At 39.2% G+C, this 250,370-nt stretch overlaps 1 protein-coding gene and 6 pseudogenes across 2 annotated transcripts; 3 read left to right on the top strand and 4 right to left on the bottom strand.

The window, feature by feature from the left end:
* LOC142449174 (pumilio homolog 2-like) overlaps positions 1–5,055 on the top strand; it is a 13,191-nt pseudogene extending 8,136 nt beyond the window's left edge.
* A 7,537-nt stretch (positions 5,056–12,592) lies between these two features.
* On the bottom strand, positions 12,593–12,955 carry LOC142449173 (non-histone chromosomal protein HMG-14 pseudogene; annotated as a pseudogene).
* Positions 12,956–80,664: 67,709 nt separating this feature from the next.
* FAM120A (family with sequence similarity 120 member A) lies at positions 80,665–248,361 on the top strand. Of its 2 annotated transcripts, XM_075549741.1 has the most exons (18): positions 80,665–81,404; positions 108,342–108,588; positions 115,924–116,006; positions 143,795–143,923; positions 145,234–145,327; positions 163,281–163,378; positions 163,634–163,917; positions 185,487–185,574; positions 191,634–191,861; positions 199,979–200,153; positions 216,586–216,835; positions 227,629–227,743; positions 233,695–233,904; positions 235,133–235,316; positions 235,999–236,136; positions 238,343–238,484; positions 238,606–238,702; positions 246,472–248,361. In XM_075549741.1, exons 1-18 carry the CDS (start codon positions 80,931–80,933, stop codon positions 246,781–246,783), a joined length of 3,348 nt encoding a protein of 1,115 aa, XP_075405856.1. In that variant the 5' UTR covers positions 80,665–80,930; the 3' UTR covers positions 246,784–248,361. The 2 variants fall into 2 exon arrangements, with proteins under 2 accessions (XP_075405856.1, XP_075405857.1); XM_075549742.1 differs by lacking the exon at positions 235,999–236,136.
* LOC142448849 (cofilin-1 pseudogene) lies at positions 127,948–128,520 on the top strand (annotated as a pseudogene).
* Positions 130,471–130,893, bottom strand: LOC142448848 (ATP synthase F(0) complex subunit C2, mitochondrial pseudogene; annotated as a pseudogene).
* Positions 140,879–141,372, bottom strand: LOC142448847 (peroxiredoxin-5, mitochondrial pseudogene; annotated as a pseudogene).
* Positions 218,859–219,384, bottom strand: LOC142448846 (eukaryotic translation initiation factor 1 pseudogene; annotated as a pseudogene).
* Positions 248,362–250,370: the final 2,009 nt, after the last annotated feature.

Below are 250,370 nucleotides of genomic sequence, written 5' to 3'. Positions count from 1 at the left end.
GGGAGAAAAATCTCAATGGTTGAGGTTAGGGTTGCTCAATCAGTTAATGTAATTTCTATCCATAAACTGTATACTTGTAAGAAATTGAATTGGAAAAGTTATGTGGCAAATATACTAAAAAATGATGGGGGAAAGAGATGCTAAGGCTAGTTATGTACATCTAAACACTTGATGCAATTTGGTTTCTTTGGAGGTCAAGGTACTGGTTTCATGGGACATTCCATGTTAATTGGTCCAATGTCATGTTTAGTGCTTCTGTCCTACTTCCTGTGTCTTGCAAAGTACCTAAGAGCTTTTCAGTGGCCATTTAATGTCGCGCGCCAGGTCTCGCCAGCAAGAAAAGACGCGCCACAACAGGATTCTTCCACAGGCGTTTAATGCGGGTTCAATTTTCAGATGCGGAAAAAGACCCCGAAGCCTCATACTGCTGCTGCTTATATACGCTCTGTGGGTACGTGCTGTGCATTGATTGGTGCGTTCACCAGAACCCTCGTCATTGATTGGTGAGTTCGCCAGAACCCTCGTTTGCATACTCCAGGGTGGAGTTATGACTACGTCATCTCAGCAGCGCGCATGCGCTAAGTGGTTGTTTACCACTTAACTGGGCCACCGCCCTGACTGCCCGGCGCCATCTTGTAATGGTGGCGAGAGCTGTGGCTTCCCACATCGCGAGAGCTGTGGCTTCCCACATCTCGCGAGAGCTGCGGCTTCCCACAATTTAAGACACAGCAATTCATCGCTATTTCCCTGGATTAAAAGGAAGGAGGAGACGCAGGAATAAAAGGAAATGGAACATGTAGCTAGTTGCTTCCATGAGCAACGGTTTCCTTATCCATTTGACCAGAACTAGATGAGGCTCAGCTACCATTACTGAACATTTTGATAAAAGCATCTATAGAGGAAAGATCCTGATCCAAAGGGGAGACATTATGGACAGCATTTCCATTTCTCATGGACTCAGACTTTCTGAAGCCATGGAGGCTGGGTCAATCTCCCAAACTATTACCCTCTGATAATCTTTAAACCTTAAACCAAACATATCCGCTGAAGTCCTTAAAAACAAACAATAGGTTAGCTTAATTCATACAGAATGTCTGCCTTGAGCATTATACTCTTTTAAAATATATCTATATGGGATCAATAAAATTAACAGCAGCAATTGACAAGGTAGGAAAGTTAAGAAACAATGAATTAATGTTAATTGGGGACGAACAACTCAGAAAAAGGTGGGTGGGAATGGTTTCAAACTTAAAGAATTTAATAATAACTATCATTCAGTTGTATAGGTAGAGATGGTTGAATTGATGTATGTTCTGCTATATATTCTCAACAACAACCACAAAATTACAATTTTTAGAAGCCTAAAAATGATTGACAGTTGCAAGTAGATATACCATAAATCACTTTCGATCAAAAGTTGGAGTAGGTAAATTGATAAGAGAGGAAACAGATTTCAGAACATAGTATAATAGCAGGGATCAAAAGGGTCACTTCATAAGAATAAATGGATAAATTCAGAAAGTTGTTAAGTCAGTGCCAATTCATAGTGACTGAACTCATACAACAGAATAAAACACTGCCTGGTCCTTGTACCACCCTCACCATCGTCATGTTGAGCCCATTGTTACACCCAAGTCGATCCATCTTCCTGATAGTTGTCCTCTCTTCTACTTCATGATGTTCTTTTCCAAAACAGGTGAGATGAAGAAGAAAGTATAAGATATCCACATGATTATTTATTTATCTACTAACAGAACTGGCAGGGGAAAAAAGGAAGCAAAATTGGTACATCTGAAGGAAAAATAGGGAACTTTACAATTGGATATTCCATCACCTCTGTGCTATGAAACAGAAGCTTATAATATGACTTCCAATGATACCCACCTCCCAATATTCATTTACTTTTTTAATTCCTTCCTTTGAGTATGGGCTAACAAAGAACTGAAGAAATAGAGACATATATTACATTCTTGGATTAAAAGATTTAATATTGCTAAAATGTCAACTTAATCTATAGATTCAATATTGTCCCAATCAAAATTTCAGTTCATTCAAAATATCAAGGTCACTCTAAAATTCATACGTAAATTAAAGAACAAAGAAAAATTAAAATGACTTTAAAGGGGGAAAAAGAGCAAATGTAGACGATTCAAATTTCCCTATAGCAATGGTTCTGTTGTTTTCTAATTCAGTGTTGGCAGACGCTTTAGAGCACATGAATACTGAGAATCAACCCTACATTTGTAACTGACGGTAAGAGAGTTATTAATGCTTTGACAAGACTTTTTAAAGGTCACAGAAAATCATAATCTTATTCATTATTATTAAGCTCACATTGCATAGTTCCATCCTGCATGATCATGTTTTACGGTTGCATCATTGTGGCAAAGGAAAGATTGTACTGTGCTACTCAAATTTCAGTTACTATGTGTAGTGGAAAAGAACCCTGGTGTTAGAGTGATTAAAGCACTCACCTGTTAATTAAAAGTTTGGCCATTTTTTTTTCATCGTTTTATTAGGGGCTCATACAACTCTTATCACAATCCATACATACATCAAGTGTGTAAAGCACATCTGTACATTCATTGTCCTCATCATTCTCAAAACATTTGCTCTCCACTTAAGCCCCTGAAAAGTTCGGCCATTTAAAGCCACCAAAGCTGCACGGGAGAAAGATGTGGCAATCTGCTTCAGTAGAGATGACAACTGGAAACCCTGTGGGGAAATTCTACTCTGTCCTGTGAGTCAAACTGATTTGATTGAAAATTTTCAAAATGGCATAGTGGTTATGCACCAGGCTGCTAACTGAAAGGTGAGCAGTTTGCAACCACCAGCCAGCCACTCTGCACAAGGAAAAACATAAGTGGTTTTCTATTTCCATAAAAAGTTACAGTTTCAGAAACCCACAGAGGCAGTTCTACCTTGTCCTACAGGGTGGCAATGAGTCAGAATTGACTCAATGATATTATCAGTTCACATGAGGTCATACTGGAATTGGGGGGCCTACTCATATGTGATTGGGATCCTTACAAAAGAAAAGTGGAAGGCATTAGCACACACGTGTCAACCTAAGGGCAGGAACTATTGTTGCTACAAGCCAAGGCAGGTCATGAGACGCTGAAACAGAGATAGGAGAGTCGTGTCCCCTGTCGCAGTTTGGTAAACTTTTCAGATGGAAAAGCCAATACTGTCCCTCACCACGAGTTAAAAATTATTTGAGAGCCATAAATATGTTTTTACAAACAAATGAAACCACTATTTTCTGTCTAATATCCTTTCAATGAAACTATGATAATTTTAGTTTCATTTTCAATTTTACTTCAAAGTCACTTGTATGCACCAAACGAGCTGCATATGGCTTGCCACCCACAGTTTGCCGACCCCTGCTCTAGACCAAAAGGTCGCTGTCATCGAGTCAATTCCACTCATAGAAACTCTGTGATAAACAAGATAAAACTGCCTCTTTGATTTCCCGAGACTAATTTTTTACGTAGGTAGAAAGCCTGATCTTTCTCCCGCAGAGTGGCTGGTGGTTTCAAGCTGCCAGTAGGGATCCTCAAACATTCTAGAGGAAAATCACTTCTATCTTCCCAAGCTTCTGGAAGCATTACATATTCCTGGGCTTGTAGCTACAACATAACACTATTTGCACATGGTCATCTTCCCTCTCTCTCTTACAGGATACCACTAAGATTGCCTTAAGGTAAAATAGAACTCTACTTGAGTATTATGTCATATTAACGAACTGAAAGCAAACACCCAAAACCCTATTTCCAAAAAAGACCAGGCTTGCAGATACCAGGAGTTAGAATTTAAACACAAATTTCTGGGGGACACAATTCAGTTCATAACCCCATAGTACTATAACTGTGAGTACACTTTGATGTCCACTCTTCAGTGCACAAATCAGTATGCAAATAACAGATGCACATCACAATCAGTGATCAGACATTTTGCAAATTCTGTTGGTGATTTGTCATTGTGCATATGTATTCAGTTCATACAGACACCAGAGTATATATTATGCTGCCTCCTTTTTTTTCCCAGCGATGAACCGTCATGGTATCTTACAAAAATGAACAAGAGAAAGAGAAATTCAAATAAAATAAAAATGGAATTGTGTAGCAAATGGCTGACTGTGGAGTGTTTTGCTGTTCAAGACAGTCAGAAATACAGTGAAGGTGAATTTTCCAGTGGAGGAAGGAATATAGTTATGATAACAAGGATGAGGATGTTCCGGAGGAAGTGACACGGGGAAAAAAAAGGAAGCCAGAAATGTTTATCAATACTGAGCACCAGGGGGGAAATATTGGCAGATAATCCAGAGTTAAATAGGAATGTTTTCCAAAACATAAAAGATGCTTGCTGCATAACTTGAGTTACTTAACTTATGAAGAAGGCAGAAAACCAAACCCAACCCACAACCCTGTATCAATTCCAGATCATAGCTACCTTATGTAGTATTTCCGAAACTGTAAATCTTTAAGAAAGCAGACAAGGAAATCACTATTCAAGTGACTTTTGGTAAGCATTTTTTTTAGATCAAGAAGTAAAACACCGCGGGAGCTGCAGGCGTCGGTGCAGACATGGCCAAATCCAAGAACCACACCACGCACAACCAATCCCAGAAACGGCATAAAAAAACCCCGGTCACAACGATACGAATCTCTTAAGGGGGTGGACCCCAAGTTCCTGAGGAACATGCGCTTCGCCAAGAAGCACAAGAAGGGCCTGAAGAAAATGCAGGCCAACAACGCCAAGGCTGCGGCTGCTCACGCTGAGGCCATCAAGGATCTTGTGAAGCCCACAGAGGTCAGGGCCAAGATCCCAGTGGGCGTCAACCACAAGCTCAGCCGACTGGCCTACATTGCCCACCCCAAGCTTGGCAAGCGGGCTCGGGCACGTATTGCCAAGGGTCTGAGGCTCTGCTGGCCCAAGGCCAAGACACAAAGCAAGGCTGATGCTCCAGCCAAGGCCACGACTCCAGCAAAAGCTCCCAAAGGCGCCCCTGCCCCAGCTCAAGCTCCCAAAGGCCCCCAGGCTCCCACAAAGTAGAGTTCTCTGTGGGGGCGAGAGGGACTGGTGTGAGCCCTGGGCTGCTGCCTGCATGGCGCTGGTGTCTTCTTGTGCTGTTTGTTGTACAAATAAACCCACGTGGCGCTGTAAAAAAGAAAAAAAAAAGAAGTAAAACACCAACATTCAGAGTTTATAATAGTTCTAATTCTGTATTTGTGAATTTGTCTACTTGCTATGATTTGTTTTGTAACTATAAAATCAATACTCATGAACTTTTGAAAGTCTAGTTATAATTTCTGTCTAAAATTTTTTGCCTGATGATTTCATATCTGGACCACTTTTGACTTCACATATATTGATTGTCTTTTCCCATGGGAATAAATTATATTTTCTTAGATCCTTGAATGTCAAGCAATGTTGAAGTGTATTCTGGGCATATTGAATATTGTGTGAGACTGTGTAGCCTATTAAAATTCTCTGTAATGTATTGATTTTACATGGAAAATCAACCTAGTTAGTTTGAGACTGAAACTCTGTCTCTCCAGTTAGAATCATGCTTCTAATGACAATTGTTTTAAAAGATTTTACTCTGATTCTTCAGGTCTATCCTAGACTATACAGACTCAGCTCAGCATTGGTGCCAACCAATGTACAGAATTAGGAATGTCTTTTCTAGAGTTTTTTCCTCTCTAGGATCCTGAGACATATACGATCTGTCTCCTAGGAGACTCTTTTCCAAATTCTCTAGCAAGAATGACTCAATTTGTCTTATCATTTTTTTAATAAGAAGGTTGGATAAATCAAAGGGAGAGAAGAAATACAAAACAGAGACAGAAAAAGAGTGGGAGGAGAAAATGAGAAAAATGTAGACATTTTCCCTTGGTTGTAATGCAGAGAAAGAGTCTGTAGTGTGCTTCCTACATCTTATTTGGCATAAAATCCAAATTTTAAAGTATATCTATAATTCAATCTTGAGTTTATAGTTATAACTTTTCTAAGTGAATTAAATTTTTTTAGACTCTTTGACAACAGTTTGCTTGATAGAAGAATCCTAACGTACGGTCTTTTATTAATAAGTAAGAAACTAAGCTTCAACTTTAGTTTTACCTGCTTCCCAGTTCAATAGAATAGAATTTAACTTTAAAATGTCTTTCAGATGTTTAAAACACGGTTTCATTGCTCAAAGTATAGTATTATATTATGGATCAAAAATTATTTTTTAGGTTATTTCAATTTTATACCAAATATATGAAGATTACCTGTCATAACTTTTTATTCATAGTCATTAATTATATGAAGCAAATTTCAATAAGAAAAGATATTTTGGAAGAAATTAAAATTAAATCTGCATGTTTTGTTTGTTTTAATATAGCGAAAATAGATGTGTCTCACTTCACTTAACAGCAATACTTGTATGCAAAATTTAATAAGAAGCAGTTGATTTTCAAACACAATGGTGATGTAGTTTAAAAGCACAAAATTATATAGTCCATAAGAAACTGTATCTCTATGTTCATTTGATAAACAAGAGTGTATAGGGGCTTTGATGAGCTCTTTTGTAGCAGACTAGAGAAAGGCAGAGCTAGTTAACCTGTTGCTAAGCAACAATGTTCCATAGACTAGAACTTCTGGAAAGGAAATAGAGGCAATGGTTAACAGTATACAAATGAATAGAGATCTTGAATAGAGATCTGGGAAGCTACATTTTGAAAACTTAGCAAAGGCAATTCAAGTGTATGTTCAAATAATAAACCAGAAATCCAATTTTCAAATTCTTACATGTTCTTTAACACTCATTGAATGAAGGAGTTCTCTGTGTTGTAAGGGCGAAAAGATAAACCCCAGATAGCTCAGTGAAATTGCAGTGGAAAATATGTTTTACTACTTCAATTTTTATTAACATCCTTGACTGCTAAAAATGTCACTTTTGTATTATTAGAAGAAAATAAAATATTAACATTTTACTAAGAGAACACTAAATTTCAAATCTGAAGCACAAGATGGTTAACAAAATAAAATATGAAGGTCACAAAAGCAGTCATCCACATGAAAGAAGCACACCAACCTGTGTGACTCAAGGATTTTAAATAATAAAATCCAAGCCTGAAGGAGAAAATGATACCTGCCTTTAAATTGTGAATACCCAGTTTGTAGAAGGTTATATGGATGACAGTGGAAGCCCAAAATGCACTTGCACTGTCCATGCATGGATTAAGCCTCCAGCGAATGCCCTTTGAACACCATCCAGGAAGGCGAACAGCCGTGCTAGGCTGGTTGGATGGGTGGAGACAATTCAGACTCAATGTTGTGCAACAAATTTACCTAGTGCAATGTATATTTTCCATGAACATCGACTGTGGAAGCAAGGCAAAAGCCTTGACAATTTCAATCTTTTCTCCATGTATCAGGATGTTACCTATTGGTCCACTTGTGAGTTTGTAATTCACACTGAAGGCTGCAATCCTTGATCTTCATCAGCAAGTGCCTGAAGGCCTCTTCACTTTCAGCAAGCAAGGCTGTGTCATCTGCATAGATTTGTTATGAAGTCTTCCTTTAATATTGATGCCTTTTTCTTATTCATGTAATACAGCTTCCCTGATTATTTACTCAGATGAAAGATTTAATCATAATGGTGACAGGATACAACCCTTTTGGACACCTTTTATGATTTTAAACCATGCAGTATTCCCTTGTTCTGCTTGCACAAGTGCCTCTTGATCCATGTACAGATTCCTTATGAACACAATGAAATGTTCTAGAATTCCCATCTTGTCAAGGTTATCCATAGTTTTTAATGATCCACCCAATTGAATATATTTGCATAGTCAATAGAACATCTTTCTCATGTTCCCTGTTTCCAGCTAAGATTTATCTAACATCAGCAATGATATCCCTTGTTCCACATCTTCTTCTCAATTCAGTCTGAACTTCTGGCAGTTCCCTATGAATGCACTGTTTCAACCATTGTTGGATGATCTTCAGCAAAATTTTGTTTGCATGTGATATTAATGACATCGTTCTATAATTTGAGCATTCTCTTGAGTCATCTTTCTTTGGAATGAGCACAAATATAGATTTCTTCCAGTCAGTTGGCCAAATTTCCTGGCATAGACAAGTGTTTCCAGTGAGTTCTTAATCAGCTTATTGAAATATTTCAATTGGTATTCCATCAATCCCTGGAACTTTGATTTGGCAAATGCTTGAACTTCTTGGCCATATGCTATCAGACAGAGAGCATTGTAAAATAGATGGTGGCAGATTTACTTAGGATAAAATGTAATATCTTATCATTTGATCTCCCTTTTGACCCATTTTAAAGTTGCTTCAGTTTTTAATATTTTCTGCTTTCCTTTGATTTCTGTTTGTATGGTCGTTATTTCTGGTTTTGTTTGCTTCCTGTTTGTGTTTTGTGTGATTTTTCTGTACGTGAAATGCAGGATGGGAAAATCTGTAGAAACAGTCACTGAGTTAGTAATTACCTGGATCAAAGATTGCATCCTTCAATATGGATTACATTTTTTGGTCAAGAAGACGAAAATCCTCACAACTACACCAATAGGTTACATTGTGTTCAGTGGAGAAAATGTTGAAGTTGTTAAAGATTGTGTCTTATTTGTATCCACAATAGATACTCATGGTAGCGGCAGTCAAGAGATCAAAAGACACATTGCATTAGGTAAATCTAATGCACCAGACTTCTGTAGAGTATTGAAAAGCAAGGATGTTACTTGGAGGACTAAGGTGCTCCTGATCCAAGCCATGGTATTTTCAATTGCCTAATCTGCATGTAAACATTGGACATTGAATAAAGGAGACCAAAGAAGAATCAATTCATTTGAATTGTGGTGCTGGTGAAGAATATTGAAAGTACCAGGGAGTGCCAAAAGAACAAGCAAGTCTACCTTGGAAGACCACAGCCAGAGTGCTCCTTAGAGGCAAGAATGGTGAGATTGTCTTACATATTTTGGACATGTCAGGAGAGACCTGTCCCTGGTGAAGCATGCTGCCTGAGTTAGCTGCGTTGCTTCTACATGTGTACTGTGCTGCCTGTGGGCTAAGCCAACCCCGGGACTGTGGTGGAGCACGTCACTGTGCTGTGCTGTGCTGTTTCTGTTTCTGTTTCAATGCATGGTGTCGCCCCACCTTGCTGTATCTGCTGCCTGCGAGCTGACTCTACTGTCTTGCCACCACTCCAGATACTGCACCTCCCAGCCAGTGTGAGTTGGAAGGGCCATCAGTATATTAACTGTCCCATGAAAAAGAATTGGACTGAGCTCTCTGTACTGCTGTGTGGACTAATTTGCTTTTGCATTCCTTTTCGCTATATAAATATATATGTGTTTGTGTGTGTGTATATATGTATGTAGAGACAAAAATATGTATAGATATAGGTATAGATGATATAGATACAGATGACATAGATATAGATAGATAGTGATATACACATTGATATAACCATTGATATAGATGATACACATATATACATACACACCTTAAACATTGAAAAAAGCAGGTGGAGCTTTTGTAGTATGGATTTTCCCCCACTAGGTGAGCATCAAGCAATTCTCTTTGAACACAGTGAATTTTTTTCGTAAAAGCAATTTCACACAAACTTCATTTTTTTGTGATGGCCAATTAAAGAGAACAGCATGCGGCTGTGAAATTTTGTTTGCTGCTTGGAAAAAATGTCACAGAAACTGTTGTGATGTTGAACACAGCTTACAAGGACAACACTATGGGAAAACTCAAGTGTAAAAGTGGTTTTCTCATTTCAAAAAAGATGACCTGTCAATTGATGACAAACCTCGCTCTGGACTTCCATCAACTTCCCAAATGGACAAAAGTGTTGACTAGTAGTGCATTTGGTGTTTGTTCCACAAGGTCAGGGTGTTAATCAAGCTTTCTATTTAGAGGTTCAGAAAATATAGAGTCACAGTATATGACAAAAAATGACTTCTGAAAGCTGATGGTGCCCAGCTATCAAAAGATATAGCATCTGGGGTCTTAAAGGCCTGAAGATAAACAGGCGGCCATCTAGCTAAGAAACAACAAAGCCCACATGGAAGAAGCACACCAGCTTACCCTGACACAATCACTGAAGACAAAGCGGGTGCATAAACAAATGCGGTGAAGAAAGCTGATGGTGCCCAGCTGTCAAAAGACATAGAATCTGGGATCCTATAGGCTGGATGATAAACTAGGGGCCATCTAGCTGAGAAACAATAAAGCCCACATGGAAGAAGCACACCAGCCTGTGAGATCACAAGGCATTGAAGGGATTGGATATCAGGCATCAAAGAACAAAACATAAACAAAAATATAGCATTATGAATGAGGGGAAGTGTGGAGTGGGGACCCAGGGCCCATCTGTGGGAAATTGGACATCCCTTGCAGAAGGGCTGCAGGAAGGAGATGAGCCAGTCAGGGTGCAGTGTAGCAATGATGAAATATATAATTTTCCTCTAGTTCTTGAATGCTTCCCCCCTGCCCGCCGCCGCCACTATCATGATCCCAATTCTACCTTACGAATCTGGCTGGACCAGAGGATGTTCACTGGTACAGATAGGAACTTGAAACACAGGGAATCCGGGACAGATGAACCCCTCAGGACCAGTGGTGAGAGTGACGATATCGGAAGGGAGGAGGGAAGGTGAAGGAGAAAGGAGGAACAGATGACAAGTGTCTACATATAACCTCCTCCCTGGGGGACGGACAGCAGAGAACTGGGTAGAGGGAGATGTCAGATGGTGTAAGATAGGGAAAAATAATAATAATTTATAAATTATCAAGGGTTCATGGGGGAGGAGGGAGCGGGGAGGGAGGGGACAAAATGAGGAGCTGATACCAAGGGCTCAAGTAGAAAGCAAATGTTTTGAGAATGATGAGGGCAATGAATATACAAATGTGCTTGACACAATGGATGGATGTATGGATTGTGATAAGAGTTGTACAAGCTCCTAATAAAATGATTTTTTTTTAAAAAAGACGTATGGGCCGGAACTGACTCCATGACACCTAACAACAACAACAGGATCATGGAAAGAGTGAGTGGGGAGAAATGGGGAGCTAGTAACAATGAATATGAGAAGAAAATGTTCTGAAGTAGACTGGCGATGACTGCACGAATTTTCTTAATCTGATTGAGTGATTAAATTATATGATATGTGAAGCATATGCTAATGAAAGCATTTTTTAGAAACGTGAAGGCTAGCATTTCGCTTAGTTAACTAGTGGTGCTGCGGCAGAAATACCATAAGGGTGGCTTTAAGAAACAGAATTCTTTTCGCTCACAGTTTAGGAGGCTAGAAGTCTGAATTTAGGGTGCCAGCTCTAGGGTGATGCTTTCTTCCTGGATGATGCCTCTGTGGGAAGGTCCTCTTCTCCTCTCAACATCTGTGGGCCTGGAATTCCTTGGAGATCTCCACATACCGTGGCGGCAGTCTCTCTTGGATCTGGGAGGTTCTCCATGCAAGGCGATCAGGTCTGTAGCAGAGCTCTGCTCCTGGCTCTTCTTTCTTGATGGTAGTCAAGTCCTTTCTTCTCTGTAAGATGAAAAATTATGCAAGCGACACTCCAGGGAAACTCCCCTATGTCAGCTCATGGCTGTGCCCTGGGAGTGTTGCATCCCACCTTAATCCTCTTAGTGCTTGGATGATCATATGAGATCACACCATGGGGAGTGGTTATATTACTACCTAACCACCAGACCACTGTCAATCAAGACCCAGTCAAATTGACACATATTTTGAAGGGATACAATTTAATTACTGATAGCATTTTTATAGATTTAAAAATTGTTTCCTTTTAAGAATTTAATTAAATTGCTAATATACTAGAAGAGTTATATTTTTGTAACTGGCATTTTATTTTTTGTTTTGAGATCAGTACAGACATTATGAACAATTTGTACACAATTCTTAATGCATGTACAAAAATCCTAAAATGGCATGTAGATAAAATTCCTTTATAAATTCCAGTGACTTTCCAGCTTTAAATTTAGAGGCAATTTTTTAAAAAAAGATTATCAAGTGCCATTAGCTTCAAATGCTAGTGAACTGTTATATCCTAAGTCCCACTAATTCCCAATTCAATGTCACACACATTACACACTCAAATGTCCAATCCTTCACAGCACGTCACAAAGTGATCAGGAACACTGGATGACCATGACCAAAGCTATTACAGAAGGAACAGTTCTGACAAGACAGCCACGGTGACAGAAAGGTTTTCAGACACAATTCTATTAACAAAACAAACGTGGAAACAAAATTTTAAATGTTCAAGTCATACAAATGCATGACAGTGGCTCCAAATTTCCATTAAGTATGTTTTGTATGAGGGATACAAAAACTCCTTCCCCCCGTCCCCCCCTCATCTTATGTAATGTTATGCTGACATCCAAGACAGTCAAATCGTCCCACAATTCAACATCCCACTATTTTCTGGTTGTTATAAAAAAATAAACAACCAGTAAATTATTTCACATCTTAAAAGCATTTACACTTTTAAAAAATGAGATGAATTGGGATTTCCTCCTTCTTATAATTGTTTCTAAAGCTACTAAAAGACTTGCATTTTAAAAACAGTTGATAAAAATATCCCTCTGGATTGTACAAGAAGGGAGAGAACAGGGTCCCCTGATGAGCCATGATAAACATGAATCAGACTTGGCTTCTTCTACTTCATCAGAGGCCGGACTCTCCTCGTGTTTCGTTTCTCCATTTTCAGCAGGTAAATCGTCTTTAGTTTCTTGGTCAGCTCCTTCAGCCTGGGTTCCCTCTGCTCCTCTTTTCCCTTTTGCTCGCACTGTTTTGTCCGAAGATTTATCCTTTCCTGGTCTCCACTTTGCGGGCGCAGGTTTCGCTGACAACCTCGCAGATCTCCTCTTGGGCTCCTCCGCTGCAGCCCCTTCGGCCCAGCTGACCTTCCTTTGGGGCATCTTGGCTGCAGGGAGGGCGCCTGCAGGAGGCCTTCGGGCCTTGGGGCACTGAGAGCTTTCGGGAAGCTGGCTGGCCGGGCGCTGCCGCTCTGCGGCCACCGGAGCCCGCCTGGTCCGCACCTTAACTGGCCATCACTGGACCATGGCGCCCGCCCGCAGCTGTACGTTGCTCCCACCCCTTCCCACCGTCTCCAGGGGTATTTTTTTGACCTCTATTGTGAGAGATGATCGTTTTCATGTCTCTTTGGAAAACCTTGGATGCATAGATGCTTCCCTTTTAGAAAAACCATCGATTATTCCTTTGCATGTAACCTTCCAAATGGAAAGGAAACATTAAGTCAAAAACTAAAGAATAATCTGAATGCGAGGTCCTGTTCCAATTATTTGATAGTTTTTGTGACCAAATAATTTTGAAATTCTCTCCAAATTATGTCACTAACTATTTTGTGTTGGAAGCTAGCGAATTAAACTCCATCTGCGTTCCCTTCTCCATTAATTCTCCAAACTTCTCTGTCTCAACCCATTCCTCCAGGTGCTGATACTTGCTGTGAACTCGTCACGTCGTAGCTTGCTGTTCTTTGGGTTTGGTTAAATATGTGAAGTCCATAAAACAGGAGAGGAGAAATGTCAGGGTACTTCTACTTCCACTATGTCCCTACTTCCGTTGCATGGCTTGGCCAGGTACAGAATCCAGTAAGCGTGGTTTCCTACCTGGTTCCAGCACTCACTGGTCAATCCACAATGTCCTAGGCGTGCCCTTTGCTCTACAGCAGCACCTACCGTGGCCAGTTTCTGGTGCCTCACCAAACTGCTAGCTTTCTTCCCCCTGCTCACATCTCCATAATTAACCCTTTTGTAAAGTTTTCTTCTAAATCCCAGCGGAGTATACCATCCATTTCCTGAAGAATCCTATTAATATGTAAAAAATATTTAACTTTGCATAAGAAATTTTATGCAAATAATTGTATTTTTTATGCAAACATGACAATTTGTGGGGGGGTTTCAAGTGTAAAAAATAAATTTTCCTGAAACTACTATCAACGACATTATATTTTATGTAGTGTTTTTAATAATTGATTTTATTTTGTTATATGAGTACAGTAAATCCCCAGGTTAAGAACATCTGATTTCCAGACAAATTATATGAAGAACGGAATGCCTTACAACTTACTGCATTAAAATCCCGAGTTAAGTACGTGACTCAGAAGAAGAGATGCACATCCCACTTCTTTAAGTAAGTGTGTACCTTTGTATTTGGCTTAAATTTTCCTTTTACTGATCCTGGTAGCCATGACTCCAAAGTGTAAATCTGACACAAGTATTAATGATGTATCAATGAAGAGGAAAACCATCATGACTGACTACAGAGTAGAAGTAACAAAAGCAATCAGAAAGGGATGAAAGGCCATGGTCGTTTTAAGAGCCTGAGGCCACAGTAGGTCAACAATTGAAAGAAGTTTAGAAAGTGAGACTAATGGCGCCTGCGAAAGGTCTGACCTCATGGAAACTACAATAACTTCTAAGCAGCACAGTGGTTCAATTATTGAAATGAAAGGCTATTAATAATTTGGCTAGAGTATCAAGATCAGTATTTGTAGGGAACTGCATGTCCCTCAGCCTTGGATCAAAGCCATATACAACCTTCATGTATTTACTCTCGGTTTCCTGTCATATAAATTGTGCCCAGTGGTCTTCCTGCCCTTGTTTCCCCTGCGGTCATTAGTTACTTGGCCTTTGCTAGGATTGGTGCTCAATTGCTAGCAGCCGCTACGCTCATTGGACAACACACACCTGGCGGCACTTCCGCCAGGCACCCAGTATACCTCATCAGCATACGGACCTGTTTGAGCACAATCACCCGCCATTTATTCCTTATTTGGTAGGTGCGTGACTACTGGCTATCCCAGCTATACCTTATTTCCATATGATGTAATGGTGCCCGCCCTTCGCTGGCTATTATATTAATATACCTATTAGCCTTACTTTAGAGCAAGTAAAGGCACAATGCCTTTTCAATTATTTACAGGCTGAATGTGCAGCAAGTGAAAGTGATTGTTATGGATATTTTGATGTAAGTAGGGATTGCTTCAGTAGTTTCAACATGAGGCCACATTTACATAATTTTAAGAGTAATTTGAAGCAACTAGTATCCATGTTTTTTTCTTAATGTTTCATATGCTCAGAAGGGCAAAACATATACTTTTTAAAATTTTAATAAATCTTTTTAATGGGGCTCATACAACTCTTATCACAATCTATACATACATCAATTGAGTAAAGCACCCTTATACATTCGTTGCCCTCATTATTCTCAAAATTCGCCTTCCACTTGGGTTCCTGGAATCAGCTCATTTTCCTTTTTTTCCCTCCCCCTCCCTCCCTGCTTCCCCCTTCCCCCTGAACCCTTAATAGTTTATAAATAATTATTTTATCTTATCTTACACTGCCCGGCGTCTCCCCTCACCCACCTTTCCATTGCCAATCTCCCAGAGAGGAGGTTACACATAGATCCCCGAGATCGGTTCTCCCTTTCAACACCCCCTTCCCTCCCATTGTCGCCACTCCCACCCACTCCCACCGCTGGTCCTGAGGGGTTCGTTTGTCCTAGATTCCCTGTGTTTCCAGATCCCTACTGCACCACTGTGCATCCTCTGGTCAAACCAGGTCCGCAAGGTAGAATTGGGATCATGATAATTGGGAGGGGAGGAAGTGTTCAAGAACTAGAGGAAGGTTTTGAGTTTCATTGTTGCTACACTGAACCCTGAGTGACTCATCTCCTCCCCACTACCCCTCTGCAAGGGATGTCCAGCTGTCCCCATCACACACTCCCCCTCATTCACAGTGATGTGATTTTTTCCCCCCCTGACTTTGTTGTTTGAGACCTGGTCCCCTCTGCCCTTCACGATCACACATGTTGGTGTGTTGCTTCCGTGTGGACTTTGTTACTTCTGGGCTAGATGGCCGCTTGTTTACTTTCAAGCCTTTAAGTCCCCGATGCTATATCTCTCAATAGCCGGGCACCATCAGCCTTCTTCACCACACTTGCTTATGCACACATTCGTCTTCAGCATTTATGTGAGGAAGGTGATCACACAATGATTGTTTTTGTTCCTTGGTGTCTGCTACCTGGTCCGTTCAACACCTTGTATTCGCTTAGGCTGTGTGCTTCTTCTCTGTGGGCTTTGTTGCTTCCGAGCTAGATGGCCACTTGTTTGCCTTCAAGCCTTTAAGACCCCAGATGCTATATCTTTTTGATAGCTGGGCACCATCAGCTTTCTTCACCACGTTTGCTTATACACATGTCTGTCTTCAGTGATCATGTAGGGAAGTTGGGTATCATGGAATGACCATTTAGCTGGGCACATATACTCTTATATTGTGACATATATTGTTATATTGGGATACTCGACTAACTAATGCCAAATAAGACATGTTAAGTATCAATTCTGACTTATAAATTGAACTTAAAGATAGACTTTGAAACAAATATCCTTCATGCGCCTTCCCCTACGACTTTCATTTCTCATCTCTCTCTACTGAAGATATACACTTGTAACATACACCAATTCAGCATATGCAATTCAATGAGGTTGATTATGTTATTGGATTATTCAGTCATACTTACACTATTTTCTGAGTTGTTCCTCCCTAATCAAATACACTGTCCCCGAATTTTCCTTTCTTCACAAAGTAGGCAGTTAAGCAATTAACCACACATCCTATTTCCTTCTCTTCCTGCCTTACTCTTGTCAAATAGAGACCAATTATACCTTAAATATTCAGTTGCCTGCATTTACTCCCCCAGGCACTATGGAACTAAGAGATCAATCTAAAGCATGAAATGCAACATTAGGCAATTAATTGAAATGTCTTATGAAATCATGCACCTAAACCTCCAAACCAAGAAACCAAATTTCATAAGGTGTTCTGCATATACATAAGCAACATCCTTTTGCTTTTAACTTATTTTAGTCTTTTTAAAATTAGAAATGGAATTCTTCTAGGAAGCACATATTTGTGTCAAGTTTTATTTATCTAGTCTAACAATCTCTGTCTTTTAATTGGGTATGTTTAGAACATTCACATTCATCTTACTTTTTAAAATTTTTTGCTTTAATTTTGGAATAATTCTAGTTTCACAATAAGTTGCAGTTCATAAAGTTTCATGTACTCCTCACCTGAGTTCCCTCAATAGTTACATCTCTTAAACTGTGGTATCATATCAAAACCAGAAAATTGACCTTGGTATAAAGTGTGCAAATAGTTCGTCACTTGTGTAGTTGCATGCTTACCCATGTAACCAAGATACAGAACTATTCTATCATCATATATATGTCCCTTATACTATCTTTTGTAGTAATACATGCCCACCATCCCTAACCTCTGGCAACCACTAATCTATTCTCCATATTTACGACTTTCTCATGTCAACAATGTTACAAAGTGCAACCATTCCTCTATTGTCTTTTGAACGCATGTGGGGTTTTTTTCCCACTCAATATAATGCTCTTGAGATACATTTAAATGGTTGTATATGTCAATACTTTACTCATTTTTACTGCTGAGCAGTATACCTTGACATAACTATATTACAGTTTATTTAACCATTCTCTCTGGAGAACATTGGGCTTATTTCTGATTTCTTTTTACCATTATGAATCATGCTATTTTAACATCTGTTTACATTTGTGTATACATTTTAATTTATCTATAACTCTTCTTTGGTGTTGAATAAATGCCTAGAAATGCATGCAATTTCTGTGTTGTATGAAAGTATATATTTGGTTATTAAAGAAACTGCTGTACTGCTTTACAGTGTGACTACTATTTTATATTCCCACCAGCAATGTATGAGAGATCCACTTTTTCACATTCTTGCCAGTAATTGGTAGTTTCACCATTTAGAAAATTTTTAATGAATTGTTCTAATACCATGATCTTAACTTGTACCACCTTAATGGCTTGTGCCACCATTTGTCTGTCAGTTTGTTGTACTATGGTGACTTGTGTGATGCTGTAAACTATGTCATTGACATTTCACAGACCAGCAGCAGCACCCATGGTGAACAGGTTTCAGTGGCGATTCCAGTATAAGAATAGACCAAGAAGAAGAAAGAGGCTGTTCGTTTCTAAGAGATTAGCCACTGAAAACTTTGTGAATAGCATCATAACATTGCCTGATGTACTGCCAGAAGATTAACTCCTCAGGTCAGAAGGTACTCAAAAACACAATTGGGAAAGAGCTGTATGATAGGTTTATTGTGCCAACCTGGCTCATAGGAACACATGGGATTAATCAGGTCGAAGCTTGATTGGAGGGCAGAGAGACAAATAGCTCTGCAAGGCCTGCCCCTCTCTCTTGCTCTCTGGTGAACTGAGCATGCTGAAGCATGCTGCTTTTTAGCTAGTTCTCTGCTTCAATCTGTGAGCTACCCCACCTGTGGGTCAAGCCAACCCATGGATTATGTCATACAGCTTGAAACTCTTTTGAGACCTGCTTCACCATGCTTCTGGTGCATACATTGCTTGAGCTTGAGTTGTGGATCCTTCACTAAGCTCTCAAGCTACTGACTGTTGGTGACCCACCCTGCTGTTTGCTGCCTGTGGACAGACTGCTTGCCTTGCCCAAGGGAGGGCTCCATTGTCTGCTTTCTTGACCTTGGACCCAGCAGAGTTGAGTGACTTCCACGTGAGTTGAAGGACTTCCAATATGTTAACTATTCCACAGAAATGAGTTGAACTGAACCCTCTGTACTGCTGTGTGGACTAATTAGCTAGTATATTCTTTCTCACTGTATAAACCTATCCATATTTTTTTTATAAGTGTCCTAGTTTTGTTTCTCTAGAGAAACCTGCCTAACACAAGGGCCTTTCTCAAAGTAGAGTCAACCTTAGTAACCTGAATGAAGCAAAGTTGTCTCACTCTTCATGTGTTGATGGGCATGACTCACAATAAAATAAAATCAAATACATAAAGATCAATATCTGACACAGTAGTGAACTGAAGTAGACTGGTATTGCCATTTTGAATCAAAACATTATATGGATGACTATGCTGGAAACAATAAATTCAAGAGGAATGGCTTCACATTTATCATCAAAATAGCATTTCAAAATCTATCTTGAAATACAATGCTGTTATATCAGGCATCAAAGACCCAGAACAAAAATCTTATCAGTGTGACTGAGGAGGAGTGCAGAGCAGAGAACCAAGGCCCATCTGTAGATAACTGGACATTACCTTATAGAAGGCTCACCAGGAAGAGAGGAGCCAGTCAGGATGCGGTATAGCACCGATGAAACATACAACTTTCCTCGTTTTTAAATGCTTCCTCACACCCCTGCTATCATGACCTCAATTCTACCTTACAAATTCAGTTAGACCAGAGCATGTACACTGGTACAAATAAGAGATTGGAAACACAGTGAATCCAGACAGATAAACCCCTCAGGACCAATAATAAGAGTAGTGATAACACGAGGGGAAGGGAAAGGAAGGGGGGAATGGAAAGGGAACCGACCACAATGATCTACATATAACCCCCTCCCTAGGGGATAGACAACAGAAAAGCGGGTGAAGGGAGACATCAGATAGTGTAAAACATGAAAAAATACTAATAGTTTATAAATTATCAAGAGTTCATGAGGGAGGGAAGGAAAAAATGAGGAACTAATACTAAGAGCTCAAGAAGAAAGAAAATATTTTGAAAATGATGATGGCAACATATGTACAAATGTACTTGACACAAAGGATGTGTGTGGATTGTGATAAGAGCTGGACAAGCCCCCAATGTAAAAAATGAAATGCTGTATGTAAAAATATCTATATACCTACAAGAAGGAAAAGTTATTATAACTATTTTTTCAACTATATATACCAACCCCTAAAGCTAGTAATGAAGAAATTGAAAAATTCTACCAACTTCTTCAACCTAAAATTGACCAAATATGCATTTAAGATTTGAATAAGAAAGTTGTAAGTGAGGATCTCCGGGAAGATAGTGCCATTGTAGGATTACCCGTGTGAAGACCTTGCTGTGTTTTATGGGTGAAGAGGCCAAGTTGGGAAATTGGGGTGCAAGACTGGTTCTCACAGCAACCCAGGGTTCTTTTGTCAGTTCTCCCACTGAGAACACAGTTGTGTTTGTCATGCACATGCTCCCTTTTCACCACACCTGCCCATGCATTGCCTCCTTTATCTGTGGGGTGGCAACTCCTGGCATCTTCCCCTCTGCTCTACACCCCACTTGGTGGCTCACCAGTGTGGGGAGGTGTCCCAGGACAGTCTACCCCTCAGGGGCATCTCACAGATGCCCACACAGACACCTAGAGGCCCTGGATACTAGAGCCCTTGGCATAGAGTTCCCATGGGGATAATCCCTAACCGAGGCCCAGATCCCTCCTCTGGTGGTAGAGTCTCTACTGAGCTCTGAAGATAGTGGCCAAGCTGGCTGGAGAAAGATCCAGCCCTGGAAAGACACAGACATGGCTGGAATCTGCAGCACAGTGGGCTCTAGGAGGTTTTTAGATTTGTTCCTATTTTCTTTTGAGAAATGAAACAAAATACCTTACCCCACCAGAGGAAATGGAACCTGGCATTTCCAGATTTCACTGGAGCTTTCCCACCACAGCCTAGATAGCTTGCAGAACTGGGGACCAGGGTCCTCAGCCAGATTGCTCTCTCATCAGAAGCCTCTCTTCCCTGGGGCATCCATTATAATTGCCCCTTTTCATCCTAGGACCACACATAAGGAGGGGATTGTTCTGAGTTGTGCAGGAATCCACTGTTATAAGGACAATAATGGAAGGACTGCACTCTCCCTACCTAATATACAGGGTAGATAAGGGACTCTGGTAAACTCATATACTCCTCCCTTACCCCAACCACCATAACCTCTGGAACCTCCCTCCACCTCAGTAACACACATTCTCCTTTAACTTACCAAGTGAAGTCACATCTCCCACCACTTTCCTCAACAGCTCATTAAAAATTACTATACTTTAAAAAAAATACTATATTTAACGGAAAGACTTCCTATGATTAATACCACCACTTAAAACCTACTCCTGAGCACCTATATCCTAATCTTCTTACCCACCCAACTAACACTCCCTCCTAATCTACACAGAATACGTTTTCCAGCACCTATCTGATCCTCCCCTAACCAAAAGGGCCAGCCCCTCCCACTACACATCTCATAATATGAACAACCTTGAGCTCAACCAACATACAACGCAAACAACAGCCAACACAAGCAGTGACATTGAAAAATCTGGAGAAACAAAAGGCAATTACCGAAGATGACCCAAACCCATGAGTCATCCCTTGAACTGCCAGATAAAGAATTCATGAGAATATTGTTTAGGGCTATACAAGAAATTAGGGCATCAACCCTGATAATTAATGAAAAGATAGAGGTACTAGAATCCTCACACCAAAGGAAAATCCGGGAATAGCAGAAATAAAGGGAAAAGTGAATAATCTCAACAATAGAGTGAAAGAAATAGAAAACCAGGTCAGTGATCTAAATATAACCAAGCAGAATTTGGCAAATAAGAGAAACTATCAAACAAAAAAATAAAAGAATCTGAAGAAAGCCTGATGATGATGTGGGATTCCATGAAGCAAAACAATATTCAAATGTTGGGGGTGCCTGTAAGGAAATAAATAAATAGATAGATACGCCTACGGTTGAAATAGTAATGGAATTCTTGGAAGAAAATATCACCAATATCATAAAGGAGGAGACGATAACCTTTCAGGAAACAGAGAGAACACCAATTTGATTAAACACCCCACAAAACACATTAAGGCAATAGTAGTCAAAATATCCAATTTCAAGGGAGCCTCATGAGAACAGCTTGAGATAAAAAAAAGCAGTCACATGTAAAGGTAAACAGATGAGAATAAGAGGTGTTGATGGGATCAGGTATCAAGCATCAAAGACCCAGAACAAAAAATCATACCAATATGAATGAGGGGAAGTACAGAGTGGAGACCCAAAGCCCAGCTCTAGACAATTGGACATACTCTTATAGAAGAGTCACAAGGAAGAGATGAGCCAGTCAGGGTGGAGCATAGCATTGATGAAACATACAACTTTCCTCTAGTTTTTTAATGCTTCCTCCCACTCCTGCTATCATGACCTCAATTCTACCTTACAAATCCAGTTAGACCAGAGCATGCACACTGGTACAGTTAAGAGCTGGAAACACAGGGAATCCATGACAGATAAGCCCCTCAGGAGCAATAATGAGATTAGTGATACAAGGAAGGGGAAAGGGAAGGTGGTGGGGAGAGAAGGTGAACTCCCAGCAGAACAGACAACAGAAAAGTCGGTGAAGGGAGATATCGGGAAGTGTAAGACATGAAAAAATAATAATAGTTTATAAATGATCAAGGTCTCCTGAGGGGGGGTGGAATGGGAAGCTGATACCAAGGGTTCAAGTAGAAAGAAAATATTCTGAAAATGATGATGGCAAAATATGTACAAATGTTCTTGACACAATGGATGAATGGATAGATTGTGATAAGAGCTGTAAGAGCCCCAAATAAGGTGATAAAAAAAAAAAAGAAGTTCAGACCTCTCCACAGAGACCATGCAGAAAAGAAGGAACTGGAGCAATGTACTGTAAAAGTTGAAAGGTAACAACTGCCATCGAAGAATCATTTATCCCGCGAAGCACTCTATCAATGCTGAAGGATAAGTAAGTTTTGTCAAATAAGGAACATTTAGAGAATGCATAAAAACAAAGTCAGCATTACAAAATATACTTTCTAGTTCTTTATAGGCAGAAAACCAACAACTGCAGTATACAAACATGAGACCATCACTTTGTGTAACACCACCCAGAAACCAATACACGGAAAACAGTACCCAAAACATATAGATCTAACAAAGAATTGAAGACAAGAATAAACCACACACACACACACACACACACACACCACCCTATAAAGGAGAAAAAAGGAAAATACAAAGACAAATAAGATGATAGCAACTAATATACTTAGATTTACACTAAGTGCTAATAGATTAAACACACCTATTAAAAGATTAGACAAAATCCATCAATCTGCTGCCTTAAAGAGATACATCTGAAACTCACAGACAAAAATAGACAGAGAGTCAAAGGATGGTGAAAATTTTACCAAACTAATGGCAATCATAAGAAAGCAAGAGTGGCAATACTAATTTCTGACAAAATAGACCTCAAAGTACATGATATAATGAGAAATGAAAGTGGGCATTACACACCTGGAAGAAGCACGCCAGCCTGTGTGACCATGAGATGTCTACAGGAAAAGGTATGAGACGTTCAAAATTAAGCAATCAAACTGATGTAAAGGAACAGAGGCAAGGTGGAAGCCCAAAGCCCATCCATAAGAACTGGACAGTCCCTCACAGAAGGGCCACATGGAAGGGATGATATATCCAAAATGCTGCATAGCACTGATGAAACACATATCTATCCTCTAGTTCTTAAAAATTTCCTCTTCCCACTACTATGGCCCTAATTTTACCTTATTAATCTTGCTAGTGCTGCATATGTACATGCATACAACCAAAATCTTTTGATGCACAAAATTCAAGATAGATTATCCCCTTAGAAACAGTAAAGGGAGAATTGACCTCCTGAGGCTAGGGGGAGAGAGGATGGGAAAGAGGTCAAGGAGGAACAGATAGCTATATAACTGTACAACCCCACTTGAAGGGAACGGACATGAGAGTTTAAGGAGAATGGATACATGAGATGATGTAAGTTAAGTCAAAAATAACATATAATATACTGAGCGTTCAAAGAAGTGGTAGGGTGGGCACAGGGGATAACGGGGAGCCAGTATCTAGGAGTTCAAGAAGAAAAGAAAAGGTATTGAAAATAATGAGGGAAGCAATTGTATAATTATGCTTGATCTAATGGAACTATGGATTATAATAATATCTGTAAGAGCTCCTAATAAAATATTTTAAATGGGCATTACATAAGGCTCAAGGGATCAATAGATCCAGAACCCAGTAACATAATAAATATATATGCACCCAACAAAAGACCCTCAACATTCATCAAAGGAAATCCTCAAAGAGATGAAAAGATAAATCACAGGAGCAACAATTACAGTAGTTGATTTCTTTTCATTTTAAATTTCATTTTTCAGTTGATTTCAATATACCGCTCTCAAAGAAAGGTAGATCAACAGGTAAGAAACTCAAAAAAAAGAAAGAAAGAAAAGAAACTGAAGTGCTGAGAAACAAAATTGAACAATTTGACTTCCTAGACATTTTCAAAGCTCTCCAACCAACAGCAAAGCAAACAAACAAAATGCACATTCTTCTCTAGTGCACATGACCCATATTCTAAAATAGACCACATGCTGGGACATAAGGGAAGCTTGAAATTCAAACACATTGAAGTCATTCCAATGATCTTTTTTGACTTCAGCACCATAAATCTAAAAAAGTCAACAATAGAAAGAACAACAACAAAAGACAAACACTTGAAAATTATAGAACACACTTCTCAAAAAAGAATGGGTAATAGCCAAAATTAGAGAGGGAATTGGGAAGTTCCTAGAAACCAATGAGAATGACAACAACACAACATACACAAAGCTATGGAATATAGCAAAGGCAGGTATCAGAGGTCACTTTATTTCAATAAATGCATACATGTAAAAAGAGGGGAGAATTATGCTCAGCACCTTAACACAGCACCTCCACCAGTTAGAACAGAGTTAACAGGATAATCCTTCCAACCGCAAAAGAAAAGAAAACATAAAAAAATTTAAGCAAAGAAAAATCAACTGCAAAACAGGAGAAAAATGGAAAAAAATCAACAACAAAAAATTGGTTCTTTGAAGGATCAACTGTCAGGGTTAACCAGCCCTAACACATCATCATGAGTCCAGTAGGCACAATTGTACAGCCATAATAAGTAAAGATTATAGTAAAGTCATAGAGAGCATGAGAAATAGAAAGATTGAAATAATGGAGTCAGACACATTTCAGGGTAGCATGCTCACCTCAGCCTCACTTGGTGGTCCATGTGGAGAGAGAGAGATTTATTGCTAACGAAGGCTTTTATATTCTCTGGGGACATGCAAGCCCCCGAATTACAGGTGAAGAAATACGTCACAGGAAAGGGTTGTGCTATAGGTAATAAAGTAATGGAAGGGGTGTGATCTAGGGGTATCCACATAATAGAAAGGGGAGGTATATATGTGACAAGATGGGCGGATCCTAGATTCAGGATGGCAGCCTAACTTTGGATGTCACTGAGCTGGTTTGACCTGTTCCCTGGCCCACCATAAAAACCATTAGCAGTAGGGTGTAAACCCCACTGACAGGGACCAGACTAATGGAAGCAAGCCTTTAAAGAGAAGTAGTCCATTGTCCTCAATAGCAGGGAGTGGGCCCCTCTTGTGGTGGGACTAGACAGTAGTCTGGCAACTGACTGCCTTCAGGGAGATTACTTGACAATCATTTACCATTTGCTGCAAGCAGTGTCCTAAATCTAATATATATTTGGGGGAGAAGACTTGGGAGAAATCTTTCTGTTTCCGACAATCAATAAAATGACAAACTGCTAGAAAATTTAACAAAGGAAAAGAATAAACAAATGTCAATATCTAGAATTAGGGATGAAACAGAGGAAGTCACAATAAACTCTAATGAAATAAAAAAAATTAGATATGCAGTACTAGGAAAGACTGTATTCCAACAAATTCAATAATTTGTAGGACAAGGATAAATAACTGGAAAATCACTCTTTCCCAAAATTAACTCACATGGACTTTAACTTACCTCACCAGACTCATGCTGTACTTGTCTTTTGTGATTGGTTAACTTTGTCAAGCAGGTTCTTATTGGTGCACAGCCCAAATGAATTATATATGGGGATGGTAGAGTTTTTATTTGTTTACTTGGTTGGTTGGTTTGGTTTCGACTTTTCATCTTCAATTGTCCCAGATGCAGCTTGTACGAAATAATTGTGCACCTCACCATGGTATTTTCAAATGGCTCCTATGCATGAGAAAGTTGAATATTGAATAAGGAAGATAGAAGAAGAATCAATGCATTTGAATTGTGGTGCTGGTGAAAAATATTGAAAGTGCCATACACTCCCCAAAGGACAAGCATCTGTAAAAACTATGACCAGAGTGTTCTTTTAAGCATATTTTTAAAACCTCAAGAACAACAAAATAAAATTCAAAAAAATGTCAATACAAAAGATAGTAGAAAATAATAAACTAGAATTTTACAAATGGGCAGAAAAGGAAAGCAAAGGGTAACATGTTAAATTTTACCCTAACAATGTCTTCAGTAATCTATTTTCCAATGCACTCTGAATACAAGACTATTCAGAACCCTAGTCAACAGTCCAAGGGAATTCAGTGGAGGCTTAATCCACATGGAGACTCTAAGATTGAATTTTAGGCTTTCACTTTCTTTCATACATAACCATCTGCAAACCAGTGCTCAGAATTTAAGCTCTAAAATAATTCCCTCCTCTGATTTTGGATTTCACTATTCACAATCCCTGGATCACATGGGCAGTGTGCTCTTCGGACTGTGGACTTAGCTGTATCTCATTTAGATGGCTGCTAACTTTAAAATAAACCATTAAGGGGTCTTTTTAAATATAAAATAGGCACTGATTGCTAGAAAACTCTTCTTGGGTACTACCTTTGCTGCATTTCATAGGTTTGAATGTGCTGTATTTTCATTCTTATTTTATTCTAAATAGTTTTTATTTCTCTCTGGATTTCTTATTTGACCCATTAGTTTTATAGTTGTGTGTTTTTAGTTACTGCATGTGTATTTTTCCATTTTCTTTCTGTTTGTAATTTTAGTTTAATTCCAGTGATTGCAAAACATACTTTGTATGATTTCAATATTTTCTGTGTATTGAGACTGTATTTCTGTCCTTATGTATCAAGGTTGGGGAAATTTTTCCCCCAAAAGTCATTTAGATGTTTAAAACACCATTCACGTGCCATACAAAATATTCTATTTAAAAATTAGCCTGTTCAAATTGGTCAAACAATTCATTAATTCACCCCTAGTGTGATGGCTGTATTGATTCCAAGGGCGTCCCCACCACGGTAATATAGTACTATCCTGGAGTATGATTCATGTGCACTGGAGAAGAATGTCTATTGTGTTGGATAGAGTGTTTCTTCTATATATTCAAAACTCAAACTCACTGTCATTAAGCCGATTCCAACTCATAGTAACCCTACAGGACAGAGTAGAACTGTGCCCATGGGTCTCTGAGGCTGTCACTCTTTACAGGAGTAGACTCATCTTTCTTCTCTGTTAGGTCTAGCTGGCTGTTAATGCTGCTTTAAAAAAGTATTATCTTAGGAGCTCATACAACTCTTATCCCAATGCACACATGCATCACTTGTGTCAAGCACATTTGTACATTCCTTGCCCTCATCATTCTTAAAACATTTGCTCTCCACTTAAGCCCCTGGCATCAGCTCATTTTTCCCCTCCCTCCCCACTGTCCCCTCCCTCATGAACACTTGATAATTTATCAATTATTATTTTGCCATATTTACACTGTCCAACATCTCCCTTCACCCCCTTTTCTGTTTTCTGTCCCCCAGGAAGGAGGTTATATATAAATCCTTGTTATTGGTTCCACCACCAGCACCCCTCCACACTTCCGGTAATCGCCACTCTCACCACTGGTCCTGAAGGGATCATCTACCCTGGATTCGCTGTGTTTCCGGTTCCTATCTGTACCAGTGTACATCCTCTGGTCTAGCCCTATTTGTAAAGTAGAATTGAAATCATGATAGTGGGGGCTGGGGGGGAGGAAGCATTTAGGAACTATAGGAAAGTTGTATGTTTCTTCATTGCTACACTGCACCCTGACAGGCTCGTCTCCTCCCCAAGACCATTCCATATGGGGATGTCCAATTGCCTACTGATGGACTTGGGGTCTCCACTCCACACTCCCCCCTCATTCACAATGGTATGACTTTTTGTCCTTTGATGTCTGGTACCTGATCCCTTCGACACCTCATGATTTCACAGGCTGGTGTGCTTCTTCCTTCCATGTGGGCTTTGGTTGCTTCTGAGCTAGATGGCCGCTTGTTCACCTTCAAGCCTGTAAGACCCCAGATGCTATATCTTTTGATTGGTGGGCACCATCAGCTTCCTTCGCCACATTTGCTTATTAACCTGCTTTGTCTTCAGCAGTTGTGTCAGGAAGGTGAGCATCCTAGAATGCCAATTTAATAGAAAAAAGTATTCTTGCATTGAGGGAGTACTTGAGTGGAGGCCCAATGTCCTTCTGCTACCTTCATACTAAACCTATACATATATGCACATAGATCTATTTCCACATCCTCATATATAAATATATTTACATATGTACATGCCTTTACTTAAACCTCTATATATGCCCTTTGCCTCCTAGCTCTTTCCTCTATTTCCTTTTATTCTCCTCTTGTCCCACTATCATGTTCAGCCTTCATTTGGGTTTCAGTAATTCTTCTCGGTTATATTACCTTTGGTCACGCCCTACTAGGCCTCCTACACCCTCCTCACCACCGAATTGGATCACTTGTTGTTCCCTTGTCCCTGGGTTTGTTAAGACCACTTCCTTTCCCTCCCACCTTCCCCTCTCCCATGTCCCCCTGGAGCTGTTGGTCCCTTTGTTTTCTCCTCCAGATTGTTCATCCAGCCTATCTTATTTAGACAGACCTGTGGAGATAATAGCATGCACAAAATCAAGACAGAGCAAAACCAAGCAACAAAAGAAAACTAAACAACAACAAGCCAATGACAAAAAAAACAAAACAAAACACATCAACAAGAAAGAAATCTTGTAGTTAGCTCAATGACTGTTTGTTGGCCTTAAAGAGTGTTTTCCAGTTGAGTCTGATGGGGTGCCAAGCCCTGACCCAAAGTCTATTTTTGGTATTCCCTGGGAACTTCCTTGCCCTGTTCCCCTTGCTGTTCTGTTCCATGCCCTTAGTGTTTTGCCTCCACGTGGTGGGATCAGATTGGGTGCAATTCCCACACTATGTCTCCAGAGTTGTCCCCTGTAGGGCTATAGGTCAGCGAGGGATGTCGTGTTTCATAGTAGGGCCGGCTATATGGTCCTCTCTGTGCATTGGCTGCTCTGGGTAGGGATATCATCCTCAAAGTTTGGTGGGCCAGGATGTGCTCCCCTCTCTCTTCCTCCCCCTTCATTTGCTTCCATGTGTTGACTATTAATTTTATTCAAATCCACTCTTTCTTATTGAAACGTAAAGTTTCTATGCTTTCTTTCATCAACATTTTGTAATTTTTAGTCTATAAATGCTGTCTAGGTTAGGATAGATTTACAACTAAGTATTTTTTGTTGAGTAATGTGATAGGTAGATTTATTGTGCCAACATGACTAATGAACACATGTGGGATTAATTGAAGGGCGGAGAGATAAATGGTTCAGTGAGCCTTGCCTTTCTTGCCTCTTGCTCTTTGATTATCGGACCAGTGTATGGTTGCCTTGTTTGTTCTGTGCCTCAATTTGCAAACTACATTACCTGTGGGGCACCTCACCCATGGACTGTGTCTCTGTAATTTGAGGTTCCTTCAAGACCTGTTTGCCACACTAATGGAATTTACATCTCTTGAGCTGGGGACTGTCGGACCCAGTCATCTGAGTGACTGTTGGTGACCTGCCTTGCTGTTTCCTGCCTGTGCCCGGGTAGCCTGAGTTGCTCTACAAAGGACTACCAGGCAGCTCTCAAGACTTGAAGGACTGCCAGTGTCTCACAGCTATCTCCCGGGAGTGAGTTGCACTGAGCCATTTGTACTGCTTTATAGATTAATTAACTTTATTTCTTATGTTATCGATCTATCTATATAAATATATATAATTATTAGTGTTCTGGTTTTGTTTCTCTAGAGAACCCTGTCTAAGACAAATAATTATAAACATGGAGACAGTGTCTGCCCTCTCTGACTTCACATGGGGCAAAGAGAATCAAACGTAATATCAGCCTATTCCTAAGGCCAATTCCTATGAGGCAGAGATCAGACATGGCTGCACCCTCCGATGTGCGTTACCAATTCTGACACCAACCATCCCTACCAAGGCATTCTCTACTACTCTACTGGGTTCAGTAATTAATTGCATTGGCCACCCAGAACTCAGACAACACTCAAGACTAAATGGTTTATTAAGGAAGTTAACAGAGTACAACTCAGGGTCCGAAGTGCAGAGGACAGAGTTCTTTTCTCAGGACAGCTTCCTCCTCTAGGCAAGCATCTTTCTGGTCTTCAGGCTCTCAACCAGGCAGCCCCTTGGTCTCTGCTCCTCTGAAGCAATGTTACAAAACGCTTTTAGCTGCTGTGTGTACCAAAAGCACACCATTGTTCCTTAAGCAAACCTCAACCTGAAGGCAGGCTCACCTGGAGCTCCAAAGGTCAGCAAACCCTGAGGAAGTGCATCTCACTCCCAAGAGAGCCTCCTGCTTAAAGGTACTCACCTTTTCTCGCTCCCTGGGCCAGAAAGCCCACCCCTCTGTTTCATTCCACAACTAATGCTCCTCCACTACTCCGCTGCCGCCCTTCCTCTCCCTGCTCTGTCCCCTGCCTCAAGGAGATTCAAGTTGCTGAAAACTTGGGAGTCCAAATGGCTGCTCTTTTTTCTCGACTCTTCTTTCTTAATGTTAATGAAATCTTGCTCTTCCTGCTTCTGAGATAACATATTTTAAACCACGCAGGAGGGCAAAACTAACCTACCCCCACATCAAAATCCCATACACCCTATTTGCATGGTCTTGCTAAGTTTCTCATGTGAGAAAAACCTCAGTCTTGGTCTTCGTGTGAGAAAGAATTCATGCCAAAGCCTGGTTTGTGATCCAAGTGAGCTTTTTAATAAAGGATAGAAGCAGTTTCAGGCATTACAGTAAACAGAACACAAACCAGAGAGAGTCCGAGGCACAGCTGCGGGCCTGAGGCCCTGCCAAGCTGAACCATGTAGTGCCCGCTGGGAGAGAGAGTGGTCTCTAAGTTTCTGGCTTTTTCAGGGGCCCTGTTGGGAGGCGTGGCCGACAATGCTGGTCAACCCCCTTGGCTGAAGGAAGCCCACTTGGCCTGGCTGGGGTTCCACCCAGGTTTACTGGTTGGCTTCCAGTCTCAAAGACCTGAATCTGAGCATGCCCACTGGCCTTAAGCAGCTTCCAACTTCCTGTAATGGGGAGGGAGGCTTTGGCTCGTAGAGGGACAGCCCCTAGTTCTGCCTCTAGCTCACGAACAGTCTCACCAGTTGTTTGGTAGGAATTACAAAAATTATACCACACAATTCACTGCACCACAGTAATTACAAATGGTCTGATGCCCGTGTGTTCGTTCCTAGTATATGGAAGCAACACGATTGAGTTTTGCAAGTTGACTATGTATCCTGTGACCTTATTAAGTGTTTCTTTTTAATCATAAATTCCTTGGAATCTGGCGAAATAATCAAAGTTTTTTTTTCAGGGCATTTATAGTTATTTTCAATAATTTTCATACTATCAAATTGTCTACTTCACATAAGATGATAGTCCATTTCACCAAAATTGTCAATTTTATTAAATCCGTATACTGAGAAAATTATCTGAAACTCTGGACTATCTGGAGGACAGTAGCATGAGCATTGGAGGAACTTAGAATACGAAAACCAGAAGTTTTGATTGCTGACAATTAAAATAGCTTAAAGCAATTCCTAAGGAAAGACAAGCACTACTTGCTGCCCTCAGTATGGATTAAGCCTGAATGCAAAGGAAAAAACTCTTCACAGCTATACTAATAAACAATATATAATATCATGGTAAATAGAGAAAAACTTGAATCAAGTGTTTCCTACCCTTGGATCAACAATCTATGCCCATAAAAGCTGTAACAATCAAGAAATCAAATTATTACTTTGGGCAAATCTGTTGCAAAAGACTTCTTTAATTACCAAAGGTCTCATGGAGGTTACTTAGATTTTCTTTCAAAAAGCAAAGAATGCTGCCGTCAAAGTAGACCAGGGAGGTAGATATAGATCATGTATGATATATGAATGGATTTGGAGCTCCCACCAAATCAGAAATCCTAATCTAAGAACAGTTTGTTTGCTTGATGTGGCCCTGCTAAATATTTCCTATCATGAAGGGGCCACTAAAGATAGGGGTGCTGTAGCAAAGTGCAGTGAAGAAATCAGATGGTGCCTGACTATCAGAAAGAATAGTGTCTGAGGTATTAAACACTTCTCTTAAAACAAGTAGCCAGCTAAGTGAAGGGTCAGCTACGCCCACATGGAAGAAGTACACCAGTTTGTGAAACTCAAGGATTGTAAAAAATAAAATTCATGATCAATGGAGGAAAGCATATTGGAGTTTACATTCTGAGCACCTGGATTACAGAAGGCTATCAGGGACAGTGAAAGCTAAAATCCATCTGCAGAGTTCCCACGTAGGTAAAACCTTCATTGAATCCCCTCTGAACATTGACCAGGGATATAAATAATTTTGCTCAGAGTGCAGTGGAAAGGGTATTACCTCCACTCCCTTGATAAGCCTGGAGAGAAGCAGACGCCCTTGTGGGCTTTCCTGGGTGTGTCCTTGATGGAGATCAGCTTAAAGAGGGTCACGTAGGCATGAGTCATGGGAAGGCTCATGAGCCAGTCTTGTAACTTCCTCTCATTTACCACAATGTGTGCATCCCAATCATGACTATATTCCCATTCCAGAAATAAGTGATATTTTTATTTGCTTCCTATCATGCATGTGCCAACAGTTTTCCTTGACACCCCCACACACACACATGCACACACCATATGTCCTTTCTAAAGATCTGTATATCAGTAAACCCTTGATCATCTCTATGATACTCTGCGAGGATCTTCTCCATCTGGATAATATGTCTTGCTCTTTGTCTTCTCCTTCACCTGTTTAAGACAATAATAAATGTTCTCTTTTAAAAAATGTTTTAAAAATACCCCTTTAAAGTTTCAAAAGCAAAGATGTAACTTTGATGATTATGGTGCACCATGGTCTTTTCAATTGTCTTATATGCCTGCAGAAGATCTACACTATTCTCTGTATTACTTTGTGATTGTCTTCACTGCAGTGTGAGCACCGTCTCCCTGTTTTCTATCTTGTAAGTTTAACTTTCAGTACTGTTTCAAGAAGTTGATATCTGGGTGGTGGCATCTGTATGTGGATCTCGGGTTGAAGACTGCTGCTGTTGATTCTCTGCTCAAAGAATTCCACTTAATTTTTTTTGGGGAGGGGTGGTATGGGAGATTTTATTTTAATAAGTTTCTTTGATTTCTCCTTATCTGAAAATGTTCTTAGTTTTTCTTCATATTTGAGGACAGTTTTGCTGGATGTAAGATTTGGGGTTGATGATTTTCACTTTCAGACTTTTATATATGTCATTTCATTGTCTTTTTGCTTGTGTGCTTTCTGGGGAAAAAATCCAAGCTTATTTTATTTGTTGGCATTTGTAGATAACTCGTTTGTTTGTTTTTCATGTTTACCTCTAAGGATTCTCTCCTTGCCTTTGATACTGCAAAATTTATCGTGGTCATTTTCTTTTGGGGTCTGAGATTTTCTTTTGGGGTTCACTGAGCTTCTTGAATGATTATTGTCTCCTCTTTTGTCATGTTAGGGGAGTGTTCTTCCAGAAGTTCTTGGACTACTATCTCTATGGTCTATTTTGTTGTTGTTTCTTTCTGTTCTGGAATGTCAGTCAGGCATGTTTTTCCTTTTGCTAGTGTGCCACATATTTAATAGACTTTCTTCTTCTGCTTCTTTTATTATTATTTTTCTAATCAATTTGTATAGAGAGATTAATCTTCAAACTCAATAATTGAGCCTTCAATTGATTTGATTCCAATTTTTTGCTCTTTCAAAGTGTTTAATTCTAATATCTTAGTATTAATCTTTTGGATTTCTATTTGTTGTTTTTTTTCAATCATTTTATTGGGGGCTCATACAACTCTTATCACAATCTATATATACATCCATGTATCAAGCACATTCATACATTTGTTGCCATCATCATTCTCAAAACATTTGCTTTCTACTTGAGCCCTTGATATCAGCTCCTCATTTTTTAAAAATCATTTTATTAGGGGCTTACACCACTCCTATCAAAATCCATACTTACATCAATTGTGTAAAGCACATTTTTACATTCATTTCCCTCATCATTCTCAAAACTTTTGTTCTCCACCCAAGCCCCTGGCATCAGGTCCTCATTTTTCCCCTCCCTCCCCATTCCCCCCTCCCTCATGAACCCTTAATAATTTATAAATTATTATTTTGTCATATCTTGCACTGTCTCATGTCTCCCTACCCCACTTTTCTGTTGTATGTGCCCCCAGGGAGGAGGTCACATGTAGATCCTTAAAATAGGTTCCCCTTTTCAAACCCACCCTCCCTATGCCCTCTCAGTATCTCCACTCACTCCACTGGTCCTGAGGGGATCATCTGCCCTGGCTTCCCTGTGTTTCCAGTTCCCATCTGTACCAGTGTACATATGGGTGCATAAGCAAATGTGGCAAAGAAAGCTGATGGTGCCCAGCTATCAAAAGATATAGTGTCAGGGTCTTAAAGGCTTGAAGGTAAACAGTGGCCGTCTAGCTCAGAAGCAACAAAGCCCACATGGAAGAAGCACACCGACCTGTTCAATCACAAGGTGTCAAGGGATCAGGTATCATCAGAACAAAAAATCTTGCCATAGTGAATGAGGGGGCGAGTGCGGAGGGGAGACCCAAAGCCCATTTGTCGACCACTGGACATCCCCTTACAGAAGGGTCTCAGGGAGGAGAGGAGACCGTCAGGGTGCGATGTAACAACGATGAAAAATCCAACTTTCTCTGTTCCTAAATGCTTCCTCCACCCCGCCCCCTCACCCCCACTGTCATGATCTGAATCCTACCTTGCAAGTCTGTCTGGACCAGAGGATGTTTGTTGTTTTTTTATGGCTTCTACTTTTTTACTTTTTTCACCAGATTACTATTTTAGGGCTTTCTTAAATTCTTCTATAACTTCTGTTTTGTTTTGTTCCTTAGCTCTATCAGTCTTTTTCACCATGCATTGAAAGCACCTGAACATCAACTTTCTGAATTTGTTTCCCAGTAACTTCAATGCCTTTTCTTCCTGATGAGGGTCCCTTGACTCTGGGCCTTAGTCACGCATTTGTGTCATTCTTTTGCTTTTTCATGTGAAATGAAATTGTTGACTCAGAGACATTACATCATTTTTGTATTTTTTTTCAGGTGTTAATAGAGTGAGTTGTGGCCTTTGCCCATTAATTGTAACTATTGAGGTTCGAAAATGGTTGGGTCATGTAGGGACAATTCACCAATTGAAGTAGGAAAGAAATAATAACAAACAAAACAAAATCACAAAGACATACCAAAATAAAGAAGATTGAACAAGCAATTAGATACACTCCCCACCAGCCCCCACTACCCTCCACCACCCCCACAGTCAAGCCAGAACTAACGACTGCTTTCTCTTTCTCAGTCACCAGTGTGTGCTTAACAGAGACCTGCCCAAAATGCTACCTTTAGGAGTGAAGCCTAAGGTGTGCAAGGATGAAAGTCGGTCACCTCCTTGGTCAGCAGAGGTAAGGGTAACTGTTGTTCTGTTTCTCTCCAATTGCAGGGTTTATCCAAACAACAAGGGAATGGTGGGGGGCGAGGCAGACAATCACCAAAATCCAACGTGAGGGCCGGCTGCTGCTTTTTATCAAGGCCTCCTTCCAGCAGCTGAAATGTGCTTGCCGGGGGTGTGAGCACCCAGGATAATTCCTTCTCGATGGCGCTGGGAGCTGTTTATCAAGACAAAGGCAAGAAGAAGTGGGCAGGGTGGGAGGGGAGAGGAAGGGCAGCTCAGAAGAAAAAAACCTGTACCCTGTCACCCTGCTGTGGATCCGTTTAACTGTAGGCTACCACCCAGAGTTGGAATCTCTGCCAAAAGGAGTGCCAGGGCAGGGGCTGGCTAGCAGATTGACGCCTCCACTTCCATCCACGTGCAAACTTATGTTCCCGTGTCTGCTCCAGGCTCCAGGGCACCATGCAGAACTGTTAGGCAGCTTAGCCTAGGGAATTGGGAAGTCCATTTACGCATGCCCAGGAGAGCCAGCATAGGAAAGCTGGATTTTCTCGCCGGTGGGCGCAGATGGGCGTTACACCTGGAGCAGCCCACCTGGGCCAGGTGACTACAATTCAGCCAATGGGATTGACCTGGGGTCATTCACCACGCCTCCCCGGGGAACCCTTGAAAAGGCAGGGACCCAGAGGGAGAGGAGTCTTGCTTGGTGGTCTGGTCGTCTTCGTGGGAGGAGAGAGATCCTTGCGTGACCTGGGGCAGTCTCTGCCAGGCCGCATGGTCAAAGGAATCCTATGGGTGCCATGTAAAACCTGAACCTTCTTTTAACTCTCATTAAATTCACTTGGATCACGAGCCCGGCTTCGGTGTGAAATCTTTCTCGCGTGGAGCCAAGGACCGAGGCTGAAATCTAGTCCCGGAGAGAGAGACCTAACAGAACCAGGTGCTCCTTGTGCTGTGTGGCAGTTCCAACCAATCAGTTATTCTTTGAGAAAGCATTTGCCACCCCAGGGATGTGGAAGGAGGGGTGTAATGATCTGGGTGTATTAGATTGGACCCTGTGTATTCCTACATTTCCCCATCATCCGAGAGGCAAGGGTGTGGCCAACCTCTCTTGGGCTGGTGCTCCAGAGATTGCTCTACACTGTGAGTGGGGTTTTCAGTTTGTGCATGGTCAGTGAGCATTTGTCATTTGGATCTCTTTGTGTAGGTTCCACCCTTTAATTTTGCTGTCAGTGTTTGCCTCACTTACTTTTCATTCCTCAAAGATTCAGGACTCCACACTTTTTCTCTAAATCAATCAATGTTTCTTTCTCACATCTTTATTGATAAGGGTCTGTATAAGGCATATCTACTAAAGCATCATGTTTACTGGAAGTCCCTGGCCTAGTTTTTGTTTGGGATATTTGTCTTTTTGTTAAGTTGCAGACGTTTTCTATATATTTAAATAATAGAGCCTTGTCGGCTTCCAAAGACTTTCCCCCAGTCTATAGGTTCTCTCTTTACTCTAAATAAATTTTTGATATATATAACTAACTTTTTTGCAAGTTCCAATCTTCCTTCATATATCTTCATGTTTCTTCCTTCATATATCTTTTCTGGCTTTCTTATTCTTTCTTTCTTTTTAATCATTTTATTAGGGCCTCATACAACTCATCACAATCCATACATACATCAGTTGTGTAAAGCACATTTGTTCATTCATTGCCCTCATCATTCTCAAAACATTTGCTCTCCACTTAAGCCCCTGGCATCAGGTCCTCATTTTTCTCCTCCCTCCCCGCTCCCCCTCCCTCATGAATCCTTGATAATTTATAAATTATTATTTTGTAATATCTTGCCCTGTCCGAAGTCTCCCTTCACCCACTTAACTATTGTCCCTCCCCCAGGGAGGAGGTGACATGTTATGTAATTGGTTCCCCCTTTCAAACCCACCCTCCTTCTACCCTCCCAGTATTACCACTCACACCACTAATCCTGAAGGGATCAGCCGCCCTGGATTTCCTGTGTTTCTGGTTCCTATCTGTACCAGTGTACATCCTCTAGTCTAGCCAGACTTTCAATGTAGAATTGGGATCATGATAGTGAGGGGTGGGGGAGGGAGGAAACATTTGGGAACTAGAGGAAAGTTGGATTTTTCATCGTTGCTACATCGCACCCTGACTGTCTCATCTCTTCCCCAAGACCCTTCTGTAACGGGATGTCCAGTGGTCTACAAATGGGCTTTGGGTCTCCACTCCATACTCCCCGGCTCATTCACTATGGTAAGATTTTTTGTTCTGATAATGCCTGACACCTGATCCCTTTGATACCTCATGATCGCACAGGCTGGTGTGTTTCTTCCATGTGGGTTTTGTTGCTTCTGAACTAGATGACTACTTGTTTACCTTCAAGCCTTAAGACCACAGACGCTATATCCTTTGATAGCTGGGCACCATCAGCTTTCTTTGCCACATTTGCTAATGCATCCATTTGTCTTCAGCGAACATATCTTGGAGGTGAGCACACAATGATATGATTTCTTGTTCTTTGATGCCTGATAATTGATCCCTCCGGCACCTCGTGATCACACACGCTGGTGCGCTTCTTCCATGTTGGCTTTCTTGCTGCTAAGCTAGATGGCCACTTGTTTACCTTCAAGCCTTTGGACCCCAGACGCTATATCTTTGATAGCCTGCCACCATCAGCTTTCTTCACCACATTTGCTTATTCACCTGCTTTGTCTTCAGTGGTTGAGTTGGGAAGGTGAGCATCATGGAATGCCAGTTTAATAGAAGAAAGTATTCTTGCATTGAGGGAGTACTTGAGTGGAGGCCCAATGTCCTTCTGCTACTTTAATACTAAATCTATCAATATATGCACATAGATCTATTTCCCATCCTCATATATAAATATTTGCATATATACATGTGTATACATCTAGACTTCTATAAATGCCCTTTGCCTCCCAGCTCTTTCCTCTATTTCCCTTGACTTTCCTCCTGTTCCACTATCATGCTCAGTCCCCACCAGGGTTTTAGCAATTCCTCTTGGTTACATTACCCTTGATCATGCCCTACCAGGCACCCCACACCCTCCTCACCACCAATTTGGATTACTTGTTGTTCCCTTGTCCTTGGGTTTGTTAAGACCACTTCCTTTCCCCCCACCTCACACTCTCCCATGTCCCCCCCTGTTGGTCCCATTGTTGTCTCCTCCAGATGGTTCATCCAGTCTATCTTATTTAGACAGACCTGCGGAGATAATAACATGCACAAAAACAAGACAGAGCAAAAGCAAGCAACAATATACAACAAAACAGCAACAACAAACCACTGACAAACAAAACACAACAAGAAAGAAAAGCTTGTAGTTAATTCAAGGATTGTTTGTTGGCCCTTAGGAGTGTTTTCCAGTCCAGTCTGTTGGGGTACCAAGCCCTGGCCCCAAAGTCCACCTTCAGCATTCCTTTGGGACCTTGCCACTCCATTCCCTTGCTATTCCGCTGCACTCCCCCAGTGTTTTGCCTCAGTGTGGTGGGATCAGGTAGGGCGCAATGCCCACACTGTGTCTCTGTTGCTGTCCCCCGCAGGACCATGGGTCAGTGAGGGACGACATGTCTCATAGTGGGGCCAGCCATGTTGTCTTCTCTGTGCACTGGCTGCTCTAATTGGGATCATAGTCCTCAAGGCCTGGTGGGCCAGGATGTGCTCCACTCTCTCCTCCTCCCCCTTCATCAGCACCCATGTGCTCTGGTCAGATATGTCCCTCTCCCAAGCTGAAGATTCAATGCCATCTTTTGAAATAAATTCTGGGGGGAGGCGCAGGTGTCCACTTAGTAGTTGGGATTGGGGTTGGCCCCCCAGACCTCTCCACTGGTTTCCTACTCCATGCCAGCATGTTGCATTCACATCCTGGAGCACTGGGTTGAAGTCTGGTCCCTCTTTCCCTGTGGAGATATAAACAATATCCTCCCCTTTGGTGGGTTAGTACCCTGTGCCCCTACTACCCATTTCATTTTTATTATTATTAGTTTTTCCTTTCCCTACCTCCTTTTTAGTTGCCTACAATGTGTATCCTGTATTTGATCTGGTCCCTGCCATATTACCTGGTCCTCACCCCAGGAATGTTTGTATACAGTAGCTTTTTCCCTATGCTCCTTTTGCATGTTTTTAAAAGCTTATCTCAGCGGGCTCATGTTGTACTTGTCCTTTTGTGCTTGACTTACTTCACTTAGCATGATTTCCTCCAGTTCTTCCCATGCAGTGATGTGCTTCATACATTCATTTTTATGATGTACTAGTTATCTATTTAATGTTTTTTTCTTTATCATGCATTCATTGCTATGCTTGAATTAATCACTGAGAGAAAAATAGCCCCCAACGCTTTGATCCTATCTTTTCTTCAAATAATGTTATGATTTCAGATTTAATGATTAGGTCCTTGATTCAGTTTGAATTTGTTTTAATGTATGCTGTGAGTTATGAATCTTGTTTTATTCTCCTGCATATGGAAATGCAGCTTTCACAGCAATAATTGTTGCAAAACTACTCCTTTAACATTGAGTGGATTTGATTCTTTTGTAGAAAATCAATTGGCCATAGGTGTTTGCATTTATTTCTGGATTTTCAATTATATTCCATGGTCTATTTGTGTATCACTAAACTAGTATCAGACTATTTTAATTACTGTGGTTGTGAAAGATGCTTTGAAGTCAGTAAATGTGAGGCATCCTATTTTGTTCTTTTCTAAGTTGCTTTGACTATTTGGGATCTCTTCAACTTGATGGCAAAGGATTGAGTTTGGTTTTATTTTGGATTTTTCTATGTAAAATTGAGGGTGTGTTTTTCAATGTCTGCAAAAAATGGTGTTGGGATTTTTATTAGGATTGTATTGTATCTGTAGATCAATTTCAGTAGTGTCAACAACTTGGTTATTTTAAATCTTTCCATCCATGATCATGCATTATCTTTCCAACTACTTACCATATAAACTCGTGTATAAGCCGAGTTGTGCTGAAAAACTGGGATTCGGCTTATACATGGGTCAGTGGTACTCCAGCGAGGTATAACATCTTGCTGCAGCCCCCATAAGGTAATGGGATAAGCGCCTGTTATCTCGCAGATGATTGCCGTTTCTCCGTTGTTCGTTCAAAGCCCCACTGACACTGCAGGGCTTTGAATGTTTGTTTACTCACATCTAACCAATCAGAGTCGTCCTTTGAAGTGGACAGCTCCAATTCACAGAAGCACCGCCATAGTGATTCACTTAGGCCAGCAGCTGAACTGATAAGGGTGCGTCTGTGGCTACGCTCCAGCTCTGTCTCTCCCCTCTGGTCTCTGTGTTAATTCACATCCTGTATCCCCCCACCCGCTCGGACTCCGCCCCCTTCTCCTGGCTAACAAGTCTCGGGGTAGGGCGTGTGTGTGCATTACCATGAAAGTTGTTTTTCAAAGTCTTGTTTTTTAATCCTATTAGAAATGGATACTCTTGAACCAAAACAAAAATGCCGGTCATATGAGGCTGGTTTCAAAATGAAGGTTGTGTCAAGAGCAGAAGAGAGCAATAACAGTATAGCAAGTAGGGAATTCTGTGTTGACGAAAAGCAAGTGAGGGAGTGGCAGAAAAATGAAGGCTGACTTGGAACAGATTCCAAAAACTCGTGGCTTAACGTCTTTTTATGGGGCTCTAGAGTGAATTGCATAAATGGGTTATGGAGTATTGTCAAAATGGTTACTGCATAACACGCATGGGAATCCACATACGTGCTCTACAAGTGGCTAAGAATGACAAATATAAAGCACCAGGCTTCATGAATAGGTTTGACCTAAGTTTGAGAAAAAGAACAAAGATTTCCCAGAAATTACCAGAAGACCTTGACGAAAAAATTATGTCATTCCAGTCATTTATTTTAAAGCAAAGAAGGATTTATAATTATGACCTGGCAGATATTGGGAATATGGATGAAACTGCCATGACTTTTGATCTTCTAAACAACAGAACTGTGGCAAGTGTAGGAGAAAAAAACCACTTTTCTCAAAACCACAGGAAATGGAAAAAAAAAAAACACTTTACAGTTGTTCTATTATGTTTGGCTAATGGAACTAAGCTGCGTCCTGTCATTATTTTTAAAAGAAAGACCTTGCCTAAAAAAGATCAATTTCCCACCAAGAATTACTGTTCGTGCACATGTTAAAGGCTTGATGGATGAAGACGGAACAAAAAATGGTTGGAAGAAATTTGGAACCAACGACCAGGAGCAGGCTTAAAGAAAAAGCCATCGTTACTTGTTTGGGATATGTTCAGAGCCCACCTATCGGATGACATTAAAAAAATTTGGCAAAATCTAGTAAAGTTACTTTAGCGGTTATTCCAGGTGGGCTTACATCTGTACTGCAGCCTCTGGATGCATCTTTGAATAAGTCTTTTAAAGATCATGTGCGAAGGATGTGGCATGAATGGATGTCATCTGGTCAAGGCCGACTAACAAAAGGAGGAAATCTCATAAAGCCTGACATACAGTTAATAGCAAAGTGTGTCCAAGATGAATGGGAAGACATTCCAGAAGACATGGTGTGGTGTGCCTTCAAAAAATGCAGTATTAGTAATGCTATGGATGGCAGTGAAGACTGCGCTTTGTATGAAAATGACAGCAGTGATGGTGATGACCTCACACCAGCTGAAGCTCTGTATTGGGATACGGATGATGATGAGGAATCCAGTTTTGAAGGATTTTAACTCTTTACATTGTAGCTTGGTTGCTGATTGAGCTCAGGGAACAGTACCCTTAAGATATCATTGTTGATACCTTATTGCTTTTGTTGAACCTATTTTTCACTTACTGTGCTGGTTTACTAATGTTAAATGACTTGTTGTCCTTTTATTTATGTTTTTATCTAAAATAAATATTTAAATACATTACCCCACTGATGTCTGAATTTTTAGTAATTTTCTTTTCATTTGTTATGATTATTGAAACTCACTAATAGCTTCTGCATTTTCCACCCTAGGCTTATACTCAAGTCAATCAGGTTTTCTGGTTTCCCAGGTAATAATTAGGTACCTCAATTTATACTCGGGTCGGCTTATATTCGTGTAATATGGTAGGTCTTTTTTTGGGGTCTTTTATGGCAGTGTTATATAATTTGCTTTATATAACTCTTTCACTTCCATGTGTATATTTATTGCTATATTTTGGGGGGCACTGTGTTAAACTGTGTTGTCTAGACAAACAAACTAATGATGCTTATATATATAGAAAGAAATGTATATCAAGAAACGATTTAACTTCAGATGGACATTAGGCCTCTATTCAAGTATTCCCTCAATGCAAGAACACTTTGCTCTATTAAACTGCCATTCCATGATGCTCACCTTCCTGACATGATCACTGAAGACAAAGTGGGTGCATAAGCAAATATGGTGAGGAAAGCTAATGGTGCCCGGCTATCGAAAGATATAGCATCTAGGGTCTTAAAGGCTTGAAGGTAAACAAGCAGCCATCTAGCTCAGAAGCAACAAAGCCCACATGGAAAGCCTGTGGGATCACAAGGTGTTGAAGGGATCAGATATCTGGCATAAAAGAACAAAAAAACATATCATTGAGAATGAGGGACAGTGCAAAGTGGGGACCTATAGTCCATCTGTAGAAAACTGGACATCTCTTACAGAAGGGCCTCCAGGAGGAGATGAGCCAGTCAGGGTGCCGTGTAGCAATGGTGAAACACACAGCTTTCCTCTAATTCTTAAATACTTCCTCTCCCCTCCCCATCCCCACTATCATTATCCCAATTCTACCTTACAAATCAAGCTAGACCAGAGGATGTACACTGGTACAGATAGGAACTGGAAACATAGGGAATCCAGGACAGCTGATTCCTTCAGGACCAGTGGTGAGAGTGGTGATACCGAGAGTGGGGAGGGAAGGTGAGATAGAAGGGGAAACCCGACTACATGGAGCTACATATCAGTGTAAGACATGAAAAAATAATAATAATTTATCAACGATCAAGGATTCATGAGGGAAGGGGAGATGGTGGAGGGAGGTTGAAAATGAGGAACTGATACCAAGGGCTCAAGTAGAAAGCATATGTTTTGAGAATGGTGATGGCAACAAATGTACAAATGTGCTTGACACAATGGATGGATGTATGGATTATGATAAGAGTTGTATGAACCCCCAATTTAAAAAAAATAAATGACTTACCAATAAATAAAAAAAAAAGATTTGCAGCTCGTGTTAGTCCAGGTAGTCTAGAGAAACAAATGCAGGGAGACTAAAATGTGTATAGGAAAGAGCTTTATATCAAAGAGTCGTTGTATATTCAGCCACAGTGTTCAAAACAGAATGGTACTGGCACAATGACAGAAACTCAGACCAGTGAAAAAGAACAGAAAGCCCAGAAGTAAAACCATCAGCACATAGACAACTGAACTTTGATAAGGGCCCCAAAAACATCAAGTTGGAGGTGGGTGCCTTGTTTAACAAGTGGTACTGGAAACAATGGATATCTACATGTAGAAAAATGAAACAAGATGTTTAACTCACCCCATGCACAAGAACAAAATCAAGGTGGATCACAGATCTAGAAATAAAGCCCCAAACCATCAGGACCGTCAATGAAGGAAATCGGGACTAGCCTAAGATCATTGGCTCAGGGAATACATAGGCTCACCACAATAGGGAAGGGAATATGCACAGGTGAACTGGAAATCGACAAATGGGATTTAATGAGAATAAAATACCTGTGTATATCAAAAACTTCACCAAGAGGGTAACAAGGCAACCCACAGACTGGGAAAGGATTTTTAGCAATGACACATCATACAAAGGACTTATTACTAAAATCTACAATCCCCTCCTGGCCTGCAAAAAGTGGAAAACAGCTCACCTCCTGAGGAAGTGGGCAAAAGAACTGAACAGAAAACTCACTATAGAGGAGACCTTTATGCCCAATAAACCCATGAGAAAGTGTTCCTGATCATTAGCCATAAGATAAATGCAAATTAAATCCACCATGAGATACCATCTAACACTCTTGAGGTTAGCCCAAATCAGAAAAGCAGAGAGCAACAAATGATGGAGGGGATGTGGCGAAATAGGAACTCTCCTCCACTGCTGATGGTGGTGTAGATATGTACAGCCACTGTGGAAGGTGATCTGGCGACACTTAAAGAAAATGGAAATCGAGCTACCTATGACCCAGCTATCTCTCTACTGGGCATACACCCAGAAGAGGTAAGAAATAAAACACGATTGGTTGTCTGCACCCCAATGTTTATTGTGGTGCAATTCACAATCTCAGAGTTAGAAACAACCTAAATTTCCATTGATAGATGAGTGGATCAGCAAACTCTGGCACATACGCACAATGGAGTACTATGCAGCACTAAAAAGCACAGATGATCACATGAAACACGTTGTTTCATGGGAAGAGTAGGAGGAAATTATGCTAAGCAATGTCAGTCAATCACAAAAGGACAAATATAACATGAGTCCCCTGAGGTAAGTAAAATCAGCACAGTAGGTATAGAAGAAAAGTCACTTATCTCACACTATACGGGTAGAGGCACAGGCAGTCCAGTGGAGGTCAGACCAAACCCAAGAAGATACATGTGAATCCAACATGAAAAAGGGGAAAGCGGAGAAGAAGGAGGGAGAAAAGGGGGTGGAGAAACTGAGATGATGTCATGGGAGGAACAGGGCACTAACCCACCCATGGAGAGTGTTTTGGCTGTGTCTCCACAGAACTGGGATACAGCTCTGGGCACACAGTGCATATAGACCCACCATGGCACACCAAACCAGGAGGGCAAAGTAGCCATGCGGAGGATTGCATGAAAAGATTGGGCTACAGGGCAGGCTCCAACCCGACTCAATCTGCCCCTGCCCTGCCCTAGAAGTATGTACCACAGAGGACAGCACTACTCCTTCAGGGGGGAAGGAGCCAACTTACCGCGCCCACATGGAAGCAAACTCAGAAGGAAAAAGAAAGGGTCAGTGGGCCTAGACTCCATGCTGGCACACCAAACCCAGAGAATGATGTCCCTTCACGGAGCTAGAGAGCACTGTAGGACTTTCAACAACTCAAAACATGCTGTCCCCTAACTGGAGCATAAGGCGACAGAGGACAATAATGGGGACACTCAGCGGGGAGATAATGTAGCCTGAACTCCCTGCAGTGGGACAAACCAAGAAGGGAGCATAAGGGACCAGCAGTTGGAGCAAAGCCAACCCATACCCCCTAAAGAGCCCCCAAATTAGACTTCAGGCTAGGAGGAGCACCCCTGGAACTCTCCCAGGAGCAGTGGGGAGAGACTTATAAAGGCCAGCAGACAGACTTGGAACTATGTTTTTTCTTTTTTCAGTCTTTTGTTTTTCATATTGTTTGGACTATGGCATTACTGGTTTGCCTACTTACATAAAACAGACATGGGAAGCAAGCTCGGGGAGAAAGCAACAGGGTCAATGGCCCCAGAGAGTCTTGTGGGAAGAAGATGACTGAGGGAAGAGTGTGGTGAGCAAACAATGCCACAGACAGGGGAACAACCAGGGAATTCAAACCAACATCTAGACGGTTGTAGAGATCTTGTGGGTATTAGAGCAACACCAGTCCAGCTGAGAGGAAGTACTAAGAGGTGGAAGAAGAGGGAATTTTGTGATGCTCACTCCTGCCCCCTCCCCCAAGATTGCTAAATTAAGAATGGGTGCCTGAGCAGATTTGGTGAAGACAGTAACAACAGTAAAGCAACAAGCCCACGTGGAAGAAGCGCACCAGTGCGACCATGAGATGTCATCGGAGACTCAAAGCCTATCTGTGAACAATGGAACATCCCCCCACAGAGGGGCCGCAGGGAAAGGATGAGTCACTCAGGCTGCAGTCGAGCATTGATGGATCAAGCAATATACCTCTGGTTCTTTGAGGCTTCCTCACCCCCCACTATCATGACCCCAGTGCTGCTTCCCACTCTGGACTGGAGCATGTACGTAGGTACAAAGTTCATAGCACACAGAACCCACAGCAGGAATGGGAATAGAGATACCAAAGGGTAGGGGGAAGGGGGAGAGAGGTGGGGAGAAAAGGGATACTGATCACAATGAATGGCACATAACTACACACACCCCTCCAGGGGGAAGAACAATAGAAACCAGAGGGGGAGGGAGACAGCGGTCAGTGTGAGATATGGAAAAAATAACTCTCTATAATCTTTCAAGGGGCCACGATGGTTGGGGGCGAGGGGGAGAGGAGCTGATCCCAAGGACTCAATAGAAATAAATGTCTAGAAATGAATGATGACAATATATATACTAATATGTCTGATATAAGTGAGGTATGGATTATAACAAGAGTTGAAAGAGTCCCCAATAAAATTATCTTAACAACAACAAAAAAAGGGTAATTGTATTTTAAGAAAACATTCCACCCTAGTCCAGCTCAAGTCTAAAAGTCCAATATTATCCCATGTTTGGTACCTGTCTAGAAATTCCTCTTCAGACTCACACAACACATGCAATGATGCCGAATGCAGGAAGATCACAGATCTGTAGGTGGAAAGTCGTGTGGATCCAGTGGCATGGAAGCATCTCTAGGGCTCTGGCTGCCATCAGCATGGCTCCATGTGGCTTTCCAAAGGGAAGGTGAAGCAGAGAATGAGTGTCTGTCCCACCTCCATGGAGGAAGACATGAGTTCCCAGAATCCTCAGGAGAAAACCATGCCCACATTGGGGCAGCATTGGCTATGACTTGTTGACAGGCTAGACTCCACCCCTTTACTCAAGTTGACAGGAGATTATGTAACTTCACACCACCAGTTTAGAAATAGGTAAGTTCAGAATGGTTCAGGACAGACTTCTCCTGACACATGGAAGCTGATGAACATGAAGCCAGATGACAAAGCAGAGGCAGCAGGGGGCACAGGCTACTGGATGCAGAGGTCGGAAGTCAGCTGAATGCATCCACCACAATTGTGCACTGAAAGAACCAAAAACAAGGTCCAGTTCTGGTAGAAGGCAAAAGGCCAAATACTTTGATCCTAGGTGGTTTCTCTCTCTTATCCAAAAGGACTGTGAGACCAAGGAGGTGTCATCTGGTTGCAACACAGTTAGTAAATTGAGCTGCACCCCTACCCTTACCTAGGAGTGTCTAGTTGACATAATCCCAAACCATCACAGATACTCTTGCAAATAGAATTGTTTTCTTAATCTAACTTTCAGACTACTGCTTGTTGGCTGTAGAAATTAAGACTTTTAAAATATCCATTTAAAAAATGATTTTGATTTAAAGAGAACGTTTATTATGTTTTAAACAGGATAAGGACAAGCTTACTCCAAATGAGCGAAATCGTTAACCAGAGGTCCTAATGATGTCCTCGTGTTTGCTGAGATTCAGAGCTTTTAAAAGAACATGGGAAGTCAAAGAAAACCGCCATAAAAACATAGTTGGTGACAGATGCATGCATCATAATGATCGGAACTCCTAAAGCAGGATGGAGGGCATGCTTGGAACATTATGTGAAACACAGAGACTTACGTTATTGTTCTGACGGTTTCTCCCGGGGCAGTCAGTGCATGACTAATGGCTGCGTTACCAGCAATATGCTGATCTCTGTAAAGGACACACATAGATAAGCCCCTAGGGGAGCTTGCCTGGCTGGCCCAGGTTGGTTGCTGTTAGGTGCCATCAAAGCAGTTCCTACCCAAAGGGGCTCTATGCACAGCAGAAGGAAACACTGCCTGGGCGACTTTGCATGCAATTAAGTTGGGGCTCTTCGAAACGGGAAGGTTACTAGATTCTCAGTGGGTTCCATGCAATTACAGTGTAGGCAAGACGGTCAGATTTAGAGAATAAGAGCTTTTAGTCTATCACTGTTTGCGTAATGTGGGACCATGAGCCAAGGAATGTAAACAGTCTGTAGAAACTAGAAAAGGCAATGAAATAAATTCTTCACTAGTCTCTCCATAGGAATATGATTTGATGGCTCACTACAGACTTCTGACCTTAGTAAAATAATACATTTGTGTTGTTTTAAATCAGTAAGTTTTTATTAATTTGTTACAGAAACAGTAGAAGGTGAACACACTCCCCATTAAGGATTGCATTTTCCAGTATCTTTGATGGAATTTTTCTGATAAATTTTTATTGAATGCCAGATATTTTAAATTTGCTGAGTGCTATATATTTTTATATCCCGATAAATATTCTTGAACTTTTTGCCAGTCAAGTTCATTTTACATTACCATGTTGAGGGAAGGAAGGTGCTCTGGTGGCATAGTGGGTAACATTGGTGGGTTGCTAATCACAAGGCCAGCAGTTCAAACCCACCATTTTGCTGAGGGAGGAAAAATGAGGCTTTCTACTCCTAAAAAGATTTACAGCCTCAGACACCCACAAGGACAGTGACACTCTGTCATATAGGGTCACTATGAGTCAGAAAAGACTCAATGGCAGTGAGAATATTCTAATTTAGTTTTGGGTTTGGTTGAGGTCGTAGTACTTTTAAAAGTCATTAGGACTTTTAAATTTTGTGATTATTTTTCCCTCCAATCTGCTTGATGGAAACTGGTAGTAATTCTGGGTTTTTGTTAGCTCTGGCCCTGTTTCCTTCCATTCCAATGACTTTTTCCTTCGGCGCTGTTTCCTTCCATTCCAATACCTTTTTCCTTCTGCCTCTCGTAGCTCATTTTCCTCCTGTGTGTGCATTAATCAAATCTCAGATGAATGCTTTAGAACAGGGGGTGGGGGGAGCATTCGGCCTCAGCTAATTCAGCCCCCTGGGTAAGGTCCTTGGAATCATCAATACCAGCCAACGTCACAAGCGTCACCAGAGAGGCAGTTCTAGCCATCACATTAAGGATGAGCCAATTAAATATTTGACCAAGTATAGAAGGCTAATTTAAAAGTTGATAATTTTGCATGGCCTACAAATCATGTTATAAATGCCCAGATGGTTCTTGACAGAAAAACAGTTCCCATCCCTCCTTTTAAAGGTACCTCTATAGATCTCTGGAGTACTGTTTGTACAACCTTCATCTGCAGACTGTGCTCTGTAATTCTAGCCGCCTTACCCAACCCAGAGTTCCCACTCTATCTTCTGAACTCAGAGAGACTTCCAGACTCTGCTATGTTCCTGACAATGGACTGGGTCACTTTTCTCTGCACGGCCGCTCGGTGGAAGGAAGACCTAGCAAACTGCTCTGACAAAGATTACAACCTAGGAAACCCCAAGGAGCATTTCTACTCTGTCATGTGGGGACACTATGAGCTGAGATTGCCTTGATGACACAGAACAACTAGCGTGCCATTAACTGGAGTTTTTAAAATACATTTATTTTTGCCTTTATATAAATGGTACTAAGTTTCTGGATTCAGACTACTAAACTTATCTCTTTTCTAACTTGATGCTTTGGGAAAGTGACTTAGATTTTTATCATCTGTAAAATGAAGATATTAACAATCCTTACTTCAATAGTTGTTTCAGGGATTAACTGAGATAATTTGTGTTACTACCGCAGAACAAATCCTATTAATGCTGGCTTTAAGAATTATTATTTTCACACACTATGGCTGTATAGACACTTGAGAACTTGTACTAATTGCTTCAATTTTTGAAAGATGAAAAATCAGTTCAATAAGCATAAAACATAATATTCATCTATGGTTACTGTCCTTATTTAATTGTATGTTCACCTTTAAGAAAAAAACTCTTTTTTATTTACATAAATGCTAATAAAATGTTTGACTGGCAAATGTTGCATATCATTTTCATTGGGGGCTGCTTAAAAATAAAAATTTTAAGTCTTGGGGTAAAAGCAACAAACATGTGTATTAATGTTTTTTAAGTTATATGTTTGGGGGTCTACAATATATATGACAACTGAAGAATGAAAACTTTAATTTCCAACCACTTCATCTCAGGACAATCAACTTACATTTAGGACAAAACTTTGAAGTTCATGAAAATGTTTATACCCCCCCAAAAAAATTCTGAAAATAAACATAAATATTATTAAGAGACAGGACCCCGTGCTTCACAAAATATAAAGACAAATTTATGATTCGCAGAATGTGGAGAAAATAACCATAGCAGAAATACTTTATTTTTTTTGCTTTCACCATTTCAACTATTTACTATTGATCGATCATACAGTCCAGAAGAGGAAAATATTGTTCTATTCGATTGATTTCCTTCCAGATGAAAGTATTTCATAGTAGTGTTTCAGAGAAAGTGCTTCATTAAAACTCTCTTGTATGGGTCCTGTCCACACGACACAAATAGAGTGACTGACACTCTACTCGCAGTCCCATAAGCAATTGAACATTTTCAGAGAGCAATACCCAGAGCTAAGCTTGGAATCTGTGGCCATGGAGAGCAAACTACTCCAACTTTGGAGTTGAACTTTAGCATTTACCTACCACCAGGCTGCAATCAGAGTTAAGCATCGATTTAAATTACCTGGAAGAGCACATGCTTATCTCTACAGTCCCCTTTTCCTTGCTTCCTTCAGTTTTATTTTTCGTACTCTGGGATTGTTGTTAGGCCCTGGCGTGGGTCCGGAGTCGGAGCCACCCTGTGCTCAACAGGACGTAGCACCCGCTTGTCCCAGCCCATCCGGATACTGGTTGTTTGGTTGGAGCCCATTGTTGCAGCCACTGTGGCAATCCATCTCCTGTGGCAATCCATCTCCGTTCTTCCTCCTTTTCACTGGCATTCTACTTTACCAAGAGATGTCCTTTCCAATGAGCTAGTGGCTTTCCTGATAACATGTCCGAAGTACTTGGGACAAAGCCATCCTTTCTTCTAAGGACTGTACATATTCCAAAATATATTTGTTTCTTCTTTTGGCAATCCACAGTATTTTCAGTTTTCTTCACCAAAACCATAATTCAAATGCATCCATTTTTCTGCAGTCTTCCTTGTTCATTGTCCAAATTTCATATGCATATGAAGTAAGTGAAAATGCCCTGGCCTGGGCCAGGTGCACCTGAGTCCTCAGAGTGACATTCTTGCCTTTCAACCCTTTAAAGAAGTTTTGGGCAGCAGATTTGCCCAATGCAGTCCGTTGGTTGATTCTTGACTGCTGTTTCCATGAACATCAATTGTGGATCCAAACAAGATAAATTCTTTAGATCAAGCCTCTCTCTCTCTCTTTATCTGGCTGATGATTATGGGCCCAATTGGGAGAATTTTGGTTTTCTTCACACTGAGTTGCCGTCCATACGGAAGGTTGTATGTAGTTCTTATCTTTATCAGTGCTTCAGATCCGCTTCCCTTTCAGCAAGCAAGCTTTGTGTCATTTGCATATCGAGATTTTTTAACAAGCCTTTCTCCAACCTTAAAAACCTTAAATATGGTAAAGGATACAGCCCTGAAGCACCCCTTTCTGGATTTTAAACCAAGCAGAATCCCCTTGTACTGTTTGAACCACTGCCTCCTGGTCCAGTATAGGTTTCGTATGAACACAGTGAAGTGTTCTGGGATTAGGGAATGATTTTTGTCTTGTTGTCATCACAGATGTGAGTTAATTTTATCTTTCAGTCATTTTTTTTAAAAAGGAATGCATTTACCGTATGTACTCGAGAATAAGCCAACCCCAAAAAAGTGGAGCCACCTAATTTTACCACAAAAACTGCATTAAAAATGTGCTGAAAAACTTGGCTTATACACGAGTGTATATGGTGTAAAGTGTAAGTCAATGGGAAAGTATCAGCAACTTTTTACAAATTCACACTTCTTGCATTAATCAAGAAATAACTAAACCAAACTTGACCCATGGTTACAATAGGTGAAGGCGGAAGGGTGTTTGCTTAGGGAGCATTCAGTTCATGTTAATGGTGGCAGAACTATTTGGAAAAGGATATCAATAATTGGAGTGCAACACAAAGACTATACTCAATGGCACTGAATTATACATGCAGAAGTTATTGAATTGGAGAACAGTTTGTTGCGTATGTTTTTGCCACAATTAAATATAATTACATTAATAAAAATAATGTGTACAAGGAAGGACAGCCTTAAGTTTTGGAAGGGAGTTAGTGAAGATGTGATTCGTTTAAATCGAGGAGGGCTTGACTCCACTCTTTGAAACCTGGGACGCAGTGGCTTCACCTTCACAGGGAAGTGTCCTCCTTTCAGGGCCTCCGTTGAACAGTTTTGAACCTTGGATGCCCTGTGAGTTAGGTGTTGAGCTGCTAACTGCATTGTCAGTGGTTCAAATTCACCAGTCTGTCTGCAGAAGAAAAATAGGCTGTTTGTTCCTATAAAGATTTGTAATCTCAGAACACTTATATAGGGGTTGACTCAATGGAAGTGAGTCTTGTTTTTAATTTGTCTTATTTCCAAGCTGTTCCAGAGATGGTCTTCTCTTTTGAGGACAACTGATGTAGCTCCTTTGACCTTTATCCTGCCTGTGGAATTTCAAGAGGCACAAAATCCAAGATAGATAATCCCCTCAGAAACAGTAATGGAAGTAATGATTCCTCAAGGGTACGGAAGAAGGGGGGCAAAGGGGGAACAGGGAACTAGTAGCAAATGATGACTATATAACCTCACTCAAGGGAAACAAACATCAAAACTTTAGGTGACTGGATACATTGGAAGGTATTAATTATGGCCCCCAAACCCTATAGTAATAATAATAATATGTAATATAGTAAGGGTGGGAGAGTGGGGGGTGGAGGGGATAAAGGAGAGCTGATATAAAGGAGTTCAGGAAGGAATAAAGAGAATCTATGCAAAATAATGATGGCAACAATTGGACAACTATGCTTGATCTAATGGACCTATGGATTGTAATTAAATATGTAAGAGCTCCTAATAAAATGCTTAAAAAACAAACTAACAAAAACTTTCCTTCCTTTCAACCTGTCTCTGGAATCTTTGTTCTGAGCTGATGGGTTTTCTGCTGTGGTGGGTAGTTAGACTCATCAAGAACAGACTTAATCTCTTTAGCCAAAGATTGTATAATTACCTTCTTGGTGACAATTCTAGGACACATGTCCCTCGTTTGTACAACAGAACTTTGCAAATCTATACAATCTGTATTTGTTCTATGCAATATTATTTGTTTATTTTTTCAAAATCATTTTTATTAGGTGCTAATCCAGACATCATACCATAATTCAGTCACATCAAGCACTATTGTACGGATGCTACCACAATTAGTTTAGAAACATTTCTACCTCCTTGAACTCTTGATGTCAACTCCCCTCCATGCTCTTCCACCACCACCACCCTCCATCCACCCCAGGAACCTTTATTCCAGTTGGTATTTCCATACGTTCATTAATCCTGGGTTTTATATTAAAAAAAATCAGAAAATACATAACAAGATTCAAGAAAGCTTCCTACAATAACAAAATATGTCAGAGATAAACCCCAGTATGAAAAAAAAGCAACAAAACAGAAAATATTGAAAACTAGATTGAACCCAGAGGGGGGATCAAGTGACAAGGTTTTAACCCACTCGAGTCAGTTTTAACATTTTAATCTACTGTAGCTGTCTCTCCAATGCTTTCTGCCTAGTAACCAGGTCATTCCTATCCCTCGATTGTGGCTACAGGAAAATCACCAGAGGCATATTTCCTGTGTACATCTTGTAAATGTATTTTGGGCTTTCACTGTCCTCCATAGCTTTCTGCAAACCAGAATCTCACAAGTTAAGCTCTGATACTCTTCCCTTGTGCGGATTTGGATGATAATATTTACCCTCCTTGGATCATGGATGTTGGTATACTTCTTCCATGTGGTCTTAGTTGATGTCGCATTTAGATGGCTGCTTGTTTGGAAACAAGGTTTTAAGACATCAGACACTATTCTATTTGGTAGTCAGGCACTACTTAATACCTTCACCACACTTTGATACAACACCATATCTTCATGTTTCCTTCATAAGGGAGAATATTGATCAGGGCCATGTTGTAAGAACTAATTGTTCTTAGATTGGAGCTAGGATTAAGTTCGAGCCCAAATCCATTCCCGGATCTGTGTCTTTTATCTGCCTCTGGCTTCCCTTATACATATCTTGTTAATTATGGTAGAAAATCTTATTGATCCTGAGTGCATAAGGATCTTCTGTTAATAGTGTCACTAATTTTTAAAACACTGGTATCAATTTAAAACCATGGTACTAATTTTTTTAATTTAGTAAATCATTTTATTGGGGCTCATACAACTCATCATACATACATCCATACATACATCAATTGAGTAAAGCACCCTTATACATTCGTTGCCCTCGTCATTCTCAAAATTCGCCTTCCACTTGGGTTCCTAGAATCAGCTCGTTTTCCTTTTTTTCCCTCCCCCTCCCTCCCTGCTTTCTCCTTCCCCCTGAACCCTTAATAGTTTATAAATAATTATTTTATCTTATCTTACACTGCCCGGCATCTCCCCTCACCCACTTTCCTGTTGCCCATCTCCCAGAGAGGAAGTTACACATAGATCTCCGAGATCGGTTCTCCCTTTCTACATGCCCTTCCCTCCCGGTGTCTCCATTCTCACCGCTGGTCCTGAGGGGTTCATTCGTCCTAGATTCCCTGTTTCCAGATCCCTACTGCACCGCTGTGAATCCTCTGGTCTAACCAGGTCCGCAAGGCAGAATTGGAATCATGATAATGGGGTGGAGGGGTGGGGGAGGAAGCATTCAATAACTAGAGGAAGGTTTTGAATTTCATTGTTGCTACACTAAACCCTGAATGACTCATCTCCTCCCCACTACCCCTCTGCAAGGGATGTCCAGCTGTCTGCAAATGGGCATTGGGTCCCCATCACGCACTCCCCTCATTCACGGTGATGTGATGTTTCCACCACCACCCCCTTTGTTATTTGAAACCTGGTCCCCTCTGCCCTTCATGATCACATATGTTGGTCCGTGGTACTAATTTTTAAAACACTCTTGAGAGGAGATTGAACCAGTATAGGCTGACTACATATGGTAATACCTGAACTACTTACTTTTACAAAATCAATTCTTAAGTGGCTGGATGTTATTTACACAAACAATGGGAGTTGTCAGGCAAATTTTATAATTATATTCATTATTATATTCACTAACAATATCTGCATTAGGCTGGGTACTTTAGAGAATAAATTCACAGAAACTCATGTGTAAGAGAGAGTTCTTTTGGGGTTTTTAAAATCGTTTTATTAGGGGCTCATACAACTCTTATCACAATCCATACATACATCAATTGTGTAAAGCACATTTGTGCATTCATTACCCTCATCATTCTCAAACCATTTGCTCTCCACTTAAGCCCCTGGCATCAGGTCTTCATTTTTTTCCCCCTCCCTCCCCGTTTCCCCCTCCCTCATGAACCCTTGATAATTTATAAATTATTATTTTGTCATATCTTGCCCTATCTGATATCTCCCTTCACCCACTTTTCTGTTGTCCATCCCCCAGGGAGGAAGTCACATGTACATCCTTGTAATTGGTTCCCCCTTTCCAACTCACTCTCCCTCTACCCTCCCAGTATTGCCACTCACCCCACTGGTCCTGAAGGATCATCCACCCTGGATTCTTTGTGTATCCAGTTCCTTTCTGTACCAGTGTACATCCTCTGGTCTTGCCAGACTTGCAAGGTAGAATTGGGATCATGATGGGGGCGGGGGATGGGTGAGGAAGCATTTAGGAACTAGAGGAAAATTGTATTTTTCATTGTTGCTACATTGCACCCTGACTGGCTCATCTCCCTCCTGAGACCCTTCTGTAAGGAGATGTCCAGTGGCCTACAAATGGGCTTTGGGTCTCCACTCCACACACCCCTCATTCACCATGGTAAGATTTTTTGTTCTGATAGAGCCTGGTCCCTGATCCCTTTGACACCTCGTGATCGCACAGGCTGGTGTGCTTCTTCCATGTGGGTTTTGTTGCTTCTGAGCTAGATGGCTGCTTGTTTACCATCAAGCCTTTAAGACCCCAGATGCCATATCTTTTGATAGCCAGGCACCATCAGCTTTCTTCATCACATTTGCTTATGCACCTATTTGTCTTCAGCAGTTGTGTCAGGAAGGTATCATGGAGGTGAGCACACAATGATATGATTTTTTTGTTCTTTGATGCCTGATAACTGATCTCTTCGGCATCTCAGGGTCACACAGGCTGGTGTGCTTCTTCCACGTGGAATTTCTTGTTTCTGAGCTAGATGGATGCTTGTTTCCCCACTTCATTTTTAGTTGTCTCCCATGTGTATCCCTGTATTTCATCTGGTCCTTGCCATATTACCTGGTCCTCACCCCAGGAATATTTGAATGTAGTAGCTTTTTTCCTATGCCATAAGAGAGAGTTTTATATAAAGGTTAGTGCATGTCAAGAAAACATCCCAGTGCTGCCCAAGCCCACAAGTCCAACATTAGCCCATATGTCTGACACCCATCCACAAAGTCCTCCCCCAGCTCACAAAACACACAATGACACTGACTGCAGGAGAAAAGCTGAATCCGTGAACATGTAAGCATCTCAGTGCTGGCAGGGCTCTCCACACGGCTGCTCCAGCACCCAGGGCTGCATCAGGGAACATCCATGTGGCTTCTTCTCAGGGATGTCTTGCAGAAACTGAGCCTTGTCAGCTGAGGCAGGGAATTTGCTAAGGCAGCTGTACCGTGTTCCGACCATCACAAAGCAAGAGACCCAAGAACTCAAAAGGCAAGGCTCACTGAGCCATTTATCTCTCTGCCCTTCAATTAACCCCACATGTGTTTATTGGTCAGGTTGGCACAATAAACTTTAACTAACTCAATGTCCACCACAGATCTACTAGAATAGTACATAGCTTAATACAAGTAGGGCATCGATGTACTAAGTCAATATTGGTCAACCTACCAATAATCCTATTCTCTTGGTATAGATGTCATCTGCTTCTTCACATACCATTAGTTTCTGTCTTGAGTTCTTATGTTACAGGTGTGTTTGAGGTAGAGTCTAGTTCACCTAACGGGGTTTCTGCATTGCATCCCTCTGGTATGGCCTTTGGAGCATGTTGTGTGCCTCGAAGATCCAGGATTCAGTGTTTTGGTGTTCTATGGTACATGGCCCAGGGTGTGTATAGAAATTCGTACTGATGTGGGAGTGGAGCCTTTATGATATTCTTTCTCATAGGACACAACTCAAAGTAAGACAAAACAACTGCAAAAATCTAAAAACCAGAACTGGAATGTACAAAGTATGAATCTAGGAAAACGGGAAGTTCTCAAAAATGAAATAGAATGCATTGTAGTAGTTACATAACCTTGTGTCAATGTGAAGGTATTAAGCATGAAGGAGTTGAGTTTAGCCTGTCTATCAGGTCACAGCCTGATGATGCCTCCCAGTGGGTGTGACCTTCTCATGAAGGGGATCCTGGGAACTTCCTGTGATAGGTAGGGTTATTGTGCCAACCTGGCCAATAGAAACATAGATTAATAAGGTAGCAGTTTGATTGGAGGACAGAGAAATAAATGACTCGACAAGGCCCACCCTTCTTTCTTGTGCTCTTTGGTGATCAGACCAGCGTATGGCTCTTTAACTAGTTCTCAGCCTCAAATTATGAGCTACACTACCTGTGGGACAGTCAAGCTATGGATTGCATGGCTAGAGCTTGAGGTTCCTTCAAGACCTGCTGCTCCATGCTGCTGGCGCATACATCCGAGCTTGAGGCTGGCAGATCCTGTCGTCTTGCATTGCTTGAGCTCGACATCCCATCTGGGTCTGCTTTGCTAAGCTCCTGAGCTGCTGATTGTTGGTGACTGGCTCTGCTGTTTGCTGCCTGTGGCCAGACTGCCTGCATTGCCTTAGAGAAGACTCAGCTGTCTGGTTCCTTGACCTTAGACCCAGCAGCCCTCGTGAGTTGAAGGACTTCCAGTACATTAACTGCTCCATGAAAGTGAGTTGAACTGAGCCATCTGTATTGCTGTATGGACTAGTTAGCTGTTATAGCCCTTCGTCGTGTGTGTGTGTGTGTGTATGTGTGTGTGTGTGTGTGTGTGTAATCATAAGTATCCTGGTTTTGTTTCTCTAGAGAACCCTGCCTAACACACTTCCTCTCTCTCTTTGCTTCACCTTCCTGTTGATGAGCCACTTCAAACCACACTAATGGCAGCCAGAGCCCTAGAGATGCACCCATCACCATTGCATCTACAAAACTTTGCACCCATTGGTCTGTGATCTTCCTAAATCGGCATCATTGTGTATGACTTCTTGAGTATGAAGAGAGATTTATGGACTAGTATCAGATTTATGGACTTGATCTTAACTGGGCTGGGATGTTTGCTTGATATATAATTACTTCTTGATATAAAGGTTTCTCTTACACATATATGAGTGTCCCTAGATTTGTTTCTCTAGTCAACCTAGTCTAACACATGCATAAAGATCAATATCCTAGGCATAGTCATCTGAAATGAACTGGTATTGGCCATTTTGAAAAACATAGTTTATTATACTGGGAATGACACAATCAAGAAGAATAGCATTTCATTCATAGTCAAAAGGACATTTCAAGATCTGTGTTTCAGTACAATGATGTCTGTGATAGGATTGTATCTATTTGCCTTCAAGGAAGTCCAGTTATTACAAATATTATTCAAATCTACACATGAACCACAAAGGCCAGTGATGAAGAGATTGAAGAATTCTACCAAAATCTTGAGTTGGAAATTGATCAAACATGCAATCATTATGCACTGAGAATTATCGGTGATTGGAATGCAAAAGTGGGAAATGATGAGGAAGAAGCAGTAGTTGGAAAAGATGGTCTTGGTGATAGAAATGATGCATGATACAATGTTGCAAGACCAACAACTTGTTCATAGAAAATACCTTTTCCAATAAGGCAAATGGAAACTATACATATAGATTTCTCCAGATGGAATACACTGAAATCAAATTGACTACATCTGTGTGAAGAGATTATGGAGAAGCTCAATATGAGAAGCTCAATATGAGGCCTAGGGCAGACTATGGAACAGCATCAATTGCTCATATGTAGAAGCTGAAGAAAATGAAAACATGTCCATAAGAGCCAAAATACAACCCTGAGTCACTCCCACCTGAATATATAGACCCTCTCAAGAACAGATTTTCCCCCCATGTAGTCCTTTCTTTAAAATTTTTAAAATTAAAAGTTTGTTTTATTGGGGGCTCTTACAGCTCTTACAATAATCCATATATATAAAGAATATCTGTACATATGTTGCCATCATTATTTTCTAGACATTTCTTTTCTATTGAGTTTTTGGTATTAGCTCTTGTTTTTTCCCTCCCTACCCCCTCCATGACCCCTTGATAAATTATAATTATTATTGTTTTCATCTTACACTGAATGCTGTCTCCATTCCTGCACAGTAGCTGTTGTTCATCTTCCTGGAGGGGGTGCGTTGTGTGGTTATGTGTCGATTATTATGATCAGTTCTCTCTTCCTCCCCTCCTCTGGTCACCTTCCCCTACCCTTCTGATATCACTGTTCCCGTTCCTGTACCTGGATTCAATGTGTTGGGAGCTCTTATCTCTTATCTGATATATTGAACACTAATGACAGAAGACCTGATGAGCTGTGCAGGATATCAAGAACATCTCTCATGAAGAAAGTAAAAGGTCATTGTGGGTGAAGGGAGACATTGGATGGTATAAGATATGAAAAAATAATAATTTATAAATTTTCAAGGGTTCATGGGTGAGGGAGGAACGTGGAGGGAGGGACAAATGAGGAGCTGATACCAACGGCTCAAGTAGAAAGCAAATGTTTTGAGAATGATGAGGGTAACAAATGTACAAAAGTGCTTGACACAAAGGATGGATGTATGGATTGTGATGAGTTGTACGAGCCCCCAATAAAATGATTTTAAAAGAAAAGACAGGAAAGAAAGAAAATATCAGATGGATGTCAGAGGGACTCTGACATTTGCTCTTACTCATAGAGTAGCTAAGGCAAATGGAAGAAAAGATGAAGTAAAAGAGGTGAATGGAAAATTTTAAAGGGCAGCTCGAGAAGACAAAACCAAATATTGTAAGGAAATGTGCACGCCCGAGAGTTGGAAAAACAAAAAGTAAGAACACAGTTAACATATCTTTATCTGAAAGAACTCAAGAAAAAACTGAAGCCTCAATTTGAAATATTGAAAAATTCTATGGTCAGAATGTTGAATTATGCTGGAAGCATTAAAAGAAGATGGAAAAAGTACACTGTCACTGTACCAAAAAGAACTAGTTGACATTTCACCATTGCAAGAGGTCGTATATGAGCAAGAACCAATGGTATCCCAAAAAAGTTTTAAAGACCAAAATCCTCACAACTGGACCAATAAGTGATATCATGATCAATAAAGAAAAGGTTGACGTTGTCAAGGATTTTTCTCTTTCTTGGATCCACAATCAATGCTGCTGCACTCTTTAGAGTAGTGAAGAGCAAGGGTGTTACTGTGAGGACTGTGTGCCATGAAAAGAAGATGGAACTCACAGAGTCTCTGCACCAGGAGGAGCTGGTAAATATTCAACCATTCAAGAAGATCAAGAACTGAGGGGACTCAAGAAAGAAACCCAAAGTACACAGAAAACTAGTGAAAAATACAGCTGGAGGAACTGATGGAATGCTGATTGGAATATTTCAACAAGCTGATGAAGCACTGCAGGCACCTCCGGTCAGCTAACTGGAAGACTTCCATGGTTGTACCCAATCCAAAAGAAAGATGACTCAACAGAATTGTATAGCAGCATCATTGATATCACATGCAAGTAAAACTTGGTGAAACGAATTCAACAATAGTTGCAGCACTACATTGACAGGGAGCTGCCAGCAATTCAAGCCAGATGCAGAAGAGGATGTTGAATAAGGGATGTCATTGCTGATATCAGATGGGTCTTGGCTGAAAGCAGAAAATACCAGACAGATGTTTATTTGTGTTTTATTGGCTATGCAAAGGCATCAGACTATGTGGCTCATAACACAATATGGATACTCTTGAGAATAATGGGAATTCCGGAACAATTAATGTGCTCATGCGGAACCTTTTCAGGGAGCAAGAGGCATTTGAACTAATAGAACAAGTGGGTACTGCATGGTTTAAAATCAGGAAAGATGTAAATTACGGCTGTATCCCCTCACCATACTTATTCAATCTGTCTGCTGAGCAAAGGATCCAAGAATCCAGACTTTATGAAAAAGAACATGACATCATGATTTGAGGAAGACTTATTAACAACTGTACTGTAGTGGTTACAGATTGGGCTGTAATTTGCAAGGTTGTCAGTTCAAAACCACCAGCTGCTACTCAGGAGAAAGACAAAGCTTTTTACTCCTCTAATGAGTTATTATCTCGGAAACCCACAGGGGCAGTTCTACCTTATTGTGCTAGTATGGGTTGATTTGAGAAATAAATCCAGAAACATGATACATGTGTAAGAAAGAGCTTTATATCAAGAAGCTTTATATATCAGGAAAACACCCCAGGCCAGCTCGACTAAAATCTATAAGTCTGATTCTAGTCCATAATCCCTCTTTAGACTCACTTTAGTCACAAGCAAGGATGCAGAATGCATGAATCTCACAGGTTGGTGGATACAGAGTCGTGTGGATGCAATGGTGGTGGCTTTGGCAAATGTGTCCGTATAGGCTCAAAGAAGTCCTCATTATTATCTGTCCATTAAAAGATGATTTGAAGTTTTGGGTCTCTTATCATTTTGCTTCAATGAAAATCAGTATGATAATAAAGGGCCCTAGGGTATTTGATACCAAAAATTAAACATACTGTTGCCCAATTGATTCCAGCCCATAGCTTATTTTGATAAGTAAGTTTCATTTTAGAGGGTGAAGAGGTATGACAGATGCTAGCAACTGAATTGTGTCCCCCAGAAATACGTATTGTAAATCCTAACCCCTATGTCTGTGATTAGTTCTGGTGGCTCAGCAGTTAAGCTCTGGGCCACAAACTGATAAAGACGATTTGAGCCCGAGTCATTCGGCTGGGAGAAGATGTGGTAATTTTCAGCCTTCACGATTCAACTACTGCTATCAAGTCGATTCTGACTTCTATGACTTTGTAGAGCGTTTCAAAGCTGTACGTCTTTGAAGAGTACTACCATCATCTTTGTCCAGCAGAGCAGCTGTGGAGTGTGACCTTCTCACCTTGGTGTTACCAGTCCAACACCTCTCCCACAGCATCACCAGGACTCCTGTCCTTACAGATTACAGTCTTGGAAATCCCAGTAGGCAGTGGTGCTTTGTTCTATAGGCTCGCTATAATTCAGAATTGGTACAATGGCAATGAGTTTGATTTTATACCTCTGGGTATAATTTCAGCTGGAAGTGGATTTTTTTTTGTTATGTTAACAAGGCAGTATTAGTGTAGGATGGGCCTGAAGTCAATCTCTTTTAAGATATATAAGAGCAGATGGCCTGAGTAAATAAGCACGCATGCACAGTTTGGGGAAAATAGATGCTATGCCACAGAAACATCACCAGGATCAACAAGGAATAGAAGCTGAAAAGACCAAACAGGTCAACAACTCTGAATTCAGACTTCTACCCTGGTAATCTATGAGAAAATTAACCAGTTAAGCTATTCTCATGTATTTCTCTTATTACAGTATTAGATTAGCTGCACAAATAACTTCAAATATAATAGTCAGCACAAAGCTGCTTTTTATGGGGCAAAGGTCAACGATATCCCAGATGTGCATATTCTTCTAACTCTATAGCATGCCATTTCACACTCTCTTCCGCCTGGCACTTATCTCTCCTCTGTTTGGCTTCAGCATTTTGCTGAAACATTTCACATAACTTACAATTAAGTGTTTATTAGGGAGCAGAGTACAATTTGAGAAAGGGAAGCATGTAGATAATTTCCCTTTTTCAGTGCGAGACAGCTGTGGGCTCCTCGACTGTACAGGGCCTTCTCAGCCCCTGAGAAACGGCTTCTATTGCCACCTCTATCGGTCCCCACCAAGTCTGGGCCTCTGTGTTCAGTGTCGTAGCCTTTGATGGGGAGGTACCGTGTCCCCACTCTCTCTGCTTCTCCTTTCTCCCTTTTGCTTCTTCCGGCTACTGCTTCTCTTCCTGCTTCAATTTTACTCAAATAAACAAACAGAAAACGTAGGTTCCACTATTTGAATATACAAACTCTGTCAATTTCAATGCATGGCATTCTCATCAGGGCCTCACAATGACCATTCACCTCTCAGTGGGCTTAATTTTTATTGCAGGCTATAACTCACCCCTTTAAACAGACTTGTTATTCTTCGAATCCTTACAAGGTATATGTCCACCAAACACTCAGCAGGCTGCAGTCCATGGGCAGGCAACAAGTATTAAACCATCCTGTTTACAATTTGCCCCCGGAAATGTCAACCAATCTGGACGGAAGTAACTATCCTGTGTGGTAGAAAGAAAGAGCAAATGCTTAGGGGGAAATGCTCTCAAGTTATTTTTGTATCAGAGTGGATTGCTGTTTTAATAAATACATAAAATGTGGAAGAGGAATTAGAATTGGGTAATGGGTGGAGAATAGAAAGAGTTTTAAGCTGTCCAATAGTATAAGCCTAGATTGCTTTACAGAGACTGGAGATTGATGGACATCAAAAGCAATCCTGGTCAGGACTCAGAAGGAAGTGAGGAGAGCTATAGAGAAAGTATCTTGCTAGAAATTTTATATGGAGCTTTCAACCAAATGTCAATTAAAAATGTGAGTGTTAAATATACTTCTATTGCCACTGTTAGGTGCTGGCAAGCTGGTTCCAATTCGTAGCAACCCTCCGTACAATGCCCAGTCTTAGTCATCCCCACGATTGTTGCTCGGTTTGAGCCCACTGTTGCAGCCACTGTGTCCGTTCGTCTTCTAGATGGTGGTCCTCGCTTTGAATAACCTTCACAAATGCAATGTCCTTTTCTGGAGACTGGCCTTTTCTGACAACCTGTCCAAATCACATGAGGCAAAAATCTCACCCTCTTTGCCTCTAAGGAACATTCTGGCTGTATGTATGCCAAGACAGATTTGCTTATTCTTTTGGCAGTCCATGGTACTCACAATTTCTTCACCTAAACTTTAATTCACATGTGTCAACTCTTCTGCTGTCTTTCTTATTCAGTCTCTAGCTTTCACATGCATCGGAGGTAATGGACACTATCAGGGGTCAGGTGCACTGTAGCCCTCAAAATGACAACTTTGTTCTTCAAGACTTGAAAAAGGTCTTGCATAGTTGATTTGCACAATGCAGTACACCCTTTGATTTCTTCACAGCTGTTTCCATGAACATTGAGTAGGGATGTAAGCAAAATGCAATCCTTCACAATTTCAATCTTCTCTCCATTTACCATAATGCTACCTATTGGTCCTCACTCACTCACTGCCATTAAGTCGGTGCTGACTCAGACTCATAGCTACTCTAGAGGATAGGTATGGTAGTTACATACTTTCATGTCAACTTGAAGATATGTAAAGCTGTAGGGGTGCTGTCCAGCCTGTCAATCAAGTCACAGCCTGATGATGTCTCCTGGTGGGCGTGACCTTCTCATAGGGTGGGTCCCATGAATCTCTCCTTTCTCTTCTTCATCTTCCTGCTGGCTCACCCTCATCGTGGTGAGCAGATCATGCTCATGATCTGCTGGTTGAGCACCAGCAGTTTTAGCCGCTTCCTGATCCTACAGGTTTCTCTGGGGGGAAAGAGGTAATCGAAGGGAGTGGGTAAGGGGAGACGCCGGGCAATGTAAGATATGATAAAATAATAATTTGTAAGTTATCAAGGGTTCATGAGGGAGGGATGGGTGAGGGTCGGGGGGGGGGGGAGGGAGGGAGAGAAAAGTGAGGAGCCGATTCCAGGAACCCAAGCAGAAAGCGAGAGTTTTGAGAATGATGAGGCCAACTGATGTATAAGTGTGCTTTACACGGTTAATGTGTGTGTGGATTGTGATGAGAGTTGTATGAGGCCAATAAAATGATTTTTAAAAAGTTAATAGAATGTGAGTTATAGTCATTTAATATGACCATTCTAGCCATAAATTATCATTCTGAATTTTTTTTTTCAGTTAGTTCAAGGATCGTTTGTTGGCCTTTAGGAGTGTTTTTCAGTCTAGTCTATTGGGGCACCACACCCTGGCCCCAAAGTCCACCTTCAGCATTCCCTGAGGACCTCACCGCTCTGTTCCCTTGCTGTTCTGTTGCACCCCCTTAGTGTTTTGCCTCAGTGTGTCGGGCTCAGATCGGGTGCAGTTCCCACACGGTGTCTCCGGTATTGTCCTCTGTAGAACTATGGATCAGTGAGGGGCGTCATATCTCATAGTGGGGCTGGCCATGTGGTCCTCTCTGTGGACTGGCTGCTCTAATTGGCAACATTGTCCTCAAGGCCTGGTGGGCCAGGATGTGCTCCACTCTCTCCTCCTCTCCCTTCACCAGCACCCGTGTGCTCCGATCAGATATGTCCCTCTCCTAGAGCTGCAGATTCAATGCCATCTTTTGAAATAAACTCTTCAGGGGGGAGGGGCAGGTGTCCACTTAGTAGCTAGAATTGGGGCTGGCCCCCCAGACCTCTCTATTGGTTCCCTACTCCACGCAGGCAATCATTCTTAATTTTATACACCTGTGATTATAGTCTCATTTTGAAGGACATTCTCCATTATACTAATGGACAGAATTAGGATGGGATTAAGACCTGACCTTAGTAAAAAGTGTGAACCAAGCCACGTCCTTTGTTTTCTTGAAGCATCGTGACGATTCCACCTTAGTCGAGTGTGTGAAGCCAGTCATACCCTTTCCTTCCTTGGGGACATCTCTGACTTTATCTTAGGAGAAGGTGTGACTTAGGACACCATCCTTTGTGTGCTTTCGCTATAGACTGGTACCACTGAACAGTCTCAAACACCTCACCCTCTATTTCCTGACTGAGGTTTGGTAGAAGCAAGAAGATCTGCTGCTGCTTTTGAAAATCTTTGCCTGAAATGTCTCTGAACCCTGCATTTAGTTTGTCTCTGTCTGACCCTCAGATTTTGGATCGAACAACTCCCACCATGATGTGAACCATCTCCTCAAAGTTTGAGGAGTTTCAGTGGAATATTGCAGAAAATCACAGAACCCAAGGACATGAGGAAATAAATTCAAAGAGTAGTGGGATGGAAAATTGAGCAGAATAAGATCTTGGAAGAGTTGGACATTTGGGACATCTTTAATCTCCAACTCTTTTGGACCAGTGTGATGTTAATTTTTCCAAAAGAAGTTAATATCACAGTTGGTGTCAGAAGGCTCTCTACGACTGCGCTGCCTCACTGGGAAATATATCCCTTATATGTGGGTACCCCATGTAACTTTACTGCTATGAAACAAAGCAGCGACAGGAGAAGGAGTTATCAGAATTGTGGGCACAGCTTCCCCACATGGATTTTACAGATGCAAGAACCTATGGATAATTAATAGGAGAATTGGAAGGACCAATTTGAGAATGAACTTAGCTAAGCTACTAAGAAGTGGGATGCTTAGAGCAGACATTGGTGGATTTGGTGCAAGGTTCTAAATACAGTACCACAGGAGTTTGGGAGGACCTATGGAAACCTCTGCTGGAATGCAGTGGTAAGAAAGCCTAAACAAGCCTGTTCTATTCACCCAGCCCCTCCCAGGAAGTATTTAATGATGGGAATTCCTACCTGGGGGAATGTGAAGCAGGAACTCAGCTAGTTGATCAAGATAAAGATTGATGTGGGGGCTACCATCTTCTGGTCCAGCAGCCAGCAGGAGACATGAAGCCATATGCAGATGAATGGGGTAAAGGGCCTTCTCAGTACTCCTATACACAGGAACCCAGTGTATGCACTATAATTCCCAAACTTGCCAATAAAATATTAAAGGAGCGTAATCTTAACCTTCAAAGCTACACATAAAGTTTTCAGCAGCTTCTTCCTCCAAAGTGGAGAGCCTAATCCTGCCAACAGGACAAACCCATTCGTGTTGGAAGACATAAGCCTGAGTACTCCTTAAAAGCAAGACCGGCAAGACTTCATCTTACATCCTTTGGACAGGTCAGGGGAGCCTCTGGAGAGGGACATCGTGTTTGGTAAAGAAGAAGGGCATGAAAAAGAGGAAGGCCCTCCCGGAGATGGACTGACACGGTGGCTGCCTCAATGGGCTCAGGCCTAGGAATAATTGTGTGGTTAGCACAGGACCATGCAGTGTTCCCTTCTATTGTGCATAGGGTCGCTATGCATCCCACCTGACTCAATGGCACCTAACAACAACACAGTTAGACTTGGGGGATATGGAGATGCAACAGTTGATGGGATTAAGGTGGGTTTGGATGAGAATTGAAATATCTAAACAGATCTTGTATGAAATAGCTACCTCTTCCTTACCTGAATGTATTATTGGTATAGCTATTATGTCTACTTGGAGAAAACTCCTTCTATCTGATATTGTAAAATTGATGGTATAAAAATCTGCCATTAGTCAAGTATTGATAGGACATGCTAAATGAGAACCATTCCAAATGACTGAACCCGATCAGATTTTTAATCGGAAACAATATAAGCTACCTGGTAAACAAAAGAAGATTACAGCTTTGATTTATTTTGGTTTCTTGCATTAATGTTCTGTGGTTTTCTATGTACGGTCTTTTGTTTCTTCAGTTAGTTTTTCCCTAGGTATTTCAGTTTCTGTGTGGCTATCATGAATGGTATTGTTTTCTGGATGTCATTTTCAGATCTCTCATCACTAGTATGTAGGAGTCCAATTGATTTCTGCTTGTTACTCTTGTATTTTGCTACTTTACTAAGTTCCTTAATCGTCTCCAACACTCCTATTGTGGAGATTATGATGTTTGCTCTATATAAAATTACGTAATCTTCAAATATTGATATTTCACTTCTTCTTTGCCCAATTGTGCTCTCTTACTTTCTTGTTCTTTTCTCATGGTCCTGGTTAGGACTTCCAGCACAACGTTGAATAAGAGTGGCCATAAAAGACATTCTTGGCAGGCTCTCTTTTTCAGTGGGAATGTTTTCAGACTTTCCCCATTGAATGTGATCTTCACCAGTGGTTTTTCATGTATAGTCTTTATTGTACTGAGGAATTTCCCTTCTATTCCTACCTTATTCAGTGCTTCTATTAGAAATGGGTGTTTTCTGCATTTATTTATATGATCAAGTAGCTCTTATCTTTTATCTTATTTATGTGGTAGATTACATTAATTATTTTTTGATTGTTGAATCGATCTGGAATCCTTTCTATGCATTCTACTTGGTTATGATGTGCACGCGCGTGTGTGTGTCCTATTGGCCAGGATTTTGTTGAGAATTTTCATACCTATGCTCATGGGGGATATTTTTCTGTAGTTTTCTGTCTTTGTGGGGGCCTTTGCTTGCTTTGGGGATCGGGGTTACTCTGGCTTCATAGAATGAGCTTGAGGGTTTGCTATCCCTTTCTGTGTTCTAGAACTCCTTGTGTATATTTTGTGACAGTTCTCTGAATATTTGGCAGAATTCTCCAGTGATTTCATCGTGTCCTGGGATTTTCTTGATTGGGAGTTTCTTGATGACCTTATCTCTTTCTTCATTTTGTTTGGGCCTGTTCAAGTTTTAATGTCCACCTGCGTTAATTAGGGTAGAAGGCACATTTCCAGATATTTATCCATGCCATCTAGATTATCAAATTTGTTGGAATGCAATCTTGCCGAATACTGTGTTGTCATTCTTTTTATTTCATTTGGATCTGTTGTGATGCCACTTGTTTCGTCACTCATTCTATATATTGTTGTTTTCTCTTCATTTTCCTTAAGTTTATTAGCAGTTTGTCAATTTTGTTGATGTTTTCCAAAGAATCAACTTCTGGTTTTATTGATTTTTCCCCTTTGTTTTCCTATTTTCCAGGTAATTTATTTCTGCCCTAATTTTTATTTCTTTTCTTCTGTTATTGGAGGGTTTTTGCTTTTGATTCTGTTATAATTGTTGGAAATTTTGTGTTAAAATGTTGAAAATATCCCTAATAAAATGATTTAAGAATAAATAAATAAAATCTAAAGGAAAAAAAATTGAAAGTATTTTTTCCTCTTTTGTATGTATGCATTACTCTATAAACTGATCTCTGATAACTGCTTTTGGTGTATCCTACAGGTTTTGGTATGTTGTGTTATTATTCTCTTTTATTCTAGAAACCTCCTAATTGCATCTTTTATTTAGGCTAATACACAGTCTTTTTCTATAGTATAGTGTGTTCTTGATTCCCCATGTGTTTGTCTTTAGATTTTTATTTTTTCTATTGTTGATTTACAGTTTTATGGTGCTGTGGTTTGAGAAGATGATTTGAATGATCTCTATATGATGAATTTGTTAAGACTTGCTTTATGACTTAGCAGGTGGTCTATTCTAGAATATATGCCATATATGTTAGAGAAGAATGTGGTTGGAGTTTTTTGTTTTGTGTTTTGCTTTCCCATGGCTGGAGAAGTCTGTTAATTCTTCTTTAAAGTAGAAGGTCAAGCTGTTTGATTGTGTTGTTTAGCTCTTCAGTTCTCTGAGTTTCTTTCCTGTTTTTTTTTTATATTTCTTTGAGAGTGGTATATTGAAGTCTCTTACTATTATTTTCTATCTGGTGATTTCTCTTTTTTTCTCTTTGAGGACTTGGTTGATGCATTTCCAGTGTCTTTCCTTGAGTGCATATATGTGTACTATGGCTATGTGTTCTTGGTCTATTTAGTCTTTATTCGTTATGTAATGTCCATTCTTGTTTGTCATTATGTGATTTACTTTGTGGCCTATTTTGTCAGAGATCAATATTGCCACTCCTGCTTTATATTATTATTGTCATTAGGTGGTAAATTTTCCCACCATCCTTTGACTTTCAATCTGTTTTTGTCTGTGAATTTGAGGTGTGTCTCTTGAAAGTAGTAGATTGATGGATCCTGTTTCCAAATACAGTCTGCTAGTCTTTGTCTTTTGATTGGTGCATATAGTCCATTGACATTTGGTGTTATTAATTCTAAATCTAGGTTAGTTGCTGTTTTATCACATTAGTTGTGTTGGTTATTTTTCTTCCTTTTGGGCAGGGTGGGGGAAGTTTATTCATGTCTTCATTTCCCCCTCTAGATCTGTATTGTTTTCAGGGTGTTGATTTCTGAGCGATGTTGCACTCTGTGATGGTCTCATGGGGCAGTGCCTCCTTAGGTTAGAGGAAATATATTTAATAGTAGTATAAATTCCATCATGTGGAAATGAGGAAGAACTGTTAGAGTTGGGTGTGTAACACGAATAGGAGATAGGAGCTCAATAGTGGGGTTTAAATGATTGTGTTGATTGTGAGTAGTCATCTGTTCAAATACAGTGATTTTTGATAAATTGAAAAAAGCAGGTTAAGAGGTGTGCTAGTACTTATTTATGTGAAAGCATGTCTCACTGAGAAGGGAGAGGGAGGTCTTGAGGTTGTGGTGGTTGGTATAGGTATATCTAGTAATCTACCAGAGTCACTTATAGACCCACTGTATAATACAGGGAGAGTGTAGAAGATTGAAGTTACTGTGTTTAAAGCAGAGGGCCTTGGTTTGGTGACACATCACTTCCCTGCTCAAAGGAGGGAGTGTCCCACACAAAATAATGGGGTGGTATTGGGATTCTGCACCACTCTACACTGTCAACCCTCCACACAGAGCTCCCAGGGTGGAAATAGGCTGTAAGAATGGAAGTCCGAATGACATCCCCCTACAGAAGGGTCACAGGGAGGAGATGAGCCAGTCAGGGTGCAGTATAGCAACGATGAAACATACAACTTTCTTCTAGTTCCTTAATGCTTCCTCCCCACCCACTATCATGATTCCAATTCTACCTTACAAATCTAGCTAGACCAGAGGATGTACACTGGTACAGATAAGAGCTGGAAACACGGAATCCAGGACAGATAAACCCTTCAGGGCCAATAATGAGAGTAGCGATAACAGGGAGAAGGGCAAGGTGGGGGGAAAATGGGGAACCTATCCCAAAGATCTATGTATAAATCCTCCCTGGGGGACAGACAATAGAAAAGTGGGTGAAGGGAGACGATGGTCAGTGTAAGATATGACAAAATAATAATTTATAAATTATAAAGTGTTCGTGAGAAAGGTGGGGCGGGGTGGGAGGTGAAAAATGAGGAACTGATACCAAGGACTCAAGTAGAAAGCAAATGTTTTGAGAATGATGATGGCAACAAATGTACTTGCCACAATGGATGTGTATGTATGGATTGTGATAAAAGTTGTACAAGCTCCCAATAACATGATTTAAAAAGAAGAATGGAGGTCCGAGGTTATGGTGGTTTCTAAGCAGGGGTATGTAGTCAGGAGGAGCTAAGTCCCAGCTCCAGCCAGTCACCAAGGTGGGGAAGGGGGAGCCCCTGAGACTTGCTGGTATAATGAGTTCAAGGTTGGGGGGGTGGGAGGGGAGAATTCTGTGGGTTAAAAAAAACAAACAACCCAACAACTCCTGAAGGACCCAGAGTTCAGGTTGAGTGTCTGATTTCAGGTTGAGCTCCTGACTTACCAGGAGGTGGTTCCTAGCTGTTAGATTTGGGGTTAGACTGGTTGAGCTCCCTGGGAGTTTCTATATGGCTACCATCTGATCTGAACTCTTGTAAGGAGGTTGAGGGTGGACAGGGTGATAGCGTGTAGATATGGAGAATCCATGATGCCCGGCATGAGTTCTGGGGTCCATGCAGGCTTCTCCGGGTCAAACAAGCAGGGGGTATGGGGGCACGAGGTTGGGTGGGAGGGGCTTCAAAGTGTGGTGGGGGGTAGTCAGGATGGGGAGAGTGCCTGACACCAGTAAATCTTTGAGCTAGGGGAAAGGCTCCCTGCCCCCTAGAGGCTCCCTACTGTACCGAGCTCCACTTTCTCCTGGCATGATAAAAGGCTGGAATCCTGAGAATTCAGGTCTCCTGTCAAATTTCCCAAAATGCAGGTCCCTAGATGTTGGTTTCTAGCACAGGGAGTTCTAGGCAGGAGATGCTATCTACGCTATCTTCAAAGATGTTGCAAGTGTCTTTTTCTCCATCCCAATCTCAGAAAAGACTCAGCCATAGTTTGCTTTCATGCAGGAAAGAGCACAGTATATTGTGAGCACATTGGCTCAGGGTTATTTAAATTCTCCAGCATTCTCCATAATTTGGTAAGAAGAGACTTGGACTTGGTGTCGATCTTAGGTATAGTGTTATATTACATTGATGATTTTCTGTAAATATCAAACAGCAGAAAAGACCAGGGTAGATATGAAAATAGTAGTGGCTCACATGACCATTAGAGGCTGGTTAAAAAACCCAGCAAAAATCCAGGCCATGCCCAAATGGTGAAGTTCTTAGGAGCCACTCATGACATTCTGCAAGCAACTAAGAGCAAGTTACTATCACAACCTACCCCCAAGATTACATAAGAGGCCCAACATTTATTTGGTCTATTTGGATTTTGGAGGACTCATAGTCCACACCCAAGAATACTGCTTGCTCCCATCCATAAAACTATTTGGGAGAAAACTGTATTTGAATGAGAGCCTGAGTAACAGCAGGCTGTGCCTGAATTATATAAATCATTCTCATCCCCTTCTAGTTAGGTTCTTGCAGTACACATTCAGACAGATTTTGGAAGTGTTTACCAATATCCTATGTGGACCGGAGCTTCTAACAAAAATCTGAGAATCCTGTCCTACAATGACCATTGGGATTCCAGGCTAGGAAGTTTCACGAAGTCCTAACATAACACAAGCCATTTGAGAGGCAATTATTTGCCTGTTACTGAGTATGAATTGGGACTACCTCAATGACAGAAGGACATAAATTGATCATGAGCTCTAAGGTATTTATAATCTCTTGGATGATGTCAGAGAAACCTACAAATAAGGAAGGTGGTGTTCAAAATATTTCCATAATAAAATGGAAATGGCTTACACTGAAATAAGCTACCGGGGGAATGTAGGGCCACTCTCCCAGTATCAGGTAGCTTCTCGTGATAGTTACACAATCTGTTGTCAATTTGAGACTTAAAATTGAAGAGGTGGAGTTTAGCCTGCCAATCACGTTGCAGTTTGATGACCTCATTTGAGGTGCTAGCGGCACACACACTCACTCCCTGTGAGACATTACTGACCAGGAGTCTGATGGAGCTACACTCATGCTGCCAGAGCCTGGAGCAAGAAGAGCCACATAGAGACCCATCCCATTGCTGAGATACTTCTATTGTCACTGGATCCACACACACGACTTTCCACCCACTGACTTGTGATCTTCTTGCATTTGGCGTCATTGCATGAGTTCCATGAGTCTGAAGAGGTATTTATAGATTGGCATTGGACAACAGATTTAAGAACTTTACCAGAACTGGACTGGTATGTTTTCTCAATACTCAATTGCTCTTGTATATACAGTTCTTGTTACACACATATGAGTGCTTATGCATTTTGCTTCTCTAGTCTACCCAGACTAACCCGCTTCCTTTACCATAGGTTCAACCTGGAGCTACCTGAGAAGCTTCCAGAGCCTATTGCTACCTGGACAGTGCACGATGAGCAACTTCCTGCTTACCAGCAGAAGGTTCTTGTTTCATAGATGGCAGCTCCAGTTGATCATAAATGGTCAACACCTGATGTGGACATCAGCTGCATTACGGCCAGCAGATGGATAGACGTTAGCTGAAGAAGGAAAGAACAAGGACAGGGTGAAGTTCATCCTGTTTATCTAGCCATGGTGTAAGAATTGGACAATGGTGAGAGTCCACATGTTTGTTTTACTGATTCACAGTCATTATCCCATAGCCTGGCTATAGTCATGCAAATTATTAAAGAAACACCTATGTGGGTCAAGGACCTATGGAAATCAATATGGAAATTTGAATAAAGCACCAGAGGGGGACATTTCAAGGCCTGTCATATAACCCCCCTTTCTGGTCAGAAGGTAATAGGAACCAGTAAGTGGACATGTTGGTACATTCTCTTGAGGTGACCAATTGAGCCCATGAAATGAGTGGACATGGGGCTATTGCAGCAATGGGTTGGAACTAGACACATCCCTCTTATACCCTCTGAAGCAAAAAAAAATTTTTTTTGATGCTAATAAGGAGTGTTCTGTCTGCCATCAGAAAGTAGCTGTAGATTTCTGGGGGGAAGACTATACATATGCCTTGCAAAATTGATTATATTGTATCAATAATACCACTGACACCAGGTGGCTACAAATGGATCCTCACAGAAATATACACTCCACACTGGGCTTTGCATATCCAATAATACATACAGATGCTAAAAACACCATCAAGCAAAAAAGGGTTAGAACAAAAGATAATGTTTCAGTGTAGACCACCAAGTTAAATCTCCTCAGACCAAGGAGCATGTTTTACAGTCAACAGGGTGCAGCAATAGATCAAGCAACATCATATTATGTGGACATATCATAATGCATACCACCCTCAAAGTAATGGTTTGATAGAAAATTGAAATGGCAGTTGAACCTTTTTTAACCCAAAAAGGTTTGGGGTAAATAATGGTTTGAGGGGGTGGGCTTTCATGTCTTCATAAGTGTGTGTTCACACTCACTATGAGAGGAACAAAGGGAGGACCACAACTAGTTAGATCCTCACCTTTCTCAGGAGGGTCTGGGTGAGAGGGAGTGGAGAGGATGCTGGTGCCATTGTAAAGTTCTTCCCCACCACCCCCACCTGCCGCCACACACCCCTGCCAGATGTTGTGGTCCCAGGACCAGGGATGTAGCTTTGAGTTCCAGAAGTAGGGGTGATCTCTCAGCAAGAGACCATAACTATATTCCTGAACTTGTATGTGAGAATTTCCAAGGGCCTTATGGGATGGCTTGTACCTTCTCCTCACTTGTGAAAACTCGAGTTGACTGTGAAAAATGTGGTATTTCCTTGTGGTTGAGACTGTCCACTCGTCTGGCACCTATGCAACCCCACCCAGCATGGATGGGCAGGGACTGAGCAAGAAGCACTTGTTGGCTAGTCTTGCTATGAGAGATCTGGTCTGACACCGCGCCTTTCCTTTCCCAAGGTGAAAAAGCTTGGGAAAAAGTAAGTGAAAATCGAATCAAGGAGAAACAATAGCTGAAAGTAAAGGAACGTCACAAATGAATTATGCCATGGGTAAACCTAATATGCTTGTTTCTAGAGAGCGATCAGAGCAAGGGAATAATCTTCTTTCAGCTTAAATATGACTTGGTTAGAAGAGCCAGGGGGTGGTCTGATTTGGGGTCAATTAACATGATTCTTTTAGCCATATAAAAGCCCTGGTGGTATAGTTGTTACACATTGGGCTGCTAACCAAGAGGTTAGCAGTTTGAAACCACCAGCTGCTTCCGAGGGGAAAGACCAATCTTTCTACTCCTGTAAAGACTTTTTTGGAAACCCACAGGGGAAGTTCTACGATGTCCCCTAGGGTCACTATGAATCAGAATAGACTCGATGACAGTGAGGTATTTTTTTTCTTTTGGTTTACTAGCTATAATTCTTCTATTTCTTCTTCTGCCATAGTTCTTTAAGGGATATAATCCTGGATTCCATCTGCCTTTGGCGATAGTCCCAGTTTGAAGGCATTTTCCACTAAACTAATGGACAGGATTAGGGTGAAATTAAAACCTGACTTTAGTAGAGAGTATGACGAAGACACATTCTTTATTTCCTTGGGGCATCTTTAAGATTCCACCTTAGTAGATTGTGTAACTAAGCCACACCATTTGCCTTCTTGAAGCATCTTTAAGGTCCCACTTTAGCAGAGGGTGTGAATCCAGCTGCACTCTTTCCTTGGGGGCATCTTTGACTCTACATTAGTAGTTGGTATAATTTAAGACACCAACTTTTGTTTTCCTTGGATACATACTGGTACCACTGAACAGTTCTAATATACATCACCTCACCTGGAAGATATAACTTCTATTGCCCACCTGAGCTTTTTAGAAGGAAGAAGACCTGCTGTGACTTTTGGACATTTTTACCTTCTGTTTCTGAACTCTGCATTTAGCTCACCTCTGTCTGACCTTCACATTTCGGACTGAACAGCACCCAATACCACGTGAGACATTTTCTCAAGGTTTCATGAATTTCTGTGGAATGTTTCAGCAAATCACAGAACCTGGGGACCTCAGGGGATATATTCAAGGGATGTGTGGGTGGAGTGGGGTGGGAAATGGAACAGAGTAGCATCTTGGAAGAGCTGGATATTTGGGACATCTTCAATCTTTTGGGGCTGTTATTATTAAGTGTCATCAAGTTGACTCGGACTCATAACGACCCTATTTACAAAAGAACAAAATACTGCCTGATTTCATACCATCCTCAAAATTGTTCATGTTTGAGCCCATTGTAGACACCACTGTGTTAATCTAGCTTGTTGAGCATCTTTTTCTTTTTTGCTACTCCTCTGGTTTACCAGGCATGATATTCTTCTGCAGGGACTGATTTCTACTGACAACTTGTTCAAAGTAGGTGAACTACGTCTCACAATTCTTAACTATAGGAAACATTTAGGCTGTACTTCTTCTAAGACAGATTTGTTTAATCTGTTGGCAGTCGGTGGCACTTTCTTTTTTTTATTTAGATTTCCATCTTTATTCAAAGTTTTTTCTTTTAAAAATTTTTTAAAAACATTTTTATTAGGGACTCATACAACTCATCATAATCCATATATATACATACATCAATTGTATAAAGAACATCTGTACATTCTTTGCCCTCATCATTTTCAAAGCATTTGCTCTCCACTTAAGCCCTTTGCATCAGGTCCTCTTTTTTCCCCTCCCTCCCCGCTCCCCGCTCTCAGTGGCACTTTCAATATTCTTCCCCCCCCCCCCCACCCCATGTTTTATTTGGAATAAAGCCTTGCATGTGTGAACTGGAACCCTAGTACAATTACTTCTGGACTTACTCTCATACTCATGACATTTTATTTTACATTTTAACAGTTTTATTAGCATTTCATCCATACCTCATACAACTCAATCATATCAAGAAGAGTTCAATAATTATTACTACAGTCAATTCTAGAACATTTTCTTCTTGTACTCATTGTTATTCATGTCCTTATTTTTTCTAATTGTGGCAAAAATATACACAATCAAAATTCTCCAATTCAACAACTTTTACATGTATAATTTAGTGCCATTGGTTTTACTTTGTGTGGTACAACCATTATTTATATACTTTTCCAAATTATTCCACCACCATTAACATAAACTCAGTGCTCCTAAGCAAAAACTCTTCCTTCTTCACCCATGGTAGCCATGTTTTTGTTTTTTTCAGTAGTTTTCTTGATATAGTATTCACATAGCACACATTCCTTGGTTATATTGCTTTTAAAAAGAGTTATATACACATCTTCACAATCAGTTCTAATGCTTCCCACCCTCCCCCTCAATATTCTTTGCTATCACCATATGTATCTATTCTTCTTTGGTCTTCCTATTCAATGTCTAACCGTCACATACATTTGAGGCAAATGAAAATATCACTATTGGGTCAGGACCACCTTAGTCCTCAAAGTAATAGCTTTGCTTTTCAACACTTTAAAGAGGTCTTGTGTAGATTTACCTAAGGCCATGTGCCATTTGTTCTTTTGACTGCTGCTTCCATGTACATTGATTGTGGATCCATATTGGTACTGATTCCAAAGAAAGATGACTGAACACAATGTGCAAATAACAAAACAATCTCATTCATCTCATGCAAGTAATATTTTGCTGATGATCATTCAGAAATGTTTGCAGCTGTATACTGACATGGCGCTGGCAGAGGTTCTGGCCAAATTCAGACGACTTGGAACAAGGGTTTGCACTGTTGACCTTAGAAGGATCTTGGTTGAAAGTAGAAATACTAGAAAGATATTTTATTAATATACAAAAGTATCCAACAGTGTGGATCAAAACAAAGTTTGGATCGCCTGGAGAAGACTGAGCAGTCTAGCACACTTCATTGCCTTCATATGGAACCTGTTCGTGGATCGAGGCAGTTGTGTGAATAGAACAATAGGGCACACTGGATGGTTTAAAGTCAGGAAAGAAAAAAAAGTCAGAAAAGGTGTATGACAGGGTTGCATCCTCTCACCATACTTATCCAACCTTATGCTGAGCAAATAAGAAAAAAAGCTGGGCTCTATGAGAGAAATGTGGCATAAATATTGGGGGAAAGCTTCTATGCAAACTTGCTGGCTGAAAGTGAGAACTCGAAGCACTTGCTGATGAAGATTGTAGCCTTTAGTATGGATCACAACTAAATGCGAAGAAAACAAAAATCCTCACAACTGAACCAATGGGTAATACGATAACGGAGAAAAGGTTGATGTTGTCAAGTATTTTGTCCTGCTTGGTTCCTTGGAGCTAGTTTGGAGTAAATTCTTTTAGAACAAATTATTACCACAGGAGGGCTGGATGTAAATAGGCACATCGTTTTACAACTCTTGGGTTTCTAAATGATTCGTTCTGAAATACACTATATAAAACAAAACTCATTTTGTTAAAGCATATTAAACATATAGTTATTAAGCTCTTTTTATTTTATTTAAGCTCTTTATAATAGCAATTGCTGCAGAGCTTTTGAATAGAACACTTTAAAGGATCTCCTTCCAGAAGCTTTGAAGGCAATAGTAAGATTTAAGTTAAGTCCTTAAGAGGAGCTCTAGAAGTCTAAGGAAAACGAAAACAAAAGATGGGCCATTTCACAAAGGGAACGAGGAAGGAGGCATTCATATGTTGTAAGAGAGTTTTAATTTTAAAAGGTAACTTTTAAAATAAATAAGTAAGTAAAAGGTAACTTTTGTGATTATATGACATTTAAGGGCATTTGTACTTTCAGGCATTACAGTGCCTCCTGCCATTTTAGATGTTTAGGCCACATGTGTAAGAAGCAAAATGATATGCCAAGGTTTGAAGCCATGTCTGGGAATAATATTATAGACTTAATTCTACTATATAACAGGTAGATCTGGGAGGTACCAGTTTAAGTGTGCGAGCATACTTGCATAGTATGCCCTTTATTTCCCCCGGCCCCCTTCCAAAATGGGATAAGCTATTTTAGTATTAATATATTTGCGTGGGCTCAACCAGAAGTCTGAGGTTGTTTTTTGTTTAAGTTAAATTAAAAACAGTACTACAATTAAGGATGAGAGTGCAATATGATAAATTTAAAGCCCATTAAACATTTCAAAAGGTAAATTAGTGCTACTTTTATTTCTTGAAGTAGGGGTGTGGTCATGTCTTTATTATTCCCCTGACTAATGGTCAAGGCAACTTGAGTTTTAAGCCCCTCAACCACATGTTCTTTTGCCAGATACCAAAGAGACTACAGGCAGCGTGGAGTCCTTAGTTAGAGGGTACACAGCCCATGCAGGATGTGTCAGAGTTCGGGGAGAGTTCTTCTTCACTTGCCTCTCTGCTGGTCTTGGCCAGAGAACGCCGTGGAGGCACTAGGAAAAAGCTGTGTTTGCTGCTGGTTGTCCTGAGGAAGGTACATTAGCCAAAGCCGCGGGTCTTCGGAGGGTCTGCCGGGCACCCTGCAACATCCCTGCAGACAGTCCTTTTACAGGGAGGTTTGCTATTGCGGAGGGGCCCTTAAGCTAGCCGGGCGCCCGTGCACTGTGGGCTGCTCCGCACCTGTAGCTGGGCAGCGAGGCACTCTCCCTCCCAGCGGTGTTGGGTGTGGCCGACTGCGCCGAGCAGCGCCTCCTCTTAGCTCCAGGGCTCGGGAGGCCGCGGGCTCGGGCGCCAGCGCGGGACCAGAAAGCCCTGCCTGCACTCGGGCGCGCGTTCTTCTCCCTTCACCTTTGACCCCAGCCCGCGGCCTCCACGTTCACCCCCGCCGCCCCGCCCCCCGCCCGTGGCAGCGCATGCTCCGTGACGCCCCAGTGACGCCGCGGGCGCCAACGGCCTCAGCGGGCAGGGAGTGCCCGAGAGTTCCCTAGGTCTCTTTCCTGCCCGCGCGGGACCGGATAGCGGCGGGCTGGGCTGCCGGGCGAGGCCCGTCCGCGTCCACCTCGCGAGTCCGGCGCCGCCTCTTCCGCCCGCGGGGCGTCCTGCCCGAGCCGCGACGGCCGTCGTACGTCAGCGCTGCCAGCCCGCCCTCGGCCCGCGCCCCGCCCGCCCGCGCGCCCGCGTGCCCAGCGGCGGCCTGAGCTTCGGAGCAGCGGCGGCGGCGGCGGCGGCGGCGGCGGCAGCGGCGGCGGCGGCGGCGGCGGCGGCGGCAGGTCCCTCCCCAGACATGGCCCCGTGAGGCAGCAGCACATGGCGGCCGCAGCAGCCATGAGCGTGCTTCCGACTCGCACAAGTCCTCCCTAGAGCGCCGCTCCGCGCCCTCCGCCAGCCGCCACCCCGCGCCCTCCGCCCCCGGGCTCCCGCCCCCACCGCCCCCGCCGCCCAGTAGACGGGAGCAGAGCGCTCCCGGCCCGCTGCCGCCGGCCTTCCCGCTCCCCGCCGCTCCGCTCCGCCGCCGCCGCCGCCGCCGCCGCCATGGGAGTGCAGGGCTTCCAGGACTACATCGAGAAACACTGCCCCAGCGCCGTGGTCCCCGTGGAGCTGCAGAAGCTGGCTCGAGGGAGCCTGGTGGGCGGCGGCCGGCAGCGGCCCCCGCAGACGCCGCTGCGCCTCCTCATCGACGCCGACAACTGCCTGCACCGCCTCTACGGCGGCTTCTACACGGACTGGGTGAGCGGCGGCCAGTGGAACCACATGCTCGGCTACCTGGCGGCCCTGGCCAAAGCTTGCTTCAACGGCAACATCGAGCTGTTCGTCTTTTTCAACGGCGCCCTGGAGAAGGCCCGGCTGCACGAGTGGGTCAAGCGGCAGGGCAACGAGCGCCAGACGGCGCAGCAGATCGTCAGCCATGTCCAGAACAAGGGCACGCCGCCGCCCAAGGTCTGGTTCCTGCCGCCCGTCTGCATGGCCCACTGCATCCGCCTGGCCCTCATCCGCTTCCACATCAAGGTAAGGCCCGGCCCTGCCCACCGCTCGCGCGGCCGCCCGCGACCTGGCCGCCCGCCCCGGGGCCCTGCCCAGGCGCTCAAAATGTCGCCTGGCTCCCTCGGACTGTGCTGGGGGCGGGGGACAGCCCGGCGCGTTCGCGCACTCACTTCCCTTTTTGAACTCTGGGAAGTGGGGCCCGGCGCTTCCAGACGAAAAGTTTTGCTAGGCCCGGACTCTGCGGGAGCAGGAGCTGCAAGGCCGGGCTCGGCCCCAAGATGGATGAACGGCGCTCGCGGTTTTTCAGAGCCCCTGGGCGCCTTCGGCCTGTGCGCTTCTCAACTTGGCCGTGCACTTGACCGGCTAGCCCCGTTCCGCTCGTGCAGCGTCGTGGCTGAGACGCCCGGGTTTTGTGCTTTGGACGGAGTGGTCCTTTTTTTGGTGTCAGCAGGATTTTGAAAGCACTTCAGGATTAATTCGTGGTCCTAGATCAAAATTTGCAGCGTGCACTGCCATCATCTCTCGTTGACATAATGTGTGCCCTGCATTTTTTGAGGTGGACAGGCATGATTCTTTACGTTTAATACGTATTTCGAATTTAGCGCGCGTGCACACATACACAGCACACACACACCCCCCCCCTTCCAGCCCACGTACACATGTACCAGCTGTATTATTGAAGCACATAGAGTCCACTAAAATAGTAAAGGTGTCTCCTAGGCCAGTGTAGAGAAACTGAATAGAGACGCGAGCGCGCTGCTGCCTTCTTCCCTTAATGGGCGACAGTAAACTTGGAGAAGGTTAATGAGTTGTTCTTTAGAACGTAGCGCTGTGTAGATATTCCATTTAAAATAGAATGTGAACAGGCATTTTCTGCGATTTTGTGTTAGATTTTAAGGTATTGTTAAGTTTGACATGCTGATGAAATTTTGTCCATTCTGTGTGAAAAGGGCTTTGAAAAGTATTGCAGTTTTGTGTATCTCATGGGAAAGTTTAAAATTGGGCTAAGATAATAACCTGGAGACGATTTTTAGAATATGAAATACAGGTCTAAATTGACAGGATTTGTTTTTCTTGTGCATGGTAAATATTCAGTGACCTTCAGTTGTGATCCTAAACATAGCTTAAAATTATCAGGTATTCTGTTTTGGGGTGGGTGGGTGGGCAAGGGAGAGTTTTTGGAACTAAGAGTGGTTGTCCAGATGATAAACAATTGATCTCTTAACTTCAAGTTTTGATTGCTTGCTTTTTCATTTCTATTTATGTTTGTGTGTGTGTGTCTTTATGTGTATGGGGAAGAAGGAACCTTTTTTTTTAAAGCTCATGCTGCTCTACCAATTTATCACGAATTTATTTCTACCTGAAACTGATTGAGCTAGAAGTTTAAAAATTTCACTCTACTGAGGAGATAGTGATAGTTAAGCCTAAAACGATAGCGGAAGTCCCACCCATGATCCTGTTGCAATTGGTGAAAATGGTTTCTAAGTCTGGATCGAGGCATCTGGAAGTGTAGTGATTGGTCTGTGAGCATGGCAAATACAGGATGTATTTTGAGAAGTTCACATAAGAGGAAGTGACTGTTGTCTGCATGTGCTTATACTTTCTTAATTTGATTTAGGGACTTTATCAGAAGCAAGGTAATGCTCTTTGTCAGAAGTGATAGACTGCCATAGAACCTTATGAAAGGGTTAGTTTTATCTTATTAAGAAAGAAAATACTACTTAAAAGACGTGTAGAACTTAATTTTGCTTTTGTAACATTGTGTATTTTTAACTAGTCAAGTGACTTTCAAAAGAACATCGCATATTACTTGTGATTGGAGTTAGTATATATGCAATTACTATATCTTCTTAACGAACTGTTGAATTATATTTAATTGGAAGATGACTTAATTTACCTTTGCCTTTATTTGAATGTCTTGCATGCTTTGGAAACTAAATTTAAAATCTCTTCAATCTAGGTTTCTGGACACAGATAATTTTATCTGTTAGTGTTTTGCTTGATAAGTTTATAGATTGTATAGAATCTTAGTGTAGTGTGTACACAAGCTAATATAGTAATGACTCACTTGCCGACCTCATGTTTCTGAAGGAGCCTAATAAATTGAAGTATTGGAAATGTCAGCAGTCAAATGAGGTACCAGATTCAATGACTTAAGAAAAAAAAACAAAACAAAAATTCCTCTTAAAAAGTATGTGTCCATATATAGTAATATTTTGCAGTTTTAACTGTACAGTTCATTGACACCAGTGTTGTGCAACTTTCACCACTATTTGTTTCTGTAATGTTCAGCCATCATCTGATAGAGAAACTATAACCATTAAGCATTAACTTCCCATGCGCCTTTCCTAGCCTCTGGTAACCATTAGTCCACTTTTTGTCTGCATTTGCGTGTACTGTGTTAATCATGTAAGGGATTTTATTCAGTATGTGTCCTATTCTTCCTGGCTTAGATATTACAGCTTCATTCCTTTATAGCTGAATTATATCACATTGCATTTATACACCACATTTTGTTTGTCTACACATTTGCTTATGAACATTTGTGTTCTTATTATTTTGGTTATTGTATGTGAATCCCAACAAAACTAATCACTGTTTACTCATACTTCAAAGTTCATCTCAAATGCCAAGTTCCTTCATGGAGTCTCTTAATATTCCAAATGGTGAGCCAGGAACAGCATCTGAAGTCCCTTAGCTTCTTTAGGGCAAAGATAATTACCATTAACCTGAGGCTGATTCCTGTGAGATGGAGGTTCGGTAATAATCTCTGCTCCAACTTAAAAAAAAAATTTTTTTTTTTAAACCAATTTTGACACCAGCTATCACTTTCATGGTAATTGCTGTTCTGCTGGGTTCAGTAATTTGTTGCAGTGGCCACACAGAACAAATATCATACAATTACGGGGTTTATTAGGGTAAGAAGAGGTTACAATTCAGGATCAGGATCAACTTGGAAGTGTCAGGAACAACTCAGGCTATAGCCTTAATCCGGATAGTTTCTTGGCAGTTTCTGCTGGCCCCAGGTCAGAGTTTAGTCTCTCCTCTACTCAGGCAAATGTTAAAAGTCTTTCTTTACTTCACAGAGGTCTGGAGGCAACCCTCTCTGTAAGAAGCCATCTGCTGTAATGCATTCTCTGCATAGAGAGCAGGCTGCTACCATCTCATCTGGTCCACTGCCATTTTCAGTGTTAGATCTTCTTGTCTTGGATGCATACATGTGTTCTGCTGCTGCCTCTTCTTGGTGGTAGTTAGGTCTCACTTCAGCCTGTGGGATGGCTCTTTTTAAGTCTCACCAGTGAGTTAATTCCAATCCATAGCCACCCTATGGGAAAGAGTAGAACCGCTCCACTGGGTTTCCAAGACTACATCTTTTCAGTTAGTGAATCAGCTTTCTCCACTGCTTATTCCGAATTGTTTTCATCGCCTGAAACAAACTGTGTCCATTTATGAAGTAACTTCCCATCTCTCCTAGAATATGGTAACGATTAATTTAACCCACAGTGCCCACAGGGGACCTTTTAGAAGCCTCGAAAAAAGCCAAATTCATTGCCAACTAGTCAATTTTGACTGATAAGACCCTTAATTGGTTAGGAATTGGCAACTCACTGCAAGGTCAACAGTTCAAACCCACCAGCTGCTCTGTAGGAGAAAGATGAGGATTTCTGTTCTAACACTGATTTACAGCCTTGGAAGCTTATAGCCGGTAGTCGTATTGATTCACGGGTAGTGACTTTTTTTGGGGGGTGGGATGGGGGTTTCTGCATTTCTTAAGCCTAGCAAATGGCCCTTGTGGGACACAGGTACCTTCTGCATCATCTTTCTTCAATCCCTGGCAAGCGTTTAACACTCAGTATTTACATTAATCATTTTGTGCAAGCTAAAGAGATTATAAGCCAGTAGCGTGCAGGCAGACCCCACCACGGTGCACCAAACCTTGAGGGCAGCGTAACCACTTGGAGCAACTCATGAAAAGAGTGATCTATAGGGACACCCCCAATCAGAGCCAAACTCGCCCCCTCCCTAGAAATATGTATGTGCTACAGAGGACAACCTACAGGGGAGAGGGGCTGGCATGCCACACCCACATGGAAGCAAACCAAACAAGAAAAGGGGAGTGAGGGCCTATACCCATATTGGCACACCAAGCCCAGAGGATGATGGACTACGTCCTTGCAAGGAGCTGCTAAGGCACAGAAAGGACTGTAGGGCTCACAGCTCAGGACATAATGTCCCCTCACTGGAGCATACTGTTACAGAGGAAAATACTGAGGACACACGGCAGGGAGTTAGTCGGGTCTGAAACCCCCACAGTGAGACCAACCAAGAAGGGAACATACAGATCAGCAATGGGAGCAAAGCCAAGCCACAAAGCCTCTGAGGAGCCCCCAAAATAGACTTCAGGCTAGGAGGGGCAGTTCCTAGAGTTTTCTCAGAACCAGTGGGGAGATAGTCATAAAGGTCAGCAGACAGACCTGGAATTATGTATGTTTTCCTCCCCCCCATAGTTATTATCCTCCCCCCTTTTTTCTCTTTTTATTCAGTCTTGTTTTCTTTTTGTTTTATCTCTGTTATTGTTGGTTTTGCCTATCTATATAAGATAGGATGGGAAGCAAGCTCAAGGAGAAAACAAAGACCAGACTGACAGTTTAGGAGGAGAAGGAGGCGGGGGAAGGGAGCAGTGAGCAAACAACTCCATAGACGGGAACAACTAGGGAATTATAATCAACAATGAGGAGGACTTAGAGATCCTGGGGTGTTGGAGCAACAGCAGTCTAGCCTAGAGGAATTACTAAGAGACAGAAGAAGGGTGAGCATGACCATGGGAAAAGAGGAGGGTAAAAGGAAACAGGAAAGATCTAGGAAGCAAACCTCTAGGTATAAACATAGGTGTGCACTCATGTAAATATATTAACTCATAAAATAGAGGCCTATGTACATTTATTTATATGGCAGTACATAGAGAAAGTGGATGGACTTTGGGCCACTGCTTAAGCCCTCCCTCGACACAAGAGCACTTTGTTCTAACAACCTGGTGTTCTGTGATGCTCACCTTCCTGACATGATCTCTGAAGAAAAAATGGGTGCACAAGCAAATGTGAAGAAAGCGAATGATGCCCGGCTATCAAAAGATAGCGCTTCTGGGGTCTTAAAGCCTTGAAGTTAAACAAGCGGCTGGCCATCTAGCAGATAAATTACAAGCCCAAAGCCCACATGGAAGATGCACACCAGCCTGTGCTATCAAGAGGTGTTAACAATCGAATAACAGGCATTTGAAACCCCAAAACAAACACACAAAAATACATATAAGTTGAGAATGAGGGAGATTGAGCAGAGACCCCAAACTCACCTGTAGATAATGGGACATCCCCTTACTAAAGGGTCACAAGGAAAGGGATGAGTCAACCAGGGTGCAGTATAGCACTGAAAACACACACTATTCTTTTGATACCTTGAGGCTTCCTCATCCCCCATTGTCATGACCCCAGCTCTGCCTTTCACTGCAGGCTAGACCAGAGCATGGACATAGGTACCGATAAGAGATAAGAGCTCACGCATGACACACCCAAATCAGGAACAGGAATGGGAGTAGCGATACTAGGAAGTTAAAGAGAAGTTAGGGAGAAGAGGGGAGGAAGGGGGAATCAATCACAATGATCCACTGATCCACACATTATACTCCCCCTGCCCTTCCCCAATGAATAACAGAAACCATGAGGGAAGGGAGACAGCATTTGGTGTAAGATATGAAAATAATTTAAAATTTATCAAGGAGTCAGGTGGGGAGTGCACAAAAGGAGCCGATACCAAGGGCTCAAATAGAAAGTACGTCAAATGTTTAGAAAATAATGATGGCAGCATATGTACAAATATGTTTGATAAAATCGATGTATGGATTGTTACAAGAGCTATAAGAACCTCCAGTAAAATGATCTTTTAGTTAAGTAAATAAATTGGGGGGGGGGAGATTATAAACCAAAAACCAAACTTTCTGCCATTGAGTTGATGCCAACTCATAGTGACCCAATAAGACAGGGCAGAATTGCCCTTATGAGTTCCTTAGACTGTAACTCCCTACAGGAGTAGAAAGCCCCATTTTCTCCCTTGGAGTTGCTGGTGGTTTTGAACTGATGGTCTTACAGTTAGCAGCTCAACTCGGAACCACTATGCCACCAGGGTTTCAAAGAGACTTTTTACTATATAAAAATAGAAATACATTGCATTACAAGTATCATGTACACATTCATGGCACGTGTAAGCAACTTGAGGCCAGGGACTACTTTACTCTGGAAGGAGCACAAGTGGCACTGTGGGTTAAGCACTGTTGCTAACTATAACTACAAGGTCAGCAGTTCAACTGCTTTGCAGGAGAAAGATGATGTTGTATGCCACTTTAAAGATTTACATTCTTGGGAAACCTATATAGGGTTATGTGAAGCAAAATATTTGCCTTATTCTATATAACCGACAAATTTAATTATCTATTAAGAATTGGATCCATGGCTATTGTTAGTTGCCATCCAGTTGATTCTGATATATGGTGTCCTCATGTGTATAAAGATGTCCTCTGGAGTCTTTTTGGAAGCAGATTGCCAGACCTGTCTTTCAGGGCTTTTCTGGATAGCTACTTTTTAGTTAGTAGGGTTATTTAAGATTTACTTCATTGCCTTAAATACCCTGTAGTACACCGCAACACCCCCCCCCCCCACACACACCAAATTTCCATTTATGATTCATTCATTCTCCTTTCAGCAAGTGTTTGATTGCCTATATTGAATATTAGATATAGAGAAATGACCATAACAAGGAAGATTTCATTGAGTTTATGGTCTTGTAGAGGTAATGTGTTTATTGAAATTACTTGTTTTTGTTAACATTTGGAACTTTATTTAGACTACATGGTTACAGGGTGTAGACCAGTGTGAATGGTGGGTGGTTTTGCCATCCATGGGAAATTTAGCCACTTCTGGAGATGATTTTGACTGACATAACTGAGAGTTTACTACGTTATATCCCTGATATATTTCTAGATCCATATTGTTCTTTATTTTATTTTTACATTAATACTAATGGGAAGGAAATAATTTGTGTATTGCACAGGCCAGTCTTTATAAGCAATTGATTCTAGGGTGTCTAAATGTCAAGTACCATGTGATGTAGAGAGGACATATGTAAGAATTTGAAAAATAGGATTTATTTTTGAATGGATTCATAGATTAACATAAAAATCCTGGTGTAAATAGACATATAAATAAATCACGGCTCAGGCCAAAATTATAGTAAAATTTTCAATCTTTCTTTATTTTTTTTCCCCTATCCCTCTTTCTTTGTTTATGATAGATTTTTTTTCCTTTGAAAGTAATTTCTATGAAGACCTTCTGTTGTCTAGTTCTTTAGAACAATACCTGGGTAGATCGTAGGCATTCAAAAATACTTAGTAAATTAATTTTCATACTCTTGTTCAAGACAATATAATGGTAGAAAGATGATAGATTAAGTTTTTAAATCCACAGCATGAGTTAAGTACAAAGATAAGTTTAAGCTTGGCAGATGTTTTATCTTAGAAGTGTTGAAAAGTATTACTACTTCGGCAGACTGACTGAATTTAGGCCATCTTTTTTCTTTTGTTATACAAAATAGTGTGTCTAGGCATTTTAGGGACAGTGTAGAGTTGAACTTGACTCTGGGAAAGTGATGGTATAATCTGCAGCATATAGTTTAAGCATAATACTTTTGTGCCCTAGTCATTTGGTACTGCCCAGTTGATGCTGGAAATAAAGTACCTTCTTTGGAACTTAGCATATTATTGGTATTTCACCTATTAGTTTATAGGTAAATATACTGCAGTGTTTATCACTGGAGGGTTGATTTTTTTTGTCTGAAATGAATACTTCATCTTTTGTTGTTTTCTTTTTTAAAAATTTGACCCTGTAGCTATTGTGAAGAATCGACACAGCATAATATATACCAACTCAACAATTTCTACATATATAGTTCAGTGATGTTTATTATATTTTTTGAAGTTGTGCAACCAGTTCTGAATCTACTTTTTCAAGTTCTTTCCTAAATAGCATAAGTACATGTCCCCCTGTTTCCTCTCTAATCTTCTTGCTGCTGTCAGTATACTCTCACATAAATAGACCTTAAAAGTATAATCTCAAGGCAGACATATTTTTATTGACTAAGATAAACACTTGTTTGTTTTAAAGTACCAGAAAATTTTTGATTTAAGATTTAAAGATTATCTTAGGGAAATTGCTTCAGGATCTCCTCCAGCCTCTCTGCCCCTAGAAAATCTGACTTCAAGGAGAATTTGAAAATTCTGTTTAGTATTTTGTCCTTTTGATCAGAATTCTCTAGATTCTGATAAAAAATATATTCAGAAATGGTGGTTCTTCTGGTGTCATGCAAAGCATAGGCAGTTATACATAGAAGCAATTACCGATACATTTAATTTCCTCCTATTCCTCCCCTTTTTTGCTCCTTCTTCCTCTCTTACTTCAAGCAAATTGAAGCCAGTTGCTCTTCAGATGGGAGAAAGATGTTTTTTTTTTCTACACCTGTAAGAATTACAGTCACACAGACTCACAAGTGTAGATCTACCCTGGCCTATAGGTTTGCTGTGAGTCTGCATTGAATTGATGGCAGTGAGTTTGTTTTTTGAATTTAGTACATTGGATGGGTGCTGTAAGCTTTAAGATCCCATGCATTTACTTAACAAACTAGAATGTGGACTGAAGCACCTAACAGTTTATCAGCCCCGTTAATAAGTGTCTTAATGCACTTGTGACCTTGAGCCTCCAAACCAAGAAGACAAGATCGCATGAAGTGTTTGGTTTTACCTAAGCAGCTCAGTTTCTCCTTTGTTGTTGTAAATACATTTATTTGTCACACCGTACCTTTGCCAGTTCAGGAGCCTTGGTGTCACAGTAGTTATTAATTGTGCTGCAGTCTGCAGGTTGACAGTTCGAAATCACCGGCTTCTTGCTGCTTGGGAGAAAGATGGGGCTTTCTACTTCTGTGAACACTGCCTTGGGAACTCACAGGGTCCTCTAGGGTTGCTTTGAGTCAGCATGGACTCGAAGACAGATGGCCACTTCATGTTTTTAAATCGAGTGTACAGCTTATTGCTAGCCGTTGCATTAATTGAGTAGCCTTTCCTTGATCAATGCACTTTTTCTGTTACTATAAACCTGCGGTTCTCAACCTGTGGGTTGCGACCCCTTTGGGGGTAGAACGACCCTTTCACAGGGGTCGCCCGATTCATGACAGTAGCAAAATTATAGTTATGAAGTAGCAACGAAAATAATTTTCTGGTTGTGGGTCACCACAACATGAGGAACTGTATGAAAGGGTCACGGCATGAGGAAGGTGGAGAAGCACTGCTCTGAAGCTCAGTACTCTATAAGCAGCAACCTCCCTTTTCCCCGTCCTTCCCATCCCTGCTGACCATTAATGAACTTTGTTTTTCTCTCTATTTGATTTTCTTTTAATGTGAGGTGATACAGTGATTTCCCTTAGTCATCGATTTCTAAACTATGTCTTCAATTTCCATCCATATTATAACATGTATCAAGACTTTATTGTGATTGAACAGTAGTCCAGTTTGTATGTATGGACCACATTTTGTGTGTTTATTCATCTGTTTATGGGCATTCAGATCATTTCTACCTTTTGTTATGTGGTGAGTACTGCAGTGAATACTCGTGTACAAGTGCAGTGCAATGAATTTTTTAATATGGTCCTTTTAGCCACAGTCCTCCATTTTGTGATGTGTGAGGAGACTTCAGAAAGCTTTGAAAAATTCCGTTATCTTTCAATCATAAACTTTTTGCAGCTTCCTTGTATTGTATACCCTAGCCTCTTTGTTTGTGGTTATTAGTCTGATTTTGGAATTATTCATTTGTTAATTAGGTAGGATTAGGGTGGGATGCTTTATAAGTCACCACTTTCCTAGAGGGTGTGACTCATCACTGCCATTCGTTTCTGTGGGAATGTGATCTACTTCTAGTATATAGGAATGCTCTGGCAAACTGCTTTCTCTTACTCTGGATGTTACTTCTAGTTTATCTTCATTTGACCTCTGCTTCTTGGGACATGAGCCAGTGACCTATTTTTTTTACCAGATGTGTTAGCATGGCTGGCTTCTGCAGCCATGTGAACTGGCAGCCTGTCATTCAACCTGACAGGGCTTGCAACTAAGTTTGTGAGAACCTTCCAAACTGATCTGTAAGCATTTGGCCTATGGTAGCTTCTACAACCATGTGAGCCATTTCCTTGATGGTTTGTGAGTTATCTGAGATATTGAGGGACGGAACTAAGAGGAGGAGTTCTTAATAACAGAGATGATGAAGTAGTGTTGAAATTTGGAAATTGGATATTTAGACATGTGTAGTCTCCAGCTTGGTGTTCTATTTAAAAGAAATTGTTAATGCACAAATCTCTGTTTGCGTCTCTGCTTTCAAGGTTTTTTTTAAAAATTTATACCTAGAATTAGATTTCTAGGTCATAGGTGGCCCTATTTTAGTTTGTTAAAGAACTGCCACACTGTTTTACATAATGGCTATACCATGTTGCATTCTTGACAGCAATCAGTAGTGTTCCCATGTCCCCATACCCTTAGGAACATTTGTTAACGTGCTATTTTACTCTTAGTCATCCTCTCACACCTACTGCATTGAGTCAATTCCTACTCATAGCAACACTGTGTGACTGGGTAGACTGCCCCTGTGGGTTTCCAAGACTAAATCTCTACCCGAGTCAAATGCTTCATCTTTCTTCTCCATTGCTGTTAGCAACCTAACTTGTATTCCATCAAGGCTCCCTCACTCAAACCAAGCTCACTGTCATTTACTTGATTCTTAGTGAAATGTTCTCGCGGTTTTGATTTACATCTCTGTGGGTTAATGCTATTGAGAATCTTTCCATATGCTTGGTTGTCATTTGAATGTCGTCTGGGGAAATAGCTATTCATGTCCTTTGCTGCACATTTTATTATGGGTTTTGGAGTTGTTCACAAGGTGTTGAAGTTTTAGATATTTTGCAATTAAGTTTCTTTTGGATATACGTAGTTTGTCTTTTAATTTTTTTGTAAATTTTGGGTAAACCTTTTAATTTTATGAGGACTCATTAATTTGTTTTGCCATTTGTGTATTCTTTTGTTTTTGTATTTGATAGCCCATTATTGTTAAAAGCTAAATCTGGCAGTGTTTGTCCCTGTATTTTCTTCTAAGAATTTTGATTTTTGTTTTTATATTTCGGTCTTTAACTCATTTTCAATGTGTTTTGTGTATGGAGTGAGGCATGAGCATTTTTTCCCCCATTTTTCTGCATGTGAAAGTCTACTTTTTTCATTAATTCATTTGTTATCACATGAAAAGTCCATATTTTTCAGTATCATTTATTGAAGAGATTAGTAGATTTAGCATCTTTATAAATAATCATTTGATCATAAAACAATTAGTCTAATGGACTGTGCAAATAACTGCTCTGGAAAATATCACAGTAGAAAGCCCTAGATAGGGTGGGAGAAAAATGTGGGGGAAAAAATCACTTTAAAAACCAAGCTACTGCTTAGATAGATAATGCTGGATGTGTTAGTCTGGGTAGTCTAGAGAAACAAATATGGAGACACTCATGTGTAAGAGAGAGCTTTATATCAAAGATTAATTGTATATTGAGAAAACATGCTAGTCCAGTCCAGATCAAGTCCATAAGCCCGATAGTAGTCCATATGTCTGATACCAGTCTATATATTCCTTTTCAAACTCATTCAACACATGCAATGATGCCTAATGCGGGAAGATCACAGGCTAGTGGATTGAAAGTCTTGGGGATCCAGTGGTGTGGGAAGCATCTCAGTGCTGGCCTCCATGTGGCTTCTCTAGCTCCAGAACTCTGGCTCCATCAGAATAGTTCCATGTGGCTTGTCAACAGGAATTCTCAGAATCCTCAGGAGAAGGCCACCCACACAGACATTATTGATTATGACCTGAGTGACAGTCTAGACTCCATTCCATCACTCATGTTGACAGGAGATTATGTAACTGCCACACTGGTATACCCAGGATGAAGACCACTCAGGTCTGGACCGGATTCATCATAATTAGTCAGTTAAGATCAAAAGCTAGCATTTACCCGAGGACAAATTTCAAGGTTTGGAAAAGGAGGAGGACAGGAAACAGGGTACACTGGAAGGAAGTGGGATAAGTGATGGTACAATGAGGAGGTTGTACAATGAGGGGATTGCAATAGATGAATGGAATAAGGATGTGTGAATTATTGAATGTTAAACTCTGATCTCCTCTAAACCTTCACATAAGAAATAATTAAAATGTTAAGAAATCAGTTGACCATATATGTAGGTTTATTTCTGGGATGTAATTTCTATTCCATTGATTTATGTGCATTTTATTATACTAGTGACAGGCTATTTTGATTACCTAGCTGTATACTTTACATGATTATTTTTGAACATAATATTACTTTAGATATTGGGGTCCTTTTGGCAGTTCATGTAAAGAAAGTTATGATTGACTTTTTCATTTCTGTTGGAATTTTGAACTGGATTGCAGTGTATCAATAGATTGCTTTGGGTAATATTGACATTTTAATATTAAACATCTTATCCATGAACAAGGAGCATTTTCCACTAATTTAACTTTTCTTTAATCTTTCAGCAGTGTTTTAATAATTTTTATTGTTTAACTTTATTCCTAGGTTTTTTCCTTATATCCTATTGTAAAATGAATACTTTCTCATTGCTAGTATATGGAAATTTATCTTATTTTGTTTGCTGATTATGCGTTGGATTACTAACGACAAGATCAGCAGTTCAAACCATCAGCTAGCCACTCCGTAGGTGAAAGATGAGTCTGTCTGCTTGCAAGTCCCTAGGAATTAAAGCTTTCCTCAGAGACCTTTGACCTTTGATTTCATTTGAGAGTCATATGAGGTGCAAGGAGAGGGTGGGGGGAGAATAAAAAGAGAAAAATCCTAGGGGGCAGTTTTACTTCGTCCTGTAGGGTTTCCATAAGTCAGAGTTGACATGATGGCAGTTAGGTATTGTTTTTTATCTCCCAATTTGAATACCTTTTATTTCTATTTCTTGTCTTAATGGTTGGGGAGAGCAGACATGGGAACCTTGTTCCTGAATTCAAGGAGGAGGCTCACAGGCTGCTGAGTTTTTATATTTGTCCTGAATCTTAATGAGGAACTTCCTCTAATTTCATTAGGAAAGGGTGTTGAATTTTATCAGATGCTTTTAATTCACCCAATAGAGGTGATCATGTGGATCTCTACTTTTGATGTATTGTTATAGTGTGTTATATTGATCAATTTTCTAATGTTAAACCCTCTGTACTATCCCACTCTGTGCATGTGGAGTCTTCAAAAAGTTTATGTAAAAAGTGGAAAGATAAAGGAGCTTTCCAAGACCGTTTTGAAACCACTTCTATGATTCTTTCAGTATACTCTTGAATTTTGTTAACTAGTGTTTTAAAGATTATTTTTTAGCTTTCTGGGGGCTTCAAAAAGTTAGCAGAAAAATTCCATTATCTCTTTATTCCATTTTTCCATGCAATTTTTGAAGATCATTTATATATAGGGGATATTGGCCTGTAGTTTTCTTTCTTCTTTTTTTTTTTTGGCCTGTGGTTTTCTTGTGATGCCTTTGGTATCAGGGCTATACGTGCTTCATGGAATGAATTAAAGCATAGGCTCTCTTTTGAAAGCATTTAAACAGTATTGGTTTCCAGTTCCTCTGTATTTGGTAGTATTCCTTAGTGACACAATTTGGTCCAGGCTCGCTCGCTCGCGTTCTGTTTCTCTCTTTTGTTTTTAATTGGGAAGTTTTTGATCACTGATTTAGTCTCTTTAAGTGGGTCTGTTAAAATTTTTCTATTTCCTCTTCCGTTTGGTGGTGAAGTGGTTACATACACACTGGGCTGTTAACCTTGAGGTCAGCAGTTTGAAACCACCAGCCATTCCTTGGGGAAAAGCCTCATGTTTCTATTCTCATAAAGAATTACAGCCTTGGAAACCCACAGAGGCAGTTTTACCAGGTCCTATAGAGTTCCTTGGAATCAACTTGGTGGCAGTGATTTTGGCTTTGGTTTTGGTGTTTCTAAGAATCTAGATTAGTGTGCTGCTGAACAGTTGTTTGTACTATTCTGGTGTAATTCTCTGTTTCTATAGATCAATGATCATGCTTCTTTTTATTTCCTTTTTTGGTTACTTGTGCCTTTTTTTGTTTTTCTTTGTCATTCTAGCTAAAGATTTGCCAGTTTTATTGAAACCTTGGTTTCTAAGACCAATGGATAACTATTGTCCTTTAAAAGTAAGAAAGTCATAGTTTAAAGTATGGAATTAAAGAATAAGCAGTTCTTGTATCTTTCTTGATAATAAGAAAAGGTTGTCTTTACTAAATTCACACTCTAATGTTTTGTTTAGACTATATTTACAGTATGTAAACTTTAGAATTATTTTAGGGTTAAGGGAGAAGAGTTAAGGAATTAAATGTATTGTTATTTGTATCTTCTCAGGTGAAGGGGTGGGTATTAATAGGATGTTTGAATCTTCCTTGTGTGTGTGTTTTTTTAATCGCTTTATTAGGGGCTCATACAACTCTTATCACAAACCATACACACATCAATTGTTTAAAGCATGTTTGTACATTCATTGCCCTCATCCTCAAAACATTTGCTCCCCACCTAAGCCCCTGGCATTAGCTCCTCATTTTCCCCCTCCCTCTCCACTCCCTCTCCCTTATGAACCCTTGATAATTTATAAATTATTATTTTGTCATATCCTTGTATTCTAAGTATGTAGAATGAGTAAATGGTAGTGATGAGTATATGTAGGCCTACAAATATGATGAGATTAGATTATGCAAATGATGAGAGAATAATGAATAGTTCTAAAAAAATGCCGAATTAGTTAAGCTATCTGGAATTCATCAAATTGCTATTAATGGTAGTAAGATTTATAGTCCTTGTGCCAGAATTACAGGTTGGCTATGAATTTGTTCATTGTTTGTAGTGGTGAGGGAGAATAATATTGAAGAGGTAAGGCCTGTGCAGTAATGAGTGCAGTACCTCTTATAAAGCTTACAGGTGCTTGACTAAGAATAACTATAACTACCAGAGAGCTATGTGGCTAATCAAAGAGTATGCACTGTGTGATTTTAGGTCTGTTTATTGTAAGCAGATTGTAGTTATAATTATACCTCAAAAAGGATAATTATCTGAAATGATTAAGGAATAATAGAACAAGAAAGCATAACCATATTAAATATGTGCTTCAAATGTAAGACCTATGAAACACATTAATCAAACTCTCACAGAACTGTAGAGAGAAATACACCGCATGGATAGTAGGAGACTTCAGCACTCTCAAGGAAGAACATATCATCTGGAAAGAAACTCAAGGACAGAATTAAAGCAATACAGTCAATTAATAACTTGACAACTAGACACATACAGAGCTCCCCACCCAAGAACAAGGTCTTCCTTTTTCCCCAGTGCACACGATACATTCTCTAGAAAATGCACCACATATGAAGACTCAGAGCAAGCCTTATTTAAAAACATTGAGATTCTACAGCCAATTTTCTCAGACTACAGTGCTGTAATACTAGAAATCAACAATAGAATAGGGGGGAATAATTCCATTGCATGGAAACTGAATGGCATATTACTTTAAAATGGGAGAAAAACGAGACTTTCTGCTCCTGTAAAGACTTAATAGTTTCATAAACCTACAGAAGCAGTTCTGCTCTGTCCTGTAGGGTCAGAATTGCCTTGGTGACAGTGAACTTTTTGGGTTTATTTAATAGATCAAATTTCTTGGCACAAAAGGGAATGAAAGCATATCATACTGAAACTTATGGGATGTAGCAAAAACAGTTATTAGAGGACAGTTTGTAGTAATCAACCCACATGTGAAAACCAAACTACCTTAATACAGCATCTTCAACAATTTGAACAAGAGCAACAACACCCTTATCCCACAGGAGAAAAGAACTCACAAATAAATGAACTGGAAAATGGAAGGATAAAAAATGGTCAAATCACTGGCAAACAAAAAAAGATGCAGAATATATACAATTAAAGATGGAAAGAGTGACATCCCAATACAACTAATGAAGTAAAAATAATTATAACAGACTACTATTACAAGCTATACTCTAAGTTTGAAAGATAAGGACTAATTACTAGAAATACTCCAGCTATCCAAATTAGCATAATCTGATGTAGAAAACTTTTAACAGACCCATAACAAAAGAAATAATAGAACAATTTATTAAAAGACTCCCAACCAATGAAAATCCAGACCGCAGATGACTTCACAAGGGAATTCTACAGAGTATTCAGAAAAAAAGCTGTCACCATTTCTACACCGATGATGCTAGACTATAGAAAGGACAGCAAACCCCTGAACTCACTTTATGAAATGAGCATAATACTCATACCCAAACCAGATACTACCAAATAGAGAAAACTACAGACCAATATCCTTTATGAACATAAATCCAAAAATTCTCAGTGAAATATAGGCCAATATGATCTATATATATGCAGTAGACCATGATTAAATACCAGATATACATGGATGGTTTAACATTAGAAAACCAGTCAATATTATCTACCACATAAATAAAACATAAAATAACAATATGATTATATCAATAGACAGAAAAAGGCATTTGGCAATATCTGACACCATTCTTGATAAAAACATTAAACAAAATAGAAATACTGGGGAAACTTCCCAACATAATAAAGGCCATATACGAAGGGCCAATGGCCTACATTTTACTCAATGCGGAAAAATTGAAAGCATTTCCCCTGTGAACCAAAACCAGACAAGGATGACCCTATCACCATTCTTACTTTACATAATCCTAGAAGTCTTAGGTGGAATCCTTGGACAACAAGAAAAGTAAAATTACAGAAATATCACTGGGCAGAGAAGAAGTAAAGCTCTCACTCTTTGCAGACAATCTGATTTATATGTAGAAAACCCAAACACTTGACACAGTTTTTGGAAGAAATGTGAAAGTTCATCAGTGTGTCGGGATACAAAATTAACAAGTAGAAATTAATCTGATTCCTGTAAACTACCAAAGAGAGTTCTGGAAAAAAGACATCAAGAAAATAAGACCATTTATGGTACTCAAATAAGAGATGAAATACTTAGGAATGAACCGCACGAGAGAAACAAAAAGACCTGTAGAAAAAAACCAAAATAACAACTCTACAGACATGATTACAAGACGCCACAAGAAGCGTACATAAGTAAAAGAATGTCCTATGTTCATGGATAGGAAGCCTCATTATAAAGATGTCAGTATTATGTAAACAATACAGCACTTCTACAAGAAGCCAAGTGACTCACAGATGGGAAGAGCCATTGTGCCATTCTTGCTGTACTTTCAAGATAGATTTGTTTGTCCTTTTAGCAGTCCATGGCATTGACTTTTCTCGTATCTTTCTTATTCAATGCCAACTTTCACATGCATGCAAAATAATTGAAAATACCATGCTGTGGGTTAGGCTTACTTGAGTTCTTAAAGTAACACCCTTGCTTTTCAACATTTTAAAGACATCTTGTGCAGCAGCATTAGCTAATGCAATGCTTCTTTTCATCTCTTGACTGCATCCTCCATGAGGTTGTAGATGCAAGCAAGATGAAATCGTTGATGTCCATCCATTCCCTCTAGCATAACGCTACATGTTTGTCTAGTTGTGGGACTTTCCCTTTTCTTCACATTGAGTGTAGAAGGCTGCAGTTTTTGATGTTCATCAGCAAGTGCTTCAAGTCCTCACTTCTAGCAACCAAAGTTGTGTCGCCTGTATATCACAGATTGTTAGTAAGTGTTCCTCCACTTCATATAATCTAACTTCTCTGATTATTTGTTCAGCATGTAGATTGAATAAGTATGTTGAAGATACAACCCTGACGCAAACCTTTCCTGATTTTAGAGCATACAATATTTCCTTGTTTTGTTTGCATGATTGCCTCTTGAACCTGGACATCTTCCACGTGTGCACTCTTAAGTGTTCACCAATTCCTATTCTTTTCAAAGCTATCCATAATTTGCCATGAACCACACAGTCAAATGCCTTCACATAGTCAAAGGAACATAGCCAAGATCCATCTGACATCAACAGTGATATCCCTTGTTCCAAATCTTCTTCTGGATTTGCCCTGAACTCCTGGCAGTTGCCTGTCAGTGTACTAATGTAACCATTGGTGGTGATTCCTGCTGGCACTAGGAATTGTAGTTACTTCCTTATTAGGCGTGATTCTAGTGATGGTAAGCTTGGCAGTGATAGCATAGGAAAGGTAATTCCACAGGACTTGTTAAGCACAGTCAAGCCTGTCTGAAAGGACTTGAAACTGCTTTATTGAAGGTTGAGTTTTGTTTTCTTGGGATAGGGCTGTATATGAGTCTGAAAGGATTAATGAGAATTAGGTCAGAGGTGTTGGTTGGTGTACATTCAGGTTGGAAGTCTGGTTATGCTGTATGTTGATGTGTATTTTGTGGTGGTATTCTACCAAGGTATTTATGATTTCCAATGGCAAGTGTGTAGGCATTGGGTATCATGACGCAGCATACAGGTGATCTTTTACTTGCATGGCAATCTGCAGAGGATATTCCGATTGCAGTGGATATTGGTATGTTTTGTTATATGGGATAATATTCAGGTGGTATGTTGTCAGGGGAAGCCAGCCCCTAACACATCATTACGGGTCTGGTAGGCACAATTGTACAGCAATAATAAGTAAAGATCATAGTAAAGTTATAGAGAGCATGAGAGATAGAAGTGAAGTATTGAAATAAATGGGAGTCAGTCACAATTCATGGTAGCATGCTCACCTCAACTCTACTCGATGGTCCACGTGGAGGGAGAGAGTCTCCTTTTTAATGTTAGCCCACGCTTTTTATATTCTCTAGGGACGTGTAAGACCCCTAATCACAGATGAGTACATACGTCACAGGGAGGGGTTGTACCATAGGTAATACAGTGATGAGAAGGGGTGGTCTAGGGACATACATGCAACAGTAAGAGGAGGAATTGGGATATACATTTGATAAGATGGGCGTATAACTTAACTTTGGATGTCACAGAGTCAGTTTGGCCTGTTCCCTGACTCAGTTGATAGAGATCATTATTGGTAGGGTGAGAACGCTTGACCACAGGCCTCAAGGAGGAATAGTTTATTGTCCCTAGTAGCAGGGAGTGAGGCCTGCCATACAGTCTGGTTGACTAACCGCCCTAGAGGCCTCCCCTGTAGTCTGGTGACTAACTACCCTGGGGAGGATGTCTGTAAGCGTTTGACCTCTCCCCACAGTATGTGTCCATGTATCTTCTCTGAGCATCATCTTAACAAAGTATGCTCCCATCTTAGGTCTGCATGTGCTTTGCTGGATTTATGTGGATATATATATATATATATATAGTAGTTATCTGATCTGTGCTGACAGATTTCCAAAGTCAGAGAGGTTCCAAGTAATATTCAGGGTGTTCAGATGGTTTTAAGTATGTTACTTTCTTTGTTACAGCTTTCATATATTTGATCCTGCCATTTAGTATGAAAGGTCCAATTACAATGTGTGAAGTTGATTGAAGGTGAGGTTCATATGTGAATAAATGTGTAAGTTTATTCGTGCATTTTTAATGTTGCTCGAGTATTTGTGAAGACTTAGTGATTATGGCATATTTTAAAACATTTCAGCCAGTATTTGAGTATGTTTGTTATATTATTACTGGAAGTGTGTTCTTTTTTTGGGAGAACATTTCCATTTTATTTAACACTTAAGCTAAACATGTTTGAGCGACTATATAATTCACCTTTGTTGAGCACCCAGTATTAACAGGGGAGGGGGGAACACAAAAGATTTGGCCAATACAAAATGGCACGGTTGCCTCATCGACCCCACTCAGCACTGGCTCCTCCTGCCAAGCGGCCGTCTGTTTTCCCAGGAGCTCTCTGCGTCACTGCGGCTCGGCACCTTCTCCCATCTTACTGTCGCCGGTATTCAGCCAGGTGGCTCATCACCCAGGCGCTGGGTATCAGGAAGGACGAATACAGGACCACCAGCCCGATGGTCACCCCCGGCTCTTTCGCGGGTCGACGACAGCAGCAGCAGCAGGGAGGCTCGCGCCTTCCTCGAGGATCCCCCGACGCCGCCCCGCGGCCTCCCCACTGGAAGTGCCACTCGAGCCCCACGGCCCCCCGCCGTCCTCGCCCGAGCCGCGCACTGCGAGCCGGGCCGCGCCGCCCTATCGGCCGGGCCCAACTCACCACAGAGAGCTCGGACGGGCGGCGGGCGTGCGAGTGCGCGAGGCGGCCGCGGTGGGTCTGCCGGCCCAGCAGGATCACACAGCGGCCGTGGAGCCGGGAGAGCACGGGCATGGCGCGGCCGGAGTGGCAGCGGAAGAGACCGAGTGAGGCACGAGGACAGGGAGGGCGAGTCTGGAAGTGTGTTCTTATACTGAGACATTTCATCTGTGAATGGAATGTGGGTATCTACCTCCATGGAGTACTGTTTTAAGTGAATAATGTTTTATATCTTTTTTTTTTTCAGTTGAGGTGTTTCCATTCATCAGACACACAGTAGTGTGATAGGTTTATGTTTGCTGGTTGAAGAAATCTGGTTTGAGTGCCAAATGGTGTTTCATGAAGTACAGGAATTTAGTTAGGTCAAGGTAGAAATGAGTAATTATGGGTTTGCATTTCCTTTGTAGGTTCTTGGAGGACATTAATTATTTCTATATTTGTAATGTTTCCTTGGAGTCCCAACATACATGTGTATTTGTATATTCCACAGTGCTTCTGTTTCCATTTATCTTGTAGAAGTGATGTTTGGCTTCTCTGTTGTGGATTAACATGTGCTTTTGGGTCAATAATAGTAAGGACAGAAAGTTTTTGTTTCTGTTCATTTGTTGGATGATAGTGAAGGAACTTTCCCCCTTAATTTTAACAGCTTTATTGCTAATTCACATATAATTCAGTGGTTTAAAACATCGAAAGAGCTGTGCAATAGTTGCTACAATCAATTTTAGAGCATCTTCTTTCATGTACTAATTATTATCAGCTCTCCATTTCGTCCCAACATCCCTTCCTGTAACACTAAGTAACTATCAATCCAGTTACTATCTCTGTAGATTTACCTGTCATGGATTTCATATATAAAAAAACAAAAACAACCCAAGAACAATCTTCCTGGAAATTCAAGTCAAGATGAGGGGAGGGAAATATGTATGTTTCACTGAAAGAAATTACATTTCTGTTGGCCAGTAAATGGAGAGCAACCTCCCATCAGGAAATAAATACTTAACTATGCTTATATAAAACCCAAGGGGAGAATATGCCTGTTACTCGGTGTCTAACTGGGACACTTTTGACCTAGTTTCTATCCAAACCTTGGTGAAGCAGGCAATGTGCTGTGGACTACTGGGGCTTTAGAGTGTGCTTTTTGAGATATGCAGCATTCTTCAAAAGCCACACCAGGAGGACTTGATGTGGAAACACTACCAAGTGAATTGGGCTTTACCTCAAACATAACAGATTTAAGGAACCAACATAGTTCCTTGGATATAAGGGGCTCAAATGCCCTCGTTTGAGAAGAAGCAGATGACTGGTAGCCCAAGATTATGTAACTAGTGGTCATTGGACTTTGATTCAGTTCTCTTGCATTGGGTGGGGGGGGGGTGGTGCCCAAAGAATGGTAGTCTAAGACTACCAAATATTTACTATTTTAATCCCCCCTTGCTTTATTATGACATGTATTAATTTGAAAGGGATGGTTCTGCCTTTGTGAATAAATGTTATTGAAGTTTTGCTGTATCACCAAACCCCATTGTTTGGGTAAATACAGTCTAGTCACTTAAGAATTTAATCTATATAAGTTAACAATTCATGTTTTGTGGTTTGTAGCTAGCCTTCACTTGTGTAATTTCCTTTGCTCAATAATGTTTTAAATCTGTACTATTGGCTAAATTAATGACACTGTCAATAGAATTATCTTATGCCTCATGGGAGTAATTGATAATATTTTCTAACATAAAATGATAATGTTGTTTCTTAAATGAACCAGAAACACATATAAATTATAGATGTATGAATGCATTTTAGACTTCCACTTAATTCTAGAACCATTTAAGAACAATAAGTTCTTATAACCCGGCTCTCATGATGAGAGCACTGAAGAGATGAGTGCTATAGCAAAGTGTAGTGAAGAAACTAAATGGTACCTAGCCTTCAGAAAGATAGCTAGGTATTTGTGATAGTTACATAATCTGGTGTCAGTTTGAGGATTCAGACTGAAGGAGTGGAGTCTAGCATGTTAATCAGGTTGTAGCTTGATGACCTTATTTGGAGGTGCTAAGGAGATAAATAGCTAACTGGAGGCGGACTACATGTACACCCCCTGTGAGACATCCTGTGGAGAAGACACGTGGAGGCTGATGGAACAAGATCTTTGGAGCTGGAGAAGCCACGTGAAGACTCATGCCACTGGATCCACAAGCCTTCTTACCCACTGATCTGTGATCTTCCTACATTCAGCGTCATTGCATATGTTGCAGGAGTCTGAAGAGGACTTTATAGATTGGTATCGGACATATGGCTAATATTGGACTTATGGACATGATCTGGACTGGGCTGGAATGTTTTCTTGATGTACAATTACTGTTTATATGAAGTTCTTATACACATATGTGTCTTTATGAATTTGTTTCTGTAGTCTACTCTGACAGAGTATTAAAGTCTGTCTTTAAACAAGCAGCCATCTAAGTGAGACATCAACTTAATACACATGAAAGAAGGTTACCAACCAGTCTGTGTGCTCCAAAGATTGTAAATAATAAAATCCAAATCCAAAGGAGGGACTGATATCAGAGCTTAAATTGTGAACACTGGGTTTGCAGAAGGCTATGGAAGACAGTGGAAACCCAAAGTCTATTTGTAGAGCTCACATATGGATTAAACCTCTGGTGAATCCTTTCTGACTGTAGTCAAGGATGTGAATATCCTTTTGTTACCAGACAGAGCATTGTAAAGTTAATTATGGCAGATGTAGTTATGTTAACATGTAATATCTTATTATATGATCTCCCTTTGATCCATTTTAAAATTGTTTTACTTAAAAAAAAAAAGTGAAGGGGAAATATCTGTGGATTAAGCCTCCAGTGAATACCCTCTGACCGCAGTCAAAGGATGTGAATAACATTGTCATCAGCCAGAAGCCTTATAAAGTTAATTATGGCAGATGTACTTAGGTTAAAATGTAACACCTTATCATTGAATCTCCTCTTTGACCCATTTAAAATTTGTTCTGAATTAAGAAAATTTTGTATTCTTTTCAAGTAAGGTATTCTTTGTTTACTTTGTTATTATTTTTTTTGGTGGGGAGGGGACGTATGTTTTTCTCTATATGAAATCCAGAACAGGTAAATCTATAGATGGTAATGGAATTAATGGTTTCTTGGAGATATGGCAGGGAAGGTTGGGGGAAATGAGGAACTAATAACAGTGAGTACAAGAAAGAAAATGTTCTAAATTAATGTGATGACTGTACAACTCTTAATATGATTGCTCTATTGAATTGTATGATAGGGGAATTGTATAAAACTGCTAAAAAATAAAGTAGAAAAACCTCAGTTGAAAAAAAGCAGAAAATAAATAATAACTAGAATCAATTGGGTCAAAAGGGAGAACAAGGGGTTAAATTTAAGTCTTTGTTGTCCAGTTTCCAATGTACTCTGATAGCAAGGCTATTCACAGATAGGGAAGAATTTTATTTTTAACAGTGTTCATAATTTAAGTGTTCATAATTCTTATAGAATTCCCCCCTTCACATTTGAATTTATTATTTACAATCCAAGAAGCACAGATTTGCTTTTTTCAGGTATACTTAGTTGACACAATAAAGAAGAATTATTATGGAAGAATTCTTTTGGTGCAAGGTACTCTTTTAAAGGTGTGGGCTTCAGCTTTCATGTTCATCATGGTTGTACATTAGACCTGTCCAATATATGAGGCAAAAGTTTCCAAAGGTGGGAAAATTAGTAAATCCTGTCAATCAAAGCTCTAAAGCAGTGGTTCTCAACCTTCCTAATGCCGTGACCCTTTAATACAGTTCATGTTGTGGTGACCCCCCCAATCATAAAGTTATTTTTGTTGCTGCTTCATAACTAATTTTGCTACTGTTGTGAATCAGGCGATCCCTGTGAAAGGGTCGTTCGACACCCCCCCCCCAAAGGGGTCACGACCCACAGGTTGAGAACCACTGCTCTGAAGTATATTTTTGTCAACATAATTGACAGTATATTTTAGGGGGTGTTTCTCAAGCGTAGGTATGGGGTAAATTGGAGGTGCAAACTGAAAATACAGGTATTTAAGTATCTTATTTAAGGTTGCAGAGGGATTTCTGTTGCTCCTACTTAAGAAACATCTGTTGACATGTCTGTTGAATAATCGTCAAATTCGTAATATTCTTTGTTGTGTAGTGATGACTCCACTAGGTACCAGAACATGTACATTGTTTTTAGAAGAGATCACTATACTATGAATGGGCTATTATATATATCCTTACATGTTGGCTTATTTTATAGGTTATATGGCTGAATTTGTGAGATTTCTATATATGTGTATCCTAAAGAGCTCAAAACAACAGGTTTTATGTCTCTAGTGGGTATTTGTTCTTGTAAGTGTTTGGAATCTGATAAATGCTGACCATTGATGTGATATATTACATAAGTCCTTGTACGAATAGTTAGTTGCTTCTGTACAAAGATCTATATTTAGTGTGCATTACTGTAGAGAATAATTCAGTTTTGTGTTGTAGGTGTTGGTTTGGTATGCTAGCTCAGTTGTGTTCTTGGCTTTTTGGGGGCTTAATCGAATATCTGTTGTTAGATGCCACTGAGTAGATTCCAAATCATAGCGACCCGATGTACAATGGAACGAAACACTGCCCAGTCTTGTGCCATCCTCAGTAGTTTGTTGGTATGCTTGAGCCCATTGTTGCAGTCACTGTGTCAGTCCATCTTCTTGAAGATCTTGCTTTTCTCTGACTTACTTTACCAACATGGTATCTTTTTCTAGGAACTAGTCTCTTCTGATGAAATGTCTAAAGTACATGAGATGAAGTCTCATCATCCTCACTTCTAAGGAGCATTTTGGCTGTACTTCTTCCAAGATAGAATTTGTTTATTCTTTTGGTACTCCATGGTACTTTCCATATTCTTTGCCAGCACCGTAATTCCAAGGCATTGTTTCTTCTTTGGTTTTCCTTAGTTAGTGTCCAATTTTCACAGGCATATGAGCCAACTAAAAATACCATGGATTGGGTCAGGTGCACCTTAGTCTTTAAAATGACATCTTTGTCCTTCAACACAACATATAGAAATCTTGTGCAGATTTACCCAGTGCAATACATCCTTTAATTTCTTTACTGTTGCTTCCATTCATTACCATTGATTGTGGATCCAAGCCAGGTGAAATCGTTGACAACTTCAGTCTTTTTACCATTTATCATACCTGTTGGTCCCATTGTGAGGATGCTCAAACATTGTCTTACATGATAAAAATTCCAATAAGTGTATAAAAATTAAAGAACATTCCATTGTTGTGAGTAATCATTTGGAGATTTATCATTAATTGCTGATAATGGAAAATCTGTTATTTGTTGTATTATTATATAAACATTTATAGCAGCAGGCACCTTTTGGAGTTGCCAGTAATGGTGTTCCTGTTACTCCCTCAAGGTGTGTATATCATGTGGGTGTACATATGCTTTTCTCAGCAGTTTCGTTGGCATATAATTCACATACAATTCAAAAGTTTAGTCACATCAAGAAGTTACACAATCATCACCACAATCAATTTTAGAACATTTTCTTCAATCATATCTACTCATTGTTAACTCCATATTTCTCCTTAAACTTCCTTGATGTACCCCCAAGGAACCATTAATCTAGTTACTGTTTATTTACCTATCTTGGATTTCTTATACCAGAAAACATTAAAAAACAAACAAACACTAACAGGAATAACAAAGTAAACAACAAAATATAAAAACCTCAATCAAAAGAAAATAGGAAACATTAAATTAGGAATAGCAATGAATATAGAAATATTCTTTACAACAAAGAAGAGAAAATATTACATTAGGAATAACAAAGTAAATAACAAATAACATGAAAACCTCAATTGAAAAGAAAATAGAAAATATTAAAAACCAGAACAAATTTAAATAGATCATAAGGGAGATTAACCTGCATTTAACATTACAGTCCATTTTCTGATGGTGGCCTACATTTTTAATGACTACAAAATCTACACCTAGGCCTAGTATAAATGGTGATCTTAAACATTACACTATGTACAGTAGCCATGATTCTTTGCACAAAATAAGCTTGATACAGTTTTTTAGGGTATTCTTATCTCTGAATGCCTAATATGTTGAAGCATAAAATCATTAGACAGGTAAATAAATGATGGATCAGTCTTTCACATTTTTAAAGATACTGATTATTTCACAAATATGACACATTTGATCTAGTGTGAAGATATTTTAAGGATTTTACAGAGGGTTGGTGACTTCTGTCGCTTTCTCTCTCACTCTATTTTTTCTATCTCCTCTTATTCTTCAAAACACTGTGACAAGTTAGCCAGCATTGCACATTTTTAAGTAGGGTGGTCTCAGACCTTGACAAAAATGTTATGATGTGGAATCAGTTATAACTTAGCAAACGATAGTTTAACTTTTCTTTCTCCTATGCATCTCTTGTATGAAAATATGCTGGACCATGGTATGAAGGCACTTTTGCATATTTTAATGCATATTTTTAATGTCTGTATACTTTTAGATTTTTGTTGAAATAATAAGCCTACTGTTACATGTTTCTACTCCCATTGATGAATTATTTTTTCTTATTTACATAGGTTGCACAGAGCATTGAGGATCATCATCAAGAAGTAATTGGTTTCTGCAGAGAAAATGGCTTCCACGGCTTGGTTGCATATGACTCTGATTATGCATTATGCAACATCCCCTACTATTTCAGTGCCCATGCCCTAAAACTGAGCCGAAATGGGAAAAGTCTCACCACAAGCCAATATCTGATGCATGAAGTCGCCAAGCAACTGGACCTGAACCCAAATCGTTTTCCTATTTTTGCTGCTCTGTTAGGTAGGTGGAGTAGTATGGAATGGACTCATTCTTAACATTCATTACTTAGTATATTATTTGTTTGGTGTTCCATAGCCTGCTGTTACAGTGTATTTCTTTTGGTTTTAAATATATGTTTATGTGTTTTATCTAGGCCCCAAAACTAATTTTGTGAATAAAATGGCTTAAAAATTAAAAAAAAAATTAAAACTCACAAATGTTAATACACATTGACTGAAAATTAGTTAAACTTTTGGCATAAATTATATTTATTATAGAAGAAGATATACTACATTTTATAGTTTTGCTCTTCATTTTCAGGGAATTCACTAATTTAAAAAAAACAAAAAACGTAAACTTTCTTGCCCAGTACTTGTATTTTAAGTAAATGTATACTTTTATACTTTTAAATGTTTTCTTGGGGAAATTTCTTATGATGGCTATCTAGAAATGAAGGTCTTTATGTACTAAATTCTTTTTCTTGAAATGATTTTCCAAAAGGAATTGTATTTATCTGTTACTCTTGTGTCTGCATTTTATAGCAGTTTTCTCTTTTGCCACCCTTTATGGTGCTTTTATTGTGTGTGTCTGTAGCTCCTCTACTGTTCAGCTCTGATTTGGTGAGAGTTGGTATTCATAATATCGCAAGTGTGCTCTGAGTGAGGACCTGAAGAACACCTGTTGTTTCCTGCCCAAGTTGTCACCATCAGACTTAATTATGCTCTAAGAGTTTCTGTTCAGAATTGACTCCATGGCAATGAGTGAGCTGGTGACGAAAGGCCCTTTTTGAAAGATACGTGCTTTTCAGATAGATTTGATGTTTTTGTATTAATGATTTGTCTTTTACATAGGGTAGCAGCCTATATCATTTGTGTGTAAGGGGGAAATTTTTGTGGGCAAGTTTTAGAAATTTGTTGGCATCAGAAAGGTTTTTGTAAACATTTCAAAATGTTTTAGCACAATTAGAAAGCATAGCGAGGGAGTCATATATTTTTAGCTTAGCATTTTATGCTAGTATTTTAAATTATAATGTGTAGAATTTGTCAGGGAAGGGTTAAAAAAATCAATATTAAACCCACTGTCAGGGATGCATTTCTCACTCAGGGTTTCTGAGGCTGTAAGTCTTTGCAAGTTGTGAGCACTCAATGCTTATTCAACAATGCCTCCAGGCCTCTCAGAGAAGATTTAGAGAGAGAGGGAAAAAACACCTTCAGAAGTGTTTTAGATCTATTTGGAGGATATAAGAAGTAAAAATAAAACTTTACATTTTGATATTTTAACCGTTTTTTATCTGGTATTGATAGATAAACTTGTAATCCTTGTGTGTGTCTTTCAGGTAGCACTTGACTGTTTCCGTCTTGGGCCTGTTGTGACTCTCGGAGTCAGGTGGATTAAAATGAGTCTTTGCATATCCTCTTCAGATTTTCATATAGGAAGGGTGGGCTGCTTCCTTTGACACTGAAAATACTCTGGAAGGGCACAGAATGTGCTATGTTATCTGAAACATTCATATTTGTTTAAATATTAACTAAAATACATAGGGACTAGTATTTGACTTTAAATGAACGAGAAGGATCCATGTTCTTAGAATATGATGATTTAGCTAATTTGAAACGTAGAAATTATTTTAATTTTAAACACTAATTGTGTTTCTTAGGCGATATTGCCAACTCATTTATAGTTATATATTTTGAAAAATTTGAAACACGACAAAATAGTAAAGTTTCATCTAATTAATTTTAAGGCTTGGGTATTTTAAATTCTTAGGCAACTGTTAATTATTGAATAAGCTTTACACGTGTTTTAAGTTTTGTAAAAGTTTCAGTACCTTCTCAAATGAGAAAGTACACTTTCCTTCCCTTTATGTAGCAGAAAGTATAGCTGTTATCAATTGAGTTTTAGAAAAATTTGGTGGGATTTTCATTTAAACATTTGTTTTAAGGATTTCCAGGCTCCCTCACCCTAGTTTTCTTTTTTTTTTTATTTTAAAAATTTCCCCCAAGTTCTCACAAAGGTTAACCTGATGCTAATGTTGACGTAATATTTTTAAAAATCTTAATAGTAAAACCAAAATTCTCAGATACTTCATACTTAATTCTTAGTAAAATTCTTTGTAATCCATTAACAAGAAAGCAGTAAGATGTACAGTAAACTAGGACAGTTAGAAATTAGTTATTTTCAATTCCGTACTTGCATATTTTAGGCATTATGATGATGATGATGATGTTAGGTGCTGAGTTGGGTTCTGAATTATAGCAACCCTATGTACAACAGAAAGAAACACTACCCAGTCTTGCTTGATCCTTACAATTGTTCTTATTTTTGAGCCCGGTGTTTCAGCCACAGTGTTGATCTATCTTGTTGAGGGGCGTCTTTCCTCTTTTTCTCTGCTCCTGTATTTGAGCCAGCACGATGTCCTTGGCCAGGGACTGGTCTCTCCTTACAGTGTCTAAAGTACTTGAGATGAAACCTCACCATTCTTGTCTCTAAGAAGCATTCTGGCTGTAAATCTTCCAAGATAGACCTTGTTTGTTATTTTGACAGCCCATGTATTTTCATTTTTCCTTGCAGTATTATTGTGCACATTTCACCATAATTCAAATGTATTAAATCTTCTTTGATCCTCTTTATTCACTACCCAACTTTCACATGCATATGAGGCAATTGAAAATACCATGTCTTGAATCTGGAGCACCTTATTGCAAATTACCCTTCAGGCTTCTCAACACTTTAAACAGGTTGTGTGCAGCAGATTTACCCAATGCAATGCATCAGTGTTGAGAGTATACAACCTTGATGCACACCTTTTCTGATTTTACACCATGCAGCATTCCCTTGTTCTGTCCCCATGGCTGCCTCTTGAACCTGTACACTTTCCGCATATGTACTGTTAGGTTTGCTACAATTCCCATTCTTGACAAAGCTATCCATACTTTTCCATGATCCACATGATCAAATGCCTTTGCAAAGTCAAAAATACCTTTCTAAGATTCTCTACTTTCAGCCAAGATCAGCAGTGATATCCCTTGTGCCACGTCCTCTTCGGAACCTCTGGCAGTTCCCTATAAATGTACTGCTGCAGCTGTTGTTGGATGATCTTCAGCAAAAACTTACTTGCATGTGATATCAATGATAATATTTTATAATTTGAGCATTCTGTTGGATTACCTTTCTTTGGAGTAGGTAGCTGCCTAGTTGGCCAAGTAGCTGCCTTCCAAATTTATTAGCATAAGTGTCTGTTATGTGACAAGTGAGTGCTTCCAGTGCTTCATCAGCTTCTTGAAATATTTCATTTGCTCTTCCATTAATTTCTGGAGCCTTGTTTTGGACTAATGCTCGCAGTGCAATTTGAACTTCTTCTGTCAGTATCATCAGTATCTTCTGTCAGTTCTTTACTCATATGCTTCTTCTTGGAATGGTTGAATGTTGACTAGCTCTTTTTGGTACATGGTTTCTGGGTACTCTTTACATTCTCTTTTGATGTTTCCTGCATCATTCAATATCCTCATAGAATCTTTCAGTATCGCTACTTGAGGTGTGAATTTTTCTCGCCGCATTTTAGTTTAAGATGCTGAGCTTGTTCTTCCTTTTGGGTTTTCTAACTGTAGGGCTGGGCACAAATACTTGAGTTTGTCTTTTTGAGCTGCCCTATGAAGTTTGTTCAGCTCTTTGATTTGATCGTTTCTTAAGTTTGCCTTAGCTACTCTGTGTGGTTGAAAGCAAGTTTTAGGAGCGCTGGTGATGAAGTAGTTACACATTGGGCTGCTAACCCAAGGTTGGTTATTCAAAACCATCAGTTCCTCCAAAGGAAAAAGACGAGTCTTTCTACTCTGTAAAGAGGTACAGTGTTAGAAACTCACAAGAGTAGTTTTACCTTTCTCTGTTAGGTTGCCATGAGTAAGAACTCGATGGTAGTGACAATAGTAGTGAGGTTCTTTTGAGTTTTCATTTGCCTTAGCTACTTTACGATTAAGAGCAAGTTTCAGGATTTCTGCTGGTAGCCATTTTTATCTTTCTTGTTTTCTCAATGAACTTTTGCTTTTTATGGATGATGCTCTTGATGTCATCTCACAGTTCCTTGGGTCTTTTTTCATTAATATTCTCTGTAGCAAATCTGTTCTTCAGATGTTTTCAAAATTAAAGGGGAATATATTCACTGTTTTATTTTGGGTATTATGGACTGGTTTTAATTTTTTTTTTCCAGCTTCAACCTGAACTTACATAGTAGAAATTGATGGTCTGTTCCACAGTTGTGCCCTGGCTTGGTTTTAGCTGGTGATACCAAGCTTCTCTATCATATACAAGGGGGTACCCAACAAAAACTGGAAAAATGCTCTGCTGGGCGGAGCTTTCAGTGTACACATTTTTTCTGGTAGGTGAGCCTCGAGCAACTCTCTGAGTTAGTGTACCCACAGGCGTTGCCTGGCAAGGGTCTCTCTGGTCACAGTGAATATTTTTGAAAAATCCGTTTCACGCAAACCTCATTTTTGTGATGGCCGATTTAAGAGAACAGCATGCAGCTATGAAATTTTATTTCCTGTGAAAAATGCTGCAGAAATTGTTGTGATGTTGAACATAGCTTCCAAGCCAGCACTATGGGGAAAACTCAGTTTACAAGTAGTTTTCTTGTTTCAATAAAAGGTGAAATGTCGATTGATGACAAACCTCATTCTGGATGTCCATCAACTTCCTGAACGGATGAAAATATCAACAAAATTTGTGCACTTTTGCTTGAAGACCAAAGATAGACCATTGATAAGATGGGGACGTTATCAGGACTATTGTGGAGCTCGGTGGAGCAGATTTTAACAGATTTGGGAATGAGAAGGGTTGCTGTTAAATTTGTGCCTTGGGTTCTACAGTACCGAAGCAACACAAACTTTCACCCAAGTGATGATACATGGTGCTGTTCTTTTGACCTGAAAAGCAAACACCAGTCAAACCAGTGGAAGGCGCCATCACCTCACCCAAAAAAACTCGTCAAGTGAAATCAAAGATCATTATTATGGTCCTTTGTTTTTTTGATGTGAGGAAGATAGTGCATTTGGAGTTGGTTCCACCAGGTCAGACTGTTAATCAAGCTTTCTATTAGACGTTCAGAAAAGATTGCGGAGCAGTATGGGACAAAGGCCTGATTTGTGGCAGATGGGGAACTGGTTTTGCCACCATGACGATGCACCTGCTCATGCAGCCATCTTAGTGCACCAGTTTTTGGCAAGAAACAGCATGCCTGTCTTGCCCCACATACCTTACTCACCTGACCTTGCTCTTTGTAACTTCCACAAATGCAGAGGGACATGTGAGGCCCTAAAAGAGGTGGGAAAGAAATGAAGGAGGTGCTGTCAGCCATCTAAACAGATGTGTTTGAAACATGTTTCCAAGTTTTGAATCGCAGATTTGATAAATGAAATAAGTGTAATGGAGAGTGCTTTGAAGGTGATAAGGTTGTTTTGTAAAAAGTTTAAATACATAGGGGCGAAATCTGTGTTTTGGGGGACACTCCCTTGTATGTAGGCAATTTGATTTTTGTGTATTTTATCTGGGGAAGGATGTATATAATCAGCCGTTTTTGAGATGTTTTTGATCTCAAAAATTCTATCGTGATCTCCAGCTTTGTTTCTATCACCAAGATTATATTTTCCAACTACTGTTGGTTCCTCTTTGTTTCCAACTTTTTTATTCCAATCACCAGTAATTTTCAATGCACCTTGATTTCATTAATTTCTGACTCAAGACATGCATTGAATTATTCAATTTCTGTATCACTCGCTCCAGTGAGTGGTGGGTAAGTTTTAATAAGAGTTGTGTGGGTTTCCTTGTATGCAGATACACAGACAGCATTATATTTCTTTTTTTTAGACTTTTTTGCATTATATTTCAAGATAGCTCTTGAAATGTCTTGCTAATGAATGAACTATACCTTTTTAATCTCTGGCAAAAAAAAACCATTTAATTTTTCTAACACAAAATGGCAGTTAATTGTCCATTTCAGCTCACTAACACCTAGAATATGTTTTATACATTCCATTTCATTTTCGATGTCTTTGAATTTTTCTAGATTTATGCTTTATACATTCCAAGTTCCAATTATTAATTGTTTTTTGCAGTTGTTCTTCTAATTTTGAGTTGTGCCCCATGGACAAATGAAGATCTTTATTATTCCCATGTTATTTTGGTCAACTGTACTTTGAGAAGAGAGCTCTGTGTCCATCATGTTTTGTGTGTTTTCCAACTTGAAGGGCTCCTCATCTGTTACTATTTTTGACAGTCTTCTGCTTCTGTTCTTGAGGTTTTCAGTGTCGGCAATGTTTCAGTGCTATCCGGAAGGGTTCCCGTGTCTCATTAGTCTGAAATGGACAGCCTAGTCCTTCTTTATAGTCTGTTCTTCGTCTGGGAACTGCCGAAATCTTTTCACTCTGGGTGACCCTGCTGGCCTTTGAAATACCAGTGATGTAGCTTTCAGCAACACAGCCAACACAGTACAAATTCTCAGAGAAGTGGTGGAAATATTGTAATATAACAATATTACAATTATTCGCACATTATTTTGTTCTCCTAGTGGATTCACATCTCAACATGTAGGTGATTAAATCATGATATTAAAATCACAGAATTATTTACCAAGTCCTGCTTTTAAATGCATTGACATACAAACTAAGGAGGTTAGTGTTATCAAGCAATCAATTATTTCAGTGAAAGTATGCGCCAAAAAATGTGATTTCTTGATTGAACACAGTTCTTATTTATAGACCAGAACATAGTAATGGTGATAGAATATAAAGCTTAGGAGCACCCATTTGTGTTACAGCATGTTTTTTTGATACATATCTGTGGATTATTGTAGAAATTAATAGTGATATTGATCAGGTTATAATCAGTGCTCATTATCATTTAATCTTACTTACAAAGTTGTTATCACATTGTGATTTCCTTCTTGACTACTCAGCCAAATATACGTAATTCAGTTTGGGTTATAGTCATTTTATGAATTAATGAAAACTTGTATCTAGTCAGTATTTGACATTCTGGCATTATCAATGTGACCTTTTGCAAATAGGTATTTACTTTTAATTACTGCTCTGGGGGAGTCATTTAGGTGTTTATGCAGTACTTACTTTGAATGCTATTGGAAGGATACAACAAATCCATACTATCCTTGAAACAGCTACAAGAAGTTTGCCTATTCTTGCTTTGTATTCAAAGATTAAAAATAATTTTCTGTTTGTAAGTTACATAGTGTGTCAAATGAGATGTCTTGAGAAATCATTTAAAAGTCTAAGACAAATAAGTTAATCTCTTACTGGTAATAAAATACAGTGATCATTGACTTGTGTTATTATATATTATATATTCTAGGTAATCATATTCTACCTGATGAAGATTTGGCTTCTTTTCATTGGAGTTTACTTGGTCCAGAGCATCCACTAGCTTCACTTAAGGTATAAACTTAATTTTGTTTTTTGATTTGTAATGATCAACTGTTTATTTTGCCAATAGTTTAATAATATAAATTATGTTTTTATGCTGGTTGGGGGTTGACTGTCAAGCTAGCAATATTGTATTTTCCTCTAATTTTAGGATCCTTACTGCCTTAAAAAAAAAGTCTATCTTGTTTCCGGCACCTTAATTTTGGGTAAATATATAAATTTCCTTACATTTCACTTAGAGGAATTATTCATGCAGTGTATTTAAATAGCAGGAATTCTTTTACCAAGAGTGTTTATGTGTTTTATTTAAAATTTTTTTTCAATTGGCAGTAAGTTTGTTGTTTAGATGAACATCTTGTAGCAAAGATTGAAAATTTTCATAACTTTAATACTAATTTCCTGTAAAGTAGATTAATTTGCTAATACTTTTTGATGGATGATATACAAAATTCACTAAAGGAATGGTTATTGCATGGTTTCTTACATACGAAGCTCAACTGGTGCAGTGGTGAACTGCTCAGCTGCTAACTGCACAGCTGGTGATTGAGACCAACTCAAGTTGCTCCGCAGGAGAAGGGTAGTAGCAATCTACTCCCATAAAGATTAATAAGGAAAAGAACAAAAACAGCCCCATTGAATTGATTCAGCCTCATAGTGACTATGTAGGTTACTAGAACCTTTCCATAAGGTTTACAAAGTTGTAAAATTTAATGAAAGTAGATTGCCATTATTGTTCGCCCATTGATGAGCTAGATGGTTCATGCCGTGGATCATCTGTTTTGCAGGAAGCACTTTGACCAGTTTGCCACCAGGGCTCTTTAATCCACACAGATTACCGCCTAGAAAATCCTATGGGATGGTTCTACTTTGTCACTATAAGTCAACATTGATTTGATGACCCCAACAATATTAACATATTGTCTTATCTTTTTCCCCTTCCCATACTACTTCTATTAATGATAGTAGTGAGTATCCCAGAGGAAGCATATAATTGATTTTCTAATATAGGGAAGTTGACATGTTTGATGTAAGAATAATGAGTACATTTGCTGTAAGCCAATATGAAAGCTTCTAGTAATTTACTGAACTTGTTTTCTTTGAAAGTTTTGCTTTCATGTTCTCTACTATCAGTATTGTGATCTTAATTATTACTTGTTAAAAGAACAAATGCTTTTCAAGAACTGAGTAATTTGTAAAACCATGGTATTTAGATTTTTTTTCTCCCTACGCCCAGCTATGACTTGTTGATAATCTGGGCCTTGACTTCCTCATAGCAAAGGGAGAAAGTTAAAATGGAATGATTTCGTTAGTGACTATTTGGTTGCAAAAATTTGAATTTTATCAGAATTACCATATATACTCATGCAAACCCGAGTTTTTCCAGCACATATTTAATGCCGTTTTTGTGGTAAAATTAGGTGCCTTGCCTGATATTTGTTTGGGTTGGCTTATACTCGAGTTTATATGGTACTCTATCCATAAACTGTTTTAGTTAGTTGGTAGTTTTAAATTGGAGCTCTTGTTCATATAACCATGATTATGCAAACATTTAAATGGAATTTCTGTGTTTTCTTACTTTTGCTCCTTGATACTTAAACCCTTTCCATTTTAATCTCTTTTGATACGTTTTCCTTCATTTTTACTCTGTGGTCACTTACTGATGTGGATTCTTTCCAACTAATGTTTGAAAGTTAGATTTTCTCCTTTTGTTTGAAATTATACTTTTTCTTTTGCTTTCTAATCTGTGATGACACTTTATATTTGCTTTTGGCCAAATATGTCAGTCTTCCTGTATATTTTCATTTATGAAGTGGAATAATTTGTGGTCTTAATCATAAACTCCTGGTGGTAAGATTGATGAAATGCAGATTGAGAAAAATAGTCAATGCTCTTTTACAAGACTTGAAATGTTTTGAATATCAGGGGTGAGAAACTTGCAAGATCTCTAGAGTATATGATCCATTATTATATTACAGACAGTACGATCTATATTTACAGTGATCCAGGTTGACTAGAGAAACAAATCCTGTAATGCTTATATGTGTGTAAAAGAAGCTTTATATATCAGGAAAATATCCCAGATCAGTCCAGCCCAAGTCTAGAAGTCCCTCTTCAGAATCATGCCGTCATAAGCAGTGATGCAGAATGCAGAAGGTCACAGATCAGTGGGTGCAAAGTATTGTGGATCCAATGGCAGTGGAAGCGTCACGGGTCTGACAGCTCTCAGAGTGTTCTCATCAGCAGGAAAGTGAAGGCAGAGAGAGAAGGTAGTTCCCAGGACCCTCCTTATGAGAAGGTCATGCCTATAAGGATTCACCATTAGGCTGTGACCTGATTCACAGGTTGATTACCACCTTTACATATCTGTGTTAGACAGGGTCCGTTAGAGAAACAAAACCAGGTAACTTATGATTTTATATACACACACACACACAGCACAAAGGAATATAACAGCTAATTAGTCCACAGAGCAGTACAGAGAGCTCAGTTCAACTTACTTTTGTGAAACAGTTAATATACTGGAAGTCCTTCAACTCAGGAGGGCTGCTCAGTCAAAGGTCAAGGAAGCATAGACAGCTGATTCTTCCATAGAGCAATGCAGGCAATCTGGCCATAGGCAGCAAGCAATAGGTTGGGTCACCAACAGTCAGCCAGAGACAGAACCCAACAAGCTCAAGTGATATATACACCATCAGCGTGGCAAAGCAGGTTTTGAAGGAACCTCAAGCTCTAACATCACGATCCACAGGTTGGGTGCCCCATAGGTAGTATAGTTAGCAAAGCAGGCAGAAAACTCAATAATGCAGCCGCACATGATCTAATCGAGAGAGAGAGAGAGAGAGAGAGAGAGAGAGAGAGAGAGAGAGAGAGAGAGAGGAGAGAGGGGGAGAGGGGGAGAGGGGGAGAGGGGGAGAGGGGGAGAGGGGGAGAGGGGGAGAGGGGGAGAGGGGGAGAGGGGGAGAGGGGGAGAGGGGGAGAGGGGGAGAGGGGGAGAGGGGGAGAGGGGGAGAGGGGGAGAGGGGGAGAGGGGGAGAGGGGGGAGGGGGAGGGGGAGAGGGGGAGGGGGAGAGGGGGAGGGGGAGAGGGGGAGAGGGAGAGAGGGAGAGAGGGAGAGGGAGAGGGAGAGGGAGAGGGAGAGGGAGAGAGGGAGAGAGGGAGAGAGAGGGAGGCAGGCCTTGCTGAGCCATTTATCTCCTTGCCCTTCAATCAAATTGTGACCTTATTAATCCCACGTGTTCTTATCGGCCAGGTTGGCACAATAAATCTCCCCATCAGAGTATCTTTCAGTTGACATGAAATTATGTAACTACCACAAGACTATATGTGAATTGATTGGAAGAAAGACCCTTGCTCTTAGGAAGATTCTCTCACTACCTGTCTGGACATAGGGTGTTCTGCTTCTTTGGTATGTTTTAATGTGACAAAGTGTTCTGTAAAAACAGTGATAGGTTTTTTAGCTATTGTGTACCTTGTTGAAACTAGATTGGTGATCAGATGGTTTTTAAATCTTTGATATCCTTTTTGAAAATAATGCATGAATTATAAGTAAATAGAAAAACTTTCTTTACTCCTAGGTTTCACTTCTTGCCTCATTGTATGAAGTGGCAATTTTGGCACAATGAATGCCTAATGAAGGAATTCTTGTTGTTTTATTTGTATTACTTAAATTAATATAATTCATTCCTAATAGCTTATACTTCATTATTCTTAGGAAGGACTAAGAGACACTTCCTAACCTCCAGAAAGTTCTTGGACTCTGGAAAAAATATTTTTAGGGCCTGATAAATGTCTTTCTTACTTATCCTAAATATAGAAAAAATTAGGGATTAACCAGATGAGAATGCCCTTGAATCTGCAGTATTTAAAACTCTAGAATATCTGGCGAAACATACTAGTATACTATTAGCATCAAATTAGTAATAGATTCTAGCTATAGAATTATTATAGGCCCACGAGGAAGATTTATACTGTTCCCACATAAAAAGATAATGATGTGTCTATAAAGTGAACCAGGGCCCAAGGACATATATAAAATATTGAAACCTGAATGAATCTCACATTTATTAATACCCTTAATCTAAGAACAATTACTGTATATACTCGTGTATAAACCGAGTTTTTCAGCACATTTTTTGTGCTGAAAAACTGGGATTTGGCTTATGCATGGATCAGTGGTACCCCATGGAGGTGTAACATCTCGCTGCCCAACCCCCCCCACCCCCCCCCCCCCCCCGTAACGGGACGAATGCCTGTTATCTCGTGGGTGATTGCTGTTTCTCCGCTGCTGTTCATTCAAAGCACCTCTGACACTGCTTTGAATGTTTGTTTACTCACATCTAATCAGTCAGAGCCATCCTCTGACGTGGACGGCTCCAATTCGCAGAAGCACTTGTAGTGATTCACTTACGCTGGCAGTTGAACTGGTAAGGATGTGTCTGTGGCTGTGCTCTGTCTCTCCCCTCTGGTCTCTGTGTTAATTCACATCCTACATTCCCTGTCCGCACGGACTCCCCCACCCTCCTCCCAGGTAACACGTCTTGGGGGGCGGGGGCATTACCATGAAAGTACTTTTTCAAAGTGTTGATTTTTAATCCTATTAGAAATGGATACTCTTGAACCAAAACAAAAACGCCAGTCATATGAGGCTGGTTTCAAAATGAAGGTTGTATCAAGAGCAGAGGAGAGCAATAACAGTATGGCAAGTAGGGAATTCTGTGTTGACGAAAAGCAAGTGAGGGAGTGGCAGAAAATGAAGGCTGACTTGGAACAGATTCCAAAAACTAAAAAACTCGTCGTGGTTTAACGTCTTTTTATGGGGCTCTAGAGTGAATTGCATAAATGGGTTATGGAGTGTTGTCAAAATGGTTACTGCATAACACGCATGGGAATCCGCATACGTGCTCTACAAGTGGCTAAGAATGACAAATATAAAGCACCAGGCTTCATGAACAGGTTTGGCCTATGTTTGAGAAAAAGAACAAAGATTTCCCAGAAATTGCCAGAAGAGGATTTATAATTATGACCTGGCAGATATTGGGAATATGGATGAAACTGCCATGACTTTTGATCTTCCAAACAACAGAACTGTGGCAAGTGTAGGAGAAAAAAACCACTTTTCTCAAAACCACAGGAAATGGAAAAAACCACTTTACAGTTGTTCTATGGAACTAAGCTGTGTCATGTCATTATTTTTAAAAGAAAGACCTTGCCTAAAAAAGATCAATTTCCCACCAAGAATTACTGTCCATGAACATGTTAAAGGCTTGATGGATGAAGACGGAACAAAAAATAGTTGGAAGAAATTTGGAACCGATGACCAGGAGCAGCCTTAAAGAAAAAGCCATCGTTACTTGTTTGGGATATGTTCAGAGCCCACCTATCGGATGACATTTAAAAAAATTGGCAAAATTTAGCAGGTACTTTAGCCGTTATTCCAGGTGGGCTTACATCTGTACTGCAGCCTCTGGATGTATCTTTGAATAAGTCTTTTAAAGATCATGTGCGAAGGATGTGGCATGAATGGATGTCATCTGGTCAAGGCCGACTAACAAAAGGAGGAAATTCTCACGAAGCCTGACATAGAGTTAATAGCAAAGTGGGTTAGAGATGCATGGGAAGACATTCCAGAAGACATGGTGTGACGTGCTTCCAGAAATGTATTAGTAATGCTATGGATGGCAGTGAAGACTGCGCTTTGTATGAAAATGACAGCAGTGATGGTGATGACAGCGATCTCAGTGAGGACAGCGTCTATGATGACCTCACACCAGCTGACGCTCTGCATTGGGATACGGATGATGATGAGGAATCCAGTTTTGAAGGATTTTAACTCCTTACATTTTAGCTTGGTTGCTGATTGAGCTCAGGGAATAGTACTCTTAGGGTATCATTGTTGATACCTTACTGTTTTTGTTGAACCTATTTTCCACTTACTGTGCTGGTTTACTAATATTAAATGACTTGTTCTTTTATTGATGTATTTTTATTTAAAATAAATATTTACATGTATTACCCCACTGATGTCTCAATTTTTAGTAATTTTATTTTCATTTGTTTTGATTATTGAAACTCACCAATAGCTTCTGCATTTTCCGCCCTAGGCTTATACTCGAATCAATCAGTTTTTCTGGTTTCCCGGGTAATAAATAATTAGGTGCCTTGGCTTATACTCAGGTCGGCTTATATTCAAGTATATACGATAGTTCTTATGATGTGGCTCTACTTGATACTTGCCATCACGAAAAGACTGAAGGTAAGGGTGTTATAAATAGTATAGTGAAGTAATCAAATGGAATCTGGCTTTCAGAAAGGATATAGTGTCTGATGTCTTTAAGACTTATCTTTTTAAAAAATCCGCCCTCTAAGTGAGGTGTTAGCTAAGTCCACACAGAAGTAACTGGCCTGTGTGGTCCAGAGGTTGTAAATAATAAAAATTAAAAATCCAAGATCCAATGATGGAAACTTTTGAGCACCCAGTTTGCATCGGCTGCATAGGACAGTGAAAGCCCAAAATGCATTTGAAGGCTTCCTACATGGATTAAGATCCTGGTGAATCCCATTAACCATTGTGAATAACCTTGCTATGAGACAGAGTGCACTGAAAAGTAGAATAATGCATAGGTAGCTAGGTTAAAATTTAACACTTTATCATTTTCTCTCCCTTTTGACTCATTTTAAATTAGGTCTAGTTTTTACTATTTTCTGTATCTTTTTTGGGGTCACTTTAATGGGGGCTCTTATAACTATTATCACAATCTGTACATCCATCCATCATGTCAAGCACATTAGTATATATGTTATCAACATCATCCTCAAAAAAATTTGCTCTCTACTTGAGCCCTTGTTATCAACTCATTTCCCCCCTCTTTCCTGTTCCCCTCTCCCTCATGAACCCTTGATAATTTATAAATTATTATTTTGTCATATCTTACACTGCTCGACATCTCTCTTTACCCACTTTTGTGTTGTGTTGTCCATCCCCCAGGTGGGAGGTTATATGTAGATCCTTGTAATCGGTTCTACCCTTCCCGGTATCGCCACTCTCACCACTGGTCCTGAAGGGATCATCTATCTTGGATTCCCTGTGTTTCCAGTTCCTATCTGTACCAGTGTACATCCTCTGGTCTACCCAGATTTGTAAGGTAGTATTGGGATTATGATAGTGGAGGGGCTGGGGAATGGAAGCATTTGGGAACTAGAGGAAACTTGTGTGATGCATTGTTGCTACACTGCACCTTGACTGGCTCGTCTCCTCCCTGCAACTGTAAGGGGATGTCCAGTTGCTTATAGATAGGTCTTTCTTGGATCCCCAATCTGCACTACCCCTCGTTCACAATGATAAGATTTTTTGTTCTTTGATACCTGATACCTGATCCCTTTGACATCTCCTGATTACACAGGCTGGTGTGCTTCTTCCATTTGGGCTTTGTTGCTTCTGAGCTAGATGGCCACTTGTTTACCTTCAAGCTTTTAAAACCCCAGACACTATATCTTTTGTTTCTTTACCACATATCAAGAAGGTGTGCACACAGTGATATGATTTTTCTTTGATGCTTGATAACTGATCTCTTCAGTACCTCATGATCACCTGGCTGGTGTGCTTCTTCCATCTGGACTTAGTTGCTCGTGAGCTAGATAGCTGCTCTGTTATCTTTTCTATTGAAATTTTTCTCTTTTAATTTCTTATTGTTCATTTGTTTTTGCTTTTGTTTGTTTTTTTAATGAAATCTAGGATATGCAAATCTATGTAGAAACAGTAAGTGGATTATAGTTTCTTAGGGTTATGGCAAGGAAGATTGGGGGGAAGTGGGAAGCATATAATGAGTACCAGGAAGAAGAAAATATGCTAAAAGTTATTGTTGTGGTGCTTACACAGCTTTTTATGTATTTAAATTTTGAATTGTTTGATATGTGAATTATCTGTCAGTCCAATGGTTAAACTTGTTGAGGAAGAGGGAAAGGGTGGTTGTGTTAGGGAAGCTTTGCATAGTCTGAATATGACCCTGGTGATGCCATTGTTCATATGCCCATATTTTAACACACATGGGAAAGAGATTGGGAATGAAGGAGACAAAGAGAAACTCAATATTACAAGTGTATTTTTGCTGTCCTTGTGTCTTCTAATGACTGAATTTCCTAACTTGTTTTCTATCTTATGAATCCCCAACTTTGGCACTGTTCATAACAAAGCCTCTCTATCACTTCTATGTGAGCATTTTGATAAAGCTTCTGTTTAATTAGTCTTATTGCTGCTCCAGTACTTTGTTACTCCTTGCAACTTTGGACAGATGATACCAGACACTGTGTCATGCTATTGGAAGCCCGTTCTCATGAGAACTCTTACTATTACCCTGAATACTCAAGGGAAGCTGTTAATGAGAATACACCTTTACCCTTTAAAAGCCTACATGGCATATTTAATGGGAAACAGCACTAAACTATACCATAATGACGTGATGGAGTTAGGACATAGGCCAAATACTTAGCAAACTGAAAGTCTTGGTCAGAACACTATTTCTCTTAACGTTTTCTTTCAGAGATGACTTATCTTCTTACCCACTCTTTGCACTTCCTTTGAGACTCAAACTTCTTTATTAAGTTCTCTTAAGCTTCATTTTTCTTTTTTTTTCTTTATCTAAAATACATATCTTGAGGACAAAATTTCCTTCAGTCTTCCATAAAGTTCCCTCATCTCTTACTTTATCCATGCACTGCATGGCTCCCACTGCCATTTCTATAGTGATTTTCCATTCAACCTCTCTCTAAATAATAAATCTTTATAGAAAAAAAAATTTACATAGCTTAAAATGGATTATTTTTAAAATGCACAATTCAGTGTTTTGGTTTTTTTTTGTATACTGATGAATAGTATTCCACAATACTTATTTGTGCCCATAGAGAACCTGTATATAGACCAAGAGGTAGTCAGGGGAATAGACAAGGGAATACTTGATTTCAAATCAGGAAAAGTGTGAGTCAGTGTGAGGTTTAAGAAAATGAAATAACCAGAATAATTGCACATTGTGGAGAATGTAATGCATGCCACTATAGTAAACAAATTTATTGTAGAAATGTCATATGAGCGTCTTTTCATCATACTTAATCTGTATGCTCAGCAAATAACCCAAGAATCTGGACTACATGTAGAATGTGACATCAGGATTGGAGGGAAGTTTATTAATCTGTGATATGCAGGTAACACAGCATTGCTTGCTGGAAACAAGGGAGACTTAAAGTACTTGTTGAAAAAAATTAAGGACTGTAGACTTCTGTCTGTTGCAACTCATTAAGAAGAAAAATTCCAGTCATCCTAACTGAACCAGTAGGCAACATCATGATAACATAGATCCATGATAACATAGATCCAAGTTGCCAAAGATTTCATTTTACTTGGGTCCACAATCAATGCTCATGCAAGCCACTTTTAAAAAAATCAGATGATGTAGTGCATTGGACAAATCTGATACACAAAACTTCTTTAAAGTGTTAATGAACAAGGATGGCATTTTAAAGACTACAGTGCACCTGACACAAATCTTTGTATTTTTACTTGTCTTATATACATGTGAACCTGGGCAATGAATAAGGAAGACCACAGATACATTTTGATTATGGTGCTGGCAAACAATATTGCCAAAAGAATACCAAGAGAACAAACAAATTTGTCTTAGAGGAAGTACAGCCAGAGTGCTTCTTAGAAGTGAAAGTGGTGAGATTTAATCTCATGTATTTTGGACACATCAAGAGAGATCAGTTCCTGGAGAAGGATACCATACTTAATAAAATAGAGATAAAAAATGAGAAAGGCCCTTGGCAAGATGGATTGACACAGTGGCTACCACAGTGGGTTCAAACATAACAATTGTGAAGATGGCACAGAACTGGGCAGTGCTTTTATTTTTCGTATATAGGATTATTAAGAGGTGGAACTGAGTTGATGGCACCTAATCAGCTGTGAAGTATAAAAAGCATTCCTTGTTGTTTGTTTTTCATGGTTTGCAGGGCACAGTGGAGCCCTTGCTTAGCCTTAAACCAACCTGAGCAGTTCTGTTGTAAATCTGGTCGCTGTAAACTTCAGGCAACTTGGTGGCACGTAACCACAACAGCACCCAACTATCCTCAATAATTTCAGAATGTTTACATCGCCCAGTAAATCAGCAAGATGATTAGCAATCACTCCCTCTTTCTTTCCAACCCTTTGGCAGTGCTAATCTACTTTCTGTCTTACTTTGCCTATTCTGGGCATTTTATTTATAAATGAACTCAGATACCATGTGACTGACTTAGTGAAATGTTTTCAAATAGATTCATTTGGAAAGTAGAACATATCAGTCCTTGCTCTCCTCCTCCTCTCAAAAGTAAATGGACTACACATTGCTTTGATGCTAAAGAAGTTTCTGTAGATTTTCTAGACCAAGACAGAAAAACCTTAGATAGAAAACCTGGCATTTTAATCATTTGATGGACATCTTGGGGTTTCTGTCCTTTGGCTATTATGAATAATGTTTTTAGTGAAGGTTTAGGTAGTTTAGGTTCCCATTTGACATTTCTACCATAAATTGTTTAGTATAGTGGCTTTGAATCGTTCTTCACAATGTTTGATTATTCCATTTGCATAAATCTTATTTTCTTGCCCCTGCACCATTTCATTTTTGTTATAAAGTCATTGTGAGTCACTTGGCTTCATATAGATGATTTTTTAGAGGCATACAACATTCACAGTTGGTAATTTTATTTTGTGAGCCAAATGGTTAGTTAAGGTGACCTCAGGACTAGTTTTCAGTTCAAGGTTTGCTGAGTATCTCAAGGGTAGTAGTCTCAGGCCGTCCAGTTTCATTTGATCTAGTAAGTAATGATTAAAAAGAAAAAGAATTGGAGGTTCTCTTCCACATTGTTTCCCTTCACTGCCTTAGTCTCTTTCTACTGTGGCTGTGATCAAAGTGATTGATAGCGGTAGCTGGGTATTGTATAGGTCTGGTCTCTGGGGAGATGAGGCTGTGGTTTGTTTTTAAGGGCCCTGGTGGTACTGTCAGGTAATCATTGGAGAAGCTATCTACCTGCTCCTGTAAAGGTTTATAACAGCATCCCTGTGTCCTCAAACCCAGAAAACTGATCTCAGAAGTATCAGTAATAAAGCCCATGTGCTTTATTATGTAAGGGTAAGTTGGACAGAGTTCCAATTCATAAACACATAGGTATATTACAAGCTGCTTTGAATTGGTAGTTAGTTTGGTTTTGAGTTTAGGTGATTAGTTGATAGCTACTGACAAGTGGTTGAAATTCCAAGGTCCAGAAAAAGGAAGCTGGCTGGTGCAGCTTAGAGGAATACAGACAAAAGATCTGTATCTTAAACATATCTAATCCTGACTTGCAATTTATTAGCTTCCTTAATAAACTCCATCGTTTTGCTTCTTGTATTGTCTGTGAGTTCTGTGTGACCATTGGACTGGATTATTGAATTCAGCAGAAAAGTAGAGTGCTATGGAAGGGACATGCAGGCATGTGTGAACTCTGCCTCAAGAACATCCTCGGTCAAATGTTGAGTTGTATTCTCCTTCCCTTTTTTGTTGCTGAAGGAGGACAGACATGGCCTCCAAGCTATTGCTTCAGAAACCTCCACTGTTAACTTTCCATCACCAAAAATAACAAGGGTCTGCTATATAAAGAACAGATTCCTAGCTTCATCTCCATTAATGACTAATAAACATTAGTGTCTGTATATTTACATGTTCCTGTAATTCCATAAAAGAACAATATTTTTTCTTTTGTGATTGACTTATTTTGCTCGATATGGTGACCTTCAGGTTCATTCCTGTTTTGAGAGATAATTTTTTTCTTTATCACTGAGTAGAATTCCATTGTATGTATAAGGGGGCTTCAAAAAGTTTGTTGAGACAAATTTTTAGTTAAAAATTAAAATATAGGTTCAGTCGGGTCCCGGCAGCAGCTGCAGCGGCTCCCATCTTCTCTTGCTCTCTCTGCCATACTCTTCTCGCTTCCGGAAACATGGCCTCTGGTGTGGCTGTCTCCGACGGAGTTATCAAGGTGTTCAATGACATGAAGGTGCGCAAGTCCTCGACACCGGAGGAGGTCAAGAAGCGCAAGAAGGCCGTGCTCTTCTGCCTGAGCGAGGACAAGAAGAACATCATCCTGGAGGAGGGCAAGGAGATCCTGGTTGGGGACGTGGGCCAGACGGTGGACGGCCCCTACGCCACCTTTGTCAAGATGCTGCCTGCCTGACAAGGACTGCCGCTAAGCTCTGTATGACGCCACCTACGAGACCAAGGAGAGCAAGAAGGAGGACCTGGTGTTCATCTTCTGGGCCCCCGAGTGTGCACCCCTTAAGAGCAAAATGATCTAAGCCAGCTCCAAGGATGCCATCAAGAAGAAGCTGACGGGAATCAAACACGAATTACAAGCAAACTGCTCCGAGGAGCTTAAGGACCGCTGCACCCTGGCCGAGAAGCTGGGGGGCAGTGCCGTCATCTCCCTGGAGGGCAAGCCCTTGTGAGCCCCCGCCACCCCTGCCAGGAGCACCCGGCAGCCCCAGACCTGCCTGCGGGGGCTGCAGGCTGCCCCCTTCCTGCCAGACCGGAGAGGCTGGGGGGACCCCAGCAGGGAGAGGGCAATCCCTTCGACCCAGTTGCCAAACAGCACCCCCAACCCCTGGACCAGCCCACCTCCCTCCGCCCCTACGGCTCTGGCCTTCCCAAATGGCTTCTGATCTTTGATTCCTTTGTTGAAACAGACCAAGTTCCCTCCCCGTCCCCCCAGTTGGGGAAGGGGGTTGTATTTTTTTTATTAACATCCACTCCCCATCCCCCCTTTTCCAGGCTGCCAACTTCTAACTGCAGTAGTGAGTCCGTGCTTGTTCCTTTAGTACTGTGTGTGAGTGGAAAATTAAGATGACCCCCACGCTCCGGTTGCTGTCCCCACCCCTCTCCCCTCCAGTCACTGACAGCCACTTGTTTGGGCCTACGAGAAACCTTCAATTAAAAAAAGAGAGAAGACAATTAAAAAAAAATTAAAATATAATGAAAGTTTTCCATGAACTGGTTGAAGCTCTTTCATATGTACCACATTTTACTGAGCCATTCATCCATTGATGGACATGTAGGTTGCTTCCATATATTTACTATTGTTAATAGTGCTATGGTGAACACAGATGTGTTAAGCAGTTAAAATAAAGTTACAGATACATTTACCATAGGACCTATCAGTGCTACCTTTAGATATTACCGTAGAGAACTGAAAGCATATGTTCATGCAGAGACTTATACTTGAATGTTCACATCACTCTCGTTCATTTAGCTTCAAACTTGAAACAAACCATGCTTATCAGATAGTGTATGCATAAAATAAATCCTGTATTTCTATACTATAAAGAAACAATAAAATACCAATAGTAATTAAAGGAATAGGAAACAGATCTTGTAATAGGTATGATTCTCGAGGAAAACAGTATTAGAAATAAAATATTAAAAAAAGAAATAAAATATCAAATGCAAAAAAATATGCTTTATTTTATTTTAACTCTAGAATAGAAAGCAAATTTTTGGGCTGGGTGGGAAAGAGGCACAAAAGAACTGCTGAAATTGACATAATCACATAATCATACATTTCCATAGTTATTTAAAAGAATTGTATATGCATCATCACAATCAGTTCTAATGTGCCCTCCTATATCCAACTCATCTCACGATCTTCTAACTTTCCCGTAGTTACAGATCTTTCAGGTATAGCACCCCTTAATGTCTCAAAATATTTTAGCCTCCAGCCAGGCTTTTGTCCTTAACATATTGAAATTGCTTTTGCCAACTTTGGCCACACATTTATTGAATGGTTTTTAGCTTTACTCTTAATAGATCTCATGGGGTCACTATGAATTGGAATCACTTTGATATGGCAGGGAGTTGAAGCATTTGACACTTTTAACTATCCTCAGCCGTGGAACTTTTGAGCTTTTCCTTCCATGTACCAATATTCTGTATTCCTTATTTTTTTCATCTTTTCCTTGTCTGCTGTGTAAGCTCATCTTTCCTTAGATTGTCTCTTAAGTGTTTGCCATTTGGTCCCTAAGGCTAGATCTTTAACGTAACTTTTTCTGATTCTTTCTGGCAAACATCACCTCTGTATTATTGACCACCAAATTTACATCTTCCTTGAACTGCAAGCCATTTCTACTCAGATGTTCCATATGCCCATCAGATTTGACATTTATATTTTAAATAAATCATCTTTGATAAATTGGTTTACCCAGGGGGCTAAAACTAGCTCAGGTATTTTTTTTATTAATACAGTATTTATTTGTTTTCCCTCTGTCAAACCCTGAGCCAATTTCTTTCCCCGGGCTGCCTGGGGAGGTGCAGGGAAAGCAGACATATAGGGCAGACGAGGCGTGGGACAGAGAACTGAAAGCAGACATATAGGGCAGACGAGGCGCGGGACAGAGAACTCGGATGTGAAGCAGGCTCCTTCACATGGCGAAGAGGATGAGGAAGGCCACCATCAGGCAGAAAAGCCCCATGACCTCCGAGAGGGCGAAGCCCAGGATGGTGTAGAAGAGCTGCTGCTTCAGAGAAGGGTTCCTGGCATAACAAATGATGAGGCTCCCAAACACAGTCCCAATGCCAGCTCCAGAGCTGGCCACTCCAACTGTGGCAGCCCCGGCCCCAATGAACTTGGCGGCTGTGTCAATGTCCCTGGAGATGGCGCTGGTTTGGAAGCTGCGACTAGGGATGCGTGAGGTCAGGGGACGTGGGGCTGTCCAGCTGCTGAAGCGCTCGTCTGTCAGTGTCTCAGGCCGTTTCTGCACCAAAACAGACAGTGGTCCACTAAGCAGCTGGGAGGTGCTCCTGACCAGGGTAGGGGTGGAGATGAATTTGGCACAGGCGTACATTTTTAGGGGGTGAGGGGCAGTAGCAGGCGAGCTGCTTCTAGTGCAGAGAAGACAGAGCCAGGTATTTTATTTTACAATTAGTATAACCACTATTCTTGCCAATCATTTGAGACATAAATTGGGAATGATCTTTCCTTCTCTCTGTAGGTAGTATGCCATTTCCTGAATAATTTTATCCTCGTAATTCCTATGATTTTTGTTATTTCTTACTTAGATGTGTGCATGTTCCTGCTTTTTAGATCTTAGGCTTTTTATTACATCCATCTACCCACATAGATTGTAGTTAATAAAATTACTTGTCTAAAACTCAGGCCGGCTTGTTTTTGTATTTCCCCTATATAAAAATCTTTCTGTGTCTGCCTTTTTATTTACCACAGTGGTTTGGATTTCAGCACTACAAAGGGCATATGAGTGTGTTTCAAAAATTCATAGAAAGATAGAATTAAAGTGTAATGCAATTTTCCTTTAACTTTTTGAAGCCCCATTGTATTTTAAAAGCAAAGATTTTAAAAAGGAGAACCAAAGTATACGAGTTAGTTGACGACTCGCTCAGTCTCTTACAAGTACTTTAGGAGTCATCTCTAAAGTGGGTAGAGTAACAGTGATTACCCTGATTTGTAGAGCATTAAGAAAAATTACAATAAATGACAGTGCTTTCCTCAAGAAAGGAAATTTTACCATATTACTGTATAGCTTGCACTTTGGAATTGTGAACACATCTTCATCAACAGAATCTGTTAGTATAGGAAGGATCCCATGTGTCATAAGATTTCTATTTAGGCTATCGATTGGCAATGTTCACCTTTTTGTCATAGGCTCTAGGATTGTTGGTTTACATTGTTCATGAAAATATGGACCAAGAATTTTTCTTTTTTCAAATTCAGTACTAAATTCTTTAAGGATTAATCTTCTAAATAATTCTGTATATCTACCTAGCAATTTTCATCTGAAAGCTAGAATTATTTTTGATCAATTGTCTTTTAACAGCTTTTAATAGCTGTATAGGACAGTTATTTATACATGCAGTAATGTTAAGAATTTCAAATGACTGTGGTTGTCAAATGATTGTGTCTGAATGTTTTCCTTTCTCTACCTTTTTTTTTTAGTAGAACACATTAGGTAGCAAAGCTAAAAGTAAATATACAAAGTAGAAACACAGACTCATATTTTTTGAACTGAAAATACGGTAGCTATCTGTCAGATCTCTTAATGCTAATTGCATCCTTGTAAGTTCAGGAACCCTAATGTCAAAAAGGTTACGCATTGGGTGGCTAATGGCAAGGTCAGCAGTTCGAAACCACAGAAGTTGAAATAGGCTTTCTTCTCCTATAAAGAGTTAGAGCCTTGTAAACCCACAGGGTCAGCTCTACCTTTTGCAGGGTCACTGGGAGTTAGAGGACTGGATGGTAGTGAGTTAGGTGCAGTGAATTATTTAATGCGGCCTTCTAGCCAAGTTTCTAACTCCACAAAACTGACGTTTTCCTGCATGGATCTGACAAGAAGGTAGGGGAAGATACTGATAGGTTTCACTTGTGAGTAGTTGTGAACAGTATTCTCTGGAATACCATGTTGCTATATATAAAATGTGCCCTTGAGAAGCAGGAGAAGGGATTTAATTACCATATATACTCGTGTATAAGCCGAGTCTTTCAGCACATTTTTAATGCCGTTTTGTGGTAAAATTAGGTGCCTTGGCTGTTAATTCAGGTTGGCTTTTACTTAAGTCTATATGGTATTGGCAAGAGCCAGGAGTGGAGTGTGCCCTCTGGACCCAAGATCCCTGTGCAGTAAAACTTCTGGATCTAGAGACAGCTCTGCCATCAGAGGAGCAGCAACAGAACCAGGAGCCCATGACTGCCTCAGAGCGATGGACTTCCCAAACAAAGCATGGGCAAGTGACGCTGAGTACTTGAGTACAGGAGGCTGGCTTTCAGTGTGGGTGCCTTTGGGCACTTAGTTGGGGAATGTGGGCTTGCTGACCCTTGGAATTGGAGCTTAGTGTCTTAGGGCACAGGCTTACTGAAGTGAGGCGCCTCTGGGCACTTACTTCAGGGAGCAGGGTTTGCTGACTTAGGGAGCCTTTGAGTTGAGGCTTACAGCAGAGTGGTATGCACACCTGAAAGAACTTTGTTACTTATCCTGATAAACAGCTCAATTCTGAGCATTTCTCACTGGCATTACAACTTGTTCACTTTCTTAATAAACCCTTTAATCAGTGATTTTATCTATGAGAGTTAAAATAGTAATTGGAATGGATATTAGAACTCATAGAGGTAAAAATAAAATAAAAACTAAAACAACTCATTGTTATTGAGTCAATTCTGACTTATGAGGATCTTATAGAACAGGGTAGACCTGCCCTTGTGGCTTTCTAGGACAATAACTTTTTTTTTTTTTTTGACTATAACTTTACAGGAGTAGAAAGCCTCATCTTTCTCCCACAGAGTGGCTGGTGGTTTTCAACTGTTAACCTTGTGATTAAGAGCCCAGTGCATAACCACTATGCCACTAGGGCTGTTAAGGTAAAATAGAGAATACGAAGACATCATTATAAGTACATGAAAATCTTAATTGTTTTATTTTGTTTTTGAAAATTTTACATTATGTTTAGAAATTAAGTTTAGGAATAAATCTACATTTTCAAACATTTTACACGAAATCTCTGTATAGTCTAGGAAATTGCTGTACTACCGTTTTGATTATTCCGAATATTTTTAGGCCTTCAAACATACTGTATACGTTAAAAATACAGTGATACCTTGGTTGTCCAATGGCCCCAAGCTTGAACACTTCACTACTTGAATAGCAAAGTTTGAAAAGCAAAAATAGAAAACCCTTGCTCATTGTTTGTAAGTTTGCTTGCTAGTAGAACTAGAAATCGGGCTTGACAGATCTGTGTGGGCCCAGAGTGAGCCATGCATACAAAAAGGAATGACACTTCAGCTTAAGCACTGCTCTTCCTCCTACAATGCTGGTGTTAGTGCGTTAAAACATTTTGTCATTGTGATTTTTTTACTCTTTATTTGCATAAACTATTATAACCAGGGCTCCAAAGAAAGTTAGTCATATTCATAGTAAAGCTAAGAGGAAAACTGAAAGAACCACGATAGAGTTAAAGCAAGAAATCATTGCGAAATTTGAATCAGGTCACCACTTGTCTGATTTGGTGTCTGAATATAACAGGCTAAGTTGACATTATCAACTTTTTTTTTTTGGAGGAAGGCATGATTAAAAGGGCTAATGTAGTGAAATTGTTAACCATGAAACAAAGACTCTTGATCATGGACGAGGTTAAGGGTGGAATCTCAGCATTTTGGCTTAACATTTTTTTATTATGGCAAACTACTGAAATATGTACTCTGTTCTGGTACTTTGCATAATTTTTTTGGCATAACTGCCTTTTAGAGAATTAAGATTTTTTTTAAAAGATGTACTAACCCTTGATTATTTTATTATTGGGTCCAAGGGAAAAATGAGTTAATTTTAGATAAATTACAGGGAGTAAAATAGATAGAGCTGCCCATTCTTGATCTAAGCAACTAATTGAGCAAATTATTTCAGAAGCTGGACTATAAGTAGAGGAATGCTCATTAACAACTTGTGGTATGCAGATGATACCTGAGCTAAGTGAAGAGGACTAGAAACACTGATAAAAATCAAAGACCGCAGTTGCATTACACCTCAAATGTAAATAAAGCCCAAATTATCAAAATTGAACCAGAAGATAAACTTCATGAAGATAACATGAAGATTAAATTATCAGCTTTCATTTTATCGGACCCAAATTCAACACTTATCCAAGCAATGGTCAAGAAATCAAATGATATATTACACTGAGCAGATCTGCAAAGGACCTCTTTAAATAATTGAAGTGCAAAAATGTTACTTTGAGGAACAAGTTGTACTTCATCTATTTGTTATATTTTCAGAAGATGGGAGAAGAATTGATACCTATAAATTATGGTGTTGGTAAAGCATGTTGAAAATATGAGAACTGATGGGCTGGCCCCAATCCCAACTATGTGGACATCTGCCCCTCCCCCCAGAAGAATTTATTTCAGAGGACAGCACTGAAGCCACAGCTTAGGGAGAGGGACATGTCTGATCAGAGCACACGGGAGCAAATAAAGGGGGAGGAAGAGAGAGTGGAGCACATCCTGGCCCACTAAGTCTTGAGGACGATATTCCTGCTCAGAGCAGACAATCCACAGAGAAGACCATATGGCTGACCCAACTGTGAGACACAGCATCTCTCACTGACCCATTGCCCTACAGGGGGCAAGACTGGAGACACAGTGTGGGAATTCCGTCTAATCTGATACCACACCAAGGCAAAAACACTTAGGGTGTGGAAGAGAACAGCAAGGGGAACAGAGCAACGAAGTCCTCAGAGAATACAAAAAATAGACTTGGGGGCCAGGGCTTGGCACCCCATCAGACTTGACCGGAAAACACTCCTAAAGGCCAACAAACAGACCTTGAACTAACTGCAAGGTTTTCTTGTTGTTGTTTTATTTTTTCGTCATTGGCTTGTTGTTTTGTTTTCTTTTATTGCTTGGTTTTCCTTTGTCTTGTTTTTGTGCATGTTATTGTCTCTGCAGGTCTGTCTAAATAAGATAGGCTGGATGAACAATCTGGAGGAGAAAACAACGGGACTGACAGTTCCCCGGGGACATGGGAGAGGGGGAGGTGGGGGGAAAGGAAGTGGCGTTAACAAGCCCAGGGATAAGGGAACAGCAAGTGATCCAAATTGGTGGTGAGGAGTGTGTAGGAGGCCTGATAGGGCGTGACCAAGGGTAATGTAGCCGAGAGGAATTAATTACTGAAACATAAATGAAGGCTGAACATGATAGTGGGACAAGAGGAAAGTAATAGGAAATAGAGGAAAGATCTAGGAGGCAAAGGGCATTTATAGAGGTCTTAAAGGCATGTACTACATACGGAAATATATATATGAGAATGTGGAAATAGATCTATACATATATGTATAGGTTTAGTATTAAGGTACCAGATGGACACTGGGCCTCCATTCAAATACTCCATCAATGCAAGAATACTTTTCTCTATTAAACTGGCATTCTAATATGCTAACCTTCCCAACACGATCGCTGAAGACAAAGCAGATATATAAGCAAGTGTGAAGAAAGCTGATGGTGCTGGCTAGCAAACGATAAAGTGTCTGGGGTCTTAAAGGTTTGAAGGTAAACAAGTGGTCATTTAGCTGAGAAGCAACAAAGCCCACATGGAAGAAGCACACCAACCTGTGTGATCATGAGGTGCTGAGGAGGTCAGTTATCAGGCATCATCAGAACGAAAAAAGCATATTATTGTGAATGAAGTGGAGTACAGAGTGGGTACCCAAGACACATCTGTAAGGCAACTGGACATCCTCTTACAGAAGGGTTGCAGAGAAGAGATGAGCCAGTCGGTGCAGAGTAGCAACAATGCAACTTACGACTTTCCTCTAGTTCTTAATTGCTCTGGCTCCCCCCCCCCCCACTATCATGATCCCAATTCTACCTTACAAATCAGAGGATGTACACTGGTACAGATAGGAACTGGAAACACAGGGAATCCAGGGTGGATGATCCCTTCAGGACCAGTGCTGAGAGTGGAGATACCAGGAGGATGGGGTGGAAAGGGGGAACCGATTACAAGGATCTACATATAACCTCCTCCCTGGGGACGGAGAACAGAAGAGTGGGGTAAGGGAAATGTTGGACATGGAAGATATGACAATAATTTATAAATTATCAAGGGTTCATGAGGGAGGGGGAAAATGAGGAACTGATGTCAGGGGCATAAGTGGAGAGCAAATGTTTTGAGAATGATGAGGGCAATGAATGTAGACATGTACTTTACACAATTGATGTATGTATGGATTGTGATAAGAGTTATATGAGCCCCTAATAAAATGATTAAAAAAATTATGAGAATTGATTTTGGTGATCATTGTACAATTCTTCTTGGTATTATTGAACTGTTGAACTGTATGATACTTGGATTACGTGACAATAAAAATATTGGACTGCTGTAAGAACAATTCTAGAAGAAGTATAACCAGAGTGCACCTTGGAAAAGATCATGTTAAGACCTTGTCTCCTGTACTATGGACATGTTATCAGAACAGACCAGTAACCTGAAGGAGGACATCATGGTTAGAAAAGTTTAGGGTCAGTGAAAAAGAGGATTATTTTCAATGAGATTAATTGACAATAGTGGCTGAAACAATGGCCTCAAACATAACAATGATTGTGCCTTGTTTCAGGATCACACAGTGTTTTGTTATGTTACACATAGGGTTGCTGTGATTTAGAATACTGAATCAATGACTTTTTAGCAACAACTAGGTATTTTAGTTAAGTGATACTAAGGGCTTTAGTTACTTAATAGTTGGACACATGAATTTTCTCAATATTTAGAAAACTTGCTTGACATTAGGTGAGTGCTGCTATAACTCAACACATATTTAGTGGAAGTTTCTAAGGGAGGGAACCTGTGCCTCCAGGAATTCTACAGTTGGCTGGGGTATAAAGTCGGCGCTCAGTGCCACAGAGTGCTACAACCAGCTGCAGTTCCTGGAAAAGTCACTGAATTTCTGAATCTAGCCCCTAGAACTAAGGGTACATTACAGAGCTTATCCTGAGTTAAATTTAGAAGGCTCATTTGTAATTTACCAGAGGGAAATAGAGCTGTTTAAACCTGGGCATTTGAGGATGGCTGGAGTCGGAGCAGTAAGAAGTCAACCTGTAGGCAGTAGCCACATGCCAAATGGTGTGTGTTTTGAGTGTTGCTTAACCACTACAGAAGGATTTAGAGGACACTTTAGTTGTAGGGACGGGGCCTTGGTGGTATAGTGGTTATGCATTGGGCTGCCAACTGCAAGATTAGGTGTTTTAAAACCAGCAGCTACTCAGTGGGATGGAGAGAGGACTTTCTACTAGAGTTACAGCTTCTTGGAAACACACAGGGGTCACTGTGAGTCAGAATAGACTGAGTTTTAGTTATCCGAAGGAGCCCTGGTGGTCCAGTTGATTATATGTTGGCCTGCTAACTGCTAGGTCAGCAGTTTGAAATCACTAGCCATCTGTGGTGGAAAGGTGGCTTTCCACTCCTGTAAAAGTTTAGTCTCAGAAACCCACAGGATGGTTCTATTCTGTCATCTACGATCGCTAAGAGTCAGAATCAACTTGATGGTGATTAGTTTGTTTTACAAAAACTCTGCTAATTGCATAATCTTTTATTCAAACCTACCACTGTGATAGAAAGATGTAGCATCTGACTTTCATAAAGATTAAAGTCTTGGAAACCCTTTGGGGAGTTTATGCTGTGTCCTCCTGTACATTTTCTGTAAGTGAGAATTGACTTGATGACAGGTTGATTATTGAAAAATCACAGCAGGGATTTTTTTTAGCGACAATATTTTTGTGGGTAGTGACAATGATATTGTAAAAACAAATTCCATGAATTTAATTTTAAAGTAGCATGGCTAATGCTGATAATATATGTTATTTTAAATTACTTGTTTGTAGTTTCATAGATTTGAACTACTGTCCTGTTACTTTAAATTTATTTTTTTCCCCATTGGCAGGCCCAAGTGCAGATATACTTTTATTAGGTTAAGATACATGAACTATGGAAAGAGGAAACCTCTCCCAATCCCCATCAGCTATTCTGAGAAAGAAGATGTTTTCTCTCAACCCTGGGGAATTATTTTTATATTTAGTAAATTCCATTCTGTTATAAAATACGGCCTTGTTTTTTGCTTGTTAGCGTGTCGGTGTTGCTTCTGTCGACACCATGTTCTTAGGTGCCACTTTGGTGCTGTCAAAGCCACCTGCATTTTTATGCACATGTTACTATATCTGCAGGTCCACCTAGATAAGATAGGCTGGACAAACCATGTGAGAAGAAAATAACGGGACCAATGGTCCCAGAGGAACATGAGAGCATGGGAGGTAGGGAAAGGAAGAGGTGTTGGCCAACCCAGGACAAGGGAACAGCGAGTGGTTCAAAACCAGAGGAGGGAGGGGAGGGGAGGACTGGTAGGGAGTGACCAAGGGTGAGGTAACTGAGAGGAATTACTGAAACCAGAATGAAGACTGCACATGGTAGTGGGATCATTGTGTGATCACCTTCCCCACATAAACGCTGAGGACGAATGTGTGCATAAATAAGTGTGGCGAAGAAGGCTGATGGTGCCTGACTATTGAGAGATGTAGCATTTGGGGGCTTGAGGGTGAACAGGCGGCCATCTAGCCCGGAGGCAACAAAGCCCGCATGGAAGCAGCACACCAACATGTGTGATCATGAAGGGCCGAAGGGACCAGGTTTCAAGCAACCAAGGCGGGGGAAAAAATATCGTGAATGAGGGGAGTGCATGATGGGGACCCAATGCCCATCTGTAGACAACTGGACATCCCTTGCAGAGGGGTAGTGGGGAAGAGATGAGTCACTCAGGGTTCCGTGTAGCAATAATGAAATTCACAACCTTTCTCTAGTTCTTAAACACTTCCTCCCCCCCAGCTATTAAGATCCCAATTCTACCTTGCAAACCTGGTTAGACCAGAGGATGCACAGTGGTACAGTTGGGATCTGGAAACAGGGAATCTAGGACAGATGAACCCCTCAGGACCAACGGTGAGAGTGGCGATACCAGGAGGGAAGAGGGTGTAGAAAGGGGGAACAGATCTCGGGGATCTACATATAACCTCATCTCTGGGGGATGGGCAACAGGAAAGTAGGTGAAGGGAGATGCCGGGCAGTGTAAGATAAGATAAAGTAATAATTTATAAATTATTAAGGGTTCATGAGGGAGGGGGGAGGAGGGTGGGGGAGGAAAAAAAAACAAAAAAATATGGCCTTGGTGATAGAAACCAATGACTACTTCATTGTAAATATAATTTATCAACAATAGCCACTTGATTATACACATGGACCACCCAAATGTGATATACAGGAATCAAAATGACTACATCTGTAGGAAGAGATGCTGGAGAAGATTAATATCAGCTAACACAGAACATCACATACAAATACCTTATGCCATTTCAGATTGAAGTTAAAAGGAATTAAAGCAAGTTCACAAGAGCCACAATCTGACCTGGAGAATATCCACCCCGGGTCTAGAGACCATGTCATGGACGCATTTAACACTACTGACTGAAGACTTGAAAGTCTTGAAAAGCAGTAGAGTGCCAGAGGACAAACAAATCTTTCTTGAAAGGAGTGTAGCCAGTAATGTTCCTTAGAAGTGAGAATTGCGAGCCTTCATCACACGTTCTTTGAACTGGACCTGGAAAGGGACACTATGCTCACTGGTTCAGTGTATAAAAGGAAGTACTGTCAGAGTGACGAGTTAATGTAGTGGCTGCAACAATAGGCTCAGACTTAACAGTTGAGGATGGTGCAGGACTGGGCAGTGTTTTAACAACAGTCTTACCATTTGAATTTCATTAGTTTTATTTATACAATCTGTCCAAAATTACCAGCGTTTTAAATATTATGTATACCATATAATAAGTTAATTAAAACTCTTTGAACAGTAAGGGATCTGAATTAGAATCTAGTTCAAAACTTGAAAGTCACTCACAGGAAGTTGAAACACAAGGTTACTGTTTTCCCAAATTCCTAGTTTGGAGCCATGTTCAGAGCCCAGGCCTCTGGGGAAATGTCTTTCCAGCTTGCTTATTGGTGGTGTATACAATGTCAGGAACATGAGAATCACCATTTACTCTCAGTTGGTTTTCCTATTAATGTATTGCTATGTTTTGTTGGCATATTGAGGGTACTAGTCCTATCACTACTGGACCCTCTTTCCTTACATGATTTTGTTTTTTGAACCAGATATGTTTTATTGCAGTGATTTGGCCAAGGTTCCAATTGGGTGGCCTGGCTCAGGGGCAGCCAGGCCTGCTGCCCAGGGCTGGGCAGGTGAGATAAGGAAAGGGTAGTGGGAGTGTGGCGTGTGTCTGGGCCCAGGGCCTCAGAGCTGTGAGAGGATATTGGGGGCCAGAATACCGGTGAGGCCTGTGCCATCTGGCTCCATGTTCAGGGCCTTCACTACGCCATCCTCGATCACCATGGAGAACCTCTTGAGCCTTTGGTTCCCAAAGAGCGACACCAAAGAGCAGCTCTGTTTCCTTCCCAAAGGCCCCAGTGGGGTCCGCCAGGAGCCGAACCTTGCCTTTTCTACCTGGTGGGCTTTCCCCCATTCGCTGGTCACAAAGACATAGTTGACACTCAGACAAGCCACCACCTGGGTTTCCTTTGCCTTCAGAGCCCCAGCCTGCTCCACAAACCCCAGAAGGTGAGTCTTGGAACATCCTGGATGAAGGCTCCAGGAACTCCGAAGAGGATACCCTTCTTGCCCTTGTACAGCTTGGCCAGGCTCACCTTACTCCAAGGCTCCCCTTCAAACACCACCACCGCAGGAAGGGCATCTCCCACCTTGATCGGGGCCATGGCTGCTGCAGCTCGGTGGAATTGGCGGGCGCCGTCACACATCCACCTTTTTTCTCCTGGTCACCATCCCGCTCTCACTCAAATAACTAAAAACTCTACGAAGCTAAGATTTCCCATTTAAACTTATGTTAGTTTTCATGTACTTATTTATGTATATATTTAGTATGGAATATTTGTGCATTAGTAGATTTATATTTTCTTCAGGAGATAGCCTAAGAATATCTTTATCCTGTGCATCAACATGTACTAGTTAATTATAATGGGAATGTTACATTCACTAAATGTTAATAATCAAAACAAAGGGACAGTACATCCTAGGGAAGTACACACGTGGGGTCCCTAGTGATTTCAATTACGGTAGGTGATAGCCACACAGTCAGCTACACAAAACCACCAGCTATACCATGGGAGAAGGTGAGGTATCTGCTCTCATAAATATTTACAGCATCAGAAACCCACGTGGGGCGGTTTTACATTGAACTATAGGGTCACTGTGTATCAGAATTGACTCAGTGGAAGTGAGTTTTCTTTTTTATTCAAACACATGCAGGGGAAACAATAACCCAAATTATGTCAAAATTATTGACAACAACCATTTTAAAAGTATAATTCCAGAACATTTGTTATGCTTGTTTGCAGCCATCACTATTATCCATTTGGCAAAGTTTTACTTCTGTGCAAATCCAGGTTCTTTAAACAATAATTCTCATTCCTTACTTCCTTAACCACAGATAAACTTTTGTCTTTGCCTCTTCTAAGTATTTTGTACAAGTAGGATTATATCATATTTATTTTTTTGCATATGACACATCATGTAGCATATTAGTCATACATATTATAGCATACTATCATAATTTATAGGTCAAGGATTTTGTTTATTTTGTTTATTATTTTGCTTATCCATCTGTTGTTCGATACTATGTTGTGAGTAATGTTGCAGTGAACATTGGTTTACAAGTGTCTACTTGAGTTCCTGTTATCAGTTCTTTTAATCATAGATCTAGGAAGGGAATTGCTGGGTCATATGGTTATTCTGTGTTTAAATATAACTTTAAAATTTGATATTTGAATGAAAATTAATAGACTTGCATCACTGACATTTTATTTAAGACTTACCAGGTATAAATAATTCCAAGCACTATCCACCCCAGGTTTCTTTATTCAGCTTGTGTAATTAAGTAAGCAGGGTCTTTGAAATTTCACTAGTATATATTTTTTAAATCTCTTCCACTCTGCCCCCCAATAAAGGGATACAGTTCTTTAAAGTCAGAGAATGAAATATTTAATGGATCTATTAAGGCTAGGGTCTCATGGATAGATCTTAATGAGACCCTGATTGAAAGGTAACATTTTGTTGTTAGGTGTTATCAAGTCAGTTTTATCTCATTGTGACTCTATACAAAAGAATGAAGTCCCTCTCTGTCCCTCTCTGCCCTGCCCCTTGTCTTCCTCATAATTGTTGCTTTGTTTGAGCCTGTTGCTGTAGCCACTGTGTCAGTCCAACCCTCTGAACAGCTGGGATGACCCTCCCCAGTGTCTGGCCCTGCTGATAGCTTGTCAAAATACACGAGGAAAAGTCCCATCCTTTTTACTGCTAAGAAATTTTTAGTTAAAGTACGGATGTGCTTTATACAATTGATGTATGTATATGTATGGATTGTGATAAGAGTTGTATGAGCCCCTAATAAAATATAAAAAAAGCATTGCCATATTTAAGAAATAAAAATATATACATTGTTTAAAAAAAGTTTTTAGTTATATTACTTCTAACACAGTTTGGCTTGTTCTTCAGGCAGTCTTTATTATTAATTCTCTCTCTTCTGCATGCATATGATGTGATAGAAAATATAGATTGGGCCTGCCTCACTCTAGGCCTCAAAATGACATCTTAAAAAAATTTTTAACAACAGCTTACAAAACTTGCAGATAGTTTATTCAAAGCAGTACTTTTGATTTCTTGAATACTGCTTTCATGGGCATTGATTGTGAATTCAAGGAAACTTAAATTATTGACTTCAATCTTCACTGGCTTTTATTGTGATGTTTCTTATTTGATCTGGTTTTGAAGATTTAAAAAATTTTATGTTGAGGTTATCTACTGGAGGCTGTTATGTTTGATCTTCATCACTCTTTCAAGTCCTCTTCACTTTCAGCAATCAAGTTTGTGCCATCTGCATATGTAAATTGCTTTTTAATCCTTTTATTAGGGGCTCATACAACTCTTACCACAATCCATACATAAATCGATTGTAAAGCACATCCGTACATTCATTACTCTCCTCATTCTCAAAATATTTGCTCTTCAATGCATTTGTAAATTGTTAATGAGTCTTCCTCCAATCCTAATAACCTACTTTTCGTATAGTTCATAGAGCTGAAATTGTCTAATTTTAGGTACTGACTGAGTCATTTGTTTACATATGCTTTACTTTTTTAGGTACGGGCTCATCAGCTAGTTTTACCACCCTGCGATGTAGTGATCAAGGCTGTTGCTGACTATGTCCGTAATATCCAGGATACTACTGATTTTGATGCTATAGCGAAAGATGTTTTTCAACATTCACAGGTAAAAAAATAGACTCATAAAATATATCTGTGCATATTGGTGTCTGTGAAGTTTGGAATGGGAATGAGAGGAAGAACACAGTAGTTGGATTTGTGCTAGGAGCTCTTGAAGGACTCTTGAGGCCACAGTGGAGAAAGCCCTAGTCTTTGGGGTCCTGAAGTTGAGGGTGTCCCCTGGCTTTGCTACCTACCAGCTGGGTAGTCTTAGTCACTTTATTTTACTTCTTCAACTTCATCTCTGCTAAAAGTTAGCTTAGGGCTCTGCTGCTCCTAAGTTTTCTTAGTATGATCCGTGTTTTTACTAAGAAGATAAGTTCTAATTAAATAGATCAAATGGTGTTGTAAATTTTTAATGTTTTCTTCAAGTGAATGTTCCCTTCAAGTGATTTCACCCCGTGTTACTCTGGGTAGACTAGAGAAAAAAAATTTATAGACACTCATGTGTATAATAAAGAGCTTAATATAGAAGAGCAATTGACAATTGAGAAAATAATTCGATATTAGCTCATATGTCTGTTACCAATCTAAAGTCCTCTTCAGACTCATGAAACACATGCAATGATGCCGAATGCAATGGGTGGATAGTCTTGTGGATCCAGTGACAGTGGAAGCATTTCAGCGTTGGTGTGGGTCTCCAGGTCCAGGGCTCTTGCCAGCAGCATAACCCCGTGTGTCTTGTCAGTAGAGAGTCTCTGAGGAAGTGAGTATGTGTCCCACCTTCAAGGAGTTATTTGTCTCCTCAGTGCCTCTGAGTGAGGTTATCAAGCTGCCATCTGATTGACAGGCTACACTCCACCCCTTCACTCTTAATCCTCAAATTGACACCAGATTATGTAAACACCCCTCCACCACCGTTTTTTTTTTCCTTTGGTGTGTGTATGAAAACTATAACAAGTCAGTGTTAGATGAAGTCTTATGTGACTTCCTATTCCTACTATCAATAGCTAAAAACTTTAGTGAGTATAGCACTCATCTGTCCATTGCAGTATGTCCCATTGACTGCAGCTGGAATAGGAAACCTCTTTAGGCAGGATCAGAGGTTTAGCAAAACTGAATTTAGAGAGATTATAGAGCTACAGCCCAGAACCAAAGTCACTTGACTGCCAGTTTTATATTCTATGCTAAGTACATTGCTTTAAAAGAGTTAGTTTGATTTGTACCTTGTGTAATAATCAGATTTTCTTTAGATATTTTAATATAATTTTAAACTTTTATTTAACTATAGATTTTACATGTGCTGAATTAGAAATACACTAATACATATAACCATTGGGATACTAATTTACAAATGTTTTCCTACATTTATTTCAGTCTAGAACAGATGACAAAGTTATTCGATTTAAGAGAGCAATTGGATATTATTCAGCGACTAGTAAGCCTATGTCATTTCATCCACATTACTTAGGTAAGTAAATAAAGGCCTCTTTGTGACAGAAATTGGCCACATAATACTCCAAAAAGGTTTAAATATTTACTTAGTAGACTTACTCTTTTGAGATGGGATTTTCTGCGCATAGCAGAATTCATGGGAAAATTTAGTGATAATATCTGAGAACAGTGAGGGACAGACAAGAGAATATTTATAGATGTGTAGAGGATTATAGAATGAAGGCTCATGAAAAGCAAGGCTATTCGTAATACCAAATTTACTGCTGTCAAGTCAGGTCTCACGCATAGTGACCCTATAGGACCCCATTAGTGACCCTATAGGACAAAGTAGAGCTTACACCTTTGGGTTTCTGAGGCTGTACATCTTTATGGGTATGGAAGTAATGTTGAAATCTGTATTAAAATTTTTGTGCCTGTGAAGTTTTCTCTTTTAAATACAGAACTCACTAAGGGCATAAAATATCCTCCAGATTTCAAAATAGCTTCAGAAATGCAGTAGATTTATACCTTTCTTTGCTATCTTTTTAATAGTATTTCATTCAGATTTCTGGAATTGGAGAATTAACTTATTGAAAAATTTTTAGCGTTATTATTGAAGTTGTCTTGATTGCATCCCATAAACTATTAACAAAAGATGGCATGTACCTGACACTCCTATGGGATTTACTCTATTGATCTGAGAAGAATAATTCAAAAATGTCCCAAACAATTGTGTTTCACCATGATTTAAAAAACAAACAAACTTAATGTTATTGAGTCAAGGCCTAATGATTAGCGACTCTATAGGACAGGGTAGAACTGCCCTTGTCAGGTTCTGAGATGAACTTTTTTTTAAAACCTGTTGAACCCTCCTAGTTTCTGTTCCATCCTGTCCCCTTCTCTGACTTCCTTCTAGTCATCAAGGTCTTGTCTATCGGTATAAAAACCACCTTTCTTCCTTGTTTTTCCTTTTAACAATGGTGATATTAAATATTTATGCTTGTAAGATTGTGATTGAGATGGCTAACCATAATGTTCTCTAGTTTTGTGTTTTGTTCATTTCTTGGGGTGTTTATGAGAGTAGTCATTACTTTTTATTGGGCATAAAATTCTATAGTCTAAATGTACCAGAGCTTATTTATCCATTACTCTATATTGGAATTTTTGGTTGTTCCCATATTTTTGCTATTGTAGAAATAGCTACAATAAACATAGGTGTACACAAGACCATTCGTGTTAGATTCTTGATTTCTTTAGGGCATATACCCAGTAGAGAGATCGCTGGACCATAAGGTACTTGGATTTGCATGTGTTTAAGGAAGTGCCACACCGATTTCCTTAGTGGCTCTATAATTCTGCAGTCCCACCAGCACTGTGAAAATATGTTCCTATCCCTCCACAGCCTCTCCAGCACTTCCTATTTTCAGTTATACTTAATTTGACAAAAGTGTTGGTTTGAGGTGATAGCTCATTGTTGCTTTAATTTGTATTTATCTTTTTGCTAATGCTTGCGAACATTTCTTCATATGGTTGTTGATGTTGTCTTTGGTAAATGTTTATTCCTGTCTTATGCCCATTTTTTAATTGTATTGTATTTTTCTTGTTCAGATGTATTTTTCTATCGATTAGCTCTTTACCTGTTGTATTATTACTTAATATTTTTCCCATTCTGTAGATTCTCTATTGATTCTTGTGATAAAATCTTTTGTTGTACAAATCTTTTGATGTACAAAATCTTTTGTTATATGCCTTGTAAGTCCCAGTTCTTTATTGTGTCTTCTGGTTAAGTTTCAGAATGTTTTGTAGTTTGTTTATGCCTTATATTAGGATCCTTAAGTTTGTCCCTCTTTTTCCATTGATGTGATTTATTTTTTAAATAAATTATCTTAATTGTGTGATTTATATTTAGGTATTTAATCCATCTTGGTTTGTTTTTGGGTTGGGGTACATTGTGTGAGTGTGGGTCTTGATTTATTCTTTTGCAGGTCAGAATCTACTTTCTAGTACCATTTGTTGAAGAGGCTTATCTCTTGCCCATTTAATGTGTTTTAATTCTTAATCAAAAAATTAGGGTGTCTAGGTATTGATTGTATTTCAGGGTTCTCAGTTCTAAGCCATTGGTCTTCATGTCTATTGTGCCAATACTAGTTTGTTTTTTTATAATGGTAGGTTTTAAGGGAGGGAAAGGCTACCTACCATGTTTCTATTTTTTAATAGCGTTTTATTTATCCTAATTTATTTCCTTCCCACATAAAGTTAGTAATTAGGTTTTTCATTTCTTTTAAAAATTGAGGTGGGATTGGATCAGAATTGCGCTGAATTTTTAAAGTATTTTGGTAATGCTGACAATTTTACAATATTTAGTCTTATCTATCCAGCAACTGGTAACTTGTTCCATTTGTGTAAGTTTTTTTTTAAAATTTCTTCAAGGAGTATTTTTAGTTTTATTTGTATAAGTCTTTTGTTTCTTTGGTAAGATTTATTCCTAAATATTTTAATTTTGTGTAGTTGTCAATGGTAATCTTTTTTGGTGTCATTATCCTTAATATACAAGGATCCAACTTATTTCTGTTTGTTGATCTTAGAGCCTGCTACACTGCCAAAATTTCATTAGTTTGAGCAATTGTTTAATTCAATCTTTGGGGTTTTCTTTATATAGGAATATGTCATCTGCAAATAGAGATTTTTTTCCCTCTTAAAAATTCATTTTATTGGGGGCTCCTACAACTCTTAACACAATCCATACATCCATCCGTTGTGTCAAGCATATTTGTACATTTGTTGCCATAATCATTCTCAAAACATTTGCCTTCTACTTGAACCCTTGGTATCAGCTCCTCATTTTCCTCTTTCCTCCCTGAGTCCCCTCCCTTAGGAGAGACTTTTATTTTTTTCTGTGCCTTTGTGGATAACCTTTAATTTCCTTTTGATCTCTTATGGCTCTAGTCAAAACTTCCAGAACTATGTGAAATAAAAGTTTTGATAAAGGGCAACCTTGTCTAGTTCCCATTCTAAGGGGAAAAGTTACTTCATTTTCTCAATTAAATGCTGGCTATTGCTTTGCATATATGTCTTCTATTTACGTGGAGAGATTTACCTTCTATGCCTATTTTGTGGGGTTTTTTGTTTTAATTAGGAATGGATTTTGAATTTTATCATGATCTTTCATAAATTGATATAATCATGGGTCTTCCTCTTTATTTTATGTGATGAATTACATTGACTTTTTCTAATATTAGACCATCTTTGCATATTTAGTATGAATCTCACTTGGTCATGACATTTTTTTGATGCTTAATTGAATTCTGTTGGCTTGTATTTTATTGACGTTCGGGCCTCTATAAATCTGTGATAGTACTTTATAATTTTCAATTCTAGAGATTTTTTTTTAACTGGTTTAGGTATCAGAATTATAGTTGCTTCATAAAATGAGTTTGGTTATAAATTATCCATTTGTATATTGTGGAATAGTCTGCATAAAATTAGTATTATGTTTTCTCTAAATGTGTATTAGAATTCCCCAAACTGTCTGGACTTAGACTTTTTGTTGTGAGTTTTTTAAGTAGTTTTATTTTGTATCGTGGTACAGGCTTGTGAGAATTTCCACATGATTCTGTTGTAATTTAGGTAAATAATGCATTTCTAGATATTTATTCATTTAGATTTTAAAATTCCTTGGAATACAATTTTTCATAATATTTTTTATCTCATTTCTGTTATGTCCTTGATTTCATTTCCTACTCATAGAATTTCGCATTGTTTACCTTTGTTAAATTTGCCAGTGGGTTATAAATTTCTTTACTCTTTCAAAGAATCAACTTCTCATCTTATTGATTTTTCTTAATAGCTTAAATTTTTTCTGGTTCATTTATTTCTTCCCTAAATTTTATTATTTCCTTTGTTTCAGTATCAGAGGGTTTGGTTCGCTGCATTTTTTCCAACTATTGTAGTTGATATGTTAAGGTGTTTATTTTAATTCTTTCTGCTTTATTTATGTGTGCAGATATTACTATAAACTGGCCACCAAATAGTGCTTTTGTCATGTCCCAAAGGATGTGTTGTATTTTTGTTCTCATTTGTTTTAAGGAATCTTTTGACTGTTCTTTATTTCTTCCATTACGCATTGGTTCTTGAGTAAAGTGTTCAGTTTCCATCATTCTATGGATGATTTCTAATTTGACAGCATTATGATCTGAAAAGATGATTTGTATTACCTCAAGGTTTTAATTTATTGATGCTTTCTTTATGACCTAAAATATGATCTATTCTAGAATAGCTTCCATAGGTGCTAGAATGAAAAGTGAAATTAATTTTTGTTGATTGAAGTGCTCATTATGAGGGGGTGTGGGTGTGCAAAAACACCCCAGAATTTCCCCCCAAAGCTAGGTATTCAAGTTTTTTTTACAAAACAACCTTACCACCTTCAAGGTAATCTTCGATACACTTAATACATTTGTCAAATCTGCTATTCCGTACTTGGAAACATTTTTCATACGTATCTGTTTGGATGACTAGCAGTGCTTCCCTTATTTTTTTCTTCATCACATCATCAAATTGTTTGCCCTTTCTGGTCCCTCTTCACTCAAGAAGCCAAAAGAAGTTGCATGGAGCAAGGTTGGGGGCGTAATGTATGTGGGGCAAGAGAAGCATGATGTTTTTTTGCCCAAAACTAGTGCACTGAGATGGCTGGCTGCGTTAGCCGGGTGCATTGTCTTGTTGGTAAAACCAGACCCCCCCATCTGCCACAAATCAGAACTTTTTGTCATGCACTGTTAAACAATCTTTTCTGAACCTCTAAATAGAAAGCGTGATTAACAGTCTGACCTGGTGGAATAACTCGATGTATTATCCCCTCGCATCAAACAAACAAACAAACCAATGAGCATTGGCTTTTTTGGGGTACCACCTGGTCTTTTAGGTCAAATTGATTATATTATTTAATACTTTTGCATCTTGGTTGATTTTCTTTCTAGTTAATATTTAGTTGAAAGTGAAGTATTGAAGTCTGTTATTATCGTGTATTATCTATATTTTTTCTTCATTTCTGTAAGGAATTGATTAATGTATTTTGATGACCTTTCATTTGGTGTGTGTGTGTTAATTATGGCTAACATTTCTTGTTCAATTAAAGCTTTCATAATTAGTGACTTCCTTTGTCTTATGTTCTGTCATTACTTTGATTTCTGTTTTGTCTGAAATTTAATATTTTTACTTCAGCTTTCTTTTAACTGCTATTAGCTTGATACATTTTTTCCATCTTTGATTTTTTTTAGTTTGTTTATCATCATAGCTAAGGTTTGTTCCTTATCAGGATATTAAAGGTTAATTTTTTTTAACCTAGTGTATTCATCTTTGTCTTTTAACTGATAATTTCAGTCCATTTACCTTCAGTGTTCTTTTTGATAAATTTGGTTTTGTTGATTTTGTATTATGGTGTTACTGGTTTTAGTTTTCACAGTAATTTTTCATGTTGTATTCCTGTTGTTTTTTGATGGTTTTCTTGTTATTTTCTTTTTTTGTTTTATTTATGTAATTTCCATCCTGTTTGTTTTGTTGAAGTTTTAATTTGTCTTTGTACGTTGTTTGCTTTTTGTGGTTTTCTTTCTAATTTCAAAGTAGTTGTATAGGTTTGTTGAACAGGTTGGTATCTTCTCTGTTCAAGTATTGTAGATCAGTTTCTTTTGTTCATATGTATTTATGTATTTTTGGCTTCATAGCAGAATATTTTCTATGATTTCTTGTTTTACTTAGTTCTGTTTCACTTACACTACTGCTTCTGTAAAATGCTTTTTTTTCATAGTAGTTTCTAAAATTTTTAGATTGCTGCTTGTTAAAGATTTTCTGTCCATAGATTTCCTTTTAATATTTTTTGTAAAGTTAGTTGTGTTTCTTAATAAGTTCCATTAGTTTTTCCTTGTCTGTAAAGGTTTTTATATCTCCCCCATTGAAGGGGTAATTTTGCTGGATATGGAATTCTTGGCTGACATTTTTTCTTTCATTATTTGAATATATCATGTCTATGCTTTCTTGCCTGATGGTTTCAATGGAAAAAATCTTAATTTATCCTGATGACATGGACTTTTTATGTAATTGTTCCTTTTTGCTATGCAGATCTCAGGAGTATTTCCTTTTCTTTAATATTAGAAAGTTTGATTTATATTTCAAAGCGATTTCCTTTTATGGTCAATCCTGTTTTGATGTCCTATTGACTTCATGCATAGTTATTTTATGTTCTAAAATGATGTTAGGGAAGTTCTCCCTTCATATGTCATTGACTATTTTCTCAGTAGTTTATTTTTTTCTATTCTGGGATATTTATCAGGCACATGTTTTTTTTTTATGGTATCCCATACTATTCTTAGATTAAGTTCAGTTTTGGGGGGTCAATTTTATAGCCTAGTCTTTAGATATTTTGTTCTGGAGAGATTCATCTTCAACATAATGGATTCTTGATTCCAATATTTGTATTGTATCATGCTGTTTAGCTCTCTCACATTGTTGTCTAGCCTTTTCTATTTCTGTTTGAAGTTATGTATTATTTCTAATTTTTCCTTCATTTTGTCAGCATGGTCTTTGGGGGCACATCTGAGTTCTTGAATTATGGCATGTGTTTCTTCTCTGTCTCTATCTAATTTTTCCTGCAGTGGCTTAAAGTAACTATAGACCATTGCTGTATCTCCATCTTTGGAGGGTTGGTGGACCTCTCCTCTTCCAGGACATCCTGGATCCACATCTGTGTGTGGTATAGTTACTTGTGCTCTTTTCTCCTATTTCTGAAAATGCACGGAGATCGACTGATACTTCCAAGATAGAATGTTATTAATTTGTTTTTTATCTTTGACTCTGAATGCAGTTACCCCCACACACCGGCTCTCGATTGTCGAACATGAATAGTCAAGGGTAGCCAGGCCATTCCACACTGGCCTAGTCTCAATTGGGGTTGAAGTCGAGAAATATGGGGCCCATCAAAGTCCTGGTTTTGAGGCTGGTCTCATTTTGCCAGGGCGTACTTAGCAATTGTTGATCAAACTAAGGTGTGGAAAAGGAGAGAAATGACTGATAGAATAGCACTCATCAAAAACACCTGCAGGGTGTTGAGCCCAGTTACTATATAGACATAGTCTTGGGGGCAGGAAGTGTTAATACTTTGAATCCTGGGCCCGAGGAGTAAAGTTCACCCTCTCCTGAGCCAACTATCTCCCCCTAAAACGTGCCCTCTTGATTCTGCACTTGCTCAGTCGGAGTCCGTCAGTCCTTCTGATAATCCAGGAAAGTCTTCCACAATCCAAACCCTTCCAGAGTCCCAGACACAGTTCCTTGCAGACCCATGGCTCCCAAGTGTGACAGATGTCCTATGAGCAAGAGGGGGCCTTCCCAATCCCAGGCTCTGGGGACTATGCAACCTCCCAGCTGAGTTCCCAATCAAGTCTCTACTCATTTATGTGGGAGAAGTGGAATTGATCAGAGGCGTGTGAGGATCTTGGTTCCTTCACTCTGGTATCCCCAGTGGAAATATTTTAGTGGATGAATTCACTAAAATTTCAAAAATCAGAAGAAATGATTAGACTTAAAAGTCCTCTTGGAAGTGTTGGGGATCTACATAAGCGAGCTATGGTGAAGAAAGCTGCTGGAGCACGGCTATCAAAACAAGTGACCATCTATCTCAGAAGCAACAAAGCCCACATGGAAGAAGCACACCAGTCTCTGTGATCATGAGGTGTCAAAGAAATCAGGCATCAAAGAACAAAAAAATCAAATCATTGTGAGTGAGGGGGAGTGCAGATTGGGGACCCAAGACCCATTTGTAGGCAACTGGACATCCCTTAAAGAAGTGTCGCCAGGAAGAGGTGAGTCAGGGTGCAGTGTAGCAACAATGCAATAGACAACTTTCCTCTAGTTCCCAAGTGCTTCCTCTCCCCAACCCCTCCATTATCATGATCCCAATTCTACTTTACAAATCTGACTAGATCAGAGGATGTACACTGGTACAGATAGGAATGGGAAACAGGGAATCCAGGACAGATGTTCCCTTCAGGACTTGTGGTGAGAGTGGCAATACCGGAAGGGTGGAAAGAGGGTGGGGTGGAAAGGGGAAACTGATTACAAGGATCTACATATAAGCCCCCACCTGGGGGATGGACAACAGAAAAGTGGGTGAAAGGAGATGTTGGACAGTGTAAGATATGACAAAATAATAATAATACTAATTTGTCAAGTTTTCATGAGGGAGAGGAAAAAATGAGCTGATACCAAGGGCTCAAGCAGAAAGCAAATGTTTTGAGAATGATGATGGCAACAAATATACAAATGTGCTTGACACAATGGATGTATATATGGATTGTGATAAGAGTTGTACGAGTCCCCAATAAAATGATTTTTTTTAATAATTAAAGTTTCAGTCTTGATCTGGAGCTGATAATTTTGGTGATGTGTTGAGAGGCAAGATGAGTTTTAAATTAGGTTTTAAATTGTAACAAAAAATCTGAGTGTCTTAAATGTTTTCATGCTTTTGTGAATTACCAGACAACCCTGTGAAGTGAGTGATTTTATATAGATGGAGTTGAGCCTCAGCTTCATTTTTGCTTTCATTACTGAGTATCGATGATGAGCAGGAATGCTGTTGGTTAAGAGCTTGGTCTATTTAGAGTAATATTGCATACATCTTTCTAAAAATCACAGAAATCCGTATTGTGTGAAGGTGACACCAGAGCACACACAGGCTGACAATAGCGCAGGAAGTTTTTGGGACATGTATGTTGCTGTTTAACCTGCAGTGACTGGAGAGGCGCCTGAAAGGAGATTGAGGAAGACATTTATTACCAGCTACGTAGATAATTTAGAACCACCATGAATGGATTCCTCTAAAAAACACTTTTTCTTTTATAATTAAATATTTAACAAAAAGCAAAAATTTTTCTATTAGCTATCATTGATTTTTACATATACATACTAGTCAGGTTATACTTGTGAAGATCAGCGGATGTGATGACTATAAGTAAAACTGTGGGGGCCAGAAAACAATGCAGAGTTAGGGGGATGTTTTCGGACCTCCCAAGTTAGAACCGTAGCGGAGTTAAATTTCTGAATATAGCTCTTTTAAAAAGTTTTATTAGCACTTCATCCACATGGCACTAATTCAGTCGTATCAAGAAGAGTTGTACAGTTATCACCACATTTGATTCCAGAAGTTTCTTCCTTGTACGTATTGTTATTCATGTAATTTCCCCCGCCAATTAGGGCAGAAATATACACAACAAAACATTCTCCAATTCCACAACTTGTACATGTATAATTCAGTGGCAATGATTATGCTCTTTGTGTTGTACAGCCAGTATTGATATCCTTTTCCAAATTATCTCTCTGTCATGAACATAAACTCAGTGTCCCCTAAGCAACAACTCTTTCTCCTTCACTTATGGTAACTGCTGGTTAAGTTTGGTTTCTTTCTTTTAGTAGTTTTCTTAATAGAGTATTCACACATCATACATTTCCATGATTAAATTACTTTAAAAAAGAATTGTATATACATCACCACATTCAGTTCTTGTGCCCCTCCCATCTCCTGCAGTCATTGTTTGTTCCTCAAATCCCCTGACCCTCCCCACGACCCTTCCACATCCACGATACACCATTGCCTAAGTTATTGCCTCTATGCCTCCACTCCTGTGCGTCACAAAGTGGGAAAGCCCAATAGAAGCAATAAGAAACATAAAGTGGCACGAAGAAAATAATAATAATATAAAGGTAAATATACAAATATAAGACCACCATCAATATTTAAAAAGGCCAGAGAGGAAATTTCTGCCATGGAATTTGCCTAGAGCAAATTCAGGTTGGGTCAAGAGGGAGGTCAACTGACCAAGTATGTATCATAATAAAGCTCTTCTACCCAAGTCTCTTTAATTTCCAGCAAATAATAAGCTAGAACTGAGCAAATAGGGTGTTTGAAGCACCGAGTGTGAGGATTGGTCAGTGCTTGTTACCATCCCTCTTTCTATAAGGATAAACCATTTTTGAAGCAGAGGAAGAAGGGAATCTCAGGTACCATGTTCAAGCTCTCTGAGATGTAGGAGGTCCTCAAGATGATATGCATCAGACTTTGGCATGTAGACATGGAGGAGCAACTCTAAAACTGGGGTACCTCCTTATCTAGCCTGAAGCTATAGAACTGTGGGTCAGAATGGGCCGTTGGCCATGGAGGCAAAGGCCAAGGGCCCATTTGGTAGAATGAGGGCAGAAGAGAGACTTTTCTAATATGTGGCAGAGAGAGAGAGAGGCAGGCAGGGAGGGGGCCAGAAGGAGAGGCAGGCTTGACTGCTGACTAAGGTGACCAATGGCTGTATGTGTAATTACTGTTGCTGATTCTGATTTGTGGTAACCTATCGACTTTTCTAATAAACTCCTTTATTTGTGAGCATTGTCTGTGAGTTCTGTGTGCTCATTGCAATGAGTTATGAAACCCAGCATATTAATCCTATGGAAGCAGACTGTAGAGTAGTGTGAGAAGGAAGGCTGGTGTCAGAATAGGGATCGAAGGGTCAAGTGTGGAGGCATTTATGACTCTTGTCTCGTGGCAGTAAAGCAGCCCCAGGAGGTCAGATAGGGCCATTTCTATGCCGTTTACTGCACCGATCTTACAAATAGTTTTATAAATCGTAGTTAGGTCATAGGTGGGTTTCTGTTTTATTATATGTCCTATAGTTAATATTTTATGGAAAAATAATGTTTAGAATTTCAAACAGCCAGTTTAGGAGCATAACTAACTTCTTCATTAGAACCGTCTGTATTAATCAGTTTAGAAACTGGAGTATATAGAGAGCTTTGAAGAAAATTTCAGAACCACACAAGAAGCTTAGATTATGACTATTCATAATAAAAATGGAATAAGTTTACTTTAACCACAGGTTTCTAAACCTGCCTAGAATGAGGTTTTAACACTGTCAAGACCTTAACTGGACCTCAGGAATCTATATTTTTGAAAACTTTTCCTGTTTATTCATTCACATTTAGACCAGCCTAGCACCGGTTAGGAACCACTGGTTTGGGAACCATTGCTCTTGAGGGTTGTGGCTTTCTTTCTATGGCTTTTTATCTTTTGCAGTGTTTAGGTAAAAACATTATATTCCCATATAATTATTTGGTGATGTAGAATTTATAGAAGGAAATATATATATATATGCTTTCTGTTTCATTGATCCAGCAGTGATATAAGGAGTGACTTGGAAATATATGTTGTATTTTAAAAAGGTAACCCAAGAATATATTGCAGTCCATGCTATCTTTTCTTTATGGACTTCTAGAAATTATCTACTCTTGGATAGAATTTTAAAACAAAGTATAGTTGATAATAGGTTTACTCCTTAATAAGTATCTAACATTTATTCTAGCAACATTGTACTAAGAACTGGGTATGTAGAGATAATTACAATTTTGGACTTTAAAAGTCTTGGTTCTTAAAGCCTGCAAAATCTTATCAGGGAACCACCAACTTAAATGTAGTAAAAAATGATATATGATGACATTTATTTCTCGAAATGTTTGGTTCTGCAGTTGAACCAGTAGTTCTTAAACCTACTTGTACTTAAAATTCATTGCTGGAACTAAAGCCAAGTAATATGGATGCTAGGATTCCATTCTCGGGTCTGTAAATGTAGAGTCTGTTACCAGGAGGGACCAGTCCCTGTAGAAGGATATTATGCTCTGTCAAATGGAGGGGCAGCAGAAAAGAGGGAGGCCCTTCAAGAGATGGACTGACACAGTGGCTACAATAGTGGGCTTAAGTTTTTGTGCACAATGGTGAGGATAGCACAAGACTGCGTGGTGTTCGTTCTGTTGTATGCGGGGTTGGTGTGAGTTGGAACTGAATGGAGGGCCCCGAACAACAACAGCAGGCATGCTAATATCAGTGTATTTAAAAAAAATATCACAAATAAAGAAAGCTCCACAACTGTAGGCATAGTGTGTATATTTTAAAACTCCACACCATAGACAAATGGAAAAGACAAAGACCAGTAAGTGTTAGAAAAGGAATCATATAGGTATGCTAACCTGAAGCTCCAGGACTAATCAGATTAAAGATTTATTAAATCAGTGGTTGATTTTTCTGATCCAGTTAATGTTTCCATGGAATTCAAAGGCTAAGTAGGCTTTTAGTAGTGTATTTCATGCCAAAGTCTTATACTCAGGAGAGATTTGAGAGGCCCCCAGGGGAGTAGTCATACATTGTTAAGGGTTTTAAATTTGTGTTTGACTACTCTAGCTGCACTATGCAGAATGGGTTGAAGTGAATAACATATATGCAAATAAATGTGATAGGAATTTGTTGTGGCAGTCTAGGCAAGGTCTGGGAGAAGGCTCCTAGCAGTAGAAAGGTAAAAGTATCTGTAAATTGACACCTTTGAGAAATGGGGGTGGGGGGGTGGGTAGGAAATTTATACTAGCTATGGAAGCTGAGCAAAAAGAAAGCTCTGAGCAAACGCACAGAATTTTGACTTGAAAGCTTAGATGATGGTGCCACCAGAGACAGAGACTACTGAAGGAGGCTTGTTAGAGGCACTTCTAGGACCCAGGTGGAGATGTTAAGTAGGCCAATGACAAGATGACTACAGTGGGCTCAAGCAGAGGAACATTTGTGAGGATGGCGCAGGACAGGGCAGTGTTTAGTTTCGTTGTGCATAAGGTTGCTATGGGCCAAAACTGATTTGATGGGACCCAGCAACAACCTATATGTATTTTAGGGGAGAAAAAATAGTAACTATAAAATAATTTACCAGTGCTTGCACTGCAGCCCAGGCTAAGATAGGGGCAACCTAACCGGCCAAAGAGTATCAACTTAAAAGTGGTCTGTGAAGGACCATGAACTAACTTTTCAATGGTCTCACTTCAGAGATCATCGAAGCAAGGAGATAGAAATACCTCTTACTCTAAACTGCCAAAGCACTTAACATATGTGCATGCTTGCGCATTTGTTTACAAAAGAGACTTTACTGTCTAAAAGTGAACCTCAGCACATTGTTTGGTAAACAATGAGACAAGACAAACTATTTGATACCATTCTTTTTTTTCCTCTTATAAATATACCTTAATTTTTCCATGCCATTTCATTAGGGTTTGCTAGATTTTTTTAATATGCAGTATTCTATTGTGAATATACTATGTTTAATTACACCTGTTTTATCATCATCTAAGGGAGCCGTGGTGTAATGGTTACTCATTGGGCTATGATCCAAAAGGCCAATAGTTTGAAATTACTGGTTGCTCCATGAGAGCAAGATAGAACTTTCTACTCCTATAAACAATTAAGAGTCTTAGGATCTCATGGGCAGACAGTTCCACCCAGTTCTATAGGCTTACTATTGGCCATCATTAACTCGATGGCAGTGAGTGAGTCACCATCTAGAATACTTTCAACTTTTTGTTCTAATGATCTGTTCTTAAAATGTCATATCACTATCATTGTCACAAAGTATTTACTGACATTTTATTGCTATGCTAATTTAAAATCTTTAACTTTCATGTTTAAATTTGGTATAAAATTATTTTACAGTTATGTAATATTCTTAGTGTTCTTGTACATTTGTTAAGTAACCTCACTTTTTCTGAGTTTTTACTTAAAATTGGTTATTGTGATAAGCTTTAGGTCCAGGTCAGCTATTCAAATAAACTAGTTGCTCCACAGGAGAAAGATGAGGCATTCTGCTCCCATAAATATTTAGTCAAAAACTCAAAAGAGGCCTTTTAGTATGTACCCTGGCTTATATAGTTGCTATGAGTCAGAACCAACAACCAAACTCAACAGTGAGTTTTTTTGTTTTGTGTTTTTATGTGCAATAATTGTTATTGCTCTGATTTTTTAAATTAAATACCATACGGTACATGGTATTCTGTCCTTGGGAGAGAGGTGAGGCTTTTTATTCCCATAAACAGTTACAGTTGAATGAATATTCTGCTCTTGCTCTTTTTGGAGCCGTACCCATAGTTATCTTTTGTAGCTTTTATCCTTTTAAATGATGACAATATTGGTGTCAAACTCCCCAGGGGTTTGAGCAGACACGTGCCACCAAAGGAAAAGCTAAGATGTTATTAATGTGGAATAGAAGCGCTCAAGTAGAAGGCAGGTGTTTTGAGAATGATGATGGCAACATATGTACGAATTTGCTGGACACAATAGATGTATGTATGGATTGTGATAAGAGTTGTATGAGGCCCTAATAAAATGAGTTTTTAAAGTGCATTTGTTTATTTTTTGTCTTTCTTGGGTTCTGAATTCCCAAGTACATAATATGATTATCTTGATCTTACTATAACTTCTTCTTAGTTTTTATTACTGTATTTTTTTTTTTTTACTAATTTGTAACCTTTTTTTTTTGGCTTATAGCTTTAAAAATTCTCAAAATTGTTTATTTTGGAAAACTGAAAATACTTGCATTCAGCTTTTATCTGGCATAATAGACTTATAGAGTATGTCTTGGGAGGATGAACCTACTTTGTTTGTTAAATGCTTTATAGAGTGCATTGGGTCATGAAAGAGGAATATCAGTTTTGTTTATTGGTACTTTAACATAAAGGCCTCTTATTATACATCTAGGTTGTACTTTTCTAAAATCCTCAGAAAGAAATTTTATCCAATTTTATCATAGAATTAGAAAATAGTCAAGGTGGCTAAATAAGATTTAAGCTCTTTTTCTGTTATCTTGAGCTCTTCTGTCTCTGTAAAGAGAAATATCCTTTCCTTACCCTCTATGACAAGAATGCTGATTAAGTGTATTCAAGAACTGAATAGATTTGTATACATTTTTGAAAGTGTCTCATTAACAAAATTCTTATTTTTAAAAATTCAAGAATCAGGAACTGAAAAAATTTGGCTAACCTGGGATCCTTGTACAGTGTACTGCCTATTAACAAGCAATAAAGGTACACTTTCTACTTAGAAAGTTCTCCTTTATATTGGCATGGAATATGCCTCCGTAGTTTAATGTTTTTTCATGGTTTATAAGTCCCTTGGGCCTCCCACAAAATATGCCTATTTATATTTTATTATCTTTTTGTGTTCTTTTGTCCTCTTCATGCTAAATAGTTTTAGCTGTTTTCAAACTTTATCAGAGCAGGCTAAGCTGCCATCTCCTCCTCCACAGTTACTAGCCTATAGGAGTCAGCATTCAACAAAAGTTTCTGCACTTTTCCCCTACAAAATGTAGTCCTCTAAAAGCATATGAACAACTTAGGTCTTCTGTTACTCAGAAGCCTGTGGGCTGACTCTTGTCCATGACCTTAACCATTTGGCCCCAACCCACCTTGTCATCGATTATTGCCTCTCCTCTCCTTGCCCTATTTAGCCAAACTATGCTACTGTTTGTTCCTACTCTGCTACCATGCCCACTCCCTGCCTTTCTGAAGCTACTTGTCTAGATTAAGAGAAACAAATTGCATGAATTTTCCTTTTATACAATTTAGTATCTTAATTTTTAGATGATAATGATGTTTAGTAAGCTTGTCCATGTGAAAATGTTTAAAATAGTTGTAGATTTTTGCCTTGGTGTATTTTTTTTAATACAATAAGAACTAGTGGTGGTTTTCAAAGCTGTTTTCCATATAATAATTAAAAATCACATCTCCTCTGCATGATAGAATCTGTGTTGGTGTAACATATAAGCAGTAATATGCTTAGTTATGGGTTGTATTTGTTATGTTGGACCAGGGCTGGGTACTGGGGTAAGTAAGTCTGACTGTTATTTTAAGTAGAATTTCTAATTTAATGCCATCTGTATTTTAATTGAGGATAAAATATGGGCAACTTAATATAGGCATAATGAATTCCCAGAAAAGTACATAAGTCTATAGGTTTTGTTTACTAAGGTAAAAGGTCAGTTAAATGTGTCCTGGTGGTACAATGGTTGAAGCATTGGCTTGCTAGCCTCAAGGTCTGCAATTGAGACCTACTAGCTACTCCACAGAAGAAAGATGAGTGTTCTGTTCCTATAAAGATTGAGTCTTTTAAATATAAAGGAGCCGTTCCATTCTGTCCTGCAGAGCTGTTGTGAGTCAGTGAGTTTGGTTTTGGTTTAGTAAGGCCAGCACAACAGTAAGTGTTTCTTTACTTTTTAAAAAAAGTCTTAATACTTAATTTAAAAGAACACTTTGAAATTATAGAAATGCTTTTCATATATTAATGAGACTTTTTATTTTACATTGATTCTCCTGTCTCTCCGTCTTACATCTTAGTCGAATAAAAGCTTCCTCCTTCCTTTCAGTAGTTATGAAAGGAGAGCATGAGAAACTAGTGGTGTTACTTCTCTGCACATGGAGCAGTGTCTAATCTCAGTGAGGCCCTCTCTCTTACAGAAGCCACTTAGTGTTAAGAACGAGTGTTTTTAGAAGATAGTCTGCAGTCCACAGAGGTATACCTTAGTTAAAATGTATTTCTGTAGCCTTAAAAGAAGTGTATGTAAATTAATTCATTCCTTAAACAGAGTTGTGACAGAATAATAACTAGTATTACATGCAAAGATTTTTTAGGTCATTATGAATTTAGAAAATATTTCTTCAAAATCTTTGGTTTCAAGTTATAAATTCTTGGTCTTTTTTTTTTTAAAGTTTGTGCTTTTCATGGTCTTTAGCACATGATGACCAAAAATAAGATACAACAAAAATAATTACCTTCATTTGAATTGTTGCTGCTTTTAATTTTTATTATTCAGCAGTTAGGTATGGGAGGTCAGAGAGAGGAGATTTTCCACTAGAGTTTTACCGTGATTTACATTAAAGTACTAGAACTCAGCAGATTTCATATTATTATTTGGGTCACAATTTGATTGTATTCAAAATAATATTAAAAGGAGACCTTAAAAACAAAAGGATCTTAACTCTCACCCTCAGACTGTCAGATACAGTAGATACATTGTTTAATCAAGACTTATTCCTTTGTGCATGTACACTTGTGAGAGAGTGTGTGCCCTTGTGTACACATATTACCAATTTTTCCAGTTTGTCTACTTGAACTGTATATTATATGTGTTTAGAATAAAAGTAGAAGTTGTGCCATGATTTTTTCCTAGTAATCACTAAGATCTAAGACCGGTGACATTTTAAGCTTGAGACCTGAAGCTTAAAGATCATCTGGGTAGAAAGAAAGGTCTCGTATTTGTGGTTTCACTGTAGCCTCTTGGGGACTGTGCCTTGGTCCTCAGTGTTTGTGCAGTCTTGGAGACCCAGGTGGCCAGCAGCTGGTCTCTTGTCCTGAGGGTGTTCATTTTTACATGGCTTTCTCCTTGCTGCCCTGAAAGAAAAGTCTCTACTATTGCAAGTTGGCATGAAAATAATAAATAGCGAGTGCCAGTGTAAATCAGAACAGTTTTAGGAAATAATGTTTTAAAAGAACATAAAAACCTCAAGTTGCTCATCACAGAATGTAATATGAGTGTAGACAACAACTACCACACTTTACATTTAAAAACTTGCTAGTTAGCTAGAGCATGTTAGTTACAAATTGCTTTAATTAGAGAAATTCTGTTTGACAAATTTAGGGGAAAGCGTTCTATCATAATTTTCTTCCCAGAATGCCTCTGCAGCATTACCAGGGCTTCTAGTTTTTTTCGATTTCTGGTTAGAAGAAGCAACAAGGTAACAACAGTAAAAGTTCTAGAGACTGAACTACAGGGAATTCCTGTGAATTCTGAAGTTACAGAGAGAAGGGATAAATGAAGACAAAGGAAATGAGCAAAAGCCAAAATAATAACAAAGGTTAATGGAAAATTCTTAAAAGTTAAAATTTTGGCCTTGGTATAAGCAAACTGATATAATAAAATTAAGGTTTAAAAAATGTTAAATATAAATTTCTAAATGTTTCTAAAATATGGAACCAATGGCCATATTGATACATGGACTAAGGCTGAGGCAAATGGGGAAATGCCCTACCCATAGGGTGTGCACTGTGGTGAATGTCATTGTATTTACATTTGTTTTCTCATTTCCCCCAAATTGATGGAGAGCAGCCAGACCAAATCAGTTTGGAATGCCTGGGATAGTGCCACCGTATGTTCCCCCTCAGATGCTCAACATTCCACAGACCTCTCTGCAAGCAAAACCTCTGGTAAGGGGACTTCTGTGCTGTGGCCCCCAGTTAGTAATGCATCTGGTAGAGGACAGTTGGCCTTTAAAGCTACATATATGTTAAATTTTATATTAAAAAGGTCTTAATATTAAAACAACTCGTGCGTGGATAGGTGAATAGATGCAAATATTTGTTAAATTAACAATAGACAAAGTAAAGAAAATATTAACTAAATATGGGTTCTATACGCATTTGTTTCTCTTCATGAGCATGATATGTACCATCTTGTTTTAGGCCCCTCAGATGCCAAGCCCAGGTGGTGCTCCGGGTCAGGGTCCATACCCATATAGCCTCTCTGAGCCGGCTCTCACTTTGGAAACAAGTGGAAAGAATTTGGCTGAGCAGAACAACTATAGTAACATTCCTCATGAAGGGAAACATACTCCATTGTATGAACGATCCTCTCCAATAAATCCAGCTCAAAGTGTCAGTCCTAACCATGTGGATTCTACTTACTTTCCTGGTTCATCAACATCATCATCCTCAGATAATGATGACGGCAATGGAGGCACTATGAAGTGAGTAGTACATAGCTGAAATCTGCCTAAGTATATTCACAGAGGCTGCCACTGGCTTACTTTATAATTCTTAGTTACCTGCGGAGATTCTGTGTTTTAGCTGGCTACCCTCTTGGACTGTCTGTTCTTCTCAAAGGCCCAGTTTGTTGCTGATAATTGATGGTGATTATTTTGTATTTGAACTGTAGCTAGTTGGACATTAAAGAGAGAGGAAGCATAAGTTGTATATAATTAAACTGTGAGGTTTCTAGGATTTAAATTTTGTACTACATTAGTCCCATGGCTTAGAAAATTTCTGAGAACACAAACAAAACCAAACTCACCAATGAAGGCCGAACATGATGGTGGGACAAAAGGGAAGTATAAAGAAAATAGAGGAAAGAACCAGAAGGCAAAGGGCATTTATAGACGCTCTAAATAGGCATGTACATATGTAAAAATATATATATATATATATATATATATATATATATATATATATATATATATATATATATATATATATATACTGGGAGGGGAATAGAACTATGTACTCACACTCTAAGTTAAGAATTAAGGTTGCAAATGGACATTGGGCCTCAACTCAAGTACTACCTTAACACAAGAACACTTTGTTCTAACAATCCAGCATTTTCTGATGCTCACCTTCCTGAAAAGACCGCTGAAGACAAAATAGGTACAAAAGCAAATGTGGTGAAGAAAGCTGATGATGCCTGGCTATCAAAAGATATAGCATCTGGGGTCCTAATGGCTTGAAGATAAACAAATGGCCATCTAGCTCAGAAGCAACAAAGCCCACATGGAAGAAGCACACTAGCCTATGTGATCATGAGGTGTCGATGGGATCAGGTATCAGGCATCCAGAATAAAACCATAGCCAAGGTGAATTGGGGACAGGGGGCATGGAGTGGAGACCCAATGCCCATCTGTAGACAATTGGACATCCCCTCACAGAGATGTCACAGGGAAGAGATGAGCCCATCAAGGTGGAGTTTAGCATCGATGAAATACACAACTTTCTTTGAGCTGCTTGGTGCTTCCTTTCACCCACTATCATGACCTCAGTTCTACCTCACGAATTGTATTAGACCAGAACATGCACACTGCTATAGATAAGAGCCCGCAGCACAGGGAATCCAGGATAGGTAAACCCCTCAGGGGCAACAAGGAGAGTAGAGATTCCAGGAGGATTAGGGGAGGGTGGGGGGGAGGGAGAAAGAAGGAATCAATCACAAGGATCAACCTAAAACCCTGTCCGAGGGGGGAAAATAACAGAAAAGTGGGTGAGGGGCGATGGAGGATGATGTTAGATATGGAAAATATCTATTATTTATCAAGGGTTCGTGAGGGAGGGCGGGTAGGGGAGGGAGGAGGAAGAAATGGGGAGCTGATAGCGGGCTCAAGTAGGAAGAGGATGCTTTGAAGATGATGGCGGCATATGTGCAAATGTGCTTGACACATTGGAGCAATGTATGGATTATGACAAGAGATGTAAGTGCTCCCAATAAAAGTATTAAAATCAAACTCACTGTCTCCAACTTAATACTGAGTCATAGTGACCCAATAGGACAGGATAGAACTGCCCCTGTGAGAGTTTCTGAGACTGTAACTGTTTACTTGGGCTACCGTTTTTCTGGGAAAATGTTTAAAAATAATTGATCTGTGTGACTGTCAAAACACAAATGGTAAAATCTATTTGATTTGGTGCCTTTGACCCTTAGTCTCCATCAAATTGTGATTTTTCTCTATCCACAATAGCAGTTTTGTTAAGTTACAGATTTTGTTATTTACGTTATCTTAATTTATAGAGGAAAGAAACGAAATTTTCTCTTTTGTTGATCTTTACAATTTCCTACGAAATTCAAGCTTAGAATATCAGGACCTATCTTGAAATATGGCTATTTGCCTCGCTAAGATCATAGAATAAGCTCCCTTCGAGCAGGCTGAGATTCTGCTGGTAAAGAAGTAGTTTAAGCAGCCCGTATCCTTGTGTACGGAGCTCTAGTGTCGTAGTGGGTACACATTTGGCTGCTTCACTACAAGGTGAGCAGTGTGAATCCTTTGACTACACTGCAAGGGGAAACCTCATCTCCGCTCCTGGAAATATTTACAACTTTGGAAACTCATAGGGGCAGTTCTACTCTGTCCAATTCCTATGAGTTTGAACCAACTTTATGACATTGAGGCTGAGTTTGAAAGTTACAAAACCAAAAGGGAAGTTGTTTGGCATTGGCATTTCTAAGCTGAAGGAACTGAAGGAAAAAACTTAGCCTGGAATTGAAATATTGAAGGATCCTGTGGGCAGAAATGGATTAACTCCAGAAGATGATAGTAATACAGTCACTGTATCAAAATGAACTGGTGTAAGTTGAACCATTTCTGGAGCTAGCATATGATTAAGAACTGGTGGCATTGAATGAAAAAGTCCCAACATATGTTGAAGTCATTGGCTTAAAAAAAAAAATGAAGGAAGGCTCCAGGAATTAATGTAATACTAAATGAGATACTTCAGTAAACAGATGCCGTGTCAAGAATTCTGGAAGGCCAGGTACCAAAATTACTGGGGCAAAAAACACGTGTTCATGCATACTCCAAAGAAAAGGAAGCCTTAACAGAAGGTAAAAGTTACTGAATATAATACCATTAATATCACACACAAGTAAAAATTTGCTGAAGATAGTTTTAAAATACCTATACCTATATATTTATAGGGAATTGCCAGAAATTAAAATCAGATTCAGAAGAGGATATGAAAGAAGGCATGTTATTGCTGGTTGGTGTCAGATGGATCTTGAATGAAAGCAGAAAAAACTAGAAAGATCTTTACCTGTGTCTGAACAAATATGCAAAGGCTTTGACTATGGATCATAACAAATTACAGTCCATAACATTTCATTGTGCCGTATATGACTTATATGTGACCAAGAGTCAATTGTGTGAGCCAAACAAGGGGATATTGTGGTTTAAAATTAGAAAAGGGATGTCCCAGGATTGTGTTCTTTCTCATTCAGTATGTATGCTGAATAAATAAGACATTGAACTCTATGAAGCCAAATGTAGTATCTGCCAGAGGAAGACTCGTCAACAACCTGCAATAAACAGATCACACGGCTTAGAAGGTTAAAGACTATAACTGCTAGTATGGATTATGCCTGAATGTGAAGAAAATGAAGATTCTCACAACTGGGCTGCTAAACACTTTCATGGTAGCAGAAAAAAATGAAGTTGTAAATGGTTGCATTCTGTCAACAATTAATGTTCCAGGAAGTAGCAGTTAAGAAATCAAGCAAATCATTCCATTGGCCATATCAACTAGAGAAGACTTCTGTAAAGATCTTTGTTTTGATTAGTTGTGTTTGAACTACGTCATAAGTGTTTTTGTTGGTGGTGCTCTTTATGCATGTGAAGTGGTTTTAGAAAAGAAGATAGAAGAATAATGACCTTCAAACTAGGCATTGCTGAGCAATATCGCGTATACTGTGGACTGAACAAATCTTCCCTAGATGAAATCGTACCAGAATGCTTCTTAGAAGTAGAGATTACAGAATTTTAGTTTGCTTACTTTAAATACATTGCTAGGAAAACCAATTCCTGGAACAGACAACCTGCTTGCTAAAGTAGTTGTTAGTTGCTCTGGAGTCCGTTTGGACCCAACCTATTCACAAGAGAACGAAATACTGCCTTGTCTTGTGCCATCTTCACAATCGTTCTTATGTTGGAGCCCATGGCTGCAGGCCCGATGTCAGTCCATATCCCTGGGGACCTCCGTCTTCTGCTCTGCCCTTCGACTTTACCAAGCATGGTGCTCTTCTCCTGCGACTGCTCTCTCCCTACAACATGTCCAAAGTAGGGAAGACAAAGTCATCCTTCCCTCTAAGGAATAATCTGGCTGTATTTCTTTCAAGACAGATCAGTTTGTCTTTTTAGCAATCCATGGTATTTCAATATTTTTTTGCCAGCACCAGAATTCAAATGCAGTTCTTCCTCAGCCTTATTTATTTGTTGTCCAAATTTTACATGCATAAGAGGTGATTGAAAATACCATGGCTTGGGTCAGGCGCATCTTGGTCCTATGGGTAACATTCTTGTGTTTCAGTGCTCCGAAGAGTTCTCATGCATCAGATTTACCTAATGTGATGTTTCTTTCGTTCTCTGTCTGCTGCTTCCATGAGCATTGATCGTGATAAAAGTGGAGTGTAGGTGAAACTGAAGGAAACCTTGAGTTTGAACAACACAATAATAAAAACAATTGACTGACATGAAGCAATGATCATGAAGATGACACAGGAGCAGGCAACTTTCCATTCTGTTACACTTACGGTTGCCATGAGTCAGAACTGACTTGATGACAGCTAACAACAGCTAATCTTACATTGATTTCTAACCTAATTTGCAGTCATAGTGTAAGCTTTCATTACATAGTTACCTAAGGCAGGTTATTATACCTTTTCTGTCCTCTGAGAAAAGTAATCTAATGCCTAATTACCTCTTAGGTGCAATTACTGATACATTTCATAACATCTGAATTGTACACACTGTTTTCAGAGCAGATTGTGTAAATATTTACTGCATGTGTAGTCCTGAATTGTAAACAAAGGTGAAAATGTAATTTAGCATTCAGACTTCTAAGAACAGGTTAATATAAAAAAATCCACAGAAAAATGTAATGCAAAGATAATGGCATATTTCCATGAACTTTTGGAAGCCTCCCTAGATAAGATCTTTTGTTGTTGTTAGACGTCTTCTAGCCAGTTCCAGTCCACATGGATCCTATGTCTAACCAAATGAAACTCTGTGTTTGATCCTGTCCATCCTGAAAATGGTTATATTTGAGCCCATTGTTGGATCCACTGTCAATCCATCTCCTGGAGGGTCTTCCTCTTTTTTATGTTGACATTATTTTACCAGGCCTCATGTTCTTTTCCAAGGAATAGTCCCTCCTAATAACATGTCCAAGGTGCATGACAGAAATTCTCCCTGCTCTTGGTACTTTAAAGTGCATCAGTTCTTCTGTCTTTCTTATTTAGTGGTCAGCTTTCACATGCATATGAGGCAATTGTAAGTACCATTTATCATGATGCTACCTATTGGTACTGTTGTGAAGATTTTCTTTTGGTTACTGAGTGGGCATCCGTACTGAAGGCTTCTCACTTTAAGCAAGCAAGATTGTGTCATGTGCATATCACATATTGTAAAACACCTCCCTCCAGTCCTGATGTCGAGTTTTTGTTCATACAACCTAACTTCTCAGATTATTTGCTCAGCGTACATATTAAATATTGGGAGAGGATACAACCATGATACATACCTCCTGATTTTAAAATACTTAGTATTCTGTTCTTCTGTTCCTAAGACTGCCTTCATCTGTGAAAAAGTTTTGTATGAGCACAATAGTTTTCTGAAATTCTCATCCTTCTCAAGGCTGTCGATAGTTTGCCATGGTGTACATAGTGCCTTTGCATAGTCAATAATTATTAACACTTGTAAGTATCTTTCTGGTATTTTCTGCATGTAAGTAAGATCACCTGGCATCTGAAATGATTCCCCTTGTACCATAACGTCTTCTGAGTTTGGCTTAAATTTCTCTAGCTCCCTGTCAATGTTCAGCTGCTGCTACAACTGTTTGCTGAATGATCATGGGCAAAATTTTATTTTATGTGATATTAATGATATTTTTTGATAATTTCTACAATCTGTGGGACCACCTTTCTTTAGATTGGGTATAATGGATTTCTTTCCATTGGTTGGTCAGGTAGCAGCTGTGTATCAAATTTCTTGGCATAAGTGAATGAGGGCTTCCAGTGCTTCATTAGCTTGTTAAAACTTTTCCATCAATTCCTGGACCCTGGTTTTTTGATAATGCACTTACTGTAGCTTGGACTTCTTCATTGAATGACCATCGGTTCTTGATCATATAAGGGAACCCCTCCAAACAAAACGGAAAATTTCCCCCCAAAGCTACATATTTAACTTTTTTAAAAGCAGAACAACCATATCACCTTCAAAGTACTCTCTATTACACTTACTACATTTGTCAAATCTGCAATTCCATTCTTGGAAACATTTTTGAAATACATCTGTTTGGATGGCTGACAGCACTTCCTGCCCATTTTTTCTCCTTCACTTTTTCAAATTGCTGTCCTTTCATGTCCCTCTTCATTTGCAGAAAGAAAAAGAAGTCACATGGACTCAGGTGAGTCAGATATGTGGGGCAAGAGAGACTTAGTGTTTTTTGCCCAAAAGTGGTGCACTGAGATGGCTGTGTGAGCAGGAGCATTGTTGTGGCAGAACCATCCCCTGTCTGCCACAAATTGGCCTATTTGGTGGCACACTTAACACAATCTTTTCTGAACCTCTAATAGAATGCTTGATTAACAGTCTGACCTGATGGAACCAACTCCAAATGCAGTATCCCCATCACATCAATAAAACAAAAGAGCATCATTTTGATCTTTGGTTTCACTTGACTTGCTTTTTTTAGGTGAGGTGAAAGTGGCATCTTCCACCAGCTTGATTGATGCTTGCTTTCGGGGTCGTAAGAATAGCACCATGTTTCTGCACGAGTAATGGCCTTGGGAAAAAGTCTGTGTTGCTTTGGAACTGTTCTTTCAAAGCACGACATATTTCTACTTGAAGTTATTTTTCCTGGTTAGTCAGAGCCTGAAGCACACATTTTGCAACGACCCTTCTCATTCTCAAATCTTCCTTTACGATTCACTGGTCCAGGCTCCAACATAGTTCAGATAACTTACCCATATCTTCAGTGGTCTGTTGTTAGTCTGCAAGCACAAGTGCACACATTTTGTTGACATTCCATGTTTGGGAAATTGACAGATGTCCAGAACAAAGTTTGTCATTAATCAACATTTCACCTTTCTTGAAAGGACAAATCCACTCATACACTTGAGTTTTCCTCATAGCACTCTCCATGTGAGTTGTGTTCAATATCACAACAGTTTCTGTGGCATTTTTCCCGAGCAACAAACAAAATTTCACTGCTGCAAGCTGTTCTCTTAAATCAGCCATCACAAAAAAACGAGGTTTGAGTGAAACTGCTTTTACAAAAAAATTCATTGTGACAAGAGAGAACATTCCCAGGAGATACCACTGGGTGCACTAATTCAGAGCGAGTTGGTCCATGTTTGCCTGGTGGAAACATGTCAAGTATAAAAGCTCTGCTCAGTGGAATGTTTTTCAGCTTTTTTGGGGTGTGTAGGGATGGGTACCGCCTCGTATGTTTAGGGTTTTTTGTAAAGTCACTCCATGTATGCCATCTGTCGTCTTTTGATGCTTCATGTGTTGTTCAACATTTTGCCCTGAGAATGTTTTTAATATTACAACTTGAGGCATGCATTTTTTCTTTTATTCTTTCAGTTTAGATATGTTACATGTGTTCTTCCTTTTTGATGTTCTAAGTCTAGGTCTCTGCGCATTTCTTCTTTTCCCTCACAATGATGACAGTAACAGGATACTCTAAGTCTGCACCAGTAAAGAGGATATGGTAATTAGCTGCACCTTTCCTTAGTCAGCAGCCAAGTATCTCTCTTTTTCAGCCTCTCAGCCACGTGGTCCCTTAGGTTCTGTTTCTGGCACATTTTATTATAATACTTTACGACTTCTTCACAATTTTTTATTCAGCTCTTTTACTTCATCTTTATTTTAATTTGTTTTAGCTGTTCTACAGTCAGCAGCAAGTTTGATAGTCCCTTTAGACATCCACTTGGGCCATTTCTTCATTTTTTTGTCTTTTTAGTTATCGTTTGTATATATGATGTTCTTAATGTCATCCCACAGCTCATCAGGTCTTATTTTTGAGATGTTCTAAAAAAATTTGGACATACTCAAGGTCGTATCTCATGAACTTGTTTTACTTATCTTCAGTTTTAATTTGCACTTGCATATAAACAGTTCCATCAGCCACTGACCTCACCTTTGCTGCAGGTATTGAACTGTTCCTCTATCTCTTCCAGCAGATGTTTAATTTGGTTTCTGTGTATTTTTTCTAGAGAAGTTCACATGTGTACTTAATATTTATGTTTCTGGTAGAAGGTATTTAGGAAGTTGTTGAAAAATTCTATCATGTAATCTCTGTCTTCATTTTTATAATTAATGCCATCTGTTCCTACTACTGGTCCTTTTTTGTATTTAACTTTCACATTATAATCACCAATAGTTATCACTGCATCCAGATTGCACGTTTGATCAATTTCAGACAGAATTGTTTAGTAGGTTTCTTCATTTTCTTCATCATTAGCTTTAGTGGCTAGTGCATAAATTTGAATAATAATTTCATTAACTGAATTTACAGCTTGGTGCTGTACTTCAAGCTAGATCTTGAAATGTTCTTTGTTTATTTTAAAAATAATTTCATTGGGGGCTCTTACAGCTTGTATAACATTCCATACATCAGTTGTATCAGGCATATTTGTACATATGTTTCCAACATCATTTCCAATACATTTTATACCTGAAATGTTCTTTCAGAGGATCTTTGTGATGCCATTCCTTGAGTTTATCATTCCCGGAATATAATCCATATGATTGTCTGATTCAAAATAGCCAGCCCAGGTTTATTTCAGCTTACCAATGTAATCTTTGGACGAGGGCCTAGAGACTTGCATTTTAGAAAACCCTAATGAATCCTGAGGACATTGGAGGACATTGAAATTTGAGAGCCACTGATAGATGTTCACAGATGTCCTTCTGCTCTAGAATTTAAAGGGTTTTCTCTTAAAAATTTTACTTATGTCAATTTGATGAAAGTTGTCAGTCTGCTCTCCTGTTAGATGCGACTGAGTTGGTTCTCACCCATAGTGACCCTGTGCATGACAGCGTGAAACATTGCCCAGTCCTGCACCATCCTACAGTTGTTCCTATGCCTGAGCCCGTTGTTGCAGCTACTGTGGTCGTCCATCTCATTAAGGGCCTTCCTCTTTTTTGCTGCTCCTCCATTTAATGTCCTCTTTCAGAGACTGACTAGTCTCTACTGACAACATGTCCAAAGTATGTAAGACAAAAGTTTTGTCATCCATCCCTTTAAGGGGTAAGCACTCTGGCCATACATCTTCCTAGACAGATCTATTTGTATTTTTAGCAGTTCATACTATTTTTAGTTTCCTCACCAGAACTGCAATTCAAATGCATGAATTCTTATTTGGTTTTATTTATTTAATGTCCAACTTTCACATGCATGTGAGGCAATTTGAAAATACATGGCTTGGGTCAGGGGCACCTTAGTCCTCAAAGTAACGTCATTGCTCTTTAATACTCTAAAGAGGTCTTTTGCAGCAAATTTACCTTTTGATGTCTTTTTTTTTTCCTTTTGATCTCTTGACTGCTACTTCCATGAGCATTGACTATGGTTGTAAGCAAGGCAAAATCCTTGACAACTTCAGCCGTTCCTTCATTTATCATCATGTTACTGATTGTACATCATCATTTTGGGGATTTTGGTTTTCTTTACGTTGATTTATAATGCACACTGAAGTGTCAATCTTTGATCTTCATCAGCAGGTGCTTCAGGGCTTCATCGTTTTCAACAAACAAGGTTGTGTTATCTACGTACCGCAGGTTGTTAATAGGGCTTCCGCCAATCATGTTGCTGAATTCTTCATATCATCTTGCTTTCCTGAGTTCATCTGTTCGATATAAGTTCTTAAGAAATATTTTTGTAGACTTTGAAGCATAGGTAGAAATAAGATGAAAAATGAAGTATGCTTCATGTTTCTCACTGGATTATGTGTTAGTGTCCGAATATGCAAGTAGAATTGCTCATTTTGGGAGAATTGGTGGTTTTTAAGGGACATTTAAGTCTAGGTTATCTATATCTTAGCATAGAAATTCAGAAAAACGTACAGTTGCACACGTGTACTTTTAACAAGTTATTTTACTAGATTAGTAGTTGTTTTGTGCTTTTGAACCTGCAACAGAAAGAGAAATCTGGTCCTGCCCCATCCCCACAACTCTTACTGTGTTGGAGCCCACTGTTGTAGGCACCGTGCCAGTCCGTCCAATCGAGCGCTTCTCAGCCTGTGGGTCACCACCACTCCTTTGGGGGTCGAACGACCCTTTCACAGGGGTCCCCCGGTACATAACAGTAGCAAGATACAGTTATGAAGTCGCTACGAAGATAATTTTATGGGTTGGGGGGGTCACCACAGCATGAGGTATGAAAGGGTCGTGGCATTAGGAAGGTTGAGAACCACTGAGCTCATCAAGGATCTTTCTCCTTTTTCCTGTCCCTATACTTTACCAAGCATCATGTCCCTCTTCAGTGCCTTCTCTCTCCTGATAACGTGGCACAAATGCATGAAATGAAGTGTCACCATCCTTGTTTTCATGTTGCTTATGTGTCTTACTGCACATAAGGACCGGTCTAGCTCTATTTCTTTCAAGACAGATTGATTTGTTCATTTGGAGTCCAAGATACCTTCAGTATTCTTTGCCAGAAATACAATTAAAATATTTGTATTCTTCAGTCTTTCTTTATCATTGTCAAACTTCGACAGGCATATGAAGTGTTTGAAAATACCAATGCTTGCATCAGGAGCACCTAAGTTCCCAAAGTAACATCCTTTTCAACACTTGACAGAGGTCTTGTGCAGCAGGTTCACCCCAATGTGTGATCTCTTGACTGCTGCTTCTGCTTCGGTTAGGTTCTTGCATGGTTTTCTTCAGTTCGCGCTGTCTATGGAGAAGGAGTTCACAGGGCAGAAGCACAGTAGTGAAAATAAGGTTTTATGGGTGAAAGTTTTTGATGGTACACTGTCACAAGAAAGAATGGGTCATCCTAGAAGGTTTAGAGGGCCGCATAGAGAGATATGTGAAGAGATACACAGAGAGACCCAGAAAGGAGGTAAGTGAAGCCAAAAATGGAGAGAACATGCCATCCCCAGCAGGGTGGAGAGACAAGGAAAGGGCAGGGGGATGGGGCGTACAATCAAAGAGAGAGACCTGAGCTGTGCCTTCATTTATATGCCCTCCCTTCCTGACGGTTTTCCTCCCATATCAGTTGGATGCACTTAAGTGCGTGTGATGTAGCTGTTGCTTTCTGTGCATATTTCTTCCCATAGTCTTATCATATGGGCCTGGTTTTTAAAAACTCCTTTACTTATGCTGATTGATGTGCCTTTGGGGGACAACTCCTCAACTCCTTTCCCGCTAATCTTCTCTATCACATCTATCAGCATCCATTACGAATTGAAGCAAGACAAAATCCTGAAAACTTCAATGTGTCCTGTTTATCACGATATTACCCATCAGTCCCGTTGTAAGGATTTTTGTTTTCCTTACATTGTGTTGTAATTTAATTCTAAAGGCTGCATTGGTCTTCATCAGCAATTCCTCACTTTCAGCAAGACAAGGTTGTATTGCTTGCATGTCACAGGTTGTTAACAAGCCTTCCTCCTATCCTAATGTCACATTCTTATTCATAGAATCCAGTTTCTGTGATGCTTTTGACTGGCATACACATTGAATAAGTCAGGTGAGAAGGTACAACCCTGACATATACTCTTCCGGCTTTTAAATCAACGTGGTATACCCTGTTCACACAACTTACTTTTGATCTATGTACAAGTTCTGTCTCAGTGCAATGAAGCATTCTGAAATTCCCATTCTTCTCAAGGGTATACATAGTTTGTTAGGAGCCACACAATCCAATACCTTTGCATAGTCAGTGAAAAACAAGTAAACACCTTTCTTGTATCCTCTGCTTTTAGCCAAGCTCCTTCTAATACCAGCCATGATTCCTCTGATATTAGCAAGATCCCTTGTTCCTCTTCTGAATCTGGTCTAAATTTTTGGCAGTTCCCTCTTAATGTACTTTAGATGATTTTCAGTACAATTTTATTTGTATGTAATATCAATGAAATTCTATAATTTGTGCATTCTGTTGGGTTACCATTCTTTCGAATGGGTTCAAATATAGAATTCTTCAAGTCACCTGACCAAGTACCTGTCTTTAACTTTCCTGACAATAGAGCAGGTGCATTCAGTGCTTCGTCAGCTTACTGAAAGATTTTGTGTAGTGGTCTTTCAGTTCCTAAAGTCTTGTGTTTCACTAATGCCCTCAGTGTCTCTGTGACTTCTTCAGTACCATCAGTACCTCTCAGAATGGTTGAATGTCAAATAGTGCTTTTTGGTCGAGTGATTCTATGTATTCTTTCCATCTTCTTCTGATGTTTCCTTCATGGTTCATTATTTTATCCATAAAATATTTCAGTGTAGCAACTTGAGGTGTGTGTGTGTGTGTGTGTGTGTTTATGTGCCCTCTTAATTTAAGGTGAACTGAGCATGCTCTTCCTACTTGGTTTCCTAATGGTAGGTTACTTTACTGCTCTCACTCCTTTTGAATGCCATAGGAGTAAGACCGTATATACTCATGTATAAGCTGAGTTTTCAGCACATTTCAAATGCCGTTTTTGTGGTAAAATTAGTTGCCTTGACTGATATTCGGGTCGGCTTATATTCGAGTGTGTATGGTAAGTCAAGATTTTATCTTTGGTTTGGATTTGAATTGGGATACCTGAACTTAGACCATGCTGTCAGATGGTCTTACGGGAAAGAAAAACATTCGTTCATTCATTCATTCATTCATTGAAGAAGTGATTGGATTGGTGCTATTAGCAGTGAGCCTAGTGATGATCAAGAGACATGTTTTTGTTTGTTTTTTAATCATTTTATTGGAGGCTCAAACAACTCTTAGCACAATCCATACATACATCCATGTGTCAAGCACATTTGAACATTTGTTGCTGTCACCATTCTCAAAACATTTGCTTTCTACTTGAGCCCTTGGTATCAGCTCTTCATTTTTACCCCTCCCTATCCACTCCCCCGACCCTCATGAACCCTTGATAATTTATAAATTATTATTGTCATGTCATACACTGTCTGACGTCTCCCTTTACCCTCTTTTCTGTTGTCAGTTCCAGGGAAGAGGTTATATGTAGATCCTTGTAATCAGTTCCCCCTTTCTACCCTACATTCCCTCCACCCTCCAGGTATCGCCACTCTCACCACTGGTCCTAAAGGGATCATCTGTCCTGGATTCCCTGTGTTTCCAGTTCCTATCTGTACCAGTGTACATCCTCTGGTCTAGCCAGATTTGTAAGGTAGAATTAGAATCATGTTTGAGGGATGGGGGAAGCATTTAAGAACTAGAGGAAAGTTGTATGGTTCACCGTTGCTACACTGCACTGACTGGCTCATAAGAGACATGTTTTGTAATGGTGTTGGGTTTATATTGTGGTAGAGGGAGCATTGTTGATGGAAGCACAAGCTAATCTAAAACAATCACTTCAGATGGCAGTAAGAACTTTGAAGCAAAAAAAGAAAAAGCTGAAGGTAGTGGAGTAGCCATTTTATATTACAGTGCTAGAAAGGTCTTTCCAAAAAGATAAGGATTGCCTCTGGCCTGAGGAACATGCAGCCATATGGGAGCATTCCTGAGCAGTGGGATGTGTACAAAGTACAGTTGTTGGGTGGGAAGGAGATGGCTGATTAGTGCAGTGCATTGAGACACAGTGAGAGAGTAGTGTGCACTTAAAGTTAGCCCAATTAGTGCCCAACTGACCATAGTACAGCATTAGAATTTATTCTCAATATGAGATGGGGCATCCACAACGTTTAAACAATGGCCTATAGACTGGAAAGACCTTGATGTTTCTTTGTACATGAGTATACTGCTATCTTGATGCCATTGCTGTTAAAAGGAGAGATCTCTGGACAAATGGCTATTTAATTGATTAAAATTAATAGCTGCGCTCTAGAGCTTGTCTTTAATAACTTCAACAAATTGATGTTTGAAATTTAAAAGTAACATGTACCTAATGACATACACTTGAATAAGCTGAAAAAATGAGCAGCTTTCATGAACCTTAGCTAAGTGTGCCCTGCTGTATGCAGTGTTCCGCAGTGGCTATTGCTAGCCACTCTGTGGGAGAAAGATGAGAAACCCAGAAACCCTCAGGGCACTTATGTCCTACAGTGTCCTTATAAATCCTAATCTTCACGATGCCTGTGAAGTTTAAAACTTACTCCTAATTACCATGTTCCTCTGTCTCCTTAATGAGAACTTCCTTCTTCTTGGAGGTGGAGGGAAACACAAGGAAATTAATGACCAGGGCAAGACACATAGCTATTATTTGCCATGGTATGCACAACAAATATTTACTGGATATGATAAAATGTCTGCAGTATAAAGACAAGACTTAATTCCAACAATGTTACATCATATCCTCTCACTGTCATTTAGGTGATTCAGCTCCTAATGACCCTATATGATGACTCCAGGGCTTGTAATCTTCAGGGGAGCAGATAGCAGTCTCTCTCTCTCTCTCTCTCTCTCTCTATCTCTCTCTCTCTCTCTCTCTCTCTCTCTCTCTCTCTCTCTCTCTCTCTGTCTCTGTCTGTCTGTCTGTCTGTCTGTCTGTCTGTCTAGCAGCTAGTGGGTTTGAAACTTCCAGCTTTGTGGTTAGCAGTCAAATGCTTATCCAATAGTGCAACCAGGACTCTACATGGCTTATCAACCAAAGAAACAAAAACAAAAAAACCCTGTCACCTAGCTATTTCTACTCATACCACTTCTGTACAGGAGTTCCAAGGCTATAAATCTTTACGAGAGGAGGACAACCTCATATTTCTCTTGTGGAGTGCATGGTAGGTTGGAACCATTCACCTTGCTATTAGCAGTCCAATCTTACTTGACGGCAGCACCAGGTCTCCTTGGCTGATACAAGTTAATTGTTGCCAGGAGAAAGCAAAAGGCCAAATTCAGGCTGTAGGACATTCTGCAAAATAATTAATCAGCATTAAATTAATGGCAGTTTTAAGAGTGTTGTTGAAAGAGAACAAAATAGGAGGGTCTTCAAACAGTTCCTGAAAAATGGAATGAAAAGATAATGGAATTTTTCCATGGAAGATTTGAAGTTTCTCATACTATGCAACAATGGTAATCAAAACAGTCTGGTACTAGTATAAGAACAGGCACATAAACCAATGACATAAAATTGGGAGTTCAGCAATAAACCTACAAATCTATGGTCAGTTGTTTTTTTTGACAAGGATTTTAAGTCCATTCAATGGGGAAAGAAGAGTCTCTTCAATAAATGGTGCTGGAAAATTGGATTTCCACATGCATAAAAATGAAACTGGATTCATGTCTCAGCATGCACTAAAAGAAATTCAAAATGCATTACGGACTGAAATATTCAGACTAAACCCATAACAACTTTAAAGAACAATAAGGGGCAATGTTGCCAGACCTAGCTTTCACCAATGGATTATCTAATATAATAACAAAAAGCAATATATAAAATAAATGGGACCTCATAAAAATGGAAAGCTTTGTTCTTTGTAAGAACACAAAAAGTGAAAGACAAGCTATTTTCTGGGAGAATATCTTTAGAAGCCATTTGTCCACCAAGATTCTAATTCAAAAAATGTTAAATTTGTGCAACAACAAAAATTCAAATAGCTCAATAATGGGCAAAGGATTTAAGTAGACATTTCACCAAAGAAGACTTTTCAATGGCCACCAAACTCATGAAAAGATTCTCAGCATCATTAGTGATTGGAGAGATGCAAATCAAAAGCCCAGGGAGAAACTGTTTTACCTCCAGGGTGATGGCTAAGATAAAAATTAATGGGACTCCCCCCAAATCAGAAAATAACAAATATTGCTAAGTATTTGGAGAAATTGGAAGCTTTATCTGTTGCTGTAGGAATGCAAAATGGTACAGCCATTGTGGAAAAGAGTATAGTGGTTTCTCAAAAGCCTAAAAGTAGAAGTACCATAGGATATAACAAGTACCATATAGCCTTCCTCACCTTATGCCTGCCTGGAAGACTTGAAACCAGAGACTCAAAGATTTCAACTCCAGTGTTCATTGCAACACTATTCAGAACACCGTGAAGATGGAAACAAGTAAAGTGTCTAACAACAGATAGTGGTTGATGTGGTACATACATAAAGTTCGGTCCTCCTCAGCCAGTTGTGGAAACGGATAAAGCTTAACATGTGCAGACTGAAATGAGCTAATCACAAAAGGACCGGTATGAAGGGGCTTTGAAAAGTTGATGGAAAACTTTGACTTACATTAAAAGACACGAAAAGACAAATTTATAGAGACTAATATTTACCTGGAATGGGAGGTGGTGAGGAAAGTGTGGTTGTTGATGGAAAAAATGCATTGATTTGCATTGGGTTTCACAAGCAATTACTGTAATTGCTGTGAATAAGTTGTATACGTATAAAATTTTTTGTTTGAATTGGCATAAATTGTGTCATAGATAAATTTACAATGACAAAAATAAAGAGTAGCTATTGTGCAAAACTAAACACTTCATGGAATTGATTCCTGGTTTACAGGTAGGGCCATGGTTTTATGACACTCCAGGTATAATTAATAACGTGTTTAGTGCTTCTGTTCTACCTCCTGGTTTGTGGTATAGTGTTTGGGGTCTTAAAAGCTTGCAAGTCGCTGTCCAAGGCAATTGGTCTGTTTAAGTCTGGAGCAACAGAGGAAGAAACATCAGAATAGGAGGAAGATACACAATGTGTGGCCCATTGCCTTGTGACTAGAAGAACTGGATGGGGTGCCTCGGTACCGTTATTGAACAGTTTGATCAATGATACCATAGAACAGTGGTTCTCAACCTGTAGGTCGCAACTCCTTTGGGGGTCAAATGACCCTTTCACGGGGGTCTCCCGATTCATGAAAGTAGCAAAATTACAGTTATGAAGTAGCCAGGAAAATAATTTTGTGGTTGGGTGGTCACCACAACCTGGGGAGCTGTATGAAAGGGTCGTGACATAGGAAGGTTGAGAACCACTGCCAAAGAAGAATCTTAAAAAGGGTTTCTGAAGCAATGCTGAAGTTCACATGAATATCATGGATTCTAGTCTTTCTGGAGCCACAGTGGGTGGATAACCCCCTGAAACTATTGCCCTGAGGTAGTCTTTAAACCTTGAAACAAATGTATTCCTTAAAGTCCATTTTAAAAGCAAACTACAGCTTAGCTTCTCTAGTTATAAAGAAAGTCTGCTCTGAACCTTATGGAGCCCTAGTGCCACAAGGCGGCCACTCCGGGGAGAAAGATGAGGCTGTCCCCGTAAAGCTGCTTCCATGGTCAGTGATTTTCTTTTTGATTTTGCTTTGAACATTGTGCTCTATTAAGAATTATCTGTATGGGATCAAATTGACAACAGCAACTCAAAGGTTAGATAGGAGGAAACGTACAGGTGAATGAGCTTATGTTGGAGAGGGAGAAACAACTCAAAAGGAGGGTCAGAATAGTTGCACAACTTAAAGAATGCAATCATTGTCATTGTGCAATGGCAATTGAATTGGTGTATATTTTGCTATGTATCCTTAAAATCGTTTTATTGGGGCTCATATTAGCTCTTATTACAGTCCATCCATCCATGTGTCAAGCACATTTGTTGCCATCATCATTTTCAAAGCATTTTCTTTTTACTTGAACCCTTTGCATCAGCTCCTCATTTTCTTCCCATCCCTCTTTCTATATATTCTTAACAAGAACAAAATAAATAAAATTTAGAGAAATCAAAAAGATCAATCTAGATTGTTTCTTGTATAAAAATAGTTTCCTTCCAGGTATGTGTTCTAGCATGCCTAATTATTTCTGTGTCTGCTGGAGAAAAACATGCCAAATGCCTTGGGGAGATATCCCAGAGTCATGAAAGTCACTTTTGCACTAAAATTAAGAAAATATACTGATTCCTGGAGTATCATCAGCATTTATTTTGTGTTCTAATATTGGCTTAAATATAATTTTTAAAAATTAATGGAAGCTTTTAAACCTTCTTTTCCTGGCTTTGTTAAGTCTTTATTACATTGTTTTAGTTGAATTAAGAATTATAGTTGAATGCTGATAAGTTTATTTTTTATTCGTAAAAGTTTAGAATTTGACTGAGATTTGACATCGCTAATTTAAAGTTTTTGATGCTTTTTCTGTATATGTTTATTATCATCCCAATCCAAAGTTACAGAGGAGGACTCGAAGTTTGTGGGAAAATTCCATTATCCTTTAATTCCCTTATTCCACAAACTTTTTGAAGCTCTTTCTTATTGAAATCAAAATTAGAAAAACCAACATAGGAAAAATCCTCATGATTTCTCCTGCAGAAAGGACTATTTTCAAGAGATTAATGACTATTCAGTGCTTATTTTTTTCTACTTATACTAACATTTGCAACAAAAAATAAAAACAATTAATTGCTGTGAACTTGGCCTCAATGCATAGCAATCTGAGTACAACTGTGCTCCATGGGGTTTTCAGTTTGCACATCTACAAACCCCACCTGTACACTCCCTTCCATTGACTTAGATCTCTTCTTGTTCCCTTGCCCCTGGGTTTGTGGGCTCCCTCCCTTCCCCCATCTCTCCCTCTCTCCTATCTCCCTCCACCTCCCCAACCATTGGTCCTGTTGTTTCCTCCTTGGGAGTGTTTACCTTCTCTATCTTATATTGATAGACATGAAAGAAGAAATAAAAGGTGGGGGAAGGGGGGACAAATAGTGCCAGGTCTGTTTGCTGACCCTTGCGTATATTTTCTGATCGAGTCTGATGAGGTGTCAAGCCCTGCCTTCCGAGTCTGAAGTCTATTTTCGGGATTCTTTGGGGACTTCGCTGATTTGCTCTCCTTGCTGCTCTTCACCCCGGTGATAATATTTTTTTCAACGCAATATGTCATTGGATAGAAGGGTAGATTGCTGCTTCCTTCGGAGTTGACTGTGAATCCAATTCAAATGAAATCTTTGACAACTTCAATCTTTTGTGTATGTATCATGATACTGCTTATTGGTTCAGTTGTGAGGAATTTGCCCTTTGTAAGACACTCTTGGGGCATAGAGCACTGCAGTGAAATGCAGAGTTGCAACCTCAGAAGTTGATAACTGAGGGGCCCAAGTGCCGAGAGCTTCTCCCAGTACCCCTCTAGTTCTTCTTCTCATCTTCTTAAAAATCATTTATTGAGGGCTCCTGTAACTCATCACAATCCATACATGCAATACTGTGTCAAGCACATTTGTACATTGTTGCCCTCATCATTCTCAAAACATTTGCTTTCTACTTGAGCCCTTGATATCAGCTCCTCATTTTTCCTTCTCCGTTTCCCCCTCTCCCTCTAGTACTTTCATACTGTTCTGCAGCAGACTATTTCTATATCCTGCTAACAAAGTCTGTTTTCTAAAAGTTTTCTGTGAGGCCCATAGTAAACTATTAATTTTCCATATGACCATAATATACAACTGAAACAAAGAATTTATAATACTTATGCTACATCGACTACTCTGGTCTATTCGATTTCACTTTTCAAAATGCTAGTTAAGACGCACCAAATCATTTTCTAAACCCTCTAATAGACTACAGCCTACAGTTTTTAAGACCATGCTAATGGAAAGAATCCCATTCTGACATTTAAGATGGCCATAAATAAACTCTAATACATACATGCAGTGGGATATTAGTTATCTCTAAAAACAACAATGTAACTGTCAAACACCTTGTGACACGGATGAATTTGGAAGGCATTATTTAAGTAGTCATCTCATACAGACAAATACTACCAGGCACCACTGTTGTAAAAAATACAAACATTAAGAAAGTGGGTTTCATAGAAAAAGGAGCTGACTTTTATGGCTGAAAGGCGGGGGTGGGGGGTCAAAATACAGATAGGCCACATGCACAGGGGCTTTCTGGGGCGCTGTCAGTGTTCTGAGGTGTTGGGCCATGCAACTGTATGCTACATGCTGTTCCCAATGTGGGTTGTACACCACAATTTTTGTTGTAAAAAGATACTTCATAATCTTTTCCATTCCTCTTCCCTTTTGTTTCTTACAATTTTGCCAAATTATTTCAAAATACATTTCAGTTAACTTCCCATTCCTGAGTTAATCAGATATTTTAGCTCCTTTTGCCTGGAATTGTCTACCTTTCACATCATTGTCTACTTTTTACATGCTTTCTTATTTCACATCATTGAAAGCATCATGCTTTAGATCAGATATACGTTAGTCTACAAAGATGACTGTACTTTCTCCATCTCAGATTTTTCCGTGTGTCAGACTCCAGGTTTAATTCCCACCCTCTCTGATTCCAGTTGCCTTTAAGTCCAACTCACAGTAACCCTATGTGACAGTCAACTGTCCCAAAGCTTTTCAAAGGCTGCAGAGGAGCTGGTGGTTTGAACCACCAACCTTTTGTCTAGTAACACTGAGTTGTAATGGCATAGAGGTTAAAACATTTTGCAATTTGCCCCTACTAGCTGGTCTCCAAGAAAAAGATGCTTCCGTACAGTTTTTCCCGTGAAGGTTTGCAGCCTGGAAACCTGTGTGGCAGGTCCGCTTTGTACGGTAGGGCTGCTGTGAACCAGATAGACTCATCAGTGGTAGATTTGATTTGGGCTTTCCTGAATAGGCTGGAATGCCCTGTCTTGTCATTCAGTTTTCCTGCCTCTGTCTGCCTGCCATGTAAATTTGATCCAGGTAGTACTTAATCTTACCAACATAAAAACTCACTGCCATCTGTTTGATTCAAACTCTTAGTGACCCTATAGGACAGAGTAGAACTGCCTCTGTGGGTTTCTAAAATGTAAATCTTTATGAGGATAGAAAGCCTCATCTTTTTCCAACAGAGTAACTGATGGTTTCAAACTGCTGATCTTGAAGTTAACAGCCCAGTATTTAACCTCCTATGCCAGCAGGGCTCTCTTTGAGCTGCTATGCTAACTGCAAGGTCAGCAGTTAGAAACTCCTAGCCACTCGTTGGGAGAAAGATAAGTTTCTTCTGTAAAAAATTGCAGTCTTAGAAACCCACAGGGCCAGTTTTGTTCTGCCTTAGAGGGTGGCTATGAGTTGAAATTGACTCCATAGCAATGAGTATATACTTATCTTGCACTACCTGGTAATTAGCAAGTAAATTACATTCTTTATTTTGTTGCTCTATGATTATTGAAAACTCTTCAAGGCAAGAATTGTATTATTTTTTTCCTTTCTGCTCAGTGGCAGTAAACATATAACAGACATTGCCATTGACTAGAGACCAGCCTATGTCTTTACTATTTGGAGTATACTAGACTATATGTATGGGATCAGGCCTCATCTTTCTCTCATGGAGTAGATCACAGGCTTGAACCCCTGACCTTGTTGTTAGCAGTACAATGTTCACCTCTCCACCCGGATGCATTGGTTATACATTAGGTACTTTATATTTTCTTTTCTAGAAAACTAAACTCAACTGTCATCAAGTCAATTCGGTAAAATCATCCTTTTGGGTTTCTGAGACTGCAATTCTTAACAGAAATAGAAAGTGTCATCTTTATTCCACGCAGTGGCTACTGAGTTCGAACTACTGACTTTACCGTGAGGCTATTGTATACTCTGTAACAGGAAGGAAGTAGTCCAATAATATTTCGTGAGATATTTTGGGGAGGAGGTGAAATTGGTAAAGCATATATTACTGTGAATCTATAAATTTAAGTCCAGATACTTCTACTTGCTTGGAAAAGGAAGCAAATACTAACCATCTTCATTTTATATTCAGCCATATCAGTGGGAACAAAAGTGGCTGGGAGAAGACAGGAAGCCACTCAGAACCTCAAGCACGTGGAGATCCAGGAGACCAAACAAAGGTAGAAAAATTTATGCTTTATTCCAACCCTCCCCCTTCCAACCTTTAATTGCGAATTAGGTGGTGGTCTATATATCACATAATACGTTTGCACGTAACTATTTAAGTAATTTAGCTAAGCTCCTGAAGGCTTGCTTTTTGAACCTCTTCCACAGTCTTGTAGTATATTAGTTTCCCCTCCTCGCTTTAACCCCTGCCTCCCCTCTAGTCTGCTACTACCTCTTGCAATCCTTCCCATTCCACCTCTGGTAACCATCAAAATCTGTTGCTTTTGGTATGAAAACATTTTCTTAATTTTTTTTATAACAGTGATCTCATACAATATTTGCCCTTTTGTGCTTGGATAACCCCAGTCTATATATTGACCTCCAAAGTCATCCATGTAATGAGGTGTTTCATAGTTTCATTTTTATTCTTGAACAACACACAATATTCCATTATGTGTATGTACTAATTTTTTTTAAATCTGTTCTTCCACTGATGGGCATTTAGATGGTTTTCATATTCCTGCTATTATAGATGATACTGTGATGAACATGGGAGTGCCTATATCTGTTATCTTAGTTTTCCATAGGGTATACCAAGTAGCATTATTGCTGGGTCATAGGATATTTCCATTCCCAATTGTTTGAGGAGGCGCTCTACTTCCTTCGATAGTGGTTGTGCGGTTTGACTGTCCCATCAGTAATGTGTGGGAGTCCTAATTTCTCCACAACCACTCTTAACATTTGTTGGTGTTTTTTTTAAAATTTTTTAAGCTTTTCTATCAATTGTGGGGGAGGTGATATCTCATCCTTGTTTTTACTTGCATCTCTTTAATGGCTAGTGATTACAAACATTTCTTCATATGTATATTGGCTGCCTGAGTGTTGTCTTTGATAAACTGTCAGTTTATGTCCACTCGTCAGTTTTAATTGGGTTTTTTGTCTTTTTCTTGTTGAGTTGATGTTTTTCAAGTCATTTTAGAGATTACTCCCTCGTCTGATAAGTCATTGTCGAAAAAGAGTTTACATTCTATGGGTTTTCTTTTTATTCTTTTAGTGACATCTTTTGATGTATGTATGTTTCTTCTTATGAAGTCTTAGTCGTGGATTCTTTCTTCTGTTAACTGTTTTTCCTTCTGTTTTTTAGTGTATTTATCCATGTATTAAGACTCCTAAATTTGTCCGTGTCTTTTCATTGATGACCTTTACAGTTCTGGGGTTGAGGAGCCCTGATGGCATAATAGGTTTATGCAATGGGCTGCTAACTGGAAGGTCAGTGGTTCCAAATCACCACCTGCTTTAGGGAAGACAGACGAGGCTTTGTACTTTCATAAAGGTTTACCATCTTGGAAACCCACAAGAGCGGTTTTACTCTGTTCTATTGGATTGTTGAGAGTCGGAACTGACTCAAGAATGAGAGTTTGCATTTAGGTATTTAATCTGTTTTGAGTTTGTTTTTGCATATTGAGTGCTGTATGCATCCTGATTCATTGTTCTGTAAATGGACATCCAATTTTACCAGCATCGATTGTTAAAGAGACTATCTCTTCCCCATTTAATGTGTTTTGATTTTTTGTCTAAAATTAGTAATCTATTGGTGGATGACTCAAGTTGATTGTGTTGTTTAATTCTTTGATACCTTTATTGATTTTCTTTTGGGTTTTTCCCATCCTTTGGAGTAGTTGAAGTCTCCTGTTATTGGGCTGTAGTCTGTTTTTCTCTTTTCAGATCTCTTAAGAGTTTGATTAGTTTATCTTGGAAGGTCTTTAACTGGGTGCATATTTACATCTTATTCAACTGTCCTTTTGATCATTTATACTAAGTGCACTTTCTTGTGGTGGATTTTGCCTTCAAGTATGTTCTATTTGAGGTTAATATTGTCATTTATTAATTTTTTTATTACCATTACTGTGATATGTTTTTTCTCCTTCCTTTAAATTTTGGTCTATTTTTGTCCTTGTGTATAAGGTGCCACAGCCAGGCTTGGGGTTTTGGTTGTCTCTGCCAGCTACACCTGTGCCTCGGAAATTTTGCAGCCCTTGCTGAGCTTGCTAATATGGGCCCAAGACCCCTCCGTGAACCAGGGACATGTGGGGCCCCAAGGGTGGTTCATTTTACCGTACATGTTATCCTGTCATGCTATTGATGATCAGTTTACTACGTTTTTGTTTTTTCTTCAGAGATTCAACCACTTAGATTTTTCTTCAATACCTGTTATCTCATGTCATTGTTAAACAGGGATGGTGTATTATGTCTATGTTTCCTTCTTTACTGAAAGTTCCCTTAATTTCTGACTCTTTAAACCTATAGTACTAGTGATTATATTTAAAGAAAATTCTCTCTTTTAAGCCTGTTGCCTGTATACAAAAGCTTACAACGTGAATGAGAATAGAAGGATCTCTTGCACTTCTGTGTCCATCAGAGCCGAGCTGCTGCTGGCTGCTTTGTGAAAAACCCAACTTGAAGTCATTTCTCTGAAATGAAAATTTTCCTTAGTCCATATTTCTTGATAGGGTTCTATAAGGTCAAATGAGAAAGCATTTGGTATGTACGTTTTAAAAAGAAACGTGATTTACATTCTATGTCCGTCTCCCTTTTCTACTTATATTTGTTAGTGACCTCTAGAAATAAGTTTCCAGTTTATAAAACCATGTCTGTTATGTACGTCTATTATATGGGACAGGTCACAGATTTGTTAAGTTCTACAAGATTGGCCTAATAGCAAGACTTATTTTTAAAACTTTTAAGTAGCCTTAAGTATTGGGCAGATATCATGTGCAATTGTACATAAACTATAGAAAGGTTGTAAACTTTTACTATGATTTGGGTGGAAGTTTACAGAGCAAGTTGACTTAACTCGAATAGTTCGTAAACATTTTGATTCATAGCACTGATTGAATATCCATCGTGTAACACCGCTCTTCATACCTCCTCTCTCTATTTCTCCTTTCAGTTTGTCAATAAGCTTGATCTTTTTTGCATATGTCATTTTTTTTTTAAAGCATTGCTTCACATTTTTCTCCCATCTTAGCCTGGACTTATTGTGATCCCTTTCCGATAGGTCAATAGTGATAGTAAGGCATCATTCAGTTCTCCCGGTCTCAGGATCACGACAGTGGTTGAATTATTCTTTGAATAATTTAAGTACTTCGTGTGTGTGTGTTTTGTTGTTATTTTAATTATATTTAGCATGTTTTTGTTGAGAATATACACAGTAAAATATACACCAGTTTAAGTTAGTACATGTACCATTTAGTGATACTAATATTCTTGGAGTTGTGTAATCATTAGCTTATTTTTTTTAATTTTACTAAATCATTTTATTTGGGTTCTTACAGTTCTTATAACATTCCATACACCAGTTGTATCAAGCATTTGTATATATGTTGCCATCAACATTTCCAAAACATTTTCTTTCTACTTGAGCCCTTGGTATGAGCTCCTCTTTTTCCCCCTCCCACCCTTGTAAACCCTTGATAATTTATAAATTATTTTTAATTTTCATATTTTACACTGTCTGCTGTCTCCCTTCACCTTCACCTTCACCTATATTTCTGTTGCTCATCCCGTTTCTCTCCCTTCTTCCCTCACCATCACCCTACCTTTATGGTATTGCTACTCTCATTATTGATCCTGAAGGGTTTAGCTGTCCTGGATTCTGTGTGTTGAGAGCTTTTATCTCTACCAGTATAAATGCTCGGATCTAGCCAGATTTGTAAGATAGAACTAGGATCATGATGGTGGGGGGTGAAGCACTAAAGAACTAGAGGAATGTTGTGTTTTTTCAGTACTATACTGCACTGACTGACTAGTCCCTTGTGACTCTTCTGTGAGGGGGGATGTCCAATTGTATACAGGTGGCTTTGATCTCCATTCCAACCCCCTTCATTTGCATCAAAATGGTTTGTTTTGGGTCTTCTAATACCTGATACAATCCATACCTTGTGATCACATGGGTTGATGTGCTTCTTTCTTCTGGGCTTTCTTCTTGCCCTGCTAGATGGCTACTTGTTTAGCTTCAAGCCTTTTAAGACCCCAGATACTATATCTTGTAATAGCCTAGCACCATCAGCTTTTCATTACATTAGCTTATACTACCCACATTAGCTTATTACACCCATTTGTCTTCAGGATCGTGTCGTAAAGGTGAGCATCACAGAATGCTGGATTATTAGAACAAAGTGTTCTTGCATTGAGGGAGGACTTGAGTAGAGGCCCAGTGTGTGCCTGCTACCTTAATACTTAGCCTAAAAATAGGTGTACATATATTAAGATAGACCTATATCCTTATTGTTATATATTAGTATATTTGTATATGTACATGCCTATGTTTATGTCTCTATCAATGTCTTTTACCTCATTGGTTTTTCTTCTGTTTCCTTTCCTCTTGTTCTACTATCATGCTTGTCCTTCATCAAGCTCTTTGTACTTCCTCTTGGTTACATTGCATTTGCTCGAATCCCACCAGACATTCTATGCCCTTCTCGCCATCAGTTTTAGATCTCTTGCTGTTCCCTTGTCTCTGGGTTTGTTGGCTCCCCCCTCCTTTTCCCCCACCTCCTTCTCTCACCACCCCCTACCCCAACCCTCAGTCCCATTGTTTTCTCCTTGGGATTGTTTTTCCTACATATCTTATATAGATAGACAGGAAAAAGAATAATAATAATAAAACAGCCAATGAATAGTTCCAGATATGTCTGCTGAACCTCATGAATGTTTTCCGATCTGGTCTGCTCATCCTGGCCCCCTGCTCCCCGAGTCCGAATTCTGTTTTCAGAGTTCCTAGGGGACTTTATTGCTTTGCTTCCCTTGCTGCTCTGTTGCGCTCCCTTTGTGTTACGCTCTGGTGTGGGGTGGTCAGATTGGGCACAATTCCTGCACTGTGTCTCTGCTGGTGCCTCCGGAACGCCGTGGGTCAGTAAGGGCACTCGTATCTTGTGGTGAGGAAGAATCTATGGTCCTCTCTGTTCATTGGCTGCTCTGAGTGAGACTGTCCTTCTCAAAGCTTGGTGGGCCAGGATGCTGTCAACACTCTATCCCCACCCGTCTCTTGTTCTGTCTCTCTCTGGGCTGTTTATCTTCAGTGCTGTCCTCTGTATAGTGCATTCTTCTGGGGAGGGGTATCAAAGGAGCTGGGATAGGGGCCAGGCCAACCCCACAGACCTCTCTGTTAGTTCACTGCTTCATGCTGCTATGCTGCCCTCAAGGCTTGGCGCACCAGGTTGAGGTCTGGTCCCTCTCTCCGTTTCTGGTGGAGACACAAACTACCCTCCCTGTGGGTGGGTGAGTGCCCTGTTCTCCCCAATGCCTTTGTCTTATCCCACTTTTTTTCTTGTTCGCTGCTCTCTTTTCTCCTTCTTTATGTTGATAAGCTATATGCATCATTGGGGTTGGTCTGTCCCCTTCTTGTGTGCCTGTCCCTCAACATGTAAATTATGTATGAAATAGTTTTTCTTCTGTTCCCGCTGTGTTGATTATACTTACCTCAGTGGACTCAACTCGTAGTTGTCTTTTTTTGCTTGACTAACTTGGCTTAGCATCATTTCCTCCAGCTCTTCCCGTGAGACAATTCAAGCGTAGCCTTGAGACCAGCCTGTGGGGGCTAACACCTCCCATGTAGCTACCACATTGAATAGCAGGGAAAGGTTAAGGAGCATGTCTGGAGTACACAGATCATGGGCCAGTAGGGTACTGCAGAGAATTAAATTAAGTATTATGTGGCATAATGAATACAAAATAGTGATCTTTGTGTGAGGTATGACTCAGCACCATCTCTGGAGTGTTGTCAGTAAGAGAGAGAGAGAGAAAGATTGAGATCTCATGATTAATAATCTCTCAGTGGTAACATTTTGTTGGTTTTAATAATTATTATTTCCTGTTTGTCGACCATTGCACTCCAATATCATTTACCTTGATGTCCTGAATTTAAGTTTGTCACTTTTAGACGCTACTGGTCTTTTATTTTTTCCCTATCTAGCCTGGACAGACATCTCTAATGCACGTTAGGATGAAAGAAACCTGAAATGAACTTTTTCTTTTCCTCCCCCCCCCACTCCTGTGACCTCTTGTTCTGTAGGCAGAAGGTTCGTCCACTGCCTCTTCAGGCAGCCAGATTGCTGAAGGAAAAGGAAGCCAAATTGGCACTGTACAACCAATTCCCTGCCTTCTGTCCATGCCCACCAGGAACCACATGGATATTACCACACCTCCATTACCTCCAGTTGCACCTGAAGTATTGAGAGTGGCGGAACACAGGCACAAGAAGGGACTAATGTATCCCTACATCTTTCATATCCTAACAAAGGTATTGTCAAAGCGGTCATTTGTAGTTACAGTCCTTAGTTTAGAGGGATGATTCCTGTGAGTGTCACTTTTGCTCATCCTTCAGCCCCATCCCTCTTCTAAAATCTATATGGAAATGTTTCTTTATCTTCTAAACTATTCGGTCCAAATATATTTTCCTGTCTGGGACATTGAACAAAATCTGAATATGTTAACCTAAAAATGCAATGATAAAAACTTGTGTAACTTCACTTTTTCTTTAAATTTAATGTAAAATATTCTTAAAACTTCTAATTAGATAATCATCACATTTTTGTGACTCATAATGATATTTTAACATACACTTTAAAATTTTCATACACCATATTCATACCATAATGCTAGAATGAATTTTGATGTTTGACATAACATGATTATCTGTCAGTTGTTCTCAGAAAATGATATTTTCCTTGTAGAATGGCTAAAGGTACTTCATAATTTTTTATTTGTTCATGTACTTCATTGAGCACCATTTTGTAGAACTTGCTAACAACATCTGAATTTTGTAACATTTGCATAATCAATAAATATAATTATCTCTATCTGGACACGATTCATAATATTTATTAATTTCTTACCAAATGTACATCTAAATGTATTGTTACATTATAGTATTCCTTTTGAATCTTGGGTCTTTAACATGTCAATCTTTGTGATGGTATTTAAAATAATACACCCACAATCTTAATAAATTGTCTTCCTGCAGATATCTCATGCAGAATTGTATTATGAGAACCATACATTTATTAGCATGTTTTCATCAAAATCTGTTACAAAATATATAGTAAGATCTTTTTTTTCTTTCTTTCCATGTGGTTTGTCAAATGAAATAGATAATTCTATTCTCGTGTTCCAAAGGTGACTTCTTTTCATGTTAACTGACTAAACATTTTAACTAATTTATATTTTTATAATGAGAGGAAATGAAGAACAGTTAGGCCAGCATTACTTACTCAGATCCTTTTGACAAATTTTTTTTCAATTCCATTTGTCTCCAACTTCATGTTATTTGCATGTACACTATCGGTTTTCAGATGACTATAAAGTAAAGATTTTAATTTTTAAATTCAACATAATATATTAAAGGAACTTAATTCAGATACAGGAATTTGCTAAGTTTAATATTGGAAGTTTTGGGAAGACACTTTCAAAATATCATCAAAATAGATTACTAACTTTTCCCGTTGAAGATAAAAGGTCCTATGGATTCATTTGCTTGGTGTTAGAGTGATGAATCTTAAATTGTGTACACAATAGATAAATAAGTTATATGTACAATTAAGTCAATGTGGGTTAGTAATAACCCAGAACTGTTATTACTCTATAGTATTTACTCCAAAGGCAAATATTGAAAATCCCTTTGGCATAGTGGTTATATGTTGGGCTGCAATACGCAAGGTTTGTAGTTCAAAACCACCAGTGGCTCCGCAGGAGAAAGATGGGGCTTCCTACTCCATAAAGAGTTAGTCTGTGTTGACTAGAGAAACAATTCCAGAGACAATCATTTGTGTAAGGGAGAAGTTTATATCAAAGAGTAATTGTACATTAAGAAAACAGCCTTGACCAGATCAAGTCCCTAAGTCCAATAGTAGCTCATATGTCCGATACCAATGTATAAATTCATCTTCAGACTCAAGCAACACATGCAATGAACTAGAATGCTTAAAGGTCGATGTCTTAGGCATTAACTGAAATGGATTTGTGTTGGCCATTTTGAATGAGAAAATCATGTGATGTACTACTTTATTGAATAACACAATCGAGGAATAACATAAGAGACATGGCGTGGCATTCATTGTCAGGTAGGATCTTGCTAAATCCATCATGAAGTACAATGCTGTTTCATAGCATTACATCTCAGTGCCTCTAAGAATGCCCTATTCAAATTTATGCGTTAACCACAAAAACCTGGTGATCAAGAAATTGAAGAATTTTGTCTACCAAGGAATTCTGCCTGAAATTGATCACATATGCAATCAAGATACATTGATAATGATTGGTGATTGGGATGCAAAAGTTGGAAACAAGAAGGAACAATAGTTGTAAACTATAGACATGGTGATAGAATGACGCTGGAGATCACATGATAGATTTTTGTAAACCATTGACTTATTAATAGCAAGTATTCTTTTTCAACAACACAAAAGGTGACTGTACACATGGACTTTCCCAGATGGGGTATACCGACATCAAATGCATATCTGTGGAAAGACATGATAGAGAAGTTCAATGTCAGCAGCTGAAACCAGACCACAGCCCTATGTGGAACAGACCATCAATTTGTTCATATATAAGTTGAGGAGAAACCTGAAGGAAATTAAAACGAGTCCACATAAGCCAAAATATGAACTTGGGTCTATCCCACCTGAATTTCTAGAACATCTCAGGAACAGATTTGACATAGTGAATGCTAATGACAAGACTGGAAGAGCTTTGGGAAGATATCAAGAACATTGTAAAGGAAACAAAAGGTCATTGAAAAGATAGCAGAGACAATTTCAAAGTGGATGTCATCAGAGACACTGAAAGTTGCTCTTGTTTGTTTGCTTATTTATATCTTGCTCTATTATAGGGTAGCTCAAGCAAATGGAAAGAAGTATAAAGTCAAAGAGATGAATAAAAAATTTCAAAGGGCAGCTGAAGAAGACAGTCAAATTATAAGAAAATTATAATGAAACCTGAAAAGAATTAGAAAACCAAAAGAAGTTGGGTGGAGGGGGGGCTCAGCATATCCGAAACAGAAATAACTCAAGAAAAGTGCAGGCCTCAATTGCAATCTTAAAAGATTCTCTTGATTAAGAATACACAGAATCCCTATATCAAAAAGAACTAGTAAACATTCCACCATTTCAGGAGGTGGCATATGAGCAAGAACCAATAGTGCTGAAGGAAGAAGTTCAAACTGCACTGCGTTATCCAAAAACAAGGTTCCAGAATTGATGGGATCAATCGATAGTTTCAGCAAGCTGAAGAAGCACTGGCAACACTCATTCATATATTCCAGGAAATTTGGAGACAACAGCTACTTGGCCAATTACCTGGAAGAATCCACGTTTGTGCTCATTCCAAAGAAAGGTGACTCGAGAATGTTCAAACTGTAGAACAATATCATTGATATCACACACAAGTAAAATTTTGCTTCAGATCATCCAACAGTGGTAGCAGCTGTACAGTTATAAAGAGCTGTCGGAGTTTCAGGCTGGATTCAGAAGATGACGTGGACTAAGAGATGGCACTGCTGATGCCAGCTGGATTTTGACTCTGTGGACTAATAAACTGTGGATAACTTTGAGAAGAATGGGAATTCAGAATGCTTCATTGTACTCATTTGGAACATGTACGTGACAAAGAGGTGGCTGTGTTAACAAACGGAGGGAATGCTGCATGGTTTAAAATCAGGAAAGGTATGCGTCCGTGTTGTATTCTCACCATACTTGCTCAATCTGTATGCTGAGCAAATCATCAGGGAAACTGAATCATATGGAAGAGAATGTGTTATCAGAATTAGAGGAAGGCTTATTAACTTACACTTTGTAAATGACACAACCTTGCTTGCTGAAAGTGAGCAGGAATTGAAGCACTTGCTGATGAGCAAGGATTGTTACCTTTAATGTGGATTACAACTCAATATAAAGACCACAATTCTCACGATAGGACCAACAGGTAACATCATGATCAATGGAGAAAAGGTTGAAGTTGTCAAGGATTTTTTTTTTTGTCTTGCTTGGATCCACAATCAGTGCTCATGGAAGTAGCAGTCAAGAGGTCAAACAACACATTGCATTCGGTAAATCTGCACCGGATCTCTTTAGAGTCCTGAAAAGCAAGGATGTTGTTTTGAGCACTCAGGTGCATGTGAGCCAAGGCATGGCATTTTCAATGGCCTCATAAGCACGTGAAAGACCAATCTGTACTGGTAGAAGAGTTTTCCTTAGAGGCAAGGGTGCCAAGACTGTGTCTTTTCACACTTGGGAAATGCTGTCAGGAGAGGCAAGAGCTTAGAGAAGACTATCATATGTGGTTAAGTGGGAGGGCAGTGAAAAAGTGCAAGACCTTCAAGGATATGGATTTATACCATGGTTGCATCAGTGGACTAAGGCATAGGGATAATTGTGACCATTGAACAGGACTGGGCAGTATTTCGTTTTGATATTCCTAGAACCACTGTGGTTCAGAGCCACTGTGGTTCAGAGCACCTTACAACAACAATACATTTGTATGAAAATCAATATCCTAGCTGTTCGCAAGCTGAAATTGACTGTTTATTGGCCATTTAATCGTATAGTTTACTAAGTTGGTTATGACATAATCAAGAGAAATGGCATTGTATTCATTGTCTAAAAGGACACTGCAAGATCTATATTGTCTGTGATTGGCTTCAAGGAGATCCCATCAATACAACCATTATTTAAATTTATGCCCCTAATCAAAAACTAGTGATGGGGAAATTGAAGAATTCTACGTATGTTTCTAGTCTAAAATTGATCAAACATGCAGTGGAGATACATTGCTGTCTATTGGTGATTTGAGTACAAATGTCAGAAACGAAGAGGAAGGGAAAGGAAGGGATCATAAGGACTCGGTGACAGAAACAAAGCTGGGAGCCATATGACATTTTAAGACCAGTGATTTATTCCAAGAAAATCCTTTTTTCAACAACACAAATGAACAACTATACACCTGAACTTCTCCAGATGGAATACAAATATACTGCATCTGTGTTAAGACATAATGGAGACACTCAGTATCAGCATCTAAAACCAGGTCAGGGGCTGACTGCAGCAGACCATCAATTTCTCCTATATAAGTTCAGATTGAAGTTACAGAAAATGAATACCAGTCCAGGAAAGCCAAAATTAAAGCCTTGAGTTCATCTTACCTCAATTTCTAGAACATCTCACCAACAGGTTTACTACATTTATCATTAATGAAATGAGATCTGATGAGCTTTGGAGGGACATTAAGAATATTAAACATGAAGCAAACAATAGATCATTTATAAAAAGAGGAAAGATGGGCATGATGTCAGAAGAAAGCAGAACCAAATGAAAATGCTAGTCTGGTCAGAACTGAATAGAAAATTTCAAAGGGTGTTCTAAAAAACAAAGATGTTATACTGAAAGGTGAGAAAAGGGAGAATACGTTCAGTATACCTGAAACTGAAAGAACTCAAGAATAAAATCAAGACTTGAGTTGTAATATTAAAAGTTCTGTGGACAAAATATTGAATGATGCAGGAATCCCAAGAAGATTGGGTGCTTTCCATCCAAAGGAGATGGAAAAAATAGATTTAATATACCAAAATGAAAGAATTGATGTTCCACCATTTTAGGAGGCAGGGTATGTTTAAGTACTAGTGTTACTGAATGAAGAAGTTCAAGCTAGATGGAAAGCATTAGACAAAAACAAGTCTGCAGGCATTGATGATGTACCAGTTGATATGTTTCAACAAGTTGATGAAGTGAGTACACTGGAAGTCCTCATGTATCCGTGCAAGGAAATTTGGAGGACAGCTACTTGTCCAACTGCCTGGAAGAGATCCATATTTGTACTCAATCCAAAGAAAGATCATCCCCCAGAATACACACGTTTATGGGTCTAAATCATTGATAACACATGCATGTAAAAATTAACGAAGATCAATGACTGTTTCAGCAGTACATTGATATGGAGCTGCTAAATTTTCAGGCCGGAGTCAGAAGAGGACATAGAACAAGGTGACTTCAGATGGATCAAAACAGAAAATACCAGAAAGATGTTTACTTGTATTTTTTGGATTATCTACAAGCATTCAACTGCTTGGATCATTAGAAACTATAGATAGCCTTGAGAAAGGGAATTCCATAATATTTCCTTGTGTTAATTAGGAACTTGTACATTAATTAAGAGGCAGTTGTTTGAAGCATATAAGGAAATACTGCATGGTTTAAAATCAGGAAAGGTGTGTGACAGAGTTGTATCCTCAACATACTTGTTCAGTCTGTATGCTGAACTGATCATCAGAGAAACTGGAGTGTATGAAGAAGAATATGACATCAAGATTGGAGGAAGGCTATCAACATCCTGCATTACAAAGATGACACAACATTGCTTGCAGAAAGTGAAGAGGATTTGAAGTAGGGCTTTCTCATGAAGATCAAGGATTGCAGCCTTCAGTATAGATAACAACTCAGGTGAAGAAGACCAGAATCTTCACAACTGGACCAATAAGGTAACATCATGATAAATGGGGAAAGATAGACGTTCTCAAAGGTTTTGTCTTGGATCCACAATCAGTGGTCATGGAAGCACCAGCCAAGTGATCAAGGGACATGCTGCATTGAGTAAATCTGCTGTCCATGGCCTCTTTAGAATGTTGAAAAGCAGGGAGGTTACTTTGAAGACTAAGGTGTACCTGGCCAAAGACATGGTGTTTTAAACTGACTCGTATGCATGGGAAGGTTGGATATACGTTGGACATTGAATAAGGAAGACCAAAGAATTGATGTATTCGGATTGTGGTGCTAGCAAAGAATATTGGAAGTACCATGGACTGCCCAAAGGAGAAACAGTCTCTCTTGGAAGAAGTATGGCCTGACTGCTTAGAAGCAAGGATGACGCGCTTGTATCTTACATACTACGTACACGTTGTCAGTACAGACCAGTCCTTGAAGAAAGACATAATGCTTGCTTAAGTGGAAGGGCAACAAATAAGAGGAAAACCCTTAAAGAGATGAATTCACAGAGTGTATGTAACTTATGCGCTCAAACAGGCACGATTGTAAGGATGGCACAGGGCTGGGTAGCATTTCCTTCGAGTGTGCATCGGGTGAGAATGGGCTGTGATGACTGGGTGGCACCTAACAACTGCCATGTCATTTGCAGTGACATGAAGCTTTGAGGTAACCTAGGAAACTGTGAAAGCATTATTGTTAACAGCGTAAATATTCCTGGGGTGCGAACGTTAGTACACATGAACCTACTAGATAAATGAACGTTAAGCACTTGGGCTGCCAATCATTTCTTGGCTTAAATATATATGATGAAAGAAAAGATGTGTTTTGAAATTAATTTTGTGTGACAGGCAAATATTTAAAAATAATTAGTGTAGCATCAATGAATTAAAAATTACTGAAGATTATAAATGCATTTTCATGATATACGTGTATGTGAATAGAATTTATTGCAAATTATCTTGAAATAAACCTTGATACCATAAAGTATCTGAGACAGATCTCTGTTTCACAAGGTCACTGCCAGCCATTTGTCTCTTGGCAGCAATGTGCGTGTGTTTGTTAATAACCTCACTCTTTCATACATGTCTATTCAGCCTGGGCAGCACTGCTCTTGAGGGAAAATAAAAAAATTAGGGCTTGGTTCATTTTCTGCCCCAGAAGCCTGAATACCTTTTCATTGAGTTAATGCATTTACTGATTACTTGCCATTCTATGGCAGGTGCCTAATACCTGTTTAATGCTTGTAAAAAGAAATAACTTTAAAGAATTCTCTTTAGTAGATGATATTAACATATAATTTTTATAGGAGTGATTAAAGAAAATTTACCATTTATTTTCAGAATGTTTAAGGTCTTTGGGTTTTGAAATCCCTCCAAAATCAAACCCTTTGACATTGAGTCAAGATTCACTGTGACCCCAAGGGACTGGTGCATAGGGTTTCTAAGGTGTAAATTTTAAGGAAGCAGACTGTCTCATCTTTTCCCAATGTATCAGTTGACCTTTCAGATAGCAACCAAGTGCTTATTCCAACTGTGCTTGCGGACAGGCCTCTTTGGATTTTGTACAGGTCGTTGAAAATTGTAAAATTTATTACATGTGACTTTCGTGAAAATTCACAATTGTTTCTGATCTAATATTACTCTGTGTAGGTTGTTTGAAAAACCTATTATCCACAGGGTTTTCCTTTTTTCTAGGTTTCAAATTTTAACAATAATGGTGATTGTGCCTTTACAATTTGAGTTGTCTTTTCTGCAGTCTACCAAATGATTAATTACATTAGCATTAGAGTGTTCCTAAGTAGAGATAGTTTAATATAGTGCAGTAAATTTATTGTAAATTCAACATGAAAAATATGCAATATCATTCTGCTTTCTTCCATGCGAAGGGTGAAATCAAAATTGCTGTTTCTATTGAAGATGAAGCCAACAAAGACCTGCCTCCTGCTGCCCTGCTCTATAGGCCTGTTCGTCAGTATGTTTACGGAGTCCTGTTTAGTTTGGCAGAAAACAGAAAGAAAACTGAGAGACTTGCTTTTAGAAAGAACAGACTTCCTCCAGAATGTATGTACTGTAAAAATCCACTGTTTGTTTTTCTTCAGTATCTCATACGCTCTTGTGCATTTTCTAAAGCGTTAGAAGAATCATTATTGGGTTAACCCTGTGTGGCTCTTATGTAAAAAGCTGGGACTTTCACTGTAGACAACAGGGCTCAAATCAAGGTGTTTAGAAATGGAGTAACTCTCATAGATTTCTTTTTCCTCAGTTGCATTTCAAAACCAAAATTTATTCTGTTAAATGACAAAATAGTAGATTTATCCTTTAAGCAATGCTGATCTGATAAGTTGTCTTTATAAATGTCGTCCTTTCTGTCCTTAACTGCATAATAAGTATGTGTGTATTGTGTGTTGTCTGATTTTTTTTTTTTTTTGGAGGGGCTGCACATCTGCTCTTGGAAGCCCAGTGTTCTTGAGGAAAGGTTTTGTTAAATCCCTGGCATTAAGTTTCTGTGCTATAGCAGTGCCACCATATACAGCTTAGTAGTTGTAAACAACTGCCTTGTAACTTAGTTTGTCATCACAGAAGTTTACTAATATACCTGAGGCATTTTAATTTTAGTACACAATTCCTACTAATTAACTTTGGAGATGGAGGGTGATAGTAAAAATTATTGTTTGAAATTATTGTTAAAAGTTAAGGTCAAACAGATTTTCCATCTTCTATTGGACCAGTGTAATAAATATTTATTGGGAAAAATTCCTCTGTTCTAGGTAATTTTATGTACTAATGTAGGGAAAATAAAAGTTGGCTTATATTTAGTAAGAAATACAGAAAAAACTTACTAAACCTGAGTTTAAAATAGAGGTTTTTTTTGTGGTGTGGAAATTGTAAATTACCAACTGTTTTTGTTTGTTTTTTAACCTAAGACTATTTGGTCTAAGTTATATACAAAGAATCTACCAATTACGTGTTTTGTCATATAGTATTATTAGATGAATAATTCATTTTTAATTAGCGACCAAGGCTATGGATGTTTCTTACTTTGGGAGTTTTGAAACTAAAAATTAAGTCTGTCTCCTGAACTTAATGTTTTTTGTTTGAATGGAACATTGGTAAAGTGTTCTAATTTTAATTTACTGTGGCAAAATTGTGGTACTTTATTATTTTGAAATTAAGCATGTGCTCCTACTCTTACTTGAAGATACATAGTAGTACTGTGATTACTGAGTTTATGTGGTTGTAGCTAAAAAAGGGATAATGCTTATTTCCCACTCCAGTTGATCTCCCTACCCCACCCCACCCCCACCCCCACTCCCCTGGAAACAGTGAGTATTAGGAATTCTTTTCAAAGATTCAATGTGTGCTTAAATACAAGTATACTTTTTAAAGTTTGTGGGAAGATGATAAGATAGGAAATTTTTCTATACACTTTTTAAAACCCCCTTGGGGGGGGCAAGGGGTGTGTGTGTGTGTGTGTGTGTGTGTGTGTGTATACACGTACCTGAGTGTTTTCTATAACACCTCAAAGAAATTTATACTCATAACTAGGTTATTTCTTGAAGAGTTTGCTGCATAAAACTAAGTATATTTTGAGAATATATAAGCAAATAAACAATAGTCTTTCGATATAAGAAGCAACACAGTGCTATTAAAGTAAAGAATGAGAAAGGCTGAGATGTGTATAGACAATACAGGAGATTATCTTAAATTGCATCCTGCTAGGGAGTATACTGATTCAGTATCCTTTAAGTCCATGAATAACATCAGGAAAACTCAGAGAATCAGTGCAAGTAGGTCTGATGGTGCCAAGAGATTAGTAATAAACTGTAGCCTGTTGTGCCACTTGGAATTCTCAACCAGGTATATTATTAAAATTCATTTTAGCAAACGAGTCTGTCCATAAATCTGTATGAAGTGGAGAAATAATGGGGTCAGATTTGTTGCTTAGAGCCTAGTATAGAGCCCCTGGTAATGGAGTAACCTAGTGGGGATGAGTGAGATGACTTACATAGGCCATACTTCAGGTGTTGATCCTACCCATTACAATACAGAACTAAACAAGAATAGGGGCTTTTTTTGTTGTTTGTTTTGTTTGTTTTCTCTCAGAAAATGTGTATAGTAGGAAGAGTTGGGCTGTTTTCTGTAACAATCTGACACTAGATCAGGCAGCAAAGGGAGGAGTTCCGGAAGTGATTGCTGGAAGTGGTTGTCTGAGTAGTAGAGAGAAATTTTACTGTCTGGGGCACTGAAAAGCAAAATAGGGATAAGGGAGGTGTAGAGGATTACAGGGTACACAAAACATTTTCATGTTTGCTTAAGTTGGTAGGAAAGGGGAGCTTCAGGGGAAAAGTTTGATCGGACGTGTCTTCCCTTTCCCCTCTCCTCATCTTCCTTCCTTCCTGTCCCCTCTCTTCTTCATCTTGTTCCTCTTCTGTCCCTCACTCCTCTCCTTTTTTAGGAATGGATGATGGAATAATTTGGGAATCTGATTATTGTTATTCTTTTAGAAATAGGAAAAAATTAGCAGGGAGAGATGAGATACATTTATCAGTAAGAATAGAAAAACTTTAAAAAAGATGTTCATGATTGATGAGAGGAAAAAACAATCAATTAGTCCATATTTTAGAACTGCCTTTTTTGGTGAAGACCAATTTAGAAGAATTGGTGAGTGAACATCCTATAGGTTTGGTTTGGGAAATGAGCCAACTAATGAAGAAAAGGATTAGCAGCATTTATAGCCAAAGCTTATGAATTGAAATGCAAGGTAGATCTTTTCTTCCCATGAGGGAAGAGATAAAGCTGAAGTCTTGCCAAATGTTTAAAATTTTTAATAGTAAATAAGCATTTATATCTATTAATATTGCCTATATTACTATTTTCCATGAGTATCAAACGTATTAAAATGAATTAATTTTATAGCTTATTGAATATGAAGATTTGAAGATTCGTGTGCTCATATAAATGCTAAGGTTTGGGGATTTTTTTTGGAAGGTTATTAAAACAATCAACCTTTTGTGCTTAGGTTATTTCTGAAATTGAGTTTTGATTTTTTGTTGTTGTTAGGCAAGGGTAAGACGTCATTGAAGCTTTGATAAGATGGGCTTCCTTTTTATAAGGTGATGAAGATCCAGAGAGTTTCGATAAGGTTATCTGCACTGAAGTGACAGAAGAAACTTGCATGACAGAGCAGATAGTGTGAGATAACTGTGACTTAGCAAAAATTGAATTAAGTCTCTGGATTTAAACAATTACCTAGAGAAATTTGCTGTGGTAGTACAAATAAAATTTTACTTTTCAAAAAGATGTATGAATTTGATATAATTTAAAAGTGGGAGGAATGACATTAGTTAATAGTTTTTAGTCATTATTAACATATCTCCATTGATCATCACTAATTGGAATACCCATTCTAAATAAGGAAGATTGCTGTCTTGATCACCTTCGGTTTTTAGGTGTTGAGCCAGAATGCTCTGTACTTGCTTAACAAACGTTGTGTCAGAAATTAAGTGCCATGTATGCTCGAGTAAAAGCTGACACGAATATCAGCTGAGGCACCTAATTTTACCATAAAACTGTGTGTTAGGGTTCTCTAGAGAGGCAAAACTAGATTGCTAATAATTTTATATATATTTATATAGATAGATATATAACACAGAAATGAACAATTAAATTACAAAGCAGTACAAATGGCTCAGTACAACTCACTCCCGGGAGAGCGTTGTAAGACACTGGCAGTCCTTCAAGTCTTGAGGGCTGCCAGGTAATCCTCTGTAGAGAGAGAGAGAGCTAGGCTATCCCGGCATAGGCAGCAAACAGCAAGGCAGGTCACCAATAGTCAGCCAGGTCACCAACGCTCAGTTCTCAGCTCAAGACATGTAAATTCCAATTGTGTGGTGTAGCAGGTCTTGAAGGAACCTCAAATAACAGTGACAAAGTCCACAAATTAGGTGTCCCACAGGTAGTGTAGCTTGCAAATTGAGGCACAGAACAAATAAGGCAGTGCACACTGGTCCGATGATCAGAGAGCAAGAGACAAGAAAGGCGAGGCTCGCTGAGCCATTTATCTCTCCTCCCTTCAATTAATCCCACATGTGTTTATCGACCAGGCTGGCACAATAAACTAACTACCTCAATCCACCCCTTGCCAACCTGGCACCTGTACACAATTCTTTAGCCATATACAATTAAATAATTTCTGGACAATGATGAAATCACAGTTATACTTATCACCAATCATCTATCATACATATAAATGAAAACACACTGAGCCCAATTGTATCTGATATATCATACCCGAACAAAGGAAAGATATGCAATAAGCACATGAAAAGAAAATACACTGACAATTACAAACCTTGCTTTTGCAATTGATCACGTTGTAGTAATTGATAGGTAAAACTACATCTACTACTACCCATTCTGTATTACCTTTGCCTCAGCAAGCACCTCAGCTGGCTGTGGTTTTTTGCCTGGTGGGGTGATCCAGACCTTCATTCCTGAGGGGTCTGGGTCATTATAAATCCTGTCAGGATTGGGTTGCTGTAATTTACCATTTACCTTAATTACAGGGCATGGTAACACTAAAAGTCGGCCTATGGGATCTCCTGGATTCCAGACATATTCTTCTTTACCTTCGTTATGTAACACTAGTCCAATTTCTTCTTGGTAATTAGGCTCAATCACACCACTTAGTACAGTGACACTCTTCCCTCACCTGTTGATCCAAAGGCATGAGAAGCCCAAAGTGGCCAGGGGGCATTCTCAGCTGCCAGTTCAGTGGAATCCGTGCTGTGTTTCCAGGTGGGAGAGTTCCTTCCTTTGGGACCAGGACCTCCAGGCCTGAGGAACACAGGGTTGCTGGGACAGGAAGTAAAAATGCTGCAAGGGGATCACTAGGAGTAATAGTGAGTGGTGCCACTCCAGCTTCCACCCCTTGGTTCCTGGACCCATGAATTCTGGCTATTGGAGACACAGCACCATATATTGGCCGCTGGTTTAGAGCGTATACAGCTTCCTGGAGAACATTGCCCCAGCTCCGCAAGTTGTTGCCACCTAGTTGGTGCTGTAAGTGTGTCTTTAGGAGCCCATTCCGTTGTTCTATCAAACCGGCAGCTTCAGGATGATGAGGAACATGATACGACCAGTGGATTCCATGGGCATGGGCCCATTGCTGCACTGCATTTGCTGTGAAGTGAGTTCCTTGATCTGAAGCAATGCTATGTGGGATGCCATGCCGATGGATAAGGCATTCTGTAAGTCCACGAATAATAGGTTTGGCAGAAGCATTGCATGCAGGGAAGGCAAATCCATATCCAGAGTAGGTGTCTATTCCAGTAAGAACAAAACGCTGTCCCCTCCATGATGGAAGTGGTCCTATGTAATCAACCTGCCACCAAGTTGCTGCTTGCTCTCCTGAGAAATTGTCCCATATCTTGGACTTAATGTTGGTTTCTGCTGCTGGCAAATGGGGCACTCAGCAGTGGCAGTGGCCAAGTCAGCCTTGGTGAGTGGAAGTCCATATTGCTGTGCCCAAGCATAACTTTCATCCCTGCCGCCATGTCCACTTTGTTCATGTGCCCATTGGGTGATAACGGGTGGCAGAGGAAAGAGGAGGATCAGTCTCCACAGTGCATGTCACGTTAAAAATATGCTGAAAAACTTGGCTTATATACATGAGTTTATATGGTAGTACGTAATTATGTTATACTCTGTTTATTAGATTTCAGCTAATAAATTATGACATAGTCATGCCATTCACTGTGATTTTTGTATTAGGGTTCGCCAGAGAAATAGCAAATTTGAAATGTGTTTGTAGGTGTACATGACTGCATTTGTGTGTTGAGTTTTGGTTTAAAGAAATTAACTAGTTATTTTGGCTCCAAGAAGATGGTGGCCAGATAGCATCTCCTATCTAGAACTCTCAGTACCGCAGCCAGAATGCAACAGGTAGGCCCCACACTCTGGGAAATCAGACGTGAGACCCGAATTCTTGGTGCTCCAAGATTATTATTTTTTTTTCCCTTAAAACGAGCAAAGCACACCTTTTTCACCCCCAGAGAACCCATAGCTTGCCACAGAAGTGGTTCTCTGCAGCCCCCTTCCCATGCTCAGCTATCTGCAGGTATGAGGGACTCTCCTCCTCCCAAAAGGACCCCCTGTCACTTAGCACCCCAATAGCATGCCTTCTCCCTCCTCTCTCCCCTCTCCCCCGTCCCCGCTCTGAGAACCGTGTGTGTAAGACAGATCTTTTGGCACGGCATGCAGTCTCCAACTTGTATTTCATCACTCAGTTTTCCTTCTCCCTTCTTGCAAGAGTTGTTACAATAGTTTTTTCTCTTGAGAATGAGGAAGCATAGGAGTGAGTCTCTGTGGCTCCCTTACCCAAGCTGGGTGCTTGCTAAGACGGACTCTCACCCCTTCTACCTTCCCCCTAATTAAAACCCCCCTATCACTTAGCAACCCCTTCCTCCTCCCTCTCTCACTCCTGAGAACCCTGAGTGGACACTAGATCTTGTGACAGACAGGAATCTCCATACCTTAACTCTTATCACCTGGTCCACATTCCTTCCCCTTGCAAGAGTTCAGTTCCTACACAGACCTACCAGCTCCCTGAGTCTAGAAGCTGACTGAGGTCAAACCAAAGTCTTTGTCTTATATATACAATACATGGGCCTACTGAACTCTCCCTTTAGAGTACAGTGGGTTAAAAAGTTACCCTGGTAGATTACCAGATCTCTCCATCCCCCACTACATCAGGACTTTAAGTCCCCTCTTTCAGTGAAATATACTCATATAAACTATCAAATGTTAGCACACCTCTTAAAATCTCCTCCCTTTTTTCCAACTTATTAACAAAATTCTACCGTATATACTCTAGCATAAGCTGACCCAAATATCAGACGAGGCACCTAATTTTGCCACAAAATGTATTTAAGATGTGCTGGAAAACTCAGCTTATACACGAGTATATATGTCTTTGAAACAAAAAACTCCCAACCAAGAATCCTATATCCAGCAAAACTATCCATCAAATTTGGAGGAGAAATAAGAAATAAAAGTACTCCCAAACAAGGAAATATTTAGATAATTTGTTAAAAGGAAATGAACATTATAAAAAATAGTAATCGGATCTCTATGGTCAGAATATCAACAACAATACAGTAACATGAGGTAACCAATTTGTAACACCATCCAGAAAACACACTGAAAAAACACCTCAAAGAACACAGGTTGAATTTCACCCCTACACTTTCATTCAAATTCAAATTGACAAAAATCTAACTGACATACATTTGCTTTCAGTGATTGTAACTACTTGTAAAAACCTTTAGAGACCTACATCAGACTTGTACACAGTGCTTTTAAAAATAATTCTTGTTATAGATTGAATATGTGTTGTAAATGTTAACTCCTACATCTGTGATTATAATTCCACTTGAGGAATGAACTTTAATTTTTATGTTAATGAGACAATAGTAGTATGTTTTTATATATAAGGGCAGATTAAAGAACCTAGTTGTAGGAAGATGCATGCCATGCCACATGGTGACCACCAAGGAGCCAAGGAATGTAAACTAAAGAGGAACATTTAAAAAACTACATTTTGCAGGGGTCCTGATTCATACCTCTAGCCCTCTACACTGAGAAAATAGATTTTCTTGTTAAATCCCAAACATATTAAATAAATAAAAATAAATCTTTATGAGCAATATCTGGATGAGTGAGTGGTCATAAAACTGGGCCCCATCAATCTATCTAATTTGACACATAAATCATCATAGTTATATTAAATTTAAAATCTGTTCATTGATGCCTATTTTAATGTTATTAAAGAAAAATGTATTTCTTGAGGCTGGAGATGAATGCAGTGAATCACTGCTCTAGTGAAATAGGAAGATGTAGATGTCTAATGAGGCCATATGGAAGTAGACCTGCAAATGTTTCTGGTTGGCAAGATTTGAAAGATGAATGTATTTAAAGCTTGCCTAAGGAGTCTGTCACCAGCACATGATCAACTCTTAGATCATATAAAAGATAAGATTAACGTATGTAATTGGTGAGAAGCTATAAAACACCTTTGTTCTTAAAATAACCCATTGGCATTTTGATCAATGTTGTAACTAAAAATTCTTTACATGGTCTCTAAGATACCATCTACTCAAGGAGATAATATAACTTTCTGAACTTTAGGTTTGCAATGTAAAACAACTGTAAAAATTAGGTCATTCTGTGTTTGTAGATGTTATATTCCTGTTAATGATCACTGTAACCAACTACCACCACCACCCCCTGCCTTCCCCCAAAAAGGATCCCAAGACTACTTTATTATTAGAAAGGGTATATGGAAATATAAACGGTTATTTTAAAATATTTAATTCTTAGTAATTTAAGACAAGGAGTGCTAGTCTTGTAGCGGGTTATGAGTTAGGGTGCTAACCACAGGTTCAGCAGTTTGAAACTATCAGCTGCTTACAAGAGAAAGGTGAGGCTTTCTACCTGCATAAAGATTTAGTCTTGGGAACCCAGCAGAGCGCTTCTACTCTGTCCTGTGGTGTTGCCATGAGTCAGAATTGACTTGAGAGTTGTGAGTGTGATTGAATATTTTATTCCATTGAAAATTCAATCTCTTAATTAAAACAATTGATAAAATACTCATTACCAAAGTTTCTCTTTGAAAATTGTTACGGTTGAACTATACAATCTAGAAATAGGTCCTAAGAAAAATTCTAGCCTTTGAAGTCGTATTCAATTGCATTTTTGCAATTTAATTTATATTTTTGCGAGCCTTTCATCCACTCAACTGCCATCATGTTGATTTTGTCTCATCGTGAGTTTTCATCATGACCTTTTAGTTAGCAGCCTAAAGGCTAACCCACTGTATCACCAATGCTCCCTCATTCTCCTCATAACCTCCTTTCCCTTGTCCAGGAAGTGTTTATTGAGGAGGCCTGTGGTGTGGAGTTATGAGAGGCTAAGTATGACTCATGCTGATGACAGAGGCCTGGACGGGGCAGCAGGAAATTGATCTTGGAGTCATGCAACTGCATGACAGCATGCTGGCAGGACGAAGCCCCTTCCCCTCCCATGGTCTGGATGGGAGGGAGTGTGGCGTGATGCACAGAGTGAGGGCACCGTGGTCATCAGGCCCCAGTGTTGTTGGTGTATGATTTGGCTCCCATTATAAGAGTCAATAGCACAGCCATAGATGCCAATGCTCTTCACCCACACAGGAAACTTCTTAAACACCTCTCCACAGTACAGTCGTCCCTGACAACCTCTGTATCGTCTCTGTACCAGAAATGGGACTTGATAACAACATGTGGATGGGGCCAAAGATGCACATGTGGTAAAGTGGCAGTGTCTAGCACGTGGAGATAGGGAACAGGGTCCCCATCTCCTTGTACTCATGGAATGTCCTTGAGGCCTTCATGGTGATCTCTGCATGCTCTTTGTGATTTGCAAAAGGTATCACCAAGGCTCCATGTCTTTTGATAGGTTCTTTAATTCGGCTTTTACAAATTGCATTGGAATACCATTGCAGCATGCTACTGAAAATCATTATTGTGATAGTCCTCGGTTGACATGCTGAAGAGAGTGGTTTCCCTCTAAGCACAAGAGGATTCATCTAAATGGAGTGGGTGTTGACATAGCAGTTGGTAAAGTAGACTTTTAGATAGTTATTTCTTTTGTTACTGAAATAATCGTGGAAGTAAGCAGGCTACAAGGTCTGAATCCCAGAACACTACACTTAGGGCTCTGACTTGCTATGATATCTTCACTGTGAGAAAACAGAAAGATGTGTTAGGATGTTTATAATTGGCTTTTAAAGCTACCAAAGAAAACCCACTGTCAAAATCAACATACTCATCTGACTGATAGTGGAAAGGCTCCTGAAGTATTCAGAAAGCAGTACATCTTGATGGGAGCAGCCAGCTTTCTTCCACAGAATTACTGGTGGGTTATCATTTAGGTCACAGTGCCCCAGGGCTTCTTAAACTTCAAGGGAAGACAAACCAAACCCACTGCCTGGAGCTGATTCCAATTCGTAGGAAACCTATCAGGTTTCCAAGACTACAAATCTGTGTGGGAACAGGCAGCCCTATGTTTCTCCAGAGGAGCAGCTAATGGGTTTGAACCACCATTAGCTACCCCTTACCTTTAACAGCCCACAGGGCACTGAGTGCTCCTTATCCTCAGCCACTGCAAAACTGGACACTCAGGCGCTAACACGCAGATCCTGGCATTCTTAGGTTTTTTTACCAAAGGGAAATGGGAGAGGTACAGTGATTCAGAGACAAGAAACATTGAAATCAGATTCTCTGTATATTTTTAAAAGATAGCCTCAGCTATCACCGAAAAGTCAGGAACTAAAGATCAGTGGTTGTCACATTTAGAAATTAACAGCCACTTAATACAATTGATCCTTGTTTACTTGCCTCCATTTTACTCAATAGCTCAAACTTATTATTATTACCCACTATCTCAAACTTTAAGTATATAAAAATATGCTTTTAAAAATAGGTAGCTATAAATTATAGTTATATAGGGGTAAATTAATAGAAATATAAAATTTATTTATAGTGCAACTTAAAAGAATTTATATTGTCAAGCTTTTGAGACAGCTTTAAAAAATGTGCTTTTTTGGTACACTGTGGCTTACATTTAAAAATGGAATACTTAACTATCGACACACAGAACCCAGGACAGATAAACCCCTCAAGAACAATAATGGGAGTAGCAAGACCATGAAGGTTGGGGGGAAGGTGGTGGGGAGAAAGGAGGAACTGATCATAAAAGATAGTTATTATTTTTAAGGCTCACCTGTCAGAGTTGAAGTGTATGGAAATCAAGCTATTAGGGAGTCTTAACTCAACTCTGTTCTTAGTGACAGTCACTAGGAACAGACAACAAAGAAGGACTTAGCTCCCTTCTTCAGAGGATTGGTGTGACAGTCATTGTCAGAAAGGATCTTGCCACATCCACCATGAAGTACAATGCTGTCTAGGATAGGATTCTATGTATGTAACCCACAGTACAATTATAATGAATGTTATGCACCAACAAAAGCTAGTGATGAAGAATTAAAGAATTCTACCCATGACTTCCGTCTGAAATCGATCAAACATGCAATCAAGATGCATTGATAATTATTGGTGATTGGAATGCAAAAGTTGGAAATGAAGAGAAAGGAACAGTATTTGGAAAATATGGACTTGGGGTAGAAATGAAGCTGGAAATTGCATGGTAAAGTGTTGCAAATCCAATGTCTTGTTCATAGCAAATAACCTTTTTTCAACAATACAAAAGGTAACTGTTTACATGGACTTCCTCAGATCGAATATGCACATACATCAAATCGACTACATCTGTGATGAGAAGCAATGTTCAGTATCAGCAACTCAAACAGGCCAGGGGCTGACTGGAACAGACCATCATTGGTCATATGTAAGTTCAGGATAAAGCTGAAGAAAATGAAAAGTAGCCCACAGAGCCAAAATAGGATCTTGAATCTATCACACGGAAATGTGGAGTAGATCTCAAGAACAGATTTGATGCATTGGACACTAATGACAGAAGAGAGGATATCAAAAACATCGCTCATGAGGAAAGCAAAAGGTCATTAAAAACAAAGGGAAGAACAAAGTAGATGTCATAAGAGACTGAAAATTGCTCTTAATTGTAGAGTAGCTACAGCAAATGGAAAAACGAAGTCAGAGAGCTGGATAGAAATTTCAAAGAACAGTTTGAGAAGACAAAGGCACATATTATGGGCAAATGTGCAAAGTCTTGGAAAGCTAAAAGGGAAGACTACGCTCTGCATGTAGTTGCAATCTTGAAGGTTTCTATGCTCAAAATGTTGAATGATGCAGGAATCATCAAAAGACAAGGAAAGAAGACCGAGACTCTGCACCAAAAAGGCATAGTGGATATTCCACCAATTCAGGAGGTAGCATATGAACAAGAATCAGTGGTGCTGAAGGACAAATTTCAAGAATTTTAAGCTGCACTGAAGACATTGGCCAAGAACAAAACTCCAGGACTAGATGGAATACCAATTGAAATGTTTGAACAAACTATGCTAGGAAATTGATAAGACAGCTACTTGGCCCAGCTGACTTGAAGTCATCCATATTTGTACCCATTCCAAAGAAAGGTGGTGACACCCCAATGCTCAAGCTGTAGAACGCCATCAGTGATTTCATGTGATGATAAAATTTTGCTTAAGATCATCCAACAACAGCTGTAGCAGAACATTGACAAGGAACTGCCAGAGGTCCAGACCAGATTCAGAAGAGGATGTTGAACTAGAGGTATCATTGCTGATGTCAGATGAGTGTTGGCTGGAAGAGAATATCTGAAAGACCTTTTCTTGTGTTTTGTTGACTATGCCAAGGCATTCATTCGACTGTGTATCATAACAAACTGTGGGTAACCTTAAGAAGAATGGGGATCCCTGAACACTTCATTGTGCTAATAAGGAACTTACATGTGGATCGAGAGACAGTTGTGGGAATGGACCAAGGGAATACTGCATGGTTTAAATCAGGAAAGGTGTCCATCAGCATTATATCCTCTCACCATACTCACTTCTCCTCAAAAACATCTGGTGATGACCTTGTAGTTAGTGGCCCAGTGCATAACTCACTCTGCCAGGAGGGTTTCTTAAGCCCTTATTAGACATTGCAAATTAATCATGGTATTTTTGGGCAATGGCTTAAGGGACATATTTGATAATATGACTGCCCCACCAGACAGCTATATTCCAAAGTCAGTTTACAAATGCTTTTGAAGGTAGTAGGTTAAGGATTTAAATATCCTAGGACAAGATTAACTTTTGACTGAAAATCCTTGGTTTTAACCACCAAATTCACCTAAAGTTGTATTTTTAATTATAGTTTCTACAAGGAAAATGCATTCTAAATTTAGCCTCCAATAACAGAAAACTGATCCCTTGAAATTGTTTTTGCCAATGTAAAAATTCAGTTTTATGTAAGGAAGGCAGTCTGGTATGTGCTCTTTTAGAAATGGTCTACTTCTGGAAGTAGTGAATTTTCCTGTAGGTAAGTATTTGCTTGTGATGAAACATTTTTTTTTACTGTACAACAAGTTGGATTGGTTGACTCTAGGGATAATCTTACTTTGTTTTAAAAAGCAATATGGATATCCTGAAAGGTGCAAATGAAAACAACCATGTGATAGCACCTTGCACATGCATTGACAGCAAAGCTCATAAAAATAAAAAGTAACAAATTCCAGAGAGACTGTGAAGAGATTGGAACCCTCCTATACTGCTGGTGGGAATGTAAATATATGCAACCACTGTAGAAAGCAAAATGGCACCACTTCGAACAATTGGGAATAGGAATTCCTTAAGATCCCCCAAATGGTAGATCTGCCATCCTTAAGATATTAAAATCTTGTGCCTTTTCAATGTTCTTTTGAGAGTGGGGAGTCAAAAGAAGTCTGGAAAGGCAGAGTCAGGACTGTAGGGCAAATGAAGTAAGATTTCCCAACAAAAATGTCATGCTCTTGGTAAGTGCAAAGAATAAGCAGGTGCGAGAGGATGGGGGGTGGGGGTGGGGAATCCTCAGCACAACATCCCTGGCCTTTTCCTCACCTCTGCAGTTTTCAATTTTCTTAAAACTTATTAGTAACCTTCTGTGATTTCCTGTGTCATTGGAAAACATCTGTCCATATTATCTACCCTAATCTTTGGAGCTGACCTCTCTCCACATTGAATTTAACTGGCCCTACAGATCCCCTGGAAGCCACTGATTTGATTGATCTTGCTTTCTGGACTGTAGTTGTAAATTCAAGACTTATCCCAGCTAATAATTCCATCCCTAAAATTGCCTTCATTAGTTTCAATCTTGCATAAAAGATGATGCCAAGATCAATCTCTCAGCTAACTAACACATCTTTAAGCAATGCTTTTGCCACCTATTGAGCGAAAGCTTGCTGAGACTCAGATGTTCACTTAAAAGTAAAAATGCTGTCATACGCAATTCCCAACTTTAGTAGCTATTGCATTAATGGCAATCCTTTGGGTGTCTTCAACCAGTGGCTGGACTTTAACTACAGTATCTCCATTCATCGAGGTTGAAGGTATTCGCTCACTTGGCTCATTGAATACTTCCTGGCTTTCCTTAAAACCTTGTTTCCTCTAAAAACTGTTGTTTTACGTGGAGCAGCATTCCAGTACACTTGAAAACTTTTGATGATTTTAAAAGATGCCTACTTGTGTTAAATATTTGGTATTAGCCCTGATCTCAAAATTGATTTTTAATTCTTGTGGCACAAAATGTATCTTTCTTTTTGTTAAGATAATCTAATGAGACTAAAACATGACTAAGAATTTGTTTATTGCCATATTAATTTTAGAGATGTATAAACTTTGGGGGGGCCTTGAGCGGGAGTAAACCTTTGGATGCATGAGCCAGCACCCCCAGTAGCAATACTTTGTGACTGATCCTCATATAGCATATGACTTGATATCTAGTTATGTAATTTTCCTTAGCTAGTTTCTGTTCTTTGAGCTGGCAATAGTGTTGGTCTCATGAGGCTAATTGACATCAGGAGAGATCAGTCCTGGAGCTTTGTTCTTGGCCAATGTCTTCAGCGCAGCTTAAAATTATTGAAATTCGTCCTTCAGCACCACTGATTCTTGTTCATATGCTACCTCCACCAAGAAAGAGCCCTGATCACAGGGTCAATGAATGACACTTCTTCCCTTTCATATGCTACTGTGAAATGTTTTTGAAACTGTTCTTAGATGTACTTCAGGGGTGGCTGCGTGGGAGGAGATAAATAGATGTATATATTTGTGGTCTCTTAATTTGCAGGGCCAAAGGACAGAGTCCTGCTAATTATGTAGATATACATTACTGTTTTTTGTAATCTGCTACTGAAAAATATTGAATAAAGATAAGTAAACATGAGTATTATTTATGTATATCTGTGATTTGACTGTGAGGAGTTTAACTAATACTTTCAAATGTAAATTGTCTTGATTTGTACACCTGTTCAAAGAATCTGCTTCATGTGACGTATTTACAGCTAACTCCCCAAACAGGCTAGTCTCAGTGCCTTCCCGGATGCTGTAGCCAATGATGTGTATAGATGGCAATGTTACTGCTTTGTCCTTGAAACATTCTGTAGTAGGATTCAGAAGTATGCTTAAACATTTTCTCTGTTTGTGATAAATTATATTTAAGTATCTAATTGTTGGTATTTTTAAATTATATTTTAGGAGATTGCTGTATTGCAAAGCTATGCTTAGATGGGGATAGTGGTTACTAGCTATTCATTCAACCTTTGTCATGATTTTGGAATATTCAGAATCTCTCAGCCACCATAAACATTACTGTAAGGAAACTGAACCTCGATAGCTAAATGTTTTACGAATGAAAACTGTGTTGAAAATCAGTCACACTGGGTGCCAGCAGTCAACCCTGTAAGGGGCTATTGTGATGATGTGGGTGACCAACTAGAGGCTTTTGTGTGTTTATCAAACAGCTACTGGACTAGGGACCACTGGAGTTACTGTCTTGGTTCTGATCTTTATTGAAGTCAAGTGGGATTTTGGTTAGTCATGGAATATACATCAAAATTTTACCAGATTAACTCAAACCATTCATGAGAAAACATGCTGATAACGGTGCAAGTAGTCTTTATTTCCTCATTAGAGTTTTTAGTTTATTTGGGAATAATGTGGAAAAACATTTATGTGTTTGTAAGACTGCTGACTAATATTTTTTATAATTTTGTAATTTATCAACTTAGAACTTCTTGCTTGTGTTTTCAGGTAGGATGTTACCAAATTTTTGCATGTTGTCTTAAGATTTGCTAAATAAATTACTCTGTTTACTAGTAGCATTTCTAGGATTTTAAAACTTTGAATATTCTGTTTGTGGTCTTAGTGGAGTTTTTAAGTCTCATTACCAGTTGATCGGTTTGTAGCAATTTTAAAAATATGTTTTAATAGTTTTTTAGGTGGGAATCGCCTGAGTACAATTGTGACAACATGTAAAATAGTTCTCAATGGTTACTAGTAAACATCCTTACATAGAAAAAGTTATTAGTTATTCATATTAGATTTTTTCATGTTAAAATAATCAGATCAGTACATGTATTTGGGAATTATATGAAATGTTCTTGCTCAATATATGAAGATTTAAAATATTTAACAGATTTGTCTGATGACAATCTTGATTTCTACCTGTTAGTTATTTAAAAGTTATGATTTGCTTGAGGAAAATCTCTTGGTAGCTTAATTGGAAATGGAAATGATGTATGAGATTGCATAGAATAGTGGAGCAAATTAAGCAGTAAAGAATAGAGCTTTATGATTAGAGCTTGTTAATAAGGGCGTACATTATTATGTGAAAGCTGAAATCTTTATACTGTAATTATTACAACACTATTTTGGTTAAAGCTTTATGACAGTGTGACTGGTTCATAAATGAGAATTTTCTCTGGTTTTTCCTTTCTGTAGTTTCACCAGTGATAATTAAAGAATGGGCAGCGTACAAAGGAAAGTCTCCTCAAACTCCTGAATTGGTGGAAGCGCTTGCATTTAGGGAATGGACTTGCCCCAATCTGAAAAGACTCTGGCTGGGAAAGGCAGTAGAGGATAAGAACCGCAGGATGAGAGCCTTCCTGGCCTGTATGCGATCTGACACACCAGCCATGCTTAATCCAGCAAATGTACCCACCCACCTCATGGTGCTCTGCTGTGTCTTACGGTACGTGCTGGGCCATGCGCTGTGTGGGGAGTGGATCTGGGCAACCCCGGAATACCAGTGCCTTTGCAGTAAGTCTCAGGATAGGTGGGTAGCGTTGTTTTTGAGAGTTACGCTGGATATTGTATTTGCTTTCTCAAATTTGTATTTTGTATAAAGCATACAAATTTTATATTCTTATTCAAAGTATAATTGGTTTGTCTGAAAATTTGTCTAAATCTTATTTTCATATGTTATTAAATAAAGGTAACTTAAATAGTATATATTTTCAATTTATGCAATATTATATGCATATATAATTAGTGAGCAACGTTCAAGATATTTGATAAGTTGGTATTTTCAACATAGTTTTCTTTAATTATTGTAGCTTTTGAAGCCTATAAGGAGGAGGGATTTCTGGATAATTATCTAATCAAAAGTGCTCCTTGACCCTATCAGACGGCTACAGTTGTGTTTGTAGACACTGCTAAAGCTTTCAAGTTAATTTGAATTGTTATATATACCTAAATGATCACGAGTACTTGCAGTGTGATGGAGCTTAAAATAATTTCAGAAGTAGAAAAAAGTTAAAAGTGTAATACAAAAAGGGCTTGTGGTTTTTATTGCTTTGCCTTGAACCATTTGTGGTTGTTGACATGACACCCATTATCTGCAGGTATTTTTGTTTGTTTTTCGACAACTAAAGATCATTTTCTGTATAACTGCAGTATTGCCATTAAGAATGAATTGACTTTGATTATTTATTACTATCTAATCTTAATCTATTTCTCAAGTTGGGCTAGCAGTGTCATTTATCACTGAATGATCAATTTCAGGATCTCTGTCTACATTTAAATTCCACATCCCTTTCATTTAGTCTGTCTGCTAGATGTTTATTGCCTGACATTTTGTAGAGCACAGTTGCTCTAAGCTGTTTCTTGGGTTAGCTTTCTTACTAGTTCTTTCACTTTACCCACGTGTGTGTCTGTTAGAAATTCCCTAGGAGGGGGTCTCTTCCTCACTGCATCCTGAAAGGGACACTTAATGTTCACCCGTCTCACAACTCTGGGTGTTTTACTCCCTGGGACCTCCTGGCTCAGGTGGAATACCACTTTTTCCCCTTTAGTAATAATTTTTGTTGGTGGAGATAGCTAACTTGAAAATTGTGTATACATTCCATTCCTCCTTAGATTCTTCATGTTATCATTTATGTGTTTAAATCATAATGGAATGTATAGCTTCCTATTTAAGTCAATGATTTGAGTGTAGTCTACTACTAGTAGTACTTTATTTTATGCTTAAGTTGTCCCCGTTTGGCCAGTAGAATCTTGTCAAACTGACCTCTATTATTTTGACATACCTTGGTCATTCTTTGGGTACTTCCTTTACATTCCTGCAGATGGCTAGCCTGGTCCTGTACTCCCCCGCCTCATTGGAATCACCATTTCTTTCATCTATAGTTCAGTTTACTGGAAGATGGTGTTTAGAATGGTATTAGAATCTTAATGGTAGCTTTGGGAGCTTGCTACTTCCTTGTCCTCTCAGTGTAGATGAATACGGCATAAGCTGCGTTTCTACTTACAATGGAAAACAGTGAGTTCACACCAACAACTCCAATTGATAGTATAGGCTTTACTCTAGTATTCTCATTTTTCTGTATTTCGTGGCCAGGATAGTTGTACGTAATCTCATCTCTCATTACTTCACCTCTTTTGGATGTCTTCTTCACTCCACCTACAGTGGGCCATCCTCCCCACCTGAGGCTGGATCCTAACACCTCCTGTTGAGTTTCCCCTCCTTTCTAGGCAGACCTTGTTCCTCACCACTTCTTGACAATCCTCCCTTGTGGGACCTCCAACACACTATTTTGGGCCATAATCTCACTATTACCCACCCTGGGCCCCATTTGAAGTTTTAAAAATTTATAGTTGACATTAAGGCCAATAACTTATTTAGAAAGACTTTAATTAAGTTGAGATAGGGTCTCTTTATGCTGAAGATTAGCTAATCAGGGAAGATTTGGGATTTTTTATTTTTTTATTTTTGGCTCTTTTCAGTTTATTGCATGAAGGAGTTACACTAGTCCAAGTTAAAAGTGGACCCCAAATGGTTACATCATACAAGCTGTGAGGTTTTAAACTTGTGACAAGGGACAGAGGGAATTTTTCTACTCATTGCAAGGAAATCCTCACTTAAGCTTCCGTGAGCCACAAGCACTTAAAACCCATGAACCTTCAGCTGGTCGTCCTTAGCCAGTCCAATCTCTACAAGGAACTGGCATATGTTCTTGCGCTGGTCACCCTGGAGCTGAATCACTTCTCCATGTTTGGATGCTCAACCACAGTACCATTGCAGGCAAATTTCTTCTTAAAGGCCTTCACTAGCTTCTTTTTGTCGTAGTCATCAGCGATCCCTTGGACAGTGGTCAGGGTCTTCCTGCCGTTGCGCTGTTGAATTCTTATATGGATATAATCCTCTGTCCCCGCAGGCAGCAGGTCATCACCCTGACTTGCATCAGCAAAGGGGTCGAAAGAGTGGAGGTTCTGGATAGCGGACATACGATAGGATTCCTTTTCCTCGGTGGAAACGGCCTGCGGAAGGCGGCGGCTGGAGAAGGCGGGCAGGGGGAACGGATCGTCGGGAAGCGAGGGGGCTCGAGGGGGGGGGCTGCTGAGTCCTCGGCGGTGGCTCAGTGACTGGGGCTTGGGATTTTAATATTTGGGTTTTTTGTTTTAGAATCTCCTGATTTCCTTTGCAAGTATTCAGTAATGGGAAATTAAGGACTTTCAAATTTTATTTTATAAATTATTTTACTGGGGGGTTCTTACAGCTCTTATAACAATCCATATGTCAATTGTATTTGTATATGTGTTGCCACCATATTTTCAAAACATTTTCTTTCTACTTGAGCCCTTGTCATCAACTCCTCTTATTGCCCTCCCCCTACCCTCCCACCCCCGTGATACCTTTATAAATGATAAATTATTAATATTTTCATATCTTATACCGCCCAGTGTCTCTATTCACCCACATTTCTGTTGTATGTCATCCTGGGGCGGGGCGCTATACATTAATCATTGTGATCAGTTCCCCCTTTTCCCCTTTCTCCTACCTTCCCCTTAGCCTCATGGTATTGCTACTCCCATTATTGTTCTTGAGGGGTTTATCGGTCTTCTGTTCCGTGTGTTGAGAGCTCTTGTACGTACCAGTGTACATGTTCCAGTCTAGCCAGATTTGTAAGGTAGAACTGGGGTCATGATTGGGGGGCGGCGGGGAGGGAGTTTTAAAGAACTAGGGGAATGTTGTGTATTCGGTCAGTGCTATACCGCACCCTGGCTGACTCATTCCTTCCTTGTGATCCTTCTGTGAGGTGATGTCCAATTGTCTAAAGGTGGGCTTTGGGTCTCTACTCCAACCCCCCTCATTTACATCGATATGATTGTTTTGGATCTTCTGATACCTGATCCTGTCGGGCCCCTTGTGATCACACAGACTGGTATGCCTCTTCATTGTGGGCTTTGTTGCTTTCCTGCTAAATGGCCACTTGTTTAATTTCAAGCCTTTAAGACCCCAGACATTGTATTTTCTAATAGCCAGGGACCATCAGCTTTCTTCACCGCATTAGCTTTATGCACCATTTTGATTTAAGCGATCATGTTGGGAGTATCACAGAATGCCAGGTTATTAGAATGAAGTGTTCTTGCATTGAGGGAAGGACATGTTTTTATTAATAAAATCTTATATTAGTAATTTAAGAGTAACACTTTGGATGGTCCAAGATGAATTAACAATATGAAGCTTGGTTACATTGCTTGTATTGCTCTCTTCCAAATTTAAATGTTGGTTAGCTTTCAAATGGATTTTGGGCCCCCAACCTCATCTGTCGCTTTCTGCAAGCCAGGTGCTCACAATTTAAGCTATTCCATCCTTCATATCTGGATTTTATTATTTACAATCAATCATTGGATCACATAGGCTGGTGTGCCTCTTCCATGTGGACTTAGTTGATGTCTCACTTCGATGACTGTTTGAAGAGAAGCTTTAAGATGAAGATACTATTGTTTCTGGACCATCAGGTTTATTCACAACACTTTGCTATAGCACCCATATCTTAAGGGATCTCTTTAGGAGGGTGAGTTTTGGGTAGGGTCATGCCATATACAAGTGTAAGTTGGGCATAGAATAAGGAATATTGAAGAAAAATTGATTCATTTGAATTGTTCTGCCAACCAAGTCTCTTATTAGAAAAAGTATAGCCAAGAGTGCTCCATAGAAGCATGGATGGCAAGACTTCATCTATTACATGCTATCGAAATGTTGTCAGGAGAGACCAGTCCCCAGAGAAGGACATCTATAAGAAGACCGTCAAAGAGTGGCACCAAGTCAATTCTGAATCATGGTGACCCTATAGGACAGGGCAGAATTGCTCATGTGAGTTTCCAGGGATATAAATCTTTACGGGAGTAGAAAGCCCCATCTTTTTCCTACAGAGCGCCTTGTTTCAAACGTCTAACCTTCCAGCTAAACAGTCTAATGTGTAACTAGTACTTCACCAGAGCTCCTTGTGGGTTGCCTTTGGGGCCTGAAAAAAAATCACTGTGCTTGTGCTGGCAAGGAGTGAGATTCATAGTTAGCCGGTGCTCCTCGTAAACGGGGGTCTGCCAGCAGGCATTGCTGCTCTCCCACTTTAAGGGATTTTGGTCTACTTAGCTTTTAAGTTGATTTTCTTGCTCTAGGAAGCTCAGGATCTCTCTTTGTGAAGTGTCTCGTCCCTCTAGTTGCTGAGGAGGGAGGTCTTCCTGAGCTTGTTTTGGCAGCCATATTCCTTCACCGTCTATTTCCTCCTTTTTTGTTTCATTTCGTTTTTTTAAAAATCCAGCATTCAGAAAGTTTTCAGGGACTAAACATTTTAATAAGATAAATCTTAACTTTGTTAAAGTAGAACTCCAAAGAAGGAAATGGCAGATATTTTTCAGCAACAGGGCTCTTTGTTGTCATGGGCTAAATTGAGTTCTGAGAGCCTGCAATTTGTCACCAAGAATACCTTTTTTCAGTTTTGTTAGAATTTTTTAAAAATAACATATAATCGGGATACATTGTCTAAAGAATGTGGTATAACAATATTAAGCACAGTCTCTTCCATGGTAATCTTTTTATCCCAAAGGAGATTCCTTTCTTTATATTTGCAGTTTCTTGTATCAAGCCCAAATTGAAATTCAATGGGACCATTGTATTTAAATTTTATAGCATTCAAACGTTTTTTTTTACTCCAAAAGAATGTTGTAGTTATGCACTCTTTGTACATTTAAATTGCCATAAAAATTTCCCTTAGAGTTTAAATTAATGCAAAGTATAGCGTATTTTGTTATTGTAAATACTTATAGCTTAATGAAATTGATGTTTTAAATATGTAGCTCATTTAAATATGTCCAATTACAGTGTAATAGAATACTTGATATGACCTTTCTAGTCAAACTCTCTTTTTATTTTTTACATTTTTAATACGAAAACATTTATTGCCCAACTCAGTGTTGAAATCCTTAGGATGCACTGGATCCTGCAACAGCTGCCCGCCTGGGCTTAGGAGTTGTTCTTCACGGAATCAACGCCTGAATCTGCGGGAGACAATTTTTAGGTGTTTCATTCGACCAGTACCGGTGGTATTTCGCCTTTTAGCCTTGGTACTCCAGTTATACTTTCACTTGAGCTTGGCAGGGGAGCCGCATTTGCCGCAGGTTGACTTCTGTAGAAGGTAGGCCTTAGAGCCACAGCTGCGGCCCAAGGTGTGCTTCTTCATGCAGCACTTTCTGAAGGCTGCTGTGCCCTTCGTCATCTTTTCCGTGTCATCTCTTTTTCTGAGACCAAAGAGTTTGGAAGCAAAGGCACTCAAACTCTTTTTAACTCTCACCAAATTAGGGATTAAGGTTCTGAAAATTGAGATACTTAGGGCCCACCATGGGATTTGATAGTTTGCTGATAATATAAATAAGGAGCATGGGACCTTTATAGTAAGATGGTATTTCAAATAAGTACATGGATCTGTACCAATGGGATTGATTAGTTTTTTATTAAATGAGTCATCCAGAGTCAGGAAGGTATTTTGTTACCATCAATAAAGAAAAGGCAGGAGGGGAGCACAACCTGGAGATCCTTAAGGTGAATCTCCAGAGGCTGACACCACAGAAGCAAGCATGCACAGCGAAATAGGGATTTGGCGGGAGAGTAGCCCAGCAGACTTCCTGGCTTACAAAGGAAGAAAACCGAGTGCTTTTTGCAAGCGTCTTGCTAATGTACTAGAGTGTATTCTGGGCCCTTATTCAAGGGAGCTAAGTTTGCTTACTTATTCAAGGGAGCTAGAGCTGAACTCCTTCAGGTTGAGGCCTACTGGTTGAGTGGCCGGTGTTAATTGGGAGAGATAGAAGGGCTTTTTAAACACTTGCCAAGGCAGGTAAAAGACTGTGGGCCAGAGAGGTCTTCTTGTGGGCATGTCTTGGCCTAAGAAATATATCCTGAACTTTGCTGAATTGTAAATTCTTCACTTACTATGATCATGAGTATTGCTTATGAGATCTGTGTGGCCATTGGGACAAATTATCAAACCTTGTAAAGAATTAAAGAGTACTGTGGGAAGGACAGTTAACATCAGAATTTGTAAACAAAAGGTGGAGACCTGTCTGACCTTTGCTTTATAGGAGTCAGCCTTAGGTTGTTGCTAACAGTAAAACCCCTCCCCCAGTGAAGTTAGAAGAGATCAACCACCACTCCCTAACCATTTTTCTATTGATTCAATATCACAGAGATGTATTACACCTGTTTGTCCATTTTGGAATTATATGTCCGTTCTGCGTTAGCCATCTAGTTTTGTTTGAAGTATATAAGCTTTCTGTTCTTTAGTTTCCCAATCTCTAAATGAGACCAATCATGACTCTATAGCAGAGGTTCTCTGTGGGTCACGCAATCCTTTCACAGGGGTCACCCGATTCATAACAGCAAAAGTATAGTTAGGAAGTAGCAACGAAAATAATTTTATGGTTGGGGGTCACCACAACATGAGGAGCTGTATGAAAGGGGCGTGGCATGAGGAAGGTTGAGAACCACTCCTCTACATTGTCGCGATGACCCTTAAGTTAATACATGTAAAATGTATAGATTGACACTTCATTCATCTTTTGAAATTTTATTTTTGGTGAAAATATTCAGTAAAACCTAACCACCCCCACCCCCAATCTATAATTTCTAGACATAGTGATCAGTAACATTAGTTTCATTTTCTGTATGTATTAGCATTCTTGGTATTTCTGTTCTACTTGTTTAACTTCAATTTGCTTAAACTCTCTATTCTCTCCTGTATTCCCCATCTTTTAAAAAAATAGTTGTTGACCATGCTCTTGTGTATTTTTTTTAATGTAATGTCAAAGACATCTTTACCCTCTGAGCTAAACTGTCACTCAGCTTAAAGGTCATTTAAGGCGGGTAGTTTCAAGATTTGATGAGCAACTTAGAGATGAGGACTCTTCAGCCTCAATAGGTCCAGATGAATCCTTCAATCATATGAAATTGAAAAAAAAAAGTATGAAATTGTTATCCAGTTTTCTCTCTCAGCCAGGATTCATCTATTGTAATTTTGATCATAATGATTAGTAGTAGTATTAAAGCACCATCTAATTCTAGTGTCAAAGTAGAGGCCGTAATTTATGGAACTAGTTCTAGAATCCAGTTTTTTATCTCATTCTAGGATTTCCTTTATCTCATTCTAGGATTTATTTCTCCTTTGTTTTAGTTGAGTCCAGACCAGTGATTGTATCTTAGATGGTCACTTATAAGCCTGTAAGACTCAGACACAGCTCATTATACTGGGATGTTGACCATAAACTAACGTATTATACCAACTTCCTGGATTGTTCCATGATACCATGACCTAACCCCCGCCCCCCTCCACACACACACCCAAATCAAGAGAACTAATCCCATGAAGAGATTAGTCATATCTGTCTAGTATTGGCATCTGTAATACCGCTCTCCCATTTTTGTGATGCTTGTTGTTGTAACACCATTCATAGCTTAACACTTGTCCATTCTTCCCTTTTCCCTAGGTACAGCTTATTGATATCAATTACATTAGTTGTGCTGTACAAAATTCACCTGTATCCAGTGGTGTATTTCCTTTTACTATCAACAAAATGTGACTACTACCACACCCACTCCCCACCCCCATTCCTGGAAACACTAGTGAGCATTATTTTCTGTAGTTACCTATTCAAGTCATTTCATAAAAGGGAGAGTAAAAAACATTTGCCCTTTTGTGATTGGTTCACCTCACCAAAATAACACACTCCTGCTTTATCCATTTCTTTCACGAATTCATTTTTTCTTTATTGTTAAGTAGCATTTCATTATATATGTATGGTACATATCTACTGATGAGCAGTTACGCAATTTTCATCATTTTGCTTTTGTATCTAGTGTAGCAATAAACATGGATGTGCATATGTCTGGCTGTGTTGGTGCTGCTAGGTCCTCGTGGTACATACTTAGGAGTGAAATTGCTGGGTCATGTGGCTACTCTACTTCGAGCTTTGTGAGGAGCCACCAATTTGGTTTTTTTCCAACAGCAATTACACCATATTGCATTTTCCCCAGCAGTACATGAGGGTTTCAATTTCTCCATATCCCCTCAGCATTTATTTTTATGTTTCCTTGTTTTATCTTAACTATTTTCAAACTAAACTCAGTCCCATCGAGTGGATTCTTACTCATAGCCACCCTATAGATCAGGATAGAACTGTCAGTGTAGACTGTAACTCTCAATGGGTATAGAAAGCATCATCTTTCTCCCTTGGACTGGCTGGTGGCTTTGAACTGCTGACCTTGAGATTGGCAGCCAAATGTATAACCACACTACACCAGAGCTCTCCTCACTAACCATTCAAGTAAGGGTGAAATGATATCTCATAAATAGTTTTGATAGGCGTTTCTCTGATCGCTAATGACATTGAGCTTCTTTTCATGTGTTTGTTAGCTCTTTGAATATCCTTTTTCATGAGTTGCCTGTTCATATCCTTTATCCAATTTTTGATAAGGCTCTTTTATCTTTTTGCTGTAGAAATTTTCTGTTTCTTCGTATGTGTTTTGTGTTCCTGGGTATATTGCTCAATATTTAAATCTTGACATTTAAAAAATATATCTCATAATGAACTGGATAGAACATTTCTTCTCAATTAGTTTATATTGTGTGGATGAATATTAATTATTATGAACTTGAGGTAGGATTTATCAACTATGATTGAATTATGTGGAATGAAATACTTTGAAAATTTACTCTGCATTTGGGAATGGAAAAACTTTTGCTAAAGTGTGTCACAGTCACAGATCTATGACTTTGTTTTAAGTTATTTGCCAGAGTTTCACATAGTTATCTATCTCTAGAAGATACTTTTATTGATCAGCTGGCAGCTTGATTAGGGTCTCCATCAGTTTGCGTGGACTTAATGAATTGGGCACCATTGGACTTGCAAAGCGATTTGTCACTAAGTTACTAGTGAATAGTCATTCCCTTTTTATGGCAAAATATTTCATTTTTATTAATTAGTGATCATAAGGTTTTTTGTTTTTTTTCACTAAAAGTACAGTATGAGGTAAGCTGAGTATGTACGGTTCTTTTATTTTGTAAATTAGAAAATAATTGATGTGAAGGGGCAAGAGGATTCATCTAGCCAAATCCATTATAGGAACTAGTATGTAATAGAAGTTTAAGATTTGAGAACTAATGCCAGCAAAACCTTAAGACAATATATACCCTGAAAGTTACATGGATCCATTCTGAAGTCGATTGCTTTTGAATTAAAGAGCCCTGGTGGTTTAACAGGAGGCTACACGGCATGTTCAGACTGTCAATATTCATTGCCAGGGAGTTGATGCCGACCCAAGCTGATCCTGTAGGACAGGGTAGCACTAGTCCTTCGACTTTCTAAGATCATAGCTATTTTGGGAGAGTAGAAAATCCATTCTTTCTCCAACAGAGTAGCTGGTGGTAACAAACTGCCAACCTCCCAGATTGCCAACACATAACCCGATACATAACGACTATACCATCTGGGCTCGCAGAGCATGCGTCAGGCTTCTAACTGCAATATCAGCCATTCAAAACCACAAGCCTCTGCAAGAGAGGGATGAAGCTTTCTACTTGATTACAGTCTCTGAAACCCCAAAAAAAAACAGTTCTGTCCTGTCCTAAAGGATTTCTGTGAGTCGGAATTGATTCGTTGACAGTCAGTTTGGGTTGTTATTTTGCCTTTTAAGTCACTGACCTTGTATGTTGCTTCTGGTCCTGTCTTTCCCCACGGGGTCCCTTGTTGCTCCATCTCCACCTGATCTGCTGATGCAGGGACACCTTTCATCTGAAGAGTGTTCTCAATTCGTGTTGCTTATAATTATGAGATTGAATTCTTTGATCTAAGATGTTCTTCCTGGGTATTTCAGTTAACTTAAGTGTATCATGTAAATTCATGCTTATAATGAATAAATATACTTTTAGAGTTAAAAAGCCCTAACAGTAAAATTTCAAAAGTCACTGACCAACTAGTTTTCAGTATAAGCAATTTAGGATGGTAATTTTAATTTATAATCATGCAATCTTAATTACTCTGTTGTAAAAATCATCACCAGCCAGATGAAAATTAAGTTTTCATTTGTAATTGACATGAAGTAAAAATAGAAAAGCTGCGTCATCACATTTACTTAGAGTTTAGACAATGAGTTTCTCCATGTAATTGTTGATCACTAAGTAATGACAGTAAATCTATTTCCGTTTACTACAGATATATGGTGCAGTGGCCGGGAGTGCGGATATTACGTCGCCAGGAACTTGATGCCTTTCTGGCTCAGGCATTATCCCCCAAACTTTATGAGCCTGATCAGCTTCAGGAGCTGAAGGTAACTCATAAACCTTCTTTTATTGTCTTGGGAGGTCTTGCTCTGGATTCTGTTTAACACATTCAACTTTCACTGGGTAGTTTTGATGTGTGCACTAAGCTTGGGTTAAAGGAATTTTCTTTTCTAGACATGGATTTGCTATCCCTAGCTTGGAAATTATTAATTCTACTTTTCCAGATAAATATTTTCCTGTGTTTACCAGTGAATGTATATTCTTGTTTTTCACAGCAGGAAATGTTCCTTTTGTATTTTAGGAGGAGTTTCCAAACTCTGGGAGGGCTTAATATTAAGAGTTTTCTGACATTTAGCCAGCATTCTTTTTCTTAATTCATTTCATTGTTTCTAATTTCAACTTTAGTTTTTCTCTAAATAGTATTCTTTACCTTTGTAGCATTGTACTGCCCCTTAAAACAAAACAAAACAAAGCACTTGAAGAGCACTATTACGCCATCATCCCTGTGCCCCTGTGGTCAGCATTTAACATCATGTTCTTTTTACTTTTCCCGTCTAATATTTTGTTTTGTTGTTCCATTGTTTTGATAATTTCTCCTAGTTGTTACCTAATTTATTTAGTGTGCATCTTTTCTAGTACAGTTTAATTAGTTGTTGTGCTCTCATGGTTGTAATTGTTTTTGGATTTCTGTATAAAATTTTAGAAAGCTCAAGGATTTTTCACAGTTAAATTGGTAGATCTCTCTTTTTAATTTATTCAGGAATTTTTCTTTTGTATATTTGCTGTTATTTACTGATTTTTTCCCCAATTTTGATATATAATAAAATAACCTAATCACTTTTACTTTTAGATCTTTTTACCTTTCGTTTTGAAGATGTTCTTATCTCACGGGAGTTTTAGGTTCAGTTTATACATTTTCAGTATTCTAAAGTTGACCTTCCCCTAAACTATTGTGGTAAATTTAGTGATTGACTGCGTAGCTCTGAAGTCATTTATGATTACCATAAGAATTCCTGATAACTTTGAGACAAACTAAATTTTAAAAAGAATTCAAGAATGCAATTTAAACTTAGGATAAATTTACCTCAATTTGTATTCTTTACTTTAGATAAAGCTATTCTATATGTGAGATAGATACTGATTTTTTTTTATGTGTCTGAATTTAAAGTTGTGTTTGTTTTAAAATGTTTGGTCAGGTTTTTCCTACAACACAGAACAACAGAGATTAAGTACAGGTTCTCATTCCTTGTTTTCTTACCCAGATTGTTTCACCACCACCGTCTTCATTACCAGATTGTGCTTTCAGGGGTGTTGTAAATACTTTTATTATAGTGTGGTGCCATCCCTCTACCTCTACTTCCTGTTTCTCTTATATAGATTTTTACATCAGTATTGACATCCCAGTTCTGAGAATCAGACCACCAGGTATCAGGTATGCCCACTAAGCCTTATTCACCATCAAGTTACTTTGACTCAAAGTTCATCTTATATCCCATATTCCTTTCATTTTTGGATCGAACGTAGGAAATAACTTTTGAAAGAGAATCACACACTAAGCTTTCATTTTGGTTCTTTTGAGATCTTAGTACTTTCATGATTTCCCCGATTCTTCATCTAATGTTAGACGTTTCTAGAGACGTGTTTAGAAAGATGTATTTTATATATAGTTTACTTCAGTCTCACTCATCATTCCTTTGGGCTTTGCTTGTCTGGCGGTCTACAGTTCCCTTTAATAAAAACAACCTGTACCCTATGTGTTTCATGCTCGTTAGTATAAGTTCCGAGAAAGCTATAAGGAAAACTAACATTCAGGCGGGGAAAGGAGGTAGGTCTTTTTTGTTTGTTGGTTTTGGTGGTGGTTATTTTTAAAAGATTGATGATCCCCTCGGCGATCAGATTGAGGATTAGTAGGAATGATCATTATTCAAATACTACAAAAAATTCTATGCAGAGAGCTGAGGGTTTCAAAATTCAATGATAGAAAAATGAGTTTCCAAACTGTGTTTTTTGTTCAATATTAAAATTCTCTATTAAAAGCAATGTTAACACTTTTCTATAGTACTCCATTTTACTGTTTATAATATAGTCAACTCTTGATTTTGTTGTTGCATTTGGGACCCATTGTTCAGTTTGTGGATTGCCCAAACCCTACTTTTCTTCCCATGTTTGTTGTTTGTCCACTGTAAGGTGATAAGTGTTGTCATTACAGGAGAAAACAAAGAAAAGACCGATTTTGCCATTGTGGCCTCTAGTTAGTTTTTCTGATGAGAAGCTTGTTGGCAAAAGATGTTGAAACCATTAAAGAAAATTAATATTTAAGAATTTCATTTCATCCATGCTTACTCTATCAACCGTTCTCATGTGGAATTGATAGTATACTACGTAGTTCCTTAAATACCCATGGTGCTGATTAATGGGCATCATAGAAGCTTCTAGGTTATCAGCTGAAATATAATTTTTAAGGTATAATCAACACTGGCCCTTTGTTTTGCGGAGGGTGGGGGTAAAGAATGAGGAGAAGAACTTTTAGGAATTAGAATATTTGTCCAGTTTCTATCTCCTTTGTTCTTGCTATCCCTGTAATTGCCTTAAATTCTTTTAACAGTTTCACCTGCCAAGTGCAGAATATAAAAGATGGAAAATGAAGAGCTTTAAGGACAGTATTAGGGGCGTGCAGCATGTCTGTGATACCTGTAGGACTTATTTTGCATATAGGTAAATATAAAAATTAAAATAAGAGTCTGTTGCCCAGTAATTAGAAATTGAACAAAGTAACTACATTACAAATTGCTTCTTTAGCTAATTTGGGCCAGGATTAAATTTCATAGTTGTATTTCCTATAAAGTCCAACGTTTTGTCCTTGTTTCTCTCATGGAGGATCCTTGGATAATGTTGAGCATTTTAACATTTTATCTGAATTGTTTTAAGAGAATGAAGTTAGAGTTTGAATATTATAACATTTCTAAAATCAAGGATTAAGATTCTGATTCTACCAGTTATTAGTTTTGTGGCTTTGAGCCCTCAGCGACTACTTTTTTCTATAAAATGTAGCATGAATAAAGTTGCTTAATAGGGTTACTGAGGGAATTATATGAGATAGTGCATGTAAAAATACTTAAAATAGCGCTTGTTATGTATTTATTGTCACAGGGATATTGGACATTATTACTTGTGTAGTTAACATTTAGAGAAAAAGTATTAAATGTAAAAATTTTCGAATTCTAGAATAAGGCAAAATCCACATATTCACATTGTTTTAAAACTAGTTTCTTTTTGAGAAATTTTCTCTAGATATCCTCTGGTTATGACAAAGCAGACACATCATTTTTAAAATCTTATAAAACTACAGCTTCTCAACGAAGGTTGCAGTCACTTAAAGTCTATGCTTGTATATGTGCCCACGCACACAAGTGTGGATGATGTAGAATTTTTTCATTCTTCTGGTAAATAAATTTTGGTAATAGTCTAACTTGAGTTTGGTTGTGTTGTAGAGCCATTGTTTCTTAAACCTAATGTATAGATAGCTCTTTGCTTCAAAATTGACTTTAGATTATCTTGATCAAATAAATGATTGAATATAGATATAACAAACAACAGCCTGTTAGCATGCTGTTTCATATTTTAATGGAGGAAAACTTCATTGTTTCTGTTACAGCATTTGAACATCAAACATCTTTTCTTTAAACTTTAAAAAATCATTTTATTGGGGGCTCATACAATTCTTTTTTTCAATCGTTTTATTAGGGGCTCATACAACTCTTATCATAATCCATACACACATCAATGGTGTAAAGCACATTTGTGCATTCATTGCCCTCATCATTTTAAAACCATTTGCTCTCCACGTAAGTCCTTGACATCAAGCTCTCATTTTTTCCCTTTCCTCCCCGCTCCCTCATGAGCCCTTGATAATTTATAAATGATTATTTTGTCATATCTTGCCCTGGTCGATGTCTCCCTTCACCCCCTTTTCTGTTGTCCGTCCCCCAGGGAGGAGGTCACATGCAGTTCCTTGTAATTGGTTCCCTCTTTCCAACCCACCCTCCCTTTCCCCTCCCTGTATCCCCACTCACACCACTGGTCCTGAAGGGATCATCCGCCCTGGATTCCCTGTGTTTCCAGTTCCTATCTGTTCCAGTGTATATCAGCAAACATCTTTTAGAATGGCATCAGTTTACTCATTTCCTTTAATTAATCCTTGATCTAGATTCTTCATTCTCTCTGAGGTGGGGTGCAAAGCTGGGAGCATGGGAACTGGAAGACTTGGGTGAAACACTGGTTCTTAGTCTGCTACCTTACCTGTGGATCAGAGTAGTCCTAGCTCAAGGCACTGTTAAGCAGTGACTAACAAAGAGGATGGCAGCTAATAGTATGGGAAAGTTCCATCTGCCTGGAAGGAACCACACTGTTACCATGCCCAAGGAGGGAAAATGCAGCTGCAGTTGCTCCTGGCATTAGGGGAATGCCAGGCAGATTCCTGAGAAGTAGCTAGGATTTATTTCCTAATCTTCCCCTCAGCTCACATGTTAACATTTGTCTTGCCACACTTTAAACTTGCGATGAAAAGTATGAAAGGTCAGCTTTGAGAGAGGGAAGACTCCCTCTTTCTACCTTGAGATACTATACTAAGAGGAAGAGAATTTCTTTCTATATCTCAAAGCCGGGAAAGGGCTATTCTGGAATCTAAATCAAGGGGAAAGATTTATTTATTTTCATTTTGTTCCAGTCTGATCCTCTTTCTCCACCTTCAACATGCAGGTTTTAAAATGCATCCTGATTGTTATCACCCCAATTCCCATCTGCTCTTCACTTAAAAAAAATGTAGTCAACTTGTCCGTACCTACATGGGAAAAATAGCAGTTATTGCATAAAAGAATTGAGTATAGTTAGGCAATATTTATAAACTTGTTAACAGAATTCTCCAGGTTTTGGAAGTTCCTAATTCCACTGAGTTTAAACACAAAATATTTTGAGAACATATTAGCTGATTATAGATAACACTGACTCTGATAGCACAAAACAGTGGTCACAGATTTACGTGTTTGGCACTAGAATGATCTTTTTATGTTCATTTTATGAAAAGCCAGTTTGCCTGCCACAACTAGGCATTGCTTAGAAGTAACCCCATATAGATACATGGCATTATTGAGAAGCCTGTCTTTTCGAAAATAAGTGTGCAGAGTAGGAAGATAGAAACCCAAATAAAGTTAAAATGGATTAGCCTTTGTGTAATCCACAAACTTGGTCCTTCACATACAGATAATCAAGAGTTGACTGTATTTCTGTTAGTGCTTATTATCCTACTCATCTTATGTCAGGAGAGGGGGTTATATGGAAGGAAGAAACAGCATTCATCACTGATTTAAAAAGAACCGTAAAATAGAAATTTATGCTGGATTATAATATGCATCGTTCAAGTATGATATTTTTGTTGTTATGTTCTTTCATTTATAAATTACTCATTTCTCCTAAAACATTTTGGCAGTATCATTAATAAGTTGCTTTGTAAATCTTAACATGTAAAATAATGTAAATGTAAAGTACAGATTTATTTTAGAATGTAATTATACTAAGTAAATTTTTAGCATAACTAGTAAAATGCCAAATCTTAAGTGGTTTCTTTTTACAAGCTTTATGCTAATATGCTTCCAATGTTTAGGATGTGAGGTACAAAATTTTACTTAATATCTAAATTAGGGGATTTCTAACTGCCAAAGAGACTATTGATAATTTGTTACTTTGTTTTATGTCAAACTGAAATATAGTATTACTTTAACTTGTGTTATGCTTTAGAAATAGAAATAATCCTATATACTTTGGAAAGCATTCTATTAAATTAAATTTATTAAATGAGTAGTATCTCTGTTCAAATAAGGTAAATATTAGTTGTTTGTTGAGAAACAATCTGTATTAAAGTTGGAGACTTATAATGCAAATTTGGAAGAATTAAATACTATAGTACTCTTATTCCATAGAAATTACTTTTTTCAATTTAAAGATTGAGAACCTAGATTCCCGTGGAATTCAGTTGTCGGCTCTGTTCATGAGTGGAGTGGACATGGCCCTGTTTGCAAATGATGCGTGTGGGCAGCCAATCCCATGGGAACACTGCTGTCCTTGGATGTACTTCGATGGCAAGCTCTTCCAGTTCAAACTCCTTAAAGCCAGTCGAGAAAAGACTCCACTAATTGACCTCTGTGATGGTCAGGTATGCTGTGGGAATCCAATGCCTATATGAACTCTATAGCTTGATTTCTCATTTGGGGTGTGTGGGACAGAGAAGAGGCAGGTGGCCATTCCATGTATGCTCACTTACTATGAAGAACTAAAGTTCGTCAACATATTTATAATGAGACTCAACCCACGTTACAAGGATTCTGTTTCAGATAGAGCCCTGCCCAGGATGTGCTAGAAAGTCATTTGACTCAGCTGGGCTCTGGCTATGCTATTTCAAAAATGGCCTGTGGTCTCCACCCGCCCCATGAGCCCCCCCCCCCACCCCGCCCCAGTTTAATTTAGTGAGAATTGTCCCCAGTGTAAAAAGGGGCTTCCAGTTGCTCAAGTTTTTTTAACCTCAGGCTCTATAAAGTATAAAACATGAGTTCTTCCCAACTGTAGGACCTTGTCCTAAGTAAATCGCCATCTAAGGACATCTCAGTAGACAAACAAATTCTATCCAGTGCTCTCTTATTAAAGACTAGTCTCTCTTCTAACAAGAAAGGATACTCAGTTGAATGACTTAGATTTCATTGTCCACACTTAGGCAACTTAAAGTTTTTGACATGCTGTAACTAATACATGAAGGTAATATACCCTGTAGGTCTGTTCCTGATCTCCAGGTTTCCTTCAGCTCTTTCTTATTGGGGAAGTGTGTTAGATACCAAGTGTTCACCGTCAAGAGGAAAATAAAATAAAAATATTAATGTGACAACGTACATTTATAGTATAATTAGTCATCTTATGGAAAGTAGGCCGAATTTCCGTCTGCATTAGGCCTTAATTTTTGAGACCAAAATGTGTATTCATATGATTAAAATTTTATGCTAAATGATTCTTACCAAAGATACCATGAGAAAGTGGAACTTTTAAGCTTATGTTTGCCTATAATATTAAAAAGTACCATATATACTCGAGTATAAGCCGGCCCAAATATCAGCTGAGGCACTTAATTTTACCACAAAAACTGCATGAAAAATATGCTGAAAAACTCGGCTTACACATGAGTATATATGGTACCTTCATTTACTTAGCTTTTGCTTTTATGGTTTATTTTGACATTCTATAAACAAATACCACTGAATATAGTATGACTAAATTATAGGTAAATAGGTCAATATGTTTCAGGAGTTGATAAGTTTTATTTTCTTCGCATTCATTTCTATTGGATTAAAACATTCTGAATCATGTTTTTCACATCATGGTTCCTTGATTTGTAGGCTGAGCAAGCTGCCAAGGTTGAAAAAATGCGTCAGAGCATTTTAGAGGGGCTAAACTTCTCCCGTCAGAACCACCCGCTTCCTTTCCCACCACCTCCTGCTCTGCCTTTCTACCCAGCTTCCATGTATCCTCGACACTTTGGGCCTGTCCCGCCATCTCAGGGCAGGGGCAGAGGATTTGCAGGTATGTTGTGTCAGTAATTATAGTAATATATCCATGTGGGAAAAAGGAATGCTTAAAAATAGTATGTAGTACTTTTTAGTTGAGTTAAATCATTAGATTTTATAATGGTCGTTCTTGATTATTAAAATTTTGTAACAGCAAATATTTCCAACTAGAAAGCATCCGATGAACTCTTGGAAGAGAATGTGGGAGAGGGAGAGATGGGTCTATAAAAGCTGTTGCAGAGGGTAGATTTGAAAATTTGTCAACATAGCTGAAAATTTCCCAGTTTGAATTATATGTGTGTATAAAATATATATATATTACATACACACGGAGGAAAATTACACCCATCAAAGTCAAAGAAACCCTCTTCTATTAGCCATCTTCCTGGGTCAGTCATTGAACATGCAGGATTTGCACCTTATTCAATTGGCCTCATGCAGCAAAGGCCATTCCCTGGATGGGTGAAGTGAACCTTCTGAACTGGTCTGATTGAGACTGTTGATGCAGGTGTATGTAGCACGGATATGAGACAGCTAGCAGCTCCGCTCTTTTTGGCATTGTTACGGAGCAGTAAGAGCTGGAAGGAAAGAAGTCACCTATATAAAACTTACAGTGACTGCCTCCTCAGGAGAAATTAATCCCATGTGCCCAGTCCCCTCATGGCTTCTCCCCTGTCTCTCTCCCCTGGGTCTAACAGGAGTCTGTGGCTTTGGAGGCCCTTACGGGGAAACTGTAGCAACAGGCGCTTACCGTGCCTTCCGGGTGGCGGCAGCAACAGGACATTCCGGAGCCTTCCCCGGCAATGACAGCAGCAGGACTAGCAAGTTGCAGGGCGGTAATTATACCCTAAACTTTTCCTAGAGCTTCTGCCTGCCAACAGCTTCTTTCACTCCATAACATGGCTCCCAGCCGACTTCCCGTTTCTTTTCTTCTGTAACTGTCTTTACAAAGGGTGTTCTCCAGTAAAATATTCTTTCTTCTAGGTCCCTGCTGTGGCATTTACTGATTGCTTATTCTCCTAACTCTGTCTGCCCTCAGGTCTCTGCAGCAGCTTTGCTGTGTCCAATCTCTGCCTTTCAGTGTAGACCAATGAGTGTCCACATAGAAAAGAGCCTTTCTGTGGACTTAGGTAACTCAACCATTGGCTCATGTTAATAGAATGAGTTGCTGAATAATAGTCAGGAACATTTCTTTCCTACTATATTCTTAATAGCCATTTTTGGGTAAAGATTATTATGATTATGTAGAAGATTTTAATGCCATAGAAAAGTTGTTGCCATAAAATATATATTTTAGACATGCTTTATAGAAATATTTTAAAGGAAAGATCAAATTTTATAAATGTAAATACATGATTTTACTTTAAATTGTCATTGATTCTCTTTTTAGTTGCAATATATGCAAAAAGGGAAACAAAACTCTTGCCACTTAACTTTTAAAATAATGACTTTTGGCTCTCCTTCAATTGAAGTCTTTAACATGTAGCTTTTTCATACATTTAAAAATGCAAATAAAAATTAATTATCAAGGCCCAGAGGGCTTAGATTATTTAAATAAAATTTTAAACAACTTTTAAGATAGACAAGCCCAAGTTTTTTGGCCCAAAGTGTTTTTAAACCACATGGCATAGTAACCACGTGGCATGCTTAATGAGAGACGTAGAGACATCTTTTTAGAAATAAATCCTTAAGTAGTTAGTGATAAATAGTCAGCTCTCTCTGGAGGCGCCAGAGGTTATTTCACTTTGCCTTTTGCAAGTGCCTGTCCTCTTCTTGCCTATGTGTTCTCTTTAGCCGACTATTGCGGTGCTTTCCGATTAGCCACAGAGCAACCTAGAGCCATGTGTATCATTTGCTTCATATTGTTTCAATCCTGTGTTAATTCATTGCCTTGAAACTAACACTTGCTTGTAGTTGGAATAAAAGACCAGTGGAGGGGAGGCCATTTTAGTATGGATAGTTTGAAAAAGATATTCTTTCTTAGACTGAACATGACTGGAGAAATGAACTTTCTGACTTTTATAAAATTGTTTCTGAATTTCAGATCTGTGCTATTTAATATAGTAGCCAACAGCCATAAGTGGTGGTTATTGAAAACTTAATCTGTAGCTGGGTCAAATAAGAGATATGTTGTAAGTGTAAGTTATACATAGGTTTTAAAACATGTTGTCTGGAATGGATTAAAAGAATGTAAAATAACCATGTGATTTTTATATTTATAATATGTTGAATTAATATTTTGTCATAAAATATATGGCTAAATCTTATTCATGTTTTTCTTTTCACATTTTTAATGCTAGAAAACTAAGGCATGCCATGATTTTATGTCGGTCAGCACTGGCGCAGATGCCGCCTTGGCAGTCACTGTCCCAGCCAACTCTAAGAGAATGAGGAGTTTATTAATCAGCCCCCAGAATAAGATGCTTGAGACTTTGCTCTGTGTTTTTAGATATTTTACTTTCTGTTACTTGTTGATTTTGTTTGTTTGTTTGTTTTGGTAAGTTAAGACTATAGAACATGGTGGCTATCAGTAATTAATAGAAGTTAGTGAATTTAATCAATGTTTAGGGCCCTGCTTCAGGAGGTTCTAATTTATCCATATAAAAAGAAATAACAGACTAAGTGGCTAGGGCTAGTAAACTTAAAAGTAATTTTCTTAAATATAAAAATCTGAGTTTACAGATTTATATCATGGTAATATCAAATACATCATGTACACCCAGTAAGAATACCTGTTTCTCCTCAAGTAGCCCTGAATACATGTTGCAGTTGTAACCTATTTTAGGTATCATGGATTTTATGAATAGGTACCAATTTTGTTGTACTTCCAAGTGTATTTAGGGAGTGCCTTAAAAGCCAAACATTGTGCATAGGGATATTTAACATAATCAAAGAAAAGTAAGTGAAATTTCTGTAAAATAAATACAAAGGAAAAGTGAAAAATTATTTGCTTATTTTTCTTAGCTATTCTTAACCCTGTGATGGTAAAGACTTAACACCCCCACCCCAACACCCCCTGTGTTTCTGTTTGTCTGAATGCAGGAGTCCAGCCTATACCTTCTCAGGGAGGAAAATTAGAGATAGCTGGCACTGTGGTTGGCCACTGGGCTGGGAGCAGACGTGGTCGGGGAAGCCGAGGGCCTTTCCCCCTACAGGTAGTTTCTGTTGGAGGACCAGCAAGGGGGTAAGTGCTGAGAACTGTGAATATATTTTTATTTCAGACTTTGGAATTCCATTTTAGTATTATTTTAAATACCTCTAAAGCATTTGTGTATATTTATATTTGCCCTTTTTTATTCATTTAGACGTCCTAGAGGAGTTATTTCTACCCCCGTGATTAGAACATTTGGAAGAGGTGGAAGATACTATGGGAGAGGTTACAAAAACCAGGGAACAATTCAGGTAATAGTACAATATACTGTTTGTGCCAGTTCTCCCTGACAGTCTTTCTGAACTAGCACTTCTAGAACATAGGCTCAGACAAAGGCAATTTGGTCCATTTCTATAGCGGTCAAGCATCTAGCAATATTACGTGATACATAGATGTTCAAAAGATGTCAGTTTCCCAGAAAAAATATCCCAGTGTCTTTTCTAATTAATCAGTTGGATATATTTGGATCAATAGAATAAACAAATATTGTCCTGGAAGAAATATAGTTAGAATGTTCCTTAAAGGCAAGGATGGGAAGACTTCATCGCATGTACTTTGGCCGTGTTATCAGGAGACAACAGTCCCTGGACAAGGACAGCATGCTTGGTAGAGGGGAGGGAAAAGAGGAAGGCCCTCAACACGATGGACTGACACAGTGGCTAACCAGTGAGCTCCAAAATAGAACACTTGAGGAGGATGTTGGACCAGGCGGGTTTCCCTTCTGTTGTTCATAGAGGGACGATAAGTTGGAACTGACTCATGTCCAAATGGCCAATACTTACTGCAAAACAAAGATTTTTTGTTGTTTTTTTACCTGGAATTAACCATTCATTCTCCATAAAACATTGGTTTCTTTTCAGTAGGAAATGTGATGCCAAGACCACAGTCTGAAAACTGATAGACTTATTTTGCCAAGGGTGGTCTGTGTTTCTATTACTCTTCTCTGGACAGAATTGGTGACAGGAGAAAATATATGTATATATACATTCATACATACCCATGTGTATACTGAAATGTATTTACTCATACATAGTCACATGAACATCGTTTTTATTTTTTAAGATAAAATACATCATGTGTTCATACTGATGCTTCATTTAAATCGAAGGTCTACAGAGCTTTTTATTTAACCTCTTCTATATTACATCTATATGTCCTATCATACAAAATCTTTTTTTCTGTGGACAGAACTAAGAAGGGAAAGCACATCTGTGGGTAGGGGTATACAAACAATACACACACACTCATAAACACGCACTGTTGCTTAATACATCATGAGTTTGTGCTGATGCTTCCTATTCAAATATAGGACTACAGGATGATTACTTAACCACTATTATTTGTTGTTCCTCCATTTTGATAATCTTGGTTCTTCAAAATCCCAGGAATGACTAAGTTAGAATTTTCTAAAACTATTGGTCCCACCATTAGACCAATAGATACTATTATGATCAATGGAGAAAAGCTAGACGTTGTCAAGGATTTCATCTTGATTGGATCCATAACTAATGCTCATGAAGCAGTGGTCAGGAAATCAATAATGGATTGTATTGGGCAAATCCACTGCACCAGATCTCTGAAAACTTGAAAAGCAAGGATGCCAGTTTGAGGACCGAGGTGTACTTGACCCAAGCCATGGGATTTTCAGTTGTATGCATGTGAAAGTTAGACATTGAATAAAGCAGACCAGGGAAGAATCACTGCATTTGAATTATGGTGCTGTCGAATATTTAAAATACCATTCATTGCCAGAAGAACCAATCAGTCTACCTTGGAAGGAAATGAAATGAGAAGCGAGAGTGGTGAGCCTTCGTCTGCTGTACATTGAGCATGTTGAGAGACCAGTCTCAGTGGTGAACGGACCCTTCCTTGACTACAGTAGAAGGCCCCAGCCTGACCGCATCTGGGAGGACGGCGCTGGCCTGGGCAGGGCTGGCTTCTGTGGTACACAGCGTTGCTGTGAGCTGGAACTGACAGAGCAGTACCTCCCAGCATTACTAACATTGAACAAAACACGCAAACTTTCCCCACACAACAAGCTCAAAGTGAACATTCATACTCCCCTTAGTAATACAGTCCTGAAAACAGTTAAGAGAAAGTTCCCACATATTCTTTATTAACTCCATAGCTACAAAATCACCTACTTGTTAAAAATAATATTTGTACTTTCACGGTAACCTGTAAACATGAGTATGCAGAGAAAAGTGAAAATTCTCTGCCGATGTCCAAGAAGAAGACAGTGTTCACAAAGACTTAGAAGCCGTAACTCCTATGAATAACACCCGACTGTATAGTTTTTGTCTTCGTTATCTGGTCACATAGCCATGACATGTTCTACTTTACCTTCTAACTTCATTGCGTCTTAGTTTTATACATAACTAGATTGATGCCCATCTCCCACGTGGTACACTATCTGATTCTATTCCTCAGGAAGGGTTCACGGGAAATAGTTCACTTCCCTTGTAATTGAAACATTGGCCTACACTTTATTATTTCAGTATTTTAGATAATATTATTTACTTCCTTTTCTTCTGGCATAAAACATTGGTATCAAAAATTGTTGACCTAAATTTTCCTCCCTCTGTGAAGTCATTTGTCTTTTTGTTTTTCCTTAAAAATGTATTTGCTAGATTAAAGTTTGTCATTAGATGTTCTGGATTGATACACTCAAAGTACTCTTTCCAAATGTAATTTTAAATATTACGTAAAAAACTATTGAATTAGTTTTTAGTATTCTGTTGCTTCACTTTGCTTTCATTCTGTGCTCATATGATCTCCATCAGTCCTGTGAGAGGGCTTCAAAAAGTTCATAGGAAAATCTACTTAAAAGATGATGGAATTTATTCACAAACTGCATAAAGCTCCCTCATAATATGCCTGCCAAAGTCCGAGTTTCATAACGCCTTACACATTGGGCTACAAGCTACAAGGTCAGCAGTTTAAACCCATTACCACGTGTTCTGCAGGGAAAAGGATGAGACTACTTCCTTAAAGATTTACAGCCTGACAACTTCTGGTCTCCTCTTAGGTTGCTGTGAATTAGAACCAACCAATTAATTGGCAATGAGTTCGGTTTACTATGCCTTTACGATTTGTCATACTCTTTTGGCTCCTTTTAGTTCTTTATATCTATTTGTGAAATATAACTCACTATAAAATCCATCTGTTCCAAACAAGTATACCTTGTATTTTCTCACATTAGTAACAAGACTGTGCAGCCATTGTCACTAGTTTCAGAATCACTCTCCAAAAAAGTCCATACCCATCTAGTTATCCGGCTCCATAATCCTCCCCGGCATCAACTGCTTCGTGGCAATTACTGATGGACTTTTGGGCTCTGGATTTCCCTAAAACATATGTTCGGAATAAATGGAATCTTAGAAAATGTGGTCTGTTGTGACTGGCTCTTTTTTCACATAGCAATAGTCTAAGGTCATTAATGTTCTAGCACGTAACAGCCCTTCATTCTTTCTTTTATGGCCGAATAGTATTCCATGGTTTGTAGATACCATACTGATTACGTTACCAATTGGTAGGCATCGTCTTAACTATTATGACTGTAGACTGCTGTGAACATTCTTGTACAGGTTTCCATGTAAGCAGATGCTTTAAGTGATTTATTTTTCGAGTACATGTCTAGGAGTGGGACTGCTAAGGAACTGTCAGACTATGTACTAGAGTAGCTGACTGAAATGTGTAGGATATGCCAGTATCTCCACAGCCTTGTCAACATGTGTTATTTTCTGTCTTTTCGTTTTATCTATCTTCTTGAATGGGACATGATATCTCATTTTGATTTTAATTTGTATCTACCTATCTTTGTTTCTTTCTGATTTTTACATTTTTCTTTATCTTCACCTCATCAAGATGTACGGTACTTATTTAGCCTTGTGCTCTTTCTAGATTAGTCTCCCATCTATTGAAAGATTCGCTTTATGTTAAATTTTAAGTTCTTTTATCTCATTGTTTGATTAATGGTATTCTTTTATGCCATATATTTTGTTTAACTTGCATTGGATATTCTATTTTTAATCAAGTTTACTCTAAGGGCATTTGAGTCCCCAAATTTTAGTTACCTTTATTCTAGAATGAGCATTTTTTGTCTACGTCCTTTGTGGAAATAAACACTTATTTCTAGATGGGCATACACTCAGAAGTAGAATAGTTGGTTCATAGACAATGTGCTCATTGTCTTTAGAAGATATTGCCAAATCTTTTCCAAAAGGGTAGTACCAGTTTATGTTTACACATGTAGTGTAAGAGAGTCCTTTGTCAGTTATATATATTGAAAATATATATTCTTCTAATCTATAGCTTGCCATTTCACTCTTAATAATAGTGCAGCTCAGTTTATTGGTCTTTTATTCTTAATGCTTTTATGTCACATTGAAGTAATATTTTGTATCTTCAAGTCACAAAGATATTTACTTATGTCTTTAAATAAAAATTGCTTAGGTCTGTGAACCATCACAATTTAACTTTGAGATATAGAGGAGTTTCTTTTACTTCAGCATAGTGTAAATATAACTTTTAGGTATACTTGAATGCCCCAAAATTCATGTGACTAACTTTGTTGTGATACTCATTTTTTTGTGGTTGTCTGGACCTGAACCAGCAGTCTCCCAACTGGCCTGTAGAAAGTTTTGGCTTCTGGTGTATAAGCCCCTCAGTTTTGCTCTTCAATATTGTTTTCCTCTTCCACTTGCTTTGTTCATCCATATGCATTTTAGAAACATCTTGTCAAGATTTCCTTTATTTTTTCTAGGTTGTCTCCTCATCCAATCACTTCATTACAATATTTCTCACTTTGACCCTTTTCTCCCTTTCTTCTTGTTTTTTATTTAATACTTCTAATACTTTTTTCTAAATACTCTTTTCCCCCCTTGAGAAATACAAGAGCAATCAAATACTGAGAAAACATCCCAGACCAGTCCAGATCCAGTCCTTAAGTCCAAACTTAGACCATATGTCCGATACCTATTTTTAAAGTCTTTTTCAGACTCACAAAACACATGCAATGATGCCAAAAACAGGAAGAGCACAGGCCAGTGGCATTGTAAGCATCTCAGCGCTGTCATGGGTCCTTGTGGTTTCTACAGCTCAGGGCACTAGCATAGTTCCATGTGTCTTGTCAGCTGCAATGTCTCCCAGGGAGTGAACAGAGAGAGACAGAGAGACTCCTACATCCAAGGAGGAATACAAGCATTCCCAGAATCCTCAGGAGAAGGCCATGTCAACACAGAGGCCACATTGGCTATGATCTGATTGACTGGCTAGACTCCACCCCTTCACTGTTAACCCAATGGAAACCAGGTTGCGATAGTTCTCCAACATCACATCCTGATACAGCGTTTTCTGAGCAGGGTTCAGGAGCTGCCATTCCTCCCAGGTGAACTTTACAGCCACATCGTTGAATGTCAGTGGTTCTTCCCAAAGGCTCCACCGCCCCACTGGTGCGCGGGATTCTCCTGCTAAATCCTTTTTTTAATTAAATACCTCCATTACATCTCCCATCACAATCCATACATTCATCAATTGTGTCGAGCACATTTGTACATACGCTGGTATCATCATTTGCAAAACATTTTCTTTCTATTTGAGCCCTTGATATCGTCTTTCCCTTTCTAACACTCCCATGGCTTGTTAGGTCAATATTAGTTTATGTTTTTATTATTTTACTGGCTGGCTACTTTTTTTCCCCTATTCTCTTCTGGCTTTGCCCAATTGAATTCATCTTGTATGTCACTGCTGTACAATTGACATGTGTCATTGTCCACTCTCATCAAGAAGCATAGCTTCGAAACCCTGAACTCCTGAACTTTATGGAGAATATTTATAGGTATGTTCACTAGGCTCACCTTCTTTGAAAAACAATTTTTGCTAGATAATTTAAATGCAGCCAATTGAGTCTGATGTGTGGATAATGATACTGTAGACTTACTAGATGTAAGATTTAACACTTGCATATGTAACAAGCTTTATCTGTTATCTTTTTATTTTTCAAATAAACTAGTGAAGTCAGACTTATTAACAATTGTAGAATTGGGTCAACTTAGACCTGTGTAAGTAACTGACCCAAGGAAACATTCACTTGGTATGTGTCTTCAATTCCCAAACTTGCCCCCCTTTGCCTCTTATATGTTTTTCACTCACTCACAATTCCTCCTTCACTGTCTCTGATACCATATATTACCTGGCATGCTGACTGAAATCTGATCAACTCGGTAACTCAAGTACAGTTACAGAGTAGAAGTAATAGTGCATACAGTGCTCATTTGCCTATAATGGTAATGCCAAGAACTGTCTGGCCAGGTTGAAAAAAGGAAAAAGAACAATAGTGAGAGGGAATGTCTGTTCAATGTTAGTTAAAGCTGCTGCTCCTGTTCACCTGTATCCCTTGTGGGTGAGTTGGTCGGCCAGCACATCTTTTTCCATGTCTTCTCCAGGCGTCGACTGTAGAGGAAGGTTCCCCTCTTTCAACTACTCACTGGTAAACAGACCCTTCTTTTTGGCTCTGGCAAGAAGGATTCCTGCAATGACTATTACTATAGATACTCATTTAGTCCTGCAAGTGAGCATCTATGTTTGATTTCCCTGTGAGAGCTTTGAAGTTCAAATGGATAGAGGTTAAGTCTTTGACTATTTTTCTCCCTGGCTGTATTTTTATATGAATTGTTTTTCGCAAGGTTCCATAACATTGATTCCCCAGGTTTCAATAGAATTGCATTCTGGAGATGTATACATTTGTATTTGTCAACTCTAGACCTGGGAAGCAGAAAAATGATATTGGAGAGTGGCTGGGATTGATAACATCATTGAAAGTCTAGTATCGCTAAGGTGACACCATCAAGGCACACTCCAAAATCCAGCCGGAAATGACCATTATTTTCAATAAAAATTATATCTTAATTTTTAGAATAAAGACTAGATGCTAAAAGGTACCGCCATCTTATATTGAAGATGTGACAAGGACGTAGACAGTCTGTGTAACCAGCTATCTATTTTCCTCATCCAAAAAATGAATTTGGATGTAAAGTCCTTAAGGCCTTTATTTATTTTTCTTTCACTGTTGAACCGGTGGTTCTCCACTGTGGAGCTTCTGTGGCTTTATTGGTCATAGCCTCTTGTGGAGGTGGGGTGCTGTGCGCAGCCAGCGGATGGGGGCTAGGGAGATTGCTAAATGTATGAAAATGCACAAAACTGTCCCCATAGCAAAGAATTTTCAGGTCCAAAAATACAATAGTGCTAAGGTGAAGAAAACCTGGCCTGCTATAAAAGCAACTGAAAGATGTAGCATTATCATCTTGGTCCTCGTAGAGAAGACTTATCTTTGAGGAAGTACAAGAAGGCATCAACAAGAATTCCATTATCTTTTTTCCACCAAGATTTTTCCATGAAGTTTTTGAAGCCCTCTCATAAGCTGAATCAGCCTCGAAACTCACATTTTCCAGAGAAAACTTCTAAAAGGGCTAGTGGGAGGACTCTTTCAGAAGAGAGATTTCATAAACCGAGTGGCAATTATCAGTGCAGTCTTGTTGATTATTGAGGTTGCTCACAGATCACTTGGTTCTGTTTTACTACTCACACCTTGGTTAAAATATGGCGATGTGTGCTGCTGCATGTCATAAACAGTATTCCCTTTTGGGGGATAAGAGCAAGCAGACAATTTGAGACAGACTTATTGAAGAGCATTTGTTCTTTTTAGTTAGGTGTACCACATAAGAAGATTAGTTAGAGCTCTATACATTTCAGCACCCTAGTACTTTGTTTGCACGTTAAGGACATTAACTGCATTTGAGTTTACAGAGGTGACAGTAGACGGGAACTGAGTCAGTAGCAGCTTCTATCAATTATGATGAATCAGATGCAAAGACGACATGCAAACCCAACCCTGTGCCTATACAAATATGCATATTTTCTCTTGAATCAAAAGATAGTAAAATTAGGCCAGACTAATGTTCTGTCTCATAACAGTCACCCACAAATGCATTATCTTTTATTTCTCTTCATCTTAACACAGGGTAAACCTCCTTATGCTGCTTCAGCAGAAGAAGTGGCCAAAGAATTTAAGTCAAAATCAGTGGAGTTGAAGTCTCCGGCTGTGTCTTCAGACGGGTCCCTGGCTGAAAACGGAGTGATGGCTGAGGAGAAGCTGGCATCCCAGATGAACGGGAGCACAGGCGGTGTCAGGGCTTGCACCCAGTCTGAAAGTGCCTTGAACAATGACTCTAAAATGTGCAATACAAATCCTCACTTAAATGCACTAAATACAGACAGTGTCTGCCATAAAGATGAGACTCTTGAGGCAGCTGTCTTAAATAAAGAAGAGTAAACTTATTTTTTATAGAGGGTGAAGGATATTGGAAGGGGTAAGGATTTAGAAATATCTGGAAAGAAAGCCTACAGTTATGTACATTTTTTCCTTTCCGTAAGAGAAAAATGAGGACTTTGGAAATTCGGATCCCTCTTTGATATCAGAGATTTAAACAATAAATTTTTAGTTTTAACCAGTTGTAGTCAAAATGCTACAATAAAACAAAAAAGAAAGAAAGAAAATGAAGAGCATTTGACTCCCGCACTTAAAATGAAGTACACATAAAGTTTAAACTGGTTATGACAAAAGCCTCTAGTGGTGTTTCTTGAACTATAAAGAAAAAAATTTTTTTGGCAGTCTTTTAAGTATATATAGCTTAAACTCTAATTTTTAGCATTTGGCACCATATGTATGCCATTATATTTGATTTTGCATTACTGTTTCACAATAAAGCTTTGTTTAAGGCTTTGATTTTATGATTATGGAAAAAATAAGGCACAACCACAGTTTTTCTTTCTTTCTTAAATTTCATCACTGTTGTGGTTCTTTTGTGTTTAAAAAAGTGCAACTATCAAAACTAAAAAATAACAGTAATATTGCCGTTCTGCTGATTTTAAATATACAGTACATCATACATACTTTACAAGCAAGTTAAATGGAGATAAAGTTGAAATCATAGAAGATGCAAATGACCTTTCAAAATCAACACAATGTGTTCTGAAACTTTTTGTGACTAATACCATGCATCTGTGATCAATGAACTATGTGGTTTTGAATCGGATGTAGACCATTAGTACTACTACTTGAGCTAAACTTCTGCATGGTTCATAATTTTAAAAGTGTGTAGTTAATATTATGCATGTTATTGTCCTTTCTTCCATTCTTACAAATATGTGCCCATTTGCAAAACAAAAAGCTAATAATCAGTAATAGTCCTATACAAGATGTTAACTATGTTTAGTCATTGACTGATCTTGCTCTAACCTTAAAATTTTGTGATTATTGACCTCTGTTGCATTTATTCTAAAAAAAAACCCCAAAAATTATCTAGCTGTTTTGAATATCAACATTACCCTGGTGTATTCACTGCTGTATGCATTATTGTTCTTTGTTGCTGTTTTATGCCTTCATATTAGCAAAATATGAAATTCTGTGAAGGAAAAAAAAAACTTTGGTCTTTAAACACCCCTCCCCCTCTTCTGTAGCAAGAAACAAATGGCTTGTTCTTGAGAACTTTCCCATCAAGAATTTAGTAGAAGCAAGTATACTTATATCATTTTGATGTTTTTGTTAATGTTTCCAAACAATGTACTTTGAAATCAGAATCACTTCTTATTTGTTTTCATATAATTATCCTGATGCTCTTCATCACACATTAGTGATCAGAAATGAGGTGTAATTCCCCGATCCCTACCCGCAAGAGCTAAATAGGAATTTACTGTAAGTTGAAGGGAGTTTTGCCCTAACTCATGGATTGTGCAAGAATGAACTGCTGTTGGGTTTGATTGATTGTAGATGGATTGTGGTGTGGTGTATTTGAAGGCTATTGAATGCAACTTACAATGCTTAATAAAAATCTTTATTCTTTTAGTATAAGGTATAGTGTGGCTTTTAAGTTCACTTATAAAAATATACATTTCACTGAGCATAAATACAAATTTTAATGGCCAATTAAAAGTTTGGCCAGAAAACAAAACTTTATAAATATTTTGCCTCTTTAAAGCGACTTTAGGTTTTCTAGAACTAAAGAAACATTAATACATCATTAATATGAAAATTATGCTGACACTTATTTTTGAATTTTATAGTTAATTTTAATAAAACTATAGGGACAGAAAGGAAGTACATTCTCCTATAAAAGATAGAGGATTCTCATGGAAATAGTTGTATGTTTTTAAACCTTGTGGTAGAAATAAGTTTGATCCTAGTTAAATCTTATTTTGGAAGTGAGTGTTACATATGTAGCCTGTTTTTCATGGCATTAGTTTTGGCTTACATTTTGTTTCTGAAACTAGTTTGAAATATGGTATTTTTATGACCCAATTCTAGAAACTCCATAAATAGTACTAGATTCTGTTACCTTGATTTATAGGTTTCCTTGTTGATGGAAATTGAACGCTATGTGCATGCCTATGAATGAGGCCTTGTGGACAAAGACCACCCCAGGGAAATCATGGTGAGCTCATCTGTTCAAAAATCATCTACATTTCAGAACCGTGGAGGCACAGTCCCTTCATTCTTTACTTGTGTGGAGTCAGACTTGAGCAGTAAAGGAGTAGCATCTGAGGAGGGGAGGAAGAGGAGGAATTGTTACTAGGTGCTATCGAGTTAGCTCGTACCCAGAAGAGGCCCTAGGCACAACAGAATGAAAACCCACCATAGTCCGTGCCGTCTTTACAGTGTTCCCACACCTGAGCATATTGTTGCAGCTATAGTGTTGGTCCATCTTTTCCAAGACTTCCTCTTTTCCCTCGCTCTTCAATGTTACCAAAAATGATGTTCATCTCCAAGGACTGGTCTCTTCTGACAAGATGTCCAAAGTATGCAAGATGAAGTCTTGCCATTCTTGCCTCTCAGGAGCGCTCTGACCTTACTTCTTCCAATACAGATTTGTCCTTTTGGCAGTCCATGCTACTTTGAATATTCTCCTCCAGCCTGGGCATCATCAGAAGTGAAAGATCAAAGGGTGTTTTTGTTGCCTCAACAATAATTAGGAAGGAACCACTGACCTGCCAAAGCAAATTTGGCTTGAGTGGTCACATTTACCTAAAGGCCACTGCAGACAGCCCAGGGACCCTCTGTCCTGAAAAGGTAGTTCCATGGGGAAGCAATGCAGGCACCCGTTGTCTCGGTGCTATTTCCATGATAGTTACTAGTGCCACCACCACCTTGACCAGTGAAAAGTTTGGAGTGGGGAGAGGTAGGGTCTGCCACCAGGTCCAAAATATACCCCCCCGTCCAGTTGAGGCCAGGTCAGAGCTCGGCAAGGTTGGAAAGGCTGCTGGGCCTGAGTAACCCTTTATGTTTGAAAATGGTCAACCTACAACTAATCTCAATGAGGGCCTGCTGTGTTATGCCAAATGCTGTATGTGCTTTCTCCGGTGTTCACTACTGGCACAGAGCTGGGATCGGTGCTCCTGTCTAGCTGTCCTTGAAACTACTGCTGAAAGCACAACAGACCCCCCTTAGAACGTCCATCAGTCTGGGTGCTGCATTCTTGCACAGACCAGAAGCTTGAGATCTGGATGAGCTAGCTGGCCCTGCTATCTTGGGGCCACGGAGATAAGGCTAGGCATGGGTCCCTAGTTCGGTTGTCACACTAAAAACCCACAAGCTGCTTGGGAACGGTATGGATAAGCCTGAAAATGGTATTTCATCCAGATCATGACAAGTACTTTACTCCTGAGTGACTAGAATGTCTATCTCACCCATATTCAGTGTTGGACAGTTCAACGTCCCTTATGTCATTGCAGACTTTGGTCTTCGCCCTTCATTCTGGAATACTAGGAGGCTTCAGAGTTTTTGTGAGAAAAAAATGAGAAGATACTGGAATTGTTCCACAGAGTTTTTGAAACTCCTTCATGTTCTTCTAAAGGTAGAATTCA

The sequence above is a fragment of the Tenrec ecaudatus genome, chromosome 5 (assembly GCF_050624435.1).
Source record: "Tenrec ecaudatus isolate mTenEca1 chromosome 5, mTenEca1.hap1, whole genome shotgun sequence".
NCBI classification, from domain to species: domain Eukaryota; kingdom Metazoa; phylum Chordata; class Mammalia; order Afrosoricida; family Tenrecidae; genus Tenrec; species Tenrec ecaudatus.
Note: the sequence above shows the minus strand (reverse complement) of the source record. Positions and strands in the feature narration are given on the sequence as shown.

Excerpts from the sequence above, each read along its gene's own strand:
- FAM120A (XM_075549741.1), top strand. The coding sequence starts at position 80,931 with ATGGGAGTGCAGGGCTTCCAGGACTACATCGAGAAACACTGCCCCAGC. Across the intron at positions 233,905-235,132 it reads TTGACCTCTGTGATGGTCAG|GCTGAGCAAGCTGCCAAGGT; the intron begins GTATGCTGTGGG and ends CTTGATTTGTAG. Across the intron at positions 235,317-235,998 it reads CAGGGGCAGAGGATTTGCAG|GAGTCTGTGGCTTTGGAGGC; the intron begins GTATGTTGTGTC and ends TGGGTCTAACAG.